This window comes from Antechinus flavipes, chromosome 1, assembly GCF_016432865.1.
Source record: "Antechinus flavipes isolate AdamAnt ecotype Samford, QLD, Australia chromosome 1, AdamAnt_v2, whole genome shotgun sequence".
NCBI classification, from domain to species: domain Eukaryota; kingdom Metazoa; phylum Chordata; class Mammalia; order Dasyuromorphia; family Dasyuridae; genus Antechinus; species Antechinus flavipes.
The window spans coordinates 60,605,378-60,893,735 of NC_067398.1; the positions used below are offsets into that span (position 1 = coordinate 60,605,378).

At 38.4% G+C, this 288,358-nt stretch overlaps 1 protein-coding gene across 1 annotated transcript; it reads left to right on the forward strand.

The window, feature by feature from the left end:
* Nucleotides 1-27,083: 27,083 nt before the first annotated feature.
* Nucleotides 27,084-179,042, forward strand: FBLN2 (fibulin 2). The gene is made up of 17 exons (XM_051983792.1): nucleotides 27,084-28,632; nucleotides 109,131-109,242; nucleotides 114,951-115,080; nucleotides 118,596-118,782; nucleotides 129,371-129,577; nucleotides 141,532-141,645; nucleotides 143,077-143,178; nucleotides 145,267-145,407; nucleotides 152,003-152,137; nucleotides 153,533-153,670; nucleotides 155,899-156,042; nucleotides 156,465-156,593; nucleotides 157,857-157,982; nucleotides 159,393-159,509; nucleotides 167,642-167,770; nucleotides 170,826-170,949; nucleotides 172,428-179,042. Exons 1-17 carry the CDS (start codon nucleotides 27,216-27,218, stop codon nucleotides 172,783-172,785), a joined length of 3,810 nt encoding a protein of 1,269 aa, XP_051839752.1. The 5' UTR covers nucleotides 27,084-27,215; the 3' UTR covers nucleotides 172,786-179,042.
* Nucleotides 179,043-288,358: the final 109,316 nt, after the last annotated feature.

Here is a 288,358-nt window from a genome sequence, read left to right on the forward strand (position 1 = left end):
GATGTCATTCCCAAGAGGAGGCCATTAGTGATCTGGCAGGTGCTTATAATTATGATTCCTAGCATTTCTCCAGAGCTTTATGCTTTTCAGATTCTCACAAGGACATTTTGTTGAGCTGTCATAATGACCTAGAGAAGTTAAGTAGGGAAGGTATTATTGTCCCCATGTCATAACTAAAGAAAATTGAGGAACAGAGAAACTAGGTTACTTTTGTGAGAGTCAGACTCTAAACCGGAATTTGGGCCTCCTGACCTCTTAGGATTTTTTCCTCTTCACCATCGAAGTTTAGAATTCTGGATGCAATCCAGATGTTCTTGGGAATCCACTCCGGTGTTCTTTCATCCTTCTGCTCCTCTGAAAATCCCTTAGTCCTCCCTACTGTCTTCTGGGCACCATGAATCAAAGATTTACTTGGGTTTGGGGAGAGAATGCCTGTTGAATGCCCTGACTGTCAGTGGCTGACTGGATGGAAGAATTGAGGGGAGACAGAAAAAGTCCTAGCCTCTAAATATAATAAATATATTTATATAATTTATTATATATATTATATAATTTATATAATTTATATAAATAATAATGTATAATGTTATGTATAATAATACATAACATCATGCCATATATGTTTTATTATTTATTATACATGTTATAAATAAATATATAAATCATAGTTTTACAACTTTAAAAGTTTCATTGATTTTTTTTCCATAGTAATTTCTGGATAAATCACCTCTCCTCCTCCAAGAATTGAAATTCCCCTTGTAAAACAGAAAAAGTTACCAATTTTCAACTAATGGCCCACTTTTGTTGTACCTACAAAGTGAATTAGATAATATAAATATGGAAAATGCACATTTTCCAGGTGAGAATATTTAAGCTTAAAGAAGGGGATTTGGCCAAAGTCACACATATTGAATGAGTGTCACGATTTGAATCAAGTCAAATACCACTTCTTTCCTTCTGTCTGTACCATCTGTATTTCTACCTTTTCACAATATTTGTGCTTTGGTGGTTATAGTATCACTCCCCCCCCCCAAAATGCAAAAAGATGTATAAGATATGAATTTGGTTGAATGAAGAGAAAGAGATCAAGTTTTCCTATTCCTTTTTCAACGGAAGAGAATTGACTCCATAAGTCAGTTATAATTAGAAGCAAATTAGTACAGTGTGAGTTGGCCAACCAGTCCCTGCTTAAATACCTTTAGGCCACAGGGAACTCACTATCTACAGAAGCAGTCTATCACAGGCATTCAATAGCTAGTTTCCAAGCTGCACATTTAAAATTATCTAGGGTGAAAGTAGACAAATTTCAAAAATGAATGGAGGGATGATCTAAGAACCTGAAAAAGCCTAAATTAAAATCTGAAATGCTTTAGTTTTCCCTTTATGATTTTACAGGAATACAATAATGACTATTAAAATCCTCTGTCTGATTCTCCCCTTCTTTATTCTCCTTCTTCCCATTCTCCTGCTCTAGGCTTGGGTTCCCCTTTTGTCTGGTCTTGAGCTGGGAAGTCATTGAAGGTATAAGTGACAGGTTTTCTTAGATGGGTTTCCTCCATGTTTAAGGGATAGTGCAGAAGGCATTGAAGGGCATCATGTAGAAGAATGGACACAGCATATGAAAAGCCACTTGGTGGAAGAGATTAAGGCTGAGCTGTGAGTCATTTAAGACCTGAATTCAAATGTGTTTTTGTGTTTCATATTTGCTGCCTGACTATGAGCAATGTATCTATACTGAGGCCTCCTAGGCAATTCTCTAATACTATTTGTTATAATCAGTATATGCAGTGGGTGCCAGTGGAAGTTCCTGACACCAAGAGATCTTGATATCCTCCCCTCACTTTCCTCAATCCCAACATCCTGCTTGTACATTGCTGGCCTTCCCATCATCCTTTCTTCCAGCCACACCTTCATTGGTGTGTGGGAAGTTCTCACAACATCAGAGACTCAGAGTCATTGTAAGAGATTTTAAAATCCACTGAGTCCAACATTTTTGTTTTACAAAGGGGGAAACTGAAGCATAGAGTTTAGGGGATTTGGTCAAGATCACACAGCTAGCAAGAGGGAACAAGGCAAGATTTGATTTGGGAGTCAGGGCTTCCTAATACTAAGTCGGGAATGCAACTGTTAACCTAGTGAATTGACAGCTAAGAGCATTGTTATGACCGAATACTTTTTTGTGTTCTATTAGGACATGAGTGACATCTGCTATGGAAGTTGGCTCTCCTTTTTCTCATCTGTCCCCCAAGTAGCAGCAGAGGACTTCCGCTCTAATTTGCAAAATAATTTACATACATTGTCTCATTTGAATCTCACAACAACCTAGTGCTGGTGTTCAGTCATTTTCAGTTGTGTCCAACTTTTTATGATCCCATTTGAGATTTTCTTGGCAAAGATACTGGAATGGTTTGCCATTTCCTTCTCCAAATTATTTTTATAGATGAGGAAAACTGAGGCAAACAGAATTAAGTGATTTGCTAAGAGTTACACAGCTAATAAGCATCTGAGTCTAGGTCTTCCAACACCCTGTCCCCTGAGCAATATAACTACCCAGGTAAATGAAGTACATGTTATGATTATAACCATTTTACAGAAGGGGAAACTGAGGCTCAATAAGGTTACATGATTTTCTTAATAAAGCTAGTAAGTAGAGTCAGGAGATAAGCCACATTCCCTCTCTCTGCCACCCCAGACTGTCTCATGGAAATGAGCAACCAAAACTCAGAGCTCATCATGTAATCCCTCACACTTGGGTAGAAATTATGGCTTTTTCAGAGTATTTTTAAGTTAAAATCATGGCTTCTTAGGATTTTGTAGATATTTCTTTAAGTCTCCTGGGTCATTCTCTTCATTTTACAAGAAACTGACAAGGCACAGATTCTTGATGTCATCATTCAATACAATAAATACTCATGCTTCGAGGTCTTCAAGGTACTTTTCTCAATTTAGTGCATACAAGGGTTACAAAGTAGCCCAGTCCTTGTTCTTTAGGTACTTAACATTCTACTGAGGAGAGGGGAAGGATACAAAATAATATGTACATATATATTGTATATGTTATATAAATATAAATAATACATAAATTTATAGCTATAAATTATATATGTAAACAAATATATTAAAATATAAAATGACATAGAAAATGATATGATATAAATAAAAACATAAGGAAACAGGAAGGCTGGGGAGAGCAGTGTGGTCTACTGAACTGGTGCTGTTTTGGAGGCAAGGACCTGGTCTCAGATTTTGGCTCTGTCACTTGCCAGGGGATTTGAAGTCAATCACCTCGATCTCTCTAAGCCTTAGCTCCCTCATTTGTAAATAAAGGGGTTGGGTTCAATGTCATCTGAAGTATAAAATTTGGTATATAATCTTAAAGTGGAGATTTGGTAACCAGGACTGAAGAATCACTTTTTTAGCAAATTTTAGTTAATATCTAGGTTGAGGTGGGAAAGGATTAGAACTAGGAAACCCTGATGATCTCTCATTTTTTTTTTTTGATCTATTGATCCCATCTTCCTACCCACCATTGGGGTAGAAGGAGAGAAAGGAGGAGAGAGTGAGGGAAGGAAGGAAAAAAGAGACTGAGATAGAAACAGGGAGACTGATAGGAGAGAGAGACAGAAGGGAAGGGAGGGAGAGAGAAGAAGAAAAAGAAAAGAAAAGAAAGGAAGACAAAGAAGAAGAAATAGACAGAGATGGAGACAGAGACAAAGAGAAAGAAAGAGAAACACATAGAGAGATAGGCAGAGACAGAGAAAGAAAGAGAAGGCAAAGAGAGGGGGAAACATTAAGGAGGGAGGGAGGGAGGGAGAGAGAGAGAGAGAGAGAGAGAGAGAGAGAACGAATGAGAACACTTGGGGATTCTGTGTTTAGGCTTCTGAATTTTAGAATTGTATAAACAGAATGGAGCAACTTGTTTGCCACTGTTAACCTAGTGAATTGACAGCTAAGTAATGTTAACCAATTCCTGTAATGTGACAAAGATTTCTTTCCCTCAAAGGATAATTTCAGTTTATCCAAGACTATTGTTAATTCACAAATTAAATGGTGAATTTTTTTTTTATTATTTGAGGTTCTCATAATTGAATACTGTTTGTCAACTAATTTTTTTTTCATAAATCCTAGATAATTTGCTTGGTTTTTCATAGGTGGTTTCTTTTGGGGTGCTACATACAGCTTGTCTCTTTACATTTTTATATCCTTCTGGGATTTCTTTAGAATTCATAAGTAGGTTTCCAAAACCACCACCAACAATTAAAGTATTTGGAAAAGGAAAAATAAAAGATCATGTGGGCAAAGGGAGGGGGTGGGCGTCACCTAGGTAGAAATAGACAAATATTCTTTGGAAAGATGGCCTGGGTCTGTGGGTCTGTTTGCTGGCAAGAGAATGCATGTGGAATGTACATATGGAAGAAATTCCTGTAAATTTCTTCCAGGCACAGTCTGAGACAATGGGAGAAAATAGGGAGTTTTGTAACTTGCTCAGCTAAAGGGCGGACTCTGGAGTGGCACCATGGGGCTGTTTGGAACTGAATCCCTCCCTAAAACCTCTCAGGGTCAAGGGGAGAAATGTTCTGGATGAACTTGCTCCAAACTCTGACAAATCTTTGCTCCCCATTTATTAAAATATGGGACCATTGGGAGTAGCTGACCCCCAGTCATCCAGGTGCAGCACGATTTGGAAGAGGGTGGGATTGATCCGTTTGTATGATCCCACATGATCTGTGAACAGCTGGCCACACGTACACAGGGACATACTTCATTTGCCTTGCTTCAAGGATCCAGATTTTAATCAGAGATCACTGACCCCTCCCTTTACATCTCAGTGACACCTCTGTGCCATAACCTATCATCTCTGTTCCATTCTCCATCCTGTCCTCTCCCTTGCTGATGTTTCAGCTATTTATTTACCTTAGTATAGTATGACTCCTCATTTTCACATTCATAGAGGTCATTCTCCCAGTAAATCACTCTATAGTCATATCCCTGACCAACTTTGTTGCTTGATTATCAAAAATATCAGCTTACTCCAGACCAGTCTAGAAATACTCACTTTACCAAACATCAGCCAAAAGGCCAATTCCTGATTCTCTTAAATAAAGCTGTGAAATAGTAGACATCTGTATGTCTGGAAGCAGCTTTGGAAGGAGCTACTTTTCCTTTCTCTCCCTCTCCCCTCAGAAAACCTTTACTTTCTGATAGACTTCTTCAATCCTGATGATAGAAAAATATATCACCTTATGGCAAACTTGCTAGTAAGCCTCTGAAACTAGTAAGACTGATTCTTGGACAACAGTCCAACCTCAGTCCTGAACTGGAATTCTTTCCAGCTTGATAGAAACTGCCAAATTGGTTTATGTGTCTCTGCCATAGAAACCCACAGTGACCTCCCCAGTGTGACACAGAAGCATCATAGAAGGACTGAGGTCTCCTTCATTGACTCTGGAGAAAATGTGGGACACAGCCTCGAGGAGATGAATAAGCATCCTTCTCACAGTCTCCTTGCCATCTATCCCACCTATAACTTGGAATCCCATATGGATACCCTACTTTTGTTAGGTGGCCTATTAGTCTTGTCTTTATGAGAACTCAGCTTCCTATAATTTCTACAATTTCTTTACCCCATCCCTCATAGATACCCTCAAACTTTGCTTTTCACGCTGCCCCCCCCCCTTTCCAGTTTACTTCTCTCAGAGAGAACATGGACTGTCTTGTTTGCATCTATTTGCATCCCCAGGCACTTAGAGGAAAGTCTGGTACATAGTAAGCACTTTATCTGTAGATAGATCTAAACACATTGAAGACATATGTAAATTCAGTTATTTAGATCTTTAACCAAACTGAAATTTATAAAGTTTGTGTGGCAACTTTCTTACCTGCCTCTTTTCTACTTCTTCTCTTACCCAAGTTTTTGTCCTATAGAGTGCCCCAATATGGTGTTAGCGAACCAATAAACATTCATTAAGTACCAAGCATGGTGATAAGCACTGAGACTATAAAAATGAAAAAGAATCCCTGTCCTCAAGGAGCTTACAATCTAATAGAAAAGACAATATAAAAATGGAGTCTGAAAAGCTAGATAACCTTTGGATACTTTGTCATGGTGAGAAGTCCAAAAAGAATGAATTCTGGTAGGAAATTAAGATGTGGCTTAGTCTCCCCTCCTCCCTTTGGTCCTTATGGTTCTGCCCTTCAGTCAGATAGAGAGAGAGAGTACTAATGAAGTGTGAGTCTCAAGGCTGATCAGAACTCATAGTATGTGAGGGGCTGTTCATGTTGTACTTTTGCCTTTTCTTTGTATCCTTGGGATTTAGCCCAGGGCCTAGTATGTAGGAAACCTTAAGAAATACTTCTTGGTTGACTGATCAGTTAAATCCTAGTCTGTTTTCCATAGGCAGAGCCCTTCACTCCAGACTTTTTCATTCTAACCTTACTCCTATTGAAATTTAGATGCCCTCTAGCTTAATTCCTTAGCTCCTGCTATTCTGAAAAAGCAAAACAAAACATAAACTAATTCATGCTAAGGTGTTCATGGTTGATAATGACTTGGCGTGCCATTTCTCCTCCATACATGTGCTGCTAATAAAAGTCTCTTGAAGATATAGAGGAGTCTTCAAACTACGGCCCGTGGGCCAGATGCAGCAGCTGAGGACGATTATCCCCCTCACCCCAGGCTATGAAGTTTCTTTATTTAAAGGCCCACAAAACAAAATGTTTGTTTTTACTATAGTCTGGCCCTCCAACAGTCTGAGGGACAGTGAACTGGCCCCCTATTTAAAAAGTTTGAGGACCCCTGATATAGAGCATTAGTATAATGGATCTTATCCATGATAGAGTCCATTTCAGGGGGAATAAATTCATGAGACTAGAATGTCATTCAGCAGCATCTCTGAAATCATGTCCTTGAAGTCTCTGCTTCCTCAATATCTGCTCTATATGAGTTATATCCTACATACATCTTGTTAGGCTTAATGGCCCCACAAGGTTTTTCTTTAATAATTCAACCATTGCTTAGGCTCACTCTATTAAATTCAACTCAATCTATGAAAGGAAATCTAAAAGGGGCTTTGAAGTAGGAAAGATTTCCAGCTTTGTACCAAGATAATCTATCCTGTTCTTGATTCATTCCTGTTTCTAAGATGTTACTTCTAAGCTCCTAACAACTCTGTCTAGACTATAATTGGGCTAATTGGAGTTGGATTTGACTTGATTTTCTTGGACTAAAACCACAAATGGTCATAATCTGATTCCCTCATCATTCTCCAGTTTACAGAGGATTGTTTCTTCTGATTTATTCCTCAGCTAGGTCATTTAAAGGAAGGGCAGCTAACAATAAGTGATAGGATGCAAAAAAAAAAGTTAACAGACTGCAAAGTTAGGCTGGATTTCACATGATGAAATTCAAAAGTCTTAAACTTGGCTAGCAAGAAAAACAACTAAGTCAATAACTTAACAGAGAAGCATGAAGAAATTGCAGCTTTCCTGAAAATGATCTGGTTTTTTGGGTGGACTACAAGCTCAGCCCGAGGCAGCAGCTTAAAAATCTCATGGGAATTTAGGTTGAATTGAGAGAGTTAGAGCTTCCAGGAATAGGGAGGTATTAGTCCCACTGTTCTCTGCTCTTATTCAATCTCCTCTGGAGTACTGCCTTTAATTGTGGGGAACATGGTTTAATCCCAGAGGGATCTGGCAAATCAATTAGTTAAGATTTTTTCCTATCTGTGCAAATATATTTTAAATATAATTAATTAAGAGAAAATGTTACAATTTTGCTTTGAAATAAACATTTTCATCCTATGTCTAGTAAGTGCAAACACATTGCATCAATTGACACAATTTGGTACTTTAAGGCATTCTTAAATTCCAGTCCTTTTTTAAGAGAGATTGATAAACTAGACAGCATCCTGAGAAAGGGTGTTGATATAGTACCTTGAACCCATGATATTGAAATAACTGTGAATGTTTACCCTGAAAAAGAGAAGGTGGAGGAGTTAAGAGGAACACTGGAGCTGTTTTTGAGTGTCTGAAGGGCTGTCATATAGAGTAGGGCTTCTTAAACTTTTTCTACTCTCGACCCCTTTTTGTCAGAGAAATTTTTACATGACCCCAGGCATGTAATAGATAAAATAGACAAACAAATCAAATAATTTTGTGACCCCCACATTCATCCCAAAATGGAGTGAGCTGCCCAGAACCATGAGGGAATACCTATTTTTAGGGATTTTCAAGGAGAGGCAAGATAATTTCTTATCATATATAAAATAGTGATCACTCTTTTAGTCATGGCTTGGAGGTTCTTTCTTTCTTGCTTCCCTTCTCCTGGAAACTCTTAGATTCTGTGATTTTGTGATCTTTAGGTCTGAAAGATTTCTTAAAAATCATCTAATTTGACTTCCACATTTTACAGGTGAGAAAACTGAGAAGAAGTCAAGTCGCATAGGTCATAAGTGAGAGTCAGGATTTGAAACCGGGTCCTCTGACACTGTATCTTTGTTCTTTCCACTGTATCATATTAGTATTGCTCCATTTTAAAGACTATCTCTGATGGGATTTTTTTTATTTTTGTGTTCTCCTTCAACAGAAAGAAAGGGGCCATTCAGTCACCTCTCAATTTTGTCATCTTTTCCCCCAACTCTCCATTTTGCCATAGACCCTGAAAGTAACTGGATCCTTTTGCTGCTTCGGGGCCTGGGCTTAAGCAAACACATTTTCCACCAGCTGGGGAGAATTTACTTCCAAGTTATCCTATGCTAACACTGCTTTGTTGTCAAGGACTATTAAGTTAAAGGTTCCTTTAGGGGTACAGGGAATAAAGTTGGATTTTTAATTCCTTTTGCGAACATGCTCTGTCTTGACTCCTGATTTGGTACTGGTCAGGTTTTAAGGGATGTGTGTGGGAGATTGTGTTGTTCTGATGGTTGGCAAACTGTCTTTCTTGTGTTTGTCCAGGCAGCGGTACCCAAGAGCTTCCTGTTGGGTTGAGAACAGAGGACACGATCTCACATCTTCCTTTCCTTGTGAAGCCTTCGAAGGTCAGTTCCAATATCTCATCCTACTCACACAAGCCTCAAATCAAGTCTTTCTCTCATCAGATTCCTCAGTGTGGCGTGGAGATTTATCCTGGTCCTGGTTCCATATTTGTCCTCTACTTGTCCTGTAAATAGATCATTTAGAGCACAAGGATTTAGAACAGTGGTTCTCAAACTTTTGTTTTCAGTATCTTTATCCTATTAAAAATTATTGAGGATCTCTCCAAAGCATTTTTTGTTTATCTGGGTTATATTTATAGGCATTTACCATATTGGAAATAAAAATTATTTTTGAATTTGTAGACCCTCTAAAAGGGTTTCAGAGATCTCCAGGATTCTCTAGACTATACTTTGAGAACTACTGATTTAGATAAACAATTGCATTAGTAAAAAAAAATAATGATCCAAAAATCCCAGGTGAAAGCAATACTTCCCCAGGAATGTAAAAGCCACTGGCTTGGAGATTAAAAGTTATCAAGAAAATTCCCTGGGGCCTCAGAAATGTCTGGCCACCAAGATCTGAAAACTCTTTGTATATTCTCCTCATTCAAGTGGCCCACAGCTGGGTCCCAGATCCATCTTTCCAGATGCAAAGCTAATTCAAAATGCTCCAGATCTGCTCCACAGTATGTTAGCTTACAATGACCCTGACTGGTACTGTGAGAGCTTGAAGGATCATTATGAAAAACCTTCTACTAAGGTGTAAAAGTTCTAGCCTTCAGAGCTTGAAGGGGCCTTAAAAATCATCTAGTCCAACTGCTTTATCTTACAGGAAGACACTGAGTCCTGGCGACTTGTAGGAAATTTGAATCACCTAGGAAGGCCACACTATATATTGCTGGAGTGAGTGCCCACTCTAAGGAAGTTACAGATATTTAGAAGTACTAGAGAAAGCCACATGTGAAAGGGAGAACTGAATGCAATGACTAAGGATAATTTGTAACGTTTACATAGTATTTTACATATTTACGTAGCATGTAAAACACATGGGTAAGATCTCATGAGAGCCTTATAGTTACCTTGTAAGATGGTTACTACAGGCATTTTTATCCTCATTTAACAAATGAAGAAACTGAGTTTCCCAGATATTAATCAATTTGTCCACAATCACAATTAGTATCTGAAGCTAGATTTGAATTTATGTTTTTCTGATTCCAGACCCAGTGCTCCATCCATTTTTCTATCTATCTGCCCCAGTGCAAGTGGGTAAACAACTTATCCTCTGCTGAGGGTGGCTGAAGAGGGCCATTTCTCTCTGAGAAGAGTAGATTCTTTATTGCCCAGGACTGACTAATGGAGCAATAGAATGGCAGAAGTGACTCTTATTCACATGCGTATAATGTTTAAGTTGTAAGAATGAAGAGTTTCCTTGGAAACTGAAATGAGTAAGAAATAACCAGCCGATAATCTCTGCTTCACAATCCTATAAAGTAAATGCTGCAATTATTACCCTTGCCAATAAGCCAATGGTTCTTTGATCTTAGAAATTCCCTCCAATGAAGATAGCCTAGCTGTACCAGACCTAAAATTATAATTTAAAGCAGCGGTCATCAAAACTATTTGGTATTAGCCAAGAAATAGAATAGTTGATCAGTGGAATAGGTTGAGTTCACAAGACAAAATAGTCAATGAGTATAGTAATCTAGTGTTTGATAAACTCAAAGATCCCAGTTTCTGGGATAAGAACTCTATTTGACAAAAATTGCTGGGAAAATTGGAAATTAGTATAGCAGAAATTAGGCACTGACCTACACATAACACCCTATACTAAGATCAAAATGGGTTCAAGATTTAAATAGAAAGAGTGATACTATAAGTAAATTAGAAGAGCAAAGAATAGTCTTCCTCTCAGATCTGTGGAGAAAGGAGGAATTTGTGGCCAAAGAAGAGTATATTATGGAATGCAAAATGGATAATTTTGATTATATTAAATAAAAAAAAATACAAATAAAACCAATGCAGACAAAATTAAAAATGAAGTAATAAACTGGGGAAAAATTTATAGCCAAGGGTTCTGATAAAGACCTCATTTCTAAAATATGTAGAGAATTGATTGAAATTTATAAGTATTCAAGCCATTCTCCAACTGATAAATAATCAAAGGATGTGAATAGATAATTTTCAGATGAAGAAATAAAAACCATTTATAGCCATATGAAAATGCTCTAAACCATTATTGAGCAGAGAAAATTAAGACAATTCTGAGATACCACTATATACCTCTCAGATTGGCTAAATGACAGGGAAAGATAATAATGAGTGTTGGAGGGGATGTGGGAAAATTGGGACACTAATATATTGTAGGTGGAATTATGAACTGATTCAACCATTCTGGCGAGCTATTTGGAACTGTAGGAAATTTGAATCACCTAGGAAGGCCACACATTGTATTGCTGGAGGAAGTGCCCACTCTGAGGAAGTCACAGATATTTAGAGATACTGGAAAAAGCCACATGTGAAAGGAAGAACTGAATGCAATATCTAAGGATATTTTGTAACATTTACATAATATTTTGAAGGATGCAAAACACATAGGTAGAATCTCATTAGAGCCTTACAATTACCTTGTAAGATGGTTATTACAGGCATTTTTATCCTCATTTAACAAATGAAGAAATTGAGGTTCCCAGACCTAAGAGCTATCAAACTATACATACCCTTTGATCCAGCAGTGTTTCTCCTGGGCCTGTATCCCAAAGAGATCAAAAAAGGGAAAAGGACCTCTGTGTGCAAAAGTGTCTGTGGCAGTCCTTTTGAAGTGACAAGAAACTGAAAAATGAGTGGATGCCCATCAATTGGAAAATGGCTAAGTTATGGTATATGAATGTTATAGAATATTACTGTTCTATAAGAAATGATCAGGAGGATGATTTAGGAGAGGCCTGGAGAAACTTACAGGAACTGATGTTGAATGAAGTGAGTAGAACCATGAGAATATTATACACAGCAACAGCAAGATTATACGCTGATCAATTCTGATGGACATGGCTCTTTTCAACAGCGAGGTGATTCAGGCCAGTTCCAATGGTCTGGTGATGAAGAGAGCCATCTGCATCCAGAGAGAGGACTGTGGGGACTGAATGTAGATCACAACATAGTATTTTCACTTTTTATTGTTGTTTTCTTTCAGGTTTTTTTCCCGTTTTTGATCTGATTTTTCTTGTGCATCATAATTATGAAAATATATATATAGAAGAACCACACATGTTTAACATGTATTGGATTGCTTGCCATCTAGGGGATAGGGTAAGAGGAAGTGAGGGAACAAAATTGGAACACAAAGTTTTGTAAGGATGAATATTGAAAACTATTTATGCACATGTTTGAAAATAAAAAGCTTTAATAAAAAAAATAAATTTCCTCCAATGACATAGCTTAGCAACTCACCTAGGGCTATCCATCCTGTGGGATTCTCATCCATGCCCTCTTATAAATTCCCCACAGGTGATTCACCCAACATTCTGGGGGCCTTCCTTGAATTATTTTAAGATTGCCTAGGTACCAAAGGAACAGAAAGAGTATCCATCAGCTGTTTCTGACTTTAGAAAGTGGCTCATCCAACTTTTTTTCTTTTTTTAACCTGTTTTTCTTTGATGTTTTTCCAGATACTTTTTCTCCTATATAATTACTCATCTACAATTAGTAGATTATAGGCTGAGTTATAAGGGAACTCAGAGAACACTGAATCCCTTCATTTTACAGAAGAGGATATTGAGGCCTGAGGAGGTTAAGTGATTTGTATCTGACCATCTCACTGGTAAGTGTCTTAGCAAGGTCTGAATATAGAACTTCCTGGACTCCAAACCCCCTTCACTCTGCCATGTTATAGTTTGCTGAAGTTTACCACATGCTTCTCTCTCTCTCTTTTAAAAGTTTTTTTATTTTCTAAATATATGCACAGATAATTTTTCAATATTGACCCTTGCATAGCCTTGTGTTTCAGATTTTCCCCTTCTTTCCCCCATCCCCTCCCCTAGGTGGCAAGCAATCCAATAGATGTTATACATGTTAAAACATGTTAAAATCAATATGTGTAAACATATTTATATAATTCTCTTGCTGTACAAGAGAAATAGGATCAAAAAGGAAAGTAAATGAGTAAGAAAACAAACTGAAAGTGAACAACAAAAAGAGTGAGAATGTTATATTGTGATCCACATTCCGTTCCCACAGTCCTCTCTCTGGGTGTAGATGACTCTCTTTGTCACACAATCATTGGAATTGGCATCAGTCATCTCACTGTTAAAGTTACATTCATCAGAATTGATCATTGTATAATATTGATATTACCATGTACAATGATCTCCTGGTTCTGCTCATTTCACTTAGTTCATGTAAATCTCTTCAGGTCTCTCTAAAATTATCCTCCTGATTGTTTCTTATAGAACAATAATATTCCATACCATTTATATGCCATAACTTATTCAGCCATTTTCCAACTGATGGGCATCCATTCAGTTTTCAGTTTCTTGCCATTACGAAAAGGGCTGCCACAAACTTTTTTGCACATACCATATGCTTTTCCATTGCTCTATGAGTGAGTCCTCATCTCAGTTCTACTATGATTCTGGTGTTCCATAACTCATTGCCATACAGCATCCCTAGGAGAACAATGGTATTAAAATCAGGGACTTTCATCCCCAGGAGATGCTAGGGTGTCATTAAGAGAAAACATTATTAGCTCATTTTATTGCTGAGGAAACTGAGTTTGAGACATGGCTAGGGAGAAAGTGGTATTGACTATTCCAAGTCCTTTATAGTCGTTTACAGCTACCAAACAGCCTTCCCTTCACTCCCATAAACAGCAAGTGTTAAAGACAAAAAACAAGTGTTCATGAGTGACCTCTATAAACATCTCAAGCCAGGGAGCTAAGGTAATGAGGTAATAATATGAGGTGGGGAGGCAGCATAGTATAGTGATTAGGGTACTGGACCTAAACTCAGGAGGACCTGGGTTCAGATGCTTACTAGTTATATAAGGACAAATCATTTAATAAACTCTTTGGGTGTCAATTCCTTCATCTGTAAAACAATGTAGGCTTTTGATTCCTTCTAAAGATCCTTATAGCTTTAAATCTGTGATTCTATCATTAGAGGATTATTTCTATTCCCAATAGAAGTTTTTTTTTTCCTCCAGATTTCAGTCTGCCTTATACAGGGATGTAGATCAGGGATTCTCTTTTGAGACCATACTTTCTTATCCTCATTTAGAAATGCAGCTTTTGGAGATAGAATGCTGATACCGCCCACCCACAAAGGAGGTCAAGACTACAATGTCTTTCACATCTTCTTCCCCACCATGGATTGAGAGCTCTGATGTTGGGCTTCCCTTTGCTTTATGTGTGGTCTCCACAGGAGAAAGAACTGGGGTCGTGGGGATGGCATACCCTGACCCACTGAGAGGTCACGCAGCATGGCTTCCTCCCACTAGCAATCTGACTTTCTATTCTGACCCCATCATGTAGGCCAGGGCTTCTTAAAATCTTTCCACTTTCAACCTCTTTCCACTTGAGAATTTTTTACATGACTCCCAGTATATAGGTATGTAAAATAAATAGGCAAACCAAACATTTACTGATAATAAATCATAATTTCACGACCTCCAAATTGAAATATAAGATCCCATGTGGGGTTATGAACCAGAGTTTAAGAAGCTGGGATGTAGGGCTTCTGATATATGTGTGTGTGTGTGTGTGTGTGTGTGTGTGGCCCACTTCTAAGTTAGGGTCTGTAGTCTCAGGCCCTGCATAAACTGACCTTTCCCTTCAGGTAGCTGCAGACTCTGATGTTGGAGGGTTGAAACTCTAGAAAGTTCATGGTCCAAGTGAAGCCTTTAGTCCAGGAGTTCTCTTGTAACCTTCTTAAACTGGTTAGTTCACTGAGTCACAGCAAGAGCACTTCAAGCCCTGCTGTTTGAAAGATTCTGGCAGGAGTATTTCATTAGCATTCTCTACCCTGGCCAACAGACTCAAAAAGACTGGATATTGTTCTCCCTCATAAAACTGAACGTTTTAAGAGATGAGAAGTAAAAAGAAAGGGAGGAAATGTATGATGAGGGGCCCAACAAGATAATTGCTAAGGTCTTTTCCAGCTCTTAACATTTTGTGATTTTTCTGATCACTGTGAAATGTTTTATTGGGCCCCATATTACACAAACCAAGTCCAAGTTTCTTCTGTGGGTTTTTTTTTTTAACTTTGAAAAACAATGAGTAAAAAGATTCAATTTTATGTTCCTATAAGCATTTTTTCCCTGAAAAACGAAGAATTTATAAAAAACCAATTTTACATTTCTATAAGAGGAGAAGGTATAAAGGAGCTAATACTGAGTCTATACTGAGGAAAAATGGAGTTCAAATCCAATCTCAGACCTATATTAGTGTGCGATTTTGGACAAGTCATTTAATTTCTGTTTTCTATAATATACTCAAGAAGGAAATGGCAAATCATTCCATTATCTTTGCCAAGAAAACTGCATGGACTGTACTGGCATGCTATGGCTCAAGGGATCACAAAGCGTCAGACTTGATAAGTCACTAAACCATAACATTAAGTGATGATCCATCTTTAGGTCAGTTCCTTTCTTCTTAGGACTTCAGAGACACAGATCTGAAGTAAGGAGGGACTTTACTAATCCAATTTACTAAACCAATAGTTCCTATAATTTTTTTTTTTCATGGTCCCCAGTCTAGTAAAGCCTATGATCTCTTTCTTAGAATAAGTTTTTGCATTCACAAAACAAAAATACATTTACTTACAAAGGACATCAATTATATTGAAATACAGTTATCAAAATATTAAACAGACAAGTTCCTAAGTTACAAACAATAGGGTTAAGGCATTGAAGGTTCCAGTGAGAATATTACTTGGAAGAGGACAGCTTATTAACCTGCTATCAATATCTGAGGAAGTCACACTAAAAAAGAAAAAGAGTTCTGAAAGAACAGACAATCTGATCTCTATTATTTCATCCTGGCCTAATCATCTTACTTATGGAGAAACTGTTCTAGTCAGAAAGTTAATTGCCTTAAATCCTCAAATCCTAATAACTTTCAACTTACGTAAATAAATATTTCTTAGGCAACTATTACATATAGAGCAGTATACTATGAGTGAGCATACAAAGATAAAAAAGAACATTTTACAAGTCTTAGAAAAGTTTATAGTCTAATCAGGATCCTCAGAGAACTCAATCCATTTAAATACAGATAGATCAACCACCATATCCTGCCCCCCCAAACCCCAGTGTTCATTGCATCAGACCTAATATGGTGGACCTTTCATACTGGACCTTCCATTGTAGATCTCAAGTATCAGGTCTACCATGGTTTTGGCCCCATCTCTAATCCTACCTGCTTAGTGGACAGAGGTTTCAGAGTCCCTAGAGGGTAAAATTAGGGACAATGGATGAGAGTAGTAGACAGGCAAATTTAGGGTTAGCATAAGAAATAAACTCCCTTCATAATTCAGTCTCCTATTTTCTAGTCTTCTTATACTTTATTTCCCAACATACATTTCCATCCAATGTCACTGATCTCTTTGCTATTTCTCACACAAAACACTCCATCTCCAAATGGAAAATTAGAATAGGGATGCCTGGGTTCATGTCCTGCTTCTGATTTAAATGGACAATGTGATTCCAGGCAAGTAATTTACCATGTCAGTATTCTTGGCAGCGCTCTAAGAAGGTGAATTGCTATTGTATTGGTAAAGGAGTTTCCTCACCTGAGAGGTCCCTCTACCAATGAAATAAGAGATTGAATCTCTATCACTTATGTTGATATTTTGTAGGTAAGGAGGTCCATTCTGAAATGACTAAGTCAAATGAAAGATCCTTCAGTCATTACCCCCATAGTTATTGTACCTTCCAATGCACTATCCCATTCTCTTCCTATTCATTGAAGGGTCTTTGTGGCTTTTCTCTGGATAGGTGGAGAAACAAGTCCAGAGAAATGCCAAGCTCTAGCCTGAAGTTTCCTGACAGCTTTTGCACTTGGATTTCCTCTGTTAATTTTTATTTCCTTTGATCTCCCATGGAAGCTGCTAGTCTATCCTGGAGGAATAGCTTTTGTCTCTTTCCTCACTGCTAAATGTCTCATTTTTTTACAAAAAGGTTATGAATGACTGGAAAAGAAATATACCAGAAACATCACCCCAGCCAAAAGCAATATTTTCTATTCTCTAAGGATGATTAAAATTAATGGAAATTAATCTTTGTGATTCTGTGTGTGTTCACTTGGTAATGTACTTAGAATATCTTCAAATTCAGCTCTCACCCAAGTAGTTTGTTTTGTGTTTTTGAAGGAGGGAAAAAGGAGAAAAAATTGGACTCTCCACTAGAGAGATCATGTTTCTATGAGTTCACATGACCTCATTCTCTTTAAGAAAATAACTAACTCTGAGCTGAGCTTGTTTTTAAAAATGAAAAGGGCAGCTCTAAGTTCCACCAAGGTAGTCTGGAGAGGTTGTTCTTTAACCCCTTAATAGCCAGAGGAGAATAGAAATGTTATGTGTGTCAGAGGTAGGCAATTAGCTACCATTAATTTGGGTGGTTTTGAAAAATTGTTCAACAACAATCAATGACCTTAAGCATCAAGCTTAAATTCTCTTTTAGCAGAAGAATTAAATTCATGAACCTCCAGGTTTTCTTAGGGACTTTAGAATTTATTCATAGACCAGAATTCAGAGTCTTGAATCTCTGTGGCAGGCATATCTGTTTCTTAATTTAAAAATAGTCTTATTGCTACTTTTTGTTTTTATATGATATTTCTAAATATATCTCTATTCAGTAAGTAATGAAAAACAAAGGAAAAGAACCACAACACAGTGACCTATTAGAGAGTATATTTCTATATATCAGAGAGTGTCATTCTATATGTAGAATCCTAGACTCTTTAGGGAAAAGGGAAGAGTTGCAATGAGTGTGTGTGTGTGTGTGTGTGTGTGTGTATGTAAAATATTCCAGATCCAATGACCTAATCTAGATTTGTTTTGTGTTCTTTTCATTTATATGACTATAATCATGGTTTCTATTATTTTCCTGGTTCTGTATAATTCACTCTGTATCAGTTCAAACAAATCTTACCATTTTTTTGATGTTCTCATGTAGTTTCTTATAGCACAATAATATTCTGTTACACTTGTTCAGCACTTCCCTAATCAATGGATATTAATTTTTTTTCAGTTTGACTACCATAAAAAATATAATCTGAATCTTTTGTTACTGCAACTTTCTGTCTTTGACCATCTTAGACTTTATGTCACCACTAGTGAGTTTTAGTGGTTTTTTTTTTTTAACACAATTCCAAATTGTTTTCCAGAACCATTTAACGGCTTGACAGCTCTACCAATGGTGTACAGTGTACACTATCTTCTCATAGATGGTCCAACATTGACTATTTCCATTTTGTCTATCTTTGCCAATTTTCCGGGTATAAGATGAAACTTTATATGGCTGCTGACTTTTGATGATTCTTCTTTTGAAGATCATTCAAATTCTATGACTTCTTATTTATGGGGGAATGGCTCTTGGTCATATATTTTTGAATTACTTTGATGCCTACTTTTATAGTCAAGACATATAGATTGTAATTCCAGAAATTGTAGCCTTCTTGACTTCCTCCCCTCACAAAAAAACACATCACAATATCACCTGTTCTTCTTTTTATGATAAGTCTTTTAAAAGAAAGTAAACTAAAGGGATAATAAAATGGAATCCTAGGCTCAGAGATTTAGGGCTAGAGAGGACCACAGAGGTCATTTACTGACTACCTCATTTTACAGATGAAGAAATTAAGTCCAAGAGAGATTAATTGAGTAGACTCATTGACAAGTTTGGCAGGCATAACCACAAAGAAGAGATAAGAAATTCAACTTTGGAGACACTTAACTCCCTTGGCTTTGTTGGTTTCAATCCATCTAATTCCAGGTCTCTGCAGCCAGGATTTTCTTACATTGGGATCTTTGAGAAGGCATTTTTTCCCAATCTGATTCTCATCTCTTTCTAGTCCAAATCTTCTCCTCTTTCAGCTAAAAACTTCTCTCTTCTTATCTTTTTCCTTGGCTCCTTCCTCTTTACTCCTTCCACATCATGATGGACATATTTTTCACTCTCTTCTGTTAGCAAGTATTAGGAGGTTTTTTTTTTTTTTTTTTTTTTTTTGCATCCTATGAACCCTTTTTAGCAGTGTGGAAAAATTATTTTATGTATCTCAGTAAATTATTAAATGCCTAAAGTAAAATACATGGGATTACAAAGGAAATAAATTCCATTGAAATAGAGTAATCATAATTTTTTAAAATTTAAAGATTCCAGGTTAAGAACCTTTTCTTTAAAATGAAAAGAATGGTTCTTATAGTTATTTAGTCATTTTGGTCCTGTCCAACTCTTCCTGAGCTCATTTGAGGCTTTCTTGGTAAAGATACAAGAATGGTTTGCCATTTCCTTCTCCAGATCATTTTACAGATGAGAAAATTGAGTCAAACTTGATAGTGACTTGCTGAGATAAATGTCTAAGGATGGATTTGAACTTAGGTCTTCCTGACTCCAGATCTAGTCCTTTATCTATTGTGCCATCTTGTTGCCCCTGAAATGAAAAGAACTATCTAAATTACTTTTTAGAAATTATATTTAATTTTTTTCTCTCTTCCTCTTACTGATTATCATTGATAAAGAAAAACAAATCCCTCTTAGAAACATGTATAGTCAAGCAAAACAAGTTCTGTCATTGGCCGTGTCCGAAAAAAAATACATCTCAATCTGCTCTATGAGTCCATTACCTCTCAATTATATTCAGTCTATTTCTAGGAGAGTCAAAGATGGTTGATTTGGGGGTATTTTTGGCCTTTAATTAAGCCACATGAATTCAGAGAACTATTTGAATATTTACAGGGAAAGAGGGAAGGCTAAGTAAGGAGATCTATATATCAGATCGATCTAGAATTAGAAAAAAAACATATCAGTAATCAACAAGAAGTTATTAAGTATCTACTACATACAGGTACTGGGATTATAAGCATAATGAATGAAATGGTCTCTACCATCATGGAACTCACAGGCAGACGGAGAAAGACAACAAGGCTATATATAAGTATAGATAGAATAAATAAAGATAATAAGTACAAATAAACATCAAATAGTTAAATACAAGGTAGTTTGAGAGGGAAGGGTATTAGTATCCTGAGGGGTAGGATGGCTCAATTAGAGAAATGCATGTAGAAGTTACTGATTGAAGAAAGAAAAGGGTTTTATGGGGAAGAAGTGAAGAGGCAGTGCATTCCAGACATAGGGAATACAGATGGAAGATAGAATACCACATATGAACCAGTTTGGCTGGATTGCAGGGTACTTGACAGGGAGCAAGGTCCAATGAGGGCAACTAGGTGGTGCATTAAGCCTTGGGCTTGGCCCAGGAAGCCTCATTCTTCATGAGTTCAAATCCCGCCTCAGACACTTAACTGCCTGACCCTGAGGAAGGCACTTGTTTGCTGTCACTGGCAAGTAATTGTCTCTTTCCTCATATATAAAATAAGCTGGAAGAGTAAATGGCAAACCACTCCAGTATCTTTGCCAAGAAAACCAAAATTGTGTCACAAAGACTTGGACATGCTTGAAACAACTGAACAACACTTTTTAATAAGACTAGAAAGATAAGTTGGAACTGAGTTGTGAAGGATTTAAATGCCAAAAAGAGTTAGTTTATACTTTTGAAAACAAAAAATATTGATCAAGAAAGTGACTTTCATTTGTGAACTTCATGAAAATAATTTGGGCAGTAATGTCTATAATAGATTGAGGAAGAGACTTGAAGCAGGAAGACCAATTAGAAGGCCATTACAATAATCAAGGTAAGAAGTACTGAGGTCTTGAACTAAAGGAGAGCTGTGTGAGTAAAGAGGAAGTTTAAATGCAAGAGATATCGTTGAGGTAGAGTTAAGAAGCTTTGGCAACTGATTAAAAATGTGGGGTGAGGAAAAGTGAGGTATATTGAATAATGCATAGGTTATGGAACTGTCTGACAAAAACAAGAGATAGGTTTTGGGAGAAAGATAATAAGTTCAGTTTTTGACATGTGGAGTTTGAGCTATCTTTGGAACATTCAGTTTGAAATATTTTATAGGCAACTAGTGATGCAGAGTTAAAATTTAGGTGGAAAACTATGTATATCCATATAGATCTAGATCAAGATCTAGCTATCTATATCTAAATTTTATAGATATGTAGATTTATATAGATCTACATTTCTGTATAGATTTAGATCTATGTAACTGTATAGATTTAGACTTATATAGATAGATTAATTGGTAGATATCAGAGTAATTGGCATAGAGGTGATAATTAAGTCCATGAGAGCTGATGAGGTTTCCAAGACAGATGAGTAAAGGGTCCATGTTAGAATTTGGGGGAACAACCAATGTTAGGGGGCATGATCTGGGTGATGAACCAGAACGGGAAATGGAGAAGCAATAGTCAGACAGGAAAGAGAAAAATCTGGAAAGAATAGTATCATAAAAGTTTAGAGAAGAAAGGATGACCAACAGTGTCAAAATAACAGTAAGTTGGGGCAGCTAGATTATAAAATATATAGAATGTCAGCCCTTGAAGTCAGGAGAACAAATCTGGTCTCAGACACTTAACATTCACTAGCTGTGTGACTCTGAGCAAGTCAGTTAACCCCAATTGCCTCCTCAAATAAATAAATAAAATAATAATAGGTCAAGAGAGATGAGAATGGGGGAAAGGATCATCAGAAGAGATCGATGGTTACTTAAAGAGTCAGCTTAAACTCCACTCGCACCACAAAGAAAGGAGTTCTATTGATCTTACTGTTAATGGGTGAAGAATATGGTTTTCATGTACAAAAGAAGGCTGGTTCGGGGTGAAACCTTATAAAAAACGCTGGGTTTAGAACCCAATGCCTGGATTCTTAATTATGGCTCTGTTCCGTAGTAGCCAAATAGGTAAATTACTTACCCTCCTTGGGCCTCAGTGTCTCTAAGGAAATGGTTAAGTCATTTTTGAACTTCCATTCAATTCTAAATCTTATGATCCTTTCTGTAGCTCTGATGCTGGAATTGTTGCTTGGAAGCCAAAAACTGCTGGCTCATTCAGCAAGGTGTTACTAATTTTCAGTAAGTCTAGTCTGCTTTTGGAAGGTGTTTTAATTCTCAGAGGCTCTGGGGCTGTCTGAGAAGACTCATTTGCTGAGAGGTCACTTTTAAAGGCAACATGTTTCCATGCTCCCTATGAGATGTGGCCCCTTCTCCCTTCCAGCAAAGGGATCAAAATCCTAGGTGCAGCCAAACTACCCTGAAATCCGATCATGAGAAGCACCTTACCTTTTCAGCCCAGAGCCTGACAGTAGTTTTGTGTGTGTGTGTGTGTGTGTGTGTGTGTGTGTGTGTTTAAACTAGAATTTGGAAGAGAGGTTGTTAGAGTCCAGCTGACCCAATTTTAAGATTTTCTCCAGTTTTAGGAGAAAGTTAAAGTTAAAACCTTCTGCATTTCAGCCCACGGAGAGGTCATAATCTCTCACAATGTCCTCATGCCTTCCACTAGAATAGACTTCACAAAATGGAAGATTTTTTTTTTTTCTGGGGAGGCCTCCTAAGGGCTAGGAATGGACTGGGGATGGAAAATTCTTTAGGTGTGGAAGGAAGTTAATGATATAGCCAGACTCAGTGCTCACTCCAAGGTTTACTGTGGGAATCTGACTAATAAAAAGTAACATTTGGGATACTGTAGAATTATAGAGTTGGAAGGTCATATAGTCTAACCTTTCTCCTATTGCAAGAATCTCTTCTGTAGTTAACATCCCCTGAAAGGTAACCATTAACTTTGGGAAACCAAGAATTCTATGTTGGACAGCTCTTATTACCAAGAAATTCTGTCTCCCTATAATTTCAGGCATTAGTTCTGGTTCATACCTCTTAGAGCAATGCAATACCAAATGTCTCAAAAACCTTAGTGCAGTGTTAAATGCCAGTAACTAAAAACTGCACTAAGACTTTTGGGACATTCTGCTTCAGTCTAAATACTATTCAACATAATACTGCTTCAGATATATGAAAACAGATATCATGACCCTCCTAAGTCTTCCCTCCTTCAGGCTTAACATCCCAAGTTACTATAGTAAGTGTTCACTATTTTGGCTGCCTTCATCTATATTTACTGTACTTTGCCAGTGTCTTTCTTAAAATTTTCCTCTAAGACTTACACGAACTGATGCTGAGTGAAATGAGCAGGGCCAGGAGATCCTTATATACTTCAACAACAATACTATATGACGATCAATTCTGATGGACCTGGCCATCTTCAGCAATGAGATGAACCAAATCAGTTCCAATGGAGCAGTAATGAACTGAACCAGCTACGACCAGTGAAAGAACTCTGGGAGATGACTAAGAACCATTACACTGAATTCCCAATCCCTATATTTTTGCCTGCCTTCATTTTTGATTTTCTTCACAGGCTAATTGTACAATATTTCAGAATCCAGTTCTTTTTGTACAACAAAATAATGGTTTGGTCATATATACTTATTGTGTATTTAATTTATACTATAATATATTTAACATCTACTGGTCATCCTGCCATTTAGGGAAGGGGGTGGAAGGAAGGGGAAAATTGGAACAAAAGGTTCAGCAATTGTCAATGCTGTAAAATGATCCATATATATAACTTGTAAATAAAAAGCTATTAAAAAATTTAAAAAATTTTTTCCTCTAAGAAATAAACATACCTATCTGGAATGACCAGAGAATTTTTCTGCCACCTGTATTTAATGTATGATAAAGACCATGTTTAGAAACTAGATCCTTTCCACTTTAGAAGAAAGAACCTACTCAAGTATAGAAAAAATTAAAATTAAGGATTAAACAGGAATGAAGATAATTATCAAAACACCTTAAGAGTGGATAAAAGTGAGTTCAAAAAGAAGAGATCTTTAAAAATTTAGGATTTTTCTCAACAAAAGTATTTTCTATTTTAGAAATAATTTACAAATTATCTTTTAAGTAATTTAATTAACTTTTTGAAATCACTAATTGAGATAAAAAGCTTTTGTGCTTTGTAAGTTAGCTTCATTCTTCTTTAATTAGTTAATTTTTTCTTTAAAATTAAGAGCAAGTCCTTTTCACCAATTTGTGGATAGCTTAATATGCACAATGGATTGGTTATATGTTGTGCATGTGTTGTCTATCTATGTACTATCCATATATGTTTCTATCTATACATATACATATATACACTCATATACATATATGCATATATATGTGTGTGTATATATATATGTACATATATATATCCACATCTACCCTCTATCCATCTATCTATACACACACATATAGGTTTTTTTAAAAAAAACTTTTTCTTGAACTCACAGTTATTTCATTCCAAAGATACACACACGCATATATAGCTTTATATGTGTATACATGTGTGTGTGTGTGTGTATAACATCTCTAATTGTGTAGGAAAGAAGCATCAAACCAAGGCAAAAATGTAAAATATATTATGATTAATGATTGTCAATAGATATAACAAAGAACTAGCCGACTTGTTGGATTTATCTCCTTTTATATTTCCATTTCTAAAATAAATAGCTGGTCTCTATGTATGTATGTATATCTCTGGGCATTATATGTACGTGTGTGTAAATCTATGCCTATGTATATATATTATTAATTTTAATTATAGGTAGGTATAATGAAAAGAGCATTGAAATTTGCTTCAGATTGATTAAAAATCCCAAACTTTGTACTTAACTATCTATGAAACCTTACACAAGCCACTTAATTTCTCTGGACCTCAGTTTTCTTATTTGTAAAAAGAGGCAGCTGCATTAGTTGGTGTCTTCCAGTCTTATAGCCCAACCTCCTATTTTTATGGGGAGTTCTATTCTAAGGGGTAATTATATAGCTAAAACCTTTTAGTGGGGCCAGAGATATTTGAAATAATTAATGACTGTTAACTCCCTGGTGTGAAATGCAGGATTTAGGAAATTCTAATCTCATAAACTTATCAAAGGCCAGAGTAGGAAGGGACTTTAGAACTAATGTATGTCATCTGATTCCTTCATTTTAAAGATAAGGATCCAGAGAAGAGGTATAATTTGCCAGCAGTCATGCCTCTAGAAAGTCACAAAGCTGCGGTTTTGTTCATTCTTTCCACAAGTGTTTATTAAACAGTTACCATATGCCAACCACTGTTAGACACTGGGGATTCAAAAACCAAGAATGAAGTGGACCCTGCTCTCAAGAAGCTTATAGTCTAATGGTGGAGAAATAATATATATTTAGAAAAATAAATGCAAATTATATAAAAAGGAATGTTGGGGAGGGAGGGGATTAGCAACTTGGGGTATCAGGCTAGATCCAATGTAGAAAGTGCCACTTGTTCCCAATCTTAAAGAAAGTGAGGGAATTTTAAAAGGCAGTGGTGAAGAGGGAGTGCATTCCAGGTATAGAGAGTGACCACGAGGACAAGAGATGGAACACAATACAGAAAACGGCAAATAGGCCAGTCTGGCTAGAACATAGAGTGAATAAAGGGGAGAAATCTCCAACAAGCCTGAAAAAAGGTTGGAACAAGGTTGTGAAGGGCTTTCACTGCCAAGCAGAAGGTTTTTTTTTTTTTTTTTTAATCAACATTGAGACACAAAGGAGCCATTGGAGTTTCTGAAGCAGGAAAGCAAAGCAAATCTAATCTAGAAGGATAGAGCAGAGGTTTGAAGCAGGAAGGAGGCTGAAGACTCTCACAAGAGTTCAGGTGACAGGTGATAGTGGCTATTTGAGTGGAAAAAAGGAAATGGATACATGAGAGAAACTAAATATAACAAGCAGGATTCAAGCTCTGACGGTCTGTAGATCCTGCTTGGGGCACTCAGATTTCCTCATCCCTATTTGTCTCATTAAGGACATCATAATTTAACCTTTTACATTGATATAGAATTAAATAGTTGACAAGGTCCTTTTGCATGCATTACCTTATTCAGTCCTTACCATGGTCCTGTAAGAAGGATAAAGCAGATTGAATACTCTGGGGCCCATTCTATAGACTGACGTTAAAATTCTCAAATACCCAAACCCAGTTCCTCTGACTCCAGATCAAACATATTTCCTCTGCAATATCTTGCTTCTTGGATTATATCTGAAATTGCTTTGGAAAGAATGTGGAGTAAAATCAAGGTATTTATTATTAAATCCTATTAGAGTGCAAAATCTTTAGATGATAAAAAGATATTGAGACTCCAGTGAATGTTCTGCATATTTCAGAAGTGTTCAATCCAAGAAAATTTCAAGATACTGCAGAATTCATGTAGCCTCTTGGACTCATAATAATAGGATTTGACTCCTTGGGGCAGAAAGAGAAAGAAAGAGACAGACAGAGAGACAGAGACAGAGAGAAACAGAGAAAGAAAGAGGCAGAGAGAGAGACAGAGAGAAACACAAGAGACAGAGAGAGAGAGAGAAGAGAGAGAGAGAGAAGGAAAAGAAGAAGAAGAAGGGAGGAGGAGGAAAAAGGAGGAGGAGAAGAAGGAGGAGAAGGAAGAGGGAGAGAGAGAGAGAAAGAGAGGAAGGGAGAGGGAAAAGAGAGAAAGAGAGACACGGAGAGAGACAGAGAGATAGAAGACAGAAAAAGACACACAGAGAGACTAAGAGAAAGAGAGTGAGACAGGGAGAGATAGAGAGACTGAGAAAGAAAAGAGTGAACAAGATGGAGACAGAGATAGAGAAACAGAGAGGCAAAGACACAGAGAGATGAATGTAGCTTTTACAGGTATGAAGAATTCTTTTGGCCCAGTGAGAACAATTATGAATCGAAGCAGCCAAGAAGGCCTGGGTTTCAGCTAGTTCTTGGGGACTAACTCCTCCTAGCTGAGATTGAGGGCCTGCAGAACTGGAGACATGATGATTAACTCCTTGCCGAGCTTTCCAGCTGTTGGATGTTATCCCAACTTCTAAGGATCTTTAATGCCTAACAGGCAAGATGTGTGTGAGTGTGTGTGAGAGAGAGTGTGCTGAGCAGAGTCTCTGACAGAGTTTTCTTTCCTAAATTCAGGACCGAAGAAGGCTCTGGGAGGACCACAGCCGCTCTGGACCTGAGCTGACCTACAATTCTTGACAAGTCGAGGGCAGGTCGAGTGCTAAGTGCAATCGAAGTGTTTCCTTGGCTGGAGAGGGGGAATGATGGCGCGGCCCGGAAGGCTTCCTTGGGACAGTCTGTCAGTAATCACCTTGCTGCTGCTCCTCGCTCAGGGCTCCGGGGCCCAAAAGGATTGCACCGGGGTGGAGTGTAAGCCGTTGGAGAATTGCATTGAGGAGGTGCTGGAGCCGGGCGAGTGCTGCGCCTCCTGCCTGCAGCACGGCTGCACCTGCGAGGGTTACCAGTACTACGACTGCGTCAACGTCGGCTTCATGAATGGCAAAGTGCCCGAGGGACAGTCCTACTTCGTGGACTTCGGAAGCACCGAGTGCTCTTGCCCCAAAGGCGGCGGGAAGATCAGCTGCCAGTTCATGCTTTGCCCGGATCTGCCCCCGAACTGTATCGACGCGGTCATCCCCTCGGACGGCTGCCCGCAGTGTGGACGCATCGGCTGCTTGCACGAGGGGGAGAAATACGTGGCGGGCCACACCGTGCGCATGCCCCACTGCAAAGTCTGCCACTGCCCAAACTCTGGCGGCGAGCTCATTTGCTACCAGCTCCCAGGCTGTGATGCTTCTGCCTTCCACTCTCCTGGCAACCTCTCGGACCACGAGGAGAACGACCCTGAGAGACACTACGATGACCCTTATAGCTACGACCAGGAGGCTTCGGAAGGAGATGTAGCCCAGGTGGAGTCTCCAACCAAAGGTTGGGCCGTTCCGGGAGCTCAGCCCGCCGGGGACCTCAGCAGCCTAGAGCCGCCGGAGCAGCAGAGTGAGGATACAAACATGATTGCTACCAATAACACAACCATTGCCGGATCCGCCCAGCTCGTCTCCCCTACCAAGGAGGCAGCTGCTGTAGTCACGGACCCCAAAGTCCCCAGCCCCTCGAGAACCAGGAGTGTGATGGAACAGAAAGAGAAAGGAGTTGTAGAGGAAGAAGAGGAGGAAGAGGAAGAGATAGAGGAAGAAGAAGAGGGAGAAGATGGTGGCTACACAGATCCCTCCACGGCACTTGAGGTGAATGAAAGAGCTGGGAGAGCTAGAAGTATTACTGAGAAGTCAGAGGAGGGACAGACCTCGAACAATGCTGTAGAATCTGAGGACAGAGCCCAGGAGAGGGCCCAAGAAAGAGACAGGGCAGAACCTGAAGGAAATACCATTCCCAATGCTCAGCCAAACCCTAGAGACAGGGGGAGAGATGGTGAAAGGAGCACTGGTATTGAATTCCAACAGGTGACATCCACAGAAAGAAGTGTGCCCCAACCAGCTCAAGGGGGTCGGGTGGAAAAGACCATCCCCAAGGTGAAGTTTACTCCAAGCACACTTCCTCCTGTTGCTCTCCAAGAGGATCCAACTGAGGAGACCCCCAAACAGTCCCAGACTCTCTACCACTATCCATCTCAAGAGAAGATTGATCCTAACTCCATTCATTCTGACCCTAGAAGCCAGGAAGGTAAGGCTCTTGCATACAGTTTTCATAGTTCAAAAGCCCTCAAGACTGCATCCTTTGTAGAGTGTAGAACTACTATCTTAGAATTTTCTGGTATTTGTTTTTCCCTTTTTACTCCTGCCTCCCTCTTCTGTCTCCAGGATCTCTCCCCGATTTTTTTCTCCCATCCATCTGTCTTCCCTCCCCCATCTCCCCACTCTCATTCCCTCTTTCATGATCCCTTCTCTCCTTCCATTCTCTCTTACTATTCCTCATCTTCAATGCCATTTTTTCTTTCATTCCTTCTCTCCTAGTGGTATAGTGGAAAGAGCACTGGCTTTGGAGACTGAAGAGTAGGGCTTGAATCTCAGTTCTGCCTCTAATTTACTTTGAGAACCTTTTAACTTGTCTGTGTCCTGTTTCCTCATCTATACAAATATTCCTCCTACTTCCTCTCATTCCCTCTTGTTTTCATTCCTCTCCTTCTTATCCCTTCTTTTCTCTCTCTCTCTTTCCATCTTTCTCTCATTCCTTTCCCCTTTCTCTTCCTACTAAAGCCATCTGTTAGTTACTTAACACTACTCTAAGAATAAGAAATGATTGACCATTTATGATGGCCATTCAGCTTTGGAAACGGGTGGCGTTGGGATTGAACAGAGGGATGGGTCTTCTAGTGGGATAACTTGTGAAGTAGATAGGACATTATTCACATGAGAAAAGATTTGGCATCAACTGATTTGCTTTTCAGTCAGATAAACAAATTTGCTTTGCTACGGTAGAAAGAAGAGAAGGGGAAGGGGAGAGAGAGACAGAGACAGAGAGAGACAGAAACACAGAGACAGAGACAGAGAAATAAAAAGGAGGGAAGGGGAGAGGGAGAGTCAGAAAGACAGATCACATAGAGAAGCAGAGAGAGCAAAAGGAGGAGAAGAAGAGGAAGGAAAGAAGAGGAAGGAGGAGGAGGATTTGGGAGGAAAGGAGAGATTAGTTAAATTTTGGTCCAGAACTCTGTTTTTATATGTGTCTTGTTATCTATAGATGGACATACTTTAAGGGACCTAGGTTCTAGCTATGCTTCTGCCTTTACTGACTGATTGTAACCAAGTCATTTCAGAATGGCCTAAGTCCATAATATCCTCAACAGTAAAATGAGCATCATAATCCTCCTCCTACTTACTTCACAGGATTATCATGAGGAGATTTATAGAACTATAGAAATATGGATTTTTCATTTCCTATCCCTTCCTCTTCTTTTTGTATGAAACAGTTAAGTCCAATCTTTATATATTTATTCAACAAATTTTTATCCTCAACTTGTTAACAACTTCCAGAAAACAAACAATGAATTAAACAAACAAAAATTTTCAATGACCGTGGGTAAACCAGAAACTGCAGATTATTTGTCATTTGTTTGTAAACAAGCGTGTGTGTATGTGTTTGCGTTTTTAACAAAATGATGACAAAAATCTTTTGTTTGTCTCCACACTCCTTTGTATTATAACTTTTTAAATGAATTCCTTTTTGATTGTTTTCTGGCTTTCATTAGGTTTTTAGACAATCCTAATCAGCACCAGCATCATTGAATTGTGTATTCTATTGTCCCTTGGTACCCTTTCAACATGTTTTTCTGTATTTCTTTGTATTCTTCATATTTTCCATTTCTTATAGCATAATCTTAATCTCTACCATGCCTACACAATTTGTTCTGCCAGCATCGTTAATAAGCAATATTGAAGCCTGAGGTAGCATGCCCCCACAAATAACTTTTTAAGCAAGGGGGTAGGAGGTGGCAACCTAAGCAGCTGTAAAACTTACCTGGGGTGCAGCTGTGAGTGAGGAGAAAGTTTGCTAACTGTCATTTCTAAAGGACACAACTGCTTTCAATCCCCTCTAAATCCAGTTCTCTAGGACAAATCCCCAGTGGGGAATCCCACACTGGTTGTAGCTGGTTAAGACTGCTGCAGCTATTCCAAACATGGGGTTATTTCCAGATTTTTGCAATTGTGAATAAAACAACTATAAATATTTTCATGCTGATAAGTATTCCTTCCACTTTTTAATAAAAGCTTTAAAGCATATTCTTAGTAGTGAGATCACTGTGTGATAGTTTTTAATATTTCTCTTTTTCATCCTCCTCTCTGTTTCTAATCTCCAAAGTTCCCTGACATTTCTTCCCTCCTTTGCCCAGGGCAAAAGTTCCATCATTGCCCTGTGAATCTAGCACATTGGAAGACATGAAGTGAGGGTTAAATAGAGGAACTGGGATTATTTGTAAGCACCAAGGCTGGTATGGGAAGAAACATGGCATGGCTTGGGGAAAACCAGGGAAGGTCTGCCAACCTCCACATTCCTTCTCCACAGTTCCACTGTACTCTTTGAAACTTCCTCCAGGAGACATTCTTTTGGCTTAAGGCTCTGAAAGCTATTAACATACAAATGTGATCCTGGTGTACACATGAAACCATTATCATCCATTTATAGGCAAGTGTAAATTAGTTAATGGGACATTTTGGTTGCAAGTATGTCTCTGAGGGAATAGGTCTCCAGAGGAGTGAGTTCTGAAGAGGAAAAAGGAAAATATCTGGAGTGTTACAAAAAGCCACAGGCACAATTAGGAGACCTGGTTTTGAGTCGAGGCTCTGTGTCTTATTCCTATGTGACATTGTGAAAGTCGATTCACTATTGTGGGTCTCAATTTCTTCTTCTGTGAAATGGAAGTGTTGGATTGGATGATCTCTAAGGATCCTCTCTGCTATGTTCTCATGTTCTGTAAAGTGAGATATTTGGCTCAGATGATTTCTGAAGTCCCTTGCAGCATTAATATTGTGATTATCTAACTAGGGAGAATTGGAGTTTAGTGTAATAGAAAGAGATAGAAATTCTACCTCTGCCCAGGACTTTGGACATCATTCTCCAAGTTGCAATTTCCTTGTGTTAAACAGACCAAAATACTTGTTGCTCAGAATAGCAAATTGCAGAGTCCAGAAGATCCCAATTCAAGTCCTGTCTAGCTAGCTATGTGACTGAAGACAAGTGTCTTTATCTCTTGGTGCAACTCTAAGACTGTTATTTATAGGCAAGTTGCCAATCTGGACAGGAGGAGGAGTTTTCATGCTGGGAGTTCCCTAAAAGGATAAAATCACAACTTTGGACCCAAACCAACAAAAATACTTCTATTACCAATCTGCAATTTGCCTAAAACAATTTGCATGACGTATAGGGTTGTTGAGGTTCAATAAGCTGCAAAGTGTTATAGAAATTTGGACTGCTTTAATTTATTTTGCAGGAGGGGAGACTCAAAGGCCAGGGATATAAATGACATAGAAAGGCATTGAAGATAAATTTCTCTAACATCTTGAAAGTTTGGCCAGGGATATACTCAGAGGATTCAGGACACTCTGCTCCCTCCGGCCTCATTAGTACAGAGAGTTGAAGCTTGACATTGGAACACCAAAGACTACAGGAGAAAGCCATTTTCTTCCTTGCTGCTTAACTAGCTGTGTGGTCATGGCTTTTGTTCCTTTCTGGTGCATGTTGTCCCCGGCTAGGGGTAGTCTGATGTCAGAGGTTTGAAAACATATGCAAAGGGCAGTCGCATCTCAGGTCACGTGATGTTTGTGGCCAGAGAAATCTCAGATCCTGCCTGGGGTTCTTGTTGCTGAGGTTTGTGGTGCCAGAGACCTGGCCTGGAAAGAGGGCACATTTCCTCACTGCCCGTGGGCTCCTTTTCACCACTGTAGTGGCAGGGGGATGGGATGGTTAACTAGGATGTCCTCCATACACACTAGCTTCCTGGCAGGAAACAGTCTTTTATAAGTGTCCCATTATCCTTGGCAAAGATATTCAGATCAATAGCAACTGTTTAAGAGGAAAACTACCCCAAATTAAAAGAGTATTTATTCTTTCTTCTGAAAGCTGTGAATTCCAAGCATATAGAAACAATATGGTGTAGGAGTGGGTAGGGCAGTGCCTTTGGAATCAGAAACACCTGAATGCAAAGTCTGGGTCAAGTATTTCTTAGCTTTGTAATCCTAGGCAAGGCACTTAACCTCGCTCTGCCTCAGTTTCCTGATCTATAAAATAAGAGGTTTGAATTTGATAGTCTTTGAACTTCCATCTCTAAATCTACAATCCTATGATCTTGGTGTTACCATTTCCAACTGTATGCCCTGGGCAGCCAATTTTTCTGGGCCCCAGTTTCCTCACCATTAAAATAAGGACATAATATTAAAGATCCCTTTCAGCTCTAAATCTATGATTCTACAAAAATCCATTTTTAAGACAAGTCTCATAGGGCAAGGAAGCTGGTAAATAAAGTTTGGTTTGATTTTTTTCTTTCATTTTATTTCATCCCACAGTCAGTCATTAAATTGCCTTCTGAGGTGTGGAGGGGGGTTCAGTGGAGGTTAGATCCATGCTGATAAAAAACAGATTTCTTGAACTATTGATAGTTATTCACATTGCTTTGCTGAAAGGAAAGGATGCTGGGAATCTCTGAAAGAGCATCATTGTGATGGGATTATTTCAGGGTTCTCTGCTAATTGAAGTTTATCAGTAGCAGGCCCTCCATACATACGTGTTGATTGATGATAACCCCAAAATTGAAGTTAAGAGATAACTGAAAACTGTCAGGGAAAGAGTCTTTCAAAGGAACTAAGGCTACTTGGTTTGGAGAAGAATTGATTGAGGGAGCACTTACCAGCAATTTTCAAGTATATGGGGGGCTGTTGTATTAAGGAGGGATTATATTTGTTTCATACCACTCAGATGACTCAAAATGGTATAAATGAATGGCATTTACAAGGACATAATGTCAGGGAAAAATTGCTAATAATTAGATTTATTTCATAACAGAAGGAATTGGCTCAAGATAAAGTTCCTTCTCATCGAAAGTCCAGAAACAGGAACTGAATGACTATTTGTCCTATGTGAAGTGAAAGTATCTTTTCCTTCTTGGGATAGTGTTGGACTAGTGTTGGTAGAAATGGCACCAGATTTAGAAACAGAGGCCCTTGTGTTCAAATTTCTACTCTCCAACTTACTACCTCTGTGATCTTAGGCAAATCATTTTGGGGGATCTTGGTTTTCTCATTGAAAAAAATGGTGGATGAGAGAGTTAAATTTCTGTAATTGCTTTCTGTATCTTTTGATACCTCTGAGTTCCAAGAAACTGAGAGTGCTATAAATGTATATATGATTCTCTCCTTTGTTGAAGGATGAATGATTAAAGGGATTCCATTCCCAAATGCTTATCTGAGAATGGCAATAACTTGTGGGATGTGAAAACTGTTTTCTACTGTCTAAAGCATTCTCACCTGTGGATTGGGGATTAGATTCACTCTATGTGGCTTCAGAAGGAAGAGAACCATGTGGTTTGGGGGATTGAGGGCAGAAAGAGACAGATGTTAGTTCCTCTAAATCTGAATTGCCTGAAGATGGAATGGGCTGGCTCATGAGATTGTGAGCCATCTGTCATTGGAGGTGATCTAACAGAGTAGATGAACATTTATCAGGCAAGCTTTAGAGGACAATTCTGCTTTGAACAAATGTTGGAATAGATGGATTATGAGATTTTTTTTTGAATCCTATCTCAGAGACTCTCTGAACCTCAATTTTCTCATTCATAAAATGGAAATAATGGTATCACTGTAGATATTAAATAAGATAATGCATAGAAAATGATTTTAAAATCTTAGCAGTTATATGAATGTCAGTTATTGTTGTTATTAACATTATGATTTTATATTCATGATTTTATAGAAACTTAAAAAAAACAAATACTGAATTGATTAACTTGAAGATTTAAGGCTGGAAATGATCTCATCCCTCCATTTACAGATAGAGAAAGTAAGGCTTAAGAAATACATTATTTGCCATCCTAACATCATGTAGGCAGAATGTATCAGGCAAAATTTGAACCCAGGTACTGATCAATTGAATTAGTATTCCCATTGTTTGGATCACATTCTCACTGCTAATCCTAGTTTCTAACCTCTGAAAAGATCTTAGTTCTTGTCAGAATTAGATCCTTAACTCTTTTACCTATTAGATCATAAGCTTCTTAAGGGCAGGGACTGTCTATCATTATGTGTATCCCAGTGCTTAGTACAATGTTTGGCATATAGCTTTCTCATTTGGCATAAATGCTTTCTCATTCATTTATTCATTTTTTCCCCTAGAATTTGCCATTACTCACAACATGGTACTGCTAGGCTCTCAGCTCAGTCTTTTCTGAAATACCCAATTGTGCATGCTAGGGATATGAAAAACAAACAAACAAACAAACAAACAAAAACCCAGAGCATTTGGTGCTTTGGCATTTAAATTATAGAAGAATCTTTGACATAATGAGACCCTCCCTCCTCTATAATGTCCCTTACTCCTGACTTATTTTCACTTTCTTGCTTGGTCAGGATCTGTGAGTCATTACTGAAGGGAGTGCCTCACAAAAGAACTCCCTTTACCAATGTATGTCTCTAACTTATTTGTAATTTAGAGTTTTCCAGTTATCTAGGAATACTAAGAGATGAAGTACTTTGCCCAGGAAAGCACAGTTAGTACAATATATAGCAAAGATAGGATTTGGATCCTCATCTTCCACTTCAAAATCTAGCACTATTTCTACTATACCGCAAGCCTTAACACTCCCTACTTTTGCTTCTATCCCCTCTATTTGTCCCTGAAGCCATGGAATGTTTCAGTTGGTAGGGATCCTTTCTTTGTTCAAAGTGGGAGTGACTTCCATTTCATCCTTGATGAATAGCCATTTATTCTTTGTTTGAATATTTCCATCCATATGAGGTTACTACCCAATAAGGCCATTTATTCCCCTGTTTAACATCTCTGATGATTGCAAAATTCTTTGCCTGAGCTGAAATTGTGCCTTTCTGCCCCATTCCCCACCCTACAACCAGTAGGTTTTCTACACTGCCAATTTGACTCAAAGAATAGATCCAATAAATCCTTGTTAAATTTAATTCAATTTAATAAATACTTATTATAAGCACTGTGCTAGGCCTTGGAGATATTAAAAAAAATAATTTCTCCCCTTAAGGACTTTACATTCTATTAAAATAACATTTATGTAATACTTGAGAGTTTAGTATAGTACTCTGCATACATTATTATCTCATTTGATTCTTATAATAGGTAGATGCTATATTTACCCCTATTTTATAGATAAGGAAACTGAGGTAACTCAGATTTTCTGAGTCTAAGTATGGAACTCTGTCCTTTATGAAACAACTCTATTATGATAGCCCTACTACATGGCAGATGGTTGGATATAGAGAGATAGTAATCCCCTTCCACCCTACAAGGCTTCAAATCCCAGGTCCTTCCTCTGTTCATCTGTTGTGAGATCTGAGGGGCCAAATCCTGTCTTTGCCATATATTGTATTAACTGTGCTAACCTGGGGAAAGTATTTCATGTCTCAGCATCCCTAGAAGACTATAAAGCTCTAAGCTACAAATAAGTTAGAGATATACATTGGTAAAAAGGAGTTCCTCTGTGGGGAATTTCAGAAGACCTGGGTGTGTCCTATGCCATAAAAATCTTCCCATCCTGCAAGCTCACCCTATGCTTGGGCTATTTCCTACATTGGAAGTACATTGCACATTGAAGTACTGGGATGTCTCCCTCTGATTGACTATTTCCTCCCAGAACCTCCATTTTAAGGAGAAGGTCTGGGTCAACAATTTCTTTCTTGGCTATTCTTCTACTACTATATCTCTACCCAGAGAAATCCCCCTCTACCCTTTTATATGAAGTCTTTCTTTGTTAGAATGTAAGTTTTTTGAGGGCAGGCACTGTCTTTCATTTTGTTTATATTTTTATACTTAGCACAGAGCCTGGAATATATTTAAGTGCTAAATAAATACTTGTTGAAGTAATTTGACTTGACTTGATTTGGGTTCAAACCCTGTCTTTGACTCCTAATAGCTCTACAAATATGGACTAGTCGTTTTTACTTCTCTATTACAAGTAACTCTCTTAAGACATAAAGTATATATTAAATGACAATGTTCATGGTTGGAAGGAGTTGCCACATAAGGGAATTCCCCTAAATAGATAAAAATCAGAGAACAGATTTATCCCTCAGACAAAAAAAAAAAAAAAAGACAAAGTTCCTTGGATCTTCACAACACCCTTGTGAAGTCACACTAGCTCTTCCTTTTTGTGATAAGGAAACTGAAGTTCAGAGTTGCTGAACACATTTAAATCACATAATTGCTAAGAAAGAGAGCTGGAATTTCTGACCTTAAGTCTTTTGACTAAAAGTCCAGCTCACATTTCACTAACGAAATCTAAAATGACCACTCCAAAATGTTTTATATAGGCTTTGCTCAGCCAGTATAGTCATAGATAGATTCCAAGGAGGCAGCATGGATCCAAAGATCAGATTTGGAGAATGGAAGTGGATAGAAGAAAAGCAACCAAAATAAAGTCATTGGGTTCTTCATTGAGAAAGTTAATACAAATGCCTGGACACCAGGTAGGAGAGGGCAGAGTAAGGTAGATAGGGACCTTGGTATAGATGCCAAAACATTTCTTGTGTTTCCAAAATTATCTGTTATCATGAGACATTTCCTTGCCCATTACCCCAATGTCAAGAAGCTTTCTCTTCCATGGTTGACTGTGAGGAGAGAGGGTACTGATGTTGTTAGAGTAGCATGTGTCCCTGAGACCTCATGATGTTTTTTTTTTTTTTAAACTGGGGGTGGATTGTATCTCCCTTGAGTATATCCAGATGTTTTAAATAATGGAAACCACATGTCATATTCTTTTTTTTTGTGGGGGGGGGCTTTAGAATGGGATAGGACAGGACTTCTGAATTAGTATTTAAAAAGACTAGTCAAGGCTTCAGCCAGAGCATAAAAGAAAATTATGTCTTGGCCCTGGGGATGAGGATAGAGACAAGAAGTTGTAAAATTTACTATGACTATAGCTCTACTTGAGCACCAGAATACACTGAAAGAGAAGCCAGAGTGATGATAGAAATAAGGGGCTGCACTGTCCATGGATATTAGGTACTGGAGAGACCTGTAAGTGTTTTAGGAATAAGTTTGTGTTCATTACACTCCCAACTTCTTCTATTTCAGCTGCTAGCAAGTGGATTTGGTGGGGGAGGAAAAGACTCTTGTAGTATACTAGATGGAAAACAGAGTATGGAGTCCAAGGATCTGAGATTGAATCTTATGTTTGTTTCTTATTGATCTTGGGCAAATTACCTCCATGAGTCTCAGTTTCTCCTGTGAAAATGGAGGTTTTTAGAACAAGATGATCTTTAAGGTCTCTTTCACTTCTAAATCTATAACTGAACCTATCACCCTATGAATGAAGGATCCTTCAAAGACCAGAGTCCCTTCAATCAACAAAAATCTTTAGTGTTCTACTTCCAAAATTATTTTTTAAACATCTCTATTGCAGATGATTTATAAGGAAAGATGAATTCCTTTTCTTGCCTTTTAAAAATAGCAAATGAAGCATCTCTATGGAGAGAACATTGTACCTTCCAATAAGTCTTAAATACTTATTTGTTGCGTGATCCTGAGAAAATCACTTAACTGTTATTTGCCTCGGTTTTCTTGACTGTAAAATGGAGATAATGATAGGCTCTGGCAAGGATCAAATAAGATAATAATTGTAAAATGCTTATGAAAATCCCTGGCACATAGTAAGCATTTCATATGATAATGATGATGATGATGACAATGGTGGGTTCTGCCCTACAAAAGGCTTGGATTCCAGACTTCTACTTCTGATTGAATACATATGTAGAGCTGGAAGAAATCATAGAGCCCATGTAGTAAAGCTCTTTCATTTTACAAATGAGGAAACTGAGGCTGAGAGAGTGCCCAAGGTTATAGAACAGAATAGAAAAGCCAGGTGTTAGAGTTAGGATTCCTGACCCCAAATCTAATGCTTCTCCCATTGTGCCATAGTTATACCAAAAAATGTTATATCCAGATGAAAAGAATAGGGGCTGAACTTATGGTTTTCATTGGTTCAAAGAACTCCCAGATGAGAAAACTTTCTCTATTAATGTGGATAGGAACTTTTTCTGTAACTTAGTATTTTGGACCATCCTTGAGGACTGACAGGCTAAGTGATTTGTCTAGACTCACGTAGCATCAGAAATGTCCTTACCCAGGTCTTCCTGGCTTCAAGGCCAACTCTCCCCATGACACCACATTGTCTTTTAAGTTTAAATGACTATGAAGGGCAGCTTTGAAAGGGAAGAAAAGTCCCCAAAAACGCAGCCTCAGGAAGAGGACATTTGAAAGAGGAAGACAGTGGTCCCCTTGCATTACTGATTTAAGAATTGTCTATGTGCATATGAGCCTCAGGCATAATTTCCTCCCCCTACCCCCACGTCTGTCTCATTGAATCATTGCCCATCACTTCAAACACTGATTCCACCAACATTGAAGGTTATTGCCTTGATTCGCTTTGACCATCTATCAGGGATGCTCTCTAACCACTAAAGTTTCATTCAACTTTAATATTCTATGTATATGTTTAAAGAAGAATGAACATGGTTGGCATGGACTCTCATTCTTATCTGAAAAACCCCAGATCCTCCCTCATCTGCCAAAATGCTGTATTCTAATTAGTCAGTTGGTAAATATGGCCCCATATGTTTCTGTTTGCTAAAGCTTTCATGGTGTGGCCATTTCTCTTTCTTTCCTGCCTCCCTACTAACAAACCAAAAGGCTCGTGGGGGAGGAGGGGTGTGGTAGAGAAGTGGGAGATGTGCATAAGTTGTAGGATTTTAAACAAAAACATATTTTATTTTAAATGTAGCCTTAGTGATGGCTTTTGGAACGGCTCAATGCAGATACAGGAAAAATGGGTAATGGAATTGGGCCTAAAACAATCTCAACCTTATTTCTTCATTCTTTTTTCACCTTAATCAGGCTGTAGTTGTAGCCAAAAAGGAGCTGTGTGAACGCTTCATAAGCTCTGGCTTGGTGAGGTTGACAAGTCTCCTTTCTTCTATAGAGTAGGTCAAAAGGTTGCTGTTCTACAGAATGTTAGAGCTGACAGTTCAGAACTCAGAATTTTTCTAGTCAACCCTTTCATTTTACAGATAAAACTTAATTAAAAAATTATTAAGTGCTCATTCTGTGGAAGGTATTGTACTGGGACTGGGGTTGCAAAGACAGAAATAGATCTGTTCTGAGGTTCGGGGAGCTTACATTCTACTGGAAAAGTACAACATGTACACATATGAGCAAACACAAAGTATGCATAATGGATATATAATCTCTAAGAAGGAACAGATGTTAACAACTGGGGTGGGGGAGAGGAAGAGAACTAGGAGGAATTATGAAAGATTGAGAGTGGGAGGTAGCACCTGAACTGTGCTCTGATCAGAAAACTTAGCCCCATCACCCCCAGTTGCTAATATCTTCTCCAAGATATCCAAGAGAGATCTATCTACTCCACCTGTGCCTTCTATGTGACTTATTATTTATATGTTGTCTCCTCCATAAGCTTCTCGGAGCTGGGATGCTTTTTCTTTGTATCTCAGAACATAGAATAATACCTAGCATACACTAGACACTTAATAAATGTTTATTGACTGGCTGGTAAATTATGCCATAATTAAGGTCATAAAGATAGTTACAGGCAGATTTCTATGCTTCCAGTCCATGGTTTTCTCTGCCTTTATACATCTCAAAATATCATTGAAAAGAATGAGAGACCTGGAGTCACTTTAGGGAGTTATAAGTGTGATATGATTGATGGCAAAGTCCTTTAACCTCTCAAAGCCTTAAGTTTCCTTATATGTAAAATGGGACTAATACTTGTAGTACAGAGCAATTGTGAAAATCAAATGAAGTAATGTAGGCAAAGTATTTTGAAATTATTAAAGTGATATATATATATTTACACAGACACACATACATATATATATAATAATAGTAGCAATAATAATGACTGATATATATATATATATATATCAGTTAGTAGCAATAATAATGACTGATATATATATATTTATATATATATCAGTCATTATTATTGCTACTATTATTATTGTATTCTTTCCCAGCCTTTAAAGCTTGGGTTAACTGCTCTCTCCTCCAGGAAGCCTTCCTTCCTTGATCCCCTCTATCTATAACAACTTTGCTCCTCAACTGTATACATAAGTTTTTGTTATTATTACACTTTTCTAGTCTTCTTATCCTGTTTATTATGATTCTCTTTAGTCTATTTTATCTGTGTTCTAGACTGCAGTTTCTCTGAGGTCAGGGATATGTATTATTTAAACTGGTCATTTATCTTAATCCAGAGTTTTTCACACAATTTCTTTGAGAATGCATGTATAAATCCTCTGCTTTCTATGCCATGCTCCCATCTGGTATCCTGGCAAGGCTGAATATAATTTTAATTGTATTTTACCTGGAATTTGGGAGTAGAAAAGGCCCTCCAGGGTGGAGTTATGATCTTATTGATATGGACATTTTCTCCAGTGGTACAAATTGCAGCCTTTCCATGCCCAATCATTCTGTAAGATAAGATGCAAGAGGATGAGAGGGCACCATTGCTCCCAGATATCCCCATCAGCTACCATGTTGCAAGGCTTTCCACCATTTGGGAGGAATGAATACTTTTTTGCGTTAGAGTGTATCCCCAGAAGTTTTCCCTGTTAAAATATGATACCCCTGGGAATACTTTGGGTGTAGATGTGGGGGAAGCATTGGACTGGCTCATACAACCAGCAATTGTCTCAGAATTGTCAAGAAGACTGTATTCCAAATCTTCGTATCTGCAGGTCTGGTGGTTGTTATGCCATACTGCCAGTAGGTGGGTAGATGAAAGAGTGATGGGATGGAGCAGAGATTTTTCAAGCAACTTACAATTTGTAAGCTTTGGCAGGATTGAGGGGTTTTTTGTTCCCCCCCTCTTTTTTTTTTCTTTTTTTCTTCTTAGCTGTTGACATAGATGTTAGTAGCCCTGGGGAATGAGAAGGAGAAACAGAGAATGAGATGGGGGAAGGTCATGAAGACAGACTTTGTTCTCTTTACTGTTCTGTTCTGTGCAGCCTGCTGACTTAGTTTATTTTACTCTATGAATATGTCCTGTGGGAGGGCAGTCCGGATGGTTAAAAAAAAAACAAAAACCCCAAACCATCAATTACTTGCTAGGTTAGTTGGAAATTTTGTATGGAATGCAACTAGTGCAGTTACAGTTTCCCAGACCTGGCCTCTGGCTGATCTCTGTTTTTCAGGGTAAACTTTTGTATGTACCAACTCCTGGAATGTGCCGTTGTCCCTATTTGTTCTCAGTCTTTATTTGTTGAGCCATTATGGGTATGTTTCCTAGGAGGTCCCCTCTTTCAGCTGGGAGTAGGCACTGAGGACATCTAGTTTCACTGTATGTATACACACATGTATATATAAACACATATGTGTATATGTGCACATATATGTGTATATATACAGTAAAACAGTATTCTGAGCGTATTTATATTACATATATAGAATTAGATTATATAGACACAGTAAAACTATATACTTAACATTTTAATTTAAATATAAAGTATGTATTATATATAAAATTGGATCATACATAGAGGCACAAAACAAAACTATGTTAGCATATTTATATTATATATAAGTTGATATAATATATAAACTGGATTATACATATATGAATATTATATATACATATATGCATACATCCATACCCACATTTACAAGACAGACATATATATATTATTCAGTCATTTCCAATTCTTCCGAATGATCCCATTTGGGGTTTTCCTGGCAAACATACTGGAGTGGTTTACCATTTCCTCTTCCAGCTCAGTTTACATAAGAGAAAACTGAGGCAAACAAGGTGAAAAAACTTATCCAAGGCTCACACAGCTAGTAAGTGTGGGAGGCCAGATTTGCTTCCAGGCCAGGAACTCTATCCACTGTGTCACCTGACTTATTAAATTATTTTATTTTTATTTAAGTTATTTTATTTATTTATTTTATTTAAATCATTAAATTATTTTAAAAGATTTATTATTTCAATGTCTGGTACATAGTGGGTACTCAAGAAATATCGATTGGTTTGGGGTGGGGAGTCCATCCTCCAGGACACAAGGACTGCTCTGCTTTTTCTATGTGTTCCTTCATGGTCACTTGTGTGTGTGGGCTGTGGGCAAAGTTTCCTAAGCATCTCTGACAAAGCTGGCAGTTGGTCCCTTTTCAGAGCTAGGATTTGAGCTGGAATAGAATTTAAAAATCATCTGGTCTATGCTTCTCATTTTACAAAGGAGGAAACTGAAACCTAGAAAAGGAAAGCCCCGTCACTTTCCTAAAACCCTACAACTGATCGGTAGCCAGGGAGGGATCAGAATATATCAGAATACATCCCTCTATTGGCTTCTCAAATCCTGCTTCAGTCTCATTTCCCTCTCCCATGACTTTTATTTTTAACATTTTATTGATTTTTATAAATGTCGCTGCCATTTCCCAATAATTACCTTCCCTTGTGAACCTTTTCTTATAATAAAAAAATTATCAAGCAAAATTGATACATTGACCATGTCTAATTGTACCTTATTCTGTCCTTGTAGACTATCACCTCTCTCTTGTCTGTATTATCCCTTTCTAGATCATCTCCCATGGAGTTGCCAAATTTATATTTCTAAAGTAGAGATGTGATGGTGTCTTGCTCAGCAAGCATCAGTAGCTCCCCATGACCTCTAGGACATTGGAAGGGGCTTTTTTGTGTCATGGACCTCTTTGTCTAGAAACCAGAATGTTTTTGAATGCATAAAATTATATATATATATATATAGGATTGCAAAGGAAATAATTCTGTTAAAATGCAATTATCAAAATGTCAAAAAAAAAAAAAAAGTTAATGTACCCTAAACTCAGAATCCCTGCTAGGATAAATTACAGCCTCCTATCTTCGGCACTTGAAGCCATTTTTAGTTTGGCTCCAACCTATCTTTCCAGTCTGATTATATGTTCTTCCTTGTCTCTCAGGCCACACTCCAGCCAAACTTCCCTACTTGGTATTCCTCATGCATGACATTCCTGCTTACACCTTCATGTCTTTGTTAAGGCTATCTGCTCTCCCTTTTCATATCTGCCTCTTAGAATCTGTAGGTCCCTTCAAGATTCAGATAAAATGCCATCTCTTATATAAGTCCTTGCCGGATGTCCCCAGTTGTTCATCTCCATCTAAAAATTATTTTGTATCTAACAGATTTTGTGTATGTACTTATTTGCATATATGTTATACCTCCTCCCTGGCAGAATATAGTTTCCTTGAGATCAGATTCTTTTTCCTTCTTATACTCCCCACATGTAGCAAAGTACATAGGACATAATCAAAGTTTAATGATTGCCTATAAGTTTAGTAATTTCAGAGACCCCCAGATAACCCCCAGACACCTTCATTTTATAGATGAAGATAGTAAAGCAGAAAATTTTATTGATTTATCTAAGATCACATTGGCAGTTTATGAAAGAGTCTGGATTTGAATTCAGGTCCTTCTCATTCCCAGCTCTTATTCTTTCTACTGCTTTGAAGATGACTCTGGGTTCTTGAAGGTTATGCTGGAAAGCCTATGAACTATGAACATGGAGATATTGGTCTGATGACCATCATCTAAGGACCAACTTAACAAATATGGAGAGAATATTGTTATTATTTTTTTGCCACAGCAGTTCATAAAAGCCATTTTTAAGATGTCAAGAAGTTTAATTCTCTAACTGACTTCATGTCATAAGATCTTTTGAATTACCGAAGATTGTTGAGATGATAGTAGTTTGGTTGGGCAGTCTCTCTTCATGGGTTGGTGAAACCATAGTTAAAGATGTTCTCTCTTTTGTCAGTTAGTGTTTATTATACTGGGCATAGGGGAAGAATAGGGGAAAAAATCACTGGTTTTACCTAGGTTTGAATCCTAGAACTTGACTTGCTACATGTGTGATCTTGGGAACAAGTCTCTTCTGGTTTCGGGTAGAAAAACGAGGAGGCTGAACAAATTGATCTCTAAGGTTGCTTCTAGTTCTAAATCATCTGAGTCTGTGACCCACCTGATAGAATTCCTGGCTTGAATCTAGCGCCAGAGAAAACATTGTCTCTGCAGATGAATGTGGATGCTTTCTGTTGACAGAAGAGGAAGGCTATATAATCCAATCTGTTTCTCTTTTTGTCCAATCTGCCAGAGAGCGGAGAAACAGACTCATTGCCCAGAGTGGTAACTTCTTCAACTCAAATGGCTTCTCTTTCATTTTCCATTTTTTTTAAGATCGCTATTTTATTTTCTCCTCAAGCATTTCACCTTGTACTCTATCTTTTATCTGTATGCTGCTTCCAATTCCTTTGGAAATAGACAGGATAGAAATCATAAAGAAGTGGAAATCATATTTCTTCTAAGCCCTTTCATATCCATCATTTAACATGATTTTTAAAACTCTATGAAGTAGGTAGATAAGGATAGGTGTTTTGAGTTTTGTTTTGTTTATCATTTGATAAATGAAAAACAAAAACAAAAACAAAAAAAAACTGTGGTATGGAGTTAAATGCTCAAGATCATAAAGTGAGTCAGTTTCCAAATTTGAACCAGAATGCAGTTCCCTGCTTCCCAGCCCAGTATGCAGTGTGGCAATGCACCATGGTGGATAGAGGGCCAGCATCAAAGTCTGGAAGAATAAGGTTCAAATCCCACCATGACACACATTCTTTGTGTGGCCCTGGACCAGGCAGTTAACCCCTTGTTGCCATTAAATATTTTTCTAAAATTATAAATTGCTGAAGTGTCAGAAATCTTTACTGAGAATAATTTTCCTCTGTGCCAGTGAAATCATTGCTATCTATTCCCAGCAAATATTTGTAGGTCAATACCACAATCGGAAGATTTCAAAATAGCATCTCTGAGATTTGAGAGAGGAAGGTGATGGGCTTTAAATGGTTTCTTGGTCATTGTTCTTTGAACCTAGCTTTGCTCTTGTTCTCCTGTTCAGGAGTCTTCTCCAGTTCTTTATCAGCATAGGGAACTAAATATAGGCTTTCTTTTCCATCACACCCATTAGAGTCCTAAGAGCTCTCAGCCTTTGATAGCATTTTCTGTACAAAGCCTGAAGTGTTAGGTTTCAGAATGACCCTTGTCAATAGAGTCTATATTGAGAAACAGCATCCTGTAGTTAATGGACAATGAGGTTTGGAATCAGAAAGACATGTGTTCAAGTGCTGCTTTGACCCATATTAGCTGGATTATTATGGGCAAGTCATTTTATGTCTTGGGGTTTCAGTTAACTTTCTAAGACTTTATATTACTTATGTTTGCTAATATGCAAGTGGGAAGAAGCTTCTATGTTGGGATGTTCACACATTGATGAAATATAGGTTGATAAATATAATATATATACACACACACAATGTATATGTATACACACACATATATTTTATATAGATATAGGGACCTATTTCTATATAAACAAAGATGTACATATATAGAGAGATTATATATGTATGTATAATATTATATAACATATAATGTTATATATATATAATCATATACATAATAGATATAATTATATATACATATATAGATTGGGTATGTGTGTGTGTGTGTGTGTGTGTGTGTGTGTGTGTGTGTGTGTGTATCTGTGAATGTATACCAAGAAAGAGAAAGGAAGAGAGACAAAGACAGATTCAGAGAAAGAAGAGAGAAAGAAAAAGAGAGAAACACACATACACATAGACACAAAGAGAGAATATGAATGTCATACATTCAAGGATATCATGAACAAATAAATATTTATTAAAAACTGTGTGCTAAGTTTGGGGGATACAAAACAAATAAAGTGTAAATAGTCCCTGCTGTAAAAGAGCTTATATTCTAAGGGAGATGACAAATATAGAAGTGTCACAACCAGAGAGTAGTATTTTAATTTAGAAAGTTACAAGAATAATGAATGGAGCCATAGAAGAATAGACTAGCACATCCTTTCTTGTAGCAGTGGCAGTTTTGATTTGATTATGGTTCCAGAATTGGAAAGAATGTGAGAATAGAGGGAAAGGGATTCTTGGATTCACCAATCAGGAGGGGGAGGAGAGGGTTAGGGGAGGTGCTTCAGACATAGAAGGGTTACACTTGCTAGTTGCAAACACACTCTATAGGGGATATCAATTTAGCTGGGTGAATCTAAATTCTGCTGATTTGCCTTTCCTGTTTTTTTTTTCACTCTTAACATACCACAGAACTAATTCTTTGCCTTCTTTATCCTCTTATAATTCTAGGGTCCTATGGTATTTTCCATTCTCTTTCTAATGAAGGCTACTTTTTATTATTTATTTATTATAAAATAAATGTAAATAAAAATATAAAAATATTTATTATAAAAATGATAGTATTATGCTATAGGTGTATAGTCTCTCTATATGGCATAATCTATTATGAAATTTGTTGGTGATGATCTGATCCCTCATGTCATATATAAATAGTGGAAAGTGGAATGGGGGAGGGGAGATAGCGAGGTAGGTCACTGAGTTCTATTACTATATTGAATTTTAACTCATAAAAGTAACCATATATGGTTAACAGCACTGATTATGGGGTCTCAAGAATCCTTCTTTAATGAAAATAATAATTGGAAAGAAGGCTTGAGGCTAAGAGTGAGGCAGCTGTGTAGGAGCATCTGCTGTGGAGAATAACTATTTACAATGGTTTAAAAAAAGGTATGTTTTGTTAAATGTTTTTCAAATGCTCATAATGGGGAAAATGTCTAGTTCCTTTAGGCGTTTCATATAAGATGACATCAGAGGTCTTTCCCAGTGATCAGATTGTTAAGCACAGAATTTTGTCAAGCTTTGAGGGGCAAACAAAATAAAAATGTTTTTTGTGCAAATGTAGTCCAGGTCACTGAGCTGAAATAGAGGTGCTAAGTGAGAAAAATATTACCTTTTTTTAATTGGAAAAGGAGACTAGAGATGTACTCATCTCAGTAACCATATTCTTCCTTCTAAAGCTACACACGGCAGTTTCTCTCTTTTGCAAAGAAACAGTTGGTTAAAAAAAAAAAGGGACAAAAAACTAGATAGCACTCGAGGCCAAAGGAGGTCACTGAAACCTTCCCTATGACAAGTAAGAAAGCATTTAGAAGCTACTTCTAAAGAGCTGGAGAAAACCCCTGTAAAGGCTTTTGAAATTAAACTTTGAAGCTCTGAAGGTGGAGGCCTGAGAGAAAAAAATTTCAAGATAACTTTTCATCTTAGCTGCATTGTCAACTAGTGGAACCTGTCATAGTGAAAGACAATATGGTTGTTGTTCAGTTTTTCAGTTGTGACAATTCTTCATGATCCCATTTGAGGGTTTTCTTGGCAAAAAGACTGGAGTGATGTCATTTCCTACTTCAGTTCATTTTACAGAGGAGAGAACTGAGGTAAACAGCTAAATGACTTGCCCAGGGTCACACTGCTAGCTATTTATAGCAGGTCTTCCTGACTCCAAGCAGGACACTTACTGGGACACTTAGATGATACATTAATGCATGATTGATAGCAAAGCAGGGAAGCCTGAATTTAAATCCTACCCTTGACATAGAACTAACTGGGTGACTGGGGGCAAGGCACTGGTTTCCTTCTGTGTAATATGAAAGGAATACTCCCTGTAATACTTGTTTCTGTTTTTAACATGAAAGATGGTTATGAGACCCAAAGGAGAGATTGTTCATAAAGAGCTACATAAGTTACAATTTGCTTGTTAATTTTGTCTAGTTTTATTTTGTCTGTACCTTTTGCTATTTTATTTCTATTGTTAGTAAGCCTACTGTTACTGTTACTTAAGTTTATTTACTGTTATGCCTGCTTACTATTTTTTGTGGACATGTTTCCAGTGGTATGGTAAGTGTATATACTGTATTCTGTATGTAATCTAGACCAATAATCATGGTAGCAGCCTTCCAAGTGGTGCTTGAAATAATGCTGTGTTCATTGCACACAGGGTTGATGTGTTTGTAATTCGTGACTTTTAAGGTAGTTGCATGGGATGCTGCATTAAACATTTTCATTCTATTATTAAACCAATCAATCAATCAATAAAGAGCTACATGAATGGTGTTAAATGCTTCAAGTGAAGTCTCCAGTTCCAGGGAAGAGGATGCTGAGTGAGTCTGTGGGAGAATGATGCTTGGTTAAAACATGGACTTACAAGAAAATTATCTAAAGTACACAATGAAGAATTGTGAATGAGCAACAACATCCTTTCCTTAGCCTAGGATATGGAACAAGGAAGAGGGGAATGCTTTGGTCCAGTAGGAGTTAAATATGGGGGCTGGGTTAATGGAATGAACTACTGGGGGAGAAATAGACTCTTGTCAGAGCACTGGATTTGGAACAAGAGTATTTGCATTCAGTGTCCTCTCTAATTGCTTATTACCTGTGTCCTCTTGGCCAGATCCCTTAATCTCTGGGTACTTCAGTTTTCTTATCTGCCAAATAAGGAAGCTGAATTAGATGGTGATCAAGATCTCTTCCGGTGCCAAATTTTATGAGAATTCCCATGTGAAAAGCAGAGTACACTTTATGAAGCAATAACATCCAGGATAATGTGGGAGAAGGGTGAAGAGGCTGGTCTTTCTAAAAGAAAAATGATAAAACAAATAAATGGAAAATAATTTCAGCCATACTAAGCACTAGGATACAAAGAGAAAAAGCTAGATGGTCCCTGTTCTCAGGGAGCTCCCATTTTTAATTGGGGAAGGCAACACATAGGTGAAAGGTCAGCTGTAGAGAGATGGAAAAACCCAGGAGACCCAAGAGTGCAGTGATGGGGCAGATGGCAAGGGCTTATTCTACTGGAATGAGATGACTTTAAATTTCCATGAGTGATTCATTAATTAATCTTTTAGCATTCTAGGAACTGGAAGGAGCCTTGATTGAGTCTCACCCTTCATTCAAGAGAAGAACTGATTGGTTTGCTGAGTATTGGGTCAGTTCTTCCACTGACACATGACATTGGCTATAAAATTGACATGGTCAGCTCTTTACAATGGAACCAGAGTGGTTGAGAATTTAGCATGATAGTTGTTGGCATGTGATGATGAAGCATCTTAAACTAATGAGACTTCCTTGATTAATAAAGCAAAGCTACAAAGGGCAAGACTGTTCTGTTAACTCTTCATTGCTTCATTTCCTCCTGGAATTCCTTTCTTTGTTATTGAACTCACCATAGTGGAGCCATGCCTGAGGCCAGACATGACCTAAATAATTGACTCAGATAAGTCCTCTCTGAAGGAGGTTCTGTTTCCTAATTAAGCACTGACCATGGACACTGTCCAGAAAGCCCCCCAATTAGATGAAGTGGACATTCCATGCCCTTTAGTCCTGGATAGGATGAAGTTCTTTTGGTGCACTCTTAGGTTAACTATGGGCAATAGTGGTTTATCCAAAATTGAGTCAGATCTAGGATTATAGGCATATGGTTTCCTTTTAGGAAAAATAAACGGAACACATGCTTTAATTCCATTGCTTGTTGACTTAACTTGGGTTACAGGCTTGGGGAAAGTGAACTTTTAGTCTCATTAGTTCAGGAAACTCCCAGTGTGAAAGTTCCCTTCACTAAAAACAGATTGGCATAAAGAAACTTGATTGTAATTCATTGTCCTAAAGAATTGTATAGGATGCAATGAGAAGTTAAATGCCTTAATCATTTGCAGGTAACTATGTATGTGTCAGAGGTGGTGTTTGAACCAAGATTTACTGATTTTTCAAAACTAGTATTATGTACATTTTAAAAAAGTCTTAATACAGTTTTTAAAAATGTAAACTGTGGTTGTTTTCTGTGTATGTACATATATTTTAATGATGATTTTTGTCCACATATGCTTTTATAAATATAGTTTCAATTAGTTTTTAGTGAAATTAACTAGCCTAAGAAACTTTGGACAAATCACATCATTTCTCTGGGTATTAACATTCTCCTTTATAAAATTAGGTGGTTGGATTAAGGGACATTTAAGGTCTCTCTTGGCTTAAAAATGTAATTTGATGATCTTATGAATTTAAATTAAGTTATTAATGCAAGTTATTATTCATTAGACTGATTATAAATCCAAACTCTCCTTCACAGTTGTCAGAGATGTTCCTTTGAGGGTGTTAGGATAAGGAGAAGTGCTACACAGACCTTTAGTCTGTATAGAAGTATAAGGTGCTGGACTTGAAATCAGAAAGATCTGAGTTCAAACTTCTCCACAAATATTTACTAGATCTATGATCATAATTTTATGTAATATCTTTGAGACTCATTTTACTTATGTGAAAAATGAAGGGGTTAGACTGGATATTATTTCAAATCCCAGCTCAAAATCGATAATCTTAGATTTCATGAATCATGTGAATTATAGTTTTGGGCAAACTAAGTCTTTAGATGCTAATTCTAAATCCAAGTCCCATTCATTATTGACAAGGAGACAATCTTCTACTAGGCTTTTGTAAGAGAAGTTGCTTGTGATGATTTTAGGACTGGTGTGAGCACTTAAAATTGTTGTTATTTGTCCTTCAGTCTTGAAGAGGTTCATGACATCAGGGAGGTAATGCCATGACATGTGAATGAATTGGATTGAAATGAGGAAAAGCTGTGCAAGGTCACCTGCTTCACTTGCCCTTTCAGAGCCATGTGAGTCCAGTGGTAAGATATAGATCAATACAACTGGAGATGGCTTAAAATAGGGAGCACTAGGAAGTCTGGTAGATACTAGGCTTATATGAAGCTAGGAATACCTGGAATGAATTTGGGCTCTGAGACTTAGCTGTGCGTGACCCTGAGTGAGTCAATTGAGTTTCTTTCTTTGTAAAATTGGGTGATAATTATAACTACCTTTGGAGACCTAAATTCTAGTCCCAGGCTTCCTATAAGTTTTCAGTGGAAATCTCGAACAAATCACTTCATTGGGACTCAGTTTCCTCCTCTATGAAGTGGGAAATAGACAGAAGGAGAACAATTGGGATGGATTATGCTAATTTGAAAACAAACCAGAGACTCTGAGCTGATAAAGATGAACTGCCTTCATCTGAGTGAGTTTAGCATGGTTTTGGTAGAATAATTTCTAGTAGATTGTCAGCTCTCCAAGATCAGGAACTGTTTTTGTTTTTGTTTTTGCTTTTGCTTTGTAACCAATTTGTTCAGCACAGTGCATGACATAATAGTTCTTAGTAAATACTTAATGACTGATTAAACTTAACAAATTTACCCCAGATTTTCCCATGGACTGAAAGAAACCCCAAAAATCCAGTAAAAGAGGAGAGACAAAAAGAGGAAATATATATTATAAATGTCAATGGTTCCAGGTATGGGCTCTCCAGGTGTAAGGTGGGAAGCCGAGGTGCATTTCTTCAAAAGGAGACTTCATTGCAGCTCACAACTTTTGCTATGGCTCTTTATGGAATGCACAGATATATTTTTGATTCTGGTTACCAAGCATGACTTGGGCACAAGAAGTAGAAGGCAGATTTCGGATAAATATAAGGGCAAAAAATCCCAACTTTTTAATATTTAGAGCTATTTCAGAATGCAATGGGATATCAGAGATGATGGATTCCTAGTAACTAGTAGTCTTCAATAAATCAATAAAAATCAATTAACATTTGTTAAGCATTTGTTATGCATTTGCTATATACTAAGCACATAGAGTCCCTACTCTCAAGATGCTTACTAACTAGGTACAAGCAAGTGCCCCTAATTATCAGAGAAATTGTAGGAGTTCTTATTCAATTATTGCTTGTTCTGAATGAGGTTCAAATCCTGGCTTTGCTCCTTACTACTGGTATAACCCTGAGACACTTAGCTTCTCTAATCTTCAATTTCTCATCTCAAAATAAGGAGATTGAATTATTTCTATAATCCCTTACAACTCAGAGAAACTATGTTTTAAGTAAGGTAGGTGTCATAGCAAAACTCTTTCATTTGGAATAGGGCAGTCACATTTAGATTACAGCTCTACAACCTGCTACCTATATGATCTGGATCAAATTACCTCTTCTTCCCAAGACTCAGTTTACTTAACTAACATAGCCAGGAAGTCTTAGACTAGCTGACCTAGAAGGCTTCTTCCTACTCTAAAATTTATGATCATCTTACTCTTTCCATCTCATTGGTAGCCTATCAATCAGCAATAGCTCAGAGTAAGATGCTCTTCTCACAGAGGCTGATATCAGAGAGCTTGGAATGATAAATTCATTTTGTCATGAATTTAACAGCTTCAGAATAGCATACTTCCAAACCAAGGGAAAATCCAGGAGAAGGTGAGTTTGTAAAGTCTAATCAATCAATAAGACCTCTGTCCTGGGACTTGGGAGAATTAGAATCTAGTTCTATCATGATTACTTATTTGCTGTGAAGATCTGGAATAACTCATTTCACTTCTGAGCCTCATTTTATTTATTTGTGGAGTTAGGCAAGAGAAGTAGTGGACTGGACCAGGGCTTCTTAAACCTTTTCCACTCAGGAACCATTTACACCCAAGAAATTGTTACACGACTATATATTTATAGGCATATAAAAATAGGTATGCAAATCAAACATTTATTGATAATAACATCATTTTATGACTTTTACATTCAGATACAAGACCCCAAATAGGGTCATGAATGACCGTTTAAGAACTGGGGTCTAGATGATGTCCAGCATCTCTCCCTGGGTGCATTGCTGTCTAGGGTGGGGAGACACTATTCATGCTCCGTGATTCCAGACTTAAGCATGTTATTATTCCTTCTGTAGATTGGAATTCTTATTTGATTATCATCATCTGCAAACTGCCAAGAACCCTCAATTTGCTTCTGTTCTCATTTGCTGGTTCAGTAGATGGCTAGGGGAAAAATGAGCCAGAGATTGGTGAGGAGGTAGATAGTGGAGAAGAATTGGACAGTTTTATTTCACTGAGTTCAATAGCTTGTCATATTTTGGCCAGATGGGAGGAAATATCTCACAAGGATGCCCCTTAATGAATCTATAACCAGCCAAGCAGACATTTTTCAGAAAGAATGACAGGGCTGGCCAAGCACAGGAGAAAAGGGCCCTGAATGGAAATCAGTTCTGATTAAGAATGTGAAAATAAAAGGCGAATGGAATCCACCAATGCCCAGGATAGTCAGCAGCGAGAGATGGGGGCTGTGGCTGTTCTGATCATCTTCATTCTGTGTAGGCAGATGAAGTCTCCTCCCACACTCCCACTTTGCACACTCCACATCCAGCCCTCCAGATGTCTACAGTTGGTTTTGAGATTCCTAGTAGAATATAAAGCAGATTTTTAAAAAATCATTTCTTAATTTTCTTCTGAAACAGTCACCAGAGGAAGAGAAGTACATGTGGTGTATAGGGAGGGGGAAAGGAAGGGAGAGGAAAGTAAAGAATCTTTCTTGCTGGAAATAGGTCTATTCAGTGATAAATGGGTGGATTGGTATTAGAATTCTTTTTTTTTATGCTCAGGTGAAGTCATCATTGCCATTCATTTCTATACCTTATTCTAGTCCAGGGCTTCTTAAACGTTTTTCATTTGTGAACCCTTTATGCCCAAGGCATTTTTATACAGCCCCGGGTTTATGAAATAAATACACAAATCAACCATACATTTACTGATAATAAATCATAATTTTGTGACCCCACATATTCAGTTATGTGACTCCATATGGGATCGCAGCCCACAGTTTAAAAAGTTTTGCTCTAGTTATAGTTCTTTGCACCCTTTGAACCCAGAGACCTGAAACTGGATAAAGACCTATATTAAAGTTACTTTCCTCCCCCTACCACTGCAACTCTTCATTCCTGATATCATTTATCCCTGTAGCTTAGGGGTTTTTAAATTTTATGTCTGGTAGAAGACCTTTCTCAGAATTATGTTATTAAATGTTTAAAATAAAATATACAGGATGGCAAAGGAAATCAATATATTAAAATTCAGTTAATAATTTCTTTTTTAAAAAATCATAGATCCCAAGATAAACATTAGAATTTACTTAGTTTTTACTTAGTATTTACTAGTTAATTTGGCTTAATTTTAATGTGAGGGATTTTTCTTTCCCTGGCTTCCTGAGGCCAGAGGGAAAGGAGGTGTGGGGATGAAGTGGGATATGTTATTGTGGAGAACCACAAACTGTAGCTGCTGGTCTAGTGAACCCTTTCCTGCATTTGTTTTTCCCAGGGGTCTGAGAGCCAGCATTGTTCCAGGCCTGGCCTCTCTCTGGACCCACAGATGGGTGTGTGGCCATTTAACATAAGGGAAATGGGCGGGGCTCAAGAATTCTGCTCCCCTTCACCCCCAGCAGATTGCCTGACTTGGCAAAGAGTGCAATAAAATAGAAATTTTGATTTGAAATTTTCAGAGATTTGAAATTGTACATCTTTCCTCCAACCAATTCACTTTAACTCAATTCAGTTCACCAAGTAATTTAAGCATTTACTATGTGCCAGGATACATAATCAAAAAAATCCTAATAGCCTACCATCAAGCAGGATACAGAGACGATACAACAATGTAATACATTGGGAAGAGCACTGGATTGTAAAGGCAAGAAATCTGGGTTTGAATCTTACTTTTGATATTGTGAGTCCTTGGGGACTCCTCATGTCCATTTTCAGAGATGGAGATGAGAGGGACAGAAGACATATTCCAGTAAATTCCTCCATAAGATAGAGGAAAATTTTATTTCAGCTTGTATTGACTCATTTTTCACAAGAACAGCTGAGGCATTATGGTTGGGGAAAAACAATCTTTAAAAAAGAAAAGGCTTGACCTGAGGGAGTTAAAGTCAAAAGTGCGTTTTGGTTGTTTTCTTTCTTTTATTTTTCTTTTCATTTTTTTTAAAGTTTTTGTGTTTTTATTGATCCAAATTCTTTCAGGGCTTTCCTTTTGGAAAAATGAAAAGAGCCTTTGGCTGTTGGCTTCTTGCCAGCCTGTGACTAGTCCTGATTCCAAAGTAACCAGTTGGGTGACTTTGGTGACTGGGTATGTCACATCCTCTCTAGGCATTTTTCCATCTGTAAATTGGGGAGGGAGGAATGTGATATATTTTCTGAATCCCTGCCAATTCTGCCACACAAATCTATGTCTATGATCTTCCATCTTCCAGATCCAGATTTTTTTTAGCAAAGTATCTGTAGGTGATATATAGTGTATGAAGAGAGTACCTTTCTCTTTTGGGTCTAGTTGTATGTTTTTGAAGATCCTTTTATCCACAGATAGAAGAAGACAATTAGCCTTTCAGGACCCTGATTTCTGCTTGTTTTCTCCCTATTTGTTTGTCCTGGTAGAGGAAAACAAGTCCTTGGTTTCCTCCTTTTCTTTGCGCTCAACATGGTTTTTTTCTGGAAATGACTACAAGCAAAGTGGATGTGACAACTCATCTCAAGACAGATTTAACATGAATTTTCTTGTCTCTTTTTGAATCCATGTCCTGATGGGGACCAATGGTTTGGTGGTCATTGCGTACTAAAATCATAGAATCTTATGTTATCTTTGAATCAGAGGTCCTCTCCTGACACAAAGGGCCAAAGTACACTTTGGGGGTATTTCTCAGTTCTCTGGATCATTGCCCTCACCTAGATAACATGAAGCTTCAATAAAAAATCTATCTTCCGCTTCCCCCTCCCAAGAGGAGTTACCAATTTCCCTTACAAGAATACAGTTTCACAAATCTCAAAACACGAATAGGTTAATTTAAAGATAAAGGAATATAAACAGAACTATTATGAGCTATTAAAATATCATTATTTAATAGTGAGCAACTCTCCTTTTAGAGACCTATGCAGAATAGTTATTTAGGACTTGGAATGCTTGGGAGTTGTTTTTCCATGTCTTTGTTCTTTTGGCTGTCTATATAGATTCACTTCTCCTGTAGTTGACATCTCTGGCAACTTTCATATATGCCTCTAATTGCTATTCCCTATTATAGTCCCTTTGCTATCCTATTTGCTCTGTTTGCAGCCCTCACATTTTACAGATTTTTTTTTAGCTTTCAGTAGATAGCAATACCCTTTTGCTCTCCTGGGGAATCAACTCTCTGTCTCTAGATTTCGGGCTCTGTCTGAATCACAACTCAAAAATACACATCTAGGTATTTTTGTTTCTAAAATCTTCTCTTATTCCTAACTCCTCAGATTGACATACTTGAGGTCTCTCAGGCATCCAGAAGAAGAATCACCACTTTGTGTTTTATAGGAAGTTCTCTCCCTAATTCCATGTTGGTTTATGATCATTTATCTTGGTTTAATGTTCCATTTCCCAAAATGTCTAGGCCAGGTTTCTCCTTCCTATAATATAAGACTTCCCATGGGTCAAGAGACTTAGAAGAGCATCTTTTACTGTCTTTAGTTATCCCCCACTTCCCCAGCCTTCCTTCTTAGTTGATTGGGCAAATTTATTCACAAATCACATTTGCAACATTATGTTTAGTATTGAGTGCCATGTTTCAGGGAAGGCATTGATAAACTGGAGACCACTAAAAACTGGGCAACCATTATGATGAGAATTGTAAAATCGTGCCATGTTAGAATTGGTTGAACCAGATGGGGGTGTTTATCCTGAAAAAAAAAAGAGAAGAGTTGAGCTGAGAGGAGGAAAATGAAATAATTTTCAAGCATTTGAAGTCCTATTGAGAGAATGGATTAGGTTTGTTCTGCGTAGTCCTATAAGGCAGCAGTAGCTTCAGAGAAGCATAGAATTTCATAATTGGAAGCCATCTAGTCTAATTCATTCCTGAAAAAGAAGCACTTAAATTGGTCATCCAGTCTTTATTTGAAAGACTTCCAATGAGAAGAAACTTGCTGCCTGCCAACGCAACTTGTTTCACTTTTGGATAGCTCTAATTATTTGAAAATGTATTCTTATAGCAAGTCTAAATTGGTATTTTTTCCAATCTACCTATTATCCCTTTGAGTTTGGCCTTCGGGGCCAAGTATTCTTGGTCTGTCAAATCTTTTTGATTCTTGATGGCCTTTCCATGTGTTAGCTGTCCTAGGTTTTGTATCATCTGCAAATGTGTTAAGCTTTACATGTCTGCCTTTATCCAGGTTACTGATAAATATATTAATTCCTTGATGCCAGAATAAAGGCACCGAAAGGGAAAAAAAAACACATTCTATTTTCATAAAAATATTTCCCCACTATTCTTTGCCTCTTCAGCCTTTAGTATGGTGGCTGGCACATTGAAAGTGCTCAATACATACTTATTTTCTGAATGATCAAGTCCACCAAAACAATTTGTATTTTTAAAAGAGAAGCTCAGAGAAAGAAATGAATCACTTGAATAAAATGCTAATGGTAGTATTTCAGGCAGAGAGGTCATATTCTGGGCTTTTTTGTTTTCCTTCAATTAAGTCACTAACCTGTTGTAACTGGGTATACTGTTGGATCCATAAAGACTAAGGACACTAATCGGACTTAGAGGACATAGTTGAAAATTCCATGTTCCATTTCTTCAACAAGGAAAACTGTATTCAGAATCAAAAGAATTGAGCTTAAATTTTTGTATCTTTATTAGAATGTGAACTCCTTAAAACCAGATACTGTTTTTACCTTTTTTTGTATCTCCACTGTGTCTGATACATAACTGCTTGTTGACTATGATGGAAAAACTTCTGGATTTATAGTCAGAGGATATGGGTTCAAATTCTGGCTTAGCATTTCCTACCTGTGGGACAAGTCACTTAGTTTCTGTGGTCCTAGTTTCCTTCTACAGGCAATGAAGAGGTTGGGGTAGATATTCTTTAAAGTCCTTTCTAGCTGCAAATTCATGATCCTTTGCTAAAAATGGAAATTCAGTACCAGAGGGAGCTGTTTCTCCTTGTAAAGGCTCTAACTACAATAGAATGGCCTTATGTTTTCCTTGATTCAGAGCCAAACCCCGGAAACCTTGGCTCAGCAGTGCACAAAAGATTGGATGTGGAAACAAGAGTGTTTGATAAGCAGAGTCTCTGCTCTGTGACCTAAGCATGGTGGGGGACCAGTTGGAGACCAGCAGAAGCTTCTGGTATCTGGAGATTCAGAGGGCCTTTGAGAAATCCCCAGTTTTTGGTCCCCAGTAGCACCAGTAATCTAAGAATTGAGAGGTTTAGTTCCCTATAGATGGAGGGTGAGATGTAGGCAGACCAAAAACCAAAGATTATATGTTGGATAGGTTTTTTTTTTTTTAGTTTGGGTAGCCAGAAATTGTGTTCCTTTGAGAGCATGTCAGGGATCTATGAGCTTGTGAAGGAAAGAGAAGAGGCTGGTAGAGCAAGAAGCTGGTTGCGATGTGCCACAATTCTCTTTTATTGTCCTGACTCAGTTTCCCTAATTATCCTGACTTAGTTTCCCTAAATTGTCCTGCCTCAGTTTGTTATGCCACAGTCTCCTTGAATTGCCCTACCTCAGTTATTCTGTCTAAACTCCAGGCTATCACACCACCCTTCCCTCTTAATCATCAGAAAATTTGATAAGGATAAAAGACCTTCTATCTTAGACATCATGACCTCAGCACTTTCCTACTTATCAGAATGCCTCCTCCCATCCTGTCAGAACCAGATCCATAGTCCCGTGTTCCCACTCTCAGCACCCTGACTCTGCCCCTGCCTCGGATTACCCCCTGTATCTGAGCCACGTGTATATATGTCATTGAGAACTCACATTGTTTGCTGGATTCTTGGAGACTATAGTCTCATTCAGCTCTGGGACCAAACCATGGATCAATTTGGTCTCAATAAATCTCTCCTTTCAAATAAAATATTAAATTCTCTTTAATCTCTATCTGGCCTCAGTTTCTCTGACATCACAGCGGGAGGCTCTCCTGGAGATAGATAACTACTTGGGAGACAGAAAGTTTGCTACTATCTGACTATCCATAGAGTCTCTTCCAGTCACAGAATTGTGGAAAGAGAATGCAGTTTAATGTCAAAGCTAAATCTCTCCTTTGGGTGAAAGCTTCAGATATCAGAACATAGCTATCATGTTCCTCCCTTTTTCTTTTCCCCTCCTACAAGTCTTCTCTACACTAAACATATCCATGTCTTTCAGATGATCTTCATATGGCAGCCTCATACACACCTTGGTTTAAGTCCTGCCTAAATGACTATGAGCAAATTAGTTAATCTCTCTGAGCCTCAATTTTCTCATCTTTAAAATGGGAATGATAATAATACCTACTTTCCAGAATGATGAAGAAAAAACTCCATAAGCTTCAAAGTACTATATAAATGTGAAATATTCAATTCAATTTATTGCACTTATTAATTATCCAATATGTGCCAGACAATGGAAATACAAAGACAAGATAGTCCTACTTTCAAGGAATTTATTTACCATGATACCAAGGAATTTCATTTACCATGATAATAACTAACATATTGCAAAGTGCTTTATAAGTATTGTTTCATTTGATCCTCACCACAACACTGGGAGAGATACTATTATTATCACTCTTGTACAGATGAGAAAATTGAGGGAGATGGTGGTTTCGTGGCTTCCCCAGTGTCATGTAGCTAGTAAGTATCTGAGGGTGGATTTCAACATGGGGCGACGCAACTGTAGTTTTAGCATTGTACCACTTGTTATAATCTGTCATTGTTATTGAATGGGATCCACTCAATCCAACATTCTACATGATTCAGGGTAAAAATTCTCTTGATAACATTCCTTAATGTTGTCATTGGTCAGGAATTGGTCAGGAATGTTTGTTGAGTTGGATTGAGTGGAATTCAATGTGTACTTGAACACTTCTTAAGATTGGGAGCTCACTATCTCATAAAGCTGGTTGATCAGTTGTTTGTTCTACTTCTTAAAGTTTTTCCTGGTGTTTTGGGAATATCCTGAAGCTCACCTGGCAGGATAAAGTACTGGACAACTTTTGTCAAACTAAGTGGCCAAACATTTGAATGCCAAACATATACTTGTCTAAAAGACTATTTTATGGAGCATTCACACAAGGCAAGTGCTCATACATATATGGTGGTCAGAAGAAGCAACACAAGGATAATCTCAAAGGCTCCCTTAAGAACTTTGGAACTGATTGAGTGACATAGAAGACTTTCATGGGACTTCCCCTCACCCCCCAGCATGATGGGCCCTTATCAAAAAAGATGTGCTGTATAAACAAAACAGAACTGAAGTTGCTCTTAGGAAACTTGAGATATGCTCATTTAATGAAGCTATCCTAAATTTTCATATGGACTATTTGTGCCCAGTCTGTGATAGATCATTCGAAGCTAGCCTTGGTCTGTTAAGTCAGTTAGACACACTGTAATTTGATTCCAACATAGTGGTATATTTTGGTCATCTTCGAGAGTAGAAAACAACAGTAATACAACCAACCAACCAACCTCCTTGAAACTTCTACCTAATGGTCTTAGTTCTGCTTTTCCTCAACCTATTACAATCTTCTTCCTCCTCTTCTTGCCCTTCCCTTTAATCACACACATGATACAGGATCTAGTTGGGCATTTGTTTTGGCCCTCACCCATGGGAGCCAGTTTGGTCTGTGCCTTGATCTGACTTGGGCTTATTTCTCAATGCCTTTGGTGCTTTTAAAATATAAATTAGAGTCTCAAAGATAATGGTACCTTCCCCTCCTTCTCTCTGTCCCACCCAATAAACTGAGTTTTTGATCATGGACTCATAAAATGGTAGTACTGATATGGATTTGAGATATCATGTAATTTGATCATTTCAAAGAATAATTAAAATTATTTCAAGTGTCAAGCATTTTTCTCTTTTCTACTCCCCCCCAAAAAGAATCAAAGTTAAAAAAACACATATCCTTTTATCATATACACACAGTCAAGCAAAATAAATCAGCACACATATCTATATCCAAAATTTCTTACTCAGTATATTAGAGGTACGTAGCATTCTTCTTTGATCCTCTTGAATCATGATTGACCATTGTGTTGCTCAAAGTTCTTATACTTGTCAGAATGATTCTTTTTTTTTTTCTTTACAATACTGATGTTATAGTATTCAGAGTTATATAATCTGTATTTGTGGGATACTTTTAGGTTATAAAATGCTGCCATATACATCATTTCATAGTTCCACCCTCTAATTTTTCAAATGAGGAAACTGAGACGCAGAAAAGGGAAAGGGGTTTGCCCAAAATCACATAGTACATCAATGGATTAAGAGCTCAGACCTTTTCAGCCTAATCCCATTGTGATTTATTAGTGATAAAACTGAGTCTCAGAAGGTTAAGTGGTATAATGGGATCAGAACAAGTTAATAGCATCTTTAATATCATTCTAAATATTCCTAATTAATTTGCCAAAACTACAAGTGGGACATATTCAAGACTTACAGCTCTGTTTTCTCAGGGTCTTCCCAGGATTGCTATGTTATTTTGCCCAAATGTCATGTTAAGAGTATGACTAGCCACCTGGCCAGTAAAAGAGTGGGATAATGGAAAGAGTGCTTAGCATGGAGCCCAAAGAACTGAGTTGAAAACTCATTACTTCCACATATTATTCTGGGTCCAGTTTATACCATATCACTGCCTTGGCAGTAAATTTCACAATGCTCACAAAGTTCTTTGTGGCTGTAAAGATGTACATTTTTGGCAGGACCTGCTGAATGAAAAAAGAGCAACGATTTCAAGCCAGAAAGGGCCATATTGTTATATGATCATAAGTTTTGAGTCTTTAGAGACCAACTCCCTCATTTTACAGATGACAAAATTGAGACCCAGAAAATTGAAGCAATTTAACCAATGTCCCACAGGTAGTAAGAGATAGGCTTATGATTTGAAATTCTGGTCCATGTTCTTTTTAGTGAATCATGAATCTTCAAGTTTGGACCAGAAAGTAGATTGTATCTCCAGTTGAAAGAGTAATTTAACTAAATCTGGAGAGGTTCATCCTAAGAGGGGGACCAGAGAATGGATTCTTTTGGCCAAAGCCAACATCATCTACTAAGGTCTATAGAAGCTCAGTGAAGAAAATGCTGTCCCAGTGAAATCATGGGTTTCTGACTTTATTATAATGTTTAAAGAATTTTACTTCCATGAACCCATTTGATTCTTACAAACCACCCCATAAGGTAATTTAATATAAAGGTTATTATTCTCATTTTACAGAAGGGGAAACTGAGGCTTAGCAATTCTCAAATGACTTGTCTTTGGTCACACATTTGGTATGTTTCAGAGATGAGGTGTAAACTCAGTTCTCTCCTGCCTCTAAATCAAGCACTCTCCCCACTTCTTTATCCTTGAAGAACTGGAGGAAAAAGATTGTTTTTCACAAAAATTGATGAGGATCCCAGAACCCAAGCCTCCTTCTCCAGTGAGTTGTCAGACTCACTGGAAGGTCAGAGTTGAGGATTAACAACAGCAACAGTTAGATGAGTGAAGAGTCTCCTTTGTCCCCCAATTTCAAGGAGCCTGAATGGGGCTGAAGTTCCCCAGTGCTTCAGACCTGACAAGCTCACAGCTGGAGGGTGATTGGCAGAGCAGGCGGTGGCTGTAATGGGTTACAGGTGTGAGCACAGCTGTACAATATCAGGCTTGAGCCTGGGGGAAGGAGAGGATTGAGGGGACACATTGATATCTGCCCCTCCTCCAAAAGCCCAGAAATATCTTCATCCTTCCCCCACCTCTAGCTTGTGCTTAATATTTCAGAGTTAATCTTCAGCCTCTAACAACCCATCAGTCAGTCAGCAATCATTTGTTACAAGAATAAAGTTATAGATGATGAGTTTTGGTTCCCTGTTAACCTTACCTTGTTTTTCTAACTTGTACCTAATAGCCTTAAGCTTTCCCTTCCCCTCTATTCCATCCCAACCCCTGCTTTCCTTTGGAAATACTCTCATACTCTACATCAAGAGTTTTTAACTTGGGATAAATGACTTCCCCTTCCACCCCCTACCAATAACTATATTTTAATATAATTGATCATCTGTATTTATTTCATACACTATAATTATGAGAAGGGGCACATATACTTCAAAAGACTTTTGAAAAAATCCACAACAAAAAAGACTAAGAACCCCCACATTAGATATTTCCTGCCCTCCTTTCCATCCAAATTTATTCCTCTCATATTCCATTTCCTCAGAAATACAACTGAATTTAGAATCAAAAGAAATGAGTTTAAGCCTTTGTTCTTATATATGTGAGCTATGTGACCTCAGAAAAGTCGATTAAAATTTCTAAGCCTCAGTTTCCTTGCTTGCAAAGTGAGGAGGTTCAACTAAATGACCTGCAAGGTTCATTTTAACTCAAAATTCTTGTTATCCTATTGTTAGTTCTTTCTTCTTTCATTCTACATGAACTTTTTTTTTTATCCATATTTCCCTTTTCTTCGGCCGACTTTGTCTTAGGTTAAGCAGGACTCCCTCCCACCCTTCTCTCCCACCCCAGAATTCTCTCTTGTGGCTTGCAGTGGGGCCAAAGGGGTTGCTGACCTCTATTCTTGAAATTAAAAACACTGTTGGAATCTGTCAGGGAGCATAAGCCCCCCCAAGGAATTGAAAAGAATAATTGAGGCCTTCAGATGTTTACATACTATTGCCTTTGACTTAAGGAGTTTTTATGGACCATCAAGTAAACAAATCTTGGAGACTGTAAAATTGCAGATTCTTGGTTGAGTGGAAATGAGGCCATTTTACTGCAATGTAGGTGCCTGAGGTGATATATCCATCTAGGATATGAGACTAATGTTCACCGTCCACTGTTAGAATGGAAAACTCCTTTGGAGTGAAATTGCAAAGACATTGGCTGTCTGGGTTAGCCATGCCAGTGAAAGTACCAGTTTCTGGGGTCATCTTTTCTGCTCCTTTCCCACAACAAAAGATTTCCAAACATGGAATCACACGGTTAGAGCTAGATTTCTAAGATCAATTCTTTTCATTTTATAGATGTAGACACTACAGTTGAGAAACTGATCCCAACTTACAGAGGTAATAAGTGTCAGAGGGAGGATTTGAACCCATCTCCTGATCCCAGCGATAGCTCTCTTTTTATGGGAACTCTGTATTAAACATGGACTAAAGACTTTTGGCGAAAACATTGCAGAGTAGACATTGCTTAGAGCCACTTAAAAACAAGTTTTATTGGTGAGTAATTGAAAAAAGCAAAACAAAACATGAGTTTGGTTTGACTGAGCTTGGATTTAGGAATTTCTGAGTTCAGATCCCGCCTCAGGCATTTACTAGTGATATTATTTCTTTTCTTCCTTTCTTTTTTTTTTTTTTAACAGTATTTTATTTTTCCAAATACATGCAAAGATAGTTTTCAACATTCACCCTTGAAAAACCTTATGTTCCAAATTTTTCTCCCTCTTTTCCCCTACCCCATCCCCTAAAGGCAAGTAATCCAATATATAGTAAATAAGTGCAGTTCTTCTATACATATTTCCACATTTATTCATGCTGCACAAGAAAAATCAAATCACAAAAGAAAAAAATGAGAACAAAGAAAGAAAAACCAAGAAAACAATAACAACAAAAGTGAAAATCTATGCTGTGATCCACACTCAGTTCCCACAGTCCTCTCTATGGATGCAGATGTCTCTCTCCATCTGTTGGAGGGGCAGCTAGATGGCACAGTGGATAGAGCACCAACCCTGAAATCAGTAGGACCTGAATTCATATCTGGTCTTAGCCACTTAAGACATGCTAGCTGTGTGACTCTAGGCAAGTCACTTAACCCCAATTGCCTCAGCAAGAAAAAAAAAGTCTATTGAATTGGCCTGAACACCTCATTAATGAAGAGAGCCAAGTCCGTTAGAGTCGATAATCACATAATCTTGTTGCTGTGTACAATGTTCTCTTGGTTCTTCTCACTTCATTTAGCATCAGTTCATGTACGTCTCTCCATATTTTTCTGAAATTATCCCGTTGATCATTTGTTATAGAACAATAATATTCCATAACATTCATATAACTTAACTTTTTCAGCTATTCTCCAACTGATGGACATCCACTTAATACCTTACTACTGCAAAAAAGGACTACAAACATTTTTGTACACATGAGTCTTTTTCCTGGATCAAAGGGTATGCACAGTTTTATAGCCCTTTAGGCATAGTTCAAAATTGCTCTCCAAAATGGTAGGAGCAGTTCACAACTCCACCAACAATGTATTAGTGTCCCAGTTTTCCCACATCCCCTCCAAAATTTATTACTATTTTTTTCTTGTCACCTTAGCCAGTCTAAGAGGTGTGTAATACCTCAGAATTTAACATTCATTTTTTTTTAAGCTGAAGTTTATTTTTTTATTTTTTTAAATAATTTTTTATTGATAGAACGCATGCCAGGGTAATTTTTACAGCATTATCCCTTGCATTCATTTCTGTTCCGATTTTTCCCCTCCCTCCCTCCACCCCTTCCCCGAGATGGCAAGAGTCCTTTACATGTTGAATGGGTTGCAGTAAATCCTAGATACAATATATGTGTGCAGAACCAAACAGTTTTCTTGTTGCACAGGGAGAATTGGATTCAGAAGGTATAAATAACCCGGGAGGAAAAACATAAATGCAAGCAGTTTATATTCATTTCCAGTGTTCTTTCTCTGGGTGTAGCTGCTTCTGTCCATCTTTGATCAATTAAGGCTCTCTTTATCGAAGAGGTCCATTTCCATCAGAATACATCCTCAAATAGTATCATTGTTGAGGTATATAATGATCTCCTGGTTCTGCTCATTTCACTCAGCATCAGTTCATGTAAGTCTCGCCAGTCCTCTCTGTATTCATCCTGCTGGTCGTTCCTTACAGAACAATAATATTCCATAATGTTCATATACCACAATTTACCCAACCATTCTCCAATTGATGGACATCCTTTCATTTTCCAGCTTCTAGCCACTACAAACAGGGCTGCCACAAACATTTTGGCACATACAGGTCCCTTTCCTTCTTTAGTATCTCTTTGGGGTATAAGCCCAGTAGAAACACTGCTGGATCAAAGGGTATGCACAGCTTGATAACTTTTTGAGCATAGTTCCAAATTGCTCTCCAGAATGGCTGGATGTTTAACATTCATTTTTGTAAGACTTTATATTCCAAATTTTTCTCCCTCTCTCCCTTACCTCCTCCCTCCCCAAGATAGCAAACAATCTGAAAAATGTTAAACACACAATTCTTTTAAATATCCTCCCATGTTGTCATGTTGTACAAGAAAAATCAGACCAAAAGAGAAAAAAAAAAACATGAAAAAGAAAAAGCAAACAAATAAAAAAAGTGGAAATACTATGCTTTGATCTATATTCAGTCTCCATAGATCTTTCTCTGGATGCAGATGGCATTTTCCATCTCAAGTCTATTGAAATTTCTTTGAATCATCGCATTGTTGAGAAGAGCCAGGTCCATCCCAATTGATTATCATGTAATCTTGTTGTTTCGGTGTACAATGTTCTCCTGATTCTGTTCACTTCACTCTAGCTATATGATTGGGAACAAGCCATTTTAGGCTTCAGTTTCTTTATCTATAAAATTTCAGATACTGGATTCCCTGACCTCAAAGCACTAAAAGTACCATCCTTTGTTAAAAAAAAAATATATAAGGTTTTCTTTTACAGAACTAAGTTTAAAAATGTTGTCAGCTGGAGGTCAGTGTGATTGACATCTTGTGGTCTCCAGACAGAAAACTTTCCTGACAGCTTTAGCAGAAAGCTGAGGTCAGAAAATGCCATCTCATGTTCACTAATTAGGCCTGACAGTGGTTCATCCCAGAATGGACGAGGAAGACAAAGTGGACTGAAAAGGAAATTGCAGAGAAACAAACCATGCACCATGTTTTTAGTTCTTCCTATTCCCCTCCTTGATAAGGAAGCAGGAAACACAAGAGGGATGTCTGTCTTTTCCTCAGCTTGAGCTAGTTGGTTCAGACAACTTGTTGAGAAGAACTACAGAGACAAATCTGTAATTTCAACACCAATAATGAGAAAGAAAATGGCATCATTAGTAAGGGGGAGGCTCTTGCCAAGAGTTGGGCTTTTTGTAGTTGAAATGTCTATGGAAATGAAGTAGTATGAAGATGTGAAAGCCTTAGAGTTTCTTCAAAGACTCAAGTTAATCTTGGAGAACACTGATTATAATTGTAGAGGATGCCTTGGGGGAATAAAAACAGCAGAAATCCATTTATGAGAGGCTGCATGGTATAGTAGATGTTTTATGGGGACCTGGTCTCAGATCTGGGTTCAAGTCTTAATTCTGATACATCCTGGTTGTGTGATCCTAGAAGAATCACAATTTCTCATGTTCTCGACAGCTCTCTAAGTCAGGAGTTTGGGAAACTAGTCGAGTAATCTGGGTCAGGGGTAAACAGCACAAAGGAATTTTGTTCCTTTTTGTTCATACTCATAAAATAGATTGGCTGGGGTTCAATTTCCTCCTCCTTTATGGAATGAAAGGTTAGAATTAAATGACCTCAAAAGACCTTCTTGCTCCAAAATTCTAGAATTTTATGAATTTTATTAGCTAGCTATGGGAGTAAGGTATCAATTAAATCATGGGTCTTTTGAAATTTTGAAGCAAGAGATTTTGAAGTAGGAGAAATATCCACTTTAAACAATGTTGTGCTGTCTTTAATAAGCTCATAATTGAATAAATTGTCCCCTCTGTCATTCAGTGTCCTTTATCTAGAGATTTATAGAGTAATATAGGGGAAGTAATACTGAATCAAGCATCAGAAACTTGCGTTTTGATTCTTTGTTTTTTGTGTGATCTTTGGCAAATTCCTTTGTTTTTCTGAGCCTTGGTTTCCCCCTTTGCAAAATGAGAAGATTGGATTAGCTAATCTCAAAGTTCAAAAGTCAAAAGTCTATTAGATAGAAAGCTCATTAGACATCATCCATTCTAGTATCTTCTTTTTATACATAAGAAAATGGAAACTCGGGGAGCATGTGATTTATCCTAAGTAAAATAGTTAATTGGCATTAGCGTTGAAAGAAGAGTTTCCTTTCCAAATTTTAACTGTGACTGTGAGTTACATAAATATCTTTTGACAATAGTGAGTTTATATCATTTTAGAACATTGGGTGAACTAAAGTGTGTCCAGAGCTGGTTGACCAAGATGGTGAGATGATTTAGAGGGCCAAGAACCAATTGATTGATGGAACTGGATATGTTTAGTTAGGAGAAGAGAAGGCCTTCTTCAGTTTTTGGAGCATGGATATGTAATGTTTCAATTTTAAGGAGGGCCCCAGGACAGCTGTATTCACTCATTCATTCTTAACCTGGATTTTGTGGATAGATTTCATGGGGCCTTTGAACTTAGAAAGGAAAAATTACATCTTTATTTATTTATTTATTTTGCTAATCTTTAGTTTCTTTTAAATCCTATGTATTTTAGTTAATTCATTCTAAAACATTGTTCTGAGAGGGGATCTCTAGGCTTTAGCAGATTGCTGTAGGGATCCATGACACACAAAAGATTAAGAACCCTTGATTTAGGGGTATGCCATGTTGAGGAAGGAATAGATTTGTTCTGCTTGGCCCCAGATTACAGAGCTAGGAGCATGTGTGGAAACTGAAGAAGCAGACTTTGCTCCTATAAGGAAAAACTGCCTCTGAGAGCTTTCCACACATGGAAGAGGGCTGCCCCATACCAGCGTGGGAATTCCCTCTTGCTGGAGATTGTCTAGCAGAGGCTGAATGATCAACTTGTTAGGAATTTCCTAAGACGGGGTTTCCTTCTCAGGTAGAAATGAACCAAACAGTTGGTGGCTGAGAGCCCTTCCAATGATGGATTTCCTTAGTGTGACATTCAAGTCTTTCCAAAACCATGAATATTCTTCCATCAAAATGAAAAAGATTTCTGTCTACTAGCAGGCCTGCCAAATTTCAGGCATCTGATCCCAGTCTGGTGATATGGCCAAATAAGTGGCAGACAGGCAAATTATTTATTATAATCATATTTGTTGTATTTATTATTGTATATTTGTTATGATTACATTATAGCATAATAAACATATTTATAGTATTTATATATTATTACATAACATATTATTAATTATATAAAGGACCTTTCCTAGAAGGCATTTGTCATTTCCCGCTTTAGAAATAATAAGGCAGATCTGCCCTTTCATACCTCCCAAGCATCCATGCATGGGGATATAGAGTTTCCAAATGAGAAATGGAGGGCCCTCCAAGACAATCACTGCCCCAATCTCCTTAGCTGAGGGGATTAGCTAGAGCTCATTGAAGAAAACAGAAAAGTTATTTGGTTAAGCTGGGAATTGTGTCCTTTTTGTTGGATGAGCTCTTTACCATGTATGACTCTGGGCAAGACATTTAACTTTGAGTTTTGGTTTTCTCATCTGTGAAATGGAGGTAATAATACTTACTCTACCTCTCCCCCTTTGCTGTTGTGAGGAGCCCATGAATGTGCTGTTCTTCAGGTGTTTAAGTCATTTCTGATTCTTGGTGACCCCATTAAATGTTTTCTTGACAGAGATACTGGAGTGCTTTGCCATTTCCTTCTTTAGCTCATTTTACAGATGAAGAAACTGAGGTAAACAGAGTTCAGTGACTTGCCCAGGGTCATACAGTAAACTCCAAAATGCCGGAAAAATACAAGTATCTGCTTTTTTGTTATTACCTAAAGGCTTTCCTTTTGTGGATTTGATTTGTTTTTCTTAGTCTTAGTGATCCTGGAGCCTCACTTTTCAAACCTAATAGAGAGGGCACTCACTAACTCCTTTCAGGAGTTAAATATTAGTAGTTATTCAAATATTTCTTGACTAATTGCCAGTGTATACATTTGTGTCAACCATCATCTGTATGGGTATAACTATGTCCAAAGAAGGTGGGTGGGATAGTGAAGGATCTGGAGAGTGTTCTATTTGAAATTCAAAATCATACCATGTAAGCATGGGTTGAAGGAACTGGGGAATGACAAAAGAAATGCCTAGGAATGACATGAAGGGTTATCAGAGGGATTAGCAGAGCCATTGCTAGGACCAGAGACAAAAACCAGTTTGGGGGCCATGGTGGTAGTGGCAGTGTTGAGAACAATTCAAGGGGAATTGGAGACAGTAATAACTGAGGATCATGGGTGTTTTTCTGGCAACCCACCAACTAAGAAGCACATATGGCTCCCCCAAAGGGTTGAAGAATAAGATAGGATCTGGGAAAGCTTATGACATAAAAAGGAAGGGAAGTAGATCTCACTGAGGACAACAAATGCTTGAGGCATGAGGATGCTGATGATCTTTTTTTTAATTTTATTTTTTATTGTTGACAAGGCATTTGGGGTTAAGTGACTTGCCCAGGGTCACACAGCTAGAAAGTGTTAAGTTTCTGAGGCTGGATTTGAACTCAGTCCTCCTGACTTCAGGGCAGTGCTCTATCTACTACATCATCTAGCTGCCGCAGGATGATAATTTTAATGCAGGAGAAAGCAAGTTTTAAATCTCTGTTCAAATAGCCAATAGGGTGATAATAATGATGAGGAGGATAATGATTGTGATGATCAAGATGTTGGTAATGACAATGGTGTGTTGATGGTAGCATTGGTGATCATGATGATGTAGTATGGTAGTGGAGGTAACAGTGGTGGTGATTGGTGGTGGTGGTACTGATGATGATGGTGAGGTGTTATAGGTTCCTAGGAACAAAGCCTGGGTCAATCTGCCCTACTTGTAATTTGGGGGATTAGTTCTTCTTGACCTCAAAGACCAAGGCTAAGACCACTAGTAGGAGATCACAGGCAGATAGGTTCTGGCTCATTTATTGTCATACCTCATTTATTGTGCTCCATTTTCTTGCTGTTTTGTTTGTTGCTGTTGTTTTTACAAACTGAAGGTTTATGACAACCCTGCACTGAGTTAAGACTATTGGCTAACAGTATGTGCTCGCTTCGTATCTCTGGGTCACATTTTGATAATTACCACAGTATTTCAGAATTTTTCATTGTTATTTCATCTGTGATCTGTGTTCTTTGGTGTTAATATTATAATTGTTTGGAGTGCCAAGAAGCATGATCATATAATCCAGTGAACTTAATGTCTTGTGTGTTCTGCTTTACCCTGCTTCTCTCCTTCTCCAGTCTCCCTATTTCCTGAGGGGAAAATATTGAAATTACACTAATCAATAACTCTACAATGGCCTCTAAATATTTAAGTGAAAGGAAGAGTCAATCAGTGCAGCAAACTTCATTGTTGTCTTATTTTAAGAAATTGCAACAATCATCCCAATCTTCAACAACCCCTACTCTTAGCCATAAACATTTAGGCAAGAACTACCACTAGTTAAAAGATAATGAGTCACTGAAGGCTCGGATGATGGTTAAATTTTTTTAAATTATAAAATATGTTTTCATTAAGGTATGTATATAAATATATACATATATATATTTAAAATGCATAGTTAAATATAACTTTTATGTGCACTGGGAAACCAAAAATTTCATGTGACTTGCTTTATTGCAGTGGTCTGGAACCCAACCCACAATATCTTCGAAGTATGCTTGTATATGAAAACCTTTCTAATGAGTAGAGCTGTCCAAAACAGACTGGGAGGTCTCTGAGAGCAGTGGATTGTGGATTTACAGGAGAAGCCTGAGCAAAGTCAGAATAACCATTTGTCTCAGATGCTCTGGGGGAGAATCCTGTCAACTGGACTACATGGAAGCTGGGGTCCTTACTGACTCTGGACCTCTGGGATTCCAAGTCAGGGTTACCATTCTTTGTAACTGAGGTTAGATATCACAATTCAGGCAAAGATTAAATGCTTATGTCTTATGCTTTTCATGTGTTAGTCATGCTGGTTCTGTTGCTAAATAGGTATCTCTGATATCTCCAGCTTGTGCTCACTCTTTTAACTGTTTAAAATAAGCAAAAAAAAAATTAGATTCAGATTTAGTCTCAGCTGTTTTTAATCCAATTTTTCATAACTATCCAGAAGTTGTTTTTATTAACCCTTTTCTTCCAAACTAACTCTTGAGGTAACTTTGAGACCTGGATTTGTGGAAAATTGAGCTAGATAGAGGGCCAACTTAGGATCAAGGGGGTACAAAGCCTCACCTTTGACACATAATTGGCCAAGTCACTTAATTTTTCAGTGCCCAGATAACTAAGACTACTAGCTATAAGAAAAATTGATGATCTGTTCCTAGTGTTGGAGTTTCTACAATGGGAATTTTTTGCACTGGTGAAGTCATGGGTCTTGTTGAAAAAGAAGAGATAGAAAAACCTTTTTTGGTTTTAGTTCTCATTTTTCATTAGAACAGATGACTCAAATCCTCATATTCCCCTTTGTTCTCCTTTTCAATACCTTTCCCCTAACTGTATGTCTGTATTCCAAGAGTAGCTAGCACTCATGTAAACATGGGGAAAAGAGGGATCGGCCTGGGTCCCAACCACGGATTTGTCCTGCACTCACAAGACACGGTAGAACTGCCAAGTGAATGTCTGAGTCATGGATAAAATTAAATGGAATACAGATTTTTTGATGGTGAACTGCTACTTCATTAGGACACATGCACATGCACACACACACACACTCAACTGATAATGTGCAGGTGCAGAATGTAATGAGAGTTCTCAGAATAAATGAATAATCAACTCTGAAGAACGTTCAGTTGGCTGAGTTGGATTCTTGGTCTCCTTCTGTATCTAGTCAGTTCCTATTATTTTGCCCTTTGTAGGAAATGCAAGGCTCCTTCCTTCTGTGCAGAGAGGGAGGAATAGGGTATGGGAGACTACTTATAATGTCAGACTTGTTTTCTGTGGTTAGTTTTTCAGAACTCTTGGGTTTTTTCCTTTCTTTCTTTTTTACTCTGCTTTTTATATTTCTCCGGGAAGAATACCGGGAGACACATATTGGAAAGTGGAAGTGCTATAAAAATAAAATATCAATGTATTTTTAAAAACCAATATATTAGCAAAACTTTATTATTAATAATAATATTATTATTTTTGCTGAGGCACTTAGGGTTAAGTGACTTGTCCAGGGTCACACAGCTAGGAAGTGTTAAATGTCTGAGACCTATCCACTGTGCTACTGAGCTGTCCCCATTAGCAAAATTTTAAAAAAATATTGAGAGTGGATAGAGCACCAGCCCTGAAGTCAGGAGGACCTGAGTTCAAATCTGGTCTCAGACATTTAACACTTCCTAGCTGTGTGACCCTGGACAAGTCACTTAACCCCAATTGCCTCATCAAATATATATATATATGTATGTATATGTGTGTGTATATGTATGTATGTATATGTATGTGTATATATGTATGTATATGAATGTGTGTTTGTATATATATATATATATGTGTATATATATATATATATATATATATATATATATATATATATATATATATATATATATATATATATATATATATATATATGTGTATATATGTTGAGAGACATTCCAGGCAGGAGAATGGATAGAATTCCTCCAGTTACCATGTCTTGTAGATTTTTCCTTGACAACATCTTTCACATCCTTCTCCATTTTCCCCGTTTCATGATTTGTCCATGATCACACAGTAAGTGGCTAACCCAAAATTTGTACCTAATGTCCTTGGCTCTCCAAATGTAGCACTATTTCCATTCTTTCATGTTCTTCAGATCAGCTAGACTGGAACATTTGTCATAGAGCATAATAATAAGGCTGGTGAGGGCAAGTAGGACCCAATTGTGAGATAAAAATAAAGATGCTTTTACTTCTTTGACAAAAACAACAACAGCACACATAGTGACCAGCCTTCCTGTGGGAGCATCTCACTGCATGGTATTTTTAAAAGACCTTGACCCAGACAACAAGAACCCAAATTCCAGAGATGCTTTGTGTCCAAAAGACAAAGGACTATAGAGGTTCTTCTCCTCTAGGAAAATGGTGACTGGGAATTATAAAGTATCTATTCTCAGCTCCAGATTCTTTTTCATTCCCATTCCTCTTTCCCATGTCCATCAGAAGCCTACAATTTGGACAAGTTTGTAACAATGCTGCTTTTATTAGGTGATATTCCAGCAGATCAAGATATCAAGATGATAACCCATGAAGGGGTCAATCAATGTTTGTCCTGGATTAGAAGCATGGACTATATTCATATTCAGAATGGGATAATGATATTTTAAGAAAGATGAAAGGTAGATATTACAAAAGAGCTCTCTAGTGTCATGGTGTCCATTGGGACAGCAAAGTTGTAATTAAACAAGATAATTGAAAGGATTGAAAAACATCCATATGTCAAATTTGGAATACTTAGGCAGAAATAGTCACTGAGCACCTGCAATGCTTCTGGCAGGATTTGAAAAATTGGAAGGATCAGATAGACAAATTTTTGAGCAAAAGCCTATACCAAGCAATGTAAGAGAAAGAAAAATTTGGTGATTTCTGCTGTCTCTTTCAATTAAGAGATTTAATTTGAGTGACCCAAGGAACAGCATGGGAATGAGTGTTGGAGGTAGGGGACAATTTCATACAGAGGAATGAATGCTAAGCTTGAAGTCTCAGGACCTGAATTCAAATCTCTGCTCTCAAGTCCACTTACTTACTAGCTATGTGACTTTGGGGAAAACACTTAATTATTTTGAACTTTGATTTTCTCTTCTATCAAGTGAAAGGGTTTGGATCAGATGATCTCCAAGGCCCTTCCCAGTTTTGTCTCTATAATCCTATGGAATCATAATACCTGGTCTCAAATAACGGATTGATTTTCTCTCTGTATGAACTTTCCCTTCTCTCTAAAAGTAGGAATTGGGTTAGATAGATGCTCACTAAGGCTTCTTCCAGCTCAGCCCTTGAGATAAGTAATAGGAGTGCCTGATCTCAAGGAGTTTATTGGTCAGACTGATATATATGCAACTATTAGAGAATTAGTCACTAGTTTGAGGTTTGGGTTAAATCACATGATGTTAGCTGTGAGTGCAGTAGGAAATGGAGAAAGGTAAGATCATGGGAAAACTTAATGGAACCATTGAAGGATAAGTAAAGTTTAAATAAATACTTAAGTAAGTGATAAGAGGATATTTTATTTAATTTCCTTTCCCGGCCTTTTTTTGTGACATGGAGAAAACTTGTTTAAAATCACTAGATTTATCTGTAATGAGTTCTGTTTTTCTTGCTTTTTCAATGGATGAGAAAGAAAATGGAGAGAGAGAAAATCTGAAACTGAAAATAAAATAAGTTGAAGTGTGTTTTTTTTTTTTTAAAGAAAAAATGGCATCATGAACCAACATTGGGAGAAATGAAAGGAGTCAGAAATGAATATGATATAGATGCAGGACAGCGAGAAAACTGCTCTGATTGAATGTTCCAGTTGAGAGTTGTGAAAATGAAATGCCCTTTAATTTAAGCTTCCCTTTGTTATAGGAATAAGTCTAATAAGTCTCTGACTTGGCATTCGAGGCCTTGCCCAGTCTAACTCTAAGCTACTTCTTCCCTCCCTGTACCTCCAGGAACTTTTCATTTGAATCAGATAGCATTTTACTGACATTACTCAGAAAACAATGTGCTCAATGTCATTTCCTTGTTCTTGGTTGTAAACTCCAGGAGAGCAGAGACTATGTTCTATCTGAGCTTGGAATATTCCTTCTTCCCTGGCTTACATATAGTATAGAACTTGAATGTTTGCAAAGTGCTTCCCTCAAAACTTTGAGAGGGAAGGAGTGCATTATCCCTATTTTACAGGTGAGAAGGTGAGCAATGAATTGACTTCCCTATGATCACACAGTAAAAACTTGGACTTCAAACCGGGTCTCTTAATTCTATTTCCTCTACACTACAGTTTCTCTGAACATCTCCCACATATTTTCACAGAAGAGAGATCAAGGTGAGAAAATGTGCAGATATAAGGAATACATTTAATATAACATGTATTTATTGGAAAAGACTTCAAGAATTGACCATGAACATCACTGAGTTTAATGGGTATGAAGATCTCTTCTGGTTCTTGCCACATTCCAAAGCTCATAAGATATTAAGCTGATCAATTCCATTCTCATTGACTTAAGATCAGGATATTAATTCAATCAGCAATTATTAAATCATTATTATGAAGGAATAAAATCAAGGAGGCCCCAAGCATTTTTGAACAACCAGCCTCCAAGTGAGATTAGAAGCTACACTGGTCCTTATCCTACTTCCCCCTCCCCCCAACAGCTCACACTAATTCCTTCCTAGACTTTGCCCAGAAAGGAAAAGGACAATTAGGGGATGAGGGAGGGGTGTATAAATCTTTCTGTATGTGAACTCAGTTCTTGTTTTATGCCATCTAAGTCATCACTACTTCCAGCTCTGAAGCCAATTAGGCTTTTTGTTACCCCACAGTATGACTCCTTGAATTGCCATGACTGAAACCAACTTCTGACATATCTCCTGTTGGATTGGCAGCAGGCACAGGCTTCAAGGATCGGGCCCTAATTGACCTGTCTCTCTCCCTCTTCCTCATCACAGCTAATTCATTTTTCTAGTCAATCTCACATACATTTTCTCATCGGGCTCTCGTAGCCACCCTGTGGGGTGGGAACTATAAAAATTACCCTCATTTGGCACACGGGGAGTCTGAATCAAAAGGAGCGCTTGTTCAGTGTTACAGAGCTGGCTGGTAACTTGTTTGAAGAGAGATGCCCTCCTTTGGCCATTGAGAACCAAACAGGTCAGGTGGTACAGAAGATGTTCTAATTTTGTCTGAGAGATAATTATCCCATTATTACTTAAGAAAAAGTCTACCTGAGATATATCTGTAATGTAAAGACTTCTACCGCCTCTCAAAGGCCATCTGGAAAATTTTCATGTCATTTGCTGGAGCCTGGAAAATAAATTCATCCTTCTTACAGAAAAAGTGTTCTGCTGCCAGAATTTGCTGGCTGTTGGGTTCAGCTGAAAAACAAAACCAAACCAAAACAAAAAACAACCCAATAAACTCATTAGTGGCTAGAAGGAATATAAAACAATAAGATCCTTCCTTCTAAATCTACCTTTTCTGAGAACAGGGGCAGAAAGTGAGCTGAAAGGATGAGCACAAGGAAAATCTCTTTCATTCTTCAGTGTCCAACTTGACCCACAGCAGACTTTTAAAATGTCAATTGATTAAATTGGTTGTCTTCTATCACAGAACTTTAATCCCTGCCTGAAGATAAAATTCAGCTCAAATAACTTCCTACTAAAAGAAAGACAATTGACCTTGAAAATGATTTGGGTTAACACCCAGGATCCAGCCTGGATGTCATCAATGTAGCTGAGTCCATGTCAAAGGTGTTGTAATCAAGTTTCCTCCAATCTTTGAAGAAAATAAAAATCCTGGAGTGGTAGGGTGGGTATAATGGTAGAGTTGAGAAACATGGATTCTAGGCCTGGTTCAGCCAATAACTGGATTTGTGACCTTAAATCAGTCTTCCCTCTTGGAATCTCATCTGTAATATGATTCTGTTGCATTATGTACTCTCTGGTCTCTTCCCATTCTAGAATTCTTGATTTCTCCCAGTTGCATCTTAGGATGGTTGTACCCAGAGAATAATGAATAAGAGAAATTGCAGGTAGAAAGTAAAAGTATATTCTTCCCCCAGTCCCCAGATAGGAAGGAATAAGATCTTTTTTTTTTTTTCACTCTTAAAATAATAGCTTTTTATTTTTATTTTCAAAATATACACAGAAGTAGTTTTCAATATTCGTGCTTGCAAAACCTTGTGTTCCCTATTTTTCTCCCTCCTCTGCACCTCTCCCCTCCAACAGTAAGTAATTCAATATAGATTAAATATGTGCAATTCTTCTAAACTTATTTCCATATTTATCATGCTGCCAAAGAAAAATCAGATCAATAAGGGGAAAAATGAGAGAAAAAACCAATTAAGCAAACAATAACAACAAAAGGTGAAAATACTATATTATGATCCACATTCAGTCCCCATAGTCCTCTTCCTGAATGCATCTCTCTATCACATGTCTATTGGAACTGGTTTGAATCACCTCATTGTTAAAAAAGAGTCAAGTCCATCAGAGTTCATCATCATATAATTTTCTTGTTGCTGCGTATATGAACTTAGCAGCAATTCATGTCTTTCCAAGCTTTTCTGAAATCATTCTGTTGATCATTTCTTCTATAACAATAATGAAGAAATAACATCTTAAGGACTGTTCTACTAAACTGGATCCACTCCTGCTTACCCCACCACCTTTCACCCATCCCTAGCTATGCCCTTTGGGATTTAGCAGTTTTTAGCAATTATTTGACTCTAATGATTTCTCCATTCTCCACAGAATGATAGCAGCTTTTATCATCCTCAGAACTGTTATAACTGGGGCAGGAAAAGTGTAAAAACGAGGTCTATGAGGTAATGAGTGATGAAGTAATGAACAGTGAGCAAGAGGGCATTGTTCCTGTTTCAGAGTCAGAACCCAGACTTGGGATTCATATTTGGAGATACAAATTTGGCATGCCTGGCTGGCAGCAAGGTGGAAGGATTGAAGAACAGTTAGCCCTCCTCCATTCCCCACTTCCTCCCCCGCCATGGCTTGTTCTGGGCCATGGTGGCAGCCAAGAGTGAATTGCCACTCTGGTGTGTTTCCACCTGTTCAGTATCCCCTGCCTAATTGCAAGGGAAAGTGGCCCAAAATGTACAAATGCATCCCATGATTGGAAACAGAATACAGGTTTCTTTGGAAACCAATGAGAGGCTGAACCTGGATGACTGCATTAAGTCTCCTGCCTGCCTGCCAGAAAGACCCCTGGGTCTGTTCATTGAAATTGGAGTGTTTCTGCTAAGAAATTAAAAGGGCGGGAAGGAGGGACTCTGTAACTTGGAGAGCTGCATATTAGCTAGCAACTTTGCTCTGTAGGGGAAGAGCCAAGCAGTTTTAGCTCCAACTCTGCCTCAAAACCACTACAAAAGGGTTTTAATAGACCCCAAATCTTAGAGAGAGCAAAAGACTCACCCTTGTAGGAACTTTTCTCTTTCTCTCCATCCCACCCATCTCTTCACCCAACCAAAGCAAAGCAAACAAGCTACCACTCTTGTGATTTTACAAAGAAAGATTGCTTACATTCCAGGGAATTTGGCTCAGAGGTTCCAAGGGCAACCAATAAAAAGAGCAAACGATTCTTCATTTCAACCGAGTGAGATTTTGTTAAATATCCGCTATTTCCTAGTCACTGTAATGGACAGTGGAGATATAAAGGTAATATCAAAATAGAATCAAACAAGCATTTATGATTATGTTTATCATGTTCCAAGCATCAAGAGGAAGAAGTTCATCTCTCAGTTAATCTTTTAAGATTTTGATGGGATTTCAAAATATCATGGATTTTGAACTGAAAGAAAGCTCTTTCAAGGCCATAAGATCACACACATTTAGAATCTACCTAAGCCAGCTCCCTCATTTTGCAGATGGGGACACTGAGATTCAAAAAGGTAAAGAAACTTGCTCACGTCCATACAAACAGTAAGAACAGAAGAGAGATTTGAAACCAATTCCTTTGGTCCTTTCCTCACTATATTGTCTCAAAGGGGATTGAACCTCAAACTGAAGGAATGAGAAAGCATCTGGTATGTCTAAAGCATTATGATAAGCTCTGGGAATACAAAGAGAAGAGGAAGACAAACCCTATTCTCCAAAAACTCCCATTCTAATGGTAGATACAAAACACATGGAAGGCTTCAGCCTCCAATTGGATGAATTGGTTTGTAGGGGCTGAGCCCATAGCACCTACAGAAGCAGCTACAAGGCTGCATATTCACAGACATTACTTTCTGAGATGACATCAGCTGAGAACCAGAGTAGAAAAGTGATTTGTTCACAATTACATAGGCAATAAATATCAGAGCCTGAATTTGAGCTAATTCTGCTAATGCGGGATGTTGGAGGTTCTGGTTTACATGGGTAAGAGAATAAACCTAATCATCAAGAAGCAAAGGGGTCAGACTAAGTGACCTCTCGGTTTCTTTGGGTTTAAAATCCCTCCCAATCCAAAATTCATTATGACCTGCAATTCATATGAGAGTCTCCTTTTTACTGGTAAATGACATTTTTTCCTCATATCCTTATCCCATAGTTGTCTTTCCAAAAGATCCCCATTAGGGATCTACTCAATGTTCTGGAGGCTGTCCTCTGAATATTTTAATTTTTCTTTCACTCATTTTTTATCGCAAATCCTTGAATTTCCCATCTTTTTGGTATAAATTATTTGCAAAAAATCTTGATGGTCATCTAAGCAGTCTGTTCCCCTAGATTATTTTTATATGTTTATTTCCTCCTCTCAACAAGTTCCTTGTTAAAAGGACTATTTTGTTATCTTCTTTGAACACAGCATCTTGCACATAGTAACTTGAATGAAACTCAAGAAAGGGACTGGATTGGATCAAGAACATAAAAAGAATTAATAAGGTCAGGATTTGAATCCAGGATTCTAGATTGATGAGTGTATTTCATAAGATTTAAATCTGGAAGAACTCTTAACAATCACTTCTTCCTGGTCTAGAGAGAATAATGATTTTGTCCAACTTATAACAGTGCCAGAAGCAGACTCCCAACCCTAATCCTCAACAACTTCTAATTCAGTTTTCTTTCCACTGTACTACCATATACTATCTTCTCCCAGAGGGTTCTTTGCAGGTCTCCAATGGAATAAGGAGTCTCTCGGGCCATCTCCAAAGCTTTGTTTCTCCCAAAGGAATGCCTCTTGGGAATTATTAGGCCCCGACCATAGGTATTGGAAGGTTTTAGGATTTTGAATTTATCCTGATGACTCCATCTCTGGAATGAACCTGGCTTGTGGCCCTTTCTATAGAATTTTATTGGTAAAAAATAAGCGGGCAGCAGGGGAAACTATAAAACTTGGAACCCTTCTGCCTGCTGGGTGGAGGCTTATTTCCTCTTGCAATGCTCCCATTGTAGGTGGTATAGAATAGCTGCATAATTAGTTGCAGTCCATAGACAATCACCAGTCTCCTTTCTACTGTTTACATTTCTGGAGAAGGCTGTAACTGAACATCTGAGTGTCTGAGCATTCTTTGTGGTTAAGGATTTCTCCAACTCCACTTTGGAGCTGATTTCAGAGGATTATTTATGATTTGAAATCACGGTTAGAGTTTAGCGGACTTGCATCCAAGAGAGAGATGGTTTGGACGCGTCTTTGGGCAGGTCTAGCTAGCTCATTACCGGATCATTTACAACCTGCCAACACAGAGAACTCATTTTTCTTGGACCGAGAGGAAGCCCAGTGGACTAAAAGGAGCATCTGGATTCAAATCCTGTCTTTGACGTTCATTAAGTGTGTGACTCTGAATGACTGACTTCTCCAGCCTTAGTTTCCTCAGCTGTAAAACAGAAATAATACCACATGTGCTACCTATCCCAGAGGGATGTTATAAAGAAATAACTTGGTAAACCTTAAAGCATTGTAAGTGTGAATTATTGGCCTGCCTGGATGGTCATCTTCCAGGCTAAATACCTACAGATCTCAGCCTCAGACATTTCCTAGCTATGTGATTCTACCTGTGCAAATCACTTTTCTTTGCCTCAGTTTTCTCATCTGCAAAATGAGGACAATAATAGCATCTACCTTCCAAAGTTACTGTGAAGATCAATTGTGAGAAAACATTTGTAAAGTGTTTTGTAAATCTTAAAATGCTATACAAATGCTAGCTGTAATAATTAAAATAATAATAATTATTAGTGATTGTGCAAAGCATTTAGAGTATAAACAAAACCATTCTGGTCTTAAAGAGTGTGATTGTTGTGGAAATAAGTCCAATATGAAGTCATATTTGAGGAGGGAGAAAGCTAGGGAGGATCAGGGCAAGTTTACTAGAGATGATATCTAAGCTAAATCTGGAAGCAAGAGAAGGATACTGAAAAGGAGAGAAGGAAGAGAAGTTCATTCCAAGTATGGGGGATAGCTTGAACTATCTGTGATAGCACAGAGAAAGGAGACAGAATGTCAGGGACAGAGAACAGCCAGTTGTCCAGTTTGACTGGGACAAAAAGTTTGCAAAGGGGAGCAGTTATGTTGAAAAGCTAGAATGAGATATTGTGAATCAGATTATGGAGGGCTTTAAAAATGCTGGGCTGATGACTTAGGAAGATGATTTTGACAGCTGAGTAAAGGATGGATTGGAGGTGAGAGAGACTAGAATCAGAAAGACCAATTAGGCAGCTATTATAACAGTAGAAATGAGACTAATGTAGCAGTCCTGTGACTCAAGACATCACATATATATATTCATATATAACTATATTCAAGATAATTGATTTTCTCAGTAATTCTTATTATATATATGTATATATACATGCATATATATATATACATATATATATATACACATACTATATGAATACAGTTATAATGAGACGAGAAAAAAGATTGTATATGAGCCACTTGGAGGGAGAATTGGCAAGAAAAAGTAATTGATTAGGTATGAGGGATGAGGAGAGGGAAAAATGCCTCTGAGGTTCTAAAGGGAGTGAGGAGTAAAATGATTGTTCCCTCAATGGAATGGGGGAGTGAAACTCTCAAATTATACTCAAATGAGAGTGGCTGATGCATCCCTTGGGTTCGTAAGGGAAACAGGCCTCCTTGGTAGTTGGGCATCTCAGCTTTATGAGCCCCAGGCCATCATGGCCTCTCTGAAATCTGAAAGTGTCTATTAATATGCATTTCAGGTTGATAGAAAGCTGGGACTAACCAAGTTATGCTTTGCTTACCAATAGAGAGAATCTCCTAAAAGATTTCTCTTTTGAATCAACAAGATTTGAAACAAAAAAGTAGATAATCCTGTTGCTCAGAACTCCCCAAATATCTTCATTCCTTCAACATTCTAGTTAATCCACCTGAGATTTCTAGAGTTCTATATTTACCATCCTAGTGACAAACCCTTTCTCTCTGGGGTGTGGCCACCTAACCCAAAATAGAGGATGTTAGAATTAAAGATTCGGATCTGAAAGGAAACTCACTGGCCATCTTGTCCAGCACATTTGTTTTAAAGGTGAGAAAATCAAGGTCCTCTAAGGACAAATGACCTACAAAAAGACACAGCTTATTAGTAGCAGAATCTATATATTAGAGACAGAGCTCACATTGTATGAGAGCTAGAGTGAATGTGGCCTTCAACAAAACCCTGGAGTTATTTATATTTCCCTGAAGATGATGAGGGAGCATCCTGGGACTATTAGTCAGTGGCCTGAAAAGAGAACCTAGGGGATGAATTCCAATTCCCTTTTCATCCTTAGTCTGGTCCAACTTACTTTATCAGTGAGCATTAACCACTGATGGGATTTGAGCTCCTTTGTAAAGACAGATTCATCATGGTCTGAAAATCCCATTTGGTGTGTGGGCACTGCTGTCTATAGGAACAGCAGGGATTTATGTCCTCATCTACTAATATCTTCATTGGAATTGAAGGATAGAGAGAATTTCTCTGTAATGATTTGAGGCCGAATGCACTATATTCTTTCCTAAAAAAACTCAAAATGAATCTTGCCTAATATGAAAAGCTGATAACAGGATGTGTGGCTGACATCATTCCTTGTCTACTTCTGGAAAGCACTGTTCTTTTCAGATGTGGACTATGTATTTGTAGAAAGATGGAAGAGGATATAAACAGAACTGAGGAAATCTCTGAAAAAGTATTTCCTCAGAGAAAAGCATTTTTGGGAAAACATAGTTCTTTGAGGACCTCAGAGAAAGCAGCCCTTTTTATCTCTAGTTCTATCATGGTTCTCTTCAAGCAGCAAGGTCCTGGTTCTCCTTCTACCTGTCTCAATATTTTTTTCAGTCTCCTTCCTTGGATCATAAACCATTAAGAATGAGTTTTTTTGCCAAGGATAGCATGGGTCCTCTCCAAAGCCCCATCATCTCATCTCCTCTTCTCTCCTATATGGTCTCCCTTGGTGGCCTTAAAAACTTTCAGAGTTTTAGTGACTTCTGCAGATCATGCCCAAACCTATATAATTTCTCCCCAAGTATCAGGAGCTTTCCAGCAGGATTATTTCCACCTGGATGTTCTAATGGCAACTCAAACTCATCATGTCCAAAATATAATTCATGCTCTTCTATCTAAAACCTGTACCTTCCCCAAAAGTCCTATTTCTGAGAAAACACCACCATCTCCTTGGACAACAAAGTACACAGCCACAGAATCACTCTTTGAACCTTTCCTTTCATTTTCATATTTTATCAATTACCAAGGCTTGTTGAGTCTGCTTCCACAGCATCACCCTTATCCATCTCCTGTCCACTTATGCAGATACCACCTCATCATCCTTTACCTAGACTACCTTAAGAGACTGTTAATTGGTCCACATGCTTCTAGTTCAAATCATTCCTTTGCTTAAAAACAATACAAAACAAAATCCCCTCCATCTTCTTCCCTTCCTTCCTTCCTCCATTCTTTTTTTCCTTTCTTTTTTCTTTCTCTTTCTTGTTTCCATTTTCTTTGTTTTATTCTTCCTTTTTCTTTTCATTCCCTCTTTCCTTCCTTCCTTCTTCTCTTTCTTCCTTCTTTCCTTCTGTCTTTTATTTTTTATCTTTCTTATTTCCTTTTTCTTTCTTTCTGTTTATCTTTCCTTCCTTCCTTCCCTCCCTCCCTCCCTTCCTTTCTCCTTCCTTCCTTCCTTCCTTTCTCTCTCCCTTCCTTCCTTCCTCCCTCCCTCCCTCTTTTTTTCCTTCCTCCCTCCTTCTCTCCCTTCCTTCCTTCCTTCCTTCCTTCCTTCCTTCCTTCCTTCCTTCCTTTCTTCCTTCCTCTTTTTTATCCATTCCTCTGTTCATTTTTTTTTGCTTTTTTATCTATCTTTCTACCTATCCATTTATTTATCTATGTCTATCTAGCTATATTTGTTCATTTTACCCCAAACCCCTTTGGCAGTCTGGTAGAACCTATAAACTTTCTCAGAATGTTGTTTTTAAATACATAGAATTTGTCAATATTTAGTCAATAAATATTTAGTAAATGTCTTCTATGTGCCAGACACTATGCTAAGTGCTAGATAACAAAGAATTACAGAGAAAACCAATTATCTTGAATACAGTTATAATTTTTTTTTCTTAAAAGACAAAAGTTCACAGACATCCTGAATGAAAAGAATATAAGCTTCTTGAAAGCAGGGACTGTTTGAGTTTTGTCTTTCTATCCCCAACACCTAGCACAGTGACCTACATACAGTAATATTTATATTGAATATATTTACAAAGCTATTAAATATTTGCTCATTAAATTGTTGAATTTTGATGGTAGGCTCTCTGATTGCTAGTCTCGCACCACATCCAGCTGTAGCGTTCGGGTTTCTCTCCGGGCCTTTAGATCTAAAATTGCCAACACAAGGCAGTTCTCCAGCTACGAGGAGAAACCTGTCATCAATGTATGTCCTGTGCAGAGTGATGATCCCCAGAGGAAGTCTGAGAGGCTGCCATCTCATGGTGAATTCTCAATAAAGCTACTCTTGGAGGGGGTTACATCAGCTGTCATTTTCCAGGGGAGGAAGAGATTAATATGTCTGCTCCAGAAATGGAGTCACCACTTCATTTGGGCATTGCCTCAAACTCCTGGTATTCTTGTCAAAGAGTTCAGGAATTAGAGGGTGAGGATGCATTCTGGAATGTTGACTACCTGCCCAGGCAGCAGCTACTTAATTGGGGTCAGCTGGAAACAGGTGAGATGGAAATGGCATGTCATTAGCACAGCCTTTCTAAAAGTCACCAATTGCCTTACGGAATCAATTAGAAGGAATCTTAGTCCAATGGAATCTTAGAATTTTAGTTTGGAAGGAACACTAAAAGTCAACTTCTGGTCCAATATAGGAATTTCCCCATACTTCCCTTGTTCGTGCTTTTTCACTGAATATCTCTGTCTATATGTAATATAACAAACTGAAAACCGAGATGTTGCCTCTCTTTGGATCTGTGTTTTTTCCTCTTTGGGCAGGGATTCTTTGCCTTTCTTGTATCTTTGAACCTTTTGGAAGTGTAGGGATACCTATAGAATGCCTTTTAGAATTATGTTTTTAAAGTAAAAAAATAATAAGATGATGATGCAGAATTACAGAACTAATTATATTGAAATAGTTACCAAATACTAATAAAACAAATTCATATTACCTTAAGTTAAGAACCCCTTCCTTAGGGCATCCCTGTTAGAAGTGATGGAGGTGAATAGCTAGGAGAGAAGCCCAAGCCAAAGTGCTCAGGTGGACAAAGTTCTCCCATTGGTCTACTAGCTTTCCCCCATATTTGTAGCTTGAGCTTTACTGCAATGCATTTCTCAACTCCCCATTTTGTTTAATTTCCAACTGTGTATACGACTGAATTAGATACTTTTTTTAGGTTAGAAAACCAGTCCAGGAAGCCACTCCAAGGACATTGTGTACAACACTGAGAAGTTGAAATACTCAAATGATGTTGGCAATTTGGAGAGACTCACAAATCATCAAGATCCTTAGGGAGTTAAGTAGATAGGGTCAATCCAAAGGAAATGTGTAGCTTCAGTCAGATGAGATCAGAAATCGGCGTTAGCCCAGTTGGAAGAGAATAGGAGTCTCCATTTCACCTCTGAATTAGAACCTAGGGTTCAGGAAATCCGAAACCTTCAGGCAAAAGAAAAAAGAGAGATAGAGAGAGAGATGGAGAGGTTTTATCCATCTTCATCTCCCTACTTTCATGTAACCCTTTGGTTATCTCTGCAGAAAAAGGTCCCTAGGGATGTTCTTTCCTTCCAATACTGACCAAGTTGTAATGGGCTCTGATCCCAGATGGATATCCCTTCATAAAATGTAAATTAAGCATTCTAATGATGTAATCAAGATTTCTGAGAAGTCCAAGGCAATTGACTTTACAATAAAGACATCTCCTGAGTGCCAAATTGAGAAATGGGAGTGGGGAAGCAGATAATATCTCCAGTGTCAGAACTGCTCCCCACTTGTTTGACCTGAGACCTTTAGGCTGCTGTGGTGATGTTATTCCCCCCATCTTTCCTGGGCCTGGCTTAGACCAGGCTCATTCATCTAAATCTTCCTTTTCAGACCTTCACAGAGAGAACTTCAGTATATTCAGGCTCCAGTAGAGGATTGAGAGGCACTAGATGATGCATCCTGATCTAATGAGAGAAGCAGTCATGTTCTAGAGAAGATTGACTGAGACCCTGGATTGTACTGTGAATTAGTAAAGAGTCTGATTTCTTCCTGACTCCTTGCCATGAGATGTCCTCCTCTGTCTCCATCCTCCCCTGACCTTCTCTACAGACAGAGGAGGAGAGGAATGGGCCATAAAGAAAGGAACTAGGATGGCAAAGGGAGACCAAATCTTATAGTACATGAATCAGATGGATCGTTTTTGACTGGGTTACTCTGGGTTTTGATTTACATCTACAAAAGTGGGAGCCAGACAAGCTGGCCTTTAAAGCAGAAGTTTATAACCTAGAGTTTATGAGCTTGTTTTGTTAATGTTTTGAAAACTGGATTCAATATAATTAATATCCTTTGTAATTTGATATTTTTTATTTTAAGCATTTCAAAACATTCTTCTAACAAAGAACAAAAACAAAACCAAGTAATCTAAATATTCAAAAATAGGAGAATAGTTAAGCACAGTGTAATATATCTAGAAATTCTAAAGTGTTACAGTGTAAGACCAAATGTGAAAAATATCTGATTAAAACTGTGAAATGATGAAACTCAAAACATACACATTTATCATAAAAGAAGGGAAGGGGATGAGAATAAGTGCATAAACAGAATAAAAAGGAATACTGATGGGGACTTAGGCAGTCTGACTAAAAAGTTCTTATGATAGATTTATTGAAATACATTTATTTAAATTTTTTAAATTGAACTTGAAATACAATTTTTTAATTAAAAAAACCATTCTGAAGAGGGTCTATTGGCTTCACCAGCCTGCTAACAAGTCTGGGATGCACAAAAAAGGTGAGAATCCCTATTCTAAGATTTCTCCTAGCTTTCTTTCTCACTATATGTCTGATAAAGTGGTGCTATGGTCCTTTGGTAATAATGATAATAGCAGATACTATTCATATAGTGCCTATGATGCGCAGGGCACTATACTTAAACACTTTACCAATATTATTTCATTTGGTCCTCACAACAACTGTTGGGAAATGGGATTTATTATTATTCCCATTTTATAGATGAAAAAACTGACACAAACAGAGGTGAAATTATTTGCCCAGTATTTTTAACCTTTTATGTGTCATGGACCCTTCCGAGGTGGTCTGCTATATCCCCTTCTCAGGAAAATGTTTTTATATGCATAAAGCAAAAGACATAAGATTACAAAGGAAACCAATTGTATTGAAATATCATTATCTCTAAAAATATATTTTAAGAAGTAACAAATTCATGAATGCCAGCTTAAGAGCTCCTGGCAAAGTGAGACCCATCACTCAGCCCAGTTGGGAGTATAATAATGCTCACTCAGCTGGTAACCACTTGGTGATTGTTGTGACTTGCCCACCTGCGTGGTAACAAGTATTTTTTTTTTCCTCTATGACTGGCAGTAAGAAATGAAGGGAGAAAAGAAACTAGGAAATCTATTTACTTTTCCCCTCTTAGTTACATCTTTGAGATTTTACAGACTGGGGACAGGCAGATCTTGAACCAATTAAAGTGTCTATTTGTTCAGGGTTAACTTTGTATTCATCGGCACTGAATGTTTCTTCAAGACCTTTCCATGGCAACGAGATTTGTCATCTGGTTCCCAGGCTTTCCTAAGCACCTGCTATACCCTCAGTCCATTACAAGATCCTAGAAGAGCATAAAAGAGAAGAATAATATTGTCTTATTACTCTCAGAGATAAAAGGAATCTGAGAAATCATCTTGGACATTCTCCTAGAATGCTCTTTTTCCTCTCTACCTCTCACCTTCCCTAACTCATCTCAAGTCCTACCTACTTCAAGAAGTCTTTCCTGATCACCTTAATTCTGGTGCTTTCTCTCTGCTCAGTGGATAAAGCACCAAGTCTGGACTCAACAAGATCTGAATTCAACTCCAGCCTCAGACACTTATTAGCTGTGTGACCCTGGACAAATCACTTAACTCCTGTTTGCCTCAATTTTCGCACCTGTAAAATTGGGATAATAACAGTATTTACCTCCCAGTTGTTGTGATGATCAAATGAAATCATTATAAAGTGTTTAACACAGTCCCTAGACATAGTGAGCATTATATGAATGTTGGCTGTTATTATCATCATTATATATTGCCTCCTCACTAGGGAGAGGTGAATTTCTTCTCCAAGAAATTCACCTTGGGGACAGGCACAGCTTTCCTTGTATTCCCAGTGCTTTAACACCATGCCTGGTACCATGGTAAGTACTTAACAAATGCCTGGTGACTTGATAGGATGACAAAACTGAGACCCAAAGATTTTAAGTAATTTGGCCACAGTCACAAGATGATTTGAGTAAAAAGCACAGCTAGGTTTGCACTCAAATCCTTTAGCACCATGTCTCACATTATTGGGCCACATGAAGCTAGTCTTACTTATGTTGGATTGATTGGGCAGAATCACCTACACAGGAAAATTAGACAGGCCCCTGATCTCAAAAATAGCACTACTGTGCCAGAAATTTCACCATTACTGATTCATTGCTTTGAGTTGGGCATTATCCTTTCTAGCCAACTCTTTTAAAATATGAGTAGGTCTGCTGGAGATTCCATACTAAGTCTTAAATGCCAGAACAATTCTATCACTTGGTGACATTTTCTCTACTGGTCCTTCTATTCTCTCTAAAATTCAGTGATTATTAATTCCTTTGAATTAAGACATTATTAAAATTAAAATGGTGAACTTCCCAAGTGAGCAGATGGCACACAGGATGGAGCAGTTTTGTTGGGATTCATCATAATACTGAGGCTTAGCCAAATAATGCAACAGTCCCCTTGTTATCTAGATATAAAGGAAATCTGAGGTGGAAGGCTGGCTAGTGAGAAAGAGAGAAACCAATGGAAAGTATGTTCTTTGTTTTGAATTCATCCAGCTCTGCCCACCATTCTCTCTGGGAACCTTCTTTAACTTACAAATCAATTATACAAAATCCCATTCCTTTTTGCCAGAGTAAGAGATGGGCAGAAGAAAGAAGCAATCTGCTTGGGATAATATAGAATTCTATGATATTTTGCCAAGTCCCTCAGGTCTCTCAGTTGGGTTTTAATAGCTACTGGCCTACTCTGTGGAAATACCATACTAATCTCATGGTGGCGAACAGAGAGCATAAAATTCCTAGAGGACATAGAACTCTGCATTGGAAATGGGATCAGCACAAAGCTTTACAAAATGATATTATCATAGTTTTATCCTCACAATAATCTGGGAAAATAGGTATCCTTATTATCTCTACTTTAGTGACGAGGGAATTAAGGTTGACTCAAGTTAAGTGAAGTTGCTCAAGATCACCAAAGTAGGGATTTGAATTCACATCTTCCTGACTCCAGGTGCTACAATCTATCTACCTCATCACCTACCTGCCTCAACAGCCCAATCGGTTATCAATCATCAGTGTGTCCTTGGCTATAGTTTAACCATGTAACTGTGGTTTATCGTAATAATAGCTTTCATTTTTTTTCCACAACCACCCTGTGAGGGATTGAAAAAAGGCAAGTGGAGAGAGGTTAACTCAATTTAGTTCAGTTCATCATATAGTTATTAAAGACCTATTATGTGCAAGTTCTCTGCTAGTCCCTAGCAATGTAAAGACAAAAAGGAAGCAGTCCCTGCCCTCAAGAAACTTAGATTTTAAAACAGTGGGCAGGAACAGTGATGTTGGTAGGGATGTTGATGGGATACATGTTTACAAGTAAACAAATACAAACAATCTATGAACAAAATATAAATTAATTTCAAGAGGATCCTAGATTGAGACTAAGAGGGTACTTTAGAGGTTATAGCTCCATCCTCTCATTTAAAAGAAAAAGAAACTGAGGTACAGATAACTTAGATGATTTGCTCCACGTGATAGAGGCAGAGCCACGATCTGAACTCAAATCCTTTTACTCCAATCAAGTCTTTTTTCTACCATTTATGTAAAAGGCAGGAGATGAACAGGGAACAGCTGGCAGGCCAATTTGGCTAGGACTAAGCATGCATGATCACACAAAAGAAGGCTGAAAAGGTAGGTGGGTGCCAGATGTTCACACCACTAGCAAGGGAAAGAGCTAGGATTGGCCCAAAGTCTTCTGCCTTCAAGTACAGCATATCTATAGTCAGCCAGCATCGAGCAGATGGAGACCATGTTGTTTTGATGGAATGCACTCTTCCCCAAGGATCCAGGAGCATCTTGCAGGCTTGCCATTGGTTCCAAAAAAGATGGAACTTCTTCCTTCCTCCTAGTCAGATTTTGCTGAATGTATGCCCTGGGCTGTGTGTGTGTGTGTGTGTGTGTGTGTGTGTGTGTGTGTGTGTGTGTATAAAAAGCCTCCCAAGGTTTGCTCCATGTGAAATTTAAATTTTTTCTTTCTCTTCATCATACCTCATTTCTCAGGGATCTAGGGATGGGTTCCTAAGTGTTGAGAGTTAGGGGGTGGGATGGTAGAGTTTTGGAATTCCCTCTCTGTAATTTTAATGCTGGCAGTGCTATCTCTGCCTTTAAATTTAGACTCTTCTCCATGGAAGCCACTTAGGCATCCAATACGCCATTGATGATCACCCCAAATGTCAAGCTTGAAATGCTGTTTTGAAATTTGCATGCCCAAAGTAACGGGAAAACAGGATTGCTTCAAAGGGCTGATTCGAATGAGTCATTGTATATACCTCTAATTGTTAGAGCTGAAATTATCTGTCATTTTTTGAACTCTGTGATTTTCCATTTTAAGGCTGCTTTAAAAAAAAAAAACTCAAGAGAAGAAAAACAAAGTAGCTCAACCTCTCCCCCAAGAATACTGCTGACTTTAAAGCTGTCAGATTCTCCCCCTTTATTATGCCAGAGGAATTGCTCATTGAGTCCACCCGCTAAGAATTGAGAGTGATGTGGTCACCTCTCTGAGCAGTCGCCTAGGAAAGTGCCTAATCTATGAAAATTCTCCAAGTTGCTGAGAAAGGCAGCCTTGCAAGTGGCAGAAAATGTCAACCCAATGACAAGTAATAATAATAGCTCACATTTATATAGGCTTTGAGGTTTTCAAAGCACTTTATATACAATATCCCATTCAATCCACATGACAGCCTTATGAGGCAGATGCTATTATTATCCCCTTTTTGTAAATGGGAGGGTAGGGACCTTAGAGGTTTTTTGGTCCAACTCCCCCATGTTACAGATAAGGAAACTGAGGCTCAAGGAAGCTGTGTCTTGCTCAATATCACACAGATGGTGAATGTCTAAGGTGGGAGGCAGAATTTCCTGATTCTTTTAGTCCAAGACTATTCAAGTTCTCAGAACAATGAAATTTAAGTAAGAATGGGCGTCAGCAGTCTTGTAGTCTAATCCATGCATAATAGGCATCCTCACTATAAAATAGTCAACAAGTAAGGTCCTTCATTCTCCAGTATAAAACCTATGCCAATAAGGAACCCATGACCTCTCTAAGCAGCCTGTTCTACTTTGGGGACACTTTTAACCATTTGTATATTTTTTCTTACCTTAACGTTCCATTTTCCTCGTTGTGATTTAACTCCATTGTTCTTGATTCTTCCATCTGGGTCCAAACAGATTGCATCTGTCCTTCATGTGGTAATGCTTACAATACTTGAAGACAGCTATTACATCTACCCTGTTTTCTTTTCTCCAGACTAAACATGTCCAGTTCCTTCAAATGATCCCCATATGTCATGAACTTAAGGCAATTCACCATCTCCCTTCTCTGGACACTTTCTACTTTGTCAATGTTCTTCTTAAATACAGTGCCCAGAACTGAACTCAGAACTCTAGAGAAGATCTGACAAGAATGGAGGATGGTGGCTCCATCATCTCCCTATACTTGAAAGCTAGATGGAACGATAGATAGCATACCAAGCCTGGGATCAGAAATATACAGCCTTGGACACTTATTAGATGTCTGAACCTGAAAAAGTCAAATAACTTCTGTTTGCCTCAATTTCCTCAACTGTAAAATAGAGATAATAATGATATCTTCCTCCCTGTGTTATCGCAACAAGCAAATGAAATATTTGTAAAGCACTTAGCACATTTCTTGGTACATAGAAAGCATTTAACAAATACTTATTTCCATTCTTTCCTCTTAATGAAGGTCAAAATCATATGAGCATTTTTGGCTACTACATCATCTGCTGACTCATAATTAAGAATTTTTTCAGAGCTGCTATCTGTTCATGCTTCTCCCATCTTGAACTTTGGAAGTTGATTTTTTGAACCCATTTGCAAGACTTTATATTGATCTCTATTGAATTTCATATTTATATTCAGCTCAATGCTCTAAACCTATTAAAATATTTTGATTATTATTGTCCACTGTGTTAGCTCTCGCTCCCAAGTTTCTATCATCTGTAAATGCAAATAAGCATACTAATTATACTTTTATCCAAATTACTAATAATATATATATATATGTGTGTATATATATATATGTGTGTATATATATATATATGTGTGTATATATATAACAGTCTAGAGCAATCATAGATTCCTGGGGTATTCCATATAGCTTTCAGGCTATATAACTGTGAGTTTAAGATCAGTTCTGTGTAGCATGGTCTAAGAAGAGTATTAATAAACTGGAGAGAGTTCAGAGGCGAGCAGTCAGAATGGAGAATTATCTACTTTCATGATGACTTTGACCCATTAACTACTATTTTTTGAGTCCAGCCATAAAATCAGTTCTGAATCCAATGGTTGTATTATTATTATCATCCCCTTTTTGTAAATGAGAGGGTAGGGACCTTTATGGTTTTTGAGTCCAACTCCCCCATTTTACAGATAAGGAAACTGAGGCTCAAGGAAGCTGTATCTTAAAATACTGGATCCAGATTTCTCCATTAAGTCTAACATAAGATAGTTTATCAAAAGCTATACCAAAATCTGGATAAACTATATTCACAGCATTCCCATCGGATACCAAATTAGGAAATATTTAGGAAATCATATTAATTGGGCCTCTCATGTTCTTGATGAAGTCTTCTGTTTGCTTCAATTTGCCTCAGTGATAGAATCTTCCTTTTCTAGATTTCTACCAGCCTTCTCTTTGATGATCTTAAATTTCAGATTTTAAATCCTCTTCCTCCTTCTCTTCCTCCTTCTCTTCCTCCTCCTTCTGGTTAAATGACTTGCCCAGGATCACATAGCTAATAAGTGCTCAGAAAATTCTGAGGCTGGATTTGAACTCAGGTTCTCCTGACTCCAGGACTGGAGTCAGTGGATAGAGCACTGTGCCACCTAACTGCTCCAATTCTGCCATTTTTCATGACTTTTCAAATATCCTCTTGGTTCAATAACATCATCATCTACTTCTTTCAAGAATTGAGGGTATCTCAATCTTCTGGTTCAAGAGACTTACATTTATTGAGGGAACCAAGGTACCCTCTTACTATCTCCTTACATATATTGGTCGTCAATTCTCTGCCATTTTTGTTCTACTATTTCTAGTGTAGTGGTCATGCTTTTCAGAGAAAAAAGAAATGAAATTGCTGCCAAGCAATTTAAGGCATTCAAAATTTTCCACGCTTTGGCTCTCACCTCCTTTTGAAACCTTTTTTTCCCACTACTCCCCTGGGCTTCAGCCAAACTGAACTATTGAATGATCCCCATCTGTACCCTTGGCTTTTCTGTCCATGTGCTGATGGATGCAATCTAGGTAAAGGGCTTCCTTCTGTCTAGTGTGCCCTTCTACTCATCTTCTTCCTGTCAGTTATCATCATCACATTTAATCTAAGCAAAGGTCCTATACTTTCTTTGATCCTTCTTTTTCCAAATATAAGTTAATAAAAATCCTCATTGTTGTTTTTAGCTTACCTCACTAGCCTCAGTCCATTCAGAGCTATACTGTTCCTATGCATATAATTCATCTCCAGTTGCTGGCCTTGCTTCCATTTTTTTCCCTACATTTTATTTAAAAACCTATGCTGATTGGCAAGTTCCCTGTGCATCCACATGGGTCTTTTCAGACAAATGTAGTTTTTCTTTTTCATTGGAATGGTTTCCCTTTGTATCTTCAGAATTTCATTCTTGAGCATCTCTCATCTCTCCTGAACTGACTTCCCTTGAACTATGTGTTTATGGGATCCTGTTTTTCCCCTGAATCCTTTGAAATCTACTTTCTCAAAAGCTAAGGGGCATGCCAAAATTATAGTGTATTTCTTCCCCCTTTCTATCACATACTATAGGATGGAATGGCTACTTTCTCTTAAAGTTACTAATATTTGACTCCAGTTACCATTTCCTCCCTGTCAGTGAGGAATTAAATACAGGGAAAAAAATTCTCTTTGCTGAATCATTCACCTTATGTAGGATGAAATTATTGCTAAGGCAAGTCAGGAAGTTATTGGATAGTCTTATATGGACAGAAAAAGAATAGGACCAGAAGATGTCTGTCTAACTGAAGTCCTTTATCATAATTAAATTATGCCTCTGTGTCAGGCTTGCGCTCAATTTCTAAAATTCCTCCTTCTAAGTTGTCTGCAGTATACTCCAGTAATTAAAATCCCTTCTGTTTATCTCTCCTTTGACCTTTACCCAAATACTTGCCATCATGTTCCCCTTCTCTGGTTCCTGAATTTCCTCACTTCTCAATATAAAGTGCTATCTATCCCCACCTCACCTTCATATACTTTTTTTAAAATAACTTTTTATTTACAAGTTATATGTATGAGTAATTTTACAGCATTGAAAATTGCCAAACCTTTTGTTCCAATTTTTCCCTCCTTTCCCCTCCCCCCTCCCCTAGATGGCAGGATGACCAATACATGTTAAATATATTAAAGTATAAATTAAATACAAAATAAGTATACATGACCAAACTGTTATTTTGCGGTACAAAAAGAATCGGACTCTGAAATATTGTACAATTAGCCTGTGAAGGAAATCAAAAATGCAGGCGGACAAAAATATAGGGATTGGGAATTCAATGTAATGGTTCTTAGTCATCTCCCAGAGTTCTTTTGCTGGACGTAGCTGGTTCAGTTCATTACTGCTCCATTGGAACTGATTTGGTTCATCTCATTGCTGAAGAGGGCCACATCCATCAGGATTGATCACCATATAGTATTGTTGCTGAAGTATATAATGATCTCCTGGCCCTCCTCATTTCACTCAGCATCAGTTCATGTAAGTCTGAAATCATCCTGTTGGTCATTTCTTACTGAACAATAATATTCCACAATATTCATATACCATAATTTACTCAGCCATTCTCCAATTGATGGGCATCCACTCAGTTTCCAGTTTCTGGCCACTACAAACAGGGCTGCCACAAACATTTTGGCACATACAGGTCCCTTTCCCTTCTTTAAGATCTCTTTGGGATATAAATCCAATAACAACACTGCTGGATTAAAGGGTATGCACAGTTTGATAACTTTTTGAGCATAGTTCCAAATTGCTCTCCAGAATGGCTGGATGTATTCACAATTCCACCAACAATGTATCAGTGTCCCAGTTTTCCCACATCCCCTCCAACATTCCGTGTTATCTTTCCCTGTCATTCTAGCCAGTCTGACAGGTGTGTAGTGGTATCTCAGAGCTTCATACATTCTTTTATCTGGCCTTATATCTTATATTCTTTTGAATAACATACCTATCTTGAGCCATAGTCTAATCATGGGTTTTATCCCACTGCCTGAAACCTATGAAAATAACTTTGTCCCCTTATATTAGACTCTCTAGTTTCTCATTGGTGGATATTTGTGTATGGGTAGTTGAAGTCTTGGGTTTTGCTGTAGTGTCTGTCTTGGATTTTATCTCCTGTGAATTTCTTTTCTTAGCTACAATTCTTCTTCCTTCTTTGAAATTACTATTTATAGTGACTACTTAAAAAATACACACATACATATGTGTGTTTATACATATAATCTTCTTTCTCCACCATACTTTTTAGTTTAAAATACACTGTATGGGGATGTTGACGTATTAGATGTGTTCTATTCACTCATTAAGTGTCCCTCTCTCAAGTCCCTAATATGCACCAAGTCTGATGGTGGTAGAAGACAGAAAGAATAAAACATGGTGCCTGAAGGTATTTTAGGGACACCGTACAGTGGGAAGAGCAATGGCTTTGGAGTGTGAAGACATGAATTTAAATCCCATCTCTGATATTTATTACTTGTACCATTCAGCCTTGTACATTCAGTAAGTACTTAATAAATAATTGTTGAATTGAATAAAATTGAACTTTAGCAGAGATGAATAGGAAGGAGCCTGTGCCAGACAGGGGAAACTCTTTGCCTGGAATAGCTCCATCAAGGCAAAGAGACAGAAAATCCCAGGGTACAGATGGGGACTATCCAGTTTGGCTGAAGCCCAGGGAGCTGTGGGAAATAACATTTCAAAAGGAGGTGGGGACCAAATTGTGGAAAGCTTTAAATGTCTTAAGTTTCTTGGCAGGTGAGGTATTTTTTACGGTTCAGGGAAGGACCATCAAGTTCATCCTTATACCTCTAAGTTATTATAACCCTGTAAATTAACTGGGAGATCTGCAACCTGGTGAGTGTTTTAAAGGAGATAGAGAACATACATGTGCATTTTTTCTTCTGGTTTTCTGCATTTTTAACTTCTAATGAGAAGGTAGAAGGAGGCTTCCACCTAGCTTAATTCTCATGCATTACTTCAAGAGAAGAAACTGAGAGCTCAGAAAAGACTGGCCAGATCCCAGATGCCTGGAAAAGAGAAAAATATTGGAGTCTGGTTTTAGACTGTGTCTCAAAAAGAACATCAGGAGGTACCCAGGAATTAATGCCATCTGAGCCCAACTTCCAAACCTGGAAAGATTCTGGAATAGCTAATTAAAAGCAAACAGATGGGCAAAAAAATTAACTTGGAGACAGCCAATACTCAACCATATTGAGATATGAAGTAGCAAGAAGCCCAATGGGCCCAAATGAATCAGGTCATTTGATGCATATGATCTTTTAGATTGTGATTCCAAAGGCTTTTGCTCACAGTGTTTTCTAGGTCTGGGATGGTTAGCATCTTTGCCTATTGAATTGCTATATATTCCTTAATATTACACTTATATTCACTCCTTCATTTTTTTTCAGGCATCATTCATGACTTGCTGGACTTATTTTTCCACTATGCCCCCTGCTTCCTTCACTAGGGACTTGCCTCATCCTTTTCAGCTTATTTTTATAGGATGTTTTCCCCATTAGAATATTAAAAGATAAAATTCTTGAGGGCAGGAAGTGTCTGTATTCCCACCTTAGCACACAGTAGGAGCTTCATCAACATTTGTTGACTTAATTTGACTTAAGCTCACTGTGCAATGGAGTCTAGTAGCCCCTTACTAGACTACAAACACTATGAGGGAAGGAAGTGGGTCTTAACTGAACCATGTCTACATTTTTGTGGACTTTAAATCATTTTTTTATTCCTAAGAATATGCGAGTTAATGAAAAGCATTAGGTTAAGACTCAGAAGACCTGTAAAAATAGGACTCAGGTATTAACCTGTTTTGTGATTCTAGGCATAAGGTCTCAACTCCTGGGATAATGTACTTTCCATTTTAGCAGGTATAATACAACAGTTGCAAGGATGCTAGTTCTAGAGATAGAGGACCTGGGTTCAAATCTCAATCCTAACACATGCTACCCATGTGACTTGGAGCAAATCATGCCTTAGTTTTCTCAACTATAAAGTGAGAAATAGCTTGTGAGGGTGCTTGCTACTCTGAATGTATGATTTTAGAATTAAGAATTCAGTGGCACCCCAAAAGAATACAGGAAATGTCCAGTGAGCCAAAGTGATCAATTCTTAAGTCTGGGCTTAGAGTCAGGAAGACCTGAATTTAAATTCAGCTTTAGAAACTTATTAGCTGTGTAACCCTGGACCAGTAATTTAACAGCTGTTTCCCTTGGTTTCCTTAAATGTAAAATAGTGATAATAAGAGCACCTATTTCACAAAACAAAAATTATATTTGTTTTTTTTAAGTGCTTACATATTTAACATATATTATAGTGATCAAAAATGATATTTGTGGATTTTTTAAAGTGCTTATATGTTTAACCTATAGCAGATTGCTATCTTGGGGAGAGGAGGAGGAAAGGAAGAAAAGGAGAAAAATGTGGAACACAAAGTCTAATAAAAATGAATGTTTTGCTTATTGTTTTCTGGAGAGGGGGAAGAAAGGAAGAGAGGGAAAAAAATTTGGAACACAAACTCTTATAAAAATGGATGTTGAAGACTACCTTCATTTGTATTTGGAAAGATAAAATACTATTGGAAAAAGTGTATGGGGGGAGAGTGATTAGCACATAGTAGGCATTTAATAAATATTGATTGATTTTTCTTTCCTCTCTCTCTTCCCTTCCCCCTTGATTGACCTGCTGTCTTGGTAGCATTGCCAGCCCACGTAGGCAGGTGCACTCAGGAGATGATCCTGATTTTCCCCATCTCTAACATGAGGGGGCTGGCACTGATGATTGTTCTGGTCGCTTCTGTTGTGATGAGTCACAAATGAAGGAACCTCTGGGTCTCTGACGCAGCACCTTGAAATGTCAACTCCTCCGCCTGACAGTACTTTTCAGAGGGACACAGGACCAAGTCATACTTAGGGTAGGCAAGACAGAGAGCAGGAACACAAGCTCTTAGCTGCCTGTTAGCGATAATGAAAGGAGGCTGGGGTGCTAGCGTGGTCCTGACTGACTGAGTCCCCACGTGTCTCAGAGAAGGACAAAGAAGGGGGATGTGGTGGTGGACCTGAGCACAGCTTGCACCCGCTAGCTCTGGGCTCTCTTCATTGCCAGGAAAGACTTGAGATCTCTATTATCAGCCTCCTCTAGCCCTTGTACCAGCAGGGATTATGGGATTAAATGAGGAAGGGATAGGGAGGAAGCCATCAAAGGCTGCCAAATTTACATTTCTTCTTCTCTTCCCCATCCCCCATTCCATTTAGAATCTTTACAATCCTAATAAAAAGCAATAAGTGACCTAAATATCCTGTGGGGAGGGAAGGAAAGGCAAAAGGTCAGTTTGAACCCCCTGGAGATGCTGATATTCTCAAACACTGGTACTTCAAATGCCTATAGCCCCATTCATTCACTAAGTCTGTTTACAGAATCCTAAGCAGTTTACTTCCCCTGCTATTCAGAAACTATCAATCAAACATCCCATTTGAATAGAGCCCAGGTGCAAACCTGCTACATGGTCAAACCTGAGATCCAGGCCTTTCCAGGAATAATTTTACAGTTTTAGAACTGGAAGCTTTGGGAATAATTGCAGGGACTCATTTTGCCTCACCCTCGCCTCCCAGGCTGCTTCATTGCTAGTCTCAGCAGCCAGTGGCCCCGTCAGCATGGGTTGGCAGGAGCTAGTTTTCAGTGGAGGTAGCTGGCCAAAGTCTCATCCTTTTTTTTTGATCACTGTCTGTGTTGAGAGTGGAATGTAGGAAAAGGCCAGAAGGAAAATGATGGCATCTTCTTTTTGACTTCTATGTCTTGGTCTGCCTACATTTAGAGTATTAGGATCAATTTTCAGCCTGGCATTTAGGACAGAAGTGAGGGTGATTTGGATTTATGTGCTCAGTTTTTTTCAGTTTTGTCCAACTCTTTGTTGACCCATTTGGGGTTTTCTCAGTTGAGATACTGGACTGGTTTGCCCTTTCCTTCTCTAGATCAATTTTAGAGATGAAGAAATTGAGGCACATAATGTCACATAGCTATTATATAATGTCTGTATGGTCTGACGCCAAATTTGAACTCAGGAAGATCAGTGTTTTTGACTCCAGGTCTGGTGCTCCATCCATTGCACTACCTGGGCTGCCCTGAGATTTCTAACGTCAGTCAATACACTTTTAATAAGTACCTACTGTGTGCTACTATACAAACAACTATATACAAAAAGACATAAACAGGATTAATTGGAGACTATCAATAAATGATAGTGAGGGAGGCCTGCAGACCTTCTCATACAAGGAGCAGGTAAGGAAAACTTAAGGTCAGCCCCTTACCATCTCTTTCCTGAACTATTGTAATATTGACCTTCTTTTCCCATTTCATTCAAGACATCCTCCAAACAATTAAGTGGCTATGTCTGAAAAGCAAATCATCCTGTTATTCTCCTACTTAGAAAGCCTCAGTAGCTTCCTTGAGGACAAAATACAAATTTATTTGGCATTTAAAGCCCATCTTATTATATTTCAGAAAGTTTTCATTGTCACTAGTCCTCATGAAGAATATATAGTAACGGGCCCATGTCTTGCTTCCCATACATAACATTCTGCTCTTGCCTCTGCCCCTTCTCAGAGGCTCTCTGTCCCCTGTGTCTGCAATACCCTCTCTGCTCATCTCCACTTTTTGGAATCACTAGCTCCCTCCTCTTCATAACCCAGTATTCATCCTGAAATTTTATTTTATATATAATTTGTATTTTTTTATCTGTGAACACATTTTTTTCTCTACCCCACCCCAACTCCAGGCTCACCACAGGACAACTATAAATTCCCTGAGACAAAGGCTAATCCATCTTTTGTCTTTTTATCCTTGGATTCCAATGCCTGGGTATAGTCAGTTCTTAATTAAATTGGCATATCATAGTAGGATTGTTGAATCAAATAGCATGGAACTGAGAAGAGATGGACTAGAAAGAACATGATATAGGCTTTGGGGTATTTTAAGGGATGCCATAAGAGATCAGACTTAGTCTGCTTGGCCCCAGAGGGTCACATTGGGAGCTTTGTATAAAGGGAAGGAGTTTCAGAGGGGCAGATCTTGACTCATGATAAGGAAAAAACTCTGAACCACAAAGAGCTGCCTAAAGTAAGTTGAGCTATCAATTCGATGAATGTGATTCTTTCCAACAATGAGATGATTGGTGCTAGTTCCAATGATCTTGTGATGAAGAGAGCCATCTACACACATAGAGAGATCTGTGGGAACTGAATGTGGATCACAACATAACATTCTCACTCTTTTTGTTGTTGTTTGCTTTCATTTTGTTTTCTTACTCATTTTTTGCTTTCTTTTTTTTTTAAATCTGATTTTTCTTGTGCAGCAAGAGAATTGTATAAATATGTTTATACATATTGGATTTAACATCTATTTCAACATGTTTAACATATATTGAATTGCTTGCCATTTAGGGCAAGAGGTGGGGGGAAGGAGGAGAAAATCTGAAATGCAAGGCTATGCAAGGGTCATGTTATCAAATTATCTGTACAGGTGTTTTGAAAATAACAAGCTCTATTAAAAAAAAGAAGAAGCAGGTTGAGCTGCCTGAGGAAAGCTGGTTGGTTCCCATTTCTAGAGGTCTTCAGGTGGATGACCATTAATGAGGCTCCTTACAGAGGGGACTTCTATTGAGTCATAAGCTGGGCTTCTTGACCTGTGAGGTCTCTTTCCACCAATATCCAGAAAAGTAGTCTGTCATTAGTAAGTGCTTTCAAGGGTTCTCAGTGCTTTGTTATTCATTATCTCATTTCCCCCCCTACAGGCTTTTATCTTATTTTGTCATGAAAGGTCTTCTGATAAGGAGCATATTTACCATTCTTTTCTCTACCACCAACAAATGGAACAAAACAAACAAAAAAAATACACACACACACACACACACACACACACACACACACACACAAATGGAAGGAATCGCTCATATCAGTTCCTTGTAAACACAATAAAGTGAAATTTTCATTCTTTTTCTTATCTTAGTCTTTGTGGTCTTTTCCTTTAGTATGCATTAATCTTTATAGACAGTTCCTTTCTCAATTCTTTTTTATACATAAATGTTTAAGCCTTTTATCATCCCAGCTCCACCTCACATATGAAGCCTAGCGTCATGCCCTCTGTTGCTGATACTTATTGCCCCTTTCCAAAATTAGCAGCAGACAACAAGAACAGCAGTTTACTATGTTCTAGACATTGTGCTAAGTGCATCATAATTATTATTTCATTTGATCCTCCAAACAACCCTGAGAGATAGATGTTATTATTATCCCCAATTTACAGATGAGGATATTGAGGAAGACAGAGATCAGGTGGTTTATCCAGAGTCCTACAGCTAGTAGGTATCTGAGGACAGATTTGAATTCAGGTCTTTCTGATCCAGGGCCAGTTTTCTATCCACTGCACCACTATCTTTAAATGATAGATAGATAGATTTCATCCTCAAGGAAGAAATAATGAGGGCTTGACCTTAAATTTTCTGCATATGTGTATATACATACATATGTATGTTTCCTCTAATAGAAGGTCCTTCTTTAGGACAGGAACTATTTCATTTTTGTCTTTGTAACCACAGTATCCAGCACATAGTAGGTATTTTATATATTTTTAAAAATTATTGCTATCTTTAGGTTTTCTATGTAGTTTATCTATGTATGATAATGTAAACCTCTTTCCATTCTCCTAATGTGTTTTGAGAGATTGTGAACCACCATGTCTTTTCCCATTTGATAGATGAAAGATTGAAGGTACAGAAAGGTCATATCATTGCCAGATGGTTAACATCAGAGATAGGTGAACTTAGCTCTTCTGCTCAGAAACTGGGATATTGTGATCAGCTTTAGGCATCTCATTTTAGGAAAGACCCTGATAACCTGGACCAAGTCTAGAATAGGAAATCAGAATGTTGAAGAACTTATAAGGATTGATTGAAGGAACTGGGGAGGGGGAGGATGTTTAGTCTGAGATAACTTTAGAAGAATGTAAAGATTTATCTTCAATCATCTGAAGGTCTGTTCCTTAGAAGGACAGACATAGGCCTGTTTTGCTTAGCTCCAGAGTTTAAAGGTAGGGTATTTGGTGTAAGTGACAGCCAAATTTAGGCATGTTGTCAGGAAAAACTTCCCAAATATCTGGGCTTCCCCAGTGTGTAACGAGCTGCTTCCGGAGATGTCGCCTTCTCCCTATCTGGAATTTTCAAGCAAAATGTGAATCAGCAAACTTATCAGAGATACTGGAAAGGGAATTCTTACTTAGGTTTTATTTATACTAGCTGGCCACTAGAAGTCCTGTCCAACTTTGAGATTTTTATAATTTTAAATCAAGTATTTTTCCCATGGATCTTTCTGTTGACACATTTTACCCAATCTCTGAAGGTCAGAAGCTCCTTTGTCCTTGATATCTAGAAACAATTTATAGATTTCACCTATAGTCAGTGCTAAAAGGTCCATAGACTTCTTTTTGACCTCTTGGAGGAAAACTAGCTTTAATGTTGAGCCCCCATCCTAATTGACCTTTAACTGTCAGCAGAGGAGGACATATTTTTTCCTCAATTGTCTTTATATTTTGTTACCTTTCCACTGGGTCTGAAGAGAAAGATAGGAGCTGGTAATCTCAGAGCTCCCCCCAAAAATCCCATTTTAGGTCCTTCCATCCCAGTTCCTGAGGGGAAGATACTAGCTTCTTTCTTTGGAGATCGCAGTTCCCTGTCCCAAATTCAGGCTGCTTAGCAAACTTCTCTCAAGTTGTCAAGACTCACAAATGATGAAAACTGCTTCAGGTCAGGCTCATACCTCTGGTAAAGGATCTGTCATCCTGCAGCATATTTTACAGTCATAAGCCCTGCCTGTTACTTTCCTTGTTGTTAGTCTATCAGTTCCAAGGACAGAGTCCTTGGCGGTCACTGTGAATTTTTACTCCCTACTAAGGCAGCCAGTCTCAGCAGCATGATGAAGTCACTTTAACCTTCTTCTTTATTTCTACCCAGCCAAAATGAGTTTCTTGACATGGGAGATAAACTGCTTCAAGTGTAAGCTCTGAATAACAAAATCTGGCACTCACATCCTGGCCTGAGTGGGCTTAATGAAAGTTCTCCAGAGAGAGATAAGGAAGGTCAAATACATGTGTGTACTTAGCGTAGCCCCGGGTGGAGTGTTATAGCGGAACTGAATGAGTTAGAGAAAAAGGAAAGGGAAAAAAATGGCGGGGGTGGCTATTCTCTAGAACTTTTGGATGATTCTGCCAAGGTAATTTTTTTTTCATCATTTTCACGTCCGGGCTTTCATCCCAGCCAGAATTCACTCTTTGTTTCTGGCTCCTGGGAATTTGACATTAAAAGCTTGGTTCCTCTACTGCTGAATTTTCTCCATCATGTGGGGGCACCTGTGCTTGGAAGCAGGCTGAACAGCATTATCAAAAGGGGTGGACAGCCTTTAGTTTGAAAGGAAAGCCTTTCATTCATTTGTTTGAAAAAGGGAAATGAGGGGGTGTAAAAGGAATGATGAAAAATCACATGGAATTTTCCTGATATTGAATTGGGCTGGGAATATCCTCTACCAATAAGGAGGTGGATTGAGGAACATTTTCACTGTGTACAAAAGAGAAATGATCTGAAAACTTAATTCCTCCTCAAAGTAGTCTCAGTCTAGAACCAGAAGCCAGTAATTCCAACCCACTCATTTTGCCCAAAGTCACACAGGTTGTAAGTATCTTAGGCAAAATTCAAACCAAAGTTGTCCAACTTAGGAATCCATGCTCTTTCTATAGAAAGCACCCCTCAGACTTTCCAAATAGGGTTTCCCCTACTGCTGTTTATGAATTCTGTTGTTCAAGAGGAAGTCATGGCAGTGGGTCAGTCCTTAGCTTGCATTCAGCATTGTCACTCCAGTTAAGATGGAGCCCTTGGAAAGCCAAGGGTGGCAGGGAACCGGAGATTGGTTCTCCACCTGTAGCCCAAAGTCAAGCTCACTCCACCTCTCCAGCTTACCTCACATTCCCCTTATCCATAACACTCTCCTTATCTCAATTTGTGAGACAACTACAAATTCTTTTATAGCCAGCTCAAGCTTCGTGAAGCTTTCCCCAGTGATGTCATCTTCTGAGGCTTCCTAGAAGAAGAATATCATAGATTTAGAGCTAGAAGAGGCCTTAGGGATTTTATTTTTGTACCCCAGGGCATGACACAGTGTCTAACACATAGTACATGCTATAAAATACTTGGTTGGTTGATAGCCAGAATGAGAATCTGATGATGTAGGATTTGGAAGCAGGTCAGAAGTATTTAATCTTGTTGTAGTAGGAATCAGGATTTCCTCACAGACAGTCTCTTGAGAAGAAATGAGTCCCCAGACATAAAAAGATGGGAGATGTTAACAGATATGCATTATGGGGGGTGGAAAGGGTAAAGCAAAAGCATTCTTACCAATAAGCTAATGTTCCTTGGGCCACAGTGAATGGCCCCAAGTCTCACATTTGTAGGAGTGTTATTTTCAGCCCTACAAGCCAAGACTGAGCTCAGAAGAGATAAAGATCCATTCACAAGACCAGCAGGCAGTCCTGGGTCCTCCTGCCAGGGAGGCTAACCCTGATTTTTGTTCCCCAGACTTTTAGAGGGTGTTTTCCTGGGCCTCATTTTGTTTGTTCCTAATGATCTTCCAAGACCACATTCCTAAATGATCACAACAAAGTGACGTACACCCTTTAATCCAGCCCATTGCCAGAATTCCTCCCTTACAGATGGGGAATTACTCATTTTGTGACAATTCTGGAGATCCGGGTGGGACCTTGGCCATTGCCAAAACACTTTCTTCTAGCTGTCCTAACTCATGCAGAATTCATATGTGGCCAACATTCTTCTTTATTCTTTCTCTGTTTCTGTCTCTCTCTGGCTGTGTCATGTTTAGTTTTTTCTCTGTTTTCACCTTCCTTTCCATTTATTGTCAAGTTTTGATTAATAAAATTATTCTAGGGGGACACCGGCTTAGCAAACGCCTTGGGAAATTGAGAGTTAGCATGAGACCCCTTTTTTTGTTTTAACACTGATCACTGGAAATCTCTCTAACATACTTTTAGTGGTGGAGTCTCCTGAATATACCTTGCCAATGGGAGATCTGATAGGGTACCAAAATCATCATTTTGAACATTTGGCATTCCTCTGCAGATCTTATGAATTGCCTTCTTCCACACAAGCCAAATGAGCTGACATTTTAATTTTCTCATCCTCAAGATTCTAGACAATATTTCACAAGCCTTGGGATGTATCCCTCTCTTTCACTTCCATGTCTTGACCTTCCCTAACTATGTCAACTTCATTGGAGCCATGTAAGCTCTGTAACTTCATAGATTCAGACTTTTATAGATTTCAGTCTGAAAAGGATCAGAGGATAAAAGAGTTGGAAAGATCTTTAGGAATCATCAAATTTAACCTCTTCATTTTTATGGATAAAAAAACAGAAGCTTGGGGAAGTATGCAAAACCTTTTGCAACATCCCACCTAAAGTAGTATCTCTTCCATGAAGCCCTTCCTACTCTACTTCCTGTTCCTGCTCCCACACACGTACCTACATCTGCTAGTACCTTCCCTTCCCCTTGTTGAAATTACCTGGTTTTTACTTTGCATATAGTTTGCATCTGCTTTTTTATTTGTATTTTTTTTCCTGATAGAATGTAAATTATTTGAGCTGTTTTGTTTTATTTCTATATCCCCAGCACCCAGAATGGTTCCTGGCATGGGGTATAGGCTTAATAACAGTTATTGATTGATTGTTCAGGATGGAATAGGAGGAGAATGCTTAGGAGTCAGGACTGAATATATGTTGATACTGGGAAATTTGTTAGGAATTGGATTTGAAGACATTTCTGATCTCCCCTTATTTTCTTGGGATTTTCCCATTTACTAAAAATTGGGTATGTATAAATAATATAGAAGGTTTAGAAACAGTGGTTATTGTAGGGGATACCATGATATTGTTTTATATAGACTGTTGGGCAGAGATGAATACCTAGACTCACCGCGCCCTGCCCCCCCTAACCCCCCATCCCCACCCCGGGAACTATCATTCACAGGGGTCTAGAAGATGGGAAGAGAGAAAACAATAGAGAGGATGATGGGGTAAAAAGTATATACTGTAAGATTTGCTTTATTATTGCTTCATTGATCAAATAAAGTGATTAAAGTTCCCACTGTGAGTTATACGGATTTGTAAGACATAATCCCTTAAGCTAAGGAGCTATTATCTGGTTGAGGGAAATGGCATGAGATTATGATGGGAAATCTTACATAAAATATACACAGATAATTGTGGAATCTTTATCCGAGACCCTCTCATGATAGGGATAGCTCACATACCCTTTGGGGGATTTCCTCCATCTCTGGCTCATACCTTTCACCCAGAAGATTTTAATATATGATTATAATTTATAGAAGATGATCTTAAAATTTCTTCACAAGCATACAGTCCACAAAGAAGAAAAATTTTAGCCATGGAAAATAAGAGAATTCAAAAGCAGAGCTCATGGAAAATGAAATATTTCTGTACTGGGCAATCCTTCTTACATATATCTATAGAACTGTGAACCACTTGTAATCCTGTACTGTATGCAGTTCCTATTAGTCTGAAAATGGATGATTCCCAGGAAGGAATTCCAGGAGACAGACTCCCTATGTTCTTTGTAATTTTCTCATCCTGAAAGGTTATTTTAGTACTAAAGGTTCCTCGGTTTACAAAAAGTCTTTCCAGAATTCAGAAGAGCATTCCACAAAGAGAATTAGTCTTCCACTTTTTGAAATGTCCTTATTTGCCTGTTTTGTTTTTTTTTTTCCTGGTTCTGCTTCAGTGGCTATGATTGAAGAACACGAAGAGAGGTTCCCAACCCAACCTTTCTTCTCTTTTTTTCTTCAGGTTCTACCAAAGACCTGATAGAGACGTGTTGTGCAGCTGGACAACAGTGGGCCATCGACAATGCTGAATGCACAGAGATACCTGTGAGTGGGGCTGATGGTGATGTCTGCAGGTAAGGCAGAGACCTCTTTCTTATTGGCACTCTTCGCCTTTAATCAGGTCTTTTCAGTTAGATTTGAATGGATTCTGAGGGGAACTTTTAAAATGATGTTCAATGTCATTTTAGTGGTTGGGGAAGTAGCGTAGTGCTATGAAAAGCTGCTGGATGGCATATAGGTAGCTCAGTGAATTGAACACTGAGCATAAAATCAGGAAGACCTGAGTTCAAGTCCAACCAGTGGGACTATGTAAAAATGACTTAACCTGTTTGCCTCAGTTTTCTCAACTGTAAAATGGAGATAAAAACAAAAGGCAAATGTGATTAGTAAAGAAAAGGCAAGAAGGAAGGAGAGAGAGTGGGAAGGAAGAAAGGGAGAAAGGGAAAGAGGAAGGGAGGGAAGGAAGGAGGAAAGGAAAGGATAGACAAAAGGAAGAAAAAAAGAAAGAAGGAAAAGAAAGAGGGAAGAAAGGGAGGAAAAGAACAAAGGATGGATTGATTTATTAAATACCTTCTGTTTGCTAGGCACTGTGCTAAGTGCTTTCCAAATATTATCTCATTTGATTTTTGCAATAACTCTAGATGTGGATGCTATTGTCATTCCTGTTTTATAGTTGAAAAAAATAAAATAAGTTAAGTGACTTACCCAATGTCACAACTCATGTTAGAGGTAGAATTTGAACTCCAGCTCTTCTTGTCCAGGCCCAGTATGCTATCCTCCTACCTCCCTGTCCCCCCAAGCTTCAAAGATCATTGCACAATCCTTACTCCACTGCATACTATGCTTGAGAACACTGTTCTCTGGATTAAGTGGTGTCCATTCTACATAAAGGAGTTGGAAGGGAAAGGTTTTGGATTGACTAGGGATGAACAGGCAGAAACAACAGTCATTTTCATAGATTCCAAAGTCCATGGATTGATGCATCCTTGTTTAGTTAAATTTAATTTAATCAACTTTAAATGCCTCTTATCTTCATTATCCTGGGCACTGGGAATACAAAGAAGAAAACAAATTTGACTTTAGCATCCTCCTAATTGCTAGTACCTTTCTTCCCAAAACTACTCAATATTTATTTTGCATATATTCTGTATTTACTTGAATGTTTGTTAGACTATAAGATTCCTAGGGAAAGGGGCTTTTGTTTTTTTGTATTCCCAGCACTTAAGCTGTAATTATACTAGTTCCTGGTGCTTAATAAATGCTTATTAATTGATCAGTTGTTTGTATTGAGGGTGGGGGATGGATTGAGAAGAGGAGAATACAACATGTAAATAGGTAAGTAAATGTATGATCTCTACAAAATAATGTTTGGAATCCAAAACCTTGGTATCTAGAATGGAATGACTAGATGAGATAAAACTATAGGAAATAGATATAGCATTCACTCAGGATCATGACCACCCACAGGAAATTCTTGATTCTGAATTTCACGGTCACAAGGCTTGAGTGATAACATTTCCTTTCATACCAGTCATGCTAGGCCAGAACTTTTTAAACTTTTTCCACTCATGACCCCTTTTTGCCCTAGAAATTTTTATGCAACCCCAAATATAGAGGTATATAAAATAGATATACAAAGCAAACATTTACTGATAATAAATCAAAATATATTTTAAAATAATTCTTTGTCATGCATATAATTATGTCATTGATTAAAGAAGAAAGCAAATTCACATATTAATGAGATGGATGTGAATATTTATTTTAATGTAACAAATTATATCTTGATTTTATTTATTTATTTGATACTTATTACTGTTGGCAAATTTTCCACAACCTCCACATTCAGTTATACAATCTATGGAGTTCAGACCCATTGTTTAAGGAGTTTTGTGCCAGAGGATGCCTCCGAGCACTGTCTTCAATACCATCCTTCTGTACCTCAGTGGAATAAAATCGCCCTTTTCAAAAGCAAAAACAGTGATGGTGATCCATGCTGCTGCTACTGCTGCTATGGATGTGTTGTTCCGGTCTCCTTGGCAACAGAGAAATCAGAGCGATCCATTCCTCTGGAGAATGGAATCCAGAGAGGGGTGGAGAGGGGTGGTCAAGGGGAGCGGGAGTGTGGGAATCCTTTGCTTCAACTCTGAGGCTTCCACTTCCAATCCTTCACCAGGTCCTGAGACTTGTTCTTTCTCCAGTCTCACTGATATGTCTGTCCCTCTCCATCCTGAGGACTCACACTTTTTTTTCTCCGTGCCTTTTAGTTGTAGTTCTCCATTTCTATGCCTGTAGCTATCCAGATTCTTAACATCTTCAGTCCAGACTGCATCTATGTTCTCCTACATAGACTCATGAACTCTGTTCTCTTTCTTGTTCCCAACCCACCTTTATTTGAATCACATTTCTCAAGTGTGGTTCTAACTGTGTTATTTGTTGGCTCAAACATACCCACTCTGGTTCCCTACTGCCCTATTTAAAAACAAAACAAAAACCCAGACCTGTGATTTCAGCAATGTAATGAGCTCCCAGCCATACCACAGTTTCTTTGTACCCTATGGTCTTAGAGAATGTGGGGGCATTTAGAGAGTCTCTATTGCTTTTTGAATTAAATTCTTACTCTTTGGTTTGGGTTTAAAGAGAAAAGACAGGATCAGTCCAGCAAGTGGTGATGCATTTTCTGGGTGTCCTGTTTAGTATTTTGCTGTTTTTGTACTTTACCAAGAGGGAAGACATAAGGAAAATATGATCCATTGGACTAAGAAGTTTTTTTTTGCTCTGGGGGAGAACATCCTACCCTAATCCCTCAAAGACTTTTCATTTGGGTTTCCTGCAACCTTCATCTTGTCTTTGGCTTTTTTAAACCTAATCCCACACTCCTCTCCAAGCAAGCCCAACATCGTGCCTGGCTCTTCTTCCCCTCCATCTTTGCTCAGAGGCTATTTTCACCAGTTTCTGTCCCTTCTTTCAAACTTCTTTCTTTTGAAGTCTTCCCTGATTATCTCCTCATCCTTCCAGTCTCCACCATTGCTCCCTGTCTCCTTGATGTCTGTGTACATGGTTTGTTTACTCTTAATTTGGGTGTGGACTTGTTTCTTCAACATTTCAACAATGTACTTCAGCAAACATTTACTAAGCAAAGTACTATACTGGGAGCTAAAGATACAAAGAAAAAAAAGAAGCAGTTCCTGCATCTTCAAATCCTGTGACCCCTCCCTATGACCTTCAATCCCTTGGCCCCTCAGTTGTTTCACAGGCCACCACCCCTGCCCAGATAAGACTTCTCTCCCTTTTCTATCTTGATCATTTGGTGAATCAGCTCAACTGGACACTGTCCTTTTTCTTCAAGAAAAGGCAGTGATACATGCCTTATACCACTTATGCCCCCTTATGCTGTCACAGATCTTTTTACCTGTCAAGCTACAACCTTGAATCATTCCTCTCATCTCTGCTGTCTTCACAGCTACTAAACCATTGCTGAATGAATCTGGAGAAAATCATGAAATGATTCTGTCTGGGTCAACTACAAATCTATGTTGTCCTGTAGATATCTTAAATTCACCATGAATAAAACTGAATTCATCATCTCTTTCTTCCTCTACCAAATCCTCCCTTCTTTCCAATTTCCCACGTACTGTCAAAGATACCATCATTGCTCCAGCTACAAAGGCATCATCCTGAATGCTTCTTCTTTTCAATTTCTTGTCTAATCTTATCAATTTTTCTTTTGTATATCTCATTTATGCTCCCTTCTTCTGATGCTGTCACTACCTTAGTACAGGCCTTTTTCATTTCATATCTGGACTATTACAATAGGCTGCTGCTTGATATTCTTGCCTCAACTCTTTCCCACTTCTCTACTTAATTGTTAAACTAATCTTAAATCAAAAATCTGACCATGTTATCTCACTACTCAATAAACTTTCTATCACTTCTACCAGTTCTGTACAGGTCCCATCCCCTTGTAACAAGATCATCATGTGATAAAGGCAGGTAGACTTGATGGCCAATTTTATGACTCTGAAAATCCTGGATTGCTCTGGTATCCAAAGATTGATCTTTTCTTCCAATAGGGATTTCAATACTTTGAAAGCTCTGATATTTTGTTGGTATAGGTACTTAGCACATCAGCACATTTCATCCCATTCCTCACACACATCCTTTCAGGTCTCCTGAATTGCCATAGTCAAATTACCTGGTAATAAACTTTTGGGTCTTCTGCCTTGTAACTAGCTAAGTTGGTCTTTGGGTGACAAACCTAGCATGGAAGCAGGTTTTACCCTTAAAGCTTTTGCAGAGAAGTACAGTCTACCAAAGCTTATAGACCGTTGACGTAAACTTCTGGAATTCAGGACTATTTTCTGACCATGATGAACTACTGGAGTATGACTTTTAAGGAAGGCTTTCAGTACTAAGGAGAAATCTCTTTGGGTCCCATTAAGCTTTTCCAAAAGATGATATCTGGAGATGTCATGATACTTTAGAACCTATAACCTGACCCTCCATCCCTGACCAATGACTTGTTTTCTCCTCCATTCTTTTTCTCTGAGGAAAAGGAACATTCCTGGGCCATGATCATGATGGATCAGCATCTTCCTCCCTCCTTGGCTTTGACATCAGCCAGTCCTAGATTAATAATAGCTTGCCTAGGGGTGGGGTGTTTCTACTCCTTATAAGCTCATGGCCTTCAGCCAAAAAGCTGTATTTCAATGAAAGCACACCACCTGCTATTTTTCAGTTTAAAAATGTACTACTTTTTCTCAGAAAGAAGAGGGAGCTAGATTCCTGGTAGAAGCTTTGGCATATTTGTTGGAAAGGATCACAAAGGATTAAATTGTTTTTTAAGATTACAAATACCTTCTATTTATATAGCATATTTTCCAAAATGGAGTTGTGTTCTTTTTCCTCTTCTGTTAATCTGAGCACTTTATATATTTTTGGTAAATATTCATCCATTTCACTTAGATTGTAAGATTGATTGGCACACAATTGAACAAAATAACTTTTAATTATTGCTTTAATTTTCTCTTCATTAGTGGTGAATTCAACCTTTTCATTTTTGATACTGATAATTTGATTTTCTTCCTTTTTAAAATCAAATTAATTAATGGCTTATCTATTTTATTTGTTTTTTTCCTCATAAAATGGTTTCTTACTTTCAATTTTACTAGTCTCTCCTTTGATTTTCAGTATTTCCAATAGTAAAATTGGATAACAATAGTAAAAAAACAATTTTCCCCTGAAAGGACTTTGAGGAGATTTTGGAAGCATACAAATAAGTGATATAAGGCATAGTGGAATGTACTAGAAGAGAATTCTCACGACCAGGTTCTCGGAATTTTATAGGAAAGGAAATTAAGGTTTGCATGATAATCATTCTAAGTCTTTGTGCAGAGTTGAAACAGAGCAGAGATTAGATCCTGGTCTCTTGTCTTCAAGTTGAGTGCTCCTTATACCAGAATGCAAAGCAGCCTCATAGGTTATGACTCCTAGTCTGCCAAAGAACTAGCTGATCACCCTGGAAAGAGAAATCTTGTAGTTATTTAAGCCCCTTAAGGTTGGGATGGAGTAAATGAGAGAGTCCTCTCTGCACATAATCTTGGTTAGGTTAACATGCATCTCAGTTTCCAGAGAGTTTCCAGGGGAGAGGAGAAAGGATATGATAAGGAGACTGAGCTAGAGGCTATTTATGTCCATTTTCTTCATCAGAGTTATTGGTTTCCAATTAATGCATCCATCCCTGCTCCTCCCCTCCCCTGTCCCCGATCTATGTGTGTTGCAGGATTGCCCAGAAGCAGTGCTGTATCTCCTACTTGAAAGAAAACAGCTGTGTTGCTGGAATGGTTGGTGCCAAGGAAGGTGAAATCTGTGGGCCTGAGGAAAATGACACCTGTGGAGTCTCCCTGTACAAGGCAAGACACAGCAGCTCTTTGGTTCTTCTCAATTCAATTTTTCTTTCTAACTTCAGTTTCTTTCTTTCAACTGAGTACTTCTGATGGGGAAGGCAGAGGGATAGATGGATAGATGGATGAAAAAGTATCCATTATACATTTGCTATATACCAAAGTCTATCATAAGTGCAAAAGTGAGATGGTCCCTCAAATGAAGGCACATATTCTAATAGAGAGACAATATATATAAGAGAGTAGTGTCCAGAGAAGAATGTTTTGGTCTGGGAAGTCATAAATATTGAGAGTGAATAGCAACAGGTTAAAAAATGGCTAATGTGAAGAAACATGGTCCTAGATCTGGAGTTAAAACTGAAAATCAAGTTCAGTAGATCTTAAGGACATAGAAAACCAAAAAGTAATTATTTCCTGGGGAGCTGAGAGAAACTAGGACAAAGATTTAAAGCCTGGATAAGTTCATAGACAAGAAATTAAGGCATTTTTATGGCAGGATGTCAGACCTTGTTGTCCAGATGGAATGGGGTAAGGAGAAGACCATCATCCCTAAATGGAAAGGAGATATGGATCTCTGCTGAATTTGGGCACATGGGTATTATCATACTGAGGCAGGAGGAAATTTCGTTGTTGTTGTTTTGGGAGGTTGGGATGGGGGGTTGCATATCAATCTCCCTGAACTTCTATTATTTCAGTCTTAAAAATTCTACCTAAGAAAGTTAAGAATGGCACTAAGGAGGAAAGTGGGAAGAGCAGCCAGACAAGGCCAAATAAATGTTCATAGGAAAAAGGTGTGCTGGAAGAGACAATTTTGAAAGTACCCAAGGAGTTAATTTTCAAGGTATCTGAAAGAGATGATAACAAATGGCTTGAAAAATTCACAGATGGTAATTGCTACTAAAAATGGGTGAAAGAGAAGAGATTCATAACTACCAATCCCTATAGCTATGGTCTTCTTTTATAAAATCTTCACAAGGATGATTTACATGTGTATCAAAGATGTTTTTGATGAAAAGATGAGAAAAGAGCAGGGAGGCTTTCTCAATTTTTTTCTCCCTTCATATGACAATTGACTGAAAAGTTCACAGGAGATAGGATCTTGCTGTTATGTGTTTTTTTTTTCCTTAATTACTATGTTTTTGCTTGTTTGTTGATTACCAAAACCAAACATCTGACTCAGTAGAGAAAAATGTGGCCTTAAAGGCAGATTTCTGACAAGGTGTGTCCCATGCATGTTGAAATCATTCAAGAATTCTTGAGAGAGATAACTGCAAGATAAATTTGAATTTGTTCAAGATCTTCTGCTTTTATCGTTATTAGTTGGAACAAAAAGCAGGGAGATATTGCTTGCCAAAGATATTTGCTGCTCTTGATGAGGATGGCTAATCCAGTGTTCATAGAGGGATTTCCTATAAATTTTCCAGGTGCCTACCTCTTAGGGTTGTTGTGAGGATCAAGTAAAATAAATGCCTGACACAAAGTAGTTACTTAATAAACACTTATTCCATTCTCCTTGTCTTCTTCCCTATTTACAGATGACATTGTATTAAGCTTTGAATCAATCCACAACTATTCAAAGGTGTTCAGTTGAAATACAGGAAAACCAAGTGGATAAAAAAATCTTGTTGTTGAGACTACTTTATGAAGTTGGATTTTGGCCTGTTGAGTTCAATTGATTTTATTTAGATATTTATTAAACTATGCACCAGGCACTATGCTAAGTACTAATGAAAGACAGAAATGAAGCAATCTGACTTCAAGAACTTTCATTTTGGGGGGGAGGAGGGGAAGGGAATACTATATGTACACATAAATAAATACTACACACACACACACACACACACACACACATACACACACACGTATGTGAATACAAAGTAATTTAAAGAAGAAAAAAGGATTCAAAATTGGAGTAGATGAAGGGGAAGCTCTCATATAGAAAATGGTGCCTGAGCTGTGCTTTGAAAAAAGGTAGAGATTCTACAAGGCAGAGGTAAGGAGCAAGTGCATTCCACATATGAGGGACCATCACCTGTGGAAGGTATATAGATGAGAGGATTTTTTAGTAGCTTATTTCTGGAAGGATATGTACAAATCACACAATATGATAAGTTATTATCCATTGGATATCCATGAATATCCATTAGAATATCACATTTGGCTGGAGATTTAGGGGGAGAGAGGTCTTTAAATCATAACAAAATGTGGAGATGGATCACAATTAAATAGGGAGGTGGTTGTATCATATTTATAGGGAAAGAAAGTTATACTCCAACTAAGGAGAGAAGAGTAACAACAAGGGGAATGGATGGGAAAGCTTAATCCCAGAAAAGAATCATATTACGTGGAAATTATACTTGGGAAAAGAACTTTCTGATTACTTTATATATTTGAGGGCTATTGATCCAAAGGTAGGACTATTGAGAAAAAATTTCTCCCTCTGGGAGCATCCCTAGATCTTTCTATAAATCTTTTTTCCAAACAGACAAGGGCTAAGTCTTTTTAGAATAGCCTTCTTACAGGAGGAATTTCTCATGTTTAGAGGCTGACTTCATGTATCTATCTGGTACTGTAGCCTAGAGGAATTCCTCTGTAATCGAGGGGGAAGACATGAACCCATTTCAGGCCCAGGCTGAGAAGGCAATGATCAAACTCATGAAGGGAATAGAAAGGGAGAGTCTATGACTGTTAATACATCCTCCTATATACTATCTCTAGGAAGACTGTTTGAAGGTCAGACAAAGCAAATTTAGTGAGTAGGAAATTAATAGAGCTTGAAACTTATAGGAGAGGGATGGATCAAAAATAGAAACAGTTTTCAAAAAGGTTTAGATAAACTCATTGATGCCAGACCCATTAAAGGCTCTGAAAGGAAACCAGAATATATGGGAATGTTGTTAGCCTGAGAGAGTGATGTAGGCTGTGTGGAACTCAGTGTACAAACCATGCCCTGTCAGAGGCAGAGTGGAGGGCTAGAGAGATTCTGGGGCTGAACCAGAATATAGTATCTCAGAAGGTCACAGAATATTGGGAGGAGTAGAGGCCATAGGGATCTGATCCAGACCCCTTATTTTACAAACAAGAAAGGTGGAGCCTAGAGCAGGAATATGATTTAGAATTGTAGAAGAATTGGAAGAACTTTTAGTCATCATCTGGTTCAGTCCAAAAGAAACCAAAGCTCAAACAAAGAAACTGACTTAGCCAAGCTTTCTTGGACCTCACATCACGGGGAACTCTTTGGCCGTCTTATTTCTGCTTCCACCTGTTTTTTTTGTTTGAGTGCTTTAGATGCCAAATATGGTGTATTGTAATTTTATGGGCATTATTAGCAAAGATAAACTTTTTATGGCTTCCCCATTCGTCAGTCCTTCCCCATTTTCTTTTTTCTGTGCCTCCTCTATTTTTTTAACTCCATAATTCTCTATGTCCCATAGCTTCATTGTTTCCAAAGCCTCTGATGGTAGACAGCAGAAGATGGGCAAGGTACCAAAGCCTTCCTATGCTGTGGCCTTCTTGTTTTGCAGCAATGCTGTGACTGCTGTGCCCTGGGCCTGAAAGTCAAGAGTGAAGGGCAGATGTGTGAGTCCAACCCAAATCTGGGATATCCCTGCAACCATGTGATGTTGTCCTGCTGTGAGGGAGAGGACCATCTCATTGTGCCCGAGGTCCGGAAACCCCCTGAGCCTTTGCCCACAGTGACACCAGAGAAAGGTAAGTGCTGTCTTCTGCCTAATAACCTTACATCTTGTCTCTTGTAACCAATACTGGTATAGGAAGTCAAGCGTTTCCAAGGCCAAGAAATTAGACTCTTAAAAAAATTTTATTGAGAAATTTCAAGCTTTCTGCTTCCTTTCCTCTTCTTTGGTGAATTCACTTATCTTCCTAGCTTTAGCTAGTTTAGTTTAATTCTGGCCCTATTAGTTTACCCTAGTTCTATTCCTATAAAGAACAAATCTACATTCCCAGACCTGACTGCTTTCCTGGAATTCTAGTTCTTTCGGTCTAATTATTTCAGGACTATTTTCCTCTATATGTTTTGCTGGTACCTCAAATTCAATCTTTCTATAATAAAATCCGATATTTCCTCTGAAAACCATCTCCCTCTCCTGGCTTAAGGATACTATTCTTTTTATATCCAAACTTGTATACCTGGAGTAGTTGTTGATTTTTCCCTTCTTTGTCACACCCCAGCCATATAATTAGCCACAACAGTCAGTCAATTTTACCTTGGCTGTATCTCTTAGGATCCTAAGATGCTGGAGTGGAGACAATAGGAAGGGGGATTAAGTTTAATTTAGTTCCATCATCATCATAATAGCTTATATTTACAAGGCACTTTAAAGATATTATCTCATTTTGTTAATCAATCAATCAACAAATATTTATTAAGCACCTTCTAATAAAAGGGACCATTGTAGGCACCAAGGAAACAAGTATAAAAAAAAATGAAATACTTTCTACTCACATGTGTTTCATTCTTTGCTAGTCCCTCCATTCAGCAGTATAATGCTTTATACCTAATAAGTTCTCAGTCAGTGTTTATGAGATCATAAGGTCCTAGACTAAGAACTAAAAGGGACTTCTGAGGTTATTGTGCACAATACCCTCATTTTGCAGATGAGAAAACTGAGACCTAAAGATGTTAAATGCTGTTCCCAGGGTCATATGACTGGTACCTGTCTGAGAATCCATTCCCATATCTTCAGGACACAAGTCAGTCCTCCATCTACTAACCCACATTCCTCTCAATTTACCCTTTGAATTGAATTTAAAATTGAATCACTTTTCCTGGATTAATTGCCCAGGATTATGGGTCATGAATATTCAGCGTTGCTATAAGACTGCCTTATGAGCAGCACTGAAATATCATGGTCTGTCCTCATGGGGCCTCCTTTTCTCCAGCTGTTAATAGCTACCCACTAAAGACACCTGAATCATATTGGGGAAATTTTTCCCATAATGCAGCAGTCGCTGATCACTCTGTCTCTATGAAATAGATTTTTACCCAAGGCTGTACAGAACAAGAGGAGCCTCTCAAGAGCAATCAGAAGAGTGAAAGGAACCCTATTCTTTCACCCACCAATTCCACCTAGACACCTAAATCTGTGACAGAAGAATGGATGTAAAGCATTGCTAGGTCCACTAAAGCAGCTGGTGGGTCATTTAAGAGATTATTATAGCTAATTCAAGAAGGAAGGATACCCAGGAATTTTATAGCTCAAGAGATTTGCTAAACCTTGTGATTTGTGTATGTGTGTGTATGCTGTCCAGATACCATAATAAGAGTGAAATCTGGGGCCACCTTGAAATCATAACAAAGAAAATCTTGATTTTTCTTTATATTTGGCTATAAAAGTTTAATCTGTGTTCACCTGCCCTCAAAGGGGTATTTTCTTCAGTGGAACTTATTTCTCTCCTTCTGTAGTTTCTTGGCAATGAAAGTAACCTGACTCATCTTTCCTAGATGAGAGGAGACCCTTCTGACGCATGGGAAGGCACAACTCCATTATTCATACCTGAGCACTTCTGCACAACTCTGGGAGGACCAGCTGTGACACCCACACACACTTGTGGGCTTATGGCTGTTCCTCCAGCTATTTCTGAATATGTTTTTTGAGGGCCCCAACTCAGGTTGTTTATTTTCTGGAGTCTGGGCACTTTAGAAGCCTATGTTTGGGGAGAAATTGACCTACCTTCCATGACTGACGCCTTTTCTGGATTTCAATTTTGGTTCCCATTTTGGGAGCATTTTTCCAGCATCTATAGAACCATTTTGAGTTCACCCGCATAATATAACTGATCCCCACAGATGGTAAGAGTTACCCATGGACTGGCTTAGACTCTTCTTTCACAGATCATTGCCTCATAACATAATAAAGTCAGGAGACACCATGGAGTCCAACAAAACCTTTTGGACTCCATGGTCCAACAAAACCTTTTATAGAGAATTTGCCCAGTGTCATAGGTAGTAACTCTATAAAAGTCATTCAGGATATACAGAAAATCAGTGACCTGTATAGGAATGATCCCTTCCCTCCAGAGGGAGACAGGATTTGTCATGTGCTGAGCTCATGGATCTGGACATGGATTCCCCTGGTCATCCTGGCAGGCTTCTCTTTCCCAAAGCTCTAAAGGCTACCTCTTCCTCTACCCACCTAATGCCACAAAAGGTTAATAAACTAATGACCACTCCAAGCTGACCATCTTCAACTTTAACTGGATCAGTCATGTCATGTTAGTGCCAGAAGGGACTGAGACCATTGACCTTATCTGACAGATGTGGATGCTGATGTATCAAAGAGCCAAGTGACTGCTAGTGACTGAGCAGATCTCATATCTCCTGATACTCAGTCTTCATCCAGAGCAGAACTTTGGGTCACTGGGATGTAACTGAATCCATAGACACAATTTAAAAAAAACAACAATCCGAGGAAAAACTCCTTCCCTGGTGAACCCTTTCCTATATCTTGATCTTTAATTCCAATGGCAAATACGATTAGGTAAAATTATGCCTTAGAAGAATCCAGGCAAGTTATGTGAGACTCTAGGATAATGGGCTTCATTATTATAATTCATATTTCTATAGTACCATAATATTTGCAAAGACCTTTTGTTACAATAGGTAGGGAGTGGACATATTATACCTACTTCCCTTTGAAACTAAAGGGCAGAGATGTTAAATGATTTGCCCATGATTATATAGCTAGTAAATAGAGATGGGATCCAAGCAAATCTCCTGCCTCCAAATCCAAGTTCTTCCTGTTACCCTGTGCTACTTGTTGCTATGCTGGGAGAAGGCATGAAAAATTAACGCTACCTTCCTCCAGCCAAGCCTAACATCTGGCTGAAAGGAAGCCTACTCAATGGGATGTTTTGCAATGGAAAAATATCAAGATTTGTATAATTCTCCCTTCCCTTGGGGTAGGGGTGTTCCTTCATTGCTTCAAGATTTTCCTTTTCCGAATGGTGGTATTTAATAAGGGAAGAAACATTTAGAGCCGGAATGGCCCGAACAAAAGTCTGAAGCCTGACACAGGAATTTTCCACAGCCAAGAAGCTGATAACATATAGCCGAGCCATTCCTTGCTTGCACAGATGAGTGCTTAGGGTTCTGCTTTCAGGGGATGGGCCTTGGAATGAGGGCAAAGGTAGAGGCAAATTTGCTGCATGTCAGCAATCCTACAATCCCAGCTGCTCACTGAGCTCCTACTATGTGTGAGGTTCTGGGCTGGTGCTGTTTCTGAGAACTAGAAATACTTTTCCTGCCTCCTGGGTGCTTGGCTAGCGTAAAGGCATTCCACATGGAGGAAAGACTTACAAACCAGATGATTCAGACTTCATGAAATCTCTTTGGGAATGAGTGGATGGGAATTTAGAGGGCAGGACATTGAATAGGAAAAAGTCCTGGACAGCAAACCAAACAGGCTGGGGCCTGCCTTAGTCACTAACTGGCTGTTGACCTTGAGCTAAAGGTCTTGGACTCTTCCCCTGGAAAATGAGGACTTACATAATCTTTCTAACAGTCTGTGTTCTAGGCCCCTTCTGGGTCTGAAATATCATCTTCAAGAGACCCTTTCAGCTCCAAATTCCATGTTCTAGAATCCTTTCAAGTGGTAGCATTCTATAAGGTTTTTTTCCTACTCTAATATTCTTTGTTCTAGGGTCCCTTTTGGTGCTAACATTTTATATTGTCACATTCTTTCTGATTCTAATATTCTGTGTTCTAGAATCCCTTTCAGCTCCAACATTTTACTAAGTTCTTTCCCAGATTTAACATTCTATGCTCTAACATCCTTCCAAACTCTGACTTTTATCTTCCAAGATTTCTACCAATTTAGATAATCTGCAGTTCTATGATCCTCCGTTTTCTGGTTCTGCCAAATCCTCTGGAATTTAGTCATGCCTAATAATGAGCTACTAAAACTTCATAAACTTCATACTAACTAAACTAAACGAACTAAATTAAAACTTCATAAAAACATAGGATTTGAAGCTAAAAAAGAAAGGATCTCAAAGAACCCTGAGTCTGGCCTTCTTATTTGGAAGATGAGTAGCTGAGATCTAAAGCACTTAAGTGACTTTTCTGAAAAGTCCTCTCATCCAGTCCCTTCATGTTACAACTGAGACCCAGAGAACTTTAGGTGAAATACCCAGTATCAGATGGGCATAAATGGCACAAGGAGGATTTGATCTCAGGTTCTCTGTCTTTAAGCCATTCCATTGCTCCATGCTGTTTCCCAAGTGGAGCTGAGATTTAAGTCTGATGCCAAACCTGGTGCCCTTTTACTCCCTCCAACTTTAAGGTGGGAGGACTGTTCAAGGCTTTCTCATTTTACATTTAGAAACACTAAGACGCAGTGAGATGACTTGCTCAAGATTACACAGCTAGTTGAGTAACCCATTCCTTCAGAAAGGGAAATTCATGGAGATTCAAAGGCATAGACACGAATCAGTTCTTACCATTAGGGTTCACTACTTACATGGATACATCGCTTAATTTTCCTGTGCCTCAGTTTCCTCATCTGTAATATGAAAATATTGAACTAGATTTGAGGTCTTGTCTAGGTATAATAATAATAATAACACATAGTTAATATTTATCTAGTGATTTAAGATTTGCAAAGCACTTTACCTGTGTTATTTCAATCGATGCTTACGATACCCTTGGGAGATAAGGGGTGTTATTATTATCTCCATGTTACAGATGAGGAAACTGAGGCTGAAAGAACTTAAATGACTTTCTTAGGGTCACACAGCCAATAAGTGTCTAAGACAGGATTCACACTCAGTTCTTCCTGACCCTAAGATCAGTATTATCTGTTATCCTACATGGCTGATCATGGGGGTGGGCAGTCTTGACGTCTTGTTTTTCCCAAGATTCCAAGACTCCAATAATCACTTCTAAGGATGCCTTGCCTCCTTCCTTAGAGGATGATCCCAGACAGTTTGATAAAGCCATCCTCAGACCGCAGCAGAGGGCTTTATTGCAGGTTTCCTGGGCCAGGACGCCAGCTGAGAGTCATTTCAGTCACACTAATCATGCTGGACCAGGCTTCTCTGTAATCAGAGATTGCTCTCCTCATGGAGTTCTGGAGTGGAAATGTGAGCCAGAACCGAGCAAGGCCGTCATGCTCCTTCATGCCCAATAAATCAGCCTTGGAATGCATCCCACAGGTCTTCAAAGCCCAGCTCGGCGTGCGCAGGGTCTCTCACATTCCTTGGCTCTCCTCCCTCATTATCCCTCCACATGTTAGATACAAAAGCCGCTCCTCATGGATTCCAGCTGCAAACTTCCAGCCTCAACCTCACCCACAGGTTGACACCTGTTTCTGGGGCCTGGGGCTCTTCAGAGATTATTAATGTTGCTTTCCATCGGGCACAATCTAAGTCTGACTAAGGGTGTCTGAATGGGAGACTGAAGGGGAATCTAGATATGGTTGGAGTCCTCTCTGTGTTATTCGTGATGTGGGGCTTGGAAACTGTCTGAGCAAGCTGCCTGAATGCACCCTGAGATGCCAGTCCTTGGCCCGCAAGGCCAACAAGAAGAAGATTTAGAGAAAGGATGGACCTCAGTGGCTATTGAATCCAAACCCCTCATTTCACAGAGGAGAAGCAGGTTCCGGGAGGTTGTGATTTACAAGAAGGGGCATGCAGCTATTACGGGCCTTGGGCAGGATATGAACCCAGGTTTCCTCGAGTCCAAGAAGTCCAATCCTATTTCCATCGTGACCCATCTCTTGTTTCTGTACTGATTCAGTGCTCAGTCCACTTCCTTTTGTTATTCCTGGTCTGATTTGCCCTCCAGCCTCATTGTTCAGTGATTGGTATCGACATCCATTTCTCAGAGTTGTTATGAGATAAGTGCTTTGTAAACTTTGAAGTGGAATAATCAATGTAACATCACGATAGCATGAGATCAACATGGCACAGTGTGGGGAAAACTGACCTTGGTGTCGGGAAACCAACAATCAGCAAGCATTTATGAAGGACCTACTCTGCAAAGATAAAAAAAATAAAGTGGTCTTTGAGGGAAGAGATGAGCTTGAGATTCACCTCTGACAAATTGTGGCTCTAGGGAAGTCTCAACCTCTTAGCACCCCAGGCAACCCTCTAAAGCTCTGAGTAGCAGAGAAGATGCTAGCCTTATATCGTAAAAGAAATTAGCTCGCTGGGAGCTCCTTTTCAACAAAATCACTTTTTATTTTATGATATAGACATTTATTATTATGGTGAGACAGGGTATAGAAAAAAAGAACCAGACTTGAGAGTGAGGGGGAGGACAAGAAAGTTGGATTTAAATCTTTGATCTGCTTTTTGAATTGATCATTAATTTATAAAACTTTGAAATGGGGCAGGAACTCCCAGCTATTTGGATTCTCTCCACAAAAAAACCATGATGGCAATGAGAAGTGAAGCTTCAATTACACTTTACTAAGGCACAGAAGTGGGGGGCAAACAGTTCAGAAGACAAATGATAGAAAGGGGTACAAGGGCAGAGGTCATGGGAATAGGAGATGGAGGATGAAGGAAGGCATTGAATGTTAGGAACAGGGAGAGACATAATCATTTATATAACCACAGATTAAACCTGGAAGCACCAGACAAAATGGACCTGATAGAGATGGGAGAGGTTTTTTGGGGGGTCGAGGTGGAAAGAATCCGAGATCTCATTTTATAGGGATTTTGTAAGGGTGGAGAACAGACCAACTTCTGTCTGGGTGACCTTGAGATTAGCTAATTAACATATCCAAATCATTTCAGAGTTGTCAGGAAAAAACATGTTCACATCATCTTAAAACTATCAGCACCATTTGGTTATCTCCTAGTCTTTACTATGGAAGTTTGGAACTTGCTTGAATTTTACATATCATGGGACTAAAAAGCCCTGTCAACAAAGTTTAGATGACTACCTGATTCAGCACATATTATCAGGTTTGAATTTTGATTAATATATAATTTGTTCAATCTCTTTTTACTCATGTCTGACTCTTCATGACCCTATTTATGGTTTTCTTAACAAAGATACTGGAATGGTTTGCCATTTCCTTTTCAGTTCATCTTTCAGATGAGGAAACTGAGGCAAACAGGATTAAGTGACTTGCCCAGGATCACATAGATACTAAATGTCTGACTTGAAGGCTAGCTCTCTATCCATTGCCCTATATAATTATGTTTGAATATAATTGTCTTCCTTTTAATCCTATATCAAATGAAATAATAATTGTAAAATGGTGAGCACAGTACTTGAGTGCTTAATAAATACTTGTTCTCTTCCCCCTTTTATTCTCCTGGCTCTGCTTCCTTCACTCTGCATCCACTCATACACATCCCATTTTTATCTGAATTTTTAAAATTCATTGTTTCCTATGGCACAACAATGTTTCCTTATGTTGGTGTATTATAATCTGCCCTGCCTTTCCTCAATTGATGAGCACCCACTTTGCATCCAGTCTCCTCGATTCTTCTTATCAGGCTACGGAAGATCATGGGTATCTCTGCCCTCCTCATGAACCTGGCCTCTCCTCTGGGGCTGGCTTTGCTCTGTGACACTGCCCAGACCAATCCATTTGGAGTGGGAAGAGGGCCTGCAGCCCAGCTGGATTCAAACAACAGTATCAGCTCGGAAACAAATCTAGAGAAATCAACACCAGGATCCTGTTTCCCTTTAAATGCCATTTCTTAATGTAAATAGAACAGATATGAAACACGTTCTTCAAATATGACCTCACACGCAAGCCCTCCAGAATAGATTTAATTTGAGAGCCCAGGCAGGAGGGTAGGATTTGCATGTCCCAGTATGCTGCAGAGTTATCCCTCAGTCGCACCCTCGGGACAGCTTTGCACCATGGCAGCACACGGAGACAGCCTGGAGAAAGCTCAGCGCCATGTCTAACAGACGCCAGAGGCAGACCTCCCCCACCCTAGAAATTCAATTTTTATGCTTCCTTTTCTATAGAAATCCTGCCTGCCAGCTTGCTGGGTTTAGTTCCCTCTTCTTGACCAACACTTTCCACTCTGATTTGTTCAGAGTGGAATCCCCAAAACCCCCAGGTCCCAGCCTTCCACAACACCCTCAGCCTACCTTTCCTTCCCAGCCAATAATGACAAGAAATAAGCTTTAATTAAAAGCTTACTAGGTGCCAGCCTAAATGGAGAGGCAAAACAGTCCCAATCCTTAAGGGACTGTAAATAACTAGGTGTGTAAAAAGTGTGTGTGTGTGTGTGTGTGTGTACACACACACACATGCACAGTATTAATAGGAGGTAGTCTCAGAGAGAAGGCATTAACATATAGAAAAAATGGGCAAGGACTCCTCCAAAAGGTAGGATTTGAGCTGAGTTTTAAAGTAAGTCAGTGAAGCAAAGAGGTGGAAATAAGGAGGGGAACTGGGCACTGGAGACAGGACACAGGAGATTGTCATGCATGAGGGACAATCAATAGCAGGATCATAGAATGCACGGTTCCATGTCTGAAATATATTGCCTTGGCTCACTATTATCTGCCCCCTCCCAAATTTAGGCTCTTCTTTTGGGTTCCCTCCATGTTTTAAGATATATCTCTGGTTTTCCCTCACTTCTCCAGGGGGTCCTCACTGAGCTACCTCTTCTCAAGTGCATCTGATGGATCTATCTTTTAGATTCATTCATTCCATCACTGGTGCCAAAGACTTTGTTCAATCTTTTTTTTTTTCTCTTTCTCTGATTCTTTCCTTATTTTGTCTCATTCTGACTTCACTCACTATATATAAACACTACTCCTATATATAAGCATACATTAAATGCAACTTGCCAAGCTCTAGGGATATTGAGACAATAAATGAAATTGAGAATAGCTTTTAATGGCTAATAGTGATATAACTGTTCTATTTCTTCCTACCTCCCAACTTTGCAGTTCTTAACTCAAAGGACCAATGAGGCAGGGATGTCAGAGAGATGGAGTGATATTCAGGAGAGGAGACTTGTGTTTCTAACCTAGTTTAACAGCCATATATTAGAGCCAAAAGACCAGACTAGTGAAGGGATTCAGCATTGACTACACAAGGACTGATTGAAAGAAGTGGGGATGTTTCCTGGGGGAAGAAAAAGACCTAGAAAGTACATGATCTGTGTATCCAAGTATTTGCAGGACTACCATGTAGGTAAGGTATTGGATCCATGGGAGTTTTGGAAGTTGAAGAAATCCTAGAGATTATTGTGTCCAGCCTCTTCATTTTATTTGGACATTGATGGGTCAGTCAATAAATATTTATTAAGGGCTTGGGCACTTTGCTAAGCATTGGAAATTTAAAAAAAAGTAGAAACAGATCCTACTCTTAAGGAACTTAAATTCTAACAAGCAAGATAACAGGTACATAAACTGGTTCATATCATATCAACACAGGGAAGTTAGGAGATAGCCTTGAAGGTGAAAGAACATGCAACTGAGGAATATGGTAGTTGAGTGACTCAGTGTCACACAACTAGTAATAATCTGAGACAGTAACTTAGGATTTGGCCTCAGTTCTTTGGTCCCCAAATTTTTTAGCTCAGCTCTGTTGTCTCCTTGTGCTGGGCCCTGAAGACAGAATAAGTCCCAGTGGGTGAAGTGACTGCAAAGCAAACTTCAGTTTATCATAGCACCTCAAATTAGAACTAGACAGGGTCTCAAAGATCCTTTAACCCCAGCCCTTCATTCTACAGATTAAGAAACTAAGGCTCTGTGAGCCTCAAAGTTACACAGGGAGTTAGGGAGTGGGCAACAGAACTATGAGGGAGGGAGAGGGAGAGGGAGGAGAGGAGGGGAGAAGAGAAGAGGGAGGAGGGGGAGAGAGAGAGAGAGAGAGAGAGAGAGAGAAGAGAGAGAGAGAGAGAGAGAAGAGAGAGAGAGAGAGAGAGAGAGAGAGAGAGAGAGAGAGAAATAGAAAAGACTTCCTAATACCTAGAGGTGGGCAAAAGTTGAATGGGAATAGAAGATAGTGAGTTTCTCTTTATCAGGTGGGTTTTATTGTTATGTTTGTTTTGCAGAGGATAGATAACCATGATTGGGAATATTGTAAAGACAATTGCTGTTCAAGTATAGGGTTGACCACGTGCCCTTTGAGGTTCCTTTCTACCAGATGAGGCTAAAAAGAGAAAAAAATTCTGTTATTGTCTAGGATTGTGAGTCTGAGAAATCTTGCTATCACAATGGCCCTGAAGCCAAGGCTAAGCCTATAGGCTGAGCTGGCTGTGATACAGTTCAGAGAATATGAGCTGAAATATTTCTCTGGAGATCTGTGTAACAATGCAATGTCACATTTTCAAAGAAAGACTTTTCCAGTTTCAGAGACTGAGAACCTCCATGCAGCCCTGTCCATCAGCCAGGAGTCAGAGCTGTCCAACAGCCTGCCTGGGGATGATCGGGATGAATGCCTCCTGTATCCCGGTGAGCTGTGTCAGCACCTGTGCATCAACACTGTGGGTTCCTACAAGTGTGCCTGCTTCCCCAGATTCACTCTGCAAGAAGATGGACTCAGTTGCCTTCCAGGTAAGAGGAGTCAGACTGTTGGCAATCAGGGAAGACCCATCTTGGCAAGGAAGGAAGGGGTGTTGCTGATCTTGATTTTGAATCAAGGACCTTTTTGTGGTTCCTGAAATAATAACTATAGATGGTCACCTATTTAATCCACATAAAAAGCTAGCCTTAAGGGATATAAAAATGATCCACTTCTGCTTTTTTCTCTCTGGGGCATTTGACTGTTCCTCCTGTGGGCAGGGGACAACAACACCTAGAGAGGCATCTCCAAGAAGTAAGCACTTCTGAGGAGTTAGAGGATGTATAAAGTAGCTCTGGATACTCATCCTAATACTTTTGAGTCAATTTTAAGTCATTAATAAATTTGTTCCTGAAAAGCCCAGATACAAAAGTCAGAAACTCCCCATGCCACAGACTTTTGTGGATAATGTGTTCCCAGTGGTTTAGTATGGAAAGAAATGGCATTTCAACAACTCTCTTACAGTGCCCTCCTCTGCCCTTATGGTACCTTATCCCCATGAAAAGCATCTACAGAGTCAGGAAGATCCAGGCTAGAATTTTACCTCACTTACTAGCAGTGGGACCTTGAGCAAGCCACTTACCTCAGTTTCTTCATCTGCAAAATGAAGTACTCAATGATCAGATGCAAACTTCTATGACTCTTATCCCGTATAGGTCTATCTCCCTGAGAAGAAGTGACCAGTAGTCTAGAAGTTTCCTTCTATACTTCTCCCCCAACTAAAAACTGATCTAGGGCACTGAGAAAGATACAGAAAATCAGTTCACATTAATGTGTTAATAGGTGACAATGTCTACAGCTAAGGGTATTTGCATTCACTACCCTGGTTTGCTCAAAAAAGTAAATTATATCAATGAATGTGATGGGGGGATTTCAGCAAAGAACAATGATGAGCCAGTGAGGGAGCTGTTTTTTTGGGGAAAGGAAAAGTAGGATCTTCCTTGTGTTTCTGACATCTCCCTGTGTAGGCTACTGCCTACTCTATCCAGATATGAAGTTATATTTGATGTAGAACAAAGATCCTCAAACTGTGGGTTTGTGAAAGATCACAAAATTATCATTTATTATGAGTAAATGTTTGATTTTTATACCTATTTCATTTATCTATATATGCCCAGGGTCACGTAAAAATTTCTCAAGCAAAAAAGATTGCTAGTGGAAAAAGTTTAAAAAGCTCTGGTCTAGAAGGAATGAGAGCAAACAATTTCCATGTCAGTCCATTGTGTCTTTTGTTCAATCCTGGCATGTTTAGCTTCTGAGGGGTAACTGGAGAGAGAGCCACAGGACAGCACTGCCAAGCGCCTGTAGCCAAGTCAGATCTAGGGGCATACAAGCCAAAAGACCCTGGGGGACCAGCTCAGTCAGTTCAGTTGCCAGCAATCTGGATCTGGCTCCATGTCCCCCAAACTTCTCTCATTTACTTCCAGCTAATTGCTGACCTGTGGCAATGATTGATAACTGAGCGTTTGCTCTAGGGGAGAGGAAGCTTGATTTCCCCCCAATTTGTTCAACCATTCTGAGTCGTCATGGAGTGATGTTTTTTCAGACAGAGCACTGTTAAAACAGAAAAATGGCAAAGGAAAAAAAAAAAAAGATGGATTTGAAGTAAAACCAAAAACAAAAATCTGATTTGAGCCCTCACTCAACACATTTATAAACATACCTAGAGCATATCAGCCACAAAACTCCTGTTAATTTTTTTTTCCTGAGGCAATTAGGGTTAAGTGACTTTCCCAGGATCACACAGCTGGGAAGTATAAGTGTCTGAGACCAAATTTGAACTCAAGTCCTCGTGACTTTACTTTAGGGCTGGTGCTCTACCTATTGTGCTACTTAGCTGCCCCTCTCTTGTTAAATTTTTAAGACGACTTTTATTGCTTCAAGAAAATTGTGATGCACATTTGCTGTGTGTGGTTACTGACTTGACCTATGATTTCAAGAGTTTCAGTCACTCCCAGATAAAGAAATTCCTTGAAAGATAAGGACAGAAGCTGGAAAAATAGATTGAGACTAGTTTTTTTTTTTTTTTTGAAAGGCTTTTAATGCCACAGTAAGAAGTTTGGATATCTTTTAGGCCAAAACTTCTTAAAATATGCGGAGTTCAAGTCCATAACTGAATATGGAAGTCATGAAACAATTTAGCAATAGTAAAAGGTTCTGTCCTGCAGTATCAAATATTCCACCAAGATTTAATTCTTTATGTAAAAATAAACAAGCACATCCATCTGATTAGTATGCAAATTTACTTTCATCTTTAATAAAATTATATGTATACCAAAAAAAAAAAAAGAAAAGAAAAGAAAAGAAAAGAAAGAAAGAAATTTGCTCTAGTAGTACAGGTTGCCACTTTCTTTGCAATTTATACTCTTAGAATAAGTCTTCGGAACCTGAGGCCCATGAAATTTTTTCAATATATTTTGATAATCATATTTCAATATAACTTATTTACTTAGTAAATTACTAAGTTTATTTTTTGTATTTTAAAACATTATTTTGAGAAGGGTCCATAAGTTGTACTAGATTTCAAAGGGACCAGGATTCCAAAAAGGTCAAGTCTTTAACCCCAGGTCTTAAGAGAGTGGCTTACAGCAGTAATTCTGCCAGTATGATCCAGAGAATTCTGGAAGTCTCTGAAATCCTTTCAGAGGGACTACAAATTCAAAATTAGTTTTTATTTCTAATATGGTAAATATCTATACATATAACCCATATAAATGAAAACTCTTTGAACAAATCCTCAATAATTTTTAATAGTATAAAGATACTGAGAACAAAAGTTTGAGAACCACTGGACTAGAGCACTGAGAAGTTGAATGACTTGCCCAGGACCACACAGCCAGTTTGTGTCAGAGGTAGGACTTGAACCCAGGACTTTGTAGCTTCAAAGCATCTGGGTAGCGTCAGAGTGCACAGAGCGCTAGGCTGGAGTAAGGAAGGTCTGAATTAAAATACGATCTTAAAGATTTATTAGCTGTGTGACCCTGTGCTACCTTTCTTCCAAGGTCATTGTGAAGATCACAGGAGATGATATTTATAAAACACTTAGCACAGTACCTGGCACATTTTGTTGTTCTTGTGGTTTAATAGTGTATGACTCTTCATGATCCCATTTGGGGTTTTCTTGGCAAAGACATTAGAGTCCTTTGTCATTTCCTTCTCTAACTCATTTTACGGATGAGGAAACTGAGGCAAACAGGGCTAAATGACTTGTACAGTCACACAGCTAATAAGTATCTAAGGCCAGATCTTTCTGAACTCAGGTCTCTGTCTCTGACTCTCTCTGTCTCTCTGTTTGTGTCTCTCTCTTTGTCTTTCTGTCTCTCTTTATCTCTGACTTTCTCTTTCTATCTTTCTCTTTTTCTGTCTCTCTGTATGTCTCTGTCTCTATCTTTCTCTCTCCTCCTATCCCTCTGTCACCTGGTAGTGAGCAGGGAAGATAAAGCTGTAAGTCTGTGGGTGAAAAAAGGAGTATACGTATCTCTATATAGATATATTTGGAAGAAAGAAACTAAGGACCAGCTCAGATTTCCCTGACTCCAGGTTAGGTGCTCTATCCACTGTGCCAACTAGCTGCAACTTGGCACATAGTAGGTGCTTAATGTATGCTTGTGTTTTTTTTCCTTTCATTTAAGGTCAGCTCTCTGTCTCCCACACCATGCACTACTTTTCCTTTTCTTTTAGTAGTTGGTAAATAACAAATGCACAAACATGTATAAATACAAAAATTTATAAAAACTTTTTTTTTGTTTTACTTGGGCTTTGGGAAAGTAGTTTTTTTTTTTTTGGTTGTTGTTCTTGTTCAACTATCTAAATATTTGTTTTTATTGATGAGAGTTAATAAAATGTATTATTTATAGAGAAATGGCCTAGGGTAGTAGAAAGAGTGGTAGCCTTAAGGTCAGGAATAGTGAGGTTCAAATAGAACTTCTGATGATTTCTAGTTGTATGACTTTGGCCAAATAACTTAACTCTCAAAGGGATCTCAGTTTCCTTATTTATAAAATGTGGAAGTTTGAGATTAGATATCCCCACGGTGTGATAAAAAGAGTATTGTACTTGAAGACAGGACATCAAAGTTCCAAATCTTGGCTCTTCTACTTATTGCCTTGAGCAAGTTGGTCCTTAGTTTTTTGTTGTTTTTTCCCCCCAAAACATATCTATATAGAGATATGTACACATACAGCCTTTTTTTTTTTCACCCAGAGGCTTACAGCTTATCTTCCTTGCTCACCACCAGGTGATAAAGAGAGAGAGATAGACAGAGACAGAGACACATACACAGATTCAGAAGCAGAGAGACAGAGATGGAAAGAAAGAGACATACACAGAGAGACAGAGACATAGAGAGGAAAATAGAGAAGAGAAACAAAGAGGCAGAAAAGAGAGAGAGGGTGTGTGTTTGTGTAAATGAGAGAGAAAGAGACAGAGACAGAGAGAGAGAGAAAGAGAGAGAGAGAGAGAGAGAGAGAGAGAGAGAGAGAGAGAGAAAGAGAGAGAGAGAGAGAGAGAGAGAGAGAGAGAGAATTTTTTTTGCATTGGAGCCTTTGTGTATCCTTACTTCTGACGCATATCTATATCCACATCTACTCTGATGCTAGTTATCTATACAACCTTGGGAAAGACAACTCTCTTAATTTTTCTGGGCCTGTTTCTTCATCTTTAAAATGAAGAGATTGGATTCATTTGTATCTAATGTACAACTCTGTGTGTAAGATATCATGAAACATACAAAGATCTGTGATGACAGCATTGTGGGCTTAGCTTTAGGTATACTAGGAAGCCCTTCCACCAGTAGACCTTAAACAATCCATGACTTAGATAAGTCCCAGGGAGTTGCCTGAGACACACAGACATTGAGTGATCTGCTTAGGATCAGATTATTGTTCCTCCTTCATTTTGAAGAGGACCAATGACATCATAGGGTGATATCTCGATTTTCAGGTGAATTGGATTTAATTAAGCAGATTTGTGCAAAGTCTTCAGCTTCACTGTCTCTTCCTGAGTCAGTGAAGTCCAATGGCAGGACAAAAGTCAAGACAACTGAAATGTGTAGTTGTCAGAAGCAGAATTTGAACTCTTGCCATCCTGGCAACAGGTCTAGCATTCTTCTAGGTTTTTAGGAGGAGGATAAGCATTTTTAATTCCCCCTTGCAAAACACAGGTATTCAAATATTTAAACAAAAACTAAAGAGAAAAATAGCCACAAATGAAACTAAATGAAGCAACAGTAATTGCAAATGAGTGTACACATAATTGTATCTTTCGGTTGTTTTCCGGTTGTTAAAAGAAACAAAAGATGCACATAAAAACTTCAGGTAGTAATGCAATTTTCTCCTGTATTTAACATGAATTTTGTTGCTGTTACTATTGCTGTAAACTTAACGTAATTATAGTTAGCATGTTTATTGTTCATTTGATTATGTTTTGCTCATTCTGCATTGTTTCATATGAGGTGCCGCCATATTTCTTTGAATTCCTCTTATATATAGTTTCTTATGATGCAGTAATACTCCACTATATTCATACATCATGATTTGTTCAACCATTTCCCAATCACATATAGTTTGTTTCTAGTTTTGCTTGTTTATTGTTATTATCACCATCAATGTTATGGAAAATTCTGCAGAAATAGATCTTTTTCTGTCTCATTTCTTTATCTGCAAAATGGAAAGGAGAGGACAAATAATAGTAAATATTTATATAGCATTTTAAGCAAAGCACTTTGCATGCATTATCTCATTTCATTTTCCCAACAACCCTTTCAGGTGGGTGCTATTCTTAGGCTCATTTTAGAGCTAGGAAAACTGAGGCTGAGTACACCTAGTGAGTATCTGACAAAGGATTCAAACTCACATCTTGAATCTAAGACCAGCATTCTATGCACTGCTCTACTCCACTCTAGAAAGGTGATCTCTGCTCATGTTCCTAGGACTGTCCCAGCTCTAGAAAGGTCTGAGGGACAGGTTCCTTCCCCCTTTCTAGACTTCAGTTTTTTCTTCTATAAAATGAGAGGACTGAACTATACTGGAGCCTGTGGCCATATTTTAAAAATACTTGGATAACAACATTTTAATATAATTGATTTTCTTTGTACTCCTCTGTGTTTTGTTTTATGTATTTAAGAACATGATTCTAAACAGGGTTCTGTAGGTTTCCCCAGACTGCCCAAGGGGCCCACAACACAAAAATGGTGAAGAATCACTGGACTAATGACCTTCAAAATTCTTTCCAGCTCTTTACATTCCATGATTTTATTATCTTAGAGCTGGAAGTATAACAAGATCATGAGGACATTTAATCATTTTATGGATGGGGCATGTACTTGGCACAGTAGGATAAAGGGTTGAATCTAGAATTGGGAAGATCTGATTCAGACACTGGCTCAGATACTACTTATGTGATTGTGCTCAAGTCATTTAACCTTGTTTGCATCAATAATTTCATCAATAAAATGGGCATATTGATAGGCAGGTAGGTAGTACAGTGGATAGAATGTCAATGCCTAGAGTCAAGAAGATTCATCTTCCTGAATTCAAATCTAGTCTCAAGCACTCAATAACTATGTGATGCTGGGCAAGTTATTTAGCCCTGTTTGCTTCAGTTTACTTATCTATAAAATGAGCGGAGAAAGAAATGGCAAGCTGCGCCAAAATCTTTGCCAATAAAACCCCAAATGGATCACCAACAATTGAACAATAACAACAATAGCTCTTTACCTGCTAGGACTGATATGAGGACCAAAGGAGATAATAATTATGAAGCACTTAGCACAGTGCCTGGCACATAGTAAGCACTGTGTAAAAGTTAGCTATTATCATTATCATTAATAGATACAGAGACTAAAAGGCTTATAAAATCAGAACAAAAGCAAATAACCTGGCCTGCAACCAGCAAAGAAACCAACAGAGGGCAACAAAACCTTGGATGAATAGAAATTATTCCACAAATAGGGAAAGCAATGAAGATAGTAGTCAGGGAAGCAAGGGAGGAAGAGATGGGAGAATAGATATGAGGGGTTTGTGGGGAGTTTAACCCAAAGAAGAGAAAATGGAGGGGATTAAGGCAATAAATCCGAGGAAGATGGATAATAAGTTCAGTTAGCCTAAGTGAATATGGCTACAATCACCATATTGAGAGATATCTTTTGAGTAGGATGAGATAAGTAAGGTAGGCAGGACCAGTGCATCCAGTAGCAGGTCATTGAAGGCATCCTGGATCTGAATCACCATGCAAGCTTGACAGGAAATAGTCCTCAGAGGCCATGATGCATCCTATTTCCCTTGCTCTTGATGTGAGACAGCTTGCCAATGTTCCATGATCTTCCTAAAATGGGACATTCAGAATTTCCAGATGTGGGGCCTAATGAGTAAAAAAGTACAGGGAGCCTATTACTTCCCTTGTTATGGATACTAGAGTATTGCTAATAAAGTCCAATATCATAAGTTTTTTTTAGTTCTCTCATCACAATGTTGGCTGATTCTGAGCTTGTGATCACCTCAATCTTCAGGTCTTGCTCCCATGGATGGCTGTTAAGAATGGCCTCCCCTATCTGGGCCTTGTGAAACACTTCATCTCTCTCCTGGCGAAATTTTATATTGCTAGTTTTGGTCCAGGCTTGAAGCCTGTTGAGATTTGTTTTGGATTATAGTCTTCCAACAAATTAGCCTTCCCCCCCAGTTCTGGGTCAGATGCAAATCTGATAAGCACTTACTCTGTGCCTTCATCCAAATTATTGATAACAATGTTCAATCAGACAGAACCAAGTCTGAGGCCCTGAAGCTGCTATGAGGAACCTCCTTCAATGCTGATAGAGGTCCATTCATCAACTCTTGGGGTACACCCATTCAATCAATTAGGAATCCACATAACTGGGCTCTCATCCAGGCCACATCAGTTCAGGTTGTCCACAGAGATGTCAGGAGGCAAGCTTCAGGAACAAATTATGATGCCTTTCATTTCCTTTCTTTTTTCCCTTCCTTAACATCTTGGGCTAATGAATAACCCAAAGACAGGTAGGCAGAAAGAAAAGGAGGAAATGGAAAAGGAGAAGGGGAAGGAAGAGGAAGATAAAAAGAAGGAAGAAGAGAAGGATGAAAGAAGAGGATTTTTCCATAATTAAAGCTGAGGTCATTAGTCCTCAAATTAATTAGAATTGGTCTATGTTCATAGTATGGCCTTTTTGTGAAAACTATCTTCACAACCCAGCCAATTAAGCAATTAAACTTTTACTGAGTCAACAGGCAGTAAGTAAAATAAAATTATTAATTTAATATAAACAGTTATTGATTTCCTAGAGCAGTGAGACTATTTTATGAACTTAAGTGATTTTCAACTCAGTAAAAGTGATATCATTTCTAGTATTTAATTCATTCTCTCTCTCTTACCATTTTTTCTTTTTGCATATATTAATAATCTTTTTTTTCTATTTTCCTTTCTTCTCTGTTTTAGTTGTTTTCTTTCTCTTCCTTTTCTTCTCTCCTTTTCATAGTTATCTCCCTTCTTTTCCACCTTCTCCACATCTTTCATCATCTTTTCTCTCCTTCCAGTGCTGCCATGGACACTTTTCTCCCCATTTCCCTACATTGCCATCCTTTCTTTAAGTACTACCCTATGTCCACAAACATTTCTTGCGCATTTCCTGCTTATATTCTTTCATTTGCAACTTCACTTCTCTTTGTGACAACTTTTTCTTCTCTCCATTGAAATCATATTCTTCCTTCAAGACCCCATTCAGGTACCATCTTCTTCAGGAAGCCTTGCTTGATACTGCTCTTTTTCAATGGAAATTTTAGATCATGCCAAAAGTCCTATGGTTGGCTTTGCTTGGTTCATGGAATTCTTCTTTCCAGCTTCAATAGGCTCATTTGAGGTGATGTCAAAATAATCTTCAGGTTCTGGGGATAGATAGTCTTTAATTTGAACTTGGTTTTGGGGATCAAGAGTTAACCAAAATTTTCCTAGAGCAGACATTATTCAGAAGCCAGTTTCCTTCTGGAAATCCTGGCTTTTTCTGTTATCTCAGCCTTCTCTCTTTAACTGAAGGAAATACAGATTGAGAGTCCTGGTGCCCTCACCCACCCTGCCACCATATATACATTCTTCCTCTGAGGGAACTCTGAGAGTGGGGGCAAGCAAGGTCAAATTCTGAGGCTCACTGGGCTAATGGATTGAGATGGTCTAAGGAAATCAGGTAATTTCCACTGGAGACACAGAGCCCCAGAGCTGATGGAGAATAGTTTCCTGGAAGCTTTCCTGGAAAATGTTCAGCCCTGCTGGGCCCTGGCCCATTTCCTCCCTATGTGTCTGTTGGCGTGGATCTCCTCCTGGCACGTGGAATCCTTAGTAGGAGGGAGGGAGGGAAAGAGGGAGCCCCAGGGAGCAGGAGGCAAAACATATGTCCCTGCGTTTGAGTGTTATGGCTTTACTGGTAATGTTACAGGTTTCATCAGGCTCCTTACTTAGGAGGAATACTAGTTTGGGAATCCATGCCCTAATTCTTTCATGAAACAGCTGAATGACCTCACACAAGTCAATTATCCTCTCTGAACCATGTCTTTTCTTCATCTATAAAAGGAGGGTGATTACTCCTGCCTTTCCCTATCATCCAGAGTAGTTGCAGTTTTTAAGTGAAGTAATAGATTAAAAGTGCTTCGATGAAGGGAAAACACTGTGTGAGTGTGAAAAATTCTACTCCAGCCATTGTCTGTCACTGGGATGTGGTGACTAATGAACTGGACTTGAAAGTCAAGAAGTCCTCTACCAAATACCATGGCTGGGTGGCTCGATAGATAGAGCACCGACTTGGAGTCAGGAGGATCTGAATTTAAATTTGACCTCAGACATTTAGCACCATCTGTGTGACTCTGGGCAGGTCACTCTCAAAAAAAAAATCCCAGAAACCAAATAAAAGAATGTGTGGATAAGTCTACAGCCAATATACAAAGGACAATCCTGAAGAAACTGTTTTGTGTCTCTCGCTGGTTGTTTAATAATAGCCAACATTTGTATAGTACTTCCTATGTGATATAGTACTCAGTGTTTTGCAATTATTATCTTATTTGATCATCATAGCAATCCTGAAAGGTAGGTACTTTTATTATTTCCACTTTACAGTTGAGGAAACTGAGAGAAAATAAGTGATTAACTTCAGATGAGACTGAGGAGTTAAGGACCTTATCCAAAATCATGCAGCTAGTAAGTATCTGAGATTGTGTTTGAACTCAGATATTACTGACTCCAGACTCAGTGCTCTCTGTCCACTGCACCATCAAAGCTGACTATGCTATGCAGATATTGCATGTATATGTTCTCAGGAGCTTTATCTCAATGTCAATTGCTCTGGCAGATCGGGGCCCCAGAGTAAGACAACAGCTCCAGCCATAGCATCCCTGAGGAGTAGGGGGGTGTTTTTCTATCATTTCTATCTTTTCTGCTTATCACCTCAATATCAAACAACCAGTTAATTGTGTTTTTCTATATCATCTAGCTGAAAAAAAATTGGCTCCCTAGTATAATTCTAACCAGCTAATATCTCTTCCATATATTGATAACCAATTCCCAAAAGAACATTTACTGAAAAGATATAGGAAAAGTCAAAATACAAATATATCCCCCCCCCCCCAATCAGAGCATATCGTTTCCATCTAAACTTCTATCTCTGGGTAGAGTGGTCTCAGACTTAAAGTGTTGCTAGCAGGAGTCCTCAAACTACAGCCCGCCGGCCAGATGCAGCAGCTGAGGACGATTATCCCTCTCCCCCAGGGCTATGAAGCTTCTTTATTTAAAGGCCCACAAACAAAATTTTTGTTTTTAGTATAGTCCGGCCCTCCAACAGTCTAAGGGACAGTGAACTGGTCCCCTATTTAAAAAGTTTGAGGACCCCTGCGATAGAGCATTATCCCCACCCACCTACTCACCTCAAATCAGGGTACTTTTCCATCTTGGAAAAATTGGCTCCAACATTTTTTTATATTTTTAAAAAAGTTTTATTTTGTTTCAAATTCTTACCCCTTTTTCTGCTCCTTCCCCACCCATCGAGAAGGTAAGCATGATGATGCTTATTATGCTTTTTTTTGTCAGGCAAAATATAGTTCCATTTTATAGGCTCCAACTTAAAGTAAAAGCTACAAATATCCCTCACACTAAATTCACTTCTAATATGGCATAGCTAGAGACATGTTGCCTCTTAGTTTGCAGCACTTGCGGTCTTGGCTCTGATGTTGGGCTGGATCAACCAGTACTCAATTCTGTCTCCAAAATGCCTTTGCCTGAGACTGGAAGAGAAGCACAGAGACAAAAGCATCTCTGTGCATTCTTAAAGTAATCTGGTAAGATAGGGCCACCCAGGGGTTTACAGCTTCTCTTTCCCACTCACCGCCAGGAGATAGAGGAGTAAAGAGGGAGACAGAGACAGACAGAATCAGGGAGAGACACAGAGACAGCAACAGACAGAAACAAGGAGGTAGAGCAAAGGAGAGAAAGAGAAGAAGGAAAAGAAGGAGAAAGAGAAGGAGGAGAAGAAGAAGAAAGAGCAGAGACAGCAACAGAGAAACAGGGAGGCAGAGAAAGCAGAGAAGAAAGGGGAGAGAAAGTGAGAGGGGGGGGTGGGAAGAGATTTTTTTTTTACATTGGAGCCTTTGCTGTGTGCCCTTAGTTCTGACTCAGCGTCCAATTAAAAGGCTGTTCTTCATCATGCAGTGAATGGGGAACAGTAACAATACACTTGTACCATCCTTTGAAAAAGAGGGCATTATATACCTACATGTATTTCTGGAAGTAAGCTCCCTAAATCTCCTCATGGAGTGGTAACTGCACATGATGCTAGAACTGGCCCCTGTTATCCATTCCTCGGTTACATTTATTAAAAAGAGCTAGTGATTGAAGGATGCTCCTTTCCCTGACTCTTCCTCTTTCCTCTCTACATTCTTTCTGATTTGTGTGTCGACAGATAGTGAAGTGATGAAGCCAAACACTGGAGAAGAAGGGCCCCTTGCCCCCGAAGCCCCCCACAGCCAGCCTGAAGTCATGCGAATGCCTCAGCCAGTTCCAAACACCTGCAAAGGTACGTAAAGGGAGTAGCAGATGGGGAGAGGAAAGTGGAGGTTTGGGAGAGGCAGGGCATTCTAGAAAGAGCACTGACCTAGAAATGAGAGACAGGTTTAAGTGCTCACTCTGAACATCATATGGTACATGTTAGACTTGGAGTCAGGAAGACCTGAGTTGGAATCTTTCCAGTTCATAATAGTTGTGTAGCCATGGGCAAAAAGCCCTTGATTTTTCTGAGTCTTTGCTTCTATAAAAAATGGGCTAATAATACTCCCCACAGTACCTGCTTCATTGTGCAGGCTCTAATGGAGGTAATTTAGTATATAAAGTACTTTGCAAACTATAAAAGCACTAAATTAATATCAAGGCTGTTCATCTGTAAAATGGGATAATACTTGCTTAGCTGACTCACAGTATTGTGAAGAAAATGCTTTGCCTATTATTAGTAAATCATAATTACCGATAATAATAATGTCTAGATAGATCAACAAGCCTGTAATGAGTGCTCTGGGTCTAAAGGGGAAGCAGTGGAGGAAATATCTGCATGCTAACAAGAGACTGAGTCCTAGAATTATGCAATGGGAACAATCACAGGGCCTTAAGCAAATGGGTATCACATACTTAAGGGTCCCACTATGCTCCTATGTTCCCAGGGGTGCAGATGATCTCCATTCCAATGCAATTCAATTCAATCGATGTTTATTAAGCACCTACTGTGTGCAAGGTACTATGCTTAGTGCCAGGGGTACAAAAACAAACATTTTAAAAATACAATTTCTTGTTCCAAGAAAAGATTAAACAATGCAAACATAAGGATATGCATGTTAATTGGAGGAAGAAGGAAATAGTGCTAATTATCAATGGGATTAGAAAAAGCTTCCTGTAGAAAATGGCACATCACTTAACCCCAATTGCCTCCCCATACACACAAGATATTAAAAAAAGAAAGAAAATGATCCATGAGTTCAGCCTCGAAGGAAGCTAAGTGTGTGGAGAAAGAAAGTATGTTTCCAACTATGAGGGGCAATGCAGGTAAAAGAAATAATGCTAAATTTAGGAAACAGCAAGTGAGCTAGTTTGATTGGAATGCAGAATGTATAAAGGAGAGCCATATGAAACCAAACTAGAAAAAATAAGTTAGAATCAGACTCTGAAGAGCTTTAAATGCCACACTGAGGAGTCTATATTTTATCCTAGAGGAAATAGGAAACCATTGAAGATTTTTGAGTAGGGGAGAGACATGGTCAGAATGATATTTAGGAAGGTTATTTTGGCTGCCATGTGAAAGATGGATTGGAGAGAGGAGACCAACAAATTAAAAGGTTATTGGAATAGTCCAGGTGAGAGGGGATAAGAAACTGAACTGAGCTAGAGTACTAGAAAGGCAATGGGGAGCAAGTCCCCATGATCTTCCTCCTAACCTGTCCCACCTTTTACCTTGATTTAGACAATGGTCCTTGTAAACAAGTGTGTAACGTCATAGATAACAGAGCCATGTGCTCTTGTTTCCCTGGTTATGCTATCATGGCGGATGGAGTCTCCTGCGAAGGTGAGTGTGGGGGAGTGAAGGGTTGGAGGAATTAGGGGAAGGCTGTCCATATGTGAACAGACTAAAAACTGTGATCCCTTTTCAGATTAGAAAGATAGAGGCCAAAAGGAGGCAGGATCAAATCCTAGAAACTCATGAAGGGCCAGAAGGATGGAGAAATACATATATGTATTCTAAAAGCTTAATCCAGGGGATGCTCTGGAAAGATTAAAATATGTAAATCTATCCTGTCCATAAAGAAAAAGCTACTCATTATGTCACATTCAAGTTGATCTAGTAGTCAGTCCAGGGTAGATACTAGACAGTTTTCCTTGGGTGAAAGTTTCTGATAGAAAGCTATTCTATGGGTCATAAGCTTGAGCTCTTGTGGAGAATTTGGAGCTAGAAAGAGAAGATGGGCTAAAACAGGAAAGAATTCGACCACCTTCCTTTTCTAGTTTGAAGCAGCCAAGTCTAAGGTACAAGGACTTTCTTTTCCAGTCATTACCCTAGCATCCTTGAGTCCTTAGGATTGAAGTAGTCTGGGAAGAGGAATTCAATTTAACAAATATATCTTAAGGTCCATGGATATAGCAGGCACTGTGCTAGGGAATGACATGAATACAAATGGGTAAATTCAAAATAGATCCAAAGGAAATGGGAAGTAATTCTGTGGAGCTAGTGGGGAGAGCACTAGCAATAGAGAGGTTCAGGAGATGCCCAGGGAAGAAAGGAAGAGGCAGGGTCAGAATGGCTCTCTTTTTTTTGATAGCCACTTTTTCCTGCCCCAATTTCTAGCCATGGGTGTTGGGACAGGGGCCATGAGCTTAGGATGTTAGAAGGTTGAACAGAATCTACAGACACAGTAAAGAAAAGATATGAAAGGGGAAGAAGAGTAAGAATGAGCTTTGCAGTGTAAGGATAGGACAAGGGGAACTCAGGCCTTTTTTCTTCAGGGGCTAAAAGACCATGGTGGAAATGGGCAGGGTTTTTTCTTAGACCTAAGAGGGTGACTCCCAGGTCTTCCCTTCCATTCTGGGCATATCTCTGAGTTGGGTTTCACCCCCCCCCCCCAGGAATGCCATATGTGCTTCCCCAAAAGGCTCTTTCTTCTTTGATCTCTATTCAGTACCCTCATCCCTCAGAGGACATGCTAAAGATACATTTAATCTTCTGCATCCGCCTTCTTCCACCTTTTCCTCAGACCCCAACCTCTGCCAGCATTTCTTTGTTTAATTTTTTAAAAATTTATATTTATTTTTCATTCATTCGTTTGTTTATTTATTTATAGCCAGTATTTCTTTAACACCTGGTCTGTTCCAGGCACCACGCTAGTTAAGTTAAGTCAAGCCAGTACTCATTTATTGAAAGTTTATTACGTGCCAGGGACTTGCTATGCCCTGGTGATACAAGGAAAAGCAAAAGCCCACATCTGACTTCAAAGAGCTCACAGTTCAGTGAGGGATACAACGTGCAAACAACTACAGACAAACAAGTTATATATAGAATAATGCTATCATTGGGGATTTTAAGACAAAATGCAAAAACAGGCCCTACCCTCAAGGAACTTACATTCTACTGGGGAGAAAGAATGTATAAACAGATAATTAAACAAAATAATTAATTAAATGAAATGAAACAACTAATTGACAGTGAATAGAGTGCTGGACTGGTAGTCAGGAAGGCCTGAGTTCAAATCCTGCCTCATATACTTACTACCTATGTGAACCTTAGGCAAATCATTTAATCTCTGTTTCAGTTTCCTTATCTATAAAATGGAGATAATAATGGCACCTACTTCACAGAGTTGTGAAGATTAAATAAAATAACATGTAAAACTCTTCACAAAACTTAATATAAATGTTAGCTATTATTATAAACAGGTACAGGACATTTTGAGAGAATTGACAAGTCTTACCTCTCCAGCTAGACTAAGTTCCTTGATGAGTCCTAGGGGCAGAGCTGCCATGGTCAAGGTCAGCCCGGGTTCAATGTTGTCTTCATTACTACTTTCCTTCCCTCAGTTTGCGAGCACAGGCCAGCCATCGTCTCCAGTACCATTCTAATGGCCTTCTGTTTTTCCCTCCTGTGTCCCCCATGGGGCCGTAGACATGGACGAGTGCCTCAGAGGTGCTCACGATTGTACCCGAAGACAGTTTTGTGTGAATACGTTGGGATCATTCTATTGTGTCAACCATACAGTGATCTGTGCCGAGGGCTTTATCCTCAACATGCATAGGAAATGCGTGGGTAAGACAAGAGTGGCTCTTTGTCCAGCCACAAACCATCACCCATCACAGCTCTCCATGCTATGCCACGCCGTGCATCCCACCCTCATATGCTAAAGGGTCCCTTGGTCTCCTTTGCATATGATATTTCAATGTGGCTCATCCTGCCATGTGCTTAGACTGCTATGTCGCGTGCTATTGAACGTTGTCCTGTCCATATCCAAAGGTAAGCATGGACAGGGGAAGCAGTTGGAGAAGTAGAGGGTGGACTAATGACTTCTGAAACCTTGTTATTCTACAAGGTTCCCTTCTGGGGTTACCGATGGGATGAATCAGACTATTAAGTAAAGAAACGGTGACCCAAGGTTGGGCTTGGATACGTGAAAAGTACAGATGGTTCCAAAACTATATTTGAGTTTCTAAATCAGATTACTCACCTCCCCCTACTTTTTGACTACAATGACTACTAAGAAACAAAATCAATAGTTTTGAGTTATTTATTGCCTTTGATTTATGCTGCTCCATGGAGGAATTAAAAGGATAAAATATAGTACAGATCACAAGAATCACAGGGTATAGACCTGGAAGAGAACTTAGAAATCACTTAATCCAAATCCCTCATTCTTTGGAGGAAGAAATTATAGCCTAGAGAAATTATAGAGTTTACTCAACATCATCAATAAGTTCCACAGCCAGAATATGAATCCATGTCTTTTGACTGCCAGTTCAGTGCCTTCCACTTTATTACAAATGCTAGAGGAAACAATATGGACCTTGGTCAAGATGTAATATATAATCCATTCCTGAAATCGTGAAAGCTTACTATGTGAATGGAGGAATGAATTGTCAAAGGAGACCATTATTAGTTTTATATCTTGAGATATTCAGACTTTGAAGATCTAGTTTTGAAGATGCAGAGAAGGGATGAGTAGCAAAAGGTGGGAGAGGGAGGGAGAAAGAAAGAGACAGAGACAGAAGAGGAGAAACAGTGACAGAAAGAAGGAGGGAGAGGAAAGGTGGGAAGAAGGAAGGAGAGAAACAGAGATAAATAGATGGAGGGGAAGGGAATTATTTTCATCTTGAGCAAAGTTTTATTTTGCTTTGTTTAAGTTGGGACTAAGTCTTGAGAAAGAGGGAGAGGGAAGGGGAGAGGAGGAGGAGAGAGAGAGAGGGAGGGTGGGAGGAAATCAGAAGCTGGGGCAAGCTGTATTATGTGGATGAGGAAGCATTGATTTGCTGTGTGATGGTAGGTAAGTCTCTTTCTACATCTGAGCCTCACTATAATGCTCTGAAAAGTGAATGAGGTTAAATTAAATAATTGCTGAGGTATCTCTGAGATTTCAAATTCTATCATTTTGAGATTCATACAAAGGCTTTAGAAGTCCCTCTGAAGATGTTTTCAGAGTCAAGTGGCCAAGATTTCTGCTAACCATGTATTCAATCAGAATCCTAGACCCTTTACTGAGGCTCCCCACTGTGGTTTTGGGTAGGACCCAAATTTGGGGTTATTTCTATTTGTGTCTCTAATGGAATGTACATGTGACATCCAGCAGCATGCCTTCCACCCTACTCTTGACAAGGACCAAACAAGAATGTGAATAGGAAACCCTTTGGTGCCTGAAGACGTATAACCTATGGCTTGGCAATCCCAGTCTTCCCATCTTCCTTTGCTGCCCGCCATGTCTGTAGAATATGTGAAGTATGAGCGATTCCTGTCCTGTCTACCTCACAAGTCCCTACTTCCTCCCCATTTTCTGCATCTATGGTGCCTTTTGGGCCCAAGAGGAATCATTGTGTCTCTGCCAAAGGCCTGCTTGTCCCCAGAAGCCCCAATCCAGCCACTGCTTCAGGCTCCATGCTGAGCCTCTGGGGGAAAACGTGCAAAATGCTTCCATACTTTGCTTGCAAAAATGATGTCTTGGCTCTCTTCTGGTGTTGGATAATGTCGATATGTGCACATTTGAAAAAGTGGTCATCGCAATAAAATCTGCCCACCACTGGAGCCATACCCAGAGAGATACCTTCCCTTAGGGGTTTTAGGAGATTACACTTTAGGTGCTGGCCAAGGTGGCTTGTAAATTCCAGGCAAGATGGGAGGAAAGATAACTGGTAGTTTTAGCCCTCTCCTGGCCTCCATGAGGTCCTGTGCATGAGGCTTAAAACAAGCCTTCTCCCTGGAAAGGCTATCTATTGGAAAGAAGGCCTGACTCAAGAAAAAAGAATCTCATCTGCATCTAGTTTGGGAGTAAACTCTTAAAAGGAAGCCTCCTTTAACCCACTTGAAGAAGCTCTCTTTTTTTAGGGGAAAAAACCAATCCCTTCTGCTTGGGGCAGAGAGAACAATGTGACTTTTGTTGCTTGATTTGAGATAGTCTAATAACTAGGAGAATGAGGGCTCCATGAGAGAGATCAGAGAACTAACTAGTAGTTTTAACACCCGGACCAAGAATACAAAATGTAATCTCAAGTCAATGTTTAGAAAAGGAAAATTCAGGGAAAGACTTTAGGATAAAGGGCCCCACTAGGGGAGAGATCCCAGGACAGCTCCCTCCCAGACAGATCTGATTGGGGAAATTTGGGGCATTATATATATATTTTTTAATTTGCTTGGAAAAGGTCTTGAGTTAGTTTGGTTGGTTAGTGCCATGGCTACGTTTTAGCCTGACCTTTTCCCACTTGACGTGTGATCCATTTAGATCATGGAAGGTAAGTTTTGTCGGATATTTTGAGGAGGCAAGAGGCAGTGGCTGACTGGGATGCTGTGAACAGAATGGAGGGATCTGACAACCTCTTCCTTTTTTGGGAAGGGGAGTAAGATGAGAAGGGAAGGTTCCCCCATTATCCTTTCCTGCTATGAGTTGGGCTTCTTCCAAGACAAGGCTCACCTGCCTCTTTTACTCAGAATGTCTGTGTTCCCTTTACCTGCAAATGTATCTTCACTCATATGAATAGTCAACTTCTCACAGCCGAGCTGAGAAATTAAGTGTCGTGCTGAGGGCAGAGGAGAATGGGAGATTCAGAATTGAATTAGATATGATTCGGGTGCTACATACCAGTAAGAATCCATAGAGGCTGACATACTCTCAGAATAATCTGCAGCAGTACTAATTTTGCATGGTCCAATGGAGACGGAAGGCAGCCTGGTATAGTGGAGAGGGTGATGACTCTGGAGTCGGGACAACCTAGGTTAAATTCCCACCTCAGACATTTACTTGCTGTGTAACCCCCAGGCAAATCACTTAACCTCTCTATGCCTCAATTTCTTTGTCTGTAAAATGAGAGGGTTCAACTCAATGGCTTCCAAGATCCCTTTTTACTTTAAATTCTAATGATTTTATACTGAGCTGATGCTGTGGCCCTCTTTCCCAAGAGGATAAAAGAATTGCATCATTCTCTTTGAAGAGAATGCAGACATCCCACTCAGCTGGAGTCAGGGACATTTCTAAAATAACACTCAGGAAAATCACCCACACAAGCTTTTCTGCCTCCTCGGCCCTCTCCCCATCACTGCTCCAAGTTAGTGCTTCTTTCTCTTTTGGGCTCATTGTGACTCCCTCGAGTTTTCTCTCCCCTCACCTCCTTATCTTTTCTTCTCTGTCTCCTCTTATTTTCCCTTCTCCCTTTTCTCTTTCATTCCCCAATTTTCCATCCCCCCTCTTCTTGGTCTTTTTCCTTTATTTCCTTCATACCTGTTCTCTCACCCCCTTCCTCTTTTTCCCTTCTTCTGTGTCTCCTTGATTTCTTCTCTCTCCTTCCCATTCTCTACTTTCTCTCCTTTCCCTCTCCCTCTCTCCAAGTTTCCATTTCCCCTTCTTGGTATCTTCCCTCTCTCCCTTCTCCATTTCTCATTCCTCCCCTCATCATCTTCTTTCTTTCTTTCCCTCTTTTTTCTTTTTTGCCTCCCCTTTATTTTTTTCTCTCCTTGATCTTTCCCCTCTCCCTTTTCCTCCTGACTCCCTCCTTCCTTTCCCTCCTTCCCTTCCCCTTTCCCTTCTTTTCTCCTGCTCCATGTCCCTCTTTCTCCCTTCCTTCTCTTTCCTTCTCCTCTTCCCCTCTCTTCCTCTCACTTTCTCTCTGCTCACTCCCTCCCTCCTTCTCTTCCTTTTACCCTCCTTCTTTCCTCTTTTCCTATTCTATCTCCCCTCTCCCTCTTCTCTTCTTTCTTCTCTCTCTCTCTCTTCCTCCCTCCCTTTCCCTCTCTCATTTTCTCTTCCTCATTCCCTCTCTCCCTGTCCCCTCTTTCACGTTTCCCTTCTTCTACTCCTCTCCCCCGTATCCTTTCTCCCTCTCCCTCTTTTCCTTTCCCTCCTCTTTCTCTCCTCCTCTCCCTTTTCTCTTTTGCTCTCCTTTCCTCCCTCCCCCCATGTCTTTCTGTCTCTCTCTCTCTCCCTCTCCTCCCAGTCACCCTTCCTCTTCTCTCTGTCTCTGTCTCTCTGTTTCTCTGTCTCTCTCTCCCTCCCTCTCTTCCCCTTTCTGTCTCTGTTTGCCTCTCTCTGTCTATTTCTCTCTCTCTCTCTCTCTCTCTCTCTCTCTCTCTCTCTCTCTCTCTCTCTCACACACACACACACACACACACACACACACACACACACTCACTCACTCACTCACTCTCCCTTACTCTCATCTTTGCTCTATCAAGGAGTTCAGGTGGCACTTTCAGATGTTCTGTATAAAACTATACCTTTCAGCCATAGTAGAAGAAAAGAAACTTTTAAGACTATCTACTTGTAGCCTCAGGATCCTCTACTCTGACTGCTTTGGGGATTGGGAGGATTTTTTCTCCTAGATGCTATGTGGGGCCTTGCAAAGTTCAGGTTAAAAAAGGCTGATCCTGATACTGACCTTGCTTGCAGACACTATTTGCCCAGCCCCATTACTCTCCAGATCCCATAATTGAACCCCAGAAAAGAGGCCTGAAAGGACCCAAAGAACAGTTGCAGATGGCCCTTCAGAAGGGACTGTTTTCTCCAGGCAGGTGAGATCAGAGGGCCTTCCAGCACTCCTTTTGACAGTTACATCCATGAGAATGACTCTCTTTTTTCTCCTTTCAAGCCATTCTATTTCCATGGCTGGGTGACATGGCTAGAAATAATGGGATAAGATAAAGAAAAGATCAAAGCAGTTAAAAAATGGAAGACATCTTTATTGTTCACTAGCCCTCAGGTGAAGATCTAGATCCCTAAAAATCATTGGGATAAAAGCCTCCCTCACTTAATGTAGTATAAAGAGCTCTTTATTTAGGGTCTAAAAGCCTGAATTCGTATCCTATGATGTGTGACCTTGGTGAGGGATCTATAAAGTGAAAAGACCAAATCAGTGATACTATGATACTACCTACTTCATTATGGAATAAACAGAAGGGAATTCCTCTTTACATTCAATTCTTTGAATTGTCTGGAATTGTCTTGGCTTATAAAACTTTTCTCATTTATCCCTCTTCTTTTTTTTCCTCCTCCTCCCCTCCTCCTTTTCCTCCTCCTTCTTTTCTTCTTCCTTCTCCTCCTTCTCCTTCTTTTGCAGCTGCTGCTACTTCTTCTGCTTCTTCTCCTTCTATCTGCTGCTTCTTCTGCTTCTTCTTCTCTTCCTCCTCTTCCTCCTCCTCTTCTTCCTCCTCCTCCTCCTTCCTTCCTTCTTCCATTTTTCTTCTTCTCACTCTCTGTCTCTCTGTCTCTCTCTGTCTCATTTTATCCCCCTCATACATACAAACACACACACATCTCTGCTAGCAATTAGCATGTTTCCAGCAGATACTACAAGGCAAAGAAAATCACAGTCCCTAATCTTGAAGGATCCACATTTTAATGTGTGATATAGGAAAAGGGAAGGATTGAACTTACAAGCTATGTGCAGTATATAGAAGATGAACACAGAGGGAAGACACTAGGTGTGGAGAGGACTTTTTAGAACCCTTCTCGTGGGATATGAATTAAGTCTTAAAGGAAGTCAAGAAATTCAAGAAGCAAAGAGAGGAGGGAGAGCAGTTCAGCAAAATGACAGAGCAGAGAGTTTGAGTATCTTGTGTGAGATCTGGCAAAAAGACAATTGTCAGACAACCTACCTTGAATGACTCTTTACAAAGCACTGGGTTAACATTTCTTACCTTTGACCTAGTTGCAGTGTCCAGATGTGGCCAGATATAAGGATGTGAGTCCAATTATGTCTCTCATGATGGTAATTGAAGGGCCTTTGAGGTCAGCAGCCCTCAGCCTGAAAATGCCTCCCTGAAGCCTTAACTGTGAACAAAGTCAAATTTCACAGCTTCTCCTCCAAACAACCACACTGTTCTGTATCAAGACACCCAGAACTTCTCTCTGGTGTCCAGGGCCACATTCACAATTTGAACAACTAATTTCATCCCTCACTGTCAAGTCAAGCTAGGGAAATTATAATGTTTAGTCATAATCAATGAAGCTACCCCTACTCCCTGAAAGTGGATGGTGCTGGAAAAAGCAGATTTTGCAAAGCAATGTACCCAACAATAGAATCCTGGCAAGGGAGCCCCTCGCTAATTGACCTTGATCCAAGCAGTTTGATTCTGCTGGGATTTTAGAAACTGTCCTTTGATGGTAGTGAGCTGAGCTGTTGAATTCTTCACTTGTTTCCTTTTCCTCTTCTAGATATTAATGAGTGTGTGACAGACACACATACATGCAGCCGAGGAGAGCACTGTGTAAACACAGTGGGATCCTTCCACTGTTACAAAGATCTCAACTGTGAGTCGGGGTACGAGTTGAAAGAAGGAGAGTGTGTAGGTAAGAAAGATACCTTCAATTTCTTAGCTAAGGATCCAAAGCTCAGCAAGAGGTTTTTGGTTGATTTTTTTTCCTTATATGATTATTTAATTTGCATTCACAGATTCACTCATTCCCACTCCTAATGCTATGTTTGAGGAATTTTTTTTTAAAAAATGAAGAATGATGAGGACATCTGATTTAAAACCCAGATCCATTTATATCAAGGAATAATAGTCTTCCACTAGAATCTACTACCCATTGCTCATGGTCGTGACCTTGAGTCATTGAAGGTCATGCCAATGCAATACAGGTTCTGGCAGGTGCTTCCAAATTGGAGGAACTTTGAGAGAGAACATGGTCTAGGGGATAGGTTCAAGAATGGGATTCATGAAGAACTGGTTCAAATGCAGGCTCAGATTCTTATTAACTATGTGATTTGGGAAAAGTCCCTGGATATATCTTGGTTTAGGTCCATATCTAAAAATGAGAAAATTGGACTAATCAGCCTCAGCTTCAGATTGATCATCCAATAACCATGGACTTGGTGAGGGACTGTATCTGTCTCTCCAGAACCAGTCTAATTATTTCATAGGAGTCTCATTGTCAGATTGGCCATAGGGTAATGGATTTTATTTTGGCCGCAAAAACTCTCCAAGCCCATCTACTACAACCGAAGAGGGATTGACATCTAGATTAATTCAATTCATTTCCATTTAGTTCAATAATTATTTAGTAAATATTGATTATATATGCAATGTTGTATTAAGCATTAGAGATAGATTGTATGTATTTATTGTACATATTGTTTCCCAGACAACACAATGTAAGCTCTCTGAAAGCAGGGACTGTTTATTCTTCTTTTCACATTCTCAGAACCTAGTGAAATACTTAACACATAGTAGGTACTTACTAAACAATTGTTGAATTGATTACTTAAGGAGGTTACATTCTGCTAATGAAAAGGCATTTCAACCACACTAATAGATCCTTGCAATACTGAAGGGTTCAAACCCCTGTGCTTTCAATGAAGGGACAAACATGGTGTCTTGTAAAGAATACTAGACAGGGTGTCAGGAGACCTGGGATTCAGGCCAGATTCTGGCCTGATTTTTGATATGGAGCAAGACATTAACTTTTCCTCTCTGGGTCTCAGTTTCCTAACTTATAAAATGAGTCAGGGGAAGAGACTAGATGATCTTTGAGTCCCCTTCTAGAGCTACCAATCTATGAAATAAGCAGGACCTGACACCATAAAAGTTGTTCAATTAGGTGCTGACTCAGACCCTGACTTTAGAATTTGTCTCAAGGCCCTTCTATTACCCTTGGCTCTTTCCCTACATTCCTTGTTAGTAGTGCTTGCAGGACCACTTTGGAGGAGAGACCGTCTGTTTACTTCCTGTCTTTTCTTCACAGATATTGATGAGTGTACCCAGGGAACCCATAGCTGTAAAGTCAACTTTGTGTGTCAGAACACCCAGGGTTCTTTCTACTGTGAATCTAAGCAGCGCTGTATGGATGGGTTTCTTCAAGACCCAGAGGGCAACTGTGTGGGTAAGTCTCCCAGACCGATTCCAGAAGTTTTGGCCTGGGCATCCATTCCCATTCTCATTTATCCTTGAGCTCTGGACCCCATTCACTGTGGCTAGGACCAGCTTTCAGTAACACATCAAAGTGGCAAGATGGTGTCCACTTCCAATATCTCAGCATTATACAATTAAACACTTTCCACAGACCTATCATACACAGTGTGGTTTAGTGAAAAGAAAATTGGACTTTGGACTAGAAGACTTTGGTGTAAGTCCTGAGTGTCACTTAATATCTGTGAGATGATAGGGAAATCTTTGACTTCTGGGAACTCTCGGTTTCCCATTTGTAAATGAGAACAGTTGCTTCCTTCCCTCCCTACCTCACCAAGGTAGAATTATAAGGATCAGAAAAAGGTATGCTACAGGGTAGTAAAAGAACATTTACTTTAACTTAAAAGAATTAGCAGTGTATTGCAAAGAGCATTGACCATTGAGTCAGCAGACTTAGATTCAAATCCCACCTCTGACATTTTCTACCTCTCTGAGCTTAGGGAAGTCCAAGATCTCAGTTTCCTCATCTCTAAAAAGAAGATATTGGACTATATGGCCTCCAAGGTTCCTTCTCCATCTAAATCTCTGATCATATAACATTATAAGCTATACTTAAGTCCAGGCTCTGACTTCTATTGGCTGTATGAACAATGAGTAAGTTACTTTGCTCCCCTGAGACTTAGTTTCCATATGTGTAAAATGAGAATCATAATACTTACAGCACTGACCTCATAGGTTGAGCATGATACAATTGATTTGTAACCCTTAAAGCCTTCTCTAAATATGAGCTACATGTCTGGGCACTCATATATGACCTGGCCTCTCAGGAATTATACCAAGAGCCAGATATTTTCCTCCCTGTATACTACCATATACTATGTATATGTATGATATACTACCATACACTACTCCTGTATTCCATCCCAGTAAAGGTTTTGCCATTGTCTTTTCTAAGTTATAGTAATAATAACTCAATAATATGCTAACATCATACATTACCCTTCCTAGGTATCACATACAAATTTTTAACATGGATTTTTAATATTTCTCAACTCCAAAAGGGTCGTTAATGATAAAAATTCCAGGTCCCATGGCTGGCCAGTTGGAGAAATATTATGGGACAGTAGAACTTCTTGCTATTCTTTAAATGCTATCTGAACCTATATGTTTCCCCTTGAAGGTATATTTAGAAAAAAAAATCAAGATGATTGTAACTCACTGGGAGGTATTGTCAAAAACCAGTTATCAAAGCTGGTACACATTTTGTAATGAAGCAAAACTTCTGATGTCCCTGGCAGTAAATAGATGTGTCATTTATAGGCAAAGTGATATAAATAAAAGAATCCTAGATAGGGAATCAGCAGAGATTTGAATTCTAGTTCTAATTAGTCACTTACCAATTGTGTGACCTTGAGTCATTTCTCTTCTCTTGGTCTCATTTTATTCATCTGTTAAATGAAAGGATTTCATTAGTTCAGGAATTCTTCACTTTTTGTGTATATGAATTCCTTTGATACTTTAGGAAAGCCCATGGAACCCTTCTCAGAATAATGTTTTTAATAGCCATAATAGCCATTAAATGCTTAGAATTACAAAGAAAAATAATTATTATTGAAATACAGATTAAAGATGAGAAGACTATGATCATGGATGATCTAACAGCAGATCTTATACCTTAATTTTGAAGTAGTGATTGATATTTTTAGATATTTACAACTATAATACTATATAAAAATATTTGTGATTTTTACTGGTGATAAGTTTATGAATATTGCTAACACTATTGTGGTTTGTTGCCTACATTCACATTTCAAGGAAATGTTAACTTTTAGTTAGTTGAAAGTATAATGTTGTTCCCATCTAAGTTCATAGACCCCCTGAAAACATTAGTGTTCCCTAGATTAAGAGCTCTTACTCTGAAAATTTTCTCAGAACTTTTCCAGTTCTAATATTCTGTACTCTAAGGTCCCTTCTATCTCATATTTTATGTTCCAAAGTCCATTCCAGCTTTAATTTGTCTACTAAGTTCTCTTCCAGCTCTAATATTTTATCCTAAGGTCCCATAAAATTCTGGAATTGCATTCCAAGATCCTTTCTATGTCTGGCATTCTGTGAGTTTAGGATTCTTGGGATTAAAGCAAGACAACCAGCAAAGAGACAAATTAAAAATTGATGCAAAATATTCTGTTTTTTCTCTTTCAGACATTAATGAATGCACTTCTCTTCCTGAGCCATGTAAGCCTGGATTCAATTGCATCAATACTGTTGGGTCCTACACTTGTCAAAGAAACCAGCTTCTATGTACCCGGGGTTACCATTCTAGTGAGGATGGATCCAAGTGTGTAGGTAAGAAGCAGCCTTGCTTATATACTCACCTACCTATGGGCAGTAAGTATAGGATGTATAGTGTTGGCAAGAAAATCAGAAATCTTGGGAAAGGAGATAGTGTGATATAGTGAAGGAACACTGGACAGGGAGACAAGAAGCTAGGTTGGCTACATGAATAGGAAACAGTGAACAAGTCACTTCCCTTCTTTAGTGTCTTCCTTTCCCTCTCTTTAAAATTAAGGGCTTGCACCAGATAATCACTAAAGTTTGAGTCTTAGTCCAAACCCATCAAGACCATGAAGAATGTCCTAGATTAAGCAGGAGACAGAAGGGAAATATTTGAATATCTGTTCCTTAATTTGATCAGAACAAAAGCAAGTAACACACTCCTGACTGGTAATGTCTGCCTCTGACCCATCCCCTGGGATTTGCTTTTCTAGATGTTGATGAATGTGAGACAGGTGTTCACCGCTGTGGAGAGGGACAGGTGTGCCACAATCTTCCTGGGACTTACCGCTGTGACTGCAAGATGGGCTATCAATATGATGCTTTCAGCAGAGCCTGTGTAGGTATGTGAGATTCCAGAGAGCCACCTTCCTCCTTATCCATACCTACTCTCCTCCTGTGATACCATGGAGCTCTCATACCTATATAGTGGGGAATGGAACAGTGCCTGGTTCCCTTGAGAAAATGGTATTATTGTGTGATCTAATGGAAAGAACTCTGTGTGGTGGGAAATCAGGAGCCTTGGGTTTTAATCTTGTACTAATTCGTATCTATGTAACATTGGGTAAGTCTTTTCTTTCTGGTTCTCAGTTTCTCCATCTGTAATGTGAGGGGATTGGACTATATGCTATCAAAACTATCTCTTAGGTCCAAAAATTATTAGTTTAAATTATCTGGGAAATGGTTTCATTTGTCATAACTCACCATCTACACTCAGGAATGGTTAATAGACTAATTCACCAATCTTCATCCTTTCCAGCTTTGCTGAATAGAAAAGCAGCATGACTTAGTGGAGAGAAAGAAAGCTAACATTTATACAGAGCTTTAAAATTTGAAAAGTGCTTTTGTAAATATGTTAGTTTATTTGAGAGCATAAGATTAGAAATTGAGAGACGTGTTGAAGTCTCTTTCAACTCACTCATTTCCAGATGAGAAAGCTGAGGTTCAGAGAAGGGAAGTGAATTGCCCAATACACAGCTAGTAAAGAGTAGAACTGATAATCTAATGGAAATCTTTCTATTCTGGATCCAGTTAGTGCTCCTTGTATTGTGCTCTACATTTCTCTATTGCTCCCTCTCTCTTCCTATCTCTGTCTCTGTCCACCTCTGTGTGTGTATGTGTGTGTCTCTGTGTCTTTCTCTGTCTTTCTGTTTGTCTCCCTCTCTTTCTCTCTCCTGTCTCTCTCCCCCCTCTCACATATCCATTAGTCTATTATATATTATATATTCTATCTTTTCATCTTTCCATCCATCATTTATCAATTTTTCCATCTTCCCATTCATCATCTATTTATCCATTCATCTTTCCATTCACCCATCTATCTATCTATCTATCGTCTACATAGTCAATAAACAGTCAATCCCAAAATCAGATAGGTCTGATCCAGATTCAAATTGGCTGTGTGACCTCAACTTCTCAGTGCTTTATAAATTGCAGAGAAATTGCCAACTTGCCTTGGCAAAGTGAGTATCCTCACTCAGAACTTCCTTACACCTATAAAACTATGTATCTAATTCCTAATCCTGTTCCTGTCTTCCCATCTGCTCACTCTCTCACGTCTCCCAGTCTCACCGAGTCTGTCTGTTTTTCCTTGGCTTGGCCTACAGATGTAAATGAGTGTTGGAGCTATCCAGGACGCCTGTGCCAACACGCCTGTGAAAACACCCCTGGTTCCTACCGTTGCTCCTGCTCCTCCGGCTTCCAATTGGCCTTCGATGGAAAGCATTGTGAAGGTACCCATAACCTCTTATTTCTCCCTCCAGTCTTTGTGTGCACCTGGACAAAGGGCATAAGGATGCAGCTTTTCAATCAAGCCATAAGTCAATCAACAAGCATTCATTAAGCACTTACTGTGTGCCAGCTCCCTGTGCTAAACCCTGAAGATAAAAAGAAAGACAAAAGTAGTCTTTTCCATTAAGGAATTCACATTTCAAAGGGGATATACTTGTAATTAGGATAGAGAATAGTAATAATAATAAGGATCTGCTTATTTTTCCTTGAGATATAAGAGTAAAGTCATATCTGTGCCTGTGCTGAGGGATAGAATCTGGACTCCACATATTCATTCATTCCTAGCTCCTCTCTTCTGCTAAGAAGTATAATGCTGTGAAATGGGAAAAAAACCTCATAGTCCCCATCCCCTTGCCTGGGTCAGCAAGAAGGACTGGCCAATACTTGGGACATAATCCCTTTGTATAAAAAGGGAGAGGTTGCCAGACTCAGAAATACCACTCTAAACTCAGTTTTAATCCCATATCACTGAGGTCTTTACAACACAGACTTCAGACCTAAAGCTCCCAGCCCATTTGTTCACCGAAGTTGACTTTGATAGAATGAAACTATTATTTCATAGCAATGAAATGCTATGGCAATTTCATAGGAAATGCAAGCATTGAACTGTAGTTAGGATTACATTGGAAATAGCACTGGACTAGGTTTCCTGCCTTGACCACTAAAAAGCTGTGTGACCTTAACTATTCCCGTCTCTGAGCCTGTTTTCTTCTGTAAAATGAAGGGAAAGGATATGGTATGTTAAAAGAACACTGGTTGGGTATTGAGTCCCATCTCTAGCCTTAATTAAGGCAAGTAACCTCCCAATTTTGAGCGACAAGGCTTCTCATCTAAAGGTTTCAATAACATCTGGACTACTGTCCTCGCAGGGTCATTGTAAACAATCTTTGTAAACCTTAAAGCTGATAAAAATGTATGTTGTTATTAACAATCGGTTCTCCTTTTCCACTGTGAAAACCAGTGCTTTTTCAGAATGTGTCAAAGTGACATTGGGTTAGAATCTTGTCAATCAATAAGCATTTATTAAATACCTATTTTGTGTCAATCAAGCACCTACATGTATTAAGTACTTACTAAGTGTCAGCCAAGTACTGCCTTTAAGTACCTACTATGTGTTAGCTAAGTACTTATATTTATTAAGTACCCACTATTAAGCCCCACAGAATCAAAAGATAATGCCTGCCCTCAAGGAGCTCACAATCTAAAGGAGGAGACAACAAGCAAACAAAATGATAATGATATCTACCAGTTAAATAGGAAGTGAAGAACAGCCCCAGGATCTGTTTTTTCTCTGCTGAATCTGTAACCTGTTGGTAAGAGCTGTCGCTGGCTTCCTCCCCTTTCTGCTGCAGATGTGAACGAGTGTGAAAACAACCCTTGCAGCCAGGAATGCGCCAACGTCTATGGCTCCTACCAGTGCTACTGCCGGCAAGGCTACCAGCTTGCAGAGGATGGGCATGCATGTAAAGGTAGGCTGTGTATTCAGGGAACAGTGGCAAAGTGCCCCATGGCCACCCGTCTTTAGGGCCCCTTTCCCTTTTCTGTGCCACTTTTCCCTTTTATCACTTTCCTCCATGTTCCACTGGAACATGAGGCAGTTTTAGCACTCTCAGCAAGCTAAGACTTCTTATTACAATAAAACTTCATTTTAAAATGTAAAAATCATTCTTACTTCTTGAGCCAGATAAAAGAAGGGCTAAATCCTTGATCTAAATCTGCTGAGTGGTTCAGCACAACGTAAGGGAGATTTCTAATCTGTGTTCAGACCCTGACTCTGGTTTTCATCAATGGTATCATCTGTGACAAATAACTACAGGTCTTTGAACCTCAGTTTCTCCATCTGGAATATGGGTAAGGGAGGGCAATTGGAATGGATGGACCTCAGGTCTAAATTCTGTAAAATCTCATAGAAGCAGGAAATGGAGCGGATCCCTAAAGTCATCTGGTATATCCTCTTCCTTATTCACCCAATAGGTGATCATCCTATATGCAAACGTTTGTGTTCCCTCTATTCTTTAAAGATGTAGGAAAGATGAAATGAAATTGAAAAGTAAATAAGGCCAGATTTGAAGCACTTAGGTGCTACAAATGTGGCCTTACTACTTGAATGATCCTGGGCAAGTTGCTTAATCTTTTTTTTTTTTTTTTTTTTTTATAAATTTTTTTATTTAATAATTACATTATATTTACACTCATTTCTGTTCCGATTTTTTTTTTCCCCTCCCTCCCTCCACCCCCTCCCCTAGATGGCAAGCAGTCCTTTATATGTTGGATATGTTGCAGTATATCCTAGATACAATATATGTTTGCAGAACCGAACAGTTCTCTTGTTGCGTAGGGAGAATTGGATTCAGAAGGTATAAATAATCCGGGAAGAGAAACAAAAATGCAGATAGTTCACATTCGTTTCCCAGTGTTCTTTCTTTGGGTGTAGCTGCTTTTGTCCGTCATTTATCAATTGAAACTCAGGTCTCTTTGTCAAAGAAATCCACTTCCATCAAAATATGTCCTCATACAATATCGTTGTCGAAGTGTATAATGATCTCCTGGTTCTGCTCATTTCACTTAGCATCAGTTCATGTAGGTCTCTCCAAGCCTCTCTGTATTCATCCTGCTGGTCATTTCTTACAGAACAATAATATTCCATAACATTCATATACCACAATTTACCCAGCCATTCTCCAATTGATGGGCATCCATTCATTTTCCAGTTTCTAGCCACTACAAACAGGGCTGCTACAAACATTTTGGCACATACAGGTCCCTTTCCCTTCTTTAGTATTTCTTTGGGATATAAGCCCAATAGAAACACTGCTGGATCAAAGGATATGCACATTTTGATAATTTTTTGGGCATAATTCCAGATTGCTCTCCAGAATGGTTGGATTCGTTCACAACTCCACCAACAATGCATTAGTGTCCCAGTTTTCCCGCATCCCCTCCAACATTCATCATTATTTTTTCCTGTCATCTTAGCCAATCTGACAGGTGTGTAGTGGTATCTCAGAGTTGTCTTAATTTGCATTTCTCTGATCAATAATGATTTGGAACACTCTTTCATATGAGTGGTAATAGTTTCAATCTCATCCTCTGAAAATTGTCTGTTCATATCCTTTGACCATTTATCAATTGGAGAATGGCTTGATTTCTTATAAATTTGAGTCAGTTCTCTATATATTTTGGAAATGAGGCCTTTATCAGAACCTTTAACTGTGAAAATGTTTTCCCAGTTTGTTGCTTCCCTTCTAATCTTGTTTGCATTAGTTTTATTTGTACAAAGGCTTTTTAATTTGATGTAATCGAAATTTTCTATTCTGTGATCAGTAATGGTCTCTAGTTCATCTTTGGTCACAAATTTCTTTCTCCTCCACAAGTCTGAGAGATAAACTATTCTATGTTCCTCTAATTTATTTATAGTCTCGTTCTTTATGCCTAGGTCATAGACCCATTTTGATCTTATCTTGGTATATGGTGTTAAGTGTGGGTCCATGCCTAATTTCTGCCATACTAATTTCCAATTATCCCAGCAGTTTTTATCAAATATTGAATTCTTTTCCCAGAAGTTAGGGGCTTTGGGTTTGTCAAACACTAGATTGCTATAGTTGACTATTCTGTCTTGTGAGCCTAGCCTTTTCCACTGATCCACTAATCTATTTCTTAGCCAATACCAAATGGTTTTGGTGACTGCTGCTTTATAATATAATTTTAGATCAGGTACAGCTAGGCCACCTTCATTTGATTTTTTTTTCATTAATTCCCTTGAGATTCTCGACTTTTTATTGTTCCATATGAATTTTGTTGTTATTTTTTCTAGATCAATAAAATATTTTCTTGGAAGTCTGATTGGTATAGCACTAAATAAATAGATTAGTTTAGGGAGTATTGTCATCTTTATTATGTTCGCTCGGCCGATCCAAGAGCACTTAATATTTTTCCAATTATTTAAGTCTGACTTTATTTGTGTGGAGACTTTTTTATAATTTTGCTCATATAATTCCTGACTTTCCTTTGGTAGATAGATTCCCAAATATTTTATGGTATCAACAGTTATTCTGAATGGAATTTCTCTTTGTATCTCTTGCTGTTGGGTTTTGTTGGTGATGTATAAAAATGCTGAGGATTTATGGGGATTTATTTTGTAGCCAGCTACTTTGCTAAAATTATGAATTATTTCCAATAGCTTTTTGGTAGAATCTCTGGGGTTCTCTAGGTATACCATCATATCATCTGCAAAGAGTGATAGTTTGGTTTCCTCATTGCCTACTCTAATTCCTTTTATATCTTTCTCGACTCTTATTGCCGAGGCTAGTGTTTCTAATACGATATTAAATAATAATGGTGATAGTGGGCAACCTTGCTTCACTCCAGATCTTACTGGGAAAGGTTCCAGTTTTTCCCCATTGCATATGATGCTTACTGATGGTTTTAAATATATGCTCCTGACTATTTTAAGGAAAAGTCCATTTATTCCTATGCTCTCAAGTGTTTTTATTAGGAATGGATGTTGGATTTTATCAAATGCTTTTTCTGCATCTATTGAGATGATCATGTGGTTTTTGTTTGTTTGGTTATTGATATAGTCAATTATGTTAATAGTTTTCCTAATATTGAACCAGCCCTGCATTCCTGGTATAAATCCTACTTGGTCATAGTGTATTATCCTGGTGACAATTTTCTGTAATCTTTTTGCTAATATTTTATTTAAGATTTTAGCATCAATATTCATTAGGGAGATTGGTCTATAATTTTCTTTCTCTGTTTTCAGCCTACCTGGTTTAGGTATCAGTACCATATCTGTGTCATAAAAGGAGTTTGGTAGGACTCCTTCAATCCCTATTTTTTCAAATAGTTTATATAACATTGGAGTTAATTGTTCTTTAAATGTTTGGTAGAATTCACATGTAAATCCATCTGGTCCTGGGGATTTTTTCTTAGGGAGTTGATTGATAGTTTGTTCTATTTCTTTTTCTGAGATGGGACTGTTTAGGATATTTACTTCTTCCTCTGTTAGTTTGGGCAAGCTGTATTTTTGGAGGTATTTTTCTATTTCATTTAAGTTGTCGAATTTATTGGCATAAAGTTGGGCAAAGTAACTCCTAATTATTGCTCTAATTTCCTCTTCGTTAGTGGTGAGTTCTCCCTTTTCATTTTTAAGACTAACAATTTGATTTTCCTCTTTCCTTTTTTTAATCAGATTTACTAAGGGTTTGTCTATTTTGTTGGTTTTTTCATAGAACCAACTCTTAGTTTTATTAATCAATTCAATAGTTTTTTTACTTTCAATTTTATTGATCTCACCTTTTACTTTTAGAATTTCAAGTTTAGTGTTTGACTGGGGGTTTTTAATTTGTTCCTTTTCTAGCATTTTTAATTGCAAACCCAATTCATTGACCTTCTCTTTCTCTATTTTATACAAATAGGCCTCTAGAGATATGAAATTTCCCCTTATTACCGCTTTGGCTGCATCCCATACATTTTGGTATGATGTCTCATTATTATCGTTTTCTTGGGTGAAGTTATTAATTATGTCTATGATTTGCTGTTTTACCCAATCGTTCTTTAGTATGAGATTATTTAGTTTCCAATTATTTTTTGGTCTACTTCCCCCTGCTTTTTTGTTGAATGTAATTTTCATTGCATCGTGGTCTGAAAAGGATGCATTTACTATTTCTGCCTTACTACATTTGAGTTTGAGGTTTTTATGTCCTAATATATGGTCAATTTTTGTATAGGTTCCATGAACTGCTGAAAAGAAAGTGTATTCCCTTCTGTCTCCATTACATTTTCTCCAGAGATCTATCATATCTAGCTTTTCTAGTATTCTGTTTACCTCTTTGACTTCTTTCTTATTTATTTTCTGGTTTGATTTATCTAATTCTGAGAGTGCAAGGTTAAGATCTCCCACTATTATAGTTTTACTGTCTATTTCTTCTTGCAGCTCTCTTAGTTTCTCTTTTAAGAATTTAGATGCTACCCCACTTGGTGCATATATGTTTAATATAGATAGTGCTTCATTATCCATGCTACCCTTTAGCAAGATATAGTGTCCTTCCTTATCTCTTTTAATTAGGTCAATTTTTGCTTTAGCTTGATCTGAGATCAGGATGGCTACCCCTGCTTTTTTGACTTCACCTGAAGCATAGTAGATTTTGCTCCAACCTTTTACCTTTAACCTGCATGTATCTCCCCGCTTCAGGTGTGTTTCCTGTAAACAACATATTGTAGGATTCTGGCTTTTAATCCATTCTGCTAACCGCTTCCTCTTTATGGGGGAGTTTACCCCGTTCACGTTTATGGTTAGAATGACCAATTCTGTATTACTTGCCATCTTGTTAACCCCGGTTTATGCTTTCCTCCCTTCTTTCCCCTTTCCCCCCCTTCCAAGTAATAAGCTTGTGAGCACCCCTTGCTTCTCACAGCCCTCCCTTTTTAGTGTCCCTCCCCCCGCCTTAGAGTTCCTCCCCCTATCTTACCCCTTTCCCTCCCAGTTCCCGTATTCCCTTCCGCTTAGCTTATTCCTTCCCTTTCCACTTTTCCCTTCTCACTTTTCAATGAGATGGGAGAGGTTTCACCATAGATTGAATATGTCTTAAGATTTTTCACTTAAAGCCAATTCTGAAGGCAGTAAGATACCCACTATATTCATCCCCCTCCATTCTTTCTCTCAGATATAATAGGTTTCCTATGCCTCTTCATGAGATGTACTACCCCCACTTTACCCTTTTTCTGGTACAATGTCCTTTCCACATCAATTTCTAGAACAAGGTATACATGTATTCTTTATACATATATATAGTCAAAATATAGTTCCCAAGATTAATCTTTACCTTTTTAGATTTCTCTTGAGTTCTATATTTGTAGATCAAACTTTTTGTTAAGTTCTGGTTTTTTCATCAGAAATAGATGAAATTCGCTTACTTCGTTGAATGTCCATCTTCTTCCCTGGAAAAAGATGCTCATTCTTGCTGGGTAAGTTATTTTTGGTTGCATACCAAGTTCCTTAGCCTTTCGGAATATCATATTCCAGGCCCTTCGATCTTTTAATGTGGATGCTGCCAGATCCTGGGTGATCCTTATTGTGGCTCCTTGATACTTGAATTGGGTTTTTCTAGCCGCTTGCAATATTTTTTCTTTCACCTGAGGGTTCTGGCATTTGGCCACTATATTCCTTGGTGTTTTGATTTTAGGATCCCTTTCAGTGGGTGATCGATGAATCCTTTCAATGTTTATTTTTTCCTCTGTTCCTATGACTTCTGGGCAGTTCTCTTTGATGATTTCCTGGAAGACAGTGTCCAGGCTCTTTTTTTCATCATGTTTTTCTGGGAGTCCAATGATTCTCAGATTGTCTCTCCTGGATCTGTTTTCCAGGTCTGTTGTCTTCCCCAGAAGGTATTTCACATTTTTCTCCATTGTTTGATTTTTTTGGATTTGCTTGACTGATTCTTCTTGTCTCCTCGAGTCATTCAATTCCACTTGTTCAATTCTGATTTTCAGTGAAGTATTCTCTTCACTCACTTTTTTAAAATCTTTCTCTAATTGTCCAATTGAGTTCTTTTGTTCTGTGGAATTTTTTTCCATTTCGCCAATTTTGTTTTTTAGAGAGCTGTTTTCTGTTTCCAGTTCACTAATCCTATTTTTCAAGGATTTTACTTCTTTATCCACTCTCTCTTTAACTGACTTCTCCAGGCTCTTTTCCCATTTTTCTTCTAGCTCCCTTGTGAGAGCCTTTTTAATCACTTCTATGAGGTTCATCTGTGCTGAGGAACAGATGATTTCCTCCTTTGGGGAATCACCTGGGGACTGCCTGTTTTTAGTCTCCTCAGGATTTAGAGTCTGCTCTCTATCTGTATAGAAGCTGTCAAGGGTTAAAGTCCTCTTCAGCTTCTTGCTCATTCTGTCTATTAATCAGAGATAAACTACCAAAGAAAAACAGAAAAAACTGGAGTCTTTCTTTGGGGGGGGGCTGGGTGTGTTATCGAGCTTCCTCTACAGACTGCAGGTGGCAGCAGTGAGGCACTAGCAGGACTGTGCTGCGCCTGCGCTCTGAGATCCCAAAGCGTGCTGAGTCACTGAGGGGGGGGAAGGGGGGGGGGCCAGGTCCTGAGAGAGTCCAGCTGTTTGCGGTTGTATTCTTCAGCCCCGGTGTTTTTAGCTTCTCTGCTGGGCTGTTGACTTGCTGCAGGTTCCAAACCTGTAGCAAAGCTCTCCCCGCAGAGACGGCTACGATCACTCCCCACCCCCTCTCAGCTCTGCTCCCGTGCTCTCACTGCCGCTGCCCTCAGCCTGCGCCCGATCTAAAACCGCCCCAGCCCTCCAGTAAAGACAGACCTTTCTTGGCGGATCTCAAGGATGGCTTCTCTTGGTAACTATTTGTGGGTTTTTTTCAGTCAAGCATTGATTCAGAGGCTTGTAATGAAGTGGATAGTGAGAGAAAGCGCGGAGCTTATGCAACTGTGAGCCTCCTCTCCGCCATCTTAACCGGAAGTCAAGTTGCTTAATCTTGTTTGCCTCAGTTTCTTCATCTGCAAAATTAGGTGGAAAAAGACATGGGAAACCAATACAGTATCTTTGCCAAGAACACCTCCCCCTCCCCCCACAAAGGGTCATAATGAATCAGAAATGACTGAAAATGACTGAACAGTGAAAAGGGTCATATTTAGATTCTCAGCCCTTAGTTTCAATTCTGGCCTTATCACTTAGTAGCAGTATAATGATAGGCAAATTTCTTATCATCTCTGAATTGTAATTTCCTCCTTTATCAAATATGCACAAAAATATTGGATCTAGAAAGATATTATAGTTATATAAACATACACAAAATATGTATACAAAAATACAAACAAAAAATTTTTGGAAAGGGATATCACTTTATCAAACCCTCCTATAATCTATCTCTTTAAGATTTTTCTTATAAATTAATTCTAATTAAAGTATTCTTGACTATTAGTGGCTGAATGTATTTCTGTGCCAGCGGACTTTGTGTTTTAGCATTGGCCTTCTGAAAATGAAATGTTTCACCTCCTCCAAAGGAATGGATCTCTGATAGAGTTTTACACACCAGAATGAAGCAAGGAGGTTACTATGCTAGACCTAAAAAGTTCACTGTTAATGGTGGCTGCCTATTCTAGGTGGTCCTTTGGATAGAGTGCTGGGCTTGGAATCAGGGAGACCTAACTTCAAACCTAGTCTTAAACAGCTGTGTGACATTGGGTAAATCACTTAATCCTTGCCTCAGTTTTCTTTGTAAAATGGGGATAATAATAATAACCTTCCTCCCAAGATTATTGTGAAGATTAAATGAGATAATATTTGTATAGAGTTTCTAAACCAAAAATACTATAGAAATACTAATTATTAATTAACCATTATAAATTATTATAATTTACTTAATTAACAATAATTTTTAACAATTATTTAACAATAGACTTTTACAATTAATGATAAAAACAGGTTATGGTTTTAAACATTGGACTGTTAGAAGTACAAAATGACATAGTGGAATGGGATGTTCTTGGGATTCAGAGGGGAAGCAAAGGTAGATATATCTATGGATGACTCCTCATGCTCCCTGCTAAATGTGGCTTTCAAATCTTTTTCTCAGACATTGATGAGTGTACCCAAAGTGCTGGCATGCTCTGTACCTTCCGTTGCCTCAATGTCCCTGGCAGTTACCAATGTGCTTGTCCTGAGCAGGGCTATACCATGATGGCCAATGGCCGGACCTGCAGAGGTGAGTAAGAGGCTAAAACACCTCCCTTCCAGGGAGAGGAATCAGGGGTCCCTAGCAGGCAGAGGATACTTCTGGTTAGTACTGTTGTGACCAAAGGTAGTTTCCCACTTAATTATTTCCTGTGCCCATACCTGTGCCAATCATGGCCAGTAAAATAGGAGAAGGAAAAAAAGTAGTGCTTCTTATTCTCTCCTCCTCTGAGACCTAGATCTTGTTTTTTGAAGAATAGCAAAGGGGTTAATGTGGGTATGGAACAAAACAGCCCATTGTGCTCAAACTTCCTATTCTGTGGACTCTGGGATCTGACACTCCTATGGGCAAACCTCTTCTTGAAGGGCATATCAAAGGGGATGTCACTATACTGTTTAGCATCAAATGATCCAGGAAGCATCAAAGCCCTTCATCTTGGACTTCCTAGAGGGAAGCTTTGGGAAAGTTAAGTTTCTTGTGAACACCACCAGATTTAAGTGCAAGCATGCTAGGGTCTCTGTTTCATGGGAGGAATTATTACTTCTTCTATCATAATCTTCTTCATCTAGCTGATGGATGACTTCCAGAAATAGTTTGAAGACCAGAAGAATACATCTGGAGCTTAAACACACAGCCAGGGAGAAATGGCTTTGACTTTGGTTCCTAGTTTGGCAATTCAATAATGTAACAGTCACAGAAACCACCAAGCCCCTGAAGGAATAGATTTAAAAAGAAGTTGGGGTGGGGAGGGGAGGCAAAGTAATTAAGCCTCTCAAGACCTATTTCCTCTAAAAGAAAAGGATGAAATTCATTGATCTCCAAGTTTTCTCCCAGATTTAAGTTCCACAAACCTGAAAAGAGGGAGAAAATCCTAGTCATAAGTTTCTCATCTTGCCAAGGTTGCCCTCACCCCCTCTACTCCCTCTTCCTCTGCCAGGGAGCACATCAGGGTGCATTCTTTTCAGTCCCACTTAAGCTGTTACTTTTGACCTTCTTGACTTCATGGGAGAAGCAGAGGAAGCCTGTCAGAAACACTGGTGGATTGAACCTATTAATTCATTGCTGCTGACAGCATCTCTTTCCATCATAGCCCAGAAGAGATGGACGCTCCCTGTAGGTCTTTGTAAAACCTCAAGAAAAGCTGAGGGAGCCATATCTCAAGCTAAGCCCTGCCCTATCTGTGCCCTCATCTTTTCTTTCTTCCCCTTATGTTACTAATGGTATTTTCAGAGAAATGAGTTTTTTCTTTCCAAGAACTAATTTTCCCCTGCTATTCTTGCTCCACCTGACACTATAATAGCTCTGCAGTGGAAAGGGAGGGGATCACAGTTAGCCATTTGGGGTCAAAGCCCAAAACTTTCCACTTGTTGAGATAATAATGAAATTTACCCACTGCAGGTAAGTCGTCCAAGTGTCCCTCAGGGGAACAAAGTGGCCCCAGCTGTCCTAGTGTGAGTTCTTTGCCCTAAACTTGAGCTCTGAGGGACAGAGTTTTGCTGGATACAAATAATAAAAGGGTGGCCCCCAAGGCTAAGCATGATAAGAAACTGGATTAGGCATGGGCATCCCAATGTTTGGGTTCAAGTCTTGGTTCCTGTCCAGATACTTTCCATTTACTAGCTACAACAAATGAGATATGTACATTAAAGCACTTTGCAAATTTCAAATATTAAATAGATATCAGCTGTTGTTATTCTCAGTTTAGAATGAAGAAACTGAAGCTTTTAACTTGAGGAGTCTTAGTTAGCTAAATCACATTTCTGAGTCTCAGTTTCCTCTTCTCTGCAATGGGTTTCATAACAATAATGATGCTTAATATACATTTATGCTTTAAAGTTTGAAAAATCTATTTCTATATATCATTTCATTGTTATATATTATATATTACATTACATTACATTATATTTCATTTGCACCTCCTAAGAGCACCAGGGAGTAGTGCTTTGGAGTATTGGTATAAACTTTCTGAAGCCTATATATAAAGCCATTAAAGGTTCAGTATTCTCCTTTTACAAATGAGGAAACAGCAGTTGAGAGAAATTATATAATTTGCTTGTGGTCACACAGGAAGTAAGTGTATGAGGCAAGATTAGCTCTCCTGCTCTATGGAGTTATTGGGTCAGATAATGGAGTCCCTTTAGCACTCAAATAAGCAACATAATTCAATAGTTCTTGTGCAAGTACCAATCTGAGGACAAGACTCTCTGTCTGTTACGATATAGAACCAATAAAATAGACATTCATTCTTTGGCCCCTTCTAAGCCTACGGTATATAAGATATACCACACAGACACCACACAGATATGGATAGACAGACCAAGCAACTGGCAAATATTGACTGATGTCCACAATCACTGTCTCATGCTGAGCTGGAGGCTGGGTTTCAGACAGCCTGGGTTTGCAGCAAAGCCTTGCAAAAGTCTTTGCATTAAGTAGATCATTGAACTCTTAACTCCAGAAATAATGGGAAATGATGGGAAAGGTCAGTGCGGCCTGAGAGTGGCCAGTGTGTGTTTAAATTTATGATACTCAGATGAAATTGAATTACAGTTAACAGCCTGATGGCCCAGCTACAATTTGCAAATTACTCATAAAATCCAACTGTTAAATCCCTGGCTTCTCCATATAAGAGCTCTCTTTAATAGTGATATTAAAGAGTCTTGCCATCTGCTCCCGGTGCCAAGAATGCCGAGTCTCTATTTCATACCATGTCTTGTGACAGGCAGAGTAGATAAACTTAGGGAAAATCAGAGTTCAAGGCTGGCCTCTGACACTTGTTAGCAAAAATAGGTAAATCCCTTACTCTGGAAGTATGAATTGTCGATTGACATTGACAGAGGAGGTACCCACAATGATGAAAATCTCATATCTGATCAAGAATGTGTATGTTTGGGGAAAACTGCAGAGTAAGATTTTGACTTCTTTGGTTCCCTCAAAGAAATTCAGCATATTCGTGTCTATCCTGTGTAATTTTTTTTTCTTCTAGTCACTGCTCATATTTGGATCTCATATTTTAGCTTTCAATTCCCAGGTGTTCTTAATTCTCATGGTCCTTCCATCTCCTTCTCTTTGTGTTTTCTGGCAGATCTGGATGAATGCACTCTCGGCACTCACAACTGCTCGGCAGCCGAAACTTGTTACAACATCCAGGGTAGCTTCCGGTGCCTGCTGTTTGAGTGTCCACCAAACTACAGAAAAGTTTCAGACACGTAAGTGTCCTTGGCCTCCCCCAAGGAGAGTTAGAAACATGCCTTCTCTTTCTATTCAGAGGAATTCAAGGCCCTCCTCTGATCCAAGCAGAAGCTGTTTAATTAAGGTGGCCACTTCTCTTTAGTTGTTGCTTTAAACAGGGTTGGATGAATGGGTTGACTTGAAAAAAGTGACAAGGGATGGGACAGGACTTTAATCTCTAAAGAGAAGATCTGGGCTTTCTGCCCTTTCAAAAGTACCCAGTTACACTGCCCTAACTTTTTTCCTACTGTAGTTATCAAGGGACTCTATCCACATCTTTCCCTACCTGGAGCCTCATCACTCCTTATTTGGACCCCTTCCCCATTGACAATATTGAACCCTGTTTGGGTCTTGGAGGGGATGCTATGAACTCAAATATCCCAAAGGATAATTGCCTAGCTGACTTTCAGCCAAGTGCTAAGGTGGGAAACATGGAAGATAGAAGACAATGGAGCTGGTAAAGGTGGGATGGAAAGAAGAAATTGCCCCTTACTGATAGTCTCCACTAAAAGCTGTGCTTTCTGGGACACCCTTTGGCATGAAGAAATGTATAAGATAATAGCAATAGCTGGCAATGATTTAGCATTTAAAGGTTTGCAAAACATTGCACTTATAATATCTCATTTGAATATTAACACTACCCTGTAAGTCTGGTACTATTATTTTATTCCCATTTTTATGATGAAGAACTAAGTACTTGAGTTCTTCTCCCACTCACTAGTTAGCACGTACCCTGTGACCTTCACTTCCCTCATCTGTAAGATGAGCATACTGATGCATCAATAATAACAATAACTAATATTTAAATAGCAATTACCATGTGCCAAACACTCTGCTAAGCACCTTACAAACAGTATTTCATTTGCTCCTCACAATAACTCTGGGAGATAGGTATTGTTATGATCCCCATTTTACAGGCAAGAAAACTGAGGCAAATAGAGATTAAGTGATTTGCCCAGTATAACACAGCTTCGTTGTTGTTCAGTCACGTCTCTCTCTCCTTGATGCCATTTGGGGTTTTCTTGACAAAGATACTGAGTGTTTCACCGGTTCCTTCTCCAGCTCATTTTACAAAAAAGGAAACTGAGGCTGGATTTGAACTCAGATCTCCCTGACTCCAAGTCTTGCATTTTATCCTCTGAATTACCTACTTGATGCTATCTAACTCCCAAGATGGTTAAGGGAACAGCATTCCAGAGAAGAGACAGTGTTGTGTTATGAAAAGAATACTGATTCTAAAGTCAAGCCCATCTGGTTTTAAATTCTGGCTCTGCAATGATTTTCTGGGTTTCAGTTTCCTTATCTATAAAATGGGATGGGTATATACTAGATGACCCCAGAGTGCCCTCTCAGCCCTAAATCTCTGACTTAGTATGGTGAAAATTGTTCTAGCATGGGTATTGCCATCACCCTCCTCTTCCTGCTCTTCCTCCATTTCCCACTCTGTCATTCATAGGAGATGTGAACGGACCAGCTGCTTCAACTTCTTGGATTGCCAGAGTACCCCAGTGAGGATCACCTACTACCAGCTCAACTTCCAAACCAACATCGTGGTGCCCGCTCACATCTTCCGCATTGGTCCCTCCCCAGCCTATACTGGTGACAACATTATCTTGACCATCACGAAGGGAAATGAGGAAAACTACTTTAGTGCCCAGAAACTAAACCCTTACACAGGGGTTGTCTTCATTCAAAGGCCAGTCAAGGAACCGCAAGACTTCCTTCTAGACGTTGAAATGAAACTCTGGCGCCAGGGCACCTACACCACTTTCCTGGCCAAAATCTACATCTTCATTACAGCCCATGCTTTCTGAGACAGGCAGGGGTGGACATTGAGACTGGCCATGCTCTGCTCTTTAATCATTCTACCAAAGTCTAATTAGTCCTGGGGAAGTGGCTTTCACTGTATCTGGCATTTCTATAATTTTTTTATTTGTTGCTTGAAACAGTATTATTATTTTGTAAATTAACTTAATTTTTATATACTTGTTTCTTTTCTAATTTGTTGAGTTTTCCCCTTGAAGTTGTTCTAGAAAAAAAAAAAGTCTGAATGTGAAGTTCTGTTCTTCAGTGACATCTTTAGCAGAGAAAAAAGAAGAACAGATTTGGTAGCTAAGTACATCTTTTATTGACAAACTGAAATGTGTCCAAAAGAGCGACACAAGGGTGACATAAGGAATATCTGGCCATTTTGTATTAGGGGCAATTGAAGGACCTGAAGATGTTAAACCTGGAGAAGAGAAAGTTTATGGCTTTTTTTTTTTTTTTTACCATATGGGAAAGTGAGCAGCTTTCTTTACCCCTAGTAGGGGAATTAGGACCAATGGTTAGAGATTATAAAATGGCAGCTTTCAGCTCAACCAACTTCCAAATGACTGATCTTGTTCAAAAAAGGAGATAGACTATCCCCAGTGAAGCAGCGAGTCCCTTGTCACTGTAAGTGTTCAAATAGATGGGAAATGGCTTGATTGCTGTCTGTATTGTAATGTGCCTTTAGAAGGGAGTTAGACTAGTTGACTTCTAATTTCTCTCTTATAATTCCATATTCAGAGTGAAAGAAATAGCTTATTCAATGAATTTTTATTCCATTTACAATCTAATCTCCAAGCTAAATTGTTATTTAAATGGGTCTTGATTATATCCTTAGTTGTTGAAACTGTCTGAATTTGACAAGTATGCTTTATTTTCACAAATCCTTCATAGAGCCAGGTTTTTACCATCACCTGAATGTGCTAACTCCTCTGATCAAGGCCATAAAGTCTCATTTAAATGAATGATTAACTTTGACAATAGTAATGTAAGCAAAAGTCATGAATTTTCTAAGTACTCTATTATAGACACTAGCACACAAGCTACAGGATACATTATTGACCTAATCTAATAAGATTATGTTAACTATATACTGTTGTAAGGCACTACATAGCACTAGGAATATAATGACCCCCCCCCCCAAATACTCAGGGAGTTTACATTCTGATGCCATATATGATCAAGACCTAAAACAATCAGAATTTGCATGACTGGAATCAGGCAGTATACCCAAAGTAAATGACCAGCTTCAGCTTCTCCTCTCCAGAGTGGATTTCCTTAGAACCCTGAACCTGGAGGAAGAGCCATGTGTTTATTATAAATCTGCATTCTCTTTAGATGTTTGGACTTTGATGCTTGAGGACATAAGGATTCCAAGTCTGTCCCCCCTAGGACTTTTGCTGGAATTTATCACCTTAGGCCTGTCAACCGAACAATAAAATCAGTCCAGCCCCAGGGTCATAGTATGTTCAATTATAATGCTCTACTTGGGCTATGGTCCAAGTCCCAGACAGCATGGTTCTGTCACCATGTATGATAGAAGATGGGAGGCAGGTGGGTATCATCTCTAGCAAAGTTCTGAAAGATGGAGGAGGAGGGGAAAGAGGAAAAAGAGATAAGAATGATGTGTTAGAAAATGGACTAGGTAGCTGGGGAATATTTTGATCTCAAATAAGATAAATGAAAATCTAAGGTTGATAGATGTGTAACATTCTTTTACATACATACTTTTATATAGACCACTATATATGCAAGTATATATATTTCTATATGTAGACATAGAAGATTAGATTTATTCTCCACGGCTCCAGGGAATAGAACTAAGAACTCTAGGTGGAAGTTGGAGGGAAATAGACATCAGATAAATATAACAATGTGAAACAATGAATTTAATCCAATTCAACGTTTATCAAGCATCTATTCCAAAATATAAAATCATAGGCTCATAGACTTGGGCTTGATGAAAACCTTAGAGGCCATGTAGGCTCCTAATCCCACTCCATTTGACAAGGGAGGAGCTAAGACCCAGAAAAGAGTCAGCATGACACAGAATACATGAAGTCAAGAAGACTGGATTCATAACCTACCTCTGACTCAGTTGTGTGAGTAGGGGGAAATAGCCTCTTGGTGCCCCCAAACAACTTTCTGAGATCAAGGCAAAGTTGCCACTTAGTAATCTTCTTCCATCAACCAATGAATAAACATTTACTAAGTCCTTACTATATACCAGATATGATTCTAAGCAGTGGAGATTCTAAGCAAAAACAAGTCCTGCCTTCAAGAAACTTACTAATTCTAATGGGAGGAAACCCTGTGTAAAGTTAGGTACCCACAAGACACATACAAGAAACCAATGTGTAACTAGTTAGCTACTTATAAGACACATACAAGGAAAAAAATTATAAATAGCTACCTATAAGACACATACAAGGAAACAGTGTGTAAGTGATTGGGTACCTACAAATATATACAAGGAAACAATGTATAAATAGCTACCTATAAGACACATACAAGGGAACAATGTATAAATAGCTACCTATAAGACTCATATGAAGAAACAATGTGTAAGTGCTTAGGTACCTATAAAACACATACAAGGAAATAATGTGTAAATAGTTAAAAAAAAAGGCACATACAGAAACAATGTATAAATGGTTAGGTACCTATAAGACACATATAAGGAAACAATGTATAATTAAGTACCTACAAGATAGATGGTAGTAGAGAAAGTTTCCACAACAGAAATCACCCATCTTGATGAAATCTGAGATTGAGATAAAAACAAATATACTAGACACTGGAGCTACAAAGACAAAAAGGGAAATAGTCCCTGTATTCAAAGAACTTACATTCCATGTAACATTTGTAATGAATGTTTATTAGCAGAGCACTGTGAGAGGTGCTAGGGGAATTATAAAGTCTAGACAAGCCACCATTCCTACCCCCCAGGGAACTCACTGTCTACTAGAAGGATTAGACTCCAACACTAGCAACTATAAAACACAATATTATGTCATCCATGCACTAGAGAGGTGGAAAACCAATGCCAGAAATAGTTTTCTAACAGAATTTTGTGAAAATGAAATGATTTGTCTTGGGGATTGCTCCATCAATGGAGACCTTCAAGCAGATGCTGAAGTCTGGTCAGGGAAGATGCAAAGAGGCATTGGGTAGGGATGAGACTAGAAATATCTTTCAACTTTCTAGTTCTAGGTGTTCATATATATTCAATATACTTACATGCACTTAAATGCCTATGTGCATGTAACTATACCTCTATACATTTCCATTTAGTAAACACTTAAAGTGACTTGTGCATATATTCATGTAGAGTCAGAAGACAGTAGTAATTATCTGGAAAGGCTGTTAGAGATCTAATCTAATCCTCTTATTCCATAAAAAAGGAAACAGGATCAGAGAGATGAGTGACTTGAGCAAAGAAAAACAGGTAGTAGAGTTGATATTTGAAACCATGTCTTCTAATTCCAAATCATGTATACTTATATACATATACACATATGCATGTGCACAAAGATATACATACATGCACATATACATGTATATACACAGATACATTATCATAGTGTAGTGAATAGAGTTAGGAGGACCTGGATTCAAATACTTCTCCTATTGACTAGTAGATCAATATAATAGACAGGACATCAGCCTTGGAGTTAAAAAAAGACCTGGCTTCAAGACCCTCTCTGGATATTTATGAAGACAAGTTATTTAACTTCCTTGTACCCATTCTCTCACCTATATAATGAGGGACTTAAAGCAAAGACCTTCCCCACCTCCTTCCCTTTCAATCCTGAATTTATGATCCTATGAAGAATCATTGAATTTCTGTGATTCTCTGTTTCTTCATCAGGAGTAATACCTCTGGTACCTCACTCACAAAGTTGATGTGAGACTCAAGTGAGATAATGCATTTAAATTACTCTGTAGACTTTAAAACATTGCAGACTAGTCTGATATCTCTAATGGTGATAGGACAACCTAGCTGAAGGGATAGGGTCTCATGTTCTTGAGAAGAAACTTAGGAATTAAAGAGGAAGACTCATTTCCCATAGATGATATATCGAGAAAGGAACTCAAAGACCATTCTGCTTGACCCTTTCATTTTATAGCTGAGGAAAATGAGGCCCAAGAAAATTAAATTATTTGCCCAAGATTATACAGATAATAAGTAGCAGAGCCTCAGCACATAGGACATCACCCTTTAAATTATTGCATTATCTCAGCACCTGTTTGTTAACTGGACTTTTCTTTTGTTGTCTATGAAAGAAGGGGATAAAACCTTGTCTCAGAATGGGACCCAGGAAGGATAATGAATAAGCAAGCATCAGAGTTTGTTCTTCTGCTCCAAGACTATCTGCTACAAGTCTGCTCAATCTGCTAGTATTCCCTGTGGCAGACCTGGCTCAGAAAGCCATAATTACTGAAGAGTAAGACAATCTAGGCCTTGGACACACAGTTCATTCTTACTGTCCTAAAGGGCATTAGAAGGCAATTTGATGGTCTATGTGTCTCATTAATTTTCCTATGAGATTTTGGGTGTGAATAGATGTGTACTATAATTAGACTATCCAAGCTCCTGACTATTATCATCTATGTTTGTATGGTAGAGATCCCATTGCAAATAACACTTATAGAGAAAGAGAACTGCATATCAGATACTGCCCTCCAATGCTTCCATCACTGGTGATAAGCCACAGAAGATTCCATGCATATAAACACGTACACATATGTACACAAATTTCAAGTTTGGGTGTCTTATTTAGGGATTCCTCTTATCTGGAATCAATGAAAAAAATCATAATGACTTTTCTCCTGGGCCTGAAGAAGCTATGTTCAGATATGAATCTGGAGTGGCTCTAACACTCTCAGAATAGGTATACTTCCAGAAAGTATTTTAGCGTCAGATTTCAAACTGAAAGCAAGTTATGTGGTTAAAATTTTCTAGACCAACCTTCTCACTTTCCAGATAATCATAATAGCTACCATATAAATGGCTTTAAGGTTTACAAAACACTTTACATATGTCATCTCTTTCAAGCCTCACAACAATTTTATGTAGTCAGTGCTATTATTATCCCCATTTTACAGACAAGGGAAAACGAGGTTGAGGGGCTAAATAATTTGCACAGGGTCACACACCCAATATATGTCTGAGGCAAAATTTGAATTCATGTCTTCTTGACTCCAAGTCTAGCACATGAACTTGGTTCATTTAAGCAATCGGTTGGTTGATTGTCATCAAATAATTGATTAGGTTAATTTTTTCTAAGATCACACAGATATTAAGTGGCAGAGCTAGGATGCAAACTCAGGTCCTCCAATTTCAAACCCAACAGTCTTTTCCACATGCCTCATTGCCTTCCTAAGATCATCAAAAATCAGCAACAATTATTAGTGACCACAGTGCCTTGGTTCTAAAACACATTCTGGTTGTTTATGCACATTTGGCCATGAAAAAAAAAAAAAAAAAAACACTTGCTTGAAGAGGCAGCCAGGATAGTGTGAACCAGGATTGCTTTTCTGGTTCTGAACTTTCTTCCCTTCCTACGACTAAATACCAGACCCCTCCTTATATCCATCTAAAATTGTTATGCTAGGGAAAGATTTCCATCAGCATTATAGAATGATTGAGTAGCCTGGCCTCCAGCACTCCAGCAAATCTGCACCACTGGAGAATCAATGGACAAGTCAGTGCTTTGTCACTTGGCTTTCCCTGTGGCAATGCGATCCTCCTGGAGTTCTGAGCTCTGCTTTGTCATCTATCTGCTATGGTGGATGGAAAAATCAAGTGGACAAAATGGCCTTGCAAGAAACCTCTTGAAAAAACAAATGACTGCAATTCCAGAAGCTATGGGCTCTCCAATTTGGATATCACTTTGAAGAGACATCATCAGCACCCAGCTGAAGGGATAAGGGATAAAGATGTCTCCTAAACCACCTAGGTCACAAATCTCTCTTTGGCAAAGCCTCACTTCCCAGACTCTCTTGGTTGACCAGGATAGTCTTCTTTCAGCTAACTATACCTCTCCTTCCCAAGTGAGGATGCTTACAGGGTTTCTAGCCTGGAAGAGAGATTGATTGGTTTCTTCATTCTCAAGCCTGCTTCCATCTATGTTATTGTTAACTAAAGGGGCAATGCAACTGAGCCCCTCCCCTATCCTCTGTGAATTCCTAGAAACCTAAAAGCTTTTGTAAACCCTGTCCTGTATTCTATTTCTCAATAAATGCTACCACCAGGGCATTCCTGAGGTTGTGATTATCTGCACTATTCAGAGGTCAGTTGTCTGTACCTTGTGATTTAATAATATAACAAGCCTGGAAAGATTTGGAAAAAATGAGAAGCAGGATGGGCTTAGTGCATATGTTGATTTGGGCAGGGGCAGAAAGCTGTCATGGGTTCTGCTTTAGAAGCTTAGAAGTGGATGGGCTCAAGATCTAAAGCTGGTAACATTCAATATATGGAAATCCCCTTTACAAACTCACTGACAAATCATTGGACTCTACTCAAATTGCTCCACAAGATTCCCAAGGCAGCTCATTGTCCTTTGGGACAGCTATAATCATGATGAGGAAGTCTTTCTGTCTCTCAAGATGAGATTGAGAACTCTTCAGTCTAATCTGTATCCTTTGTTCTAGGGGACCAAATAGAGTGGGTCTCATGGCTTTTCAAATATGTGACAACTGCTGTCCCAACCCTGATTTCCCATATTTTCTACTTTGGGTTAAACATCCCAACCTATTTCAAATGATTCCCACATAAAATTGGGGATGCCCACATAAAAATGAACATGAGTCCACTTCCCTCCACCCACACCTTGAAACATATTCCAATCTACAAATACCCTTCCTTTAAGATGATCACACATTTCTTCTGCTGAGAACATGAGGCTCAAATGGGTCTTTAAAACAGTTAGAAATGTCCAATTTTTAAGCTCATTAAAGATTAATTTCAGAAAGAAGTGAATTCCTTATTACAGAATAGGTTCAACTAGATAATCATGGGATTAAAACCATAGAAGAGACCACTGGCTGGTGATAGGTGTGTAGATGAGATCAGAGACAGAACTGGAACAAACTTAAGAGAATACCAAGTCTAAGCATTCTCCTTCCTCCCTTCTCCCCTCCATTTTGCAGAAGAAGAAACTGAATCTTCATGAGGTTAAGTAAATTGACCACAATTAGTACATACCTAAGGCAGGATTTGAATTTATATCTACCTGACTCCATGTCTATTTCATTCCAAAAATCAAGAATTTATTATTCTGTAAGGTTATGTATCCTGCCTCACAGGTGAAAGACAGTTGTGACTGATGCAGACAGAAAATGTGCTAGTTTGTTGTCTCACAGGTTGATAGATTTAGAGTTAGGATTTTGGAGTTCATTTAGGCCTTTTACAGATAAGAAAACTGAGACCCAGACATAAAGAAAGTAAGAGCAGAGCAAAGATTTGAACTTGGGGATTTTGATGCCAAATCAGGAGCTCTTCCAAACTGTCTTCATCATCAGTGAGTTGGGAAGAGTTAGGAAACTTCATATAAAATAGACTAGTTACTCATTTGTGTGTGATACTAGATTTAGCATAGCATGTAATCCCATCTATGAGACATGCTCCGCCTCCTCCCAGGAGTTTTCTGCATAGACCAGGCAGAGCCAGCAGTCACTGGGATGCCAGAGACAGTTTGTATCCAGGCAGTTTTACACATGGTATAGAGGGGATAGATCCCATGATCCATTAGGAAGGACTTGGAAGGGAGTAACCTTTCACTCTCATTCAATCATATACCACCAAACCTCTAGTGGTGAACCTCTACATGCTTAGCTAGGTTGGTTTTAGGAAAAGAAGCAGATTATGTCACTGGCACTTTCTCTGAAAAATGTACACATTGGTAGAACCTGTCAAAGATTATGTTCATTTGTGATAGTCTTTGCGAAGTCACAGTCATCTTAGACCAGCACAAGCCACCAGAAGAGAACTTTGGTGGAAGAATACATGTATACCTTCAACAAAATCACACAAACTAGTGCCTAATATCTCTTCCTGCTCTAAAGCTATGTTTTACAACGTTCAAGGTGATAGAAAACAGATATCCAATGATTGGGGTCCTAAGTGAAAATGAGGTTTGAGATTTCTTTTTTGTTTTGTTTTGTTTTTAATAACTTTTTATTGATAGAACCCATGCCAGGGTAACTTTTTACAGCATTATCCCTTGCACTCACTTCTGTTCCGATTTTTCCCCTCCCTCCCTCCACCTCCTCCCCCGCATGGCAAGCAGTCCTATACATGTTAAATAGGTTACAGTATATCCTAGATACAATATATGTGTACAGAACTGAACCACTCTCTTGTTGCACAGGGAGAATTGGATTCAGAAGGTATAAATAACCCGGGAAGAAAAACAAAAATGCAAGCAGTTTATATTCATTTCCCAGTGTTCTTTCTTTGGGTGTAGTGTCTATCCTTGATCAATTGAAACTGAATTAGCTCTCTTTATCGAAGAGATCCACTTCCATCAGAATACATCCTCAAACAGTATCGTTGATGAGGTATATAATGATTTCCTGGTTCTGCTCATTTCACTTAGCATCAGTTCATGTAAGTCTCACCAGTCCTCTCTGTATTCATCCTGCTGGTCATTTCATACAGAACAATAATATTCCATAACATTGATATACCACAATTTACTCAGCCATTCTCTAATTTATGGGCATCCATTCATTTTCCAGCTTCTAGCCACTACAAACAGGACTGCCACAAACATTTTTGCACATACAGGTCCCTTTGTATCTCTTTGGGGTATAAGCCCAGTAGAAACACTGCTGGTCAAAGGGTATGCACAGTTTGATAACTTTTTGAGCATAGTTCCAAATTGCTCTCCAGAATGGCTGGATGATGTTCACGATTCCACCAACAATGTATCAGTGTCCCAGTTTTCCCACATCCCCTCCAACATTCCGCATTATCTTTCCCTGTCATTCTAGCCAATCTGACAGGTGTGTAGTAGTATCTCAGAGTTGTCTTAATTTGCATTTCTCTGATTAATAATGATTTGGAGCATATTTTCATATGTCTATAAATAGTTTCAATTTCTTCATCTGAGAATTATCTGTTCATATCCTTTGACCATTTATCAATTGGAGAATGTTTTGATTTCTTATAAATTAGAGTCAGTTCTCTATATATTTTGGAAATGAGGCCTTTATCAGAACCTTTGACTGTAAAAATGTTTTCCCAGTTTATTGTTTCCCTTCTAATCTTGTCTGCATTTGTTTTGTTTGTACAAAAACTTTTCAATTTGATATAATCAAAATTTTCTATTTTGTGGTCAATAGTGATCTCTAGTTCTTCTTTGGTCATAAATTCCTCCCTTTTCCACAGGTCTGAGAGGTAAACTATCCTATGCTCTTCCAATTTATTTATAATCGGTCTGAGATTTCTTAAACCTGGGGAAGGCCTTCCAGATTTATCTATGTCAGCATATATAAAGACCTAAATAGGACAGAGAAATCCTAGCCAGATATGCTTTCCACTCTCAGGAATTCCATATTCCAACTAAAGCCAGCCAAATCCAAACTGGTTTCCCCTTTCACTAAGTAAGAAATGTCTCATTTATTATCCCTTTAACTCTCTTCCATGATTTTTTTTAAAATTTCTGTAATGGGTTCAAACTGCAGATCTTCTGAGACAATAGCTCTGCTATTCCACTGCTATCAGGCCCTAATTACAAAAAGGTCCAGATTCCCCTAACCATTCTGGTCTAGGCAAGGAATGAAAATACTGTACCTGCCAGATAGCTGGCTGTCAATAGAAAGTGGACATTGAGCTTTATTGACCTAGGATTACCAAGCACTTCTAAACCACCCATCTTACTCAGTGGATAGAATTCTGACTTGCTATGCCTTTCTCTCTCTGATTTCTTATGCTCTGGGGAGGAACGAGAAGATTGGGAGAGTAGGGGAGGAGAAATATAAGGGAACAAATGAAGTGAGATCTGGTTTGAAAAAATGACAGTGCTTCATCAGCATGGTATATATGTGAGTAGAAATAACACTGATTCTGGAAGCAGAGAAGAGGTAGGGCAGAGTGCCTTTGAGGCTTACTACCTCTCTGACCTTTTACAAGTCAACCTTTATGTATCTTAGTTTCTTCATCTTTAAAACGAAGGGGTTGAATCAGATGGCTGCTGAGTCAGCTCTAGATTTGATTCTTTGGTCTTATAGACCTTTGTAAATTTGACTTTCTGTAGGCTTTTATTTCATTTTACTTTGCTCTCTTGCTCAACAGGGAAGATTAGTGTCCATTTAGATGTATACTACTATTCTGGGAGAAAAGACTTTTTCCCTATAAAGCCCCATCTTCCTTATTTTATTCTCTTCCCCTCTCCCATTAGAATATTTTTCTCTATTACATGGCATCTCTTATTTGCTCAAATGCAGTCTTTTGACTAGGATTCTCTTGATTCTTATATTTGTATTTTGAATTTCTACTCAGTTCTGGTCTTTTCATCAGGAATTCTTGAAAAATCAGTATTCTATTAAAGATTCCAATTTTTGTTTGTTTGTTTTTTCCCCTTATAAGGTATTACTCAGTCTTGTAGGGTAAGATGTTACTGATTCTAAGCCTTTATCTTTGTCTTTTTGAATATTGTATTCCAAGATCTCATCTCTTTTAGAGTAATAGTTTTATATGATACTTATTCCTTGGCATTTAAATGTCTTCTTTCTGACTGCTTGGAGTATGTTTTCATTGGACCTAAAATCTCCAGATTTTGACTATAACATCCTGAGAATTTTCATTACCAGTCTTTTTCAGTTGCTAACTAGTGAATTCTTTCTACTTTTACTCTATTACATTATTCTAATAGAGCTGGACATTGTTTTTAATTTATGATTTCTTGAAATATGGAATGGGAAATATGGAATTGTTGTCTTTGTTTTAATCATAGTTTTCAGGGAGTCTATTGATTCTTAAATTATCAATCCTTAATTTGTTTCCAGGTCAGTTGTTTTTGATAGTAGTAATCTTACATTGTTTCTATTTCTAAAAAAAAAAAAAAAACACCCTTTTTTTGCTTTTTGGTTTAATAGTTCTTCTTTTCTTGTATATCCATTAAGTTCTTTTTGCTTCATTCTAATTTTCAGGGAATTTACAGCTTGAGATTTCCACTTTCTGCTCTAAGTTAATTATTCTCCTTGTAATTCTTTTCTCCAGTGTTCTATTTCATTTATAGTTTCATTAAAAAAAAAAAAAAAACTCCTGCTTCCTTTCTTTCAGCTAAATATGTAGTTCTTGTGGTAGAGCCAATTTTTTTGTTCTGAGATCTTGCTTGTAATTGTTGACAGTTACTTGTTTCTTCTGGCTTTATGTCTTGGGCTTTTCTTGAGCCATAATATTTCTTCATAGTGTTCAATGTCTTCTTGTATTCACCCTTATCTCTACCCTCAATTCCTGATTTGGATCTTTGTTCCAGGGCCAGGTTTCACTCCCTCCCATATTCTTGGATGAGATAATCAAGCCCTGTTTATTCCTGATTGTTCCCAGTCTCATGATGCTGACTTCCATCTCCCCTTATGTGTTGGAACTCAGAGATCTGGCAGGTTTCAGGACCCTCTGGCTTTTTGGAGTGTCTCCTATCAGAGCAACAGACTTCTGGCCGCTTGGAAATGTCTTGCTTAAAGCACGGCTGGTTCCCAACCCTGAACCCATAACCAGAGTACCACAATGTCCTGAAACCAACCCATCTTACAGTTTCTCATTAGAGTACTCTAAGATGTCTTTTTTTTCTCACTCCCAGTCCCCAAGAAGAGAGCAGGTACCACCAGAGTATCTCTAATCAATGTATTGGTCTGTGTTTGTACTGGCTTCCTTAGCAAAAACCCCACTTTAAGTTCCCTTAAAGCCTCTGACTATCTTATTATGTAGTTCTGGGCTGGATAAAGGAGGTTCTGGATTTTCCTTTTTGGATTTCTTGATCATTATCTGATCTGGTACCCTTTTTAGGTGTTTTCTGGTGTCTATATGGGAGCACTGAGCTATTCAACAGCCTTTTATGCCACCATCTTAATTGGAATCTGGAACTAAGATTTCATCTTGTCTCTAAATGCTCTAAATGGCCACAAGAAACTTATGTTAGGATCTGTCATCCATGAATTTGTCCATATTAAGCTATTAACATTTTTAGACTATACCAACTCTGGTGGAAGAATGAGCTGCATAAATTTATTCTTGAATTTGTGAAGAATTATTTTCTTTGCCCTTATTCTCCTTCAAGCTTCAAAGGGGGCTTGTCATTTTAGTTTGCAAAAATTTGAGGAATTCTGAGTTCACTTGATCCACTCCTTTCATGATTGTATAAATCAATAAGTCAGTCAGCATTTATCAAACACTTTTTCTGTGCCAGGTACTGTTCTAGGCACTGAGGCCCCAAAGACAAAAAAAGCCTTGCCCTAAAAGCGATTATGTTCTACCAAGGAGCAATAGTATGTTCTTTACCTGAATCAAACAGCAAGGGAAAAAATTTAGATGTTCCTATTAGGTAGTTTCCCAAGACATGCAAACTCAATTAATGTTTTGAGACATAGCCAGAGCCACAGCTGGAACACAATTGAAGACATGGCCCTGGAGCTACCCTGGAATGTAGCACACAGATGGAGTCACAGCGAGAGGTACAACCAAGAACAGGGCTGGGTGTGGAAAAGGGAATCGTGGCATGGGAATGAAAAACTTGTAGAACTTGGGTCAAAGGGACTTGAGAGGCCATCTAATCCAATCACCTCCTTTTACAGGGAGGGAACTGAGGCCCAGGGAGCCTACCTGGCTCAGTGGCTCATGAGAAGCTGATATATGTCGGTATGTTAATCAACACATAGCTGTTGGAAAGATAAAAGGGGAAAAGCTCTCTAATGATACAGAGCTGTATCAGATAAGCTCCTAATGAGTGATCCAGACAGTGCAGGAATTGAGAAGAGATGGCTTCAGGCAGAATGCCAGCGACATATGCCCTGAGACAGCAACAATGGATGAGTAAATTAACAAGGCAAGAGGACTTCCTCATCAGTCAGCATCTACTCTGGCTATCATCTTCACCTCCTCCCAAAACTAGACTCCATTCTTGGGCTCTGAAAGGCCAGTTTTGGTCTTCTCTTGCCTGGATCCAGGTTTCCATAGCACATCTTGCTAAGATAAATAAGGTTAATATGTGTAGAAAGTGCTTTGAATAGAGCCTGGCACATAACAGGTGCTTTATACATATGCATTCTTTTCCCTTCCTTTCCTTTTCTTAGCTCCCCCATCTCTCAGTATATTATGAAGAAAATACTATGTAAACTCTTAAAGGTTATAGAGATGAGAACTATTTTTGAATTGAGAAAGGAGCCTGTATTGTTGTAGATTTCCTGAAGTTCCTGCACATATTTCCCAATTGTTGCTGAACTTGGAGGTCTTACCAGGTTTCTACTTTGATGTGTTAAAGCCTTTCTTCCTAGTCACCGAGTCCTCTCTCCACCTTGGACTCTGGCATTCCCTACTGTTCTCTGCCCAAGAATGAGTAACAACAATTAGGTGACTGCATTTTGGAGATGCAGAAATCAGAGTGTCTTTATGCACCTTGTCTCACTCTTGTTGTTATGGCAACAACTGTGACTGTAGATTCACGTAGGGGAGAGAGGGGCAATACAAAGTTTCCCATTTCCTCATTTATAATCGCGCCAATGTCTTTCCTACTTGGGGAGAGGAGGACCCCTTCTGTGCATTCTGTGTAAATACATTTGTGAATATGATTGAGTAATGAATGTTTAAGCTGAGCCAGGACACTGATGGGCAGAGGGGTGAGTGATGGATAAAAGACAGGTTTGAAAGAAGATGTCATCAAGAGAAGGGGAAGTGTGTCTAGTGATTAATTGGTGGAAAAAAGCAAAGAGTCAGGAGGAGTCAGAGGCAGAGCTGATTAGAACATTTTTGACAGTGGGGAAGAGGGAAAGGATAAAAATGGTGAGGATCTGAGTAATAATAATAATAGCTGTCATTTATATAACACTAAGATTTATAAAGTAATTTACATAAACTATTTCTCTGGATCCTCATAACAACTCTGTGACATAGGCATTATTATTATTCCCATTTTACAGATGAAAAAAATGAGACTTGGATATTCTGACTTGCTCAGAGCAGCATGACATTTGAACAGAGGACTTCCTGACCTCAAATGTACTAATCCATCTACTGAGCCACCTAATTGTTCCAAGATATTACTCCTGAGAATGTCATGATGCATATCCTGGAGAATAGCTTGTTCTGAATCTGAGGGTTAGGATAGAAGAGGTTTGCTTCCTTGGCAGTTGGGGAAATGATCTGAGAAAGGAGCATGCTAGCCTGAACTGGGAGTAAAGTCAGGAAAGACCTGGAAGCAAAAATTAGACTTTTATAGAGGACAGGGATGGAGAAGAGGCTATTTGTAAGGGGCAGGACAGAGGACTGGGCTGGAGGAATCTTCTATCCACTTTGTTCCTAAACTGAACAAAGACGAACTCTTTAACTTATGCTGTATCCATGTGATCAATCACGTGGATCATTCTATTCTCATTTTACAGATGAACAAACTGAGGCTCAAAGAAATTATGCAACTTGGTGAAACTGAGAGAGGCTTTAGGCTTCAGTGGACCTTTAAACACATGGTCTCAGGCAGCATGGGACCCACAGCAGTCCCTCAAGAATGGGAACCAGATTAAGATGTAATTGAAAAGTATATACCCATACATACATAAATGTGTATGTATATTAACACATATGTGTATATATAGATAATTTCAACATATATGTTCATATATGTATACTTTTCACTTACATGCATATGTATGTAATACATATGTATGAATGTATTCATATAATATACTAATAAACAATATAAATAAAATACAATAAAATATAGCATCAGATTTTAAAACTAAATCAATTTGTGGCCTAAAATATATGAATAGAGACCACTGTATTTATTTGAGTTGGATATCAGTACAGCCTATTACTATTGCCTCTCACTTATTAATTAGTGGTCAACTTGTAACAACTGACTCTGAGGGGAAAAGGATGTATGACATGCTTTTACATTCAATCTTTACTATTAGCATTTTTTCCATTACTTTCCTAAGTCTGGATGATACACAAAACAATAAATCAAACCCTGATCTGTAGCACTGGCCAATTTCCAAACTGTAAATGTTCTTACTGAAAAGTGCGCACACACACACACACACACACACACACACACACACCCCTGCAAGAATCTCAGGCTACTGGCTTTACAGCAACATTGGGAAGATTTTGAGATGAGGAAATGGCCCCGTTTGAGAACAGACACAAGAGGAAAAAGTCTCTTCAAGCTAGAGCAAAAGAAAGGGATTAACTCAAGAACTACCGTGTTTTCCCGATAATAAGACACTGTCTTATTATTTTTTTGGACAGAAAAACTACCAGAGGGCTTATTTTCAGGGGAGGGCTTATTTTAATGACAACAATTTTAATAAACAGGTAAATATGAACAAAAAAAAGTACCTTTATTCAATAATGTTTTAACCCTATCATGCTCCCTAAGTGCTCCTTCTATCCTCCATGATGCTCCCTGAGTTCTTCTTTTATCCTCCATCATGCCCCTTTTATCCTCCATCGTGCCCCCTCACTCCCGCTTACATACCAGGTTTTTATGTTGTCCTGTCTCAGCTCTCCTCTGCGGCACTGCTCTCAATGGCGCCAGCAAGCAAATCACTGGGGAAGAACAGGATGACGCGCTCACTGCTGCAGCTCTGATTGGATGCAGCTCGGAGCACGGCATGCGTTTCACGGGGCGGGGGAAGGGGGACGGTGCATACAGAGGGTACCGTAATGTAGCGTGTAGTGCAGGGGATCACCTTCACTACAGTAGCAATCTCAATAGGACTTATTTTCGGGAGAGGGTTTATTTTAGAGGAATCTTACACAGTAAGGGGAGGGCTTATTTTCGGGGTAGGTCTTATTATCGGGGAAACACGGGATGGGATGATAGGAGGCCTATGGCCCAAGGGTGGGAAACAAGGAAAGCACAGACTTAGTCAAATTGCATTAACTACAGTAGGGGAGTCCTTGAAGTGTGGTAAAAGTTTTTTAGTACACATAAGAGGCAGCCCTACATTTACCCAATGGGGAGGAGAAAACCACATAGCCTCGTTAGATAAATTTATGGATCATAATTTCACCTGGGTTCAAATCTCCCCTTGGACATTTATTACCTATGTGATGATTTAACATCCGTTGTCCTCAGTTTCCTCATTTGTAAAATGAAGAAATTGGATTCACTGACTTCTGAGATCTCTTTTAGCTGTAAATCTGGACTTGGTGAACCTATATATTATGGTAAAAACAAAACAAAACAAAAAAAATAAGGTTATTTGTCCTTATAAAAAAGGAAATCCTTACTATATATACTGTACCAGTCCTGTTTCCCCCCCACACTTTCTTCAAAGCCGGAACCCAGATTTGAAGGAGGAGGAAAATTTGCTTGTGTTTTCTTCAAAATCAAAAACAAAATTGGAAGTTTACTTATTTTATTCTCGAAAGGAGAAGGACATTACAGGAATCATATTTTCTAAATCAAAAATCATTACAATAAAGGGCTTTTCCTCTGATTTGTAAATAGAAATATTTGAAATCAGAAAATCTAGAATGCAGAGTTGCTACAGCTAACTGAAGCAATCATCCAAGCCCCACCTTTTCCTTGTTTCTTTTTTTTTTGAGGGGGCGGGGAAGCTTGGTGAAATAGTGGTGAGATCCACCCCATCTTTCTTCTAGGATCTGAAGGCAGGGCCTGGGGCTCATAGCAAGGCGAGAGCAGATCAATCAAATCATGGGGCACAAGCACCATCTAGTGGTCAGAATCCTTGTCCTTTGTTGACAGCGTATAAGGAAGGATCACCCATTTCACTATATTCTTATCTAGTCCATCTTTGCTGTTTCTGGAAGAGTGAAATGACAGTTTTTCTTCAATACCTTGCTGAAATCAAGGCACATTATCCTACAATATACATCCCTTTGATCAACCAGCATGGTACTCCTAGATATACGAACTTCTTTTATGCAGATCACAATCCCTCTGTAATAGATAATTGAGTTTCCTGAAACTCAAAAATGTTAAGGGCCTTGGCCATGGTCTTATGGATAATGTCATTAAATTAGTCACTCATTAAGTACTAAGTGTCAGGAGAAATATGGGTGTTGGAGGGCACAGTGCCTCTAGTGAGGCACTACTGAGCCCTTTTCATGGTTTGGGATATAGTGGATGAATTTGGCATCTTCAATATCTGTCCTGATCCTAAGCACTCCACAGTACTTACTTCAGCTACCTTCATGGCTACTGGAACAAATTGTTCTCATCTGCCCATTCCACCAGGGAAAGTCCTCTGTGGCTTCAGGTGGATAGTTTGAGGTCTATCAATTACCCTCAACCTGGGCTCGCACAAATGCTGGAGACAATGTTATGGGGTGCAATCACTATACATGCTACAGCTTCTTGGAACCAAAGGTGAGAGTTGGGTGACAAGTGGACACCAAAGATAGATAAGCATCACTGAAAAGAGCTCAGCAGCCCTCCCACCAGAGGTGCTAATGCTCCGTAAACACCTGAAGGTGCCACATAGAATCAGATATAGAACTGGAAGAGACTTCAAAGGCCAGCTGGCCTGATCTTTACATATTACAGATAAGGATACTGAGACTCAAAGACATAAAAGATTTGCCCTAGGTCAAACAGATAGGTTTAAGGAGAAGCAGGACTTGAATTCAGCTCCTCTGACTCCAATACAATGAATCATCCCAAAATAAATCTCTGTCATTGAAAACAGAATTTTCTGGCATCAAAGATATATATATTTAATATATATGTGTGCAAACATACTTATATATGTATAACCTATATATTTAAAATATCTCTTGTTATTCTCTGCTGCATATTGTTCTTAAATTTCAGGTGACCTTGTCTATCCCTAGGGCTTCCTCTATAGATACTGACAATAACGATTTCAGTTTTCTGAAGTGTGTTCAGAAACCTACCCACATGTTTTCCACTCTCCACTCCAGATATTTAGACTATCCAGATTCTATTTCGTGCAACTGTAAACTTTCTTGCCTTGTTGAGCTCCTCCTCTTTCCCATCTACCAAATCTATCTCTTTTAAGCAGTATTTTCCTTTTTCATTGTATTATAAACAATAAATATCAGTGATACTTGTAATAGGGGATGCTCTTTCTCTCCTTGTTTTAAAATATAAATAGTTGATTAGCTTTTTATCTTTTTTTGAAATACTCTATCTATTCCCCAAAACTCATATCCTATATGAAATTAACTGTTTTTTTTAATCTGCCAAAATAGTTCATCCTAGACCTAACAAGCTTCTTAATCTCTTGTTTTATCTCAGGGTTTGGTTTCATGAATTAAGTTTCTATGTCAGAACACCCGGGTTGATATTAGAGTATAAAGTGGGGGAAAATATAAGGCAGAAACAACTTCATGCTCTTGAGAGGTTCCTATATATTTTCAAATATCGGAAAAGACTGATACCTAGAACAGAGATTAGCTTGGCTTTAGAAGGCAGAACTGGGAGAATGGGTAGGAAATATGGGAGACAGATTTGGGATGCATTTCTTAGTAATTAGAGCTATCTGAAAATGAAAGAGGTTTGCATCAAGAGAGAATGGGTTCCATTTTAATTTTCAGTGTAATAGACTCTGAACTACTCCCAAATCCCAGGGGCACTGACAGACTGGATCTCTAGATGGAAACAACTTTATCTCCTCTTAAGGTTCTAGTTGTTGTACAGGATATTTAGGGGGGAAGTTGTCTAATGCTATAATTCGCAAGCCCCCATCAGTATGTTTTTCTAATGCTTTAACTCAAGCCCCCACCAATATGTTTCTCTCCATTGATATCAATTATTCAAACAGAACTATTTTTTAGAAAGGGATATATAATAATAATAATGGCTAGTATTTGTAAAACCCCTTAAGATTTGAAGTGCTTTCCAAATAGCATATCATTTAATCCTCATAACAACCTTGATATTGATATAATATACTTGGCAAGAATATATTATTATATTTGGCACATAGTATAATAGCAGGTGCTATTATTATGTCTATTTTATAGATGAAGAAACTTAAACACACAGGGGCTAGGCTACTTACCCAGGGCCACACAGATAGTAAGTGTCTGGACTGTAATTTGAGCTCGGGTCTTCTTGACTCTAGATCTAGCACTCTATGTTCTGAACCATCTAATTGGGGATTTTCTAAAGCACTATGAAAAGAACAATTGGTATAAAACATCCCCTCTCTCATTTCTGCAGCACACTTTCCCACAAATACATACAGAATCTAGGGAAAGGTGGACTTAAGCTTAGAGAATATATAGCTAATCTAAATTCATCAGGTCCTCTAGACAAAGACAAAAAGAGAAAGACCCTTTTTCCTTCCATCCCCAAATTTATTTCTTCCCTTGAGTTTGACTAGATTGCTCTCTCTACTCTAGTCTTGTCTGAAGCTTAGATCTCTATTATTTCCTTTTTATCCCTATATATATATATACCCTTTTGAACATTTTTGTTTGCATGTTGTATGTCATTAGGTTGCACTGTCTTTGAGCGCCATCTTTTGCTTGTTGTTCTATCTTAACTAACACTTACTATATTGCCTTGATAAATGCTTACTGTTTGATTCAATCCCTATTCCCAACTAGCTTGTCATTTTTATACAAAGATATGACCAAGGTTCCACTTAATTAAGTCACTCTTGCTCACACTTTTTTTGACACCTTTGATTGATTCAAGAGAACTCTCCAGGCCTTACTTGTGCCTACACCATTCTTCCAATTGATTGATTGGTTCAGTTGAGAAGTCTGTATTTATTGAGACTGGTGTACATCATCCCCTCTCTTATACAGGTTTCCAAATAGAGGTAGGTTAATTGTCACCATCGATGTCATCTTTCTTTAGGCAGAAATTAGATCAGAAAATATTTGAGTCATCTTGCAATTGCATGTTTATTTTTTTAAGGAACACTTTCTAACTAATCTTCTCACTGGAGTCACTACCTCTCTTCTCCCTCCAAGTATTCATAACTCCAGACTTAATTGTTACTATTTCGGAGAGCACCCAGTGCACCAAAAGCAGTTATCAATTAGTGCAGCTATTAGTTTAGGCAATTTAGATTACATGCTTCCTTTTTTCTTTTTGGTAGATATATAAAATATAAATTCATTGAGGGCAAGTTCTGTTTAATTTTTGTCTTTGTCAGGTGAGGAAAGGGAGAATTGGAATAGAAATGGGAGAATCAGTCAGTCAACAAGCATTTATTAAGCACCTACTACATCCCAGGCACTGATCAAAGTTCTGAAGATACCAAAAAAAGTCTAAAAACAGTCCCTTTTCTCAAGGATCTTACAGTCTAATGGGAGAAGATGGAGGAGAATCGATACTATCAAATGTTGTAGAGAGGTTAAGAACTGGTAGAGAGGTAAATCTGGGAAAAGATCATTAGATTTAACAATTAAGGTCACCTTGGTAGAAACAGTTTCTATTGAGTTTAAGATAGAAAGTCAGATTAGAAAGGGTTGAGAAATGAGAAGAGAAAGAGATGGAAGCAATAAACATATGATTTTTTTTCTAGGAGTTTAATTTTGAAAGGAAAGAAAAATATAGTACAGTTTTTGGAAAAAGCCAAGTGATTTTTTTAAGGATGAGGGAAACATGGGCATGTTAATAGACAGCTGGGACAGACAAGGACAGACTGAAGATTAGAGTGAAGAAATTATGATCAAGGGGCAAAGCCCAAGGAGAGATGAAAGCAGATTTATACAAGTAGAAGGGATAGCTTTGATGAGAAGAAATGTTTCCTGGTCACACACTGTAGCAAAAAAAAAAAAAAAAAAAAAAAAAAAAAAAAGGAGAACATCATCTCTTTTCCTCCTTCCTCTGCCCCACTGTACTAACATAGTAGTTTTCTTTGATTTTCTTCAAGTCCATTCAGGGCTGTCAAAGTTTGCTCAGTTTTAAATCGAAAAATATTATTCTACTCTGAGTCAGTGGGAGCTGGGCAAGATTCCATCAGATCTTCTTAGATTGATTCATTGATCGATTAATAGTGTTGTCATTTAGTTTTTATTGAGCTTCCTTAGTCAAAATGAAATGGAAAGCTGAAGAAGTATTCCAAATAAGTCAAGCTAAATCCCCAGCATGTAGTCCATTGTCTGCAGTTGCCTGACATTCATTATTCATTTCCAGATATTCCTCCGTCCAATTTTCCAGCATTGAACTCTCCCTTGTAAGTAAGAGAAACAGTTAATCCACAACTTAGATAGTAACTATATCTTCTCCATTTTGTCTGAGAGTCCATCTCTTTTCCTAACAGTAAGAAATACATTTCAGGATCTATCTTACAGATCAAGATGGCTCATTACAATCACTCAGAGTCCTTGAGAAGCTTCTTCTAGTAGTCTGCTAATTTACATTACTTTGTGTATAGTTTTCTCCTGATTCTGTTTACTTTGATCTATGCCAATTTGTAATATGCCTTCCTATTTCTTACAACACAGCAATATTCCATCACATCCACATAGTATAGTTTGCTCAGATCACAGATTTGTTTCATTTTTTTGTTTTTTAAATAGCTTTTTATTTTCAAAACACATGTATAGACAGTCTTCAACATTTACCCTTGCAAAATCCTGTGTTCCAATTTTTCTCTCTCTCCTTTCCCCAACCCCATCCCTTAGATTACTAATTAGATATTAGTAATCCAATATATGTTAAATATGTGCAAGTCTTCTATAAGTATTTCCAAAATTGTAATGTTGCCCAAGAAAAATCAGAGCAAAAGGGAAAAATGAGAAAGAAAACAAAATGCAAGCAAATAACAATAACATAATAAGTGAAAATACTATGTTGTGATCCATACTCAGTCCCCACAGTCCTCTCTATGGGTGTAGATGGCTTTCTCCATCACAAGATCATTGGAATTGGCCTCAATCACCTAGATATTGAAAAGGGTTATGTCTATCAGAATTGATCATCATATTATCTTGTTGCTGTGTATAATGTTCTCTTGGTTCTACTCACTTCATTTAATAGCAATTCATGTAAGTCTCTCCAGCCCTTTCTGAAATCATTGGATCATAGATTTGGAGGGAGAAGGAAACAATGAGATAATTTAATTCAACCTTTTTATTTTACTATTAAGGAAATTGCATCCCAGAATCACCCAGATCTGAATTGAAGGAGATGATTGTTCTGTTCAGAGTTCTGAGTCAAATGAGAAAACAAGATATTCAGAAGATAAAAGAAATTAGTTCATTGCAGGTTTCAAAGCCAGAGCCACTATCCTGGGAGTTAAAATGATGGGAAATTGTCCTTGGAAGGGAGGATTTTTGTCTTGAATGGATCTAGATCTTGGAAGCTTTCTTAAAAGATTGATGAAAATCACAAATCATCTGCTGACCCAGGTCTTTGATTAGGTCTCCTGACTAAAACATTTAAGGCTGAAAAACTAGAAGTATTCTTAGTGATTGTCAGCTTCCCTGTAACTTCCCCTGATTGGTAACAAGATCACAAATTTAAAAATGGAAAAATCCTTAGAAGTCATCCAGGTCAACTCCCTCATTTTGCAGATGAGGAAATTATAAAGGGACAAAAGTCATACAGATAGTAAATAGCTGAGTCCAGATTCAAACTTGGATCTCTCTGGTGCCAAGTTCAGTGTTCTTTCCAAGTTTCAGAGGGATAAGCAGTCTGAGAAAGGCCAGAAGCCAGCTCAGGTGAGTATTCTCTACCATTCTCTTTATGAACAGGCAGAGAAAGGAGATGGTTGACAGTCAGGCAGACACAATGGGGCAGAGAGGAGCACCAGGGAAAAATAGCCTCAATGTTTTCACAATTCTTCCCGTCCTAAAAATGCTCTCTAGGCTACCCTCCTGGGATTTAATTCCTGTGGCCCCAGGCCTATGGCTTTTATCCATATATAATCCCTGAGGAGCCACATTTACATGGGCCCAGTTAATTCCAAGAAATTGGGGGGAAACCTTCATGTGTTTGTGATTCTGGTGTCACCAGAAGTCTTCCTCCCCTATGAAAAATGGAGGAAAGGGTGGGAACAGGAACTGGACAGTGGTATTTATGGGCTGGCTTACTGGGTAACCTTCAGACAATTATTGTCTTTTCAGATAATTTAATAAATGATGATCCTTCCTACAAAGGTGATTGCAACACAAGTCAGCTTCTTCTTTCTTCTGGAGAGAAATGCCTTTCCCCAGCCTTAGATGTAGGGCTCCTTACCTTATATATATTAAGAAGGTCCAAGGATTTTTCCTTTTTTCCTTCTTCCTTGAGGGAGAAGGAGAACAGGATAAAGGACTAGGTAGGAAGAAGGGGAGTGGTAGCTATGCAAGCTGTGGCAGAAAGTTTCCAAAGAAACTGTCCCCAGTCTCCGGCCAAGTGAAAAAACCAAACTCGGCCTAGGGCCATTTCTGAAGTTCAGAAAAAGCAATAACAAAAACTCATCTCAGATCTTCCTCAAAGGCATTGTTTAATCATCTCTTCTAACTGTCCCTTAAATTCAGTCTTAGATATCATACCATGGTCTCAGTCATCCTGGTTTTTCCTGGAAAAGCTTACTTCAGTCAGTTAATTGCCAACCTTCTCATCAAAGAAATAGCTCCAAGTACAAAAACATCAGAAAAAACTTGGGATGAAATGCTCCCAGAAGCAACCACCTGAAACCATTGTGCAAAAATCCCAACATTCTTCCAAACTGAAATTACCAATCAGAGGCCTACCCAGGACCAGACTCAAAAGTAAGTAAAATCTGTAAATGTCTTTTTTTCACTTAATAGTATTTTAATTTTTCCAATTACATTTTAAGGATACTTTTCATCATTCATTTTTAAAGTAAAATTTTTAAGTTCCAAATTTTTTTTGTCTCTCTCTCCCTTACCTTGCTCTTCCCCAAGTCAGTAAACAAATTGGTACAGGTTATACGTGTAAATCATTTTAGGCATATTTCCATATTAGTCATATTCTGAAAGAAAAATCAAAACAAAAGGGAAAAAACACAAGAAAAACAAACAACAAAAGATGAAAGTTCTGTTTTCATTCACAGTCTCCATAATTCTTTCTCTGGATGAGGATGGCTGATACTTTCCATCCCAAGTGTATTGGAAATTTCTTGAGTTATTGTATTGCTGAGAAAAGCCAAGTCCATCACAACTGAACATCACATAATCTTCTTGTTATTGCGTACAATGTTCTCTCAGTTCTACTCACTTCACTCGGTCTCAGTTCATGTAAGTCTCTCCAGGTTTTTCTGAAATCAGCCTCCTCATAATTTCATTTAAAACAGCAATATTCCATAACATTCATATACCATAACTTATTCATCCATTCCCCAACTGATGGGCATTCACTCAATTTCTAATTCCTTTCCACTACAAAAAGAGCATGTCTAACTTTAGTAGCATAATTTAAAAGGGATGATACTCTAATTCCTTTCCACTACAAAAAGAGCATGTCTAACTTTAGTAGCATAATTTAAAAGGGATGATACTAAAGTATCAGAGCCCCAAGGTAAATTCTTTTTTCACTGGATTGTCATAGTGCCTTAAATTCTATCATTAAAGGGTGTCTCCTCTCAGGTAAGATGTTATGTCTCCTGGAGGCTGCACATATTCTTGGGAGGGGCAATTTTGTTGTTTGCTGATTTTTCAGTTGTGTCTGACTTTCTTGTAACCCCATTTGGGTTTTTTTTGGGTCAATGATCCTAAAATACTTTGGCATTTCCTTCTCCAGTTCATTTTACAGATGAGAAAACTGAGGCAAACAGGATGAAATGACTTGCCTAGAGTCACCCAGCTCCTAAGTGTCTGATGCTAGAGTTGAACTAGAAGAAGTCTTCTTCCCTCCATGTCCAATCTTCTGTGAACCATAGCACCACCTAGCAGTCAAAAAGGAAACTGCAAACAGAGAGATTTCATCTCAAAATTAAGAATTTTGTAATCTTATAACAGATTGTTTTATGAAGTAGTGAACTCCAAAGAGAAGTTCAAATGGAGGATGAATCATCAACTGTCAGGGGCATTGTAGGGGAGATTTACACATGGGGTAGGTTAGACCCATCAACCTCCAAGCTTCCTCCTAATTCACAGAATTTATTATATGCTTCTTATACATTAGATGAGGTCAGAACCTGGGTGACTGCCCATCTAATTGAAGAAAAGGATACAAATTCAAATTTAAAATGAGCAATATTGGATGACTGATTGGAAGTAGAAAAACAAACAAACAAAAAAAGAATCCAAAATGACTCTGGAGGTTTAAGCTGGGTGACTGGGAGAGTGATGGTACCGTCCAATATCAAACTCTTTTACTCAGTAAATTTCCTTGGCTCCCCATTGCCTCAAAGTTCAAAAATAAGCACTTTTGTTTGGCGTTTTAAGTTCTTCACAACCAGATCCCTTGCTACCTCTCCAGTCTTCTTATACCTTACTACCCTTCATACACAAATGGGATTCAGATAAGGGTCCAAGCCTACTTGCTATTCTATCACTCTTCGATCTTTGTGTTTTTGCACTGGGTGTCTCCTGGGTCTGGAATGTTCTTCCTTAAAATTTCTACCTCTTAGAATTTTTATTTCCTCTAAAACTCACTTAAAGTACCATCTTCTACATGAGAGTTTTCCAGGATTCCCTCCAGCTACAAGTCCCTTCCTCCTTAACTTATATTCCCTTTGGTTGTGCTATGTACATATTAGTGTAAAGCTTTGTGCCTGGGTTAATATAGTAATCCATTTTGAAATATTTAATATGAGGTACGTTGCTAAGGGGGAAGAATAAAGAATGGTAAATACAACCTCTGCTTCTAAGGAGCTGCATTGTGTAAAGAAATATATGTGTATGTATGCATGCATGTATGTACAGATGTATGTATATACACACACAAATATGTTTATGATCTGTATGTATAAGCACACATGCACACACGTGTATATATGACATACATCCACACAATACGTGCATACATGTATATGTGCACTCATATACACACGTGTGTGTATAACACACATGTGCACTGTAACACATACAAACATGCACACCAAAGGAAAAAGAGAGGCTGTGTAAAAGAGAGAAATTCTCTAGAATCTTCAGGCTATGAGGTATTGCCCAATTCTAGAAATTTGCATTAGACACACTCATATTTCCTGATATCTTTTTTTTCTCTCCCTTACAAGTCCCATCCCCCATGCTTGCTTCTTCTTTTCATTCCATTCAGAGAAATGGGAGGTGGGGCTGGGTGTGGGGGTGGGGGAGATTGCCTTGCAAGCCACCCAGTTTCTTATTCCAAGATCAAGATGTTGTCATGGGAACAAAACACAAAGAAAAGAGAGACAGAGATTATTCCCTTTCTTTGAAGAATGATGCTTATTTCTATGAGCCCCCAGCACTCCTGCATAAGCTCTGCTTGGAGGGGTTTATGCCCATGTGTTCTGCTGCTGTGGGGTCCCCACCCAGGCCATTGCCCCTCATCCTGTAGGTGCTCCTGGTTCCCACCCTGCTTTGGACCTGGGGCCTTGGAGAGGCCTCTTCCTATCACTTCCTGGGATGTGAGCACCTGTGTTTGCAGTCACAGCCTGAGGGTTCCTGGCATCAGATAAACAAATATCTGAGCAAGAAAGGGGAAAAAATATTGCAAACTTTCCTGCTAATGAATGTGGGAATAGAGACACAAGTCCGGATCCAAGAAAGGCTTGGTTCTAACCTCCTGGGTCTCACCTCAATACCTGAATTTGCTAGAACTAAAATAACTGGATTCCCATCTTCTCAACACCAAGCCCAGAAACTTATGACCAATTTTCCCAAAAGAGGGGCTTCCTTTTAAAAAAAATATATTCTTTTTTTTAAATAGCTTTTTATTTTCAAAATATACTCAAAGATACTTTTCAACATTCACCTTTGCAAAACCTTGTGTTCCAATTTTTTCTCCCTCCCTTCTCTCCATTCTCTCTCCTAGATGGCAAATTATTCAATATATGTTAAACATGTGCGATTCTTCTATACATATTTCCATATTGGTCATGTTGCACAAGAAAAATCAGATCAAAAGTGGGAAAATGAGAAAAAAAAAAAGCAGGATTCTCTCTTTTTAAAGACTGCTGCCTAGATTCAAGGTGACTTACTGTCTGTGTCTTGGATGGACAGAAAATGGGAATAGAAAACTAAATTCCTAAACTTCCAATGATGGCTCCTGTGTCATCAGCCAGGGAGCTCTAGGGCATAGAGGCCATCCTGACTTTCATGTTCTTTTTGGACAACTTGGGACTGGGTAGATGATGAAGGGATTAGTAACTAAGGTGATGAAGTGAAGGAGATCAGATGGAAATTAGAGGGGATATGGTACATTTGGGACCTGGGGGGAGTCTTGCCTTTATTTTTAGATGGGATCCATGATTTCATTGGTATGGCTCAGAGTTGTTTGCCACCGCCCCTATTCCAATCCTATGGCAAAGCCTATCCTGCTCAAAATATTATTAATTGCAGAAAATAAAATACATAGAATTACAAAGGAAATCCATTATATTAAAATAACTATCCAAAAATATTTTTACTATTCACACCCCTCATGTAAGATCTCCTAATACAAAAGATAAGCAATAAGGAAACTCCATTTACTGAAGCAGGTCAATACTTGCTCTGCCCTTTAGTGAGACTGACAGCTGCCAGAAGCCTAAGAGATCAAGTGATTTGTCTAATCATATGATCAATATGTGTGCTTCAAGTAGGACTTGAAGCCAGATCTTCCTGACAGAGGCTAGCTTTCTCTCCCCAATCCCAAGCAGTCTTGTATGCTATCTTCTTATCTTTAAATGGTAATTAATGATTTAAGAGGATCCAATCCACCCCAACTGTGAAATCTACATGCACACACACGTGAGTACATGCACAAACACACACACAGAAGCGCACACTGCCTAAAGTTACTCATTTAGGGGTAAAGGTACTAAAGGTACTAAAGACCCAAAGAGAACATGTTAACACCAAATGATAACAATAATTTCAACTAAATGCAAATACTTTAAAGTACCAAGTAAATGTAAATAGTTATTAGTCTAGCTCTAGCATCCTGAATGAATGTATGAAAAAGTATTTCTTAATTTCTGGTGATAACAATTCAAAGGTAAAGAAAGTCCCTGTCCTCAAAGAGCTTATGAAATTCTAATGAAGAAGACCACATTCTAGGGCCAGGAAAGGTCCTAGGATAGTGAGTGAGACTTCAGGGGAAGAAAAGGAAATAAGCACTTATTAAGCACCTACTCTGTGTTAGGTACTAGCCAAGCACTTCATAAATATTAATTCATTTGAGAGTGGAATATATTGACATATACCACCCAGGAACAATGGCAGAGTTGATTGTATCATGGTTTCTCAATTTGAGGGGAAAAAAGTATCTATGACAGCAAGAATGCTGCTGAGAAATTGGTTAGGAAGCAGGGAGTGAAGTGGTGTATGGATGGAGTCTGTCTGAAATACTAGAACCAACCCTCATCCCAGCATCTGCTTCCTCCTTCCTCCCTCTTTCCTTCCCTTCTTTAATTGCTTTAAAGCTTCTGCTTCCTAGAAGCCACCCCTCTCTCCCCCCTGCAGGTCCCCAGCACAGGTCTGGTCTCCCTTCTCCCTTCTTGTCTTGATCTTCTCCTTGTTTTGTCTTCTCTGCTCATAAGGTGGAGAAACTCCAGGGAGCAGCACCAAAGGAATCCCTCAGAGCATTTTCTTCCTCCATCCCTGGCCAGAGATGGAATCCACTTCCCATGGTGCATCCTTACAGAAAACATTCTGGCGTCCAATCAAGCCAGGACAGCTTCCCTGATAACAGACTGGGGAAGTGCACCATTTGTCAAGCCTGGAGCAGAAAAGCACTTCCCATCAATCCTGGGAAAGACTCAGAGCCTGGCCAAGCTGCTGAAAGGGAAGGGCAGCCCTACTTTCACTTGGTCCCAATTGACAGATTGAGAGGGCAGCCTCATCATATCACACTTGTTACTAGAAAGGAAATGGCCAAGATAGTGAGCTGGTGGGGCCTGAGGGAGAGGGGAAGCCCAAATTAGACTTTCGGATATGGGACAGCCACAAAAGCCAAAGGGCAGGCAGTTGGATAAGGGGCAGGCCTGTGTTAAAACACCAGCACATTGGGATCCTCTCCTGACCCAGGGGTGAGCCAAGAATCAAGGGCTGTCCCAGAGAAGTAGGTGTCAAATTCAGATAGAAACTGGGCCATTCTTATATAAGAATCCTGTGGGCTGTATACAGACTTAGAAAACCACATATTAATATTGTTGGTACTTTGTTGTGTTTTTATTTATTTTGTTTTTCCCAATTACATTTTAATTTGATTTGAGCCTAACTCAGGAGTGATGTGGGCCCTATAAGGCCCAGGGCCAAATGTTAACAGCTCTGCCCTAAAGGGATCTGGGAGAGCAGGGCTGAGAAGCATGGAAGGCACAAAAGGTAATTTATCTGCTTTCACTGCTTATCTGTTGGAAGCTTTCCTGACCTGGGCTCAAATCCCAAATGATCAATGCTTTGTGTGTCTCCTTAATCATATTATCTCCCTGGGCCTCTATTTTCCAAAATCTATATACCAGGGACACTAGAATCCAAGCCCCCTGAGTTCTTTCCAACTCTAAATCTATAGTTTCAAGAATTCCGTCATATTTATACTAGAGGAAACTGAGGCTTGGAGAGAGAAAAGGATTTGCTTGAGTTTGTGCAGGGAGTTAAGCAGCAGAATGGGAATTTCAACACAGGTTCCTTAGACTCCCAAAGCTCTATCTCTTTTCTTCTTACTCACCATGTCCTGATTAGATTACAGTTATTTATATCTTATCCTCCATTTACTAGACAATTAGCTCCATTAGAGTCAGAATAAGTCCGTCTTGTTCTTTTTTCATGTCCCCCTTTGCATTGCCTAATAAAAGGTTTTAGACATGGCAGCTGTTCAATAAAGGTCTACCTGAATGGAGTGACTCATACAGTAACAGTGCTGTGACTTTGGCATTAGAACATTATTATGTCAGTGCTATTATGGACCTTGCATCCAATAATAATAACTCATATTATCTTTAGCCCTTAATTTTACAAGACATTTGCCTCAAAATTCTTTGATACTGATAGGGCTGCCATTATATCTTAGTTTTTACAGAGAAGGAAACCGAAGTTGACTTTTTTGAGGTCACACAATTCTGGTGGTTTGGTGGTACAGGATGATTGTGGGGATCACAAATCACATTGTGAGGATCACAGGATTGGGAGATTTTATATATATATATATGTATATATATATATATAATGCTTTGCAAATCTAAAAGCACTATATAAATGCTAGCTATTGTTATCATGATGGTTATTATTGAGTGCCAAAGCTGGCACTCCAGCCCAGGACTTTTTCAAAGACCATGCCTCCACATTGACTCTTTACCTTGACTTACGCCAGCATCCAAATCAGATCCTGTCCCAGGAGGCTAATGGCTACAAACAGATGTGTTTCCATCTGTGGCTCACCCAAGGTGCTGTTTCTCTTTCAATTCCTTTTCCAGGAAGACCTGCCCAGTAGAGTCCTGAATTTTTCTTTCCAAAGCCCTTGGGCACCAACAAACTTGGCAAAGTCTTCTCTGAACTACTCTTGCCCTCACCACTACCCCACGTGGCTTAGTGCTTCAGACCAAACTGTCTCAACTTATTAATTGTTTCCCTGTGAATCAGTCTAGATTCAAGAACCAGACTATCCTCTCCTGCTTTGCTCCCTCCTCCAAGGTACAGCCTAGCAGAGGGGTGGGAGAGTGAACACTGGATTAATTGAGCAGCAATAACTCACAGCATTAGGGACTTTCACTTTATATAATAGCTGTGGTCCTGAATTTTGTTTATAATACATTTTGTTCAAATAAATCCTAACTTAAATGCATCAGGGGAAGTTGGATATTCAGAGAAAATGTGAAAAGTTTTAGAAGGCAGAAAAAAGAAAAGAGATATTGAACGGAGCTAATATCTAACATTCATAAGAATGGAATTGTATTATATGATTTTGAAGATATCCTGGAGATTTTCTGTAGGAGTTCAACGATAGTATCAGCATAATTCAGCTCTATCTTGCTCTTTCCTTGGAGGTCAACTAGATCAGTCCTTTCATCATACACCAGATTAAGGTCCCATGGGAAGTCAGAAAGAAAGGTGAGATTGTAACCCAGGTCCAAATACAAGGTTCTTTGGCCAAAATGATCTAGGTCATGAATATCAGAGCTAGAAATCAAATCAAATCCATATTGGATGGTTTAAATTCAGACTCTTTCTTTGATACTATATGATATAATGGTATTAGTCCCATGGAGGTATGAGAGAAATGGACCAGCCAGATGTTACTGATTATTATTGATTGCCCAGGGTTACCCAGCTAAGAAGTTTTCGAAGCAAGATTTGAACTGGGGTTTTCCTGATTAAAGTCCCAGCATTCTGTCCACCATACCACCTAACTGGTTCATGTAAACCTTTGTAGTGTACCTCTCAAAGACAACGTTGCATATCTGTTATTGTGTGTCATATCCCCCTACTCACCAGTAAATTCAGTGAGAGCTGGAACCTATCTGATCTTCTTTTCTCCCCCAGATCTTGTCTGCAGTGCTCTGTACCTATTAGTGAAATGCTTAGGGAATTGATTTCCATCCCTTGCAAAGGGATCTTACTTATTTGGATGTGTTTTGGGTTTTATTTTTAGCTAGCATTTATATAGTGCTTATTATATGGCAGGTACTGAGCTAAACACTTTATAATTATTATCTCATTTGATCCTCACAAGAATTCTAGGAGGTAAGTACCATTATTATCCTTATTTTGCAGATGAGAAACTGAGGCAAACAGGGTGAATAAGCTTGTAAGTGTTGGAGATGATTTGAACTCATAGAGAGGAATCTTTCTGACTTTGAGCCAGCACTCTATGCATTATGGCACGACTTAGCAATCCCAGAAGGATGTTCAGTGGAGCAGTTTGGATTTTTTTTTTTTTAAGGAAAGAAGTTTTTCTCCCATGACAAAAATCTTCCAGGTTTGACATAATATTTCCTCCCTCCCTCAGTTCTCAACCTCCTGAAAGATAAGTGGGACCCTCAATCTAACACATCCATCTATGGCTGATTCTGCTGCTTACTAGCTTGGTGATCTTAGGCAAATCATTTCCCTTCCTCAGAGACCTCTAAAATGAGAACATTGAGCAAGCTGATCTTTTAATTCAAATTTGATTCTAAATCTATGATCATATTAAGACTGATCTTTACTATAGAAAGAGTGATGATAGAATTAAATGTCTTGGGTGAAAATCTTATTCTCTTACCTATGACCTGTATACGCTAATCTTTCTAGGTTCCACATCTAGAAAATGAAAGAAAAATGATGTGGTTCCTGAGATTTCTCTCAGCTTTGCATCCTCCCAATCCTGTGGTTCCTCTCTATGGTAGGAGCTAGGATAGGCTATTTTTCCCTACGACCAATCCCATCCAGGTTTATTGAGTCCTCTTGCTAAAGTATTGATACTCTCCTTGAAACTTGACTAGCTCAGGACTAGTCTGGAGCTACTGAAGTGACTTCCTCTTCACCTGACCACAAAAAGCCATGAGGAGCTCACTCTCACTGGAGACTTCTAACCATGGGAGACTTCTAACCACTGGAGACTTCTAACACCAGGAAGCTCTGATCAAATGAATCAAAGTGAATATCCTTGTTGAATGTCCTTCCCCTGCTATGACTAAGTTAACCTCCTTTTATTGACAGTTGGATGACCTACAGTTACAGTTATATTATTGTACCGATTACAGACCCAAACTAACAGAGGACTGGCTTGAGTTAGAATTGGACCACAAAACTCCTCAGTTGTGATGTTTGTTGGCCAGAGTCCAGATCTCCAAGACAATGCCCAGGTCCTAGAAAGAAACGTTGGCTTGTGTCTCCTGGCACCATCCGGTGTTAAAGGTAAATGGCAATCAGCTCCTCCATTGGCATAAGGCCCAAAAGACTCTGGCTATTTTCATCATCACAAGTACCAGACTGCAGGAGATTTTGGCTTTCTGAGAGGTTTGGGGAGAGGGTTTCAGGGAAGATTCAAGTTTAGAAAACAGAAAGATCAAAGATCCAGATTTGGATCCCTGAATTGGGTAGGGAGAGGCCTTGAAGTTGAATGGGATCAAGGTTAGGGTAATTTCAAGACCATTCTAGTTCATGTGATAAAAACAGAGAAAAGTTACTTTGTCGAAGTTCTTCACCCATAGATACAAGCTGTCCAAATCTGGGTGGATCCATCCATGGCTGCTGCCTCAGTAGAGAAATTAAGTAACTTAACCAGATCACACAGAGCTGTCCCCTGATACCAGCTGTGGCAGCAGAGGGGAAATTTAAATCACATCTTCCTGATTTCAGATGTTCTAATCATCAAATTCGGCTACAAAGATTCTCTTTGAGGTAAAATATATTTATCGCTGAGTAAAGAAAGACTTAGATAAATGGCTTAATTAAATGTGAAGATATCTTAGCCACACTTTGAAAAAGATGCAACTATGTCACCTCCCTGTACAGGTGACACTAAGAGGTGACAAAAGGGCATTTAGGTGGCCCACAGGATTGAGTGCTCTGGGCTTGGATTGCAAAGGTCTGATTTCAAATTTGGCCATGGACACTAGCTATGTGACCTTGGACACAATCTCTGTTGCAGTTTTTTTTTTCATTTAAAAATGGAGTTAATAATAGCACCTGCCTCCCCAGGTTGTTGGGAGAATGAGATAGCATTTGAAAGTGATTTACAATTCTTAAAGTCAAGTAGAAAGGTTGACTAGTAAGAAAAGATAACCATATCCTCTCCCAAGAGCTACAGAAAGGTTGGCTTATAAGAAAACATAACCATATCCTTTCCTAAGATCCACCAAGAATCTAGATCAGAAGAGAATCTGGGATTTTTTTCTTCCAACATCTCCAAGTGGGAGTGGGGTGACATAATAAATAAAAATAAATAAGATCATAAGACCCCTCTGGCAGTCTGGTGATACCTTTGAACCCCTTCCTAGAGCAATGCATTTAAATATACAGCATAAAATACAGAGGGCCATAACATAAACTATTGAAATATAGTAATCAAAAAAATTTTTTAAGAATTTCACTCACACCAGTATAAGAACCTTTGAATAGTAAACCCCACTCATTTCTTGTTAGAAAACAGCCCTCAGAAATTAAGTCTCTTGTCACAGGCCACAAGTGTCAGAGTCTGAGTTTGAACCCACTTCTAGAAGACTAAATCCAGTCTTTTTAAAGACTGCTGGGAGAATCCCTCCCTCCTGTCTCCTCGTGGCCCCAGGACCCAGTTGGAAGACCCAGTTGGTGAATAGAGAGATACAGGTCCCAAGAACATGGGAGAGTTCAGGGTTGTTTCTGGCACAGTCTATCCTCTTTCTCCCCCTGCTCCTGGGTTACTCAAGAGGCAGCCTCTTACTTTCAGTCTGGAACAGAGTTTGCCAGTGTCTGGATTAAGCTATCTGTCTAATGGAAACCTTCCCAGGTGTGTTTCCTAAAGAAGCCACTTGAGGTCAGGCTAGAGCCTTAGCTACCAGGTTTCCTAAAGAGTCATTGCTTTTGCTTGTTTCCCTTGCAGTGATGCTTGTGGCAGCTAGGAAAGCCTGCCCATAAAGCAAGAAATCTCCCTATCTTTTGGAGGTCCCCCAAGTCAGAAGCCTTTTTTAGACTGAGCATTTATATATTGGGGTATGGGAGGCAGGGAATGTGTTCAAGATAGAATTAGGGGATCTAGCACCCCCATTTTATATCAGGTACTCTAAATCCAAGGTTTTCCAATACAATCGTAGAATTCAACAACACTCCCTCCCTGCCTCATTATTCTCCAGCATCCTACAGTCCTCACCAGGACCTGCTTCCTTCCCCTTACCTACTCTAGGCTCCTTTCTCCATTTATTTATTTTTTTCCTTTCCTCTCTGCATTATCATTCCATTTCTTCTTTTTATTGCCTTGCTTCTGATCCTCTTTCTCAACCATTTCTTTTCTTCCAATCCTTTCTTTTCCTCATCATTCTTTTCTACTTCCTCATCATTCCCCTTCTCCTTCTGATCTGCCCTTCCTCATTTACCTTACTTGTTTTCTCATTTTCTTCCTTTATCTTCCTTCTTTCTTTTCATTTTCCCCTTCCTCTTCTTTATTTTCTCCTTCTTTATTTTCCTCTCTTTTCTTTTATAATATTTCATGATGTCTAACCTAACTGGAAACTTAGCCTGTCAGATTTCTGTTCTTTGCTAAGGCTAGAGATTATCTAATTCATACTAAAATGTTAATAGCTAATAGCTCTTTAATGTGTTGCCAACAGTTATATTTCACCTAGAGCTTTCACTATAATTTAAGAATGACAGTTTCAACCAGACTTGCCAGCCACTTTCAGACAATGAAATATTGGCTAGAAGATAGTACAATTTAATAGAATCAGAGTTGTTTGAATGGGGTAATATAAAGGGTGGGGAATGGGTAGTCACTAATAGGTCAATATCAATTTAGATCGCTAGATGACACTATAGTGCATCAAGCTAAGGGCTTGGAGTTAGGAAGACTCATTTTTCTGAGTTCAAATCTGACTTCAAACACTTACTAGCTATGTGACTTTTGGCGAGTCAAATGAGCTGGAGAAGGAAATGGTAAACCACTCCAGTATCTGCCAAGAAAACCACAAATGGTTGCGTTGAGCAGAAGTGAAATGACTGAACACAACATCAGTTTAGAGAGGATGTCTCCAATGGTGTGCACCAAGGATATATATGCTATCCTTGGACTATTTATCATTTTTTATTAATTTGTATAAAGTCCTAGATATTATGCTTATGAAATTGGCAGTTGATAATAAAGCTGGAAGGGGCATCTAATGTACTGAATGACAGAGTCAGAATTAAAAAGCATTAGGCCAGAATAAATAAGTAAAAATTTAATATAAAGGGTTACACTGGGGTTAAAAAAAATCAACTATACAAATTCACAATGAGGAAGAGATATTTATTCAGCAGTTCATCTGAAGAAGATCTGGGAGAAATTCATGGATCACAGACCCAATACAACTCCATGATGTGACACAGGGAAAAGGAAAGCTAATTCAATGGTCAGCTGAATTAAGAGTGACACAGATATTTAGTTCTGGACACCACAAGGTACCTTGGAACAATGTTGTTAAAATTAGGAATGTTCTGAGGATGGCAATCAGCATGGTGAATGGTCTGGAGTTAATGACATGAGCATCTGTTGAAGAATCTGAAGAAAACAATGGGACATAATTTCTTTCCTCAAGGATTTGAAGATCTGCTATATGGAAGAAGAATCACATGTTCTGTTGGCTTCAGAGGTCAGAATTAGTAGCAAAGGAGGAAAGATGTAAGTTTATACTTGAAAAAAGGCAGAGAAACCCTCTTAACATAGCAAAGGTGCTATGGTAGGGTTCAACAACTTCTGTTTGGTTTTTTTTTTCCCAAACTCTATTCCTGACCCATTGGCTGGATGGATTTCCCAATATGAACCCTCCTTTTTTGCACTTGTAAATGGATTAAATGGTCTATAATTCTCTCTATAGTCAATCTTTTTAAACTCAACCACCACACTCTGGCAAAACACCTCAGTGTTTATCTTTATTTTCTGGGGATGTTCCCCACTTAATAGGCTTCTCTCAATTGTATTTCCAATAAGTACAGTCAGACTAAAGGCAGCTAGGTGTCTCTGTGCATAGACCACTGGGGCAAGTGTCAAGAAGATCTGAGTTCAAATATAGCCTTAGACACCTTGGGAAAGGTACTTAATCTATTTGCCTAGAAGAAAACTAGGTATCTTAGTGGATAGAACACTGGGCCTAGAGTCAGGAAGTTGTTGTTTTTCAGTCATGTCCAACTCATCATGGCCCCATTTAGGGCTTTCTTGGTAAAGATATTGGAAGAAGTTTGCCATTCCTTCTCCAATTCATTTTACAGATAAGGAAACTGAGGTAAATAGGATTAAGTGACATGCCCAGGGTCACACAACTAGTAAATGTCTGAGGATGGATTTGAAATCAGGTCTCAGTGCTCTATCCACTGCACAATCTAGCTGCTGATTTACAAATAAGTCTATTTAAAGTTTTACATTCTTGACAAGTTACCAAACAATCCATTCAAATCTAAAAGGCACCTACAATTTATAAGGTTCTAAAGAAGTCTGATGAGTCACACTCTACACTGACAATTAGAGTTATCCCCTTGGTGAAATGAGCTATCTCAGGATAATGGTGGTTTTCCTAGCTGGGTGGTACAATGGATAGAGGGCTGGACCTGGAGTCATACTTCATCTTCAGAGAGAACCGATGACATGATGGGATGATGTCTCGATTCGGATATAAGTTGGATGTAAGTGAGGCAGAAATACAAATTATCAGCCAACTTTACCTTCCAGAGTCATCAAAGTTCAATGGCAAAGTTAGCATAACTGCTGGTGGCCTGGGATATAGTGGATAACCTTGATATCTTTAATGTCTAACCAAACTCTAAGCACTTCCTTCCACTGCACCTTCTTTAGCCCCCTTTGTGGCTCTGGGAATAAATTGCTCTCATCTGTCCATTCTACCAGAGGAAGTCTTCAAATGTTAGGGTAGACATCACCCTAACTTATCACAGGTTTGATGCCTGTTGGTTATTGTCAATCTGGTATCTGCCGAGATGGTTTTGCATAAATTTTTGTATTTTTGTATAATCACTATTACACACTACAGTTTCTTAGAGAAGTCACAGGAATCCAGAAAATAAATGGCAAAGTCAAAATTTGAACTCAGATTCCATGAGTCTAAATTCACTACTGTACTATATCCCCTATTCTTAGATATGAGTTAAACTAAATAGTCCCTAAGATCTTTCCCAACTGGAAAATCCTGCCATTCTGTGCTTATTATTATCAGCCACAAAGAGATGTAAATAGTGGGGAAAACTTTGGACACCCCCATAAATCCCACTCCACATATTTGTTAAGGACAGTGCAGAGAGAATATATTTATGAATAAAACCATCAAAGTCTGTCTTAAGTCCTATCATACAAAGAGTTTGTGATTAGATAATAAGGTCTCATACTTCTCTAGTGCTTTCCAGGTTATAAAGGGCTTTCAAACCTTTATCACAACACTCACAACATCTCTAGGAATCAGGTAGGTCAAGTATTATTGTCTAAATTATACAAATGAGGAAACCGGGGCCTCACAGTTCTATGGTGCTTTTCAATTTACAGAGGGTTTTTAAACACTTCATTACAACACTCACAACATCCCTAGAAATGAGGTAGACAAGTATTATTGTCTACATTTTACAAATAAGGAAATTAAGGCTCAACCATCATACAACAAGTGAGTGAGTCTAGAGCTTGGGTCTTCTGCTTCCCAAGTCAGGGCTCCTTTCATTGTCTTTATTTTTATATTGACAGTTTAGTTCTTATTTTGTAACTTTAACTTGGACAGATTAAATCTAACAGATTTGTGGAAGGAAAAGGAAAAGGAAACCCAAAGAGATGGAAACCTGAAAACCATTTGTATTGGACCCAGTGTTTGCCATGGACAAGATGGCAGAATTTGTATATTTCAGGATGAAGTTATCATGGCAAATTTCTTTCTCATAGATTGATTTGCCACCAGGCCCATTAAATCTTGTGAAGTCATCAATCCGGGAATGAATGATTCTATGAAAGCAGGATCCCTTTTATCCAAATCACATTTCTCGGATCTTTTCTGCTGTCTTTGGAAACTTGTCTGCAAATAGCTTGAGAATAACTCAACCTAGAGGCTCGTTATCAATAGTGATGTCGAAAGCACACAATGGAGTTGGCCAGAGTAATTGATGGCTAGGCTGAGTAGAGAAGGAAGTGGCAGCGGGGGTCTGTGTCCAATGGACTAAGCAAAGCCCTGAGCTCCCTCGGCTCCCAGCAGTGTCCACAAATCCTTTCCATGGCCTTTAAGATCCCTTGTCTATGGGGACCTATAAAGCTTTTGTCTGTTAAATAAATGAACCAAAGCTCCCAAGCTAGCTGGCACCTTTGCCTCCATTAAGACTGGGGCAGGTCTTTCCCTCTGATTTACAGACCCCCCCCCCTTTCAGGTTTTCCCTCCCCTTGCAGGTGGCTCCTATTGTCAGAGCTCAGGAAATGAGGGGGTTGGACTAGATGGAAGGTCCCTTTTAACTCTAAATCTCTAAAGCCCATGATAGTAGAGGGAGGGGGAAGAAGTGAGGTGGGGTAAAAAGGCTGAGCTTCAGAACTTCTCCCTGAAGAAAGTCCTCAGTTCTGGGCCTAGCCTATCAAAATTTACGTGGGAGGTTAGGGAAGGTCTCCATAATCTCAGCCCTAAATAACACTTCATAGAATTTCAGACTAGAAAGGATTTTTAATCTTCATCAAGTCCAATCTTTCATCCATTGCAGTAATTACAGGTGGCTAGTCAGCCTTGGCTTGAATACTTTCAGTAATGGGGACCTCACTGCCTCCTAAGGCAACTCATTTCATTGTAGAACTGTTTTTGTTGTTAGAAAGCTTTTTCTTGTGCTTCAACTTCTTGTCCTAAGAGTCACAAAGAGGCTACCAATGTATGGACTCCAGGAGTCCTCAAACTACGGCCCGCGGCCCAGATGTTTGGCACTGAGGACGATTATCCCCCTCACCCAGGGCTATGAAGTTTCTTTATTTAAAGGCCCACTAAACAAAGTTTTTGTTTTTACTATAGTCCAGCCCTCCAACAGTCTGAGGGACAGTGAGATGGCCCCCTATTTAAAAAGTTTGAGGACCCCTGTGCCCTAGGCAATTACTTAGCAGATGGGGATCTATAATATCTACCCTTGGATGATTAGATACAAGAAGTTAGTCAACCCAATTGAAGACCAGACAAGAGAAGAAAACCTGAAAAAAATTAAAATCTAAAAAATTTTTTATTATTGAGTCAATTTTCAGTCATGTCTGAGTCTTCATGACCCCATTTGAGGTGTTCTTGGCAGAGATACTGGAGTATTTTTCATTTTCTTTTCCAGCTCATTTTACAGAAACTGAGGCAAATAGGGTTAAGTGACATGCCAGGGTCACACAGCTAGTAAATGTCTGAGGCTGAAGAGGAATCTTCCTGATTCTAGGCTGGGCACTTTATCTACTGCACCACTGTAGCTACCTTAAAAAAAAAAAACAAATCAAAGTAAATATTGGATTTAGCAAAAGTATATGTAACAGAGGTAGGCTTCTAAATCAGATTCATTGACCCTAACTCCAACTTTGTTTCTGGAATATTTCAGCATCATGGAATAATAGGGAGAAAATGGTCTCTGACAGCAAAGCATATAGGTCCCACTTTTAGCTCTGCTTCTGAGGACTCTATATCCGAGGAATCTCAGACACTAACTAGTTCACATCTCTCATTTTACAGAAAGGGGAAACTGAGCTTCATGGAGGTGTTAACTGTGTGAACTTGGACTAATAAATCTACTTCTTGGTTTCTTCTGTAAAATTAGGGGATTGAACTGAATGGTCTCTAAAGTCCTATAAGGACCTCCCTAGCTGGTCTTTTGAAGAGGTAGCCAGTCTGACCTTCCAGTGGCATTTGGCAATGCTCCTTGACTCTTTTTCTCTTGAAGCCCAAAGGAAGAATTTCCTTCACTCCTGCTCCAATGTGAGTTTGAGGAGAACTCAGCACCCTCTTAGGATAATTCCTCTCAAACCTCCAATACCCACAGCTTGTCTCAGGATATTTTTCTTGTGGTTAAGGTGGTATTTACACAGAAAACAGCCATTGAAACAAGGCACAGAAATAATTTCAGTGTTTCCATTTTTTTAAATGGGAGGCAGGTATTTTCATGTCAGAGATAAGCCTATCTGTAACTAAAATAATTACTATTTAAGATAATTATGAAAAAGAATTTAAATACTTAAGGTACACACAGGGGGCCTGAACAATTTTCTTCTACTCTATTTGTAATTTATCCTGCAAGCTTGAGCTGTGTCCTTACCTGATGCTTCCCAAGGGGCAAGCACAGCCAGAAGGGTTCTGTGATGATGCTCCTTGTCTGAGGGGAGAAGGGGCCTCAGACCCCTATCCTGGGCAGAACTCAACTCAGAACAGCAATTTAACCCAACTCAACCATTCCTTAAGAGCCCACTAAGTTCAAGGCCCCCTGTTAGCTGCTAGGAATACAAAGACAAATTTTTTTTTTCAAAAAGTCCTTGTCCTCAAAGGGTCTTATATTCTGCTGGATCAATACAACATTTACACAAGTATGGATAAGGTAATTCCAAAAGGAAGAGAGTACAAACAGCTGAGGTGATTCCGAAATACTTCCAGAAGGATGTAACAGTTGAGCTCAGCCTTAAAAAAACAAAAAAAACAAAACAAAACAAAAAAACTAATAGAAATTCTAAGAGGTGAGTAGGGAGGGGATTCCAATTAAAGGGAACAGCCTGTGCACAGGAATAGTGGGAGCTGCAGAATGTTTCCCTCCAGGGAAACTGCAAACAGGACCGTCTGGCTGCAATGTAGAGCATACAAACAAGTGAAGCCTTCAAGTCACAGAACCACTTGGAGGTGAAGGATGGATGGGACTTTGGAGATATCTACCCCAAGGCTTCTTAAACCTTTTCCATTTGTGACCCTTTTTGCCCAATTTTTTTACATGATCTAAATATTGCAATATATAAAAGAGGTATACAAATCATATTTACTGGTAATAAATTACAATTTTGTGATCCCTCACATTCAGTAGCATGGGTTCACGAACTACAGTTTAAGAAACTTTGATCTAGACCAGTTTCTCCATTTTATAGTGGAGGAAAGTAGAACTAAGTTTGACTTGCTCCAAGTCTAAAAGCAAGTTAATAGACAGAGGCAAGGAGAGCCCAAGATTGCCCACCCCAAGTCCAGTACCCTTTCCACTATGATATATGGATCCATCAGTACTGGGCTCCAGGCTTGTTCTTCTACCCCTAGTCCATGTTGTTTATAAAGCCAAGAATTGGCAAGGATCTCCAGAAGCCAATCTGCCTCTTTCTTAGAAACACTGCTGCCCTCCCCACTCCCATTTATGGAAATTCCTGGCTCCTGTTATCATCCTTCTTAATATAGCACAGATTCTAAACTCATTCTCCCAACCCACATTAAAATAAATCAGGGTTCTAGGGACTAGGGATCTTCTAGTACTATTGCTCAAAAGCCCCCATCCAGTGTGTTCCCACTATTATCAATCACCAGTCAATATCTCCTCAATATCATTCAATCATCTGACATCAAATAGCTTTTTACAAAAGGATATTTGCGAAGAAAAAAATCTTAAACACAACCAGTTTTGTGTCACTTATCTTTGGAGTAGAATGGACTCAAATTTAAAATGGCGACTAGCAGTTATTCTCTCTGTCCCGGTTTCACTTCAGGTGTGCTAAAGGCTGAATTACCACTTTACTTCCAAAACCTAATGCCTTCACTAGGATCTATTCATTGCTGGATGAGTCAAGTAGGTTGTTCCTCAGGTATTGCTCTTCACCAAGCTTGGCTGCTGTGGACTTGAAATGCCAGTGGCTCTAGTCATTTTCCTTGCCTTTCAAGGATTACAGAGTCATAATATAGTCCTCCACTTTCCAAGCCAATGCTCTTTCCATAACACCATGTTGCTCCTTAGGTGATAATCTCTTATCTACAGCCCTCCTTTACAATTATGTCTCTTTCCCTTGTGGGTTTGGCTAGAAATACTTGAACTTTGGTTTTACCTCCCAGTCAGTCTTTTTCTGCTGCATTTCACTGACTTTTCAACCTTATTAAATTAGTAATTTCTGCTCTACAGGTAGTGGAAGTCATTGGAAGATCCAATAATTCCAAATTTATGGTAGCCTATTTATGGAATGTATATCAATCAATCAACAAGTATTTTATTAAGTGCTTACAGCATTCTAGGCATTGTACTAAGCATAGGGATGGGAAGACAGAAGCAAAACCATGTCTTCCCTTAGGGAGCTTACATTTTAACAGGGAAAAACTGTGTAAAAACATAAGGTGTTCTTTGTATTTGTTTTTCTAGTCTCCCCTCCCTCCTTTCTAACCAGAGAGGAAACCTATATTCCCTGGTATACTATATGATATGCTGGATCTAGAGGCAGCTCTACCATTATATTTCTAAGAATTTCATTTCTAAGTCCCTCAGTTTCCTTGTCCAAAAACAGGAATGACGATATTTGTAATTTCTATCTCATAAGGTTGTTGTGAGGATGAAATGAGAAAGTATTTCTTCTCCTTCTTGCTTTATGTGTTTTTGACACATATTTCTCTGGGCTCATGTTGTACATCCTTTGTAGAATATTACTTAAGTCTTGAGGGCAGAGACTATTGGAATTGTGTTTGCCTGACACAGTGCCTTGCATAAAATAGGTTATTAATAAATATTGTTGATGGGATTGAATGTAATATTATACCAAAAGTGATTTGTTTATAACATATAAATATTATATTGGTATTATTTGTCATTGTCATCATCATTATTATCATCATTTCAGGTCATGTTAGTCCTTGACTATTCTAGGATATATAATACACAGATGGCTATTGCTTCATTTATCTACCTAACAATCCACTCTTCTATCCATCTGCTCACCACTTGATACTTTCATTTATTCAAAAAACTTCTATTAAGCATCTTTGCGCACAATGTTTCTATTTCATGTGTTTCTTTGATGATTCCACATATGTATTTTGTCTTGGGAACATGCTTCCTCTCTAGTTATAGCTATATGTTGCCTCGCCTAACTTTAATTAAATTTGTTTGCATTTGTCTTGGGCTTGTTCCTCTATTTCAGGACCAAACTAGAGCTGGCAAGCTTTTCCAGAGGTTATCAGTGGCCAATCTGTTGCCTCTATCACAAATTGTATGTGTGTGTGTGTGTGTGTGTGTGTGTGTGTGTGTGTGTTTGTGTGGAGGGGGAAAAAAGTGCCATGACCCCTAATGAAGCTTGCCTAATTTCCATTCATTGTCCCTCTCAACTTTTCACAACTTTTACTTTGTCACGAGAGTCAAAAAGATCTTTGGGATTATATAAGTCAGCTCCCTCATTGGACAGATGAGGAAATGGTAGCCACAAGAGATGAATGTTTTGGCCAAGGCCATGGGTAAGGGATAGAATTGGGACTAGGACCTCAAGTCAAGGCTGCTTTTCAAGACCTTACTGCCTTCATCTCCAATTCCTTGCACATAAGAAAGGGAGCTGTGTCTATGGAACTTGAGAAAACACAGTCCCTCCTACCTACTCCTGTCAGAATAAATAGGGTTGCAGGGAAAGAGGGCAGATTTCTCTTAGAGGCAATACAGGCCCCATTGTACAACTGCTGCCTCTGCCCAGCCCAGCCAGCCAGACAAGCTCTGAGGATCCTCCTTTAGGTCAATTCTTTTCAGGGGCCACAGATGTTGCTTTGCTGCCGTGCCTGGAATACCATGACCTGTCAGCACATGTGTATTTGAAGGGCCAGGGGGCTTAGGGTGGGGGGGAATGGAAGGGAAAGGGGCGAACAAGAATGCTTCTTCTTTTAAAAGTAAAACAATACCTATAGACTCCAGGGATCTAGCTACAGATCTCACTACTCTAGACTTCAGACAGCAGCTAGACTTAGAGGGGCCCAGAGAGAAATCCACATGGAAATCATGAGCCAGAAGTAGAAGTACATGCCAAGGGACAAAGAGAATTGGAGGAAGGGTGAATTCCATCCATGGGAGATCAAACTTGCTTTGAGATTGGGGCTGTACTTGAGGGTTGTCCTGTCTCATAAATGTGTTAGCTGGGGCAGCTAGATGGCACAGTAGATGGAGCATCAACTCTGGAGTCAGGAAAAGTTGAATTCAAATCCAGCCTCAGATATTTAACACTTCCTCGCTGTGTAATTTGGGTAAGTCACTTAACCCCCTATTGCCTCTCAAAAAAAAAATTGTTAGCTGTGTGATCTTAGGCACAGTCAACTAGCCCCCTCGGTTTCAATGTTCTCATTTGTAAAATACAATTAATACTACATTCATTGTATTATCATCATGCGGATCGAGGCAAATGAAATAATATATGTAAAATGTTTAAAGCTCTGTTTGTTTTTATTATTGTTCAGTCATTTTTCAATCATGTCCAACTCTCCATGACCCCATTTGGGGTTTTCTTGGCAGAGATGCTAGGGGGCTTTACCATTTCCTCCTCCAGCTCACTTTACAAATGAGGAAACTGAGGCAAATAGAATGAAAGTGACTTGCCCAGGATCATACAACCCCTTCATTTTACAGATGAAGAAACTGAGACCCAAAGAGATTACATGATTTGCCAAAGGTCACACAGATCATAAGAAGCCGAGTCAGAATTCAAACTCTTGTCTTGTGACCCCATATTGAACAGTTTTCCCATTGCCTCATTGGTCATCTAGCCCAATCTGGTCCAAGAATCCTTTTTTCAGTAATAGTAAATGACCAAGTGGACTCTACTTAAATTGCTTCAGCAAAAGGAAACTCAAAACCTAAAGACACCATTTCGTGATTTACACAAGATCATCAAACAGATCTTGCAGATACAAGGCTACAGCCTGGATATTCTGAATTCCTCTTCAAGGGTCTTTCCACCAAATTCAGGCACAAGTGCTCCAAGAATGAGGAGAAAACTGGCATCTGTTCAGTTTAGAATGTTGAAGACCTAATGTTGCCTCCTGACCAAGAGAAGCCCAGATGAGAATTTTTTTGAGATAACAATGATGATAGATAATATTCAAACTCCTCTGCTTGGTATTTGTGACCCTCTATATTCTGACTTTACCTTGCTTTTACCCCTTTTAATGCTATATGCAAGGTAAGCTAGAATTTAATCCCTAAACATGCATTAACCTTGCTCCCCATTCTGGTTTTTCTCTCATTCTTCCCTAAATTTATGATGTTCTCTCTTTCCCTCTTTTACAATGATGGCAATATAGTGCTCCTTTTTCTTTAGTTAGTAAATTAGAGGACTGGTCTTCTGACCTCTATCCAGTCTCAAAGGGGCAGCTAGATGATATGATAAATAGAACACCAGGCCTGGAGTCAGGACTTCAATTCTGGTCTCAGACACTTACTAGCTGTATGACTGAGTATGTCACTTAAACCTGTTTGTCTCAATTTTCTCATTTGTAAAATGAACTGGAAAAGCCACTCCAGTATCTTTGCCAAGAAAATTCCAGATTGAAAAGCAAATTATTCACTAAACGGGCAGTTAGGTAAACAAGTAAATGGAATGCTGGGAAGAGAATCAGGAAAACTTATTTTCATGAGTATCTGGTTTCAGACTTAATAGTTGTGTGACCCTAAGCAAGTCACTTAACCCTTTTTGTCTCAATTTTTATGAGTCAGAGAAGGAAATGGAAAATTGGTTCAGTATTTTTGTCAAGAAAACCCCCCATGAAGAGTTGGTCATGACTGAACAATAACAAAATCCAACTTCAAATATGATCACCTATAAAGGAAGAAGCAGGACTCTGTCATTATTAGGTTATTATTGGGAGTTATGGTTATGTAGTTCCCTGAATGGTACCCATTGGTTGCTTACAGCTGATTTGAAATGAGGTGCAAATAAAAGATCATCAGAAGCCCACCCTATCTCTCCATCAAAAATCATTTTATCTATTGTCCATCATGGAGGTTGAAATTCCATCAGTGGAACTATCCTTGCACAAGATGGTAAGCAGAAAAGGCAAAACAATTAACATTGAAAGCAAGTTTTGCCTACTTTAATGCCTAGGGTTGGGGCATCCATGGTTAGAAAGTTTCATTTCCAAATTAGACTAATGGCCACCCTCTCGGGTCATCATAGATGTACCAGAATGAATGAAAAATAAATGATCCACATTTTTAAAAATGCTATATGCTAAGCATTGTGCTAAATACTGGGGATAAAATTAGAAGTGAGGCAGTTCCTGCTCTCAAGGAGCTTACATTCTGATTAGGAGGAGCAACATATGAAAAAAAGATTCGCTTCTGGCTGGATGGAAAAGGCCAGGTGTCCTCTCTTGTTGCCCTCCCTCAATGAGCTCTCCCAGTCATCCAGCACATCAAATTTCCCAGAATATTCTGGCTTTCCTCAGCTAATGGTCACTTAGCATACTGCTATCTCTGTTATGATCCTAGCCTTCCAGAGAAAGGAAACGTCCTTTATTAAAGCACCAGCTCAAAATAATCTTTATAACTCAGGAGACCATGGAGTATAATATGGTAGAAAATCATCTCATTTGGGGCAAGGTTTACGTTCTAATTCACTACTTATCACTTTGAACAAATTACTTCACCTGGCCTTGGTGTCTTTCTCTGTGATTGGGGGGGATAGGGCTAGATTAACATTGGGGTCCCTTCCAGCCCTGTGTCCTAAGATCCCTCACTTGTCTTGTAAGGCAAAACTTACCTTCCCCCAAAATGACATGGGGGTAAGGAAGGAGGCCAGAAGGGGCTGTGAAAGCATATTAGGGACTCCTTCATTCTAGGGTCACACCTGCTTTTATACAGCACAGCATTCCAGAGAAGCAAGCTCAGCTATTGATCTCGGGCCATGCCATTTTTTTTTTTTTTGCTCTAAGGAGTGATTTTGCCCAGGTAGAAAACTGGCCAAGACTTCAGAGGGCATTAGCTGCCGGCAATCTCTGAGGAGAAAGTCCCCAGAGATGCAAAGGATCCAGAACTGAGACTTGAAAGCATTTTGAAAGGATCCATTTGAGAAATACTTTCAACTAAAGGTTTAAGAAAATAGACAAGGAATACGATAATTGTCTTTGAGGGGCAAAGCCTCCACTAGTGTCTATTTGTTGACTGAACAATCTCCTTTGAAGATTTCCCTATAAGCAGACTCTTTTACCAATAAAACAAAATAATTCACTGGAACTAAATGGTTCAGTTAAGGTTGGGGGTGGGGGTTGAGAAGGGGAAAGGAAAGTGACAAGAATATTCTCCCCATCTTAGAGTTTGTATCACTGTATTATGAGAAAAAGTAGGTTTATCAGAGATTCCACTGCTTCTTCCTGACCCCTAGGATTGCAACACTCTCCTCACAAAACAATCTTTGGCTGGACATGATGGCAATGGAAGAATGAGAAAAAGAGGAGGAAAGCAAATTAATGATTTGGAATCATCAAGTTAAGAATTCCACCCCATAATTGTTTTCCTGGATTCAAACTGGGTTAGGTGGTTGTTGTTGTTTTTAATTACACTTGCGAGAGCGCTGAAATAATCTGGGACTGTATGAGAAATGCACTAGATTTGGAGTCTACATGGCCTGGGTGCCAATCCTAGATCTGCCACTCTTTCTATGTGACCTTGGGCAAATTCCTTCCCTCTGGACCTCAATTGACTCATCTGTAAAATGAAAGAGTAGGGCTAAAGAGGCAGTGGATAAGAGCCCTTCTCTACATCTGTGATTCTGTGTACAGTGGAGATAGGGAATAAGAAATTGTGTTCCCCTGGAAGTGAGATATATTTATTTCCTATTGCTTTTTTAACAAGATTGGGATAATAACCTTTATTTTTCCACCACTCTCTTAAAGAAATATTTTGTTTAAATGTTGATTGAAAGCCTCTGATCTTTGGCAGGAGTGGAGTCTAATAGCCCTAGCAGAAAGTTAAAATGAACCAGATTAGTACTTTCTCAGAGAAAGAATCTGGGTGGGGACACAAACCATGTAGAAATCAAAGAACACTCATTCTTTTAAATCTCCTCAAAAACAAACTTGAACGAGTACAAAGAGGGTAGTTTAAAATTTTTTTAATTTAATTTAGGTAAATAAATCTGTAGTCATTCTCTCTCTTCTCAACCTGGTATAGTCACTTCCTAACTTTTACATTTTAAAGTATGGACTCAGAACTACCAATCCTCTAAAATTTTTCCCTACTTTAGTCAGAAGTAAAGGGTTTGCTGGGTTACGTATCTATATAGACATTCCTCTTGCTAGGGTTGATGAAACATTTGATCTTAGGAATTCTGAGCTTCAGTAGGGCTAAAGTCAGTTCAGTGTCTTTAGTTAGTCAATAAATACTTATTAATGACATACAATGTGCTAGGCACTGTGCTAAATGCTAGGGATACAAATAAATGCAAAAGATAATCCTTGCCTTTCACGATCTAATGAAGGAGACAATATACAAACAACTATATACAAACAATGTACAGGATGAACTGGAAATAATAAACAGAGGGAAAGCATTAGAATTAAGAGGAATTGGAAAAAAGCTTTCTATAAAAAATGGGATTTTATCTGGGATGTGAAGGAAACCAGGAGACAGAAATTATAAAGAACATTCATGAAACCAGTAAAAATGCATGGAATAGGGAAGTGGAATGTCTTGTTCAAAAAGCAGCAAGAAAGATCAGTGATGCTGGATCAAAGAGTAAAAGTAAAGAAACTGTGAAGTATAAAAAGACTGAAAAGGTAAGACCACTGAAAAGATAAGTCAGTTGCTGGCAAAGCAATTCAAGAAAAGCAGAGCAGGTCAAGGTCTCCAGGCTTTATCAGCAGTGGAGTTAGAACCTTGAGTGGTTGTTATAGTTCCAACCTGGTAGAGGTATGGTTGTTCATCATAGCAATAGACCAATAATAGTCATTTTGGTGTCGAGGGATAGTGTGTTTAACTATGGCCAATCAGTCCAATGTAAGCTCCAAAGACTCTACTATAGATTGGACACAATTAATCTTTGTGAATATTTGAGATGGGAATGTCTCTAGATTTGCACCTCTCATGTTTCCTTTGTGCTACTGTGATTCTGCTTTGCTCATGGAACACAGCACCTTCTTTGATGTGGACAAGCCATGCTGGATGGTATTGTATCAATGTTTTCTATGTCTCACCTAGTAAAGTTCTTTATAGAGACCTTGATAGTGTTCTCATAGTACCCCGATAGAGCACCTGTCTTGTGTAAGTTCTCTGTAAAATAATCTTTGGGGATTAAGGTATGTTTGGCAATCAAACAATGTGGCCAGCCCATCAGAGTTGCGCTCTCTGCAGTCGAATTTGAATTTAGCTTGAGAAATGATCTCAGTGTCTAATACCTTATCTTGCCGGGTAATCTTCAGAATCTTCCTAAGACAATTCAACTGGAAGGAGTCCAATTTTCTGGCATTGCACTGATACACTTTCCAGGTTTCACAGGCATACAATGATGAGGTTGGTACAAAGACTCTGTAGACCTTCAGACCAAAGGAACCTAATATCTCTTCTCTCCTTTATTTTCCTTTGGAATCTCCCAAACACTGAGCTAGCTCTGGCAATGCATACACTAACCTCATCATATAGGTGTACATCCCTGGAAAGTATACTGCCAAGATAAATGAACTTATCCACAGAATTCAAAATTTCTTCATTTACTATAACTGATGGTGCCACATATGGATGATGTGATGCTGACTGGTGGAGAATCTCTATTTTCTTGTTAATTGTCAAGCAAAAATTGGAACAAGAGACAGAAAATGGATCTATATTTTGTTGCATCTCAACCTCTCTGGCTACATTGAGTACACAATCACCTGTGCATATAAAGTCATGCATCAATTCTCCCTCCATTTTGGTTTTGGCTTGTAGCCTTTTCAAGTTAAATAGTTACCATCAGTATAGTAGTTGACCTTGATGTTATTTTTATCCTCACTGAAGCTGTCTGATAGCATTTCCGAAAACATCATATAAAAAAGCATGGGAGTAAGCACAGCCTTATTTCCTCTATTGGTGACTGAGAAAGTACAAGAGCATCATTATCTATTATCCAGAATTGATGCAAATGTGACATCATAAATGTGATTTCTCCAGGCAACCAAATTTTGATAAGATTTGTTACAAGTCCTTATGAATACAGTATCAAAAGCATAGCTCAGATTGACAAATATTGTATTTGTTTTGCTCCTGGAATTTTTCTTAGAGTTGTTGGGTAGCAAATATCACATTAGCCATTCCTCAGCCCTTTCTGAAGCCACATGGGTTCTCAGGTAGATGGTTATCTTCTAGAAGAAGGATAAGTCTATTAATGAGTCTGGCAAAATTCTTAGTGGTAGTGACTTAGAGAGAGATCCCCCTGTGACTGTCATGAATCAATTTGTGTTTTTTTTCCTTTTTAGAGGTGGACAACGGAGGTATCCTTGATTTCCTGAGGGAATAACCTCTGTTTTCATATAATTAAGGTTTCAGTCAACTTCTGTATAAGCAGTGGACCCTCTGACTTGTACCTTTCTATTGTAATAGAGTCAGCACCAGCCACCTTGCCACAAGAGAGGAACCTAATGATATTCAAAACTTCTTCAGTTGGAAATTTGGCTAAAGTGGAATTAACTTCAATCCAGGGTATACAGTCAATGGCTTCAACATTGGCCAATGACAGTCTATTGAGAACATTATGACACTATTCAGCCCACCTCTTCAGGAGCATATCCTGATCACTGATCACTGTGATTCCATCAGTGCTGAATAGCTGAAATTCACCTTTGGCCCATAAATAGTCTTCAGGGCATCATTGAAGCATTTAAGATTGTTGTTATCAGCATAAAGCTGAATCTCATCTGATAGGGAGATGATAAAGACAAAGATGAAGATGACAGAATAGAAGAAAGAAAAGGAGGAGGAGAAAGAGGAGAAAAAAGAGAAGGAAGGAGAGGAAAAAGAAAAGGAACAGAAAGAGGAGAAAGAAGAGAAGAAAAAGAAGGAAAAACAATCAGAAAATGAAGGAAGAGAGGAGGAAGAAGGGAAGGGGAAGAAGCAGAGGAGTAGAAAGAGAGAAGCAGGGGAAAGAGGAGGAAAAGGAGGAGGAGAAAAATGAGGACCAGGAGGAACAGGAGCAAGAGAAGAAGAAGGGAAGAAGAGGAACAGGCAGAGAGAACAAAAAGTACAAGAAAAAGGAGTAAAACTTCACATTTCTACAGCATTTTAAGATTAGCAAAATATATTGGTCACAATGGTCCTTTGAGGTAAGCAGTGAAGATATCATTCTCTCCATTTTACAGATGAAAAAACTAGCTTAGAGAAGTTGATTTACTTGCCAATGATCACACAGCCGTTATATTTCAGAATTGAGACTTGAAACCAAGTTTTCAAACTCCAAGACCCATTAAACCATCCTCACAAGCTACCCTCATACCCACCAAGACCTACACAATCTGATTTATATGTTTGTGTCCCACCCTGGTCTCTGATGACTTCACTCTCCCTAACTAGACTAACACAAATGATTGATATAGTTTCATTTTAATCCATACTTTTGAGTTAAGGCACTGAATGAGCTGGCTAAAATGCAAATGTTATCCAAGAAAGGTATCCTGTTGGCACCTTGGCATACTTGTGCTAATCAGATTAATTAAAAGATAAAATATAATGTATCCCAAAAAGTCTTAGTAAAGTTTTAGTAAAGTTTTAAGATTTCATAGTTTAAAGCTGGACTAAAACTATCTGAGACATCCTATATAATTTGTTATTTTTGATGTGAGCAGAAGGCAGAAAAATTTCCAAAACTTAAGAGTGCTGTCCAGAGAACATAACATTGGTGGGAATACCTCTGGTTCCTAAAGTTTAGGGGAATAGGTAATAAAGTAGAGGAAAGGAGATAAGAGACACTAAAGAAAAACTTCAATTTCCCTGCAAGTTTGGAGTGAAGTTCCTAGGGAAGAGAGTGAAGGATGGCTGTGATTCAGTTAGATGGTGCAGTGAATAGAGTGTCAACCTGAAGTTAGAAAGATTCATCTTCCTGAGTTCAAATCTGGTCTCAGATATTTACTAGCTGTGTGATCTTATGCACATCACTTAACCCTAATTGAGGCTCGGTTTCTTCATCCGTAAAATGAGCTGCAGAAAGAAATGGCAAGACTCTTCCAATATTTCTGCCAAGAAAACCACAAATGTATCACAGAGAATTGGACGCTGATTGAAAACAACTGAACAACAAACCAGCTCTGCCAGTGGACAGCCCACGGTTAGCATGAGGAATTCTCAACTCTTCAAACCAATCAATCCTTTGCTTTCTGCACATTTGGGCCTTTGGCCAGTCCTGGTGGAGATCATAAGTTGGGAACCTAAGAACATTAGTCCTGATTTGAGATCTATATAAATAGACTTTTGAACAATGCTAAAACCATTTAGTGTTTCATAGAGTATAGACTTGGTCTTCCTATTATTAATAACAACGGTCATTTATTTAACTGATGAGTGCTGTCAACACACTAAAATAGTGTTCAGCAAGCCTAGATTGGCAAAATAATAAATTATCCCAAATTTATTCCATTTGTTCCCCAAACTAATTTTTGGTTTGTTTGTTGTGTCTATTTGCATTTCTTCGCTGATTATTGTTAGATTGATTTGGATCTATATAGAGAATGCTGAGCTTGAAATCAGGAAAGAGTGAGTCCATATAAGTCCAAGAAGGACTGAATCTCCTGCTTTTGGCACTTACTAGCTGTATGACCATGGACACATTTTGAAGCTATGACATTTGAATTTTGACCATCTTCTATATCCTTCTCCTACAGGAACTTAGATTCTGCACCTTGGATTTCGGACTCTGATATGTGATCTTTCACCTTATGTTGCTGAAAACTAAGGGCAACCTCACCACTTACAAACCATTTCCAAATCATGCCATCATATTTGTACCTTTCTCTCCTTTCTAATCTCCCTTTATATCTTTTCTTCCTCCAATAAAAGATAAGCTCCTTGAGGGAAGCGACTATTGTGCTTGCATATACTTTTTTTTTTTTCTGGAAGCTATTGGGGTTAAATAATTTGCCCAGGGTCACACAGCTAGGAAATATTAATTGTCAGAGGTCAGATTTGAACTCATGTCTCCTGACTTCATGGCTGGTGCTCTATCCACTGTGCCACCTAGCTGGCCCCACTTGCATATACTTTTAAATCTGTTGCCTAGCACAATTTCTGGCAGATAATTAGTACTTAATAGATGCTTATTCATTCATTCACTTATTCTTTCAAGTCCATCCTATTTGTCTTAGGTGATTCCCTAAGATTTATTCACTGAGTCATAGATAGATTGTGATCTATTTGTCCTTGAAGGGAATTCCTATACCAGGAGTCCCTCAAGTTGATGAAATCACAAACCCTTTACTATTCAGCTTGGGCACTTAGTTGTAATAGATTCAGGGATATATTTAGCTGTATGACTTTGAACAAATCATGTAATCTCCCTTAGCCTGAGTGTTCTTCTCTACAAAATGCAAAGATTAATACACTATTTAATTCACTAGGTCATTGTAAGGATCAAGTTGAAGAATAGATGTGAAAATATTTTGTATCTGTGGTAGGCTTTATAAGCATCAGTCATTGCTGTTAACATGCACTTACATTTGTGATCATATACATTCAGTCGTACACATCAATTTAGAGCAGTATCTCCTGTTTTGATACAGATTTAAATTATCATTTCAAAAAAAAAAAGAAGAAAAGAATTTCATGTTGCTCTTAATCTACAAGTAGAAAACTAAGGTGGGTACATTCGTGTTTGAAAAAACTGACTCCAAAGAGGATATTCGGGAAGGGAAGGGGCTTGCATTCTAAGCCAAGAGATATTGATTCAAGGAACCAGGAGGGTTCATTAGGGCCTGTGCCAAGAGATGAGGTCATCCAGTCTGTCCCAGCAGAAGAGGACAGGGTGACTCCGGAGAGAACACCACCCCAAGGAAAGATGACGTGATGAGGGGACGTGAGGAATCACTCACCCAGCTTTATGAAGGCAAGCCTTTTTTTCCCCCTTCTCTCTCCTTCCTGCCTCTGTCCTTGAAGGCTTGGACATGTCCATTTCCTCTGTGAGTGCTATCCTAGTAGATGGAGATAGGTGGCTTTATGGCATTACATATGCTCCAATGCCCTTGGTCTTTGAGAAAGAGATTGGAGGTCAGACATTAGCATTTTCCTCCTTTTAAAAAAAAACCCAAAGGAGAGCTTTGTTATGTCCATAGCTCAGATAACTTGTGTTAAAAAAAAATCTTATCTTTTATTGAATCATCATTGCTTTTCCCATACTGACATATCCTGGGATATGGGAGCAGGTAGAGAGTAGAAGAAGAGAAGAAGGACAAGAATATCCTTCCCAGCCCAGGATTTATACTATTATTAGGGGGAAAATGGAGAAGTGGGTTCACCAGGAGCCCCCCTCTTTCCCTGATCTCTGGAATTGTAATCCTCTCCCCACAAAACAATCTCTGGCTGTGGTTAATAAAATGACAACGGAAAGACATACTAAAAACTATTAAAAGGAAGAAGTGCTTTGAGTACCTGAACTGTGCTTTAAAGGAAGGGAATGATGCTATGAAACAGAAGCAGTGAGAAAGGAATAGATTCCCGATTGTCTGTCCAAAAGGATTTGAGGTGGGAGCTGGAATGTTATGAATGAGAAATAACCAACAGATCAGTTTGCCTAAATGCCAGACTGAGGAATTGTTTTTAAATCCCAGTGGCAATGCCGAAGGAACCACAGAAGAATTTTAAGTGGGGAAGGAGGGGGTGATATTTTGGTCATATCCCACTGTATCAAAACTTTCTGGCACCCTATTTACCAATGTTTTCATGTGCTCAGAGTCCTAAAGGAAGGCTAATGTTCATTTTAAAAATAAATAATAACCTAATTAGACCTGACGTTTATATAACTCTCTAAGGTTTTCAAAGAGCTTTGGGGATTAAATAGTATTACTATCTCCATTTTACGGGTGAAATAGAGGCCCAGGGGTTAAGCCAGATGCCCAGGGTCACAGAGCTAAGAAGCAGCAGAACCCTGAGCCCAGCCCAAATCTTGTGATTCTCAGGGAATGCTCTTTCCACCTGGATGGAGGAGCCTGCAGTAATCTATAGAGTGTAAAATACTTTGCTGTGGTCTCTCTGATGAACATTATGTCCCTTAGGGGACTGAATGCTGTGGGGCTTAAAATTCCCAGCAGTAATACCTCTCCTCAAGAGTCTTTCAAGGTATCTCACATGGTAATTTGCTTTTAACAGTGCAAGTGTGATATAAGGAAAAGAGCCCAGAACTGGGAGTCCACGATCCTGGCTTTCTCACTTACTAACTGTATAACCTTGTACAAATGACTTCCCTTCTCTGGGAAATGCATATATTTAACCTATATCAGATTTCTTGCTATCTTATGGAGGGAGAGATAAAGAAATAAAGGAGAAGAATTTGGAGCACAAAGTCTTATAAATGTGAATGTTGAAAACTATCTTTACATATATTTGGAAAAATAAAGTACTATTAAAGAAAAAAACTACATTTTATACATCAGTTACCTGGAAGGGATAAGGCATTAATAAATGCATTAACAAAAATAAATTTAGCAGACTCATTCACCCAGGTTTTGTCCCTCAACAGAAAACTAAGTTTTTTTAGGAATGGTGGGGGAAAAGGATAGAAAGTTTTGTATGTAACCTAGGTAAGAAAGAGGAGGAAGCTGAGGGTGAAGTTTGGTCCAAGCCCAGACATGTACTGCAATAGGTCAGCAGCAGGGACTCAAATACAATATGAGGACATCATGACCCTAAGTGGAGCTTTAAGGAGCAATGCTTGATAATAATGAAGCTAAGAACAGATCCCAAAGACCAGATTCCTTATTTTTAATTCAGTAAAGACATAATATGTGCAACACAGAACTCATAGAATAATTGAAGGAATCGAATGAGAGAATGTAGATTATAGCATTCAGTAAACTGCTAGATACAGAACAAGGATAATCAAGACACACCCCTCTTCTCCATCTACTTGACTCTAGGCCATTTCCAGAGAAACATGGACTCTGATCCAGCACCAAAAGACTACTACTTTGGAATAACAAAGTAGTCCCCTTATTGGTCCCTTGGTCTTCATGCTGGTAGCAGGGGAGTAGAGGTAGAAGAATGGAGGAGGGAGAGATGAGGTGGTTGATCTGGAGGAAGAAGAGAGATAGCAAAGGCCTTTTTAATAGAAAAAGGCCTTTGCTATCTCTCTTCTTTGTTGAGTATTTCAGTACCATTTGATGATCTTCCTTGGATTTCCATCAAAGAAGGGAAAGGATATATTTCTCTCCTTGACCTTACCTCTCCCACAGCTAAGATGGTGGCATAGATATGATTTCTAAGACTTCTAAGTCCACGCTTCTCCCACTCTATCAGTTTGCCATAAGATAGCTTGTCTTTTCAATGACATGTTTCTTGGCAAAGTTGGAAGTCCCAGGATTTTGTGTTTTTATTATCTATCTTCCCTTCCTCTCCCTTGTTTAATCCCTTATTTCCTCCCACCTCACCAAACTAGATAGAACATATTTTTCCTCAAAATATTTTATTTTTTTCCCAGTTGCATGTCAAAGAATTTTTTCACATTCATTTTTATAAGAGTTCATAAATTTTTCTTCTTCCTTTCCTCCTCTCCCCTCATATGAAGATGTAGGCAGGTTGATATAGTTTATATATATGTTATCATGTAAAATGTTTCTATATTAGCCAGAGTTATGAAAGAAGAAACATCAAAAGGGGAAAATATGAGAAAGAATAAGGTAAATGAAAAAATATGTTTTTATTTGCATTCAGAGTCCATCGGTTCTTTATCTAGTTATGAATAGCATTTTCCTTTGTGAGTTCTTTGTATTTGTCTTGGATCATTTTGTGTTACAAAGAAAAATCAAGTCAATAATTGCACAATATTGCTGATACTGTCTATAATATTTTTCTGACTGCTTATTTCACTTTGCATCAATTCACATAAGTCTTTCCAGGTTTTTATGAAATCTGTTCATCATTTCTTATTGCACAATAGTATTCCATTCTATTCATATACCACAATTTATTCAGTCATTCTCCAATTGATGAGCATCCCCTCAGTTTTCAATATTTTGCCAACACAAAAAGGGCTACTATAAATATTTTTTGCACATTTAGGATTTTTTCCTTTTTGATTATCTCTTTGGGACAAAGGCCTAGTAGTGGTATTGCTGGATCAAAAATTATGCACAGGTTAGTTGCCCTTTGGGTATAGGAAGGTATATGCTCTGGCCCATCCTTCTGGGGGCATGAGCTATGATCCTTAGCATTCAGACTTTACATTTTCCAAAGCTTTGTTTTCAACTGTGATTTGTATTCTCAATATTTTCCCTCAAATATTATTTAATTTACATGATTCGCAAACTGGAAAATTCACTTGAGTCATATTTCCTGTCACAGATGAAAGTCTTCCAGTAGCTTAGATGTAAGAGAAAAAGAAAGGACTTGAAATATGAAGATGACCAGTGAAGAGATGAAGAGTAAAGAGAGCAAGCATGTTTTCTGTCAGTCATGTGAGCCAAATTTCTAAGACAGATTTCAATCAAGGTCAAAAAAAGAAAAAATACCATGAAGGAAAAAAAAGAACAGTGGCCTAAAAGTAAGAACCTTGAGCTTGGAATCCCTAGACTCCAAGGACCTACAAATCAGTTTATCAATCAATCAATGAAGCAAAAAGTACTTAAGAAGTAGTTATTATGTATCAGGCATTCTGCTAGGCACTGCACATAATAAAAACATCCCCTTCCTTCAAAGAATTTACATCTTACCAAGAATATGATATGTTCAGATATATTCCTGCCACTTAGTAGCTGGGCAGTCATAGGCCAGTTGCTTCCCCTTTTTGGAACTCATTTTCCACATCTTTAAATGAGAACTGGTTAATGTCTAAGGCTCATTTTAGCTCTAATCTACAATCCCCTAATCCCTTGAGGTCAGCTTGACAGAGACAAAGACTGCTGGTCATTTTTCAGTCCTGTCCAACTATTCATGACCACATTTAGGGTTTCCTTGGCAGAAATACTAGAGTAGATTTTCTTTCCTTCTTTGGCTCATTTTCCAGATTAAGAAACTGAGGCAAAAGTTTACCCAGGGTCACATAGTTGGTAAGTGTCTGAGGATAGGTGAAAATGAGTCTTCTTGTATGTCATCTAGCTCTGCAAAGACTGCTGGTTGGACTTTTTTTTTTAAAAAAAAATCTCTTAGGATTGTAGTTCTTAGCCTGCAGCAAAAAGACTCCACAGCAACTTTAACCATTTTGGGAAGTCATTTATGAGTCTATAGAAGGATCTTATGAATCAGAAGATTTATTAGGAAAGGAACTAATGGAATTCTGTACTGAAGTTCATCATACCTCTGCATCGTGAATGAGATTTCATTATTGTGCGTGACTGTAAGGAAAAAAAAAAAGCAAAAAGCAAAGGGATGGATTTAACCTGATAATATCAAAGAGTTAATTTTTTAGCTCATTTCTCTGCTGTCAAGGCCATGGAATACTTTCTGTAAGTCATAAATAATGCATTTTAATAAACGGAGACTTTGATTACTCTATGTGGTCTGACTTGTATTGTAATTCCGGAGACTGCTTGACATGGCTCCAACATTCAGCTTCTGTGGCGCATATTAAAAGTTCTACATATTTTGGCCATGTGTAGGTCTTCATGGTCTACTGGGAAGCAATATTGTTGGAAATGTATTTGACCTGGGGAAACTGGCTTTTCATGGAAAATGATTTTTCTAAACCTTATTGTTTATGTGTTTTTACCCTTAATTTATGTTCCTTTGGTCGAGTCTATTTCCACCCCCCCAACCCACATTAGTTCCATAGTTCAAACAAGACTCCGATTTTCTAGCCCACTCCTCCCCTCTTTCCTGCCCCCCAGCCAGTATCCTGAGTTTCTGTCTCTTAGGAATGCAACACCCAACTCCCAGGACATCCATCAAAGTCAAGCTTAGTTCCTCCAGGCTTGGCTCTGGTTCTGAATTTCTAGAGGCACAAGGATGCCAGGATATCTCCTGCCCATTGTCGGTGGCATAGAGAATAGAGCACTCAACTATGAGTCAGGAAAACCTGAGTTCAAATTCTGTCTCAGACTTTTACTAGCTGAGTGACTTTGGTCAAGCCACTACATGCCTTTATATCTCAGTTTCTTCATCTTGTAAAATGAGAAAATTGAACTTGATAGTCTCAAAGGCCCTTTTCTGCTTCTAAATCTATGAACCTAGAATCTCAAACTCTCTTTGACTTTAGTAAAAGACTATGGAAGATGGGAAAATGCTGGAAAAATATAAATTGGGACAGGAGGCCATTCCCTTTTACATTAATGATAAGAAGAGTCTACACAACACCATCAATATATGTGGCTGATCAGCATTCTCCAGAATGAAGTGAATTTTCTCATGGAGAAATCTCCACAATAATATATCACATTTAAAAGTGCTTTATAATTAGAACATACTATCATTCGTATTATTTTACTTAACACTCCTAAAGATAGGTAACATAAATATCCTTATTTTACAAATATAGAAAATAAGGGTCAAATGGAGATAAACTGGTTGTTCTAAGATCACATAGCTAATTCATGGCAGAGCCAAGTTAAGAACTTAGGTCTTCTGACTCTAATGCTCTTTTTGATCTTCCAAATGAAGAAATTAGTGAATAATTTTGAGAGGACTAAACTAGAAAAACTAATTCTTTTCTTAAATCAATTGGTATTTTAACTCAAATGCTTGTCCTGATGCCATATTTCTTAAGTGTGTTAATAGAAGAACACATTCTTCTTTCTCAAATCCCTCAAATAATAAAGAACAATAGCTCATGTTTATATAATAATCGAATATTAACAAAATGCTTTCCTCAGGATGACTCAATAATGTAGGCAAGGCAGCTATTGTGGTTCCCATATTAAAGAGGAGACAACATAACAAAGAGGGACTGAATGACTTCCTGGAAGTCAACCAGTAACTGTCAGAGCTAGGACTTCAATCTGGGAAGTAAATCCAGGTATTTTAACTTCAAGGCCAGTGGTATACACTACATAGAACGTTATTTTTTGTTCCTAATGTTCATTAAAATGAGAATACTGAATACTGCCATCCACTCATGAGTCTAAGCCTGTTGTAGAGTTATAGAATTATTGTAAGGGGTCTGTTGATCCATAAGTACACCAGGCACGGTCAATTTTTAGCATTATCTCACAAATGTACCTTCTATAGACATTAAAATCCTTCTACATTAATGTACAATATATTTCTATGGATGAAGATGCAATGACTGATGATCAAGCAAGCAGACACTATAGAGTGATTACGATGTGTCAGTCACTGAGCTCAGTACCAGAAATACAAAGACAAAAGCAAAATAGTCTCTGCCCTCAAGGTACTGATAAGGGAAGGTTCTGATAAGGGAAAAGACAGGTAAATACAAACTGAGAGGGGAAGAATCTGCTAGATTTTTAAACTTATCTAGACAATTAAAAAAAAATTAGGAGAAACCAGTAATTTAGATCATCAGGACTTGTGATTGCCAGACTTCAGGTCCCCTTCCATCCGCCATGTGGTTAAGTGAATGAGTCTAGCAGGTTCCACTTATCTCACATATGGATTTGTGTATTCTCCAGATTAGATTTTAAAATTGCACATAAACACCATATGATAGAGACACACAGAGATATACACAAATATACACAGATATACACAAGTATAAGATACATACAGATATAGAGATATACAAATGCACATAGAGATACACAGAGACACACATGCACACACATGCACAATATGCTGTTGCTTACCAGATGTTTGAACTTTCACTTTAATATACTACTTTTTAAAAAGCCACAAACCAAGTGGCTTTATGTGCCATGAAAAATGGAATTTTCTGGCATTAAAATGTCTGCATTTGTAACAAGAAATCTTGAGAAGTCACTACCATTCCAATTCTTCCATGCAGGACTTTAATAATTGCCTGTATTTGTTGCCCATTCTTAGTTTCATCTTTGGGGGGACTGAAGAAAACACCAATAAGCTGTTCCATCCTCAGAGTCCTGGGTCTCTAGGACTGTGACTGTAAAGATTAGAAGAGTCATAGATATGAAACTGGAAGAGATCCCTGAGACCATCCATTCCAAATTCTTGTATTTTTCAGATGAAAAAATTAAGATTCAGAGATGTTAATAATTTTGCTATAGTCATATAGCTATTAAATGTCAGAAGTGGTCTTCCTCACTCTGAGTATAAATAGTGGGAAGACTGGATTTAAGGTCAGGGAACCAGAGTTCACATCCAGCTCTATACAAACTAAGAGGGGGAGAATCTGCTAGATTTTATCTAGACAATAAAAAAAAAATTAGAAGAAACCAGTAATTTAGATCATTAGGGACTTACTGGTTCTATGTCCTTGAGCAAACCTAGCTGCCTCTCTAGGATTCAGACAAGTGGATTAGAAAGGCCTTAAAACTCCTTCCAGCTTAAAATCTATGCTTCTATGTTCTTAGTTGGGAGGGATTGTGCATCAGCTAACTGTCCTCCAGGAAGAGGTGATGAGGTAGTGAACAGTAACTTCTGAATGACACTGGTATATGAGTCAAATGGCCTGCCTATCAACATTTCAGCAATTTTGAGCTTGCTTCTTGCCTTTTCTCATTATATTGTGAGCACTTAACCCAGTGCCTGCTACACAGTAGGTCTTAATAAATGGTTATTGAATAACTGACTGATTGGCAGTCACCCTACAGAATGAAGCATTTAGAGACCTATATTTATCTCCTGACTTGAATGACCATCCAGTGTGCATCTATAGGGGACAAGAAAATCACAGAGATGAACAATCTCAGAACTAGAAAGGAATTATACGATTATTTTTGTCCAAACCTCTCATTTCACAGAGCAGGGAAGTGAGGCTCAGAGAGAAGTGATGAATCTTCCTGAGTCCAGGTCCATTGATCTATCCTCTGTGCCCCCTAACTGCCCATTTATAAGAATATCAATTCCTATTTTCATGGCATTACAAAGTTTATAAAATGATTTCTTCATAGCAAATATGTGAGGTAAATACTTCTCTTCTTTTTATAGTTGAGGACACCAAAATCAAGAAGGGACAAATAACTTGCTGAATGTCACAGCCAGTAAGTAGGTTTGGACCCAGAACTTCTGGTTTCATACCCAGCACCCCTTTCCATCGCTCAGTCATTGCCACCTTAGCTGTTATCCCAGTGAACAGAGAAAGCAGGGCCCTGAAGAAACAGAAAACAGGGGTTTTCTGGAAGAGAGGAGAATGAAAAATCTGAACCCAGGGGCAGTGCCATTGGGCAGTGGGCAGGGGTAGACCATGGGAGACCATGAGCTGAAGCATGAAGCCATTTAGGGTAAATGACAAAAAAAGAGAAATGAGAAACAAGACATAATGAAAATAGATTTCATCTCATATGCTAGTTTGAGTAAGGTCAGCATTGGGAAGTGGTTCCAAGGGCATCTAATTCTTCTGACCCATCTGGACTAATCTAGGAGGGGATACCCTCCTGAGTGACCAAAAGATTTTCAGATGGATTCTCCTGTTAATGGAGGGGAAATCATTTCTTTCTCTTTTGCAGAATCCAGGATGACTTTCCTGGGGAAGGGATTTTCCTCATCACCAATCTGAAAAAGGAAAACAGAGAAAAAGATACAAGTCATCTATGCCTTGAATAATCATCAGGAATATAAATGCCATGTTCACTTTCAGGAATTACATCTTCCAGAAGACTTTGCACAAGTCAAAAGCATTCAGAAGAATGCCAGTTTAAAAAAAAAAAGAGAGAGAGAGAGACGTTGATAATCTTACTCGGGCAGGTGAGGGACAGAGGTCTTTTGTTATTTCTTTTAAATTGGTGTTCTGAAAGCAATTGACTTGTACAAAGGATCCCGGGAGATACTATTCCCAGAAATTAAGATAGTATGCTTGTACAGAGCCTGCTCTCTTGCAAAAGAAGCACAGGTCCTAGTTCTATTCTCCCAATTGAAACTCAGACTGACAAAGTGGGTGCCCAGAGCTAGACTGCCAGATCACCCTGCAAGGTCCTATGGGTAGCCCTGAGGGCCACCATAAGTGGTGGTTTTATAACACTATAGCTCATGAGCTCTAACTGGTGTTCTTCCCCCATGATCAATTAATTTCAAATGGCCAACCAGATTTAATTAGCTTTTAAAAACAGGTATTTACTGAGATGATGTAATAAGAAGAGTTATTACAAAACATCCACACTTAAAAAGTCTCACCCACTTGTTCCACCTGCACATACAGAGTCTAGGGGAAAGTAGCATCAAGTTACAGAACACTTATGGTAAAGAGATAATATAACTATTGGAAGTGCTTTTGCTGGAGTCTTCAAGATGTTCCTCTTAAGAATGGTAAAATTATTCTGCCGGGCATCTTGTAGATTCTCAAACCTACAGGAGAAGTAGGAGTCCAGACTATTCTATGTTCCAGATGCAGACACCAACATCAGCTGCTACTCTTGTTCTAGGGATGCTGCTGGGACATTGATTTTTTTTAATCTTATTGCTCTGGTCTTCTGAAATTCTGAAAGAGACTTAGATTAAGGTTGAAAGCAAGATGTTTTCCTCCCTCCTCGTAGGAACTGGCTAGAGGCTTTCATCACTAAATTCAACCTCCTGGTTCAAAACTGGTCTGCCATTTCAAAAACAACTCAGAAAATGACCAATTTTCCTCAACCAGTTTAAACATGCTTCACTCTATATCACTCTAACCCATCCTATGGTTTCCAAATCTTAACTTTAAATTAAAGTCTGTGATTGACTGATTCAATAGAGATGTGTTGTTCTTGTTCACACCAAGTTTACATTTCTATTTGTTTGATTGTTTTCACCTGACAAAAGTATCAAGGATTAACATCTTGTCCCTTACTTTAAGCAGGGTGGAGTGACTGGTTAATTGATTAAACGAACCACCACCACCATCACCACCCTGCCTTTTCACAAAAAATTATGAAATATCTCCCCAAAAGGGTTAAGAATACCATTCAGTACTTCCACAGATATAAGGCAGCATAAACAATAGAAAGAGTCCAGAACTTAGAGTCCAGGCCTGAGTCTGCAACTTACTTTGCTACTTGTGTGATCTTTGGCAAACCACCTAAGGAGAAGAACATGTGTTTGTATAGCACAAAGACTTGTCATGCATTTTCTCACTTAATTTCCATAGCAACCCTGTAAGTTAAGGAATATAGGCATTGTTATTTCCATTTCATTTCAGGGAAATAGTCTTGGAGAAGGTAGGTGACTCATACGTGGTCCCACAAAGAGCAAATGATGGAGGCAAGATTCAAATTCAAGTCTCTTCTGAATGGAGTCCAGCATTCCTTTTCTTAGGCCATATTATCACTTCTATCAGTTCCTCAAGACCTCAATTGCTTCATGTCAAATAGGAGAGAGAGCTGGACCAGATCCTAAGAGGCTTCTATATCTGTCGTTTACTATATCTGTTTGTTATTACTCTATTTAGCCCCATATATTTTCTATACATGACCCTGAAAAAGGCACTTAGCCTGATCCTCAGTTTCCTCATCTGTAAAATGAAGATGATTGGACTTGATGGTCTCTAAGATTCCTTAATCCATAGGGTCCAAGTCCCATGGAATAGAAGGTAGAAAGATTCTACTCTTTGGGTCAACAGCCTTTGACCTTCCCATGTCCAACCCTTCCTGAGCTTGTGACCTTTCTTTCTTCCCCTGTAACCTCAATGACACTCAGTCATGAGACCCATTAACTAGGATGACTTGTCACCCAGGTCTTTACCACCTCCCTAATCTTTTTCCAATCCTCTGATCCTGCCTAGGGATATGGCCCAAGGAATTCTATCTGGTAAATACAGCCTTATGACCTGTCCCTGTCCACTTCACTTTATAACATATACATCTCAGATAATGGGACAGCGCACATTAAAAAATACTTTATTAACTTTGAAGAGATAGTCATTTGTATTTGTAGTTGGGAGCATGACTTAGGGGGAGACAGTGAGCATCCTAGGGAAGAGATAATAGGTGGATTCTTTTATTATAACATCCAGACTACTAACTAGCTGTTCAATCTTGACAAATTACTTTCCCTCTGTGAGCCCTCTGTGAGTTTTTTCATCTGTAAATTGGAGGGAGGCAGAGGAAGGACATAGAATTAGATGATCACTAAAGTTTCTTGGAAGACTCAAGTTACATTTTCTAATTTTGGCTCTGTTACCAACTTGCTATGTGACCTTGGAGATGTCACTTCTCTTAAGGGCCCCATTTTTATTCATCTTTAAAAACAATGAGATTGCACTAGATGTTCTCCAAAGTTGCTTCAAGCACTAGTGTTCAAAGACCCAGAATAACCTTATTCATGTATTTCATTGGAATGATACAGGATTCCATCTAATTTCTGCTGCTCCCACCATGGACTCTGGTCTAATTAGAACGTATCCATGCGAGACAAATAGTTGATGCATTGTTTGTAATTCTTCCCATGGTGAATGATTTCCAGAAGGTGATTGTGGTGGGTGAATAATTTCCTAGCATGGAGTAGACCTGGGCTTCTGAGACTGTAATTTATTTTGCTGCCCCAACAGACAGCCACAGACAGCCAAGCAGCCAGGTTGGGCCTCTGGCAATGAATTGGCCTAAGGTGGAGAATTCCATCTCGTGCATTCCAGAGCCTCCCTTCCACCAGCTCTTGACATGACTGACTTCTTTTTCCAGCAGGTCTGAGAGTCTCTTAGCCTAAGGCATCTTGAAGAACCAAGACCAAATAGTGCCCTTGAGGGTACATTCAGATTTTATAAGGGTCTGGGAAAGGATTTCAGAATTATAAAACTATCAAATTGAAAAGGATTTGAAAATATAGATTGTTAAAAACACAAGAATAACCAGAATATGAAGGGTCCTTCCTATGTTGGATATTAGATCTGGAAGGGACCTTGAAATATAGAACTTAAGAATTAGGAGGAGCCTTATAACATAGAAATCCAACCTAGAAAGGACCTAGAAATATAGAATGTAAGCACTGGAACAAAGAATGCTAGATCTATATAAGTGCTTAGGACAGAGAATGTCAGAGATGGGGGGATTATAAAACCTAGAATACCAGAGCTGGAAGAGACTTTAGGCCAGAGAATGTGACAAGTTAAAGGGAACTTACACATAGAATGTCAGGGCTGGAAGAGAGTGCTAATGGATGCCTTTTACTCTATATTAGAAGCAAGAGTTTAGAAAAGAGGGATATGGACATAATCACTAGACTGGCAGCTGAGGAGAATGTCATAGATATAGTGAAACTGGATTTTGTCACGACATTTGACAAGGGTTGTCATGATGTCCTTGCAGAGAAGATGGAAAGATGTGATCAAGATCCCAGCTTGTTAAACAATGGGTCCGACTCCATATGGGTCCCATAGTTAAATGTGGGATTTGTAAATTTATGATATATTATTAGTAAATTTTTTATTTTTATATCTATTTTATATACCTATATACCTGGGGTTATGAAAAAATTTCTCAGACAAAAAGGGGTCATGAGTGAAAAAGTTTAACAAGCCCTGATCTAGAGAATAGTACTTTTGTGTGTATTTTGACCTGCGTGAATGAACTCAAAGATTAAGGAATTGATGTCAACCTGGAATAAGATCTTTTGTGGGGTGTCATAGACCTCTGTTCTTGGTCCCATGCTAGTCAACATATTTATCAATGATTTAGATGAAAACTCACATGGTATGCTATTCAAATTTTCAGGTGACAACCTTGGGAAGGACAAATTTGATGTTAGTGTTAGTATTCAAATTTATCTTTATGTTCTAGAAAAATAAGTAATAAGACACAATTTGATAGGGAGTAATATAAAATTCCACACTTGGATTTTTTTTTATTGCAAATACAGGATAGGGCTAGACATCTTTATGGGGAAAAGACCTGGAGCCTTTAGTGAACTGTGAATTCCAAGGTGTCAAATCTAGTAATTCAAAAATAGAATTGGATCAGAAGGAAATACTTGTAGACCATATGACATTTAACAAAGGGAAGTTTGCTTTAACATAGCATGGAAAAGATGGTCAGTAAAGATTTATGTTGGTTCAATTGGAGACAGCTCTTCTCATCTCCATAGTTAGCACAATAGGTTAGCCATTCAGAAAGGTGTGTTACTCAAATGGTTATGGGAAATCATAAAGAATCACAACTACTTGTGTGCTAGGTTTTTAACGCCATAAACAACCAAAAGCTGTGTCAGTGGTTTGAAAACTTATCTTTTGAATGTATTAAGTATGTGAATTTTTCTAGCTCAGGACTGAACAAAGAGAGCCAGAATTCTTTAGCCAATAAAAAAAGAAGTCCAGTCAGAAAGGCCTTGGAATATAGTGCATGGAACCCAGTATATAGACTAGTAATGATCCAAGGAAACCTGTGTTGAGCAGAGACCACCAACAAGTCAGGTACATTTGGAGTATAGAGTTATTTTGCATTGATCTTGAACCAGTGTCAAGAAAATGAAAAGTTCCCTTTTTATTGGGAAGTCAGATATTTGTCTAAATTTCAGGATTTTTAAATTTTTATCTCAATAAAGTCCTTATACTACACAGAGCTCAGAGAAGAAGTCTCTACATAATAGGACTTTAGACTCTAGATAATAAATAATAGGACCAAACAGAACCCCACCATTCTTTACGAAGGGAGCAGAGCATGGCCCTGATACATCTCATGTCAGTAAGACTAAAGATAAGTAAACTAAAGAAAATACTGATGACAAGGAAATATTATGGATCCAGAGACACTCAAAGGCCAAAAAACAAAACAAAACAAAACAAAACAAAACAAACAAAAAAAAAAACTCCAAAAGATTTACAAGCAATGCCTCAAACAAAGCTTGGGGACACAAAATCTACTAGAAATCCTTAAAAAATGAAGAATTTTAAAATATGACAAATGAAATAAGAGCTCTAGGGGCAAGAATTGGAGAGGCAGTGAGAGCTTTAAAAGAACATTTGTAAGGAGAATAAACTGCTTAGTTCAGAAAGTATAAAACCTTGCTCAAATAGATTCACTGAGAATTCTAAATGACCAAAGTCAATGACTATAAGATGTTAAGAAATACTAGAATAAATTTAAAAGATTGAACAATTTTTTAAAAAATGCAAGTTCTGTAAAATAAATCAAAGAAAGATAATTTAAGAATCGTGAGACTATCTAAAAATGATAACTAAAAAACCCCTTATATCATATCAGCCTTATAAAACCATATATAAGCTATTGAAATTGAGCTATTATTGAAGGCAAGGCACTGATATACTGAAAACAGCAATGAATTTGTCTTGTTTTTTTTAATGCTTTCTCCATTTAATTTTTTTTCCTTTTGAATAGTATTTTATTTCCGAATACATGTAAAGATGTTTTTCAACATTCATTTTTCTAAGACTGTGTTCCAAATTTTTCATCCTCTGCCCCTTACTTTTCTCCTCCTCAAGACAGCAAGCAATCCAGTATAGGTTAACTATGCATTTCTTTTAAACATATTTTAATATTTATCATGTTATGTAAGAAAAATCGAACTAAAAGAGGAAAAATTGTGAGAAAAAACAAACAAAAAAGGTGAAAATACTATGTTTTGACCCACATTTAGTCTCCATAGTTTTCTCTCTAAATTCAGATGGCATTTTCTATCCTGAGTCTATTGGAAATGTCTTGAATCATTTCATAACAGCAATGAATTTGGAGTCAGTAGATGCATCATTCTGTCTTTTATTCCCTGTGTGACCTTGGTCATATCACTCTAACCTTAATTTCATTATCTTTAAAATGATCATATTGACCGAGATCATTTCTACTTCCAGCTATAAATCTTTGATCTATGGTTATAAACTTCAGTTTTTCAGTTGACTGCCCCCTTCTCATTATCTCATTTGATCCTCACAATAATCCTGGACATTAGATTCTATTATTATTCTCATTTTACAAATGAAGAAACTGAGCCTGAGAGAGGTTTATTGACTTGCCTGGGATTAATTCAGTTAGTAAATGGTTAAAGCAGAATTTGAACTCAGGGCTTCTGACTCCAAGTCCATGCTGTCTCACTTCTCCTTTCCTTGGAGATCTTTAGAGAGGAAGAATCAATAACTTCCAAGGCAGTTCATTCCACTTGTAGATAGTTTTCTGTCAGGAAGATTGTCCAAAATGGACTAATTTGCAACTTTCTTCCTCTAAGGCCAAACAGAATAAATCTGATTTCTCTTCCATGTGAGAATCTTCTAATATTTGAAGACAGTTATCATGTTTCCCTCCTTCCCCTCCTGCCAAAGTCTTCTCTTCTCCGGGCTGAATATCCAAGTTCCTTCACCCAGTCCTCACTGAGCATAAATTAAAAGCCCTTTACTTGGGATGATCATCAATTCATCAGTAGCTTTCCCAAGATGTATTACTAAGAATGAAATTCAATGTTTATTCTTCTTGTGATCTGACTAGAGCAGACCTCACAGAAATACATGTCATAGTAAATGTTGCTAATTGTATCTCTTAAGTATGTTATATCATGTTTACTTGTATCTGTCAAAATGTGCTCACAGCTTTCAGGAGTAAAAAAAAAAAAAAAAAAGCAAATACAAACAAACAGTAACAATATAACCTACTAGATCTGGAGTTAGAAGACTTGGATTTGGGTCATATTCCATTACTATGGAATATGTTTTTCTTTGCTTTGTTTTTCTTCACTTCGATTTCCTCATCTGTAAACTGGGGATAAACACATTTAACTTGATTAACTTGATTTATCTCATAGCAATGGAAGTTGTAAGGACTTCAACTTAAAAGTTTTTCAATGCCAAATCTGGTACTATATCTATTACAACTTACTATCATGTTAGTTGAACCTTGTACTTGAACACAATCTTTCTGCAGACGCAGCTAGCTGGTGCAGAAGGTGGAAGTCTGGATCTGAAATCAGGAAGACCTGATTTCAAATCCAGACTTAGACACTTCCTTGTTATGTGGCTTTAGAGAAGTTACTTAAATGTTGATTGCCTCAATTTCTTCGCTTATAAAATGGGTCAGAGGGAGATATAATAGCACCAACTCTCAGGGCTGTTAGCACAGTGCCTGATACATAGTAAATGCTTACTTCTGTTTTATAACTGCTCATTACCATCACATAGGAGGTTTCCTTCCTGGGAGCACAGAGATGCATACACTTACAGGTGCTAAGTTAGAATAACAGGATTTGCAACTCAGTTGTGTATTATAAAGTTGAGCATTAGCCAATTCTCTTTTCTGGCTAAAGTTGATGTTAGCCAAAAATCTACACTTTAGCCATGGCTTACACATCTGAAGCTGTCAGAAATGTGACTTACAAGTTTTCGATAGCTTCCTTAAAAGCCCATCATGAATATATATAAATGGCAAATTAAAGTTACAATAGCTATCATTACGTTGACCTTGAATCTATCATGTCTGTCATTTATTAATTCATTCAGTCATTGAATAATTATTCAGTGAGTACCTATGGAGCGGACAGTTAGCTCATTTGGTTAGAGTATGGTGTTAATAGCACCAAGGTCAGAGGTTCATTTTCCAACTGGGCTAATCTCAATGAAGCAAGTAGATAGCACAGTGGATAGTGCTCTAGACTGGAGTCAGGAAGATCTGTATTTAAATCTGGCCTCTGATAATTACTAGCTGTGTGATCCTCAACAAATTAACCTGTTTGCCTTAGTTTCTTCATCATAAAATAAGAATTATAATAGCATCTACCTCTTAGAATTGTTGTGAGAATCAAATGAGATAATAACATACTTAGTACAATACTGATATATAGTTGCCACTATATAAATGCTTTTTTCCTCCCTCCCTCCCTCCCTTCCTCCCTCTCTCTCTCTCCTTTCCTTCCTTCCCTTCTTCCCTCTTTCCCTTCCTTCTTTCCTTCCTTCCTTCCTTCCTTCCTTCCTTCCTTCCTTCCTTCCTTCCTTCCTTCCTTCCTTCCCTTCCCTTCCTTCTCTTCCTTCCTTCCTATTGTATATGACATCCTATATTAGTACTTTGCAGTCTATAAAGATGAATATGCATGAGATATAACTTCCAGGAGTTCATAGAGTAGTCAGGAATGAAGCAAATTCAAAAATAAATATAAAAACACAACATAGAAAGTAGTGAATATTATAAGCAAAGCAGAGATGAAGTTCTCTAGCACATGGAGGAGAGAGACAGAAAGGGCATGGGGAGAGGAAGGGAGGGAGGGAAGGAGAGAGAGAGAGAGAGAGAGAGAGAGAGAGAGAGAGAGAGAGAGAAGAGAGAGAGAGAACTTTTCCAGCTGATCTTGTTTCATTATTATTAATTATAGTACATCTTTCTACAATTAATTGGTTACCTAATTCCATCTGCTCATCTGTCTATCTTTCGTGAGGAAGAGGGAGGTATATTCCATCTTATCCACTCAGTTAACAAATATTTGTCAAATATCTACTATGTAACTTCAAAATTTAACTAGACTGAATCGACCAATTGGATTTTTTTTCAATTGGCTTGGTTAATTTGTTTCTGAACTATGTATAAGTGTGTTTGTGCTGTTTTGTTTCTGTGAGCATATGTGTGTTCATGTTGTAGGTGTGTCTGGTTCCATCTCTGTTTTAAATCCATAGCTACCTTCTCCCACTCTTTCTTAAAATCTAAAACACATGAAAACTTTCCATAATTAAACAGTGCTGGAGGGACCCAATGATGGAGAAGACAATTGGCACGAATCCCAGTTCAGACTAGAAAATGGGGACTCAGAATGGTAACTCTCCTAGAGAATGACAGTCATTAAAATTAATGAGAATTTGCTGCATTCCCTGCCTCTACCTTCTGTCATCCATACACCCTTAGGGTACTGGTTGGTCTCAGGTTCAGAGGAATTTGGGGAGCCCTATAGGACACTAAGCTAATACATTATGAATCATGTGATCCAATGTGCCTTAGGGAGTTTCATTCCTAGAAACACAAGGGTGTGTTCATTCTCTCTTGTGAGAGAGCCCTGGATGTTGAGAGGAGAGGAAAGAAAAGAGGAAAAGAAGAGAAGATTAGCCTATGGGGAAGCCCAAGGGAAATAGGGCAGAGTTAAAACTCTTTATCCCTTAGTGGAATTGTTGGTGTTTGCTCTTTCTTTTTCTTCAAAGACAAACATAACATTAGAGAGGTAATGCCATGACATGCAAGTGAGTGGATTTAAGTGAGGGGGGTCCCCTCCAGAACATCTGAGTCCAGTGGCCAGATATAGATCAGCACTGGAGAGGGTTCTGGAGCATTGGGAGATCTTGGCCTTATAAAAGCTAAAATATTTAACAGGTTTCAGTTTGATTCAGATAACACCCAATCAGTCATTATGACTAGCCTAAGAAACGAGGCAGAGAATGGCCTCTTTTACTTAGTCAAAAAAAAAAAAATCAATCTGGAAGGGAAAGATCCTCCAGGTTTCTGAAAAAACAGAAACATTACATTCACTCTAATCTTTATGGGTTCTGGTTATTATCATTTTTATAAAATGAAGGGATGAGATTATATTATTTCTAAAATTCCTTCAAACTCTAAGCCATATGATCGATGAACTCAGACAACCCTAATTGCAGCCCAAAACCACTGCTTCTTTTCATTCTGAGGATGAGGTTAAGGACATAAGTAAAAGGGTTAGTACTGCAAGGAGGAAAGGTCACTTCTTTCTCTGTCAGAAGAAGGGAAAGGGACAATTAGAGAGAAAGGAAAACAAACATTCTGAAGAGGAAAGAAGGGGAGTCCAGGAAACTTTCATCAATGAGCTTCATAAGAATTAGTAATAACTTCTCTTTATATACTTAAATTTTCTTCCATGTGCAAATCAGAACTCAATATCGTTTTTCCTAAGTCACTCTTTCTTCCTAACTTTCCTGTTTCTGAATAGTGCATTATCATTCTTCTGGTTCATCAGGTTCAAAACCTATGAGCATTCCCTCTTTCTTCTCACTCCTCTCCCCTTTAAATTAATCAGTTAAGCAACTAATCGGTTGTCAAGTCTTATCAATTCTGTCTTCACAGCATTTCTTAGATATATTCCCTTTTCTCCACTCACAAAGCTAACCTGCCTTTCTAAATTGAATCTTGCCTGAACTATTTCAATAGCCTCCTAATTGGCCTCCAATTAATTAGGAGAGACTGCATCTAACCTCTCCCCTCTTCAATCTAGATTATCCACAAACAAGGTTGATCTCCCTGAAGGACAGCTCTGATCATGTTAGTCTCCTGCTCAGGAAGCTTCAGTTGTTCCCTAGAAGTCTCTAAGAATCTCTAGAAAAAATTATAAACCTTTGGAGGGAGCATTGTAAAGCCCCTCATGATCTGACTCCAGCCTGTCCCAAGTAGGAAACTTAAATGCAGAAGGTTTCATTAAGTTAGTCACAGTTACTCAGCTCATTTTACATCTACCTCCTCCTCACCCACCCTATGCTCCACTCAAATTGGTCTCCCTACTTTTTTTCCATGTACACAATTCTACTTCCCTTTGTACAAATTATACACCATGCTCATCTCAAATAGGAAGCAACAAGATAATATAGACATAGGCAGAGAAGTAGAATCTTAAGTCTTGGACATCCAATAAAAGATGGGAAAACAAAACAGATACCAGAGGGTCTTGGAGATAAGCATAGTCCAAAGTCCAGGAGAGTCAAATATAAAGGTATAAAGCATATAGGTATAACTATATAGTATAATAGACAAAGGACAACATGATATGGTTGAAAGTTTTTCTACTGTCAGAGTTCTAAACTTGATTTTATGTATTCACATATTTGTGTTTTCATATGTAAAGATATAAGAATAAAATGTCCCAATTATGAAACTTTAGACCAGTCACTCTTTCTGAACCTCAATTTCCTCATATGTGAAATAAGGGAGTTTGAGTTTAGGTGATATTTAGAGCTATTCTGTAGTAGATAGCACACTTGACTTTGAGTCAGGAAAATAGATATTATGAAAGATATCCCAATCTTGCCTCAGATACTACCAGGAACCCTGAAAAATTATTTAATTTTTGTCAACTTCAGGGTCTTCATTTGTAAAATGGGGGTAAAAATAATACCTACCTCAAGAGTTATTGTGAGAAACAAATGAGATACTATATAGAAGGCATTTTGCAAACTTCAAAGTGCTATTAAGATAATTATCACCATGACCACCGCCACCATCATCATCATGATCATCCTGATCATCATCACTCAGAGCAATGGTCTATCCATAGAAGTATGTGATTACACAAGATTACCATAATATGGTATAGGATATTAGAATGATTTAATCTGCAGATGTGATTATAACATCTTTAACTTCTCAACTCCTTCTACAACCATCACTCCCCTCCCAAGTGATTGTTGACTAAGGAGAACCATAGAGAGGGATCTTGCAATTCCCAAAGTCACAAAATCTGGGTGTTGGAAAGAATCTTAGTGTTTCATAGGGGTTAGTGCTAAAACAAAACTTAGAAAAAATCATCTAACTTCTTAACTTTACCATTGATGACACTGAGATCTAGACTTGCACAAGAGCATCCCTTAGGAAAGCCATGATTCAAACTCAGCCCTTCTGATTCTGCATCAGGGCTCTTTCCCTTCTTGCTGAAGCTGTCTCCCTTCTGGAATTGCTTTCTAGAGTACAGAAGCCTTTACCAGCCTTTACCTGAATAGCCCTAATGATCCCATGACCCGGCACAACCATTCCCCTTGACTGCTTCATCTATTTCTGTATTAAAATATGTCCATTCTTACACTTTCAAGCACTTAAAGGAATGCTGTCCAAGAACCATGCACTTCATAGATTCACCACCAGGACTGGAAGACTTGAAAAGCACATCTGCATAATTAGAGACAACCCAACCTTCCGGGAGAAGTTTCCATTGCCTTTCAGGAATACTGTGGGACTTAGTGCCAATGGAAGACAATGGGGACTTTTCAGAGAAAGTGATGCTTATATTTAGCACACAGATGTTTATGGAGCATCCTTGAAAGTGGATATTGTCAAGAAAGATGTCTCTGAACTACAATAGAGAAGAATGGAACCCAGGTGGTCTGATGACTTGGGTGAGGGGGTGGAGTTGTAAAGAGCTAAGGAGGCCTGAAATAGGATAAAAATGACAGAAGGACAGAAAGGCTTTGCTGCCCCTATAATCCTCTTTCAAAAGGCTGAAAGCTCTTCCCATATCTTGCTCACTGATGGGGGTAAAGAGCCCAGCCTACACTCCAGCTGTGATGAAGTTAATAAGATAAGAATGAGCCCTCCTGAGCTCAAAGTGCATGATCTCCCCAGTCTAAGTCTGGGGTATAGGGGGGTTGCCATTCTCATTCCTCCATTCTTCCTAATCTCCCCTCTCCCCCATCCATTGGAAAGGGCATTTGCCAGCCCCTACCCTTTCTAAAACAGGATTGAATTACAATAAGGTATGGCCAAAGCTTTTCCTCAGCAAAGGTGTGAGGATAAAAGATCAGATTAATCCCTAGGCAGGGAAGGGTGACTTGGGAGGAATATAGAAAGGAAGAGGTCAGATCTTTACAGGAGCAATAAGAAATTAAAAATCTGGGCTGGGCGGGTAACAGGAGCTTTGTGTAGAACTGAAATCCAAGGGGCTAAGAAGAGGGATCTTGGAATTCCCAAAGTCATAAAATCTGGGTGTTAGGAAGGATCTTAGCGTTTCCTTGCTCCATCAAGATTCAGACTAATAAATCAGTATTGTATTAGGATCTAAGCTGCAGAGATCTAATCATTCCTTTAGCTCAACCTATCTCCTCAATCTGCCTCAGTTTCTGTTAACAACTTTACCTATAATCTTCCTTGTTGTATCATAGATCTGTCTCCCCTTTGCAAAATCCCTGCCAGCCAACCAGCCAACAAGCACTTTGTAAGTGATTACTATAGGCTAGACAATGTCTTAAGCACAGAGGATACAAGGCAAAAATAAGGTCTCTGTCTCCAAGGTCCTCATGCTCTAATGGAAAGACAACACCTAAATAACTAGGTAACAAGATATATATGACAGATATATATGACAGATTGAAGGTAATTTGAAAAGAGAAGGAATTAGCCAAAAACTGAAGAAGGTGAGATTTGAGTTAAGTCTTGAAGGAAGGCAGAGATAAGAAGAGTGTCAAAATATCACTTAAGAAAGGGCAAGTGGGTAGAGGCTTTCAAGGCACATCTTCATGCATGAGATAGCAAACTGTGGCTTGAGGGCCAAATCCACAATTTTGTGAATGGCCCAGTGAGCTAACAATGTGTATATATACACATACAAATATATATATATATATATATATAGCATATATTTATTCATATATATACATATACATATATATGTGCGTTTGTATTTTTTGTAAATTTAATATTAACCATTTCTAGCTTGTGGGCCATATAAAAACAAGTGACAGGTTGGATTTGGTCTTTGAGTCATACATAGTTTAGCAATTTCTGGCAATCACTACCTTCCCTAAGAAGATCTTAGGTGATCATCCATCATACTCCCTTCCTGACTCCTCAAGTAGGTGCATACATTTGGAATATAGAATACTAGAGTTAAAAGAGATTTTTACATAGAATTTTAGAATTAGAACAACTGATGCAGGGTGAAGAACAGAATGGCAGAACTGCAAAGCACCTTAGAACATCTGTCAGAGCTGGGAGGGAACCTAGAATGTTGATATTCAAAACTGAAAGGGACTTTTAAGATTATCTACCTGGTACCCATTACCTACTTTCAGTCCCTTATAAATTGAGTATTCTCCTTTCCATTTTGAATTTCCTCTGCCAAGACGAAGAAAGAAATTTTAATTTTAATTATTTGATATCCCATTATAATGGTCAACTCATCAATTCACTAAAAATAGAACTGTTGTACTAGTTCAAGAAAACATATTCACAGTTCACTTTTCACAATCCAAGGTCCAGACCAAACTACCTAGTTATCTGGAGGCCCCCCAAAAAACTGCAATTTCAGCCTAGTCCCAGCATAGTATTATTCTGGAGAAGGCAGACATCATGAGTTACTCTTTGGATGATCACAAAAGATGCTCCTTCTTGATCTTCGGGTCATCATGGCTGCTCACCACAGGAATGTGGAGAGATTAGACATCTGTTACCTCTGCTACTCCTGTGGAGTCTCTGAACAGAGTCTCTGAAGACTGGGAAGAGTATTCCCATTTCAAGTCTCAAGCCAAACAGACAGCCACAAGAATGATGAAACCACCAAGAGCTACATCTGTACCAATCTTGGCAAGAGTGGGAGAGGAAATCTCAATGTCCATAAATCTCTAGTAAGGCAGGGAATTCCATTTCACTTTTCTTTCTTTCCCCAACTCTCTCCTCCTTTTTTTTTCTGGCATTGCCTGTGTTCTTTACTACTCCAATTTTATCCTAAACAATGTACATATTTTATTTGTTTTGATTTGCATGTTATTTCCTCCATTACTCTGTGAGCTCCTTGAAAGCAGGGACTATTTTGTGGCTTTTCTTTCTTTGCATTCTCAGCTCTTAAAACAGGACTTAGAACATAGTAGATGTTTAATAAATATCTGTCATATTTTAAAATCATTTTGAATCTTTTGTTGTTTTGTATTTTTATTTTTACATTATATTCCTATATATATATATATATATATATATACACACACACACATACATATATATACACACACATACATATGTGTATATATATATATATACATGCATGTGCATAGGTTTGTGTGTCTGTATACAGACATACATTCCTTGCTTCTAATGAATATTCCCTTGCGATTAAGAAAAAAATAGTTTTGCAATACCAAATGACACCACATTTGGCAACATATTCAGGATTTTACCTCTTAGTCCTTAATCTCTTAAACAAAAAAAGGGTGGAACATTTCCTTACTTCTTTTCCAGGGCCAGGATCAATTATAATTACAAAATATTGAGCTTTCACTTTACATTTTTAATCTAAGGTAGCAGTCACTGTGACCAAAATTAAAGGTTGTTGGGTATATAATTTTCTTGATTCTTCTTACTTCAACCTGTACCAGTTCATTTTTAAACTATTACTTTTAAAACTATTACTTCAGACTCATCCCTCTATAGAACATCCTTATTTGCTTCCTTCAGACCAGGCTTTTTTTTTTTATCTCAAAGACTTATGGAAATGTGGTAAAATAAACAAGCTCTTCCGGCCTGAAGCTTAGCATGGTACCTGGCACTTAATGTGTAGGCACTTAATAAATGTTTGTTCTCCTTTCCTTTTTTAGGCTAGACATCCCACTCTTGAGTAACTCTAGTTAGGAACTTTTCTTTATACCAAGCTTACATTCTCCCTTTGTAGCTTCCACCCATTTCTTCCAATTCTATGCTGATTCTAAGAAGCAGGAACACAAAACTTTTGTGTAGGAAGAAAGGGAAAACTATACCAGTAATTTCTCCATTCAATATTCAATAAGCTTGCTGTGGGTCTAACTCTGACTTTAACTTCATGTTCCCAAAACTGACTTCTTGCCTCCACTTTACATACCTTTCATTAATTGTTTTGTGTTCCAGCAACAAGATTGTGTGACGATCAACTATGATAGATTTGGCTCTTCTCAGCAATTCAATGATCCAAGGCAATTCCAATAAACTTAGCATAGAAAATACCATCCTCATTCAGAGAAAGAACTATGGAGACTGAATGCAGATCAAAGCATATTATTTTCACCTTTTTTTTTTCTTGTGGTTTTCCACTTTAGTCGATTTTTTTCTCTCAATATGACTCATATGGAAATATGTAAAAAATGAATATACATATATAACCTAAAAAGTTAAATTAAAAAATTTAAACAGTAGTTTTGTGCTTCCAAGTAGGTGTCCCTAAATGGGTGCCTTGTTCAGTTTCCTACTTCCCCCGGAACTGTCCAGCCCTGTTCTACTCAGCACTGCCCGGGATCAAAATCCTCTCCTTTAATTCTTCACTGCTTGTTCCTGGACCTCCTTCATGCCAACTGCCCATCTACTGTGTGCAGCTAGGACCTCTCACAATCACGCATCCCATTCCAAGGTTCCCCACAGTCTTTGGGTTCAAATTGGTTCTTTCATCCTCCCTGCCCACCAGCCTTATCTTGCCATTGACAAGACTGGGTAATTGCCATTTCTTTTTCTTACAATTGTCTCCAGGACCACACACCAGTCTCCAAGGAATCATACATGGTAACCACCCAGAAAGGTAATTCAGAGAAGGCAAAGTGTGCCCTGCAATCAGTCAGAGACAGAGGCAGGCTGTCTAAGGAGCCAAACACCCTGCCTGACCTTAGAGAGGAAGAGCTCTGGTTCTCATAGGTCAGAACAGGAAATTCAGTCACCTCTTTGAAACAGACCTCTCTGTCCCAAATAGCCACTTCTCAAAATCTTCCCACGCTATTATATTATAGAAGCCAGACAGCCCCAGTGTGGGATACCAGTCCTTTGGTTCTTGGATCCCCACTAACTCTAGCATGCCTCATAGTAGTCAGCCTTTTTTGAGGCAGGGGCTAGGATGTCATTTCCTCTTTGGGGGAGTTCCTGGCTATCTCCTCTGTTAGAGCTTTTGTTGACAAAGGACTGGATGTTCTGAGAGCTCTGAATGCTTCATTGCTGCCATTTGAATAGAGTGTCTCAACTCATTTAACCTACTTCCACACCACGTGGTGAAATCAATCCAGGAGATGAGCTCAAAAGCTATTCCTGCTCAGTGACATCACCAAGTTGGAGGGGGGAGACATACCCCAAGTGACTGCCAATCACAACAGGAAGAAGGACACACCACACACACACACACACACACACACACACTCCTAGCAAACCCTGATATGTTCTTTTGCTCCTATTTCAAAACTCAAAGAGGTTTTATTAGGTTTTAGAGCGGGAAAAGATCTTTGAATTTCAATACTTTCATTTTACAGATAAGAAGACCCAGAAATGATCATTTGATCATTCATTCAGTAGTCATTTGTTTGGTTCCTACTATATACCAGGCAGTATGCTAGGTGCTAGAGATTCAAAGACCAAAACTAATCTAGCCCTGCTCTCTAAGAGCTTACATTCCACAATGGAGAAATAACATGCACACTGATAAATGCTGAAAATGTGAATTTAAGAACACATGTCACACAATGCCTTCTCTACTTAAATGGCTCAGCAGCTCCACCTCCTCCTTATGGATGATCTGGTCTTTGCCTATGGTTCTCTCTGTTTTGGTAGGTGAGATCTTACCTTGTGAAGTTCACAAGTCTGTTTCTCCCTCTATCCGACCTTTGGTACCCACTTCTGCTCCTTATCCTCCAAATCCCTTTCTCAACTCTGTTAAAATTTAAGCTCCCTAACTATGTGACCCTGGGCAAGTCACTGAACCCCAATTGCCTCAGCAAAAATAAAGTATAATAAAATAAAATTTAAGCTCCTGGAGGGTAGGAATTATCTTGTTTGCCTTCAGTTTAGTATAGTTTGTGGCACATAGTACTTAATGTTTTATCATGCTATCACTCATCTGTTTATTAGGAAGGAATGACCTAAAGATGAGAAACATCTTATAGGTAATAAGTAGCGTCAAGATTTGAACTTAATTTTCTTTCCATTATTTCATATCTCCAGCCTCTCTACACCTAGAGTGGGAAGAACCTGAGAGATCATTCAGGCCAGCACCTACCTGAAGCATAAGCCCTAGTATCCTCGGCAAGGGGTTCCCCCATATTTGCCTGAAGCCCTCCAGGAACAGGGATCACACTGTCCATAAGTAACCTTTTCCAGTTCATGTTTCACCCACAGAGTGGGGTCTGGATGTGAGCAGAAGCTATCACCACAATTAAGAAGGCAGAGAAGTCATGTATATAGCCCTTATGAGGCATCAGACACTCTGTTAATAGCCCTTATGAGGCACCAGACACTCTCCTAGTCTGACCGTCCCTGTAGTCAGTAGGCAAAAACATGGAGCACCCAAGACTCTAGGCTGAGTTTGGATTGGCATGTTATACTGCAGCAACTGATTTTTGTTTTTTGGAAGACAAGGGAAAAGGTAAGTGAGCCCTTTTCATGGAAGAGCAGTGAGACCTGGGAAATCTGAATGCTTGGGTATCTCTGTTTTTTTGTTTCCCAGTTTTATGTGTCCCTGGGAAAGACTTTGTACATAGAGTTTTGCTTCTTGACAAATGGACATGAAATTCTAAAGGAATGAACCAAAGCCCATTACCAACTGACTCTATCCTGTCTTTCCAGGCTGTTTACACATTATTCCCTCTCACATCCTCTAAGCTCCAACCAAATTGGCTTACTTTCCATTCTCTGTACATGGTTCTCCATCTGCCATCTTAGTGTCTTTGTACAGACTCTCTTTCATCTCTAAGCTAGATATCCTCCTCTTCTATTCCTCTTATAATCCTCATTTCCCTTTAAAGCTCAGCTTCAACACTATCTACATGTATTTGCTATTTACCCCCAATTGACACATAGTCAGAAATTTCTGAGCCCTCTTCACTTTTTCTCAAAGTGTGAGAACCTACATTGGAAACTCACTGCCAGAATAAACACAGGAGAGAGGGGAAAGCCCATAGACAAAGGGTCAGCACTTCTGTGTCATCAGGGATGACTGAAATCATAATGGGGCATCTACTTCAGTGCTGAATCTAAGTGACACAGTGAATAAAACACAGAATTTAGAGTTAGAAAAAGCTGAGTTCAAACCCAGTCTTACACATTTACTAGATGAGTGAACCTAGGCAACTCATTTAATTTCTGAATGCCTCAGTTTCCTCATTATAAAATGGATGTAATAGTAGTACCTAGCTCTCAGAGGTGTTGTGAGGTTCATATGAGATGATATTTATAAAGTTATTTGCAAACCTTAAAGTATAATATAAATTCTATCATCCTCATTATTGGAATAGAACATCTAATATTCCCTTAGAGTAATGTGTCTGTCTGTGAACAGCTCATTGCCTTCTATGGGCATGAAAAGTTACCAGAAATAATCTTACGATGCTTTCCTGAGCTCAGTGTATGGGAAGCCACATCAAAAGCCTCAAATATGGTGAGGAATTCACCTTCAAACACACACGTGCGCGCATGGTCGTTCGACGCGCGGCGCGCATACACACACACACTCATACATTCTTTAAAAGTTAACAGAGCAATGGACAATGTTCTAGGAGGTCAAAATTCTAATTCTAATTCCCCTTAATCATAAAATGTTGGTAATGGAAGGCAGGCACCTTGGAGAGCAGCAACCCTAAACCCCTCACTTTATATGTGAGGAAATTGAGGCTCTTAAAGTTCTGCGGGATTTGTAGACCCAAAAGATGGGGGATGGGAAGGAACTCAACACAAGTATATGTAGGTGAGTCTGTTATTCTCATTTTCATAGAGTTAATATGAGGATCAATTCATCAACCAATAAACAATAATTTGCTAAATAATTATTATGTTACATAATGTGATGGACATCAGATATTCAAATACAAAATTGAAATAGTTGTCTTCAGAAAGCTTACATTCTACAACATACTGATAGATGATGAATACAAAATGTATATACAAAATAAAATACCTAGGACTGGGTTTGAGATTGGGTGGGACATATAACTGTGGGAATCAGGAAAGGCTTTTTGAAGGGAATAGTACTTAAGATGAACCTTGAGGTATGCTCCAGGTTCCAAGAGACAGTGGTAGAGAAGGGGATCATTTCAGTTTTGTGAGCCAACCTATGCAAAGGCACGGAGGAGGAAGACAGGAAGTCATATGAAGGGAACAGTAAGTAAGAATAAAAGAAGATATTGTACATAGCAAAGCATTATGGAATATATAATACTATACAAATGTAGAACTGTAATAAAGGAGGAAGAGTTCTGACCTTGGAGTCAAAAGCCTTGGATTCAAATCCCTAGCTCTGCTATTTACCTGTGTGATCTTGAACAAGCAAGTTACTTTAAGTTTTCTCTCAATTTCCTCATTAATGTAGATAGCTTCTATAACTCCTTATAGATCTAAATCTACATTCCTATTTAATTTTACTGTAATCTCCAAATAATGGGAATTTCTATCTTTCTATTTTGCATAAATTGGTTTTTAAAAGAATATATTATACTTAAGATGGTAGTATAAATATTACCCTAATTGTCTCTTTCTTCTTCTCATCTTTCTTCTTTTCTGTTCTAAGTAGTTTCTTCATATTTCATTAACACTCTTTTCTTTTATATATCTTGAAGATCAGTCCTTCAACATTCTTGAAATTGTCACTTCTAGCACAAAGTTCTGATGGATTTACTTGGTCTTACATAGCTGTTCTTCCTGTCTCTTTCTTTCAGGCTATTTCTACTTCTTTATACAGCACACTGAGTACTATGATGTTAAAGCTCAAATTCGATGACTCCACCATCACTGATGGAGAATTTGTTGTAGAAATTTTGACAGACACTGACTGTTGTACATTGTTAATGCTCTATAAATATCCATTTAATGAATGATTCTATTCACTTCAGATTTCTTTTACATTTTTAATTTGTTTGTTGTCTTCTTTCCAGTTTTGTACGTAAATGTTCTTAGAATGATCTAAATTGAGTCTCTCAAACTTTCTGTAAGCAAAGTTTTACTACCTCCACCTTTTGATTTTATGAGGAGTTGTAACTCATAATGTGCTCTCACTTTCCTCTACAAGATTTGAGAAATAAACTCATATATTAAGATAGGATAACAGAATAGTAAAACTGGAAGGGACTTCTATGGCCACCTAATCCAATACTTAGCAAAGGATCATCCTGATTTTGTTTAATGACCCTCCACTAAGATAGAACCCATGACCTCCTGAAATAAGCATCCTGCTTTTCTACCTTTCTTTCCCTGAGGCAACTGAGGTTAAATGATTTGCCTAAGGTCACACAGCTAGGAAGTGTTAAGGGTCTGAGACCATATTTAAACTCAGGGCTGGTGTTCTATCCACTGTGCCACCTAGCTGCCCCAGCCATTCTGCTTTTCTTTGACTCAAATGAGTAGGATTTTTTTCTGAAATGAAATCTAAATTTGCTTCTTTGAAATTTCTACACATTACTCTGGGCATTGCCTTTTAAGAATAAATGTAACATTTTTTACTCCTTGCAAATGAACTTTTCAAATATTAATTATGTGATGCTAAGCAAGATGCTTAATTTCTCCCAATCTCAGTTTCTTCATGTCTAAGATGAAGATAATGATGATGATATTTCATAGTGTTGTTATGAGGACTAAATGGCAATGTTTACAAATCTTAAAAGGCTATGTTAATTTATTATTGTAGCTATTATTAATTATTATGGTAATTTATATAGAAATAACAGCAGAGAGCAAAGCAAGCTTATTCCTCCTTGAGACCCAAGGTCTAAAGAGAAGGACAACCTCCATATAGAGAGTTTGGCCAGTAAATAGTCTCTTCCAGAGAGAGTCACATTTCTATTAGCACAAGAAAATTAAAAAGTTATGAAGTAAAAGTATCTAGGATTAGGGGAATTTATTAAAAATAAAGAAAAATGATGTTGGTGGTGGTGACAAGAGATACCATATTCCTCCTAGGCTGAATATACCCACTTTCTTAAATGAATACTAATAATGTATGACCAGATGACCCATATCTGTTATATTCTCCTGGAACTTTTCTAATTTATCAATATAATTCATAACTGGGATACCAGGACCAAATACAATTTTTCAAATGTGGTCTGAACCGTGTCTTCAATTGGACTATTATTTTCTCTTTATTCCTATACTCTCTGTTGCTCAGTACAACTTATTCAAATTAAGCTATTGTTGTTGTTGTTTGGTTTCTACAGCATACTATTGTTTCATAACTATTGAATTATATTCTATTAATTATTTTATATACACTGAATTTCCAGTCTGCTAAAAAAATAAACTCTGAGATCATTTTTTTGCTAATCATGATTGAAAGAAGGAAAAGAAGGAAGGAAGGGAGGGAAGGAAGGAAGGAAGAAAAGAAAGAAACAGAGAGGAGGAGGGAAGAGGAAGAAGAGGGAGAAAGAAAGAAAAAGAGAAAGAGAAGAGAAGAGGACTTAATAGTCATTTAATGAATGAATATACTTGGAGTTCCTAGAGTATCAGACTCTTTCACTCCTTTAAGTTGAATTTCATGATTTGATTTCAGGCATAAATACTAGACCTACAGCTCCTACATTATTAGACTATAAAAGGAAGGAGCTCCTCTCTCATGGAAGTCCTATTAGTTGTTGTCAATGCTGTTGTTGTCTTTTGTTCTGAAAGGTGACCATGACATTAGGGAGATGATGCCGTGAAAATGTTAGTGAAGAGGATTTCAATAAGGAAGGGCTTTACTTCCCCTCTAGAGCCATCTGGGTCCAGTGACCAAATATAGATCAGGACACCTGGAGATGGTCCTGGATGCAGTGGAAGACCTTGGCCTTTTTAAGCTAAAGTCTTTAAGAGGCATCAGTTTAAATAAAAAAGAGTTAGAGCTAAAAAAAAGTCTTTAGAGGCCATTTAGTTCTACTCCTTTCAATTTATAAATGAGGAAAATAAGCATAAGAAATTTAAATAATTAGCAAAACATCATAAAGGTATTGAGTATCATAGATGGGATTTGATCCCAGGTTCTCTGATTCCAGTGCCCCAGATGTTCCACTGCACTATTCTTACTTGACTACATAAGATTTTAACTAAAACATCATATCCATATGTTATGTCTTTAGAGGTTATCCTATCTGCTCCATACTATTTGTTCCTGAAAGCTAAATACTCTTTGTATTTATTCCCTACTGGATAAAGAACTCAGCTACATAGTCTAAAGGTGGAACCTAAGAAAATCAATCACAGAAAAATCTATTTTTATAAAGGACTTCAACTTTTCTATCACTTCTGTGTGGCATTTGAGAGGCTAAAGTAAAGGGCTCTCTCTTCACGCCATACATGGCATGTGAAAACATGCCATATTTATTGATAAGCTGAAGTGCACCCAAAAGAGGCCATCTAGGATAGTACGAAGGGTATTGGGAGCCACAGCATAAAAAATGAGTTGAGACAGCTGGGAATATTTAACTTAGAAAAGTGAAAACTTTTTGAAGACATGATAGCTGTCTTCAAGCATCTTCCTCATTTCCCACTTTTCACTCCCTTCTTCACTTCCTCTACTTCCAATTTTCTACCACCATGTTTCAATTATAGGCTCACCCTGAAAATTTCTTTTGCCACTGGGACTTATTCACTCTAGAATATCCACATTTTCATGTGGTTTTCTCACCCAGGAATATTCCTCCACATGTTAGTGATTTCCTTCTGAGATGTCCGTTTTGTAGAAGAGCTCAGGCCAGCCAGACTTCATTCTTCCCTGGCTGTTTCTACTTTTCTCGAATTTGATACCAAGCTCCCACATAAGAACCTTCTCTTCCCAGCCCTCTCCCAAGCTATTAGATTTGTCAATTTAAAGATCCAGAGAGATCCAATTTCAATTGAGGTTTAAGGCCAGAAGTCATATTGCAGTAGGTTTAAGACCTACACTGCCTTTTCATGACTAGGTATCATTGTAGATTATACTTGTGACTTTATCAAGTGTCGATATGCTATATTTTTAGGTGAATGAATCACCATCTTTGGTTTGTATTTTCTTGTTTCCCTTATTTGAGAAAAAGAAACTAGATAGCTAGAATTGAGTGTAGATGTAAGTGGAATCCCAAAAGCCCAATATATAAGAGCCCTGCTGATTGGCAGAGAAAGCCAAATATTACAAAACAAGTAAACTAGCTCGATTTTAGAGATTGGTTAAAAGTGAGCCTAGTACTAGATAATTGACTTAGTCAGTCCAAAGTGGGAGTGATATGAGGAGAAAGCTATATGTCTTTAGAGGAGGTTGTGAAAGCAGAGAGGAGGCTGGCTAACTTTCAGTCTGAAATCAAGTCAAAAAAATTAGGCTCGAGCCAGGCCAAAATGTGAAGCTCTAATTACTTATCCTATGATAGTCTTTCAGCATTTACACACTTTTCTTCTTAATATGTAAACCTTAATAATAATAACTAACATTTATAGAGCACTCTTAAGGTTTGCAACGTACATTACAAACCTTATCTCATGGGCCCCACACCAAAAATCTGTGAGCCACCTACTACATTCTTATTTCTGTTTTATAGATAAGGAAATTGAAACTAAAAAGTTAAATCATTTTCTCCGGGTCTCTCAAGTTCCAAAGATAGGATTTGAACTCTTCCTGCCTCAGAGGCCAGCATTCTATCCACTACAGCAAACTGCTTGCTTTTTGTATTAGGGAGTGTTTGGAGCTGAGAGTAGGAGGAGGAAAGGATGCCATATTCGGGCAGTGGCAGAAGAAGGGGAATAAGTAATTAGGGCTTGGGTGTGGCAGATCTCCAAAACCTGGGAGTCAAGAAACTCCCTGACTAGGAAAATCGGAAGGTTTACTGCCTCCTGTTCAAGTTTAGAGATAATTCGTGAAAGGAGAAAACCCCTGAGGCCCAGGGAAAGGCACTTGGGACTGGTTCCAAAGGAGGAGCTGAAATCTCTGGGAATCTGACTGAGATAAGCTAGTCTGAAGACCAAGGTCCAGATCCTCCCCCAAGCCTTCCTGTGGCAAAGGAAGGAGGTTTGTTCTGTGAGGCTCAAGAGGAGAGAGCTGGGACCAAGTGCAGGGGAATGATTCAGGGACTGACTCAGTATATGAATTCTAATGATTAGAATGTCCAAATGAAATGGGCTTTCTTATGAGGCTGTAAGTCATCACTTGGAAGGGACCCAAGAGGTCACCTAGTCCAACCCATAACTAATAGTGATCCTCTCTATAGTTTTCCCAGCCTCTAGCTGACTAGAGACTGGGTGTGAAGAATCCCAAACCCCACAGACTGAATTAATCAGGGACCAGAAAGAAATCAGAAGTCATGAAGCCTTCTTCTAGGGTTTAGAAATTAGGGTTTTAAATATTCAGTTGAGACTACCCTTTTGGATTATATAAGGTAAAGCAGAAGCCACTACTTTTCCAGGCAGTCCACTGAACACAGAATATTGTGTGAAAGGTTTTTTTTCTGTCTATTAAGTTAAAGTCAGCCTTTGTACCTTTCACCCATGGATTGGAGTCACATTCCCTCTAACTTCTGATGGCCTTATATATACTTGCACACAAAAGACATGGAAGTCCTCTGTAAATCTTTTCTTCTCCAGACTTTCCCATCTCCTTCAGCTAGAGACATGGTTTCTTCTACTTCTATTGGTCAGCCTCCTTTGGGTTTGTCTCAGTTTTGCCAATATACCTCTGAAAATGTTAAGTGCTCAGAACTACATTAGGGGTCAGTCACCAGGAAAATCCAGATTGTCCTAGAAGTTAGACTTTGACTTGTTAGGATGCAAGTGGGGATTTTCCTCTCCCTACCCTCATGTCCCCAGGCCCTTCTTCAGCACCTCTCTGCTGTTCAAGGAAACAACCTCAAGAGAAGGATGTGGCCATCAAGGAGTGGTGTTGGGAGGGAAAAGTACTCAGAGGAGGCCCAGCTCCACTCTTAGTAAGCCATAACTCAAAGGACTAAGACAGATTTTTTTTCTTCCCCATTTTATTTATTGCCTCTCTGTGTGTATGTATGTGAGAGAGTCCTACTCTTTGAACTTCAAAGCATAAGGTTCAGCCTGATTAAGTCAAGGTGTGACAGACCTGTCAGTCCATGGACATTCCTGTTTCTTAGGTCTTGGCAAACACCCTCAGAGGCCTCTAAGGGGGTACGGCTGGCTGGCTGGCTGGCAGGGCTTCTGCCAAGCAGGGGGCACCCCATGTTCTCTGGTTTGATGGCATCTCGTGCTCAGAAGGCCTTTCCCTGGGAAAGGAAGGAAACAACTTCTGTCCAAATTTTTGAGTCTGAGAATTGAATCCTAATCCTATGATTGCTAAATTCTCAATCTTCAGGTTCATTACCACTGGGCAGTGCTATTACACGGACCCAGAGTTGAGGCAAGGCCAAGCTAGAAATAGTTTTCCAGCTAGGGGGAACCCATACATTGTGTTTTGCATAGTATAGTGGAAAGAATATTCAACCTGAAGTTTCAGAGTACACAAAAGTGACCTGGACATGGCTTTGTCAACAAGAAATCTGGGATTAGAAGCTTGATTAGACATAGTCCTTGCCCTCATGGAGCTTGTGAACTAGACCAGGGATAAGTTGCTGACACAAACAGTTAAAATGCACAATGGTACATGATAAGGTCCTGGGTGAGGGGGTGTTGGGAAGGCAGTATAGTTTACAATCATAGATTTAGAGTTGGAAATGACCTTTCAGTAGGAGATCTGACCTTAGCACAGGATGGCCTAGGTACAATTCCTGACTCTGACATAACTATGAGACTCTAGGCAATGAGACTCTAAGCACTAGGACAAACAATTTTCTGAGATAACAAATTGCAGAATAGTTGTTCATGTGCTTTGGTGAGAAAGTTCCTTTACCTAGAGCTCTCTTTATTAATGAAATTTAAGATTGATTCTATGGCCTGGGGACATCAGGGTAGGGAGAGGAAATGGTAGGAGTACCTAACAAGTGAAAGCTAACAGAGATTTTAATAGCATGGTGTAGATCCTGCCCATTGTCTAGATGTATAATTCTGGGTGTCACTTTCTCAGTTTTCTTAATTATAAAAATAAGAGTTTATACTAAATGCCCTTGGAAGTCTCTTTTAGATATTAAGTTCTAGGTGTGTAATGGCAGAGAATTTGTGGTAGGCAGTAGAAGGCTGGAGAGAGAAGCTAGGGCCAGATTGAATAGAGTTCCAAAGGTCCAAGAGAAGAGTTTGGCCTTGATAGTGGGGCTGGAAGTGAAGGATGAACATTATAATTAATAGGTTCTTGAGTAGAATAAATTTTCCTTTCTTAAACAATTTAACAAAAATAAACATTTTAACATCTGTTACTCTATTATTATTAGACATTAAAATTTTGAATAACTACTTTGTTAATATAATAATAATAATAATAATTAATATTTATATAGCACTTGGGCTGGGTACTGTGCTAAGCATTTTGCAAATATTATCTTGTTTGATCTTCCCAACAACCTTGAGAGGTAGGGGCTATTATTATTCCTATTTTATAGTTGAGGAAACTAAGATAAACAGACATTAGAAGAGACTTGCTTAGCATCACACAACTAGTAAGTGTCAGAGGGCAGATTTGAACTCGTTTCCCTGCTTCCAGGTCTAGCACTCTATCCACTATAACACCTATATAGAAATAATCAGCAAACTGTTATTGAGCCCTTACAGACTGAAATGTCTTAGATCCTGATTTTAAGTAATGGGTCTGGATGCAATCAAAATAAAAACAACATTAATCAGAAGTCTGGATTCCTCTTTGGCAAGATGCAATGCCAATCTCACAGAGGCTCTGTGCAGAATGCTGAGATAATCTACTTAAAATTGCTTTGTACATTGTAAAGCAACTGTATTTAAAGCTGGAAAAAGATCTTAGAAACTATTTAGTCTAACTTCTTTACAGAGAAAAAAAAACTAAGCTTCAGAAATGGGAAGTCATTTGCCCAAGACAATTGCTTGCCTCAGTTTCCTCATCTGTAAAATGAGCTGAAGAAGGATGTAGCAACTCACTCCGGTATCTTTACCAAGAAAATCATAAATGGGGTACCCAAAAGTTGGACATGTGTGAAATGATCAAAACATGTGGCAGTAAATAATAGAGGTAAGAAGCAGCAGAGGCAAGATGGTGATAGGAAGAGCAATGGAGTCAAAAGAGTTGGCTTGAAATCCCAGGTCTGCCTTAGCAATCTGTATGACCTTGGGAAAGCCCCCTTTTTCCTTCCAAGCTTCAGTTTCCTCAAGCTGTCAAATAAAGTGGATAGACTTGATTATTCTGGGGACCCTTCCAACTGGATGAATCTATGGATTAATGGATTTGGAACCATCCAAAGCCAGTGCTTTCCCCACCAGTGTAGGGTATTATTATAAGCACCATTATTTGAAGTACCCTAGGGGAGAAGAGTGAAGGGAGGTCCAGAGCCCAATGGCTGCTCCATGTTAGAAACATGAAATCAGCATAATTTGTCCTATATTCCCACTTAGGCCAACTTGACTGCATGTATCAACAAAAGTAAAGATAATTATAGTTTATTACAAGTGGAAAGGACCTTAGAATACAGAATGTTTAAAAATGTAAGCGATTTTTAAGTGTCCTTATTTTAGAGAGAGGAAATTGAAAGGTCTGAGAGGAGAAATAACTTTTTGCTTAGAGCAAAAAATGGACTTTAAAATACAAAACATTAAAGAAGCGAAAGGCATTTTAAAGATATTCCTCAATAGACTGTTAGCTCTTTAAGGTCAGAGATTCTCTTTGTATATCTCCATCATCTAGCACAGTGGTTGACACACAGTAGGTACTTAATAAATACTTATTGGCTAATTGACTCTTTACTTTAAAAATGGGAAAACTGATGTCCAAGAGTAGTGACCTATCCAAAACCATACATTTATTTTGTGGAGAGAGGTTAGAAAAGAGATCTCCTAAATCCCAAACTTCAACTCTTCCCTGAACAACACTGCCTTCCTCCTACATCCTCCCACACACATTTTTCATAGTTTCGAAATGGTAAAGGAAGGAAGGAAAGTCACCAAAAGAGATAGATGTGTTCGTTCCTTCCTTACATATTTTATTTGTAATTTTTATCCCTATTCTTGAAGGTTGGGCATGGGGGTGGGGTGACAGATGTATTCCCACCCCATTCCAAGCAACCTCCAATGAGCTATCCTATAGCAAGGAACATTTTATACTTGTTGAGAGGGTAGCTTGTTGTGGCCTAGAGTAACAGAACCATTTGGGAATGTATGCTGTCTGCTGGGAATGATTTGGAGGCCATAAATTTTCGACTGCAAAGCAGTAGGCAGAGCTTTCCTAACATTGAAAAGTTTGGACTTGTCTGAAGGGGAACAGTTTCACTGAAGTAATGCACAGTTCCAACTATTTGTTATTACAAAAGTTGATTTTCCCCCCTTAAGGTGGAATCCTCGTCAAATGTTGTGCTTTGCTCAAACTTGTTTCATTTTGCATGAAACAAAAATAAAAATAGCCACCTCGGTGTGAGTAGCTGCGTGATTGATTTTCCTTTTCCTCCTCCAGGTTCTGAGGAAGAACAAATCTCCTGTTTATGACATGGACTCTTCTAGTCTTCTAGCTCTTCAAGAACATATGAGGTCATTCAACCAATTCTTTGTTTCATGAAGGAAAAAATTCAGTTTCTGGAGGAGAAAGGACTCAGCTAAGTCAGATTGCTATTTGGTGATGGATCCAATCCTCTTCCTCAGGTTTCCTGACTCTCAGATCAGTGCTCTTCCCTCTGATCCACACTAGAGAATGCCTGCATCTTAATCTCATTAAATGATACACATTGAGGGCAGCTAGATGGTACAGAAAATATAGTACTATCCCTGGAACCCAGGAGGACCTGAGTTCAAATCCAGCCTCAGACACTGGACAAATCACTTAACCCAATAGCAGAGAGAGAGATAGAGAGAGAGAGAGAGAATATCTAACTTATTGGATTTAAAGTTGTAAAAGAACCCTTAAAGAGATCATTTAGTCCAATCACTTCATTCACAGATAAATGTTGCTGCCAAGGTCAGACAAGTCGCACAAAGTTAAGATCTAAACCCAAGGCCACTGACTTCAATTCTTATATGTTTTCCTCAATGATGTCATGTTGTCTATCTTTCTACTATTCCATAACTGGTGAATGCTGTGATGGGGTTTGAGTGGATCCCTTACTCTCCTGGGATAGGAAACTTTTTTTTTTCATGCTGCTGAACATAAATTAATAAAGTGAAAAACTTTTAGAAGGAATGTTTGGGTTACTTCTGTTGTCCCCAAGTCCTTAAAAATATCTATGTCTATGAAAATAATTGATGTTAACTATTAATCAATTTTGTCTAATTATTGAAGTAAGTCCTCTAAGACAAAGGTATCCATGGTAGGGCACTAGATTAAACCACAATTGGTAAATATTTAACAAAATAAAAAGAAATGCAATCCAACATAAATAATGTTCATTTGTGGTTTTTTAAATCAATGAACAGCTAGCAGGATTTTCCTATTTTCTACTCTTTTCTATTTCTACCATTGCTCTAAGGGACTCCAAAGGCAACATTTTGTACTTAGAAGTAATAAAAGTGAACTTATTTAAATTCATTCTGTTACTCAATAATCAGATGAATGTATCAAGAGGACATGTTTAAGGGCAGAGAAATGATTAAGATTGTAGGGCAAAAATTCATTTGCATGCAGCTTCTTACAATTTGAAATGACTTACCCAGAGCCAACCTGTGATACTTTGCAGTTTTCTGACCTAAGGGGAAAGTTTGTCAGTGCGATCATAAAATATTCTCTCAGCACCCTTGTGAGTTAAAGAATTTGTCATTGCTTCCTCAGTTTGAGATCAGAAAAAGAGCAGATTTGCCCAACTTTAGTGAGATAAGCATCAAAAGGGAATCAGCTAACAGAGAAGAGGTTTTTCTACTGATACAGATTGCTCCTAAAGGGACCAAGAATATCAAGACCTGCCTTTCAAGTTGTAAACTGCCCTGAGCAAATGGGTTCCTTTCCTTATGTACCTCCTAGCTAAATTTCTATGTTTTTCTAATCTTATACCATTTTTGACTTCATGCATTGAAAGGAGACAGTGACTCAGGTTTTGAGGTGGGTTGTACTGTACTTTTTAAAAAATTTGCTTTATATTGAGTAATTGTGGTATTATACTTATTCATGTTTTTTTGGTTGAATAAATGTTTTATGTGTAACAAAACATGATGTCATGATGATTGAAGCACATTGGTGGGGATTCAGGAACTAGAGTGATGCATAATAAAATTGTAACCCATCTATATAGGATTATTTCCTAGCACCCATGAAATTTTTCATTGTAGCAGTATCGTGGTGGCCCTTCCTTGGAAACCTTAGATCTGCCTTGTGAAGGCAGATTGGTATGATCAATTCAGCTCTGAGAGAGAAAGTAAATATCATAACACATGGGGCCACATATTTATTATGCTTTATACTTCTTTTTTATTTTTTAAATTTAAAATTATTTTTATGAAGGCTTTTTATTTTTCAAAATATATACATGGATAATTTTTTGATATTATCCCTTACAAAAACCTTGTTTTCCAATTTCCCCTCTTCCCCCCACCCTCTCCCCTAGTAGTCCAATATATATTAAAGTAGCTCAATATATATTAAACATGGTAGAAATTATATGTTAAATCCATATATGAATACATATTTATACATCTATCTTGCTGCACAAGAAAAATCAAATCAAATCAGAAAAAAAATGAGAAAGAAAACAAAATACAAGCAAACAACTACAAAAAGAATGAAAATGCTATGTAATTCCCCACAGTCCTCTCTCTGGGTGTAAATAGCTCTCTTCATCACAAGACCATTGGAACTGGTTTGAATCATCTTTGCTGAAGAGAAACACATCCATCAGAGTTGAACTTTATGTTCTTAAAGTACTATATAATGAAAGGCAGAGTCCCTTAGAAGATAGAGAAAATTTGAGTTCAAGTCCCATTTCTAACACACATTAACTCTATAATCCTGGATGTGCAACTTACCTTTTCAGTGCCCCCCCCCCCAATCTTTAAACTGTTAAGTTGCAGAACAGGTGCCAAATTGCATTGGTAGAAGGAGTTTCTATACAAATGAAATCTAAGGCCCAGTTCCTCATGTCCATATATAAGGTATGCCCTCAAACTAGTAATCTGGATGGTGACAATTATACCATGTAGGTTGAAGAAGCTAGAGATGTCTACCTTGGGGAAAAGAAGAATTAGATTTGATACAAACTTTGTCTTTACATATCCAGTTATCTTTTGACTGAACTATACAGCCATTAATGTCAGGAATTCATTATCTAGATTGCATATTAAAATATAACAAGATCTCTGCATTGGAAGGAATTTTCCAAGTCATTTTGTCCAATCTGAGCCTGAAGAAGAATCCCCAATACAATAATTTAGAGCAATGGACATTCAGCTTTCTTTGAAGATCTCCAGTGAAGGGAAGTGCATTTTCTCTTGAAATAACTCATTGTACATTTTATTGTCCAGGCATTGTCAACTGTGACTCCATTTGGGTTTTCTTGGCAGATATTAGAGTAGTTTGCTATGCCCTGATCCATATCATTTTACAAATGAGGATATTGAACTGAGACACAAATGAATTGTTGGTGGCATTGTGAACTGATCTAACCAATCTGAAAAGCAATTTAGCTTGCATCAAAGGGCATGCAGCGGTACCACAACAGGGTCTTATCCCTAAGAGATCATAAAAGGGAAAAGTATCTATGTGTGCAAAAATGTTTGTAGTAGCTCTTTTTGTGGTGAAAAGGAATTGGAAATTGAATGGATGCCCATAATTTGGGGGATGGCCGAATAAGCTGGGGTTTATGAATGTAATGGAATTCTATTGTTCTATTTTTAAAAATAATGAGCAATAGATATGTGAAGAAAGAAGGAATCTGTAGTCAAAGAAGAACTAGAGTACATTATGGAATACAAAATGAATAATTTTGATTATATTAAGTTAAAAAGATTTTGTACAAATAAAACCAATGCAGACAAGATTAAAAGGGAAGCAGTAAACTGGGGGAAAAATTACATCCAAGAGTTCTGATAAAAGCTTCATTTCTAAAATATATAGGAAAATGATTCAAATTTAGAAGAATACAAACCATTCTCCAATTGATAAATAATCAAAGGATATGAACAGATAATTTTCAGATGAAGAAGTTAAAACCCTTTCTAGTCATATGAAAAAATGCTCTAAATCACTATTGGTCAAAGAAATGCAAATTAAGACAACTCTGAGATACTACTACACAACTCTCAGATTGGCTAAGATGATAGGAAAGGATAATGATGAATGTTGGAGAGGATGTGAGAAAATTGGGACCCTAATACATTGTTGGTGGAGTTGTTAACTAATACAAACATTCTGGAGAACAATCTGGAACTATGCCCAAAGGGTTATAAGGGCTATAAAACTGTGAATGCCCTTTGATCCAGCAGTGCCGTTACTGGGTTTGTATCCTAAGGAAATTACAAAGAAGGGAAAAGGACCCACATGTACAAAACTGTTTGTAGAAGCTCTTTTTGTGGTAGCAAAGAAATGAATGGATGACCATCAGTTGTAAAATGGCCAAATAAGTTATGGTATATGAATGTTATGGAATATTATTTTTTTATAAGAAACAATGATTTCAGAGAGACCGTACTTCCTCCTCCCTAAAAAAAAGAATATTATTTTCACTTTTTTGTTGTTTGTTTTTTCTTTCTCATGGTTTTTCTCTCACAAAGTAATTCATATGGAAAATGGTTTAAAATGATTACACATGTATGATTGCTTATTCTTTTGGGGGAGAGGAAGTAAGAGGAGAGAAAAATCTGGAACTCAATATCTTATAAAAATGAATGTTGAAAATTATCTTTGCATGAAATTTGAAAAATAGAACACTATTAAGTGGAGAAAAATTAAATAAACCAAATGAAGAAATTGAGGCAAGTAGAGTTAAGTGACTTGCTTAATATTATAGGGATTGTCACATAAGAAAGGTGTTAGACTTATCCTCTGTGATAAGGGTGTAACTAGGGACAATGTGGGAGAATTATAAGGAATTATAAGGATTAAATTTCAGTTTAATCTATAGAATAACAACAACAATAAAGCTGGTATTTATATAGTGCTTGCAAATAGCTTTCTATATACTGTTTCATTGTGTTGTCACAATAAACCTGTGAGGTAGCTGCTATTACTATCTATATTTTACAGATGGGTAAACTGAGATTGAGGGAAATTCATTGACTTGCCCCAAATCATCCAGCTTTAAGGTGTTGGGACAAAAATTTAACTCTGGTCTTCTGGACTGCAGGTCCAATACTCTATCCACTGTGCTACCTAGCTGGCACAAAAAGAATTTTCTAAGGAATGTCCTACCTCATGTGGTAGTGAGGTCTTTTCCTTCTCAAGAAGAAACCATGTGCTCATTTATCAGGCTGTTATAGAAGGTTTTTCCTGCTTTGGGCAAGGGTTAGACTGGATGATCTCTGAAGCCCCTTTTTTACATTTTAAAAAATGTTTTTAATATTTCATTTTAAATTATGTACAAAATAATTTGTAGCATTTTAAAAAGATTTTTGCATTTTAAGTTCTCTCTATCTCCCTCCCCATTTCCCTTCCCTGAGAAGGCAAGAGATTTAATATGGATTATACATGTGCAATCGTGAAAAACACATTTCCATATTAGCAACGTTGCAAAAGAAAGCACACAAAAAACCCACCCCCCCCAAAAAAAATTTAAAGCATGCTTCAATATTGTGTGGGACAGTAGAGATCTCAAAAACAATCAAAGACTCTGGAAGTAAGAAAAAGCAAAAAGGCATTTATTATAATCCTGTGAGAAAGGGCAACTCCTAACAGACAAGGTGTCAACAGAAAAGGAGTGCGAAGTACAAACTACAAAACGCAAGATTAAATAGACCAGAAACCCCCACTTCCCCTGAACACTCTAAACATGGAAGTCTATCCCAGAATGTAAATTTCCCTAGAGATCTGCTATACAAGCAGATATTCTGTTACCCAAATTCCCAAAGCCATCATCACCTTTAAAAGAAGTACTTAAATGCTAAGTAAGAAATGGAGGAAAATAGGAGGGGACATCTTCATCCAAGACAATCAAACTCCTGAAGCTTTTTAGCTATGGCTCAACATGTTATTGCAAAGTTTCAGGTCACAATTAGGGCATAGTTCAAGGCCACATTTTCATGAGAGGCCTTCACTGAGTTTATTACGTACAGATATGCATTGAGATCCACCAGTTCTTTCTCCAGAGTACATAGCATTTTTCATCATGTCTTTTGAAATTGCCTTGGATCATTGTATTGGTAAAATAGCTAAGTCATTGATAATTAATCATTGTACAATATTATTGTTACTGTGTGCACCATTATCCTGGTTCTGCTCACTTTGCATCAGTTCACTTAAGTCTTTACAAGTTTTCTAAAATCATCCTGCTCATCATTTCTTATAGCACCATAGAATTCCATCAAAATCAAATACCGCAATTTATTCACCCATTTCCCAACTAATGTGTATTCCCGCAATTTCTTTTTTCTTTTTTGCCACCACAGAAAGAACTACTAGAAATGTTTTTGTTCATGTGGGTCTTTTTCCTTTTTCTTTGATCTTTTTGGAATATAGACCTAGTTGTGGTATTGTTAGGTAAAAGGATATGCACAATTTTATTTTATATTGTCTACAGTTATTTTAAATGAAATTTTTCTTTCTATCTATTGCCACTTGATTTCATTGGTAATATATAGAAATGCTGATGATTTACATGGATTTATTTTGTATCCTTCAATTTCCACTGGGTTTTGAGTTGATTTGGATTCTCTAAATATACCATCACACAATCTGCAAAGAGTGATAGTTTTGTTTCCTATTGCCCAATTTCTTTAACTCCCTTTTCATTTCTAATTGCTATAACTAGTATTTGTAGTACAGTATTGAATAATAGTGGTAATAATGGGCATCTTTGCTTCATCCTTGATCTTAATAGAGAGGATTACATTTACATTACATGATAATGCTTGCAGGTGATTTTGATGGATACTGTTTATCACTTTAAGGAAATTTCCATTTATTCTTATGCTTTCTAATATTTTTGCAAAAGCTTCTTTGCACCTATTGAAATAATTATATGGTTTTGATGGTTTTTGCTATTGATATGGTCAATTATGCTGATAATTTTTCTAATATTGAAACATCTCTGCATTCCTGGTATAAATCCCACCTGGTCATAGTATATGAATCTTGTGATATATTGTTATATTGTTAGTGTTTTGTTTTAAGTTTTTTGCATCAATATTCATTAAGGTTAATTTTCAGAAGTTTCTTAAAAATCTGTGTTCCACTCCATATATACCTAGTTCTTTTCATAGTTTTTCCTTCAATGGAACCTAGAATTCTTGAAGGCAGGGATTATTTTTGCCCTTCCCTCCTCATCTGCTCTGGCTAGAACATGGTTGTGAAATGCTGAGCTTTCAGGATGCTCCTTGGCTACTTCTGGGGAAACAAGTGACTCAACACAGTGATGTGACTTAGTGCTTTGGTATGTATTACACATCCAACCTGATAGGCTTGCTCACTTCTACTTCTCATTTCTAGAGAGATTTTAGTTTTTTCCTCTCCCTCTCTGAGAGGAAGTGGTATATTAATGGATGGAGACCTGCCCTCAGAGCCACCAAGACCTGAGTTTCAGATCAGCCTTTGACTCATACTACGTGACTCTGAACAAGTAACTTCATGCTTTAGACCAATGGTTTTTATATAGAAAGGAGTCCACTTAATCATACATATGAATCCCTACTGATCACTTGTTGATTTAGAAAACAACATTGTAAGATGATCTATGTTTTATTATATTTTTATTTATTTTGTTAAGTATTTCCTAATTATATTTTAATCCAGTCCTAGGCAACTATCCAAGACTATAAAGGGAGTTTCCTCATCTGGGAGTTCCCCATCCTAATGATAGCCTAGGTCCAATCCCTATCCATTTTGCTTAAGGGAAAAGACTTTTTTCTTTCAGATTTACTCCAGCCCTGATCATTTTTGCATCTAAAAACACAGAGGCAGGTATGGTATAGTGAATAAAGCACTGGGCCTGCAGTCAGGAATACCTGAGTTCAAATTTGTTCTCAGACACTTACCAGCTGTGTGACACTAAGCAAATCGCTTATCTCTGCCTCAATTTCCTCATCTGGAAAGTGGGGGTAATAATAGCTCCTACCTCCCAGGGTTATTGTGAGGATCAAATGAGATGATGAATATAAAGTACTTAGCATAGTTCCTACTATTAGTACATAGTAGGTGCTTTCCTTTCTTCATTGCTTCCTTCCTTTCTCCTTGAGGAGATCATCATCCTGTCCTGCAGGCCATCTGTGTCAGCCACATTCTAACAGAGCAAAAGTGGAACTCCATTTCTCTGTAATACTCTGTCAACTCCAAATCATTCATTTCCCTGTGAGCGTCTATTTTTCAACCAATGGCTACCAGGGCACACTTGGGTGGTGAAAAGAGCTCTGGAATTGAGTTCAGAGCATTTGGATTTAGTCCTGGTACTTCTATAATCTTAGGACATGTAAATTACCCTTCAAGACACAGTCACCTCAAGTATAAAATGAGGGACTTGGTTACTACAGTCCCTTCAAGCTCTAAAATTCTATAATCTCATGTTCATGCTATGACTGTATTATAATCCTGCCTTGGTTGTAAACTTCCAAAAACAAGTTTTGGTTATGAAATGGATTGAGTGCTGGATCTGGAATGAAGAAGACCCAAATTAAAATCCACCCTCAGACGCTTTCTAGCTATGTAGTTCTGAAGCAAGGCACTTGATTTCTGCCTGCCTCAATTTCCTCATCTGTAAAATAGAAATAATAAGAGCACCTACCTCCCGGAGTTCCTGTGAAGATCAGGCAAGATAATGTTTATAAAGTACTTAATACAATATCTGGCACACAGTAGGTACTATGTAAATGTTAGCTATCATCATCATCATCATCCCTGGGAACAGAGAAACTGAGGGGGCTTATTCTCCTGTATTTCCAGGTATAATGCCACATCTACTAGAAGCTGATGCTGCCCATACTTTGTCACTCTTTCTTTAGATGCAAAAATCCCTATAAACCCTTAACCTCATCACTGCTTATGGACAACTCCTCAATGGCCAACTCAGAACTTCATTTCCTATTCAATGTGTTCCATTAGGCAAACCTCTGGACTCACAGAGATTTGCTCTTCTATTGTCTATTTCCACTAGGATGCCTTTATCTTTTCTAAATACAATTCATTTCACAAATATTTACCTAATATCTACCTGTGGGAAGCCTTTTGCTAGAAGGGAAAGATATAAAGGTAATTTCTGAATCATGATCTCTGAGAGAGAATACCAGGGTTTTTTTCACTATTTCAATAAAGTTCAACCTAAGAAATATTTAATTCCCATCTCTGATCAAGACCAGTGCTGGGCTTTGGTAATGATCCAACAAAACAATCCCCACCCTCAAGGAGCTGACATTTTCTTGGATCAATAAATATAAAGGTGCAAAGAGAAGTAAATAAAATATAATTATTATAATATAAAGTAATTTCAAAGATAAGAGGCTACAAACTACCATAGAGAAAAGAAAGGACTACATAGGAGATAGGAAGTAATACCTGAGATATGCTTGGAATAAAGCTAGGGACACTATGATTTAGAGGAGAGAACTCACCCTGTAAACCCTAGACAATCATGATCTCTCCAATACATTAAGATGATCTCCCACTTACAAACACATACTTTGATTTCTTGTTCCATAAGAAAGTATTTGGGATCACCAGTTTCTCAGATCAGATAAAGGGAAATATTAAGAGTTTTCTAACCTTTTGGTGCCATCTCCTCCCTGCACAATGTGAGCAAAACCTAAAGAATTTTCCTTTCCTCCCTATCTTCCTCCAATACCCTCTCTCCCATTTTCCTTCCCTTTTCTTCTCACTCCTTCTCCTCAATAGCGTACCAACCCCACCTATTACCATGTATAATTTCTGAAAAGAACACCATTTATTCCATCTACAAACAAAAGACATGATGGAAGGGGGAAAGGATCTATTCTCTGATATGTAAAAATAAAAGAAACACACTCCTTCTCCTGCTAGAGGTCACATTCTGGATGACAGAAGGAAGATATCACATATGTAGAAATAACTTTAATATAAGACAGCACAAGATAGTACATGATATCCTAGAATGCCAGAATGAGAAAGGACTTATATAGGAAGTGGCTCTTGACCTGAGTTTTGAAAACAGCTAGAGCTGAAGACAAAGTATATTCTATATCTCTGGCATGGGATACAGTCTGTGAAAAGCTATAAATATAGACAGGGGATGTGCATGAGGAAAAGAAAGACGTCCAGAATGTCGAGTACATCTGGTTGAGGTGCCTACCACATAACATGAACTTTTTGACTAACTAGGGTTTCCCATTGGCCTCCTTAGATTCCTTATGGTTTCTCTTACTAGATTGCAAGTTACCTAATAGCAGGATCTATGACTTATTTTTCTCTGTATCCTCATAAGCCAAAAGTGTACAAGATCTAGTTCAAATTGGCTTTGAGAAAACATTATCAAATTTTCAGTATGAATATTTATTTGTGTGTGCATCTTTATGTGATTCTTATCAACAATATATTGTCAGATGTTTTCTAATCTGTTCTCTTATCATCTCCTATTTTATAGGTGAATCCATCTCATTTACATTTAGGGTTATGATTATTAAATATGTATTTCCTTCCATCCTATCCTCTTGTACTTTTCCTCTATCTCAGAATAGCTAGATAGTACAGTGGATTATGTGCTGAACTTAGGGTCAGGAAGACTTATCTTCCTATGTTCAATTCTGGCCTGACACTTAGTAGTTCTGTTACCCTAAGCAAGTTACTTCACCTTGTTTGCCTCAGTTTCCTCATCTGTAAAATGGGATGGAGAAGGAAATGGCAAACTACTCTTGTACCTTTGCCAAGAAAACCCCAAATGAGGTCACAAAGAATCAGACAGAGAACTGAAACAATTGAATAATTTATAGCTCAAAAATCAATCATAAATCAAGGCTAAATTTGTTGTTTTGCTGATTTTCTAGACTTAAGAAAGTGATGGAAAAAATGTTACTAATACAAATCAAATTAATGTATGTTGTATATACATTTTCCTCCTGGCAATCTGGTTGTTAAAACATTTATCCCTATGCTGCTGTTCTAAACTCTATCATATGAATTTGCACATTGCATCCATACTTAAATATTTCACAGAACATAAAATTCTAAAAGATGAAAGAAACTTGATAGACCACCCCATTTCAGAGTTAGTGATGGTAAAAAGAACTGGTCCAGTCATTTTGCTCAGAAAGGGAATTCCAACTTGAGAAAATGAACTCCCTCTGCATATGCAAGTCAGGATCTTTTTTCCAACTTATAGTTACCTAAAACACTAAGAGGTTAGATTGGACCCGGATTTCACTGGCTGTAAAGTTAGGTTTCCACTTCCCATTCCACATCACTTCTCATTTTGCAGAGGAAGAAACCAAGGCTCAGAAGGGAAAAGTGCTCAAAGCAACACAGCTGTAAGTGACAAAGCAGAATCTCAAACTCAGGTCTTCTTGCTTTCAGACCAGTTCTATGTTCCCTACGGTACCCTTCTAAATTGAACAAATTAAAAAGAGGGCTTTTTGGAGAAGATGAGTTTTTCATTTGGATCTTCCTTCCTAAATGAAAGAGTGACATGTAGGGACAGAGAGGGGATATAACAGAAAGGAAACATATCATCTTTCACCACTTTTTTATTTGTAAAGAGAAAGTTAGGAGTAAAAAGATGAAAAGTACAAGAGGATAGGATGGAAGGAAATACATATTTAATAATCATAATCCTGAATGTGAATGAGATGGATTCACCTATAAAATAGGAGATGATAAGAGAACAGATTAGAAAACATCTGACAATATATTGTTGATAAGAATCACATAAAGATGCACACACAAATAAAATTAAGAACTATTGCAAAATCTATTATGCTTTTGCTAAACTAAAAAAAAAGGATAATTATGATTTCAGAAAAGGCTATAGCAAATATAGACTTGATAACAGGAAAAAAGCAGAAAAATTATATAATACTTAAAGATAACCTAGATAATATCAACAAACAGCATAGCATAAAAATACTTAAAACTAAAAGAATTGGAGGGAAAAGTAGTCTATAAAAATCTCATCAAAAGATAAATAAAAAAGAAATTAAGTTCATAAATAGAACTATAGAAAAATGAGAGGCTAGATTCTTGGTGATTACTGAATGGGCACATGACACCTTTATTAAAATTCACTGTGTATTGAGGCATAAACTCTTAAAAATGTAGAAAATCAGAAATACTAAACAAATCATTTAGTGATCACAGTACAATAAAATATATTTAATGGAAAAAATTTTCAAGTAATTGGAGACTAATAATATAATTGTAAATAACTGGTAGGTCAAAGAATAAATTATAGAAAAATGGAAAATGTTATTGAAAAAATGAAAATAATGAGAAAACATGAAGACTTAAGATGCAGCTAAAGCAGTTCACAGGAGAAATATTTGTATTTCTAATTGTTTTCATCAACAAAAGGAAGAAAAAAACCCAATTAATTTAGTATGAAATTAAAAAAACTTAAGATGTTTAAAATTCCCAACTAAGCTAAAAAGTAGAAATTCTGAAAATTAAAAGAAGAAATTAGTAAAAGAAAAGCAAAAAAAAGGTCATTGAATTGAGAGATAAAACTAGGAACTATTTATAAAAACTAGCAAAAATAAACAACTAGCTATTTTTTCTTCAAACGAAAGAAGAAAACTGGAATAATTAAGTGTCACTGTGATAAAACAGCAGGCCTGGTGTGAGGAGGATCTGAGTTCAAATCCAATTTGAGACAGTTACTAAATGTCTGACCCTTGGCAAATCTTCTAATCCAAATTACCTCTAAAAATTTTTAAATTTAAAAAAGAGAGAGAAAGAAAAATCATATTGTTCATATAAAAATTGGGGGAAGGCAGAATTCACAATAATTGAATAGGAAATAAAGAAAATTATCAGAAACTATTTTGACCAATTTTATGACAACAAAACCGATAACTTAAATGAAATAAATCTTACAAAAATTTAAAATACTCAGATTTATAAAAGAAGAAATAGACTATTTAAAAAACCCAACATCAGAAAAAGAAAATGAAAAAACTATAAATGAACTGCCAAAAGAAAAAACTGCAGATGGATTTAAAAGGGAATTCTATCAGTCATTCAAAAACCAATTGCAGAGTTGATTCAACATAATAACTATATATAACTATAATAAATTCTGGTAAGACTATAATAATAATTTTTTTTAAAAAATAGGATTACATCACGGAGGTTCTAAAAAGGCTTTTTGACAAAATCCTATTCTTGTTTCCATTAGAAACACTAAAAAGTATATGAACAAATTGATCTTAATTTAATACAGTGAAATAATATCTATTTAAATTTAAGTGTAAATGTTACATGGAATGGAGAAAAGTTGGTCTTTCCAATAAGATACAAGGTAAAGCAAAATAAGCCCATTGTCATTAGTACTATTTAAAATAGTTAGAAATGCTAGCTGTAGCATTTAAGACAAGAAAGAAATGAGAAGAGAATAAGCATAAGGAAAAAAAATTACCACTTGTTGCAAATAATATGATTATTTGTAAATCCTAAAGTACATTTAAATTTTTAACAAAGCTGCAGGATATTAAATAAATGCACAGAAAATCATAAGCATACTTTTTTTTAAAACCAAAATAATTTGGCAGAGTTCCAGTGAGCTTGTGATAGAAGAGAGTAATCTATACCCTGAGAGAGGGCTTTGGGAACTGAGTGTGGATCACAACATACCGTAGTATTTTCACTCTTTTTGTTGTTGTTTGCTTGCATTTTGTTTTCTTTCTCATTTTTTCCCTTTTTGATCTGATTTTTCTTGTGCAGCATGATAATTGTATAAATATGTATACATATATTGGATTTAACATATATTTTAATATGTTTAACTTATATTGGATTACTTGCCTAATCTAGGAGAAGAAGTGGGGGAAAGGAGGGAGAAATTTGGAACGCAAGGTTTGCAAGGGTCAGTGTTGAAAAATTATCCATGCATATGTTTAAAAAAAAAGCTTTAAGAAAAAATAATAATTTGTCAGGAAGAGCTAAAAAATAAAATCTCACTCAAAATAACTAAAGAAGTAGTAAAATATTCAAGAGTACATCCCCTAAGATGCATCCAGTAACTACATGAGTCCAAATACAAAATACTATTTGCAGAAATTAAGACAGACATAAATAATTGTAGAAACATCAAATGTTCATGGGGAGGTTGAGCCAATACATTAAAAGGACAATGTTACCTAAATTAATGCACCTGATAATGTACTGCTAAATATCAGAGACAAGATTCAAATCCAGATTTTTCCAAACACCAATTTCAGTTTGTTTTTTTTCTATTATATCACATAGAAGAATAACCTCCCAGTCAGTTTCTTTCTTCCTGTTTCTATGCAAGTAGTCTGGGCCTATGTTGCCCATATAATCGGGCACTTTCAGTCTGAGCCAGAGTAAAAACTATACCATCTGACACCCTGGACCTAGAAAAGATATGGGAGGAACCATCAGATAGCTTAAGGTAGACTCTTCCTGGATATCACTGATACCTCTTGCCACTAATACCCTTTAATCCTTTATTTTTTTAAATCATAAGAATCAAAAGTCTTAATCTTAGAGATTGAAAAATTTGGCAAGAATTTGGGGCTGAGGACTACCTTTGGTCAGTACCTAATATCTAAACCCAAATAACCCAATTAACTTCAACCCTGATCTGTGAATTATAAAATAAAAGCTGTGGGTTTTTAAAAGCAGTACTATGTGCTTGTTGAGGTAGAAGCTACCCCAGCAATATTAGAGTCCCCAGGTCAGTATCTGTTAAGAACCATACCTAAGTGAAGGGGCAGGTCAATTCTCTGAGAGTTTCCACAGCTGTGAATCATATCTCGAAGGAGTTGCAAAGCAGCCTTTGCTGATGCAGGTTTTCCTTGTGAATTGGGAATGAAATAAATTGGAGGCAAAAGGGAAGAGGAGAGAGGTCAGACAACGCAACTGCCTTTCAGTCTCTTTTCACCATCACTATCACCATCACCATCACCATCACCATCACCATCACCATCACCATCACCATCACCATTACCATCACCATCACTATCACCATCACCATCTCACATGAAGAGATCCATTCTACAGGTCTGGGTTAGACCTCCAGCAGCCACTAGCAGGTGGCTCCTGTATCACAACAAGTATCTTGGGTATGGCAAAAAAAGATTGTAAATTTAGTTTTTCTCCAAGTTGAGGGGCAAAGATTTATTCCACTGCTGACAGTGGGCTAAGTTTCAATAGAATTTAGCAAAGAACCAGAAGCAAGAAAATAATTTTATATGGAAAAAGAAAGATCAGATCCTTCAAGTCACTAATATGTCAATTTTATGACTTAAAGTAGAATGAAAGAGTGGCAGAGATGATATTGCACCTATCACTGAATTCAATGGCTTAGAGGTGGAACTGAAGAGTGGTCTTAGAGATGGAGTTGAGGAGTATTGAATTCTAAAGCAATGTGAAGGAAGCACTTAGTAGTGGAAATGTTGACTCTAGGATGATCTAGATGTGATTCCACCCCACTATCAACCCCACTGATAGATAGTGGATTCCAAATAGTGTATTCTGAGATTGATTTCTAGTAATGGATCTACATTATACTAAATTATGAATATGCTCTCACCTAGTTGGTGGCCAGGGTATTATGTTAGAACCATGGACAGTGACTATGATAAGACTACTATCTACCAGAGCTTTCCCTTTCTTCCCCCATGGTTTAAACTAGTTTTTCCCCTGAAAGGCAACAAAATTATCTTCGAACCTAAGCAGTTCAGTATTGAACTAGGCGACAGAATTGTTAGTAAGGATCTCAGAGGTCACTGAGTCCAACGTCTGAATAAGAACCTTTGACAAATGGTCATTTATCCAGTTGTAGCCAAATTAATTCACGCTGATCTTATGAATCTGAGCTGAATTGTATAACAAAAAGTTAATTTGAACTGATCTATTCTGTACCAACCTCAAGGACCACTATCCATCCTGTCTGGGTCATTTATATCCAGGCTGGGCCATGAATGGCTGAAGCAAGCTATGCAGATCTCAACTCTGTGATTACAGAAGGAATAGTAAATGCCTAGTTTCTTTCAAGGAACAGTTCAATAACATTTCCTGTGAAAGATTTTTCTTGACCCCTTACTTGCTTGTGTTTCCTCTTTTCTTCCTAATTATTTTTATAGGTTTTGCATATATTTTGTATTTATTTAATTATATTTGTTTTGCTCCCTGTTCCCACCCTCCTGGAATGAGGGCTCCCGCAAAGCAGGACCTTTTCTGATTTTTTGGGTTGGGATCCCTAAAACCTATGCTGATACTGGTACACAGTAGGCCCTTAATAAATGCCCACTGAGTGAGTGCAAGGAGGAAAAGAGGAGGGATCTTTAGGAGTAGAAAGCACTTTGCAAACATTCCTACTGTGTATGAGCTCTATTTATAGGATGATGATTATCCCACCCGCTCTACTCTTTGCCTCTCCCCATCTCATCCCCTCTCTCTCTCCCTTGATTGGGAGCTGGATGGCTTAGTGTGCCTCTCAGACTTACAAATCGCCTGGAGTCTGCTGAGGGTGTTTTGTTCCTTATTAACACCTCCCTTTCATATTCAAATCTGTGCTAAGTGTTCCCAGAATCACACATCAAAACTGCATTTCCCCAGAATTTATGGCTTGATTGTTTATTGTTCCGGGGCAGGGTGACTGAGTGAGCTCATTAGGGGGTTTGTAATGTTAATTCCTCCTCTTCAGTGCCAGGCTGGGTTGGGGGAAGCTGAGCCTGGGAGACTGGCAGCCTCTGAAAGTACCCCTCCTCCAATCTCCATAGACTAACCTTCTGCCAGGGGTTTGGGAGGGGGTGCAGCTAGCTCAGGTTGCCACTCTTACAGGATCACAAATTTAGAGCAGGAAAGAACTCTCAATATCCAATTCCCTCTTTTATCAGATGAGGAAATCGAGGCCCAGAGAAATTAAGTGTTATTCTAAATCAGTCAACTGTTTATTTTTTTTTTTAAACATTTGCAACAAGATTAGCACTATGTTAAGCCCTAGGGATATGAGAGGATACTACAGGTCCTTGCCTTCAAGGAACTCATATTCTAATGAAGGAGCTAATAACTATATAAATTCAGTGTAAATACATGTAAATAAATACAGTGTGAATTAATGAATGGTAATCACTGAGGAAAGGGATAAGGAAAGGACTTCTTCTGAAGGTGGGATTTAAGTTGTCCTGAAAGCTAAGAGGTGTTAGTGAAATGGATACCCTTGAGATATAGTTGACAGCTAATTCAAAGGCTTGAAGGAAGGAAATAGAGAATTGAAGGATTGGTATTGCAGGATTGTAGAATAAGAAAAGGATAGCTGTGTTGGAAGACTGTGCCAGTGCTGAAAGGCTGAAGTTCAAATCCAATCTCAGGCACTTATTAGCTGTGTTATTCAGAGAAAGTTACCTTACTCCTTTTGCCTTGGTTTCCTCTTCTGTAAAATGATCTGGTACCACTCCCAATATCTTTGCCAAGAAAACCGCAAATAGAGTTACAAAGACTCAAACAACAGTGAAACAACTAACAACCTGTATGGAATAAACTGAATGAAGACCACTCATGGGATTGTGGCTTTGAACTATGCCCTAATTATGACTTGAAACTTTGCAATAACAAGTTGAGCTATAGCTAAAAAGCTGCAAGTTGTTCGATTGTGTTGGATGAACATTTCCCTTCCAGTTTCCCACCACCTCTTAATTAGCATTTAAGTACTTCTTTTAAAGGGGATAATTTCCTGTTTCTAGAGTAGATGTCCATATTTAGAATGGTCAGGGAAGGTAGGGACTTCTGGTCTATTTCATTTTGTGTTTTGCAGTTTGTGCTTTGCACTCCTTTACTAACAACACCTTGTCTGTTGGGAGTTGTCCTTTCTCGTGAGATCATAATAAATCTCCTTTTTTCTTATCTGGAGAGTCTCTGGTTGTTTTTGTGGGGTCCCACTCAAGCAACAACAATAACAAGACTATGCAGAATGGAATAAAATATAAGAAGACTGAGAAAGGTAGAAGGAGGCCAGATTATTAAGGGTTTTTAAAAACCCAACTAAACATTATTTGATGCTGAAGGAGAGCCAATGGAATTTATTGAGGAGGGGTGGCAGGGCTAATCCTGATTTTTGTGAAGGTCGGTTTGAGTGGAGGATATATTAGAGTGGGAAGATACTGCTATAAGACCAAGCAGAAGGCTACAGTGACAGGCAAGGTAGTGAAAATCTGCCCCAGAATGATAACAGTGTCTGAAAGAAGGGAGAATGCAGGACAGGTTTGAGATTGTAAGGGACAGTGGGAGCATTTGAACTCATTCCTTTGACTCTAAAGCCAGGGTTCTGTCATGTTGTACCAAGTTTCCATTGACCTTGAAAACTCAGACTTAAAATTAATCTACATGTTTTTAAAGCTCAAAGGATGTACAAGTGGGAGGAATGTGAGACATCATCTTGTCTGGCAGTTTCTTCATATTACAAAAAAGGAAAGGACAGTCTTGACTGGTTAATAACTTGCCCAAAATCACACAGGAAGCAGAGCTGAGATTTTTAGACCAATCAATAATAATAATAGCTCACATTTATATAGTGTTTTGAAGTTTACAAAGCCATTTCCTCCCAATAACTTGGTAAAGTTGGATGTTGTTAGAATATTGTGACAGCTGCCCTGCTCCACTGGTATCCTCTAAAAATGCTCCAATGCTGGAAGAACTAAGAAGACACCAGCACATTGGGTGGGCTGTCTGTAAGGAAACATAGCAGAAGATATAGATGAAAATTGCTCAAAATGGGCAATTATGGGTGGGTTTCAACCTGCCACAGTGAAAGAAATTTCACTCAACACTGGATTCATTAGATCATCTTGTTCATCTTGTCTTAGTCAAAAGATCATCTGGAACACTGACTCTTTTTAGATCTGAAATTCCTGCCCTGCTGGCTTTGTGCTCCTTGTCTCTTTCTGGTTGCTGATGTGACACAAATTGTCAGAGGATACGTTGATAGATACTGCTGCCAATAATACAATCAGTGACACACATATGGGATAAAAAAAAACTGGTTTATTGTACACTGAAAACAGGCTCAGATCATGGACGGTATACAAAAATCCATGAGCCCCCAAAAGCAATTTCAGCAACCTTATGTACTTTTTGGTCACATAAGTGGGCTAGGTACTGTGGAATTTCAAAGTATAAGAGAAGATGAGGATTTAAAGACTTAAGAGCCTAAGGCTGAAGAAGAAGCTCTATATCAGATAAAATAGGAAAATGCTTGGTAAACACTGGAGCTATAGCTGAATATTTTAAACTGAAAATGTACAGATAGAAAGTTGGAACTAACTAGTTAATAGTAGGTTCACAGTTGATGCTTTAGCTTGATTTTTCAGACTCTAGGTAATTAACTCAACCTGCTCAATTTTTTAAAAAGTGGACGTTATAAAGTTGAGCAAGAAATGCTCATATCCCAATTACTGTTTGAGGAAGAGGGATGGGAGTAGGGGGAAATGGAGTATTTCTAGGTAGCCCCAGCCATCTTGGTACCCTAGTCATCCCATTGGCCATCATGCTGTATTTCTTTCATAAAGGTCTCAATACTTCATTTCCAATTCTGGAATCATAAATCAAATCAATACTGGCACTGTTATTTAAAAGAGTATGCTAGTCTACTCCCTTTTGCCTCCACTGATGATCCCTGAAACTTTCCAAGAAAAATGACTCATCCTGATCACCACTCTCCTATAGATATTGCCTCCCCATTAGAATGGAAGCTCCTTACAGACATCAAATGTCTTACTTTTTGTATTCATTTCTTCATTACTTAGTACAGTGCTTGACACACTAAATAATTTTTAAATTCATTCATGTATTAGCAGATTGGCTTATAATCCTGCAAAGTAGTCAATATAAGTAACATTAGCCCTATTTTACAGAAGAGGAGACTGAGATTCAGCAAGATTGAATGACTTTAGGACCACACAACAGAACCAGGATTCCTTTCAAGGAATTCTCTTCTTTGAGGATTCTTTTATCTGTACCTTACTTTCTTGTGACAGATAAATTTCATTGAAGAAGATCCGCCAATCTCCCACCCTAAAGCTGGAATTTCCTTTCTTTCCTATCCTAAGTTCATGTAATTAGGGGAGTGGGGCATTGAAATCAGCTGAAATAATAGTAAACATTTGTATAGTCTTGCAAATATTTTCTTTCTGCTCTGACAGCAACCCTCTAAGGGAGGAGGTACAAATATAATTATCTCCATATCACAAATGAACTAGTTGAGACCAGGAGATGAAATGACTGTAGTAAGAGTAGAAATACAACTCAAACCCATTTATTTCTCCCACCTTGAAGCCCAGAGTTCTTTTCATCACAACTCTGAATTGTGGTTTTCCAAGACACTGAAGAATTCAAAGCCACAATACTCTTCCTGTGAAGAGTTTTCTTCAATTTTCTTTGAGGGAGATAAAACGCATACAAGTGAAACAATTATGGAACTATCCAAATTAGTTTATTTAAATGGCGGATTAAGTAGAATCTGGGAGTTTTAGAGAAATATAGGATTCATAATGAAGAGATCTTAAGATTTTGAGTCCAACTCCCTCATTTTATAGATAGAAAAGTGAGGCTTAGGTAGAGATAAAACATATGAACCCTTCAAGACAGGACCAGGAATAAAGCATTAAAACTCTGGTTCAGTGTTTTTTTTTTCCACCAAGTTAGACAAGAGTCAAAAAAAAAAAAAGCCAGAGAAAGGTGGTTTAGGTAAGGAATTGTGAAGTTGAGGAGGTGGGACAATCTTCACCAGCTACAAAAGGTCACAGATATAGACTTGGAAGGGATTTAGAAGTCATAATACAACCTCTTTATTTCATAGATGAAGCAACTGGGATTCAGAAAGATTGAGTGATTTGCCCAAAGTAAAAAAGAGCTAATAACAGAGATGAAATTTGAACCCAAATCCTTTGATACTAATGCCAGGGTTCTTTCCATTGAACTCCTATAATAGTACTTACCCTAATGAATAGTACCTACCCCACCCACTCCAGCAATAATATTAATTATTCATTCATTTAACACTAATTTTCCCAATCTTACTATATTCAGAGCCATATGCTTGGTGTTGGGGTGGTGAGGTAGATTAGAGTCTCTACCCTAAATCCTTGTCAGTTTATAATCTAATAGGGGACATATTATTATAACCTAACTAAAACAGAAGGCAAGATGTGATGTGGGCAAAAGTGCTAAGAGATGGCAAAAGTGGAAGGGATAACATGACTTTGTGAGGTCATGGAAGATTTCATGGAGAAGATGATGTTCAAAATGGGTCTTGAAGGAAAGATAGGATTTCTATAAAGCATGAATGGATGAGTCAATCTGCTGAATGAGAGCATTTTTAGGACTCAGTAGAAATCTAATTAGACTAGATCTTAGGGTACATATAGAGGGATGGTTGAAAAAGTAAGTAGGAACTAGATAACAGTATGATAACCATCCGCACTTCTAGAGCACTCAGATTTACAAACGACTTTTCTCAGAAGGAAATTTGGCAGATGGTAGCAACAGGATTAGTGAATTTTTTCTTCTTTTTTATATCAAAATCTGTGATTTCATTCTTTTAAGAAACTCCTGGCATAGAAAATCCCTCCAGCATTGGCCCTTGACTGACAATTCTTCTGTAGTTGGAGAGTTACAGAATTTGTAAGATGATAACTTTCGAGCTGACATGAAGAGAAGTCCATATAGTCCAATGTCCTCATTTTGCTACAGAGGAAACTGCAGCTTAAGACTTGTTCAAAGTCATACAAATAAAAAGAAGCAGTACTGGCATTGGAATCTATATCTCCTTACCAAGGTCAGAACTCTTTCCATTATATCACACTGGGCATGTACATGTATGTAGAGCCTTGAATGACAGGATAGGAGTATTTAATTTTGCCCTCAAGGCTATGTAGAATTTGGGCGCACCTCTTGAGAATAAGAGGGATAAGACTCTTTGACATGCCTTTATAGCCTAGGTTTGAAAGCCTACCAAAACACTGAAAGCTCAATTTCCTGTGTGTCTGTGCCAAGCCTCTAGCTTGCCTCCCACACCCACACAAAGTCCTGTCATCTCCTTCAAGATCCTTAGCTGCCTAAGGCCAATGCCTAGCTGGACTATCCCAGCTGCAGTTCCCAGTGGGTCCCCAAGGTTCCTTGGCCCTTGCTGACCCTCCATTTCCTTTCCCGGGGTCCTAACACTCCCATGGGGGCCTAGGGCAACTACAATAGGAAGGACTGCTTGAAGTTTGGGTTACTGAAAGGAGGGAGAGTCCAGTTTCCCAGAACAATGAGAGGGAAATGAAATACTGATAGCAGACACACCATCTGTCTAAACAATAGGCGCTTCTTGTCCAAGGGCCGCTGGGCTAGCTGGCTGGCTGAATGTTTGTCTGTGCACCTGTGGCTCTCACAGAAGGATGCTTGCTCCTTCCCCAAATATTTATACAGCAAATTTTTGTGGCCCATGGTTCTGCATTCCACTGCAGCCAAATGGCTGTGAAATGATCCTGGTCAGGATGTCTTCTTCAGGCTGGTTAAGGAGATCAGCCAGGTCCTCTTCCCTGCAGCATCAGGCATGGAGAATTCAAAGAGGATCCAGGGGAAAAGGAAACTCAGGAATTTTCTTTCTTCCATGGAATCCTGTTATCTAATCAAAGTTCTCAAGGTCTAGAGGTTATCATAGATTCTCATGGACCATGATAATAGAGTAGGAGACCTGATTTTGAACTTGCGAAACTGGACAGACTTCAGGTAAAGGCCAGATGCAGGTACAGATTGTA

What these genes read in the sequence shown, in the direction of transcription:
- FBLN2 (XM_051983792.1), top strand. Translation starts at nt 27,216, where the DNA reads ATGATGGCGCGGCCCGGAAGGCTTCCTTGGGACAGTCTGTCAGTAATC. An exon ending in CACAGTGACACCAGAGAAAG is followed by an intron (nt 118,783 to 129,370) that starts GTAAGTGCTGTC and finishes AGACTTTTCCAG; the next exon opens with TTTCAGAGACTGAGAACCTC. An exon ending in GGATGGATCCAAGTGTGTAG is followed by an intron (nt 156,043 to 156,464) that starts GTAAGAAGCAGC and finishes TTGCTTTTCTAG; the next exon opens with ATGTTGATGAATGTGAGACA.